The sequence below is a fragment of the Nuphar pumila genome, chromosome 9 (assembly GCF_984573655.1).
Source record: "Nuphar pumila chromosome 9, dmNupPumi1.hap1.1, whole genome shotgun sequence".
Classification (NCBI taxonomy): domain Eukaryota; kingdom Viridiplantae; phylum Streptophyta; class Magnoliopsida; order Nymphaeales; family Nymphaeaceae; genus Nuphar; species Nuphar pumila.
The window spans coordinates 37,247,035-37,535,392 of NC_143257.1; positions in this window are offsets into that span (position 1 = coordinate 37,247,035).

Sequence of the window (288,358 nt, forward strand, 5' to 3'; positions counted from 1 at the left end):
TTCTTCCGTTCATTCTGATTATTGCTCTTGGTAAATGCAAAGCCTTCATAGAATCCATTCTCCATGCTCAATTCGAGTCATTCAGCTTTCTTTGTCAATTCAATAAATGTTTTGGATGGCGCAGTGGAAATGAGACCTCTCAAGAGCTGCAAGAAACTACTCAGAATTAGAGACAGTGCATGTCCCTCTAATACATTTTAACAAATTCTGAGAAAACCATTTAAAACTCCTTTATTTATCTTTTAAAAATGCCAAAATTTTAGAGTTTTAGTCTAATTAGGACTTTGTCCTCAAAGTTTTGGTCAGGTCAAAACTCTATTCTGATTTCACTACCTGTTATTGTTTTCACTTATTTTTGAAAATCTTTTCATTTGTTTTCTAAAATAAGCAAAATTCTAGAGTTTCAGTCGAATCAGGACTTTGTCCCAAAGTCTCAATCGGTTCAGAACTCTACCATGATTTCATTTGCTACCTTTATTTTACTTGTTTTTCGAAAACAAACTCAAATTTTAGAGTTTTAGTTAAACTAGGACTCTGTCTTAGAGTTTCAGTTGGATTAAGACTCTAATATTGATTTCAAATATCATCCTATTTCCAACTGTTTTATAAAAACTCTCTCAGTTATTGTCAGAAAACCCCAAAAATCTAGAGTTTTAGTCCGATCAGGACTCTGTCTCAGAGTCCTAATCCGATCAGGACTCCATTCTGATTTCTGTTTCTAGTTCCATTTTCATTCAATTCACTTGTTTTTAAAAAATTAGTCCATTTTACAGAGTTTCAGTTGATTCAGGACTCTATTTCAGAGTTTCGGTTGAGTTAGGACTCTAACCCTGACTGCTTTTTTTGACTTATTTTCACTTATTTTGAGCAAATCTTTCAAAAAATCTCTTTATTTGGCTTTCAAAAAACTAAAATTTTAGAGTTTTAGTTGGTTGAGGGCTCTAGTCTAGAGTTTCAGTTCGCTTAGGACTCTATTTTTAAAACTTCTAATTTTTATGCTGTGATTTTGGCTTTGTTTTGAAACCATTTTCAGTCTTTATTTTAACTTTTTTAAAACCCTGATGTGGGGCTCACTCAGTTGATGCCACATCTGAAGGAGTTTTGATCCAGTCAGAACTCTATTTGGTTAAAAAACTTTCAATTTCAATTCCAAATTCTAAACCTCTTTTTGAAAACTTTCATTTTCAAGTTTTAAAAATCGCTTTTGAAAAATCAAGTGGGGCCCACTCTGGCTGGCACCACATTTGAAAGAGTTAAGGTTAGCTTAGGGTTAGTTAGTATCCCAACTAGATTAGAAGTTTGAAAAATCAAAATTAATTTCAAAATATAACCTTTGTTTTCACCTTTTAAAACCCTGTTTTTAAAAAATCTTGAAATTAGACCCTTTAAAATCAAATGTGGGCCCACAATAGGTGGCGCCACATTTGGATTTTGTTTTAGTTCAGTTAGGACTCAATTAAGATAATTAAAAGGGTCGAAAAATCAAGCCAAAACCATCTTCCTTAATTAATTCAATTAAGGAAATTTTAGACAAACTAGAACTCTTCTTAAACCAAATCCCAAAAAAAAATTTATAAATAGGGGCACCTAAAGGGGGTCCGAACATGCTTTTTCTCTCCTCTCTCTCTCCAAAAGTTCATGGTCAACTCTCTCCTCCAAGTTCCAGCCCCTCCTTCATTGCTGCCCAAGGTAAGTTCTTCCTTTCTTTTATTGTTTTTTTTTTATTTTAATCAAAAATCAACATTGTTGCCTCTTTTAGCATGCTTTTCTCTTGTTTTTATTTCAAAAAAATTATGTGAGAGAATCAAGATGATAATCAACTGATGTTTTATGGTCCCTTACATGTTTTTTATCAATTAATAATATTTATTTTTCATTTATTATTTTAAAAGACCGAAAAACATCGAGATTCGACCATTCGATGGTCGAATCCCTCTTTTTAGAAGCCAAATCAAATTCTAACCATGCATTCGCTGTAAACACCCCAAATTTTCCTCATCCATGCTCAGACAACCCTCTTCGTGCAGTGCCAACTCTGGTAGGTCAGTGTAGGAGTCAAACCCTGAGTCGTTTTAGAAAATTACCATTTTACCCACTTTCATTAGGAAAATTATCATTTTACCTCTAGGTCATCCTAGACCCCTAGTCAGTCAGAGTCGACCAAGCTCATTGGTCAGTTCAGAACAGTTAGAATATCAGTCATTTTAAGCTCGTCTGAGCTCACAATGAACAAACCATTTTCATTTCTTACCATTCCTGCCAAAATGGGATCATTTCTTCATAAATGAGCTCATTTCTCACTCAAATCCAAACCAATTGTCTCTGAGTCAGTCAATCCTATTCCCCTGAGTCTAGCTTGAGCTTACCAGGAGTTCAAGTGCTCTAGTTTCACTTCAAATCCACTTCCAAGTGTCTAGGAGCCCATTTTAGCCCATTTCCGCTCATTTAGCTGAAATCGAGCAGAGTCTGGTCAGTTGAGCTAGTGTTCGAGTTTCAATTTTAGTTCATCTCAGTATTACTGATCTTTGTTTCAGCTCAAACCCATCTCTGGTATGTAATTCACTTCACTCCAGTGACCATTTCTCACCATTTCTCTAAAAATGGTAGCTTTTCTTGCTAATTCAGTCGAGGGGTTAAGTTGAGTCAGTGTCTTGTCAGCCCAATTGAGTTCTGAAACCCTAAAACCCAGCTCAATCTAGTTTATTTCAATTCAAATTAGTTCAAACCCTAATTTTCAGTGTCACTCTGGCCCGGCAGAGACAAAAATCATTTCTTAAACCATTTTGCCCATTTCTGTCAAAATTATCATTTTCTGAACAGTTACAACTGTCAATCGATGTCTAATATCCAAATTTTTTCATCCAGGGTTAGCATTTTGCATGGCATTTCATAACATTTATTATCATTTTCCATCATTTCATAACATTTCATTTCATTTTTGAGATCCAGAACTCCAGTTTTGAAATTTTCAATCCAGATTTGAGTTTTAAAATTTTCAAAAATCAATTTCAACCTCTGGGTTTCCAAAATTGACATTTTTACCCCCAAGATTCTAAATTTGGAAATATTCTCTCGAGAAAAACAATCTGGATTCCTTTCAAACTCAAAATTTTAAATTCTAAACTAGATTTGCTTCACAACGGGGTATGAAACTTCAAATTCGACGCTCATTTCAAAAACTGTCAAAAATAGCTCATTTTGTCCAGAATTTTTCTGAGAGACCATGCTACTCCTCTATTCTTCAAAATGAATTTCAAAATCACTCTGGGCTCATTCCAAGGTGGCGCCATCATGAATTTTATTTCCTTTCATTGAAAAGAAAAAATATATATATAATTCTTTTACTCTCTTTTCGCTTTCTTTTTTTATTATTTTTTTTATTATTCCATTTTTTTAGAGAGGTGGGACCCACAAGGGGGTCAACCAGCCCTCTCCCCCTCTTTCCTTTTTCTTTCTCCCCATTTTCTTTCCTTTCTTCTTCTTCTTTCTTTTTTTTCTTCTTTCTTCCTTTTTCTTCTTCTTTCTTTCCTTTTTTTATTTTCTTTTCTTCTTTCTTTCCTTCCTTCTCTCCCTTGGTTCACCAGCCCCCCTCTCTTCCTTTTCTTCTGCTATTCCTTCTTCCCTTCCTTCCTTCTTTCTTTCCTTTTCCCTTTTTCTTCCTTCTTTTCCTTTTCTTTCCTTCTTCTTTTCCCTTCTTTCTTTCTTTCCCCTTTCCTTGGTCCAGCCACCTTAAGACCCTCATACCTTTTCAATCCCCTCATTCACGATTTTTGTGTGGAGAGTCTCTATCCTTCCCTCAGCCTTAACTCCCTCTCTACCTCTCTCTCTCCACTAGTCTTCTTTGTTGTAGCTCCTTCCCAACCACATCACCAAACTCCAAGGCAGCAGCCTCCTTCAACCCTTCCAGCCGCCCCTTTTGAAACAGCACCAACCACCATCTCCCTTGGTGGAACCCATCTTCAGCCAAGCATCACACGCCCAAGCCTCTCTCTTCCTTCTAGCTCTCTCTCCTCCTCTCTCTCCCTCTCTCTCTCTTCCCTCCCACCTTGAAGTGATCCCCTCAAACATCATGGTTTCTGCCCTTTCACTTGGTTCATCCCCTCCATTGAGCAGTGGTCTTTATCCTCAATCGTGGTAGTTGGATCCCTATGGTAAGGTTCTTACTCTTCCTATTCTTTTTTTTTTTTTTATTAATCTATCGTTAGTTTTTATTTGATTGTGTCATGGTAAAAGGCTACGTAAAGAAGCGATTCATCCTTTCAATGGATTGAATCCCTCCTTACAATGGCCAATACTAAATCCAAATCGTATCCCCAATCATTTTCTTTAATTACATCATTATATTTATGTAGATTTCATGCCTATTTCATTCATTTAGTTTAGCCCATTAAAATTTCATCTATTGTTATAGATTTTGATTTTAAGCATAGAGTCCGATCGTTATTTCATGCAAAAATCTTCGTCAAAAAAATCTTAAATTTTTTATATTGTTTAGGTTTACATGTTATTGATATCCTGCCAAAATTTTGAAGTAAATAGAGTTTCTAAACTCCACTGAATAAATCAAATCCCAAACTGGGATTTTACCCTTCCGGAAATTCCAGATTTTACTTTAGCAGACAAGAGGACCCGAGATCTCCCCCATGGAAGATTCAAATCACACTCTAAAAAATCTTGTAGATTCCTTTTAGAACCTAGCATTTTTTAGTATTTTTCTGGATTTTTTCATAAAGATCCCATCTCTTCTAAAAATCAGATTTCCAGACTTTGTGAAAATATCGATTTCTGCTTGTTAGTCTAGACCAACTCTAATCCACTGTGACGAATCAATCCGTAAGTTGGATGTCAAAACCTTTAATAGTGGAGTTATTTTTAGTGAACTCTTCTATCATTTCCCAGAATTTTAAGATTTTTAGGGTTCGGATTCCTTGTTTTCTAGATTTTATAAGTTTCTTAACCAAATCCCTGTTAGATAAATTTTATCAGAATTAGAGGTATGATAAACCTTTGTGTCCATACAAACCATTCATCTAATCCCAAAATAGTCAAAAGAGGAATTGTTTCTCTGTTTGTCAGGGATATTCTCCCAAAATTTCAGTCATTTTATCTACTGGTTACTATTTTTCCCATATTTTTTTCCGAAACCTGTCAGTCTGCCCTAAGTCCTAGAGTCACCGGATTCCGATCCGACTTGCCGAAGCTATCAAGCTCCGACCATAGGTCAAAACCATAATTTGTAAAAGAAAAAAATATTTTCCTAACTATCCTTTGTTACCCCATAAAATTTGGGGGATTTCTATGGTAGTCTAGTACCCAAAGTTCAATTTAGATTTAGAGTTTTAGGCAAAATCTTGATTTTTAGGATTTTTAGTTAATTTTCATATTAAAAAAATATCAAGAAAATAGATTTTTGAGTTTTATTCTATTTTTAGGGTTAGTATAGGTGTCCATACCAAATTTGAGTCAATTCCAAGATCATTTGCCTTTTGGGTTAGTTTAGTTTTAAATTCAGAGGCGAAAATCAAGTTAAATTCGATAATTTGTGATATTTTTTCCATTTTAGGGTTTTTATCATGTGAATAAGCATATAGTATCATATTAGGGTTAATTTCAATATCATTTGCATTTTACATTTCAACTTTTTGCAAAATTTATTTCAGAAAACCCTGGTTTTAAGGCCATAGTCTTGTTATCAGGGGCATTTTTGTCATTTTGACCTCAATTTTGAAATTCTAAACTTCAATTTTCTGTATTTTCATGAATATTATCATGTTATATTATCTTATGTTTAATTCTATTTCATTTGATTTTCAAACTTTCAAATTTCTAAATTTTATAAAAATTCTCTTAGAAAACCCTGATTTCAAGGTCATCAGGGGCATTTTAATCATTTTTACCCTAATTTTGAATTTCCAAGTTTATTTTTGAATTTGATTACTTATTTCTCATGTTTATATCAAAGGGGGTATGAATTGGGTTTATATCTGAATAATATTCGATAATTTTCAATATTTTTGGATAAATCTACATTTCTTTGTAACATGTTTTCTAGTTTTGCAGGAACATTCAAGAAGAAGATTTAGTTATTTTTATTTCTTTTTCTTTATTCAATTCAATGTAATATCAGATGTATTAATTTGGAATAAGATTTACATTTTCTGCTTAGAATAGGACTACATTGCATATAGTTTAATTTCTGCAAATTTCAATATCTGATGTATCATTCATGCACATTTTTCCAAAATCACTATGGTTGACATGAATGGCACATGCACAAGCTCTTAGGAAGTTAACAAACTTGGTGGAATTCATATTTATGGCCATAATCAGAATACAAAGGAAATCTAGATTTGTGATCTTCGTATTAGCCACATTCAGCCTACACTCTTAGGCTAACTTCAAAAATGCACTGCATTTCTCAAAATTTCAAAAGGATTTTCCCAATTCCTCAAAGAATTATCTTTCAAATTCATATTCATTCATTCAATTTGCATCATTTTCAAACTCATCTCCTAATTCCATTTTCAGATAAATCGATTTTCTCAGAATTTTCTAAGTCTTTCTCAGGAATTGACTTTCTCAACAATTCTGGGTTTTTTCAAATGAGATTCCAAGTATTTTCCAAGTTTAGATCATGATTTCCCAAGATTTTTACATTCTCAATTTCATTTTCAAATCCCAAAATCGATTTTTCCAAAGTCCTTGAATTACTTATGAAATTGATTTTTCTCAGAATTCTCAAATCCATTTTAGAAATCAATTTTCTCAGAAAAGTAGTCCAAATCTCAAAATCAATTTTCTCAAAGTTCAAGTTTTCCTGAGAATCCATTTCCAATGCAAATTTCTGATTTCCAATGAAATTCAAAGATTTTCCCAAGAATTTTCTTTTTAAACACTTTTCCAGTCATTTTTCAAGTACATCCCAATTTTTCAAGGCAAACATCATATTTCTCAAACTTGCATTCTTTTCAAAATTCTATAACACATGCCTGATTCTTTGTGCATTCTAGGAAAATAGAGCATAATTTAGATAATTGTACTTAGTCAAAGCACACTTTTGATCCTTGGTTCAATTACCCCTGGTAAAGGCGCCATAAACGGTTGAACCTCGTACCGACAGACGGATCCCATTCCACAGATTTTTCCCGCAAATTTTCATAACGGAGACGAGTAATTTTCAAAACTTTGATCGAGTTTGACTCGCAGAATCGTTTCTCTCTCTCGCAGAGGGAGGGGGAAAATTTTTGCAATGATAACATTCTCAGATTTTTTTATTTTATTTATCATGTTCATAGTTATTTTACTCATTCAAGCATCAAATCAAAATTCGTGATATTGTTTGCATGTTTTTCTTATTATTTTTCATGTTTAGATTAGGGTTTTTCATGTTTTATCGATAATATGTGATTCTTGATCCCGGGCACGGGAGAATAGTGTTATTTCATATGCGTTTTTCTATAAAAAAAATCTTATTTTTTTAGGGTTAAACCATAAATATGTCAACGTCCTTCCATAAAATTTTTGGGATATAGTGAGTTTTGTAGCCCTACTAAAAAAATCAAAAACCAAACCATGATTGTTGAACCGTGAAAATGCTACATGGAATCGAGATCAACTTGTGTTGATCATATCTCCCTTATCTGAGATCTGATTGATGATCTGTAAGTTGAAGTGGCTTTATCTTGATGTCTAGTATTTCCTGTAAAAGTTTCAATTTTTTTTAGGGTGGATTTATATTTTTTCTTTGACAGAAAGTAGAATCCGTTTTACAGAGCCTGTTATGGATTACCTAAACCCTAGATAGACTTGTGCAGATTGTATCTCCCTAACCAAAGATTCAATCGATGACCCGTAAAAACAAAAGTTTTCCTCTGTGTATCTACTATTATCTGCTAAAATTTCATAATTTTTTAACATAGTTTGATATATTTCTTTGTACCCGAAATTGGATGTATTTATTTCAACTTGTTCCGTATAAGCCAAAAACAAGCATATATTGCCAGAATGATATCTCCCTAACCGGAGATGATTTTTTCTAATCTGTACAAAGAGAAATATTTGTTTTTTTGTCTAATATTTCTATATAAATTTTTATAAATTTCCATGGTAATTTGATACCTGATTCAGGTCTGACACTATGACAAGTATGTGCCCATGGGCAAAATCGCGTATTTTAGGGTTTTATTCAATTTTCATATCAAAATAATATCAAAATTTCTATTTTTCGATTCTATTTTAATTTTAGGGTTATCAGAACTATCCATGTCAATTTTTATAGATTTTGACTTCATTTGATATATTATTTGATTAAATCATGAAAATAGGGTGCACGCGGAGTTCCAGTTCGAGTAAAACACTAACAAAAATCACTATTTTTGTGATATTTTGATTTTTTTATAAAACATTTTATGTTTTTAATGTTTGATCATATTTATAATCATGCTAGGGTGCTTCACACCCGATTTGGTATTTATTTGAATCTATTTGAGCCCTAAATCAAAAGTTTTACAAAAATCTTTTTTTGAAAACCCTGATTTCAAGGCCATAGTCTTGTTTTCGGGGGTATTTTTGTTATTTTTCTCCAAATTCTAAATTTCAAAGTTATTTATTTTTATTATTTACTCAATTTTATGTCATTTTTATTATGTTTATCTCAGGAAAACATGAAAAATGGCTTATATCTAGATAAATCTAGTAATTTTTTGATATTGCTGGATAAATCCAAAAAAACCGACATATTTTCACTAACAAGTTTTGTAGGGATATTCAAGACTATATTTCTTTTTTATTTTCCTTTATTTAAATTCAATTAGTGATGTAAATTAAATGTAAATTTGGAATAAGAGTTTACTTTTCCTGCTTAGAATAAGATTGCATTGCATATAGTTTACTTTATATATATATATATATATATATATATATATATATATATATATATATATATATATATATATATATATATATGTCAATGTTTGATGGATGATGATTCATGCATATTCAAATTCACCATAGTATATATGAATAGCACGTGCACTGGCTTCTAAAGAATTGATAAACTCGGTGGATTTTGGTATTTGTGGTCATAGTCAGAATACGAACAAAACTCAGATTTATCATCTTTTTCTAAGCAACAAATGACCTACACTCTTAGGCATTTTCAGAAATCATAGCATATTTTTCAAGACTTTTCTAAGTATTTACTCCTTTTAGAATCAAATGAACTATATTCAATGCATATTTGTGGCCATAGTCAGGGATATGTGTTGAATCTATTTCATCTAAGTTCTATAAGGCACAAAAAATCCTTTTATCAATGATTTCTCAAAAATTCTTCAGAAAATATTTTCTCATAATTACATTAATTCATTCATCTAGGTTAGATTACTTCATAAAAAGATTTCACAGGGCCACACACCCAACCCTTTTGATATATTTTCCAATTTTATCTCAAAGAAATCAATTTTTTCAAAGTTATATGAATTTTCTCAAAATTGATTTTCTCAAAACAACAAAATTCCTTAGAAATTGATTTTTCTTTTCTTGAGAAATGTTTTACAATGTGATTCACGATTTTCAAAGTGTCCTTTCCCAAATATTTTTAAATCTTTGAGGCATACATCATGTTTTCAATATGCATTTTTCTAAAGTGCATAGCACATGCTTGATTCTTTGTGCATTTAGGAATAAAACATCGATTTAGACAAGTTGAGCAAAGCAAAGCACATGGTTGATCCTTCGTTAAATTACCCCTAGTTATGGTGCCAGGAACAGTTGAACCTCGTACCGACAGACGAGTCCCATTCTTTGGAATTATCCTGCGTTTTAAAACAGAGGCGAGTTATTTTCAAAATCTTTTTTAAAGGTCAGTTTGACTTGCAAAAGTAAAATTTTGCAATGATAACAAGAGTCCTAAAATTTTGAAACTCTTAAATTTTATTTTTTAAAAGACAAACTAAGAGATTTTGAAAGATCTTCTCAGAGATTAGTAAGAATGAACAAAAATATGCAATCGGGGTTAGAGTCCTAATCATCTAGGACTCTAGAATAGAGTCCTAAAATTTTAAAACTCTTATAATTTAATCTATTTTCGAAAAATAAGTGAAATAAAAGTAAAAAGAGGAAATCATAGTAGAGTTCTAGACCAACTGGAACTCTGGGGCAGAGTTCTAAAATTTTGAAACTCTATAATAAAGTCCTAAAATTTTGAAATTTGATTTTTTGAAAGATGAATGAAGAAGTTTTTGAAAGATTTTCTCAAAAATGAAGTCAGGGTTAGAGTCTTAATCTAACTAAAACTCTAGAACAGAGTCCTAATTCGACCAAAACTCTAAAATTTTAACCTCTTTTAAAAGGTTTTAAAAGATTTTCTTGAAAATGAGTAAAAATAGAAGTGAAAGGTAGAGTCTTTATCTGACTGAAACTCTGTGATAGAGTCCTAATCCAACTAAAACTCTAAAATTTTGGCTTCTTTTAAGAGATTTTAAAGGCTTTTCTTGAAAACAAGTGAAAATAGAGACGAAAGATAGAGTCCTAATCCGATTGAAACTTTGTGATAGAGTTCTAGTCCCACTGAAACTCTGAGATTTTAGCCAAAATGAAAGAAATTGATTAGGGATAAGACTACCTCTCTCGCTTAAAACCAAAATAGAATTTTGAAAAAAGGTTTGAAAAGTAAAAAAACAGAGTCTTGAGTCAACTAAAACTCTAAAATTTGAGAAATTTGGATGAAAGAAGGGATCCCGAAGCGTCACCCCCTAGATGGGTCTCATCTGAGAATTGAGATCAGTTAAAATTGAATTTAAAATGAATCTAGATCGCTTTCTAAGGAGAATATTTTGAAATATAAGATCTTGGGGGTTAACAAAAGGCAAATATTAATCTAAAACCCAGGTTTTTGAAATTGATTTCGAAAGAAAAGTTTTAAAACTCGAATCTGGATTGAAAGATTTTGAAAAACCAGAGTGATGGATCTCGAAAATGACATGCAATGTCATTTAATGCGATGAAATAACATGAAATGACAAAAAATGATGCGAAACGATATGAGATGATATGAAATGAGATGCAAAAGGCAAACCCTGGATGAGAAATTTGAAGTCTTGGACCTCTGGCAGAGATAAAGAATTGAACATTTACGTTTGAAGGCAAAGATTGATGATTGAAATTGAGCCAAAATGGATTTTGAGTTTTGAAATATTTGAATTTGGGACAACATTCGGGCTCTAAATAGCCCTGGCTTGGATGTTGACCAACTGGTTTTCTGAAGCATTTAGAGAGCGGGTCCCAATGGCAAGAGAGAAGTGGTTGTGAGCGAAGGTGAAAAATTTGGGGTGTTTACATATGCCCCTCTTTGCTACTAAGCCGGTTGAAACTCGAGCTTAGTGGCAAAGAAAAACACACTAAATTTGGACTATAAAAATGCTCCAGTTAGAAGAATCTGACTGGGTGTGAAAGAATTTGCTCTGGTGATGATAGTAGATATGACATGGAGAATGGAGAAGAAAATTCACCTCATCGAAATGAGGCTCAGACTTAGCCCTTAACCTGGATGGGATGAAAAATACCTCATGGAGGAGGCTCAGGTGTAACCCTTAACTTGAGCGAGCATGGATAAAATACCTCATGAAGTGAGGTTCAGGTGTAACCCTTAATCTGAACGGGTATGGATAAAATACCTCACGAAGTGAGGCTCAGGTGTAACCCTTAACCTAAATGGGTATGGATAAAATACCGCACGAAGTGAGGCTCAGGTGTAACCCTTAACTTGAATGGGTATGGATAACGGAATCCTCGAATGAAAAAACCATGATGGAACCTTCGGATTTTGCACAGTAAATCCGAGAGGGGTTTGCAAAAGGAAGAAAATGGGGTTCCCTAAAGCTTGAAAAGGGGTTGATCTTGGGTGTCTCATTGCTGAAACTGAATGGCTTTTAAAAAAATAACCTTTTGCAAGAAAATATAAATGGTGGCTCGACCTCGAACCGAAAATAAATCGTCTATGGTGGGAAAGTGAGACTGTCTATGGTGGGACAGTGGAGAACATAATGAAGTGTGCAAATCTGAGAGCTCAGGCACTCAGAATAAAAAGAAGAGAAGGATCTTGAAAACTCTTGTTATCAAGTCTTAAAGAGGGATGACAACAACGTCAAGATATATCAGAATGGACATTAAACTCTCACTTAATGTCAGAAGAGCTTGAAAATATTGCCAATAAGATAAAAATTCTAGTTGATTCACAAATGATTGAAATGTGAGCATATTTATGTGAAAAATATATTTCCTCTTCTACCTAGAGTATTAACTCCAACTGGGCTAACTCCGCAGAATTCAGAATCAAAATCAAATTATTGTTGTTGAGTTTCTTCAAGGAAGTTGTCTATTTTCTTGATATGAAAAGAAATGAAGATATTCTTAGTTTCATAAAAGCAATTAATAAAAGGATATCGATAAGAGAATCTCACATGAATAAAGCAGATTCTTGGCAGTTTAGGCAGTTTGATATCTGGGATTTACCCATGATAAACTTTTTGCATTCTTTTAATACATAAAAAGTAAGCTCTATTGGGATTTGGCGAGAATTTCATCACATCAGCCTTCAACTCAGTGATGTTCTGATTTTTCCATGGAAGGACACGTCACATGCTCCTTCAACTTGGAGATGATCTAAATCTTTTTTAGTCCCAAGAATTAGATTGCTTGTATTGTCTCTTTGATTGGGAAATCTCTTGACGATAACAGTGATCAAATATCTTTTAGGGATTGCCAGGAGGTTCATCGCATCAACCTTCAACTTGGCAATGATTTAAACTTTTTCTAGAAAGACACGTCACATGCTCCTTCAACTTGGAGATGATTCGAGTCTTCTTTGGCCCCGGGGGTCTAACTCATTCACCAGTCTTCAACTCGATGATGATTAAGGGATCCCTTTTGCAGATAATTAATTGTAGCTTGAATGATTGAAGAGATATATTGAAATTGAGTGAATTCTTTTTATAGCACGGGATATTTTTACTGTTTTATTACTAGAAGAATGGTCTTTAAAAATGTGCCATAGCTATAATAAATATCAATTCACTTATGGCTTTTCAACATCATTAATTTTTTTCTTTACTAGTCATATCGAGGATTTTTCTTAATCTTTTTTGGTTGACCAACAGAAAAAGCTTGAATTTTCTTCTTTCTTCGTAAGAGTTTTGTCCTTTTGAAAAGAATATTGAAGGTAATTTAAGGTAGATCTTTTTGCTATAAAAGTTTGAGATCAACAACCATTTTTTATGATAAATTGGCAAAATATTTTTGAAATCCTTGGTGAAAGAAATTGTTTGAGGTCTAATTGACACATCTGTGGCTAAATTCTTCTCTCCTTTCCCCAAAGGAGGGACTCAGGCTTGACCCTTACCTGAACAGGTAATAAAAAATACTCTTCTCTTCCTTGAAGAGGAGGTGTTTGCAAAATGAACTTTCAAAGAGAAATTAAGTTTTCATTAAAACTCCTCAACTCTAGGCTTCTCTTATGAAAAGGTGGTTGATTGGATAAGGTCAATGAATTGTCATAGAGGAGCGAGTCCATCATACTCTCCCTAGAAAAGGGTCCTCGACGACGGAATGGCCTAACAAAAATATTGGGGGGCCATAAGGAGATATAGCTTCCGTCGAAACTCTCCCTAGAAAAAGGGTTCCTTGTGCGATAATAAAAAAATTGTCTTGCAAACTGTTCATGAAACACAAGTCCCTTCAAACTCTCCCTAAAGTAGGGGTTTAACAAACAAACAATAATTGTATGTGAAAGGAACGAGCTTTCTCAAACTCTCCCTGAAAAAAGGGTCTCTCACAAGAAAAGTGATTGATAATTGATTTTGATCCAATTGGAAGACGAGTTCAACACGAAGGACGAATCATAAAAGATCATGATTGGCAAAAGTGACCCCTAGGTCAGAAAATGATTTATTTTGATAAAGTTGATAACCTAAAGGTTGACTTGATAAAAATTGGTTGACCCAGAGATCTACCTGACAAAATTGATTGACCCAGAGGTCAGTTGGTAAACATGGGCGACCCGAAGGTCTGAAAATTGGCATTAGGCCTGAATCCTAATGCGAGATCGGTATAAAGATTTGATCAGAAAGAGCAACCAGCACAAAAACTAGATTTTGAAGAAGCACCAACATGAACACTGGGTTTTAAACAAGTACTAATGCGAACACAGGATCTTGAAAAGGTATTAGCACGAACATTGGATTTTGAAAAAGTACCAGCATAAACACTAGATTTTGAAAAAGTACCAACACGAACATTGGATTTTGAGAAAGTACCAGCACGAACACTGGATTTTGAGAAAGTACCAGCATGAACACTGGATTTTGAAAAAGTATCAGCACAAACACTGGATTTTGAAAAAGTACCAGCACAAACACTGGATTTGGTGAAAGGACCAACGCAAAGCTAGATTTTGTAAAAGAACCAACACAAAGCTGGATTTTGTAAAAAGACCAAGGCAACACTGGGTTTGGAAGGAAAGTTCGAGTTGAAACTCGAGTCTTCAAAAGAAAACTAGACAAATTGGATTTGAAAGAAGATTTGAGTCGGAACTCGGATCTTCTAGACCAATTCTTGAATTTGAAAGAAGGTTCGAGTAGGAACTCGAATCTTCGAAGGAAAACTAAATGAATTGGATTTGGAAGAAAATTTGAGTCAGAACTTGGATTTTCTAGACCAATTCTAGAATTTGAGGAAGGAAAATTTGGCTTGAAAGCCGAATTTTGAAAGCTCGATCAGTGCAAAGACTGAATTTTGGAATAGTTCGACCAGTGTAAATTGGATTTAGAGAAAGGCTTAACCCGAAGGTTGATTTTGGCAAGACCAACGAAAATAGTTTTGATAAAAGACTCAACCCGAAGGTCGAATTTGAAAAAGACTGGTGTTTGGAAAAGTGCTTGTTGATTGTGGTGAGATTTTCAATCTTCACTCTCACGATGACTTGGACAACTACCGCGGTCTCAGGAATATCCCTTATCCTGAAGGGGTATATGAATTTGATGCAAATTAATGCAAATGGATGCAAATAAATACAGACCATTGCAAATGAGTGCAGATGAATACAGACAAATGCAAATGAATGAATAATGAAAGATTTTGTTTGATCTTGCCTGCATGCAGGGTATTTGAAATAAAAGATAAGTTTTCATAACAAATTATGCCCCAGTGTAGTTTGGGAGGAAAGTGTTTAGATGAAAGAATAATTGATCATTATTGAAGGCAATTCATTGAAGAATATAAAAGATAGAACTAGCGCTCTAAGCATAATTTTTTTTCAGATGCCGGGCATTGATGGGATCGGGCAATTCTACCCCATCTGCATTGATTAGATGATATGAGTTACGTGGTAATACTTTTTTGACCACGTAGGGACCTTCCCAATTTGGTGACCATTTGCCACGTGGGCGGTACTTGAGATGAGCCATTTGAAAACACCCCAAATTTTTACCTTCATTCACAAACACCTACCTCCTGCCACTGAGACCCACTCTTTGAAGCCTTTAGGAAACCAGCTGGTCGACACTTGAGCTAGAGCCATCCAGAACCCAAATTTTGCACCAAATTTCAATATTTCATCTTGCAATCAAGATTCAATCTTCATTTTGGATCAAATTCAATCATCATCAATTCTTGCCTTCGAATAGAAATGTTCAATTCTTTGTCTCTGCCAGGGGTCCGAGACTTCAAATCCCTCATCCAGGCTTTGCCTTTTGCTTCTCATTTTATATCATTTTGCATCATTTTATATCGTTGCATGCCATTTTGTGTCATTTCATCGCATTGCATGTCATTTTTGAGATTCAACATTATGGTTTTTTAAAATCTTTTAATCCATATTCGATTTTAAAACCCTATTTCGAAATAAATTTCAAAAACCTGGGTTTTCAGATCGATATTGGCCATTTGTTAACCCCGGGATCTTATATTTCAAAATATTTTCCTTAGAAAATGATTTGGATTCATTTTAAACTCAATTTTAACTGGTCTTAATTCTCAAATGAGACCCATCTAGAGGGTGTCGCTTCTGGATCCCTTCTTTCATACAAATTTCTCAAATTTTAGAGCTTTAGTGGGTCCAGGACTCTGTCTTTTTACATTTTTGAACCTTTTCAAAATTCTATTTTGATTTTAAACCAAAAAAATTCTTATCCCTAGTCCATTTCATTCATTTTGGCCAAAATCTCAGAGTTTCAGTTGGACAAGGACTCTTCTCCAGAGTTTCAGTCAGATCAGGACTCTACCTTTCACTTCTATTTTTATCTATTTTTTAGAAAACCTTTTAAAATCTTTTGTTTTAGCCAAAATTTTAGAGTTTCAGTTGGATTAGGACTCTATCCCAAAGTTTTAGTCAGATTAGGACTCTATCCCGATTTCATCCTTTATTCTTGTTTTCCACTTGTTTTAAAAAACCTTCTCATCTGACTTTCAAAAACACAAAAATCTTAGAGTTTCAGTCAAACTAGGACTCTATCACAGAGTTTCAGTCGGACTAGGACTCTGTCTTCCATCTCTATTTTTACTTATTTTCAACAAAATCTTCTATTTTAGTCAAAATTCTAGAGTTTTAGTTGGACTAGGACTCTATTTTAGAGTTTCAATCGGATCAGGACTATATTTCATTGCTATTTTTACTTGTTTTCAATAAAATCTTTCAAAATCTTTTGAAAGAAGTCAAAATTTTAGAGTTTTAGTCAGATCAGAACTCTGTTTCAGAGTCCCAGTTAGATTGGGACTCTAACCCTGACTTCATTCTTTAGAAAATCTTTTAAAAACCTCTTTATTTATCTTTTAAATAATCAAATTTCAAAATTTTAGGACTTTATTGTAGAGTTTCAAAATTTTAGGACTCTACCTCAGAGTTTCAATCGGTCCAGAACTCTACTCTGATTTCCTCTTTTTACTTTTGTTTTACTTATTTTTCAAAAACAGATCCAGTTCTAAGAGTTTCAAAATTTTGAGACTCTATCCTAGAGTCCCAACTAATTAAGACTTTGACCCTGGTCTCGTATCTTGTTCATTTTGACCAATTTTAGAAAAGATCTTACAAAACCTCTTCATTTTCTTTTAAAAAACCAAAAAAAATAAAGAATTTTAAAATTTCATGACTTTGTCCCAGAGTCCTAATTGGGTGAGGACTCTATTCAGAATCTTGTTTCCACTTTCAATTCTACTTGTTTTGAAAAACTTTTCATCTATCCTTCAAAAATTAGTCCATTTGCAGAGTCCCAGTTGATTCAGGACTCTATTTCAGTGTTTCGATTGATTTAGGACTCTAACTCTGACTGCATTTTCTGACTTATTTTCATTAGTTTTGAGAAAATCCTTCAAAAACTTCTTTATTTGGCTTTCAAAAACCTAAATGACAGAGTTTTAATTGGTTCAGGACTCTAGTCTAGAGTTTCAGTTCATTTAGGACTCTATTTTCAAAACCCCCAATTGTTATCTGATGATTTTAACTCTGTTTTAAAACCCTCTCCAGTCCTTATTTCAACTTTTTTTCAAAACCCTGATATGGGGCCCACTCAGTTGGCACCACATCTGGAGGAGTCTTGATCGATTCAGGACTCTGATGGACTCAGAATTTCTAATTTCAAAACCAAATTTATTCTAAACCTCTTTTGAAAACATTTTCAAGTTTTAAAATCGTTCTTGAAAAATCAAGTGAGGCCCACCCTGGGTGGCGCCATATTTGAAAGACTTAGTGTTAGCTTAGGGTTAGTCAGTGTTCTAATTAGGTTAGGTGTCTAGAAGAATCAAAACTTGATTTTAAAATTGTCGTTTTTACTTTAGATTTTAACTTAGGATTTTAAAGTTTTAAAAATTAGGGTTTTAGAAAAGCCAAGTGGCGCCACATTTGGAGTCTCCTAAGTTATCTAGGGTTTTAGTTAGGATAATTAGGGTTAGTTAGAGTCCCACCTAGGCTAGAAGTTCACCAAACCCCCCCCCCCCCTCCCGTTAGTTGGTTTTTGATAGGATTTTGAAAAAGTCAAAAGGCATTAATTATCCCTAATTAGTAGCTTTTGAAAAAAACTATAAAAAGGAGACCAAGGGGGTCGACCCTCATGCTCTCTCTCTCTCCTTTTTTTGCTCTCTCTCTCTTCTTCAGCAACCTTCCTCCTTCCATTGTTGCAGCAGCCTCCAAGGTGAGTTTTCTTTATCTTATTTCATTAATTTCTTATGCTTGTTTCCATGGGTTTCACTATTGTCGCCACTTGCATATGGATTTCAAGCTTATTTTTCATTCAAGAACCGTGGAATCGATTCAAGAAAGTGATCTAATATTGTATGGAGGTGTTTTTCATGATTTCAAACTGTTGAAATCATTTAAATTATCATTTTTTATGTTTAAGCCAAATAAAAGATGAGATTCACCCGTTCAATGCGTTGAATCCTTCTTTTCGAAGGCTAAATCGAATTCTAACCATGTATTCGCTGATTTTTTTTATTTATTTGTTATATTCATGTTTATTCTATTCATTAAAATATCAAGTCTAAATTTGTAGTATTATTTGCAAATTTTCTTTATTATTTTTCAAGTTTAGATTAGGTTTTTAATGCTTTATCGATAATCCATGGATTTCGATCCTGGGCACGCGGGAAGCACATTATTTTATATTCAATTTTTTGTCAAAAAAATATGATTTTTTTAAGGTTAAATTGTGAATATGTCAATGATTTCCTATAAAACAAATTGAAGTATTTTGGGTTCTGCAACCCTATCAAAAAAATAGAAAATCAAACCCTACTTTTTGAATCATGAAAACACTATGTGGATTCAAGAACAACTTGTCAAGGCAATATCTCCTTCATCAGAGATCTGATCGACAATTCGTAAGTTGAAGTATTTTTGTTATTTTGTCTAGTATTTTCTGTAAAATTTTTAGATTTTTAATCATCTGTTTGTTATTTTTACTTTGACAGAAAGTAGAATCGGTTTTACAGAGCCTGTTATGCATTGTCTAAACCCTTAATCGTCTTGTGTCAATTGTATTTCCCTCACCGAAGATCTGATTGATGATCCGTAAAAGGAAAAATCTTTCTCTATGTATATACTATAACATACTAAAATTTTATAATTTTTGAATATTGTTTTCTATATTTCCCTTCACCCAAAACCGGATATATTTATTTCAACTCGTTATTTATTTTCCAGAATCAAACGTATATTGCTAGAATGATATCTCCCTAACCGGAGATGATTTTTCCAATATGTAAAAGTAAAATCTTTGTTTATCTGTCTAGTATCTCTCTATAAATTTTTATAAATTTCTATGGTGATTTGATACCTGATTTGGGTCTAACACTAAGACAAGTATATGCTTGTGGGCAAAATCACGTATTTTAGGGTTTTATTCAATTTTCATATTAAAATAATGTCAAAAATATATATTTTTCAATGTAGTTTGATTTTAAGGTTATCAAAACTATCCATGTCAATTTTTATAGATTTTTAAGTTCTTTGATATATTATTTGATTAAATCATAAAAACAGGATGTCTGCGGAGTCCCAGTTCGAGTAAAACACAGATAAAAATCCCTATTTTATAATATTTCGATTTTTTTATAAAAACTTTTATATTTTTAATGTTTAATCATGTTTATAATCATGATAGGGTGCTTCACACCAGATTTAGTGTTTATTTGAATCTATTTTAGCCCTAAATCTAAAGTTTTACCAAAAATCTTTTCTGAAAACCCTGATTTCAAGGCCATAGTCTTGTTTTCAGGAGTATTTTTGTCATTTTATCTAAATTCTAAATTTCAAAATTGTTTATCTTTATTATTTATTTAATTTTATATCAACTTTTTTTATATTTATCTCAGGAAAATATGGAAAAAGGTCTATATCTGAATAAATCTAGTAATTTTCAGATATTACTGGATAAATCCAGAAAAGCTGACATATTTTCACTAACAAGTTTTCTAGTTTTGTAGAGACATTCAAGAGTTTATTTTCTTTTCTTTTTTTTCTTTTTTATATAAATTGTAATTGTAAACATGGGAATAAGAATTTACTTTTCCTGCTTAAAATAGGGTTGCATTGCATACAATTTATTTCTTTCAATAAATATTAATATGTGATAGATGATCATTCATGCATATTTCAAATTCACCATGGTCTACACAAATGGCACATGCACTAGCTTCTAAAGACTTGATAAACTCGGAGGGTTTCGTATTTATGGCCATAGTCAAAATACAAACAAAACCCAGATTTATCATCTTTTTCTAAGTCACAAATGGCCTACACTCTTAGGCATTTTAAAAAATCATTACATATTTTTAAAGTTTTCTAAATATTTTCTCCTTTTAGAATTAAATGGATTAGATTCAATCCATATCTATGGCTATAGTCAGGGATATGAGGCGAATCTATTTTGTTGAAATTCTATAAGGCACATAAACTTTCTTTTTCAAATAATTTTCTCAAAAGTTCTTCAGAAAACATTTTTTTCAAAATTGCATTCATTCATCTAAGTTAGATTGCATCATAAAAGGACTTTCATAGGGCCCCACGCCCATCCCTTTGGATATATTTTCTAATTTTCTCTCAAAGAAATCAATTTTCTCAGTCATTTGAATTTTCTCAAAACATCTAGCTTTTCTTCATAAATCAAATTTTCTCTTCTTTAAAAATAGTTTTTCATTGTGATTCACGATTTTCCAAGCATTGCTTTTCTCAAGTATTCCAAATATTCTAAGCAAACATCATGTTTCTCAAATCTGCATTTTCTAAAATTCATAGCACATGCCTGATTCTTTGTGCCTTTAGAAAATAGAACATTGATTTAGACAAGTTGAGCAAAGCAAAGCATATGATTGATCCTTGGTTTGATTACCCCTGCCTATAGTGCCAAGAACAGTTGAACCTCGTACCGATAGTCAAGTCCCATTCTTCAGAATTATCCTGCATTTTAAAAAGGAGGTGAGTTATTTTCAAAATCTTTTTCAAAGGTCAGTTTAACTTGCAAAAGTAAAATTTTCCAATGATAAGAGGTTTGGCGACTGTGATGGGACACATCTTCGCCTGATCAATCTAGTGCTTTGCTCTATTCAACTTGTCAAAATTGTGTTCTACAATGTCAGCTCTATTTTCATGTGAACCTAGGAGCCTAGACTCAAACCCAACTGACATGGATTGCATATAGACTTAGGCATGGTTTGGTAGGACCGATTAAGGAGGCATTATTCATGATCACTTAGACTTAGGTCAAATACAATTATCTTCAATCTAGAATATAAATGAAAACAATGCTTGCTTCTCATAAATTTTTCAAAATTTTACTTCTTTAGGTCATTAGAGCCTTCCATTTTCTTGCATGTTGATCATATTTCAAAAGCAACCCCACATGCTTTTACTTGGCCACCACATTGTTGGGCTTTCTTCCAGAACCATAGTTCGGGACAAAGCCTCACAACTAGGCCACCTATTTGGGTTGATCCCCCCTGCCATGTACCGAGGGTCATAGTTCAAAGTATATCGGCAGGCGCTCAAGGATGTTGGAAAACATGAGCTTAGAACCGAAGAATTGATTTTATGCCACGTACATCGAGCCTCGGTTCAAGTATATCGGCATAGCATGATTTGATACAAATGATCTAAGCTTTAGAGTTAGGATTAGGGTCCTACAGCTATTTCAAAACTTGTGCATCTTGAGTCATTTTTTAGGGAATATTGTATGTGCATACTTGTTTATATAGGATGTGATTGAATGTACTTTGGTTATTTCCCTTTTATTCTCTTTATTTTCTCATATTTTCCATAATTTTTTTAAAAATACTGGATGATTTTCAAAATCCCTTATTTTTCATCTATTTCCATGTACTGCCTAACATCCCCTTTATATTTTTCAAACCCTGGATGATTTTCAGAAAACTCCTCTGCTTTTCCTCAAAACTCTAGGTGATTAACATCCTTTCTTTCCTCTGGATCTCGAAGTTCCAGCCTTGTTTTAATCATGACTGTAATTTCTTCAAAAATCGTGTGGTTTTCCTCAAGTCTTGTCCCAATCTTCTCTTTATTCTCCAGTCTATTCTAATGGCATCTGGTTGAGTTTTTGTAAACACTCTTTTTAGAAGATAATTTTCAATAAAATACTTGGAAAATCGTCAACCAAAAGTAAATAACCAACTTTCCACAAAAGTGGCAAGCACGGGTCGAATCCACAGGGAACGAGAATTATTCCATTATTTCTAAGAAATTCAATTTATTAATTCACAAATCTAAGTCAACAAGTACAATTACAATTACAATTTAAAACTAAAACTAAATAGAAAAGCAATTAAAGCTTTCTGCTGCTCGCCAAGGGTAATTCTGTCCTTTCATCGATTATCAACTTTTTACGCTTGAACAAGAATATCCTAGAATTTTTAGTATTCTTTTCAACCTAACACAAAGAAAAATACAAAGTCAGTGATCAAGTATAACAAATAAAGCTAAAAATGAAAATAAACTTAATTCTAAAGGAATTAACTAACTTAAATACTAATTAACACTAAAGAACAAGTAAAATATTAAAATACTACTAAAACTAATTAATCTAAGTATAACTATGTTAATGGATGTAGATGCACTAACTAAAATGCAGAAAACACTGAAAATTAACCGAAATTGAATAAAATAGTAAAATGACTATCTTACCCCTAACTAGTGCAAAAATGATTTCTAACAGCTTTTCGCAATTGGACTGTTTGACAGAGCAAACGAAGTCCAAAATTCCCGAAATTTCTTTTGTTTTGTAACTAACAGATTCAAGAATCTGAAAATTTTTACAGAATTGAAAAATTCTATCTGGAACTCCAGATATAAGTATTTCAAAACCAGGATAATTTTGGAAATCGCAGGACCCAAAATTTAAAAACCCGAAAAAGCTGTTTTCACAAAATGCTTAAAAACTAAACAAAATCAACTCGGAATGAGCTGAAATTTGGTCTGCAGACAGTGAATACGCCAATAAAGAGAATAGAAAAATAATTTCTAGAAAACGCGAAAATTTTGCACATAAAATGACGAGTGCACAACAGGGTAAAAATCAGTTTTGGAATTCAGTACACTATTCACTTTGGAAATACATTTTTAACACTATGAATGCAATTCAAACACCAACACAGTCCTAAATGTTGTTAAATGACTGTCAAAACACAGAGGATAAATGCAATTAAACTAACTACATGAAAAATTAAATAAAGTATGCAATTCACAACTAGATCTAATCTAAATAACACATCAACTGTAAACTAACTTAACTAAAAATGCAATCCTAACTATGTTATCTAAAGGATTAAACTACTTAATTCTAACACAATAACCTAAGTTAAATGCTGCAATAAAACATGAAAGAAACCAGTAAAAGCTAAACGAACATGTATTTATAAAGACTCTTTAACTTAATTGACTAACTAACCGACTAACTTGCACACTTATCTAATGTTAATTGGAAACTAAAATTAGCTAGAAACTACTGAACTAAGGGGGTGCGGTTTATGGTTCGCCTTAGACTAGGTTCACGCCCCACCTAGATAGGTCAACTAGGTTGACTAGGTTAGGAAAACTAATTTAGTAACTTAATAATTTAAATCTAATTAATTAACAACCTAAAATGAGAATGACTAATGAACTAAATTAACTACATGCCTAAATGGAAGTCAACTAAACACTAATGACTACCTACCTAAAGACTCAATGTCTAATTTAAAATTTAAATCAATACTTCCTAAAAAGAGTCAATCTAATTCTAATCTATATTAATAAAGAAGGTTAGAAAGGAGGGTCATAAATAGCAAATAACGAATTTTGGAAACTTAATTTGGTAAAAATTGTCCAGCTCAAAGATTATCACTCTCCTTAATTGTTTTAGCAAGAAAATGGAAAAGCGAAAGAATGTGAAACCGTCCAGCTAGAGGGGAGTTAATCTCTTCAATTGACTTTAAAATCCAACTTGGAAACTTTGAAAATAATGAAATTGCCCAACCCAAAAGATATGATTTTCCTTAATTGCTTTCAAAACCTTTTTGGGAAGTTTAACGAAAAATCGTCCAACCTAGAGAGCCTTATTGCCTTACAACTAAAATTGGGAAGAAAAAAAAACTGAAACCATCAATAATAAAGAGGCCCCACACGGTTTGGAATTTCCTTGAAGAAAGATTTTAAAATTGAACTCCTTTCCCAAAATTCGTGCAAGGTGCTTTTAATAAATAATTTTTGAACTGAAATTCGGTTTCCAAATTTGAAAGGCTCAATCCTTTCTAGCTGGATTGGACAAGAGACATTTTAAAATTTTCCCAAATTAGCCAAAAAACGTATTTCCACTCAATTTACTCTACTGCCCTCTTTTTGAAACTTGATTTACTCTAGATAATGAAATCAACTTATCTTTAAACTAATTAAACCAATATTTAACTAAGGTAAAGCAAGGTTAGGAGTGGAAAACATAACTTTCTAACATTAAAGGAAATGAAACCTAATTCAAAACTTACCAAATACTTCAAAAATGTCTAAGACAACCAAATCCTAATGCAATGAACCTAGACAACCTTATCTAACCTACCTAACTTACCAATTGAAACCTAAAACTCTGTTGGAGCTCTAATGGCTGACGCCTACTTGGAGAAGAAGACTCTCTAAAAAAAAATGATTTTATCTAAACCAAAGAAATCGACACTTTTTCTTGCTTTTTCACTTTAACACATTAAAACGAAATGAAAAACTAACTTAATTACTAACTAAATGAAAATAAAAACATGCTAAGACTCGACCTACAACAGAACTAAGATGGAGACTAAATCAAAACAAAGAAACCATCAAGCATGACACGATATCACTATCCAATCAATCAAACTTAACAAATCTAACTATGAATAACGACCCAACCAAAGAAACAACACGTATTTAACTGAATAACTAATTGAAACCCACGAGTTTTGGCATACAACATTGCAAAAGCAATTGTTTCCAGAAATCAAAATGGCCAATACGTGGGAATCGACTAGAATAATTCTAGCCGATTTTGGGTTTTTGGGATAAAACAAGACTTCAACACATACCTAACGATACCTAAGACTGAACCAACTTGAATTTAAGTACCAAAGAGCCTGGATAACACTAAAACGAGATGGACTTGACAGGTTCTAACTACAGAAAATTTTTGGAACACACAAACACAAAACACGCCAAGATCGGCTAGATTAAATCTAGCCGATGCTCTTTTGGATTTTTGACTCAAACAAACACTAAACCAATTCCAACGACAAATCTAGATCTAAGATAGGCTGTAAAACACATTTTTATGCTAAAAGAACACAAAAAATCAAACTGGACAAAAAGAGAAAATCGGCTAGAATAAGATCTAGCTGGTTTTCACGTTTTGGGCTAAAACAACTGGAAATTAAGAATTTAACACCTAGAAACGAAAAAACAAACTAGATCTAACGTGCTGGTCTATGCACGGATTCTAAACTAAGGTTTAAAACAACATACAAACAAAAAATACAGTAGAAGAATGCAACATGCAACTTGGGTTTTATCTAGAAGAAGGGAAAGAAGGAGACCAACTTCCAGGGCGATCCGACGATTGTGGGGAAGGAGAGAGCGGAAAATGCCTTTGGATTTGCGTCTCGTCTTCTTCAAGGATGCTGGAACGTCACCATGGAAATATGTTTTGCAGCTGCACCACGTCTGAAGTCCACCGAAGATGGGAAATGAGTCGATTCGCGATCGGATGGCTTAGAAGATCAGATAGAGGTAGAGCCGATCCTTCTTGTTGGTGTGTCTCGCACTTTCACGCAAGAAAAGGTGCCTTCAACCTCTGCTACACCTGCAAAAACACAGCACACACAGTTAGTACCAGCAAGGATGAAAAAGAACTGAAAGAAATGGAAAAGAGAGATGAAGAAATGCTTGGATTTCAAGCAAAATCTTGATCTTCAATGGAGAATGGCGTGGGATGTGAGGTGAGAAGGTGGCTGGAGCAAGAATCACAAGAGGGGCGCAAATTCCATAGCCAAAAACGTCTAGGGCTGGAGCAAAAATTATATTTATACTTTTTGCCTTTTTCAGAAAAGGGTTTAAAATAAAATATTTTGCTCTGCGCCACTTTCTGAAGAGTTTTTTTCAAAATCTTTTCTAAATGGATATGGATATGCATGTGGGTTGGATTTAAACTCTTTAAACATTGATCCAAGGTCCAAAATAGCCTAATTGGGTCGGATATGGATCTGATCCACTTCGAAATCCATACCCGAACACTAGAATAGCCATAACTCTCTCATTTTAACTCTGATTTTTCTGAAATTCGAACCACAACCCCTTGATATCAAAATACAACTAATCATGGGTTTTAAACCTTAAAATCAACACAAAATGCATGAATAAATAACTAACATGATGCTCCTTTCATGCATCATCAAATACCCTCATGCTTGAATGTTTGTTAGTCCCTTAACAAACCCCTAACTATGTTATGCAACTGAACTAAAAATGATAGACACATATGCAAAAAAAAAACTGACTCACTTTCGTAGGAATCACGGTTGCATTTAGCTTATGCAACAAGCCCTTTAAACCCCTAGGTTACCCCAGTGGACGAGTAAGGTCTCGTGAGGGTTTGCAGAGATGCTACCCACAAACATCAATGATATGCAGGAATGATTTTTTTTTTCAAAGATGTTAGGCAATTAAGAAATCAGTTGGAGCAAATATTCCATGTAATGAACACTCTCAAAACAAATTCATAAATCTCATGCCACCACATTAAAAATCTTTTTCTTTCACTTTTCTAAAATTGTAGCTATCTATGATTTTTCTCAGAAAGTCAAGTATTATCATGCTAGTACTCATTTATCCTCACTTGTATATTTTCTGCACAATATTTCACAAATATTCCTAAGCAATGAAGTTTTTCTCATTCAGCTCATTCTTCTTTTGATTTTCAATTTTTCACTATTTTTCTATTCTCTCTCTTGAGCATTATTCTCACTTTGAGCACTATTTTAAATATCCAGTTTCGTGACCCGTGTAGCGAGCTTTGGGTTAGTGACTCCCAAGCCAGACGACCTTAGGGCACTAGATACAGAGTATCCCTCAGACTTAATTGCTCGAGTCACTAGACCTTTTATTCTGATAGTTCACGTATAGTCTTCCTCTCGTCATGTGCAATGTCTCTATCTCTTAGGCTTTCTATACAATTCATGTAACAAGCTTTCGAATCGGTGGCTCCCAAACCAGATGGCTTTAGGGTACCAGGTGTAAAACACCCTTCAGATTCTACTTACTCGAACTATAAAGGCCACAGATATCGACTAGACAAGAAGATGATCTACTTCGTGAATCCTTTTCGTCAAGAGACTCAAACACTTCATCTTGTGTCTGAGTTCCACTACTAGGAATCACGAAGACATCAACAACTAAACGTAGCTCTATTCTTTTAATCTCATTTTTCAAAAACATCTTTCCATTGCTTATTTCTTCCACAAAACATATTGTGTATACTTATACTAAAGTGATTCAAAACTTTCCAAAATTCAAATACTATCTTTTCTTTGAATTTTCTCATAAATAACTACTCTATTTGAATCAGTTTAGAGAAAAAAAATTTGCATGGGGCTTAAAATTTTCTAAACTATTAGATTATGCCAAAAATAATCATATATGCTACAAACTTGTTCTCAAAAGCCTACTTTAGCTACCAGTCATAAAAAAAAAATTAGTCTGCATCTAAACCACCCCCCCATGCTTGAATGACACTGTCCCTAGTGGCATACAAAATGTGTAAACATGCAATGCAAATGCACACTAAAAGACAATAAACTAAAACTGGGAGAAAGGATAGATACAACCTGATCTGTGTCGGGTTTCTGAAATTGATTGACTTGACTTGCAGCATCCTTGCATATTTGATTGCATAATTTTTTGCTCATCTGATCAATGTATGCTCTGAAAGCTCTGCCCTGTACCTGGTAACTAATTCTCATACACTAAATGTTAGATCCAACCTGCATAAATCAAAAACAAATGTCAGCACATATGAAATGAAATACTGAACAAAAGAAAATACTGAAATGAAAAACAAAACTACTCTACTATATACATATGATACATCCCTCTGGTCAAATCCTTATACCTTCGTGAGATGCACTATCTCACACTCACCATTCTGCAAGGAATCTGAAATGTAGGGCTTTAGTCTTTGCCCATATACCTTGAATGTACCTTGGGTTTGAGGATCAAATAATGTAACTGCTCCATGCGGAAACACTTCTTTCACAATGTACGGTCCCTCCCATCTCGATCTCAATTTGCCTGAGAATAAACGCAAATGAGAATTGTATAACCAAACTCTTTGCTCCGGCCAAAACACTTTTCTGACAATGTGCTTATCATGAAATGCTTTAGTGCGAGCTTTGTATAACTTGGCATTCTCATATGCATCATTCCTGAGTTCCTCTAATTCTGAGAGCTGCAATGCTCTTACTTTGCCAGCCTAGGTGAGGTCAAAATTCAATTTCTTGATGGCCTAATATGCTCTATGCTCCAGCTCGATAGGAAGATGGCATGCTTTCCCGAATACAATGCGATACGGGGACATGCTAATGGGAGTCTTAAATGCAGTCCTATATGCCCAAAGTGCATTATCTAAGCGCTGGGACCAATCCTTGCGGTCCGGGCGAACTATCTTCTCTAGAATCCACTTTATTTCCCTATTCGAAACCTCTACCTGTCCACTGGTCTACGGATGATAAAGAGTGGTGAATCTATGATTGACAGAACACCTTCTCAAAAGAGAAGCTATCTGTACATTTCTGAAATGCTTGCCACCATCACTTATCATCGCACGTGGCACACCAAAACGACTGAAAATGTTGTGCTTAATGAACTTAAGCACCACTCTATGATCATTGGTCTTGGTTGCCACAACCTCGACCCACTTGGACACATAATCAACCGCTACTAAAATGTACAAATTTCCGAATGATGGCGAAAATGGGCCCATAAAGTCTATGCCCCAAAAATCAAAAATCTCGACTATCAAAATCGAGAGCAAAAGCATCATGTCCCTCTTGGACATGTTCTCAGTCTGCTGACATCTAATGCATCTCTTACAGAACTCATGTGCATCTCTGTGGAGTGTGGGCCAATAAAATCCAGACTGCAAAACCTTTGCAGCTGTCTTCATACTGCTGAAATGCCCTCTACAGGCTAAAGAATGAGAAAAACTAAGAATGGACTCGTACTCCTCCTCCGGCACGCATCTTCTAATGATCTGGTCTGTGCAATATTTGAAAAATTCTGGTTCATCCCAATAATAATGCCTCACCTAAGATAGGAATCTCTCGCGCTTATTCTTATTCCAATGCTCAGAGATCTGTCTTGAAACCAGATAGTTCACAATATCGGCAAACCAGGGTAACTGTGATATTCTGACTGACATGATCTGCTCATCGAGGAAAGAATCACTGATCGGCCTCTGATCTTGCGTGGTCTCCATGATCAGTCTAGAAAGATGGTCTGCTACTACATTCTCGCTACCCTTCTTATCTCGAATCTCGAGATCAAACTCCTGTAGTAACAGAACCCAACGAATGAGTCTCAGTTTGGTGTCTTTCTTGCTTAGAAGATACTTCAATGTAGCATGATCAGAATAGACAACCACCTTCGAACTGAGAAGATAGGACCTAAACTTGTCCAATGCGAATACTACAACAAGTAGCTCTTTCTCTGTCGTGGTATAATTCATCTGGGCATCAGACAGAGTTCTACTTGCGTAATAAATCACATAGGGCTTCATGTCAATCTACTGTCCTAAAATGGCTCCCATAGCATAGTCAGAAGCATCACACATAATCTCGAACGGGAGCGTCCAATCCAGAGGTCTCAGAATGGGCGCAGTAATCAAGGCCTCTTTGAGTATCTCAAAGGCCTTCATGCAATCCTCACTAAAATCAAAGGGCTGATCCTTCTCTAATAAAGTACAAAGCGATCGAGAGATTTTGCTGAAATCTTTAATGAACCGCTTGTAAAATCCAGCATGCCCTAAAAATGACCTAATCTGCCTCACAGTGGTAGGTGGAGTCAAACGAGAAATGGATTCCACCTTCGCTCTGTCAACCTCAATCCCTCTCTTGGACACAATATGTCCAAGCACAATTCCCTCCTGGACCTTAAAGTGGCTTTTTTCCCAACTCAGAACCAAGTTTGTGTCTGCACACCTACTCAATACTTGAGTAAGTTTTTGGAGGCAATCCTCAAATGAAGAGCCATATACAAAAAAAATTGTCCATAAACACCTCCATGACATCATCTACCATATCGGAGAAGATAGCTAACATGCACCTCTGAAAAGTTGTCGGGGCATTACAGAGCTCGAACGGCATACGTCTAAATGCGAAGGTGCCATAAGGACATGTAAATGTAGTCTTCTCCTGGTCGTCACGATGGACAACTAATTGATTATACCCTGAATATCCATCTAAGAAACAATAGTATCTCTGTCCCGCGAGTCTCTCCAAGATCTGATCAATGAAGGGCAACGGGAAGTGATCTTTCCGAGTTGCCACATTCAGCTTCCTATAATCAATACAGACTCGCCACCTTGTGGTGGTTCTCATCAGAATTCTTTCTCCCTTCTTATTCTCCACAACAGTGAGTCATGATTTCTTCGGCACAACCTGAATTGGACTGACCCACTGGCTATCAGAAATGGGGTAAATAATTTCAGCATCCAACCACTTCACTACCTCATTCTTCACCACTTCTTTCATGTTGGGATTTAACCTTCTCCGCATATCCTGCACTGGCTTGACTTCTTCATCACAATGAATTCTGTGTATGCAGAATGAAGGATCAATCCCCTTCAAATCAGCCACTCCCCAGTCAATCGTTGCCTTATGCTCTCGTAAAATAGTCAGGAATCTCTGCTCCTGCTCCTTAGTGAGAAGTGACGAGATGATCATAGGCAGAGTCTCACTGCCTCCGAGATATGCATACTTGAGTGAATTCAGTAAGGGTTTCAGCTCAAGTTTCGGAGGAGACTCGATTAAGGATTTGGTGGGGGTCTTCGCAAGTGGTGGGAGAGGCTCAATGCCAGCTCTCGAAGGCGGTAACTCAGACGACACTCTAGACACATCTACACTAACTATACAACTATTCTTCTCTATATGGTACAGATCTAATGAATCCTCAGTAATGTACAAATCAGATTGTTCTTCCACTAAATCCTGAGCAATATTTACATAGAAACAATCCATATCTTTTGCTCGACCCATTGCGGCATTAAAAATGTTCAGCTTGACTTTCCTGATGCTGAATGATAAATCCATCGCTCCGGTTCTACAATTTATACATGCATTGGCAGTAGCCAAGAATGGTCTGCCCAAAATGATCGGAGTCTGGTGCTGGCTATCCACTCCTTCCATATCGAGGATGATGAAATCGATTGGGAAATAGAAATCATCCACCTTAACTAGCACGTCTTCCAAGACACCTCTCGGTACCTTAACAGAACGATCTGCCAGCTGAAGTGTAATAGGAGTCGATCTCATCTCTCCTAGCCCGAAAGAATCATAGAAATATATGGGCAGAATGTTCACGCTTGCTCTAAGATCGAGCAAAGCGCGTTCTATCCGAATGTTCCCTATGGTACAAGCAATGATAGGGGCTCCAGGGTCCTTGAGCTTTGGTGGTGTTTGATGCTGAATCACTGAACTCACCTGCTCAGTCAGATGGACCCTGTTAGGAACTTTCACTCTAGATTTCCTCTTTTGCATACATAGTTCCTTCAGAAATTTGGCATATGCCGGCATCTGCTGAATAGCATCGAGCAAAGGCAGGTTGATCTGCACGTGCTTGAAGATGTCAAGCATGTCTTGGATCTTCGTGCCCTGCTTTCCTCTAAATCTGGGAGACTCTAATGCTTTGGGATAGGGTGGTTTGGGGATAAACATCGAGGGGTCCTCCTCTTTGTGAGAAGGCTCACTCCTATCCTTCTTATGAACTGAAGTGGGGGATGATGCTGATGGTGATGGTGATGGTGATGGTGATGGTGATGGTGATGGTGATGGTGATGGTGATGGTGATGGTGATGGTGATGGTGATGGTGATGGTGATGGTGATGGTGATGCTGATGGCTGAGCCGAAGAAGATGGAATATTGGCATCTGGTTCATCAATCCTCTCTCTACTCTCTCTGCTCTCGACGTGGTACTCACGTCCACTCCTCAGGGCCATAACAGATTTGGCCTGCTGCTGTGACTCGGTATGGTACAGGCCTTCAGTCATCTGGTCCTTGCCCTTCGGGTTCATGACAGCCTGACTCGGCAAAGTACCCTCAGGTCTCCTACTAATAGCCTCTGCTAACTGTCCTGTTTGTGACTCTAGATTTGCAATGGATTGCGTGTGCAAACTCAAGATCTGGCTACACTTCTCGAAAGTATTCTGGTTAGAGGTTTTCACCTCTTGGAATGCCTGGAGAAGTCTCTCTTCAAAAGAGGTCTATGGGGCAGACTCTTGTGAAATCGGAGGAGGACATGATGATGGAGTCTGAGGATAGCTCGGCCTCTGGAATGTCTGGGTGAATGCTGGCGGCCGAGCCGACTGAGAGGATGTAGGCATCTGGATAGAAGACTGTGGATTCTTCCATGAAAAATTGGAGTGGTTACGCCAACCCAGATTATATGTAGATGAAAATGGGTTGTTCTGGGGTTTGGCGTAACCCTAAGCAGCCTGAACTTGTTCTTGAACAAATTCAGGGTACTGAGCTGCCGAAGGGCACTCAGTAATCTCATGTGCCGGACTGGCACAAAGAGTACACACCTACTGAGCAATTGATGGTCCCGTGAGAAGCTAATCCAACTTCTAAGCAATCATGTCTACCTTGCACTCTAGTGTAGTAGATGAACCAATCTCGAGGACACCACCTTTCTTCTGAATACTGGGTGTGGCTCTATCAGAATGAGAGCTAGAAGCATGGTGGAGGGAATTCTTTGCCAATGTATCAAATAACCTCCATGCTTCATCCTCGCTCTTCAACATGAAGGTCCCACCACATGAAGAGTCAATCATCTGACGATTCCTGTCAGACAATCCATCATAAAAGCTCTGCACCAACTGCCATCTAGGCACCTGATGATGGGGACACTTCCTAAGGAGATCCTTCATTCTCTCCCAGGTCTCATGAAATTGCTCACCATCTAGCTCTGAGAAGCTAGTGATGGCTCGCCTATACTGATTCATCCTACCGATGGGAAAGTACTTCTTAAGGAACTCCTGTTGTAACTGATCCCATGACCCTATCTCTACGGAATCAAAGGACTTTAGCCAATACTTGGCCTTTTCCTTCAATGAAAATGGGAATAAGGTCAACCTCAAAGCAGCATCGTCGAAATTCTGTATCTTGACAGTGTTATCATTGCAAAAATTTTCCCCTCCCATGCGAGAGAGAAACAAATTTCGCGAGTCAAACTCGACCAAAGTTTTGAAAATGGTTTTAAAAATTAACTCGCCTCCGTTTTGAAAATTTGCGGAAAAATTCCGTGGAATGGGATCCGCCTGTCGGTACGAGGTTCAACCGTTCTTGGGGCCTTTACCAGGGGTAATTGAACCAAGGACCAATTATGTGCTTTAACTCGACTCAAATAGCTAAATTATGCTCTATTTTTCCTAGAATGCACAAAGAATCAGGCTTGTGCTATGAAATTTTGAAAATAATGCAAGTTTGAGAAAATATGATGTTTGCTTTGGAAAATTGAAATATGCTTGAAAATTGATTGGAAAAGTACTTGAAAATTGAATTCCTAGGAAAATCATTGAAGTTCATTGGAAATTAGAAATTTGCATTAGAAAATGAATACTCAAGAAAACTTGTACTTTGGAAAATCGATTTTGAGATTTAGATTGTTTTTCTGAGGAAATGGATTTGAGAATTCTGAGAAACTCAAGAAATTCATTGGAAAAGGATTTTTGAAAAGGAAAATGAATTCTCAGAAAAACGGGAATTCTGAGAAGATTGATTTCTGAAAACTTGGGATTTTGAAATTTGAGAATGTTAAAACATTGGAAAATCTTCATTTGAACTTGGGAAATGCTTTGAAATGTCATTTGAAAACTTAGGATTCTGAGAAAATCAAATCCTAAGAAAGACTTGGAAATTCTTGGGAAAATTGATTTTTCTGCAATGGAATTGGGAAATGATTTGGAAAATGATGCAATTTGAATGATATGAATGAATGAATATGAATTTGAAAAGGGAATTTCATTGAGGAATTGGAAAATCCTTTTAAAACTTTGAAAAATGCAGTGCATTTCGAAGTTAGCCTAAGAGTGTAGGCTGAATGTGGCTGATATAAAGATCATAAATCTTGGTTTTCTTCATATTCTGACTATGGCCATAAATACGAATCCCACCGAGTTTATGAACTCCATAAAAGCTTGTGCACGTGTCATTCGTATAAACCATAGTGGATTTGAAGTAAATGCACATGGATCATATATCAGATATTGGAATTTTGCAGAAATTAAACTATATGCAATGCAGCCCTATTCTAAGCAGAAAAGTAAGTCTTATTCCAAATATTACATTGATTTTTACATTGAATTGAAATAAAAGAAAAAAAAGCTAAATCTTCTTCTTTAATGTTCCTGCAAAACTAGAAAACAAAATTAGCACGAAAATGTAGGTTTTTCTGAATTTATCCGAAAATATGGGAAATTATCGGATATTATTCAGATATAAACCCAAAATCATACCCCCTTTGATATAAACATGATAAATAATGAATAAATTTCGAAAATAAACTTGAAATTTGAAATTGGGGTCAAAATAACCAAAATACCCCTGATGACCTTGAAATCAGGGTTTTCTGAAAGAATTTTTGTAAATTTTGGAATTTTGAAAATCAAATGAAATAAATCAAACATAATATGATAAAATATGATAATATGCATGAAATTTTGGAGAATTAGAAATTGAAATTTCGAAATTTAGGTCAAAATGACCAAAATACCCCCGATAACAAGACTATGGCCTTGAAACCAGGTTTTTCTGAAATATATTTTGCAAAAATGAAAAATGTGAAATGCAAATGACATTGAAATTAACCCTAATATAATTATATATGCTCATGTACATGATAAAAACCTTAAAATGACGAAAATATCATAAAATATCAAATTTAACCTGATTTTTGCTTGATTTTCGCTTCTGAACTTAAAGATAAACTAACACATGGAGCAAATGAACTTGGAATTAAGCCAAATTTGGCATGGACACCTAAAATATCCCTGAAAACAGAATGGAGCTCGAAAATCTAATTTTTTTGTATTTTTAAATATGGAAATTCAAGTAAAAACCCTAAATTTTGTGATTTTTGCCTAAAATGTTGATTCTAAAGGGGATTTAGGATATCAAACTTCCATAAAAATTTCCCAAATTTTATGGAGTGATAGATGACAGTAAAACAAGGATTTTTGCATTTTACACTTTCTGGTTTTGACCTATGGTCGGAGCTGTGCTACTTCGGCAAGTTGGATCAGAATCCGGCGACTCCAGTAAATGAAGGAAACAGATAGGTTTCGGTAGAAAATGTAGGAAAAATAATAAATAGATGGGAAGAAGTCCTAAATTGTGGGAAAATGTCCCTGACAAACATATGGAAATTTTGTTTTTTTACAGAACTGGGATTCGGGTTACAGTTTGGAAAAGTGCACGCTGTTATCAGAGATCTAAATCTCTGGAGTTTCGGGATATTGAAATCTGTTAGACAGAAAATAAAATTTCAGAAAAAAAACTGCAACAGATTTAAAAATTCCAAAATTTTGGGAAATGACAGGAAATTATTTTAGAAACAACTTTTATGTTGAAAGTGTTGGCAGAAAGGTTACAGATTGGATGGACTTGGTGCATTAGGGTCTCTCTATACCCTGACGAAGGAAAATCAAGATTTTCCCAGAAGTCTGGAAAATCCGATTTTTTTTAGAGGTCAAAACTACTTGGAAAAACCTAAAAATTTCCAGATCCCTAGTAGATTCAATTAAAAATCCACTGTGATTTTTGGAGAACAATCTGAATCTCCCACAAGGGTGGTGCCAGAGGTTTTTGTCTGCCAAAGCAGAATTTGGAATTTCCAGGGGGTTAAAAACCCAATGTCAATCTTTTATTATTTTATGAAGTTCCGAATTTCAAGCTAATCCAATTTTTTTACAGAAGTTTAATGACACATAAATATAAAGATCATAAAATCTGCAAAATTTATTGATGAAGTAATCTATGCAAAATAACATCTGGATCATACCTATAACCGAAAACTTATATATTCTAAACTAAATGTTAACAAAAACCACACAAAATGAATAAAATGAATAATGAAAATGAATTAAATGTATTACTTAAATATGAAACTACATGGAATATGAGAATAAAATAAAGTTGACAGGGTATGATCCATTTTAATGTTGGATATTGGTGGTAGAGGGATCCAATCCATTTATCGGATGAATTACCTCATTTGCATAGCCATGTCATAACAAAACCAATATTTCATGTTGTTCAAATCCATAAAGCAAGGTCTCTTACCAATGTAAATCCAGTTTTAATTAGTTTTACATGGTATTCATAGCCTAATACAAAAAAAAAACTCATGTTAGCAAGAAAAAGCCTCCAAATAATAAAAGGAATAGGCACTTTACCTTGAAAGCCTTGCTTATTTACATCAGTTGGAATGAATGCAAACATAGGAGTTGGCTACTTGGGCTGAAGCAACTTAGCCTTGTTGGAGGCTGAATACAGTAGGGATGACTGAAGGTGTTGTGGTTGCTGGAAATGTAACAACAATTGTTGAAGAGGGAGTTGAGGGTGGATGCCATAGTTGTGGCTGCTGTGTTGGAGAGGGCTGAAGTGCTGATACCGGTTGTTGTGGTGGCTGAAGAAGAGCTGCAAGCTGGTGAAGATGTTGTGCTGTTGCTGCAAGGAGAGGTGGTGAAGGCGATGCTGCTGTAGAGAGATGAGAAGTTGTGTAATGGAAGCCAAGGGAGAGGGAGAGAGAGAGAGAGAGAGAGAGAGAGAGAGAGAGAGAGAGAGAGAGAGAGAACTGTGAGATAGAATGGGCTCCTGGACACTTGGAAATGGTTTTGAACTGAAACTGGAGTACTCAAACTTCTGATGAGCTCAAGTTAGACTCTAGGGAATATGACTGACTGGGAATAACTGACTCAGAGACAATTGACTTGGATTTGAGTGAGAAATGAGCTCATTTCTGAAGAAATGATCCCATTTTGGCAGGAATGGTCAGAAATCAAAATAACCTTCTCATTGTGAGCTCGGGTGAGCTTGAAATGACTGATATTCTAACTGTTCTGAACTGGCCAACGAGCTTGGTTGACTCCGAATGACTGGGGTCCGAAATGACCTAGGGGTAAAATGGTAATTTTTCTAATGAAAATGGGTAAAATGGTAATTTTCTGAAACTGACTCGAGGTTTGACTCCTACACTGACCTAACAAGGTTGGCACTGCACGAGGAGGGTTATTTGAGAATGGATGAGGAAAATTTGGGGTGTTTACATATGCCCCTCTTTGCTACTAAGTCGGCTTGAAGACGAGCTTAGTGGCAAAGAAAAACACAACAAATTTGGGCTATAAAAATGCCCCAGTTTGAAGGATCTGACTGGGTATGAAGAAATTAGCCCTGATGAAAATGGTAGATATGAAGTGAAGAATAAAGAAGAAAAATTTACTTCAAAAGGAAGTGAGATTCAGGTTTTGCCCTTAACCTGGATGGGACGGAAAATACCTCGTGTAGAAACGAAGCTCAGGTTTGACCCTTAACCTGACCGGGGAATGAAATACCTCATCAAAGGAGGCTCAGGTTTGTACCCTTATCCTGATTGGGAGGAAAATGAAATACCTCATTAAAGGAGGCTCAGGTTTGTACCCTTATCCTGATTGGGCGGAAAATGAATGAAATCCTCGAAGGAAGAAACCATGATGGAACCTTCAGATTTCTGCACAATGAATCCGATAGGGGTTTTGCAAAAGGATGAAATTGGAGTCCCTAAAGCTTGAAAAGGGGTTTGATTTTGGGCGCCTCATTGCTGAGACTAAATAACTTTTGAAATTGGTGACCTTTTGCGAGAAAATGATTGGGGGCTTAACCTCAAGCCGAAATTGGACTGTCTATGGTGGGACAGTGGGGACACAAGGAAGTGTGCGAATCTGAGAGCCCATGCGCTCAGATTATACCAACAGAAGGGAAGGAATCTTGAAAACTCCCGTTATCAAGTTCTTAAAAGCGATAACAACTGATGTCAGGATGCGCCAAAGATGAACCTCAAGTTCTCGCTTCACGCCAGGATAGCTAGAAAAATATTGTCAAAATGTTGAAAATTATTGTTGATTCAAAATAATTTAAAATGATGCACATTGTTTTGAAAATATTGTCTCTTTTCTACCTGAAGTATTACCTTTGACTGGGCTTAAGTTCGTAGAATCAAGATTCGAATTCAAATTTCTTGCAATTGACTTTCTTTCAAGGAGGCTATCAATTTCCTTGATATGAATAGAAAAGAGAGTATTCTTGATATTGTGAAAGCAATTGGTGAAGAAATATTGATAATAAATTTCACAAATTTTAAAGAAGATTCTTGACAGATTCGGCAGTTTGATATCCTGGGATTCTTTTCTCATGATGATCTTTCTGCCCACTTTTTTTTTCTTTTTTTGGCAGAATTAGAGTTCTCTTAGGCTTTTGGGGATTTTATTACATCATCCTTCATTTTGGAGATGTTATGACTTTTTTTTTTTTTTGGAAGGGTACGTCACAAACTCCTTCATCTTGGAGATGTTCCGATCCTTCTTTTTCTCTCAGAGATTATATCGACGGTTATTGGCTCATTGGTTGGAAATCTCTTGATGATAGCTGAAATTAAATATCTTTTAGGGTTTGTCGGGAGGCTCATCGCAGTCACAAACTCCGTCATCTTGACGGTGCTCTGAACTTTCTCTGGAATGATCCGTCACAAACTCCGTCATCTTGGAGATGATTCAAATCTTCTTTGGCCCCAGGGGTCTACTCGCCTAATTCACCTTCATCTTGACGACAATTGAGAGATACCTTTTGCAGATATTTAATTGCAGCTTAGATGATTGAGGAGATATGAAGATTGTATGGATTTTTCTGTATCACCTAGGATATTTCGACTGCTTTATTTTTCAAGAATGATCTTTAAAAATGTGCCATTGACTGCAATCAATACCGATCACTTATGGCTTTGCAACAACATTGAATTTTCTTTGCTGGCCATATCGAGGATTTATTCTTCATCCTTTTGGTTGGCCGATTGAAAGATTTTGAATTTTGAATCCCTCTTCGTAAAAGCTTTGTCCTTTCGGAAGTAATACTGAAGGTATTCTGAGGTAATGTTTTTGTGTAATAAAAATTTTGAAATCAACAAATATTTAATGACAAATTGGCAAAATTTTCTTAAAATCCTTTGTGAAGGCGAGCATTTGAAGCACGACTCAACACATCCATGACAAAAAAATTTCTTCTCTTTTCCCCAAAGGAGAAGATTCAGAAAATGGAAATAGAAATTACTCCTCTCTTCCCTGAAGAGGAGGTGTTTGCAAAATGAACTTTCGAAGAGAAATTAAGCTTTCGTCAAAACTTCCTAACATTAGGCTTCTCTTATGGAAAGGGGGCCGGTAATTGTGAGGTCGGTGAATTGGTCATAAAGGAACGAGTCCATCACACTCTCCTCGAAAAGAGGGTCCTTCATGATGAAATGGCCTAGTATGAAATTGTGATCACAAGGAAAGCGAACTTCCGTCGAAGCTCTCCCTGAACTAAGGGTTCCTTGTATGAAATTGGAATTTTGTTTTGCAAATGGTTCACATAGACACGAGTCCCTTCAAACTCTCCCTAAAAAGGGGGTAGGTGAACAAAGGATAGCATGTGAAAAGAACGAGCTCCCTTGAACTCTCCCTGTAAAAAGGGTCTCTTGCAAGAGGAAATGACTGAAATTGGTATTGGGTGACCAAAAGGGTCAAAATTGGAAATTGAAAATTGGAAATTTGAAATTTGGAAATTGATAATTGGAAATTGGAAATTGGAAATTTGGAAATTGATATTTGGAAATTGGAAATTGATTGACCCGAAGGTCGAAATTGGAATCTATTGACCCAAAGGTCAAATTTGAAAATTTGACAATTGGTTGACCTAGAGGTCGAAATTGGAAATTTGGAAATTGATTGACCCGAAGGTCAAAATTAGAAATTTGGAAATTGGTTGACCCGGAGGTCTCAAATTGGTAATTGGGTGGCCCAAGGGCCGGAATTGGAATTGGAAATTGGAATTTTGAATTTAGAAATTGGAAATTGGAAATTGGAAATTTTGAAATTGATTGATCCGAAGGCTGAAATTGGAAATTAGTTTATTGGGAACAACATGGGTTCAATAGGAATTCAGCCTAAGAATGACACTGGTTCAATTGAGAACGACATTGGTTCACTGGGAACGACATGAATTCAATAGGAATTCAACCTAAGAACGTGGATCAGGAGGACTTCAACCTACAAATCAAATATCTGAAAAATACCAATCGAAAAGGAGTTCGACCTAAGGACTGTAAAGAATATTGGATCAGGAGGACTTTAACCTACAGATCAAATTTTTGGCAGTGGGATTAGTTCCGAAGGGGTTCAACCTACAAATCACATTGTTTTCGCAGGGGTTCGACCTACGAACTATCAATTCCATAGGAATTTAACCTAGGGATCACAGTCTAAGAAGTAAGGATTCAACTTGTGAGCTTTGAATGGACCAGGTGCTAAACTGGGTTTTAAGGGAAGATTCGAATCAGAATTCAAATCCTCAAGGAAAAACTAAATGAATTGGGTTTTGAAAGAAAATTCAAGTCGGAACTCTAATTTTCTAGACCAATTCTAGACATTTGAATTGGATTTGAAAGAAAATTCGAGTCGAAACTCTAATTTTCTAGACCAATTTAGAAGGAAAAGAAAACTCGGGTCAGAACTCGAATCTTCGAAAGAAAACTAGATCCATTGTGGAAGGAAAAGAAATTCGAGTTGGAACTCGAATCTTGAAGGAAAAGTAGATCAATTAGAAGGAAAGAAAAATTGAGTCGGAACTCGAATCTTCGAAGGAAAACTAGATCCATTGTGAAAGGAAAAGAAATTCGAGTCGAAACTCGAATCCTGAAGGAAAAGTAGATCAATTAGAAGGAAAGAAAATTTGAGTCGGAACTCGAATCCTGAAGGAAAACTAAATTAATTAGAAGGCAAGAAAAATCGAGTCGGAACTCGAATCTCGAAGGAAAACTAGATCGGTTAGAAGGAAAGAAAATTTGAGTCGGAACTCGAATCCCGAAGGAAAACTAGACTAATTAGAAGGAAAGAAAATTCGAGTCGGAACTCAAATCCCGAAGGAAAACTAGACCGGTTAGAAGGAAAGGAAATTCGAGTCGGAACTCGAATCCCAAAAAAAAACTAGACTAGCATGGATTAGGTTTGAAAACATTAACCAGTAAACCAGATTTAGAAAGTTTGACCAATAAAAATTGGATTTTGAAAGTCCGACCAATAACAATTGGATTTTGAAAGATGTACGAGTGTGAATACCGGATTTTGGAAATGAACCAGTATAAGTACTAGATTTTGAAAATGGATCAGTACGAATACTGTTTTTGGAAAATTTTACCAGCACGAACACTGGATTTTGAAGATTTACTAGCACAAATACTGGATTTAGAAAATTTTACCAGCACGAACACTGGATTTTGAAAATCTTACGAGCACGAACACAGAATTTTGAAAATTTACCAACACGAACACTAGATTTAGAAAATTTTACCAGCACGAACAATGGTTTTTGAAAATCTTACCAGCACGAATACTGGATTTTTGAAAATTTTACTAGCACGAACACTGGTTTTTGAAAATCTTACCAGCACGAATATTGGATTTGTGAATATTTACCCAACTGATTCTGATGAGAGATTTTTAATCTTCATCCTCACGATGACTTAGACAACTGTCAGGGGTCTCAGGATTTATAAACCCAGAATCATACCCCCTTTGATATAAACATAATAAAAAATGAATAAACTTTGACAATAAACTTGAAAATTCAAAATTGGGGTCAAAATGACCAAAATACCCCTGATGACCTTGAAATCAGGGTTTTCTGAAAGAAATTTGGTAAATTTTGGAATTTTGAAAATCAAATAAAATAAATCAAACACAATATGATAAAATATGATGATATGCATGAAAATTTATGAAATTAAAGATTGAAATTTCGAAATTTAGGTCAAAATGACCAAAATACCCCTGATAACAAGACTATGGCTTTGAAACCAGGGTTTTCTGAAATAAATTTTGCAAAAATGAAAAATGTGAAATGCAAATGACATTTAAATTAACCTTGATATGATTCTACATGCTCATGTACATGATAAAAACTCTAAAATGATGAAAATATCATAAAATATCAAATTTAACCTGATTTTCGCTTGATTTTCGCTTCTGAATTTAAAGCTAAACTAACACATGGAGCAAATGAACTTGGAATTAATCCAAATTTGACATGGACACCTAAACTAACCCTAAAAACAGAATGGAGCTTGAAAATCTATTTTTTTTTATTTTCTTAATATGGAAAATAGTTAAAATCCTAAGAAAATCAAAATTTTGCCTAAAATGCTGATTCTAAAGGGGATTTAGGATATCAAACTTCTATAAAAATTTCCCAAATTTTATGGGGTGATAAAGGACAGTTAGGATAATATTTTTTCTTTTTACACTTTCTGGTTTTGACCTATGGTCGGAGATGTACCACTCCGGCAAGTCGGATTGGAATCCGGCGACTCTAGGAATTGGGGGAAACAGACAGGTTTCGGTAAAAAATGTGGGAAAAATAGTAAACAGATGGAAAAAAAGCTGAAATTGTGGGAAAATGTCCACGACAAATAGAGGAAAATTTTATTTTATTTTCATCATTGGGATTTGGGTTATGGTTTGGAAAAGGGCACACTGTTATCAGAGACCCAAATCTCTGAAATTTCTGGATATTGGAATCTGTTAGACAGAAAAGAAATTTTTGGTAAAAATACTGAAAGAGTTCCAAAATCCCTAAATTTTGTGAAATGACATAAAAATATGTTAGGAACAAATTTTGTGTTGAAAGTTTTTGCAGAAAGGCTACGTATTGAATGGACTCGGTGCATTAGGGTATGTTTATACCCTGACAAAGGAAAATCAAGATTTTTCCAAGGGTCTGGGAAATCCGATTTTTGACAGAGGTCAAAACTACATGGAAAAACCTCAAAATTTCCAGATCATTATTAGATTCAATTATGAATCCACTGTGATTTTTGGAGGACAATCTGGATCTTACACGAGGGTGGTGCCGGAGGTTCTTGTCTGCTAAAACAAAAATTGAAAATTCAGAGAAGCAGAAAACCCGATTTAGAGTTTGATCGGTTTAGGTGGGTTCCGAAACCCAAAATGAATCAAATCTTTGACATAAAGCCACAAACAAAACGATGTGACTGTAACAAATTGTTCAAAATTTATTGACAAGAACATAAGCATTAAATGGTAGTTGGACTCCACGCCTTGAATCTAACCTATAGACTCTTAGATATTCATTAATTAAACCAATGAAATACGCATAAAGTGATAAAATAAAATAAATATAATGCCTAAAACATATCATCTACATGAGAATAAACAATAAATGAATATAAAATCCAGGGGGTATGACGTTATTTGATGTTGGCTATGGCAAAGAGAGATTCAATCCATCTAATTGGATTAATCTCTTCTTCGTATAGCATCCTTAAACAAAATTTTCATATTTTCCTTTTCTTTTTTCTTTTTTTGTTTTTTTTTTATATCACATACGTGAACATCAAGTTGGAGATTGGAGGCTAGAGATTTTCACCAAAAGCTTATGACTCAAAAAAAAAAATGAAGAAAGGACATTGGCTTACCTTAGGGCCTTGTTGTGACAAGTGAAAGAGATGGTGTTGGTGAATTATAGACAGTTGCTGTTGTACAACAGATAGCTCTGGTTGCATGTTGTGCCTATGGGTTAACCGTGGATGTTGCTGAAGAATGGGTGGCAAATACTTTTGTACAGGACATTGTTGGTTCTGTTGGCTGCTAGAGCCTTGAGTTGTCTGCATGACATAAGGCTGCAGAGGCTGTTCAGATGATTGCATTACTGGCTGTTACTGTAGAAGATGATTTGGTTGGATGAGGGATTGCCCGAGTTGCATGTATTCTTGTTGAAAATGATGTGGAGGCTTATGCTTCAATAATCCCTGTGGTAGGTGCTGTGGCTGCCTGCTGGAATAAGGAGAGTGGAGAGATAAAGGGAGAGAGAGAGAGAGAGAGAGAGAGAGAGAGGTGTGTTAAGGGGAAGATGGGCCAGCCGTAGCTCTTTTTCTTTTTCTTTTTTACCAAAATCAAAACTTAGCTTTTATCTCCCCTCCACTTAGGTCTTGATAACCTAATGAAAAAGAAGATCCCACCCTTTACGTGAATGGGTTGGAGGCTTGGGAAAAAGAAGGAAGGAAGGAAGGGAAGAAGGAAAGAAAGAAGGAAAGAAAGGGAAGAGAAGAAGGAAAGAGAGAAGGGAGAAAGAAAAGGAAAGAAAGAGAGAAGAAAGGAGAGGGAAAGAGGAAAGAGAAGGGGCTGGAAAAAGATGTACGTGAGTGGAGGGAGAGGAAAGAAAAAAAAAGAAAGAAAGAAAGAAAGAAGGAAAAAAATAAATAAAAAAATAATAAAAAAAAGAAAATGGAGGAAAAAGAATAAAGGAAGTGGGCTGGAAGGTGGGCTAGGGTGGTCGACCCCCTTGTGGGTCCCACCTTAGGAAGAATAAAATAATTAAAAAAATAAAATAAAACAAACAAAAAATAAAGAAAAAGATAATTTTTTTTCTTTTCTTATAAATTAAAACAAGAAAACGCAAATGGATGGGCCATCTCAGAGCGGGTCCAAATTCCACTTTTGAAATTCATTTTGACGATTAAAGGAGTAAAATAGTCTTTTCAAAAAAATTCCAGACGAAACGAGCTATTTTTGGCAGTTTTTGAAACGAGCTCGAATTTTGAAGTTCAATACCTCATAGAGAAGCAAATCTAGTGTAGAATTTAAAATTTTAATTTTGAAACAAATCCAGATTGTTTTTCTCGAGAAAATATTTCCAAATTTAGACTCCCGGGGGTAAAAATGTCAATTTTGAAAACCCAGGGTTTGAAATTGATTTCTAAAAACTTTTAAAACTCAATCTGGATTTAAATTTATAAAACTGGAGTTCTGGACTTCGAAAATGAAATGAATTGTGATGAAATGTTATGAAATGCAGAGAAATGATATGAAATGATGAGAAATGACATGCGAAATGCTAACCCTGAATGGAGAATTTTGGATTTTAAACCCTGATTGGCAGCTGTACCAATTTAAAAAGCATTAAAATTGATAAAATTTGCAAAATAGCTCAAGAAATGGTTTCCGGGACTCTACTGGGTCAGAGTGACACTGAAAATTGGGGTTCGAGCTGAATTGAACTGAAATGAACTGGATTGAGCTGGGTTTTAGAGTTTCAGAACTCAAATGAACTGACCAGACACTGACTCAACTGACCTTTCCGACTGAATTTTCAAGAAAAGCTGCCATTTTTAGAGAAATTGTATAGAATGATCACTGGAGTGAAGTGAATTACGAACCTAAACTGGGTTTGAGCTCAAACAAAGGTTACTAATACTGAGATGAACTAAAATTAAAGCTCAAACACTAGCTCAACCGACTGAACTCAGCTCAGTTTCAGCTGAAAGAGCTAAAATGGACTAAAATGGGCTCCTGGACACTTGAAATGGTTTTGAATTGAAACTAGAGCACTTGAACTCCAGGTGAGCTCGGGCTAGACTCTGAGGAATATGACTGACTGTGAATGCCTGACTCAGAGACAATTGGCTTGGATTTGAGTGAGAAATGAGTTCTTTTCTGAAGAAATGATCCCATTTTGGCAGGAATGGTCAGAAATGAAAATGGTATGTTCATTGTGAGCTTAGATGAGCTTGAGATAACTGATATTCTAACTGTTCTGAACTGACCAACAAGCTTGGTTGACTCTGGCTGACTGGGGTCCGGGATGACCTAGGGGTAAAATGGTATTTTTTCTAATAAAAATGGGTAAAATGGTGATTTTCTGAAACTTACTCAGGGTTTGACTCCTACACTAACCTAAAAGGGTTGGCACTACCTGAGGAGGGTTGTTTGAGAATGGATGTGGAAAATTTGGGGTGTTTACACTCATCCTGCTTCTGAATACTGGCAAATCTTGAATCGCCGAGTCGAATTCTGCTAACTCTTTGATCTGCTCTATTACCTTGTTGATTTCTGCCCCTACCTTTGCCTTGCAAATTCTGGCCGGTTTGGATTTATTTTGAGAAAAGTTGGTATTGATAACGAGCCTTTTGAGCAATTTAGGAGCCATGATTTTGGCAATCCTGAAAAGCGCAAAGAAGGTTTTTTGAGAAAAGGTAAGAGATTCGAAAATAGCCTTTTGTACAGAGATAGAGAATGATGACATAGAAAAAGATATAAGCAAAGAATCATGTATGCCAAAATGAGAAGAGGAAACCAAAATTTTATTGATTGAACAAAATTTAATATTTATAGACGATTGTTTGATGAAGAAAGGAAACTGGGGTGGACTTTCCCCTACAAGACGACATAAGGAAAATAGGGAAAGAAAACAGAAAACAAAGGCATTGTCTTTATTCTGCCCCTTTGATGAAGATGGTGCTTCTGCCTGACGACTGATCAATGAAACCCAGACCTGTACCCGTGACATGCCGAGCGGGGATGATCGACTCCATCATACCGTCCTCATCTTTACCAAGGCTCCTGAAGGGCTGGTAGCCATGCTTCATCAGAAGGTCGAATCCCTTCTTGGTTTTCATGAACTAAGGGAATAGAGGATGATCTTTAAACGAAGTGCAATCGAGGCGCCCACCTAGCTTGAAGAAGCGAGGTCCCTGCCACTAAACCACTGTTGCAACATTTTCTGTCGGTTGGACTTCTTTCAACTTCAACATGTCTAGGCTTTCACTCAAATTGATTTCATCGACTTCTCGGATGCTCGGGATGTCGGCAGTGAAAGTAGGATGGGGAATCATCAGTTGTGGGAGTCTTTCCTCCGGATCCTCTCCTAGAACCATGGTAATCATGCCTCCTTTTGACCATTTTATGCATTGGTGAAGGGTTCAAGGAACAACATTGGCGTTGTGGATCCAAGTGTGTCCCAATAGAAGATTGTACATAAGCAGCACGTTCACCACGTGAAATAGGATTGTATGCACCGAATAGTTGATGAAAATTTTGAGAAAAATCTTCCCCTTGGCTGTTTGTCTGTGGTTGTCAAAACCGTAGATCGTTATGGGATCTGGGTTGTATTCTTCTTCTTTCAGGCCCAAGGCCCTGGTTGTCATCTCCGAACAGATGTTGAGGCTGCTACCTCCGTCAACCAGCACATAAGGGACTGTCATGCCCCTGGTTCGCACCACTATGTATAAAGCATTGTTGTGGAATGAATGAGGTTTTGGCAAATCCTCATCCGAAAACGTTATTGGTGCATTCGTCATAACTTGATTGATGATTTGAGCCATATCCTACGGAGTCGTGCTAGGTTTGACCTTGATCTTTCTTAGCAGATCTTCTAGCACTTGTTGGTGTTCAGGCAAAGCGTGGGTCAGATCCAAGATAGAGATGTTTGATAGAGTTGTGATTGGCTTATGTACTAACCCTGGAGTCTCATCCCTCTTTGATGCTGCCTTGATAAAGCACTTCAGAATCCTGGGGACTGGCTTGGCAATCTCTGTCGTTACTTTCACTGGCTCTTTAGTTGGTTTCTTGTTGCTATAAAATGCAGTAATATCCACCCTCTTGGCGGAAGACTGCACTTGACGAAGGACTAGGACCTGATGTTGATCCTGAATATCCTGGCTGGAACACGGTCGGATGCTGTCTTGAAGCGAAAACGTCTGCTCTGTAATCACTGAGGCAGAATGCTTAGGGAAAGGCTTGGACAAGATCTTCGGTTGTTCTTCGTCCTTATCCTCGATCAACAAATTCTTGTCGATACAGTCTTGGATGATGTTCTTGAGGACAAAACAGTGCTCCGTGTCATGCCCAACAGTTTGATGAAACTTGCAAAATTTATCAGTCCATTTTTCCATAGCAATGGGAAGATCTGACACCTTGGAGAGTTTGATCATTCCTTTCGACATCATATATTCCAAGATGTCTTTGCGGGACTGTTCTAGAGCAATGAATTCCCGATCATAACTCCATCCCTTATGTTTTGGCTTTTCTTGCTGTTTCGCTTCCGGCTGCGGCGCTGATTGGACGGGCTGTGGCTTAACAAACTTCCTTTTCTGGGCCGCAGAGTTTGTTCTTTCGGCCTTGGAGTGTTCAACATTCTTGCTGCGATTTTCTTGCTCTTTTTACTACCGGAACTACTGTTGTGGTCTAAGAAATTTGTAGAATAAGCAACATGTGCTTTCTTCTTCTGCTCAGAATTCCCTTGGACGAAAGGCTAACCCTCATATAGGCCGTTATCCAGTCCTGTTTCGAGCCACTCGACTCTTTCAATCAGCTTAATAAATGACTTGGCCGGAGAGGTAGAAATTAAATTCCTCAGAGGCTGAGCAAAGTTATTTAAAATGATTTGCAGGGCGTGCTCCTCTAGGATGGGAACCTTCATTTTGTTACAGGTGCTCCTCCACCTGTGGATGAATTCACCAGCTCTCTCATTCTCGTTTTGCTTGAGATTGTATAGATGGTTGAGAGTTGGTGTTGCTTCAATATTGAACATGAAGCGCTCGATAAAAAGATTCACAACTTTATCGAACTCTCGTAGTTCGATAGGGTTGATGTGATCTGCGTACCATCTAGTCGTTGTTCCCTCTAGGCTGCGAGGAAAACAAATGAATAATGCCCTGTTGTCTTTTCTTAAATGACCGCACTCTGCATAGAACGTTGCTAAATGAGCCTTGGGATTACCTGTTCCGTCAAACTTGAGGAACTTCCGAGGGAGATTCTCCAGATTGTCATCCCCATCTAGGCCATTATAGAAATCTTCACCAGAGTAGATCTGCTTGCCCTTGCTTTTGGCCTGGATATCCTTAATTGCCCGATTCATTTCTCTTATCTGCTCATGCATCGGATCCTCAACTGAAATGGGTTTGTTGACGAATTTAGGCTCTGCGGTGATCTTCACGAACTGCCGTGGAGGATTATGATTGTAGACAAACTGCTCTTCTTCTTCTGATTCTTCCTCGGCTGATTCTGATTCCTCAGAAGTGGTGTCAGGCTGAATCTTCTTTCTGACAATCCTGACTGGCTTTTTCACAACTTTCTTCTTTGGTTTGCTTTTCGAAACAACCTTCTTCTGACTGGCCTCAACTTGTTCTGACATCATCCTGGCCATCATTTTCTGAAACAAACAGTACATAGCAGGATCGATGTCATCGCCTTTGCTCTAATTCTGCCCTCGGACTGACTTGGGGGAGTCCATTGCCTCAATTTTGCTGTTGCTGTGTTGAGGGGCGGTCTCTTTTCCAGCTCTTGTCTGAACCATCTTGACAATGCCAATGATTTTTGTCAGAATAAGAGAATGGTTAGAGCGTGGAAGAATTTTTTAAAAACACAACCTTTTGAGAAAAAGATAAGAAAGGAGAAATTGATAGACAATTAAACAGGTTATCCCATTACCAGGGATCGGGTCATCACAAATTTTGTGATAATTGCGTTACCATTTTGTGATAATGGAAAATGTGCCTTGTTACCTAGGCAAGGTCGTCCATCATGATAAGAGATAATTGAAGAAGAATATAAAGAAAAGTCTCATCACTAGGGATGAGGTCGTCACGAGAATCATGATCATTTATGCTATAAAACAAGATAAAAGAATAAAATTTGGCCAAAAAAGCTTTAGAACAAAAGTTGATCTTTATTGATGACAAAATTCAAATACAAAGAGAAGGTGGGCAGATAGTTTGCCACCATTCTCGATATTTAGAAGATACATTGGGTCCAGAAAATACAAACAAAGGAATGAAGGAGTCCCAAGTATATTTGGTTATATGGTATGCCCTAGGCCACTGATCCGACTGAAGATCGAACTTTGGCATGTGGCCCGTCGGGAAGCGAGTGTTGACACGAGCCTGCCACTGTGAGAAGTGTCTGAGACATCTCTCTCGCTGATAGTTGACACAGAAGAAGGGACCAAGCAGTCTATAATGCTTGCTACGAACATAAGTGTAGCGAGGAACTGACTCTTGCCTGTCGAAGTAATCCCAAAGGATCTCTTCCTAATGCAGACTCTCAATCGAGGCTCGATACTGAATGGCAGACTTTGGCTTCTTGCTGTTGAACCTGAAGAAACTGGCTTTTGATGACACATGTCGCAGGAACCAAGACTGCAAAGCATAAGTACATCCTTCCACCAGAATGGTCTCTCTAAGGGCAAAATGAGCTAAGCCTCTGTAGAGAAAGGCTAGAGCTGCCACGGACACTAAAAGTTGACGGGTCTGCTTGCTTCCCCATCTTCGAAAGAGTTGAGCGACTCTGATATCGATAAAATTCTGGCCGTCTTGAAAGAATGCTAATCCTACTGTGCATAGGACCATGGCATGCTGGATTCTTTCTTTCGCTGCTTGGGACAAGGTGTCAACTTCCTCGTAGGCTCCATACTTGCAATAGAGTCCAAACAGGTCGATGAACTGACTTCCGTTGATCTCAGTGAGAGGCCAGGATATGCTCCCTGTAGCTCTGGCTAATGCTTCTCGAACATCTATCCCCTTGACATTGATCAGGAACTGCTGCTCGACCGGATCATCTGGCTGACCAGCTGGCTCTGGCAATCCCATGATGTCACTGAATTCATCCATTAGCAAAGTCATCTCTCCCCATGAAAACCAAAATGTGCAGGTACGCGAATTCCACCATTCCACCATAGCTTGAATCAGGCTGTCGTTGATGGTTTGCTTACCCACTGTCGATGCCATCTCCAATCCACAATCATCCAAGTGGTCTGGGAACATACGCAAGAAGGTGGTGAACAAAGAATAATACCACCGTGGGAAGAAGAAATGAGACTGAATAACCTGAAGGTCCGGGATTCCATCCTTTATTTGACAAAAGACATGGTCTCTGAGAAAGACATCATCAAGGGAATTAGACGCCATTGGAATGATACTGAGGCAAAAAGGAAGAGAATTAGATACAATGCAGGACTTACGGATAGACATTTTTGATGAAAATAAGAGGATAGACATAAATCTTGGAAATTTTGAAAAGATTAAGGTATTTTTAGAAAAAGGGATTTCTGGGGTTTTTTAAAGAAAAGTTGACGCAAAAGAGAAAAAGAATGTAGGAAAAGAAAAAATATACATATGGGGTTTTGAAATAAAGGAGAAATTTTGAATAATATACCCAGGGTTTGAAAAAGATTTGATATATAGAAGAATACAAGGAAACATTGCATAATCACAGCTACACAAACAAGGATGCACACACAACACTCCCTAAAAGGCTGACTCTAAATGCAATATTTGAAATGAATTGTAGGACCTTAATCCTAACTCTATGGTTCAGATCATCTGATTCCAATCAAGGTATGTCGATATACTCAAGCCGAAGCTCGAAGTACGTGGCATAGAAAATATTTCTCCGGTTCTAAGGTAATGGATTCCCAACATCCTTGAGCGCCTACCGATATACCTCGGACTATGGCCCTTAGGTACGTGGTAGGAGGGCGTGAACCCCAATAAGTGGTCCAGTTGTGAGGCTCTCTCCCGAACTATGGTTCAGTGAGACAGCCCAGCAACGTGAAGACCGGGACAATATAGGTAGGGATGTTTTCAAAAACATGATCAACATGCAGATAAAACTAGAAGGCTCTAATGCAAGTCCTAAAAGAGATAGATTTAAATAAATGGAAGCATACACTTGCATACATTGTTTGCATTCAATCCCTAGAATTAAGGAGAGTTGTATTTCAGATCTAAGTCTAAGTGAACATGGAATAATCTCTTCAATATGGTCCTACCAGACCATACTTAGATCCTATATGCAATGATGTCAACTTAGGACAGAGTCTAGGCTCCTAAGGTTTGCATGAAAATGAAGCTGACATAGGTTAGAATAAAGACTTAGATAATATCAAAGCAAAGCAAAAAGGCATAGATCCAACCGGATAAAGACGGGTCCCATCACGGTCACCAACTTCTGTGATCATCACAAAATTTTTCCTCTCGATTCTCTTTTTCTTTCTAACCTCTATTCCCTGTTTAAAGAGGAAAAGATAGATAGAAAAGAAGAGAGAATGAGAAAAAGAGAGAAAGAGAGAGGAACTCTTTTGCAAGGTCTCATCTGACCAAAATTTTGAAAAAAATGTTTTAAAATCACTCGCCCCCGTTTTGAAAATTTGCGGGAAAATGGAGAGACGGGGTTCGCTCGTCGGTACGAGGTTCGACCGTTCCTGGTGCCTTTACCAGGGGTAATCGAACCAAGGATCGAATTTATGCCTTTTTGCTTTGCTAAAATATTATCTAAGAATTTATCCTAAGTCTAAAATGCATAAAGAATCATGCTTGTGTGAATGCAAAGATGTATGCTCTTTTGAGAAGGTATTTTGAAAGTTTCCAAGTTTTTGCTGAGATGAAATTGATAATGGAGTGAAGAAAGGTTTTATAGGATTTGAATTGGATTTTAGATATTGAATCCAACTCAAGATTTGAAATGGATCTGGAAGAAGAGATTGAATTTCCAAGTCTTGAAATGATTAAGATTTGGAGAAATAAATCTGTGGATGAAGAGAAAAAGGAATTTAGAATTGGCATCTTGAAATAAGAATGATTTTTCAAAGTCATAATGGACTTTGAATTAGAATTGATTTTCAAGAATTGATTTTGAAATCAGTATCAAAAACAGGAATTTGAATTTAGACTTCGAGAAATAAATTTGAAATTGGATTTGAGAATTGGAAATGAAATTAGATTTGAAAATCTAGAATGAAGTTTTGATTTGAAGCCCAATATCCAAGATGCAACTGGATCTGAGATCCGAGATAGGGTTGGATCCGGGTTTTGGAATTCTAAGTGGAATTGGATCTAAAGTCTGAGATCCAAGATCGGATTGGATCCAGAATCTAGAACCTAGAATGGAATTTGGATCTGAAGTCTGAGATCCAAGGTAGAATTGGATTCTGGATCTTAAAATGGATTTTGGATCTAAAGTCTGAGATCCAAGATGGAGTTGGATTCTGGATCCTAAAATGGATTTTGGATCTGAAGTCTGAGATCCAAGATGGAATTGGATTCTGGATCCTAAAATGGATTTTGGATCTGAAGTCTGAGATCCAAGATAGAATTAAATTCTGGATCCTAAAATGGATTTTGGATCTGAAGTCTGAGATCCAAAAGTGGAGATTGCATTTTTGGAAATCTGGATCCAAGTTGGGATTGGGCTCTAACTTTGGATTTGAGATGTTGATTTGAATTCGATTTTGAATCTTGAAGATGAATTTAGAATTCCAAAGTTTGAATTGGACTTTGAAATTTAATTTGAATTAGAATTTGAATTTTGGATATACAAAATGAATTTCAAAGTCAAATTGGACTTCGAATTTGAAATTTGAATTGGGAATCAGAAGATGAATCAAAAATTTCAAAGTTAAATTGAACTTTGAAATTTGATTTGAATTAAAATTTGAATTTTGGATATACAAATGAATTGCAAAGTCAAATTGGACTTCAAAATCGAATTTTGAATCTTGAAAATGAGATAGAATTGATGAGTGGAAATGGAAATTGAAGATACATTCAAGATCACTTGTTTTTGAAAAAGGAATTTTAAAAATATGATGCAGTTCTATCCTAAATGATGAAAAGAATTTCAATATTTGAAAAAGCATATCTCATTCTTTAAATGAATTAAAATAAGATTGAAAATATAATATATTCCTGACTATGGTCATTGAATGTATTATATAGTAATCATATTTAAATTCAAGTGAAGAATAAAATATATATCCTGACTATGGCCATTGATATATATTTTGAGTTAATTTTAAATTAAACTTTAGTAAAAGAAGAAAATATTTGAAAATATGATGATTTTGAAGGAGAGATCCAGTGTGGATCCAGTATTATTCTATAAAAGATGAAAACCATAAGTTTTGTTCACACCCTGACTATGGCCATTGATGCAAATCATCAACTTAGGATTTAATCACCTTTTATAAAATGGTGGACGTGCCATTCATGTTCCTATTTGTGAAATTTTGCAATAAAAGAGAAAAATGATATGAAAATAAGCAATTTCTGAAATATATGCATGCTCATACATTCTATTCTAAAAAAAAATGAAAAAACGTTTTCATTGATATCTAACTATTACATTTCTGAATTTGAAATGGAAATTACAACTTTTAAGTTAAGAAGAGAAATAACCTTTTTCGTGCATTTCCCTGTAAGAAGATAGAGTTAGCATGAGATGTATATAGAAATTTTGCAAAATGTCACATTGAGCCTAGAATGTAACTAATGAAATGCTCATACACATATTTTACACGAATGGAAAATACAATGCATCATATTAATGGGGAGACATGTGAAGTATGGAGATAAAGCATTATCCTACTGTAGTGAAGATCACATATTTACATGTAAAATTGGGGAAATGAGACACATATCCCCTGTTGGAAAATACTAAAATCCTGTAGAAGATTAAACTAAACATGATAACTTACAGTGATTGGATGACTTACAGTGATTGGATAACTTATAGTGATTTCCAATCAGACCTTACTCTGATTTCACAGTAAACCCATTTCAATAGCTTGAAGATATCTCACAAAATATCAGTCGATCAATCTCAACAACAATATAGCTGATAAAACTCCAACACATTGAGTGACAAATTCGGCTACATTGACCCGCAAGATGGGTTTTTTTTTTTTTGCATGGTGAATCAAGGATTATAGCAAGGATATGTGCAGGTGAGTGATAGGTGATTGGTTTTGATTCAGCAGGTCTGAAGTTTTGCAACAAACCAGAAATTCTGATTGTGAGTCCACAAGGCATCCGATCTTGAATAATCTGATTCTCCTCCTGAATTGCTTATTTCACAAATATGCCAGTTAAAGAATTATTAGTGGTTGGTAGTGATGCCTATTAACTGTTGCTACAAACTGCTCTGTAATGGCATGATATGCATAATGAACAAATACACCGAATCCGCAGACATTATAACACTTCTGAATATGAAATTCTTTGCTCTTTTGCCTCAACAGATATTTGGGCTCCCTATCTTTTATCTTGCTTTCAATTGGCTGCACTAAGCTCCCACTTGTAAAAGATGACTTTGATCTATGACCTGAATGTACCAAGGAAGCGAGTCATATGTTGCATGTTGCATCACAACAAATCACCTTCAAACAGATCAGTGATCAGAGAAGGTAAACTGATTGGCAGGACATCACACTGACACATCGGAACAGGTGAAGTTGTTCTTGCATCCTTATGTTCGACATCAGATCTTACGAATTTGATGATTTTGGCTCTACAACTAGAAATAATGGATATTCTGAGCATGAGTGGTAAATTTACCTTGTCGTGGCTTCTTCTAGAGGCTCCAGAAATATCAAGAATTCTACCTTCTTGTACACCTTCAAGCACATAATCGGTGCTAACCACATCCAGATCAATGTCCTCAATATTAGAAATACCAGAAGGAAACTGGACAATTTTCATCAATTTGGAAGACATAAAGAAACATATTTGATTTCGCGAAATGGGATAAGAGCAAGGAACAACCTATATTCCTCTTTTAATGACAATGCCAACCTATCTGTTATACTTTCAAAAGTTTCTAAGAGCTTACTCTATCTGCCTCACGTATAAGCTTATAAGAGGTACTGTTGGTGGCTTTCCTTATAAAAAGAAGTAAGTTATTATTATTAATTTTTTTTTTTTGGTGAGATGCAGGTAAGGGAGATGATGGAAATACAATGAATTGCAAAGGAAAGATCGAAGGACCAGACTGATGTTGATGAAAAAAAAAGGATTCGGTATGGACAGGTACTCACCAGTGTATCGGTAATTGATTTTGCAGTGAATTAATTTTGGACAACAGATCCTGTGACCTTTGGTGAAGACCTTGCAGCAGCAAGTCAGGTAACAGAGCAGAAAAAAAATGAATGCACTCCAAAATGAAATAACGGGAATTCCCAAATGAGTGAGAGACACGAGTCCCATCATTCAACTCTTTGCTTTTCCATGAACACCATAGAGCTTGGCATCTCGAAACAGATGAGAACCTCTGACCATACTCATACTATTGGTCATCATGACAGTCACCAGCTGTGACTGGCCTTGGTGGCAAAGGGATGAATGGATAAATGGTATAGGTATTTGCAGATAAAGATTATAGATGCAGATGCGCCTACTAAAGTTGTGTTGTTAAATGAAGAGACATATTCATGCTAAGACTGGACCGAACAACAATGCATATATACAAGAATGTATGATGTATTGATTGGACTAAATATAAACAGGGAGTGACTATGATGTAAACCAACAAAGACGATATAGCAAATGGGTTTGCAGGGATTATCTTCTCTTTTCAGTTTGAGGATATCAACAAGGGAATCTGATAAGGCACTTATAGATACTTCAATTCATGGCCTGAGATTTCTCTCAAGCCTCCATTTTGCCTTTGAGTTACTTCCATGACCAAGCTAGTAACCAGAAAATAACACTGATCAGAAGTATGATTTGTTCCAGAGGTGAGGGAAATGAAGTTTTTCCTGAAGAGCAGGTCTACAGCAGTAGTTGAAGCCACTATCAACCACACCTTATATTGTTGCCCAGATGCAAGAAAAACCATCTGATACTATTTCATTTTTTTTAGTACACATGCAAATACCATCAGATGTCACCAAATATCATCAAGGTTTAATATATGCCTTTGCGATCATCCGTCCGGATAGCAGGAAAACAGGTTATGATATACTAAGTGTAAATATGAGCAATATAGCATGTACAAATGGGTTTGCAAAAATGCTGAAAATGAGAAGGAAACATATTAAACCCAAAAAGGAGAAAGCACGAATCTGGATAACATCGCAAACCAGATCAAGGAAGATTCAAATTATGGTATGATACAAAAGAAAATCACAAATAATCCAATGGGACAATGACTGAGTTTTACTAAACAAGGTAACCAAGGCATAATGGTGGACATTCCTAACACCTTCTCGGCTTTTGAAGGCAGAGTCCTGTGACAATACAACAAAATTGATCAAAACTAACGTTTAAATTTCATCTTCATGATAAGAACCCAGAAATCAAGTATAGTAACGTTGGACAAAGTGAACCATCAGAGGCTATTGAATATGAACAACCAGAAATCAGACATAACGGAGGAACAACTTAGTAAACACAGGAAATGCAAAATAATGAAAGTGTGATCCAATACTCGTAAGAAAAAAAAAAGAAAGGAAATAAAAAATAAAACAGGAATCATAAGAGAACGGGAAATAAGAAAATTAAATGAAAACAAAACTGGGAATTAGCAAGGAGATCAGATTGGGGTTTCAAATGAACCATAAGGAAGTGTCAAACCCGATAGCGTGAGCCAAAGTAAATTGCAAAGCAAACCAAGGGAATAACGATGACGATACAAAAGAGATGTCGGAATTTAAGAAATTCCATTCGCTATAGCACAAGAGAGAGATTGGTGCTGCTAAAAAGCAACCCAATTCCCCCAAAGGTGCGTTAACGAAGATCAAAATTTAAAGGAAAGAAGTGGACGAAAAGCTTAAAGAGAATGAAAGAGGGAGCGATACTCACCTTTTTTTTTTGTAGAGGAATTTGACCCTTTTCAAACAGCCACAAGGGAGGTGCTTTGAGGAATCGTCCTTTAGCTCTTGCAGGAAAAAGGAAGATATCAGATGGAAGATTGATGGATCGATCGTGAAGCCGGATGCTTTGTGAATGTCATCGGATGCTCGATCAAGAGAAAGGGAGGAATGCCAAAACCTCAACCAATAGATGGGCGGAGGGGAAGAGGCAGAAGACGGATGTAAAAAAAAAGGAATCGATGCCCAGCTTCCCTTTCGCACCTCCTTTTAAAGAGGGCGAAGAAGGCACTGGAAGGAGAGGATTCAGTTGGCGATCTATGGTTGAGAGTTGGACGAAGGTGGATGGGCGGTGGAGAAGAAGATGAGGCGATCGGAGGGTTGAAGAAGGAAGGAAGGTGATCTGAGGGTTGAAGAAGGGGGATTACAGCGGGAGCGTGCGAGGCTGGGCCGTTGGCGATGAGTGGCTTAGGGAGAAGATGCCGTTGGTAGATGAGGGGTGAAGGAACTCGATGAGGAAGATGGCTCTGAAAGGGGAGCGATGGGGAGAAGCGGGACGGGCGGTGCAAGGGTGCGACCCGGGACGGAGTTGGGAAGGTAAAATGGAGAGAGAGACCGAGACGAGACAGAGGGAGAGAGGGTGAGACAGAGTGGGAGAGAGAGCGAAAAAGAGCGGTACAGAGGAAAAAAACGAGCACAACTGCTGCAATTTTTGTGATTTTTCAGAAAAGAGGGTTCTCCAATTTTCAAAACAAGATTCGAAAAACTTTTCTAAAAGAGTTCTTCGCAATTTCCCTTGTATTTTTAGATTTTTGTTCGTTTTCTTGGTATTTTCTAGATTTTTTTTTGTAATTTTGAATCAATGCTCTAAAATCTAGGCAAAATGAGGAATTTAAAAACTATTTTTATATTTTTGAAGAATATTTATGAAAAGAGGAGTTTTCCTGAGAATTCAAAGCCATTTTCTGAAAATTCTTTAAAGACGGGTTTGGATTTAGAACTTGGGAAAATTTTCGAGTTTTGAATCTCAAATCGAGAAATATAGAGTAGTGAATCCAAACGGATGCCGGATGGGCTGTCTGAGCCATCAACAAAAACTATTTTTGGTATTTTTGTAATTTTAATTTGAAAATTTGGACAACGAGGTTCAGATTTGGTTCTGAACTGGATCCGGATCCAGATCCGAAATTTGAGTCAGATATGTAAAATAACTTTGATTCCAGTAAATCCGAGGAATAAACTGGGATTTTGAGCAAAAAATAACTCAATTTGCTTAGAAAATGGGGGCTAAGGGCAAAAAGGGAATATTTATAAAATTTTGAAAAATTTGGGGTGTTCACACTTTACCTTCGGGCAGAGGTGGTTTTGTGGTGTACACATACGCCTCAGGTACAAGATTGGGATGCGTGCTCATGCAGCACAGTCGTGTTATTACGTATGCTTCGCGACAGCTGAAGATTCACGAAAGAAATTATCCGACTCATGACTTGGAGTTAGCAGCTATAGTGTTTGCCTTGAAATCCTGGCGACACTATCTGTATGGAGATACATTCGAGGTCTTTTCTGACCATAAGAGTCTCAAGTATTTATTTTCCCAGAAGGAATTAAATATGAGACAGCGTCGTTGGCTCGAGTTTATCAAGAATTATGAGTTTACGTTGTCTTACCACCCTGGTAAGGCAAACGTCGTTGCAGATGCGCTTAGTCGCAAATCGAGCAGTGTTCTGGCTAGTCGTGTGTGGAGTCAGGAGTTGATTGAAGATTTCGTGGCTTGAAAGCCATTCGCGATCAGAGGCGGAACGATCAGATTGTCTTGTTTGACCATTCGATCAGAGTTTTTGCCTAAGGTTATCGAGGTGCAGAAGCGAAATGCTTAATTTCAGAAGTTTGTCGACCGAGCTCGTGAAGAGGGCTCAATCTTTTGCATTGATGAGGGCAGTTGCATCCACATGAAAGAATGACTTTGGGTGCCAAATGACCCTGAATTGAAGAAAGAGATTCTTGATGAGGCACATTTGTCGAAGTACACCGTTCATCCTGGTGATACTAAGATGTTCAAGGATCTTCAAAGAAGGTATTGGTGGAACGAGATGAAGAGTGAAGTTGTAGCATATGTATCGCAGTGTTTGACTTGTCAGCAAATCAAGATTGAGCACCAACGTCCCGAAGGTTCCATGCAGAGGATCGAGATTCCTCAGTGGAAATGGAAAGATATCACGATGGATTTCGTGGTAGGTCTACCGCGAACCAGGCGAAAGCACGATGCGATATGGGTGATTGTGGACAGACTCACCAAGTTTGCTCACTTCTTACCCATCCGGATCAGTCAGCCGTTGGAGAGCTTAGCAGACTTGTACATCCGAGAGATCGTACGACTACATGGTGTACCTACATCTATCATTTCGGATCGTGATCCTAGATTCACGTCGCAACTGTGGAGACAGTTGCAGTCAGCTTTGGGAATGAAGCTGAAGTTTAGGAAAACCTTTCACCCTCAGACTGATGGTCAGTCAGAGAGGACGATTCAAACGCTAGAGGATATGTTGCGAGCTTGTATGCTTGTCGATGCTGAGGAAGTACATTTCGGACCCATCACACGTCATCCGGTACGAAGATGTTGAAGTACAAGAGGACTTAACTGTAGCCGAGAGACCTGTTGAGATCGTCGATCGTCGTGATCAAGTTCTGCGTACCAAGACCATTCCGTTGGTTAAGGTACGGTGGCAACACCATGGCATCGAAGAATGCACATGGGAGCCAGAGGCCAGCTGTGAACACCCCAAAATTTTCAAAATATTGTAAATATTCCCTTTTTGCTCCTGACCCCGTTTTCTGAGTAATTGAGTCACTTTTAAATCTAAATTCCATTTTTATTCCTCAAGTTTCAATGAAATTAAATTCATTTTATATATTTGTCTCAATTTCGGATCCGGGTCTAGATAAAAGATCCAAATCTGAGTTTCGTTGTCTAATTTTTAAATCAAATTCTCAAAATCACCAAAATAACCTTTTTAAAGCTCAGACAGTTTGTCCGGTATCCGTTTGGATCCATCATGTTATATTCTTCGATTCGAGGTTTAAAACTCGAATATTTTCTCAAAATTTGGGTCCAAACCCATTTTTAAAGAAATCAAACCCAAATTTTCAGAAAAACCCTCTTTTGTAAATATTTCTCAAAAATAAAAATAAAATAGTTTTAAATCTTTGTTTTCTCGTAAACTTTTAGGATTTTATTCCAAAAATATAAATAAATAAAATATATATATATATATATATATATATATATATATATATATATATATATATATATAAGAACAAAAAAAATAGAAACAAAATTGGTTTTAAAAAAAAAAAAAAAACCTCCTTTTGAAAACACCTCCTAAAACCATTTTTTTAGAAAAACCTTTGAAAAGAGCTGCCATTTCAAAAATTCTCTAAAAATGGGGTCACGCCCTTTGGTAAAAAAAGCTTTTCAGCGATATTTCTTTTAGGGTTTTTCAGAAACCCTCTCATTCGGCCATTCACGAAGCTTCCAGCTTCCGCTCCCCTCGCACGCCTCCTTCAGCCGCACCCTCTTCTCCATCGCTTCAACATCGCAGGCCTCCCCATCACCACCCTTCATCTCTAATAGAAGTCTCTTCTCGATCCTTCCCAAAGGGGTCAACCCTCCGATCGATATGCTCCTCTCTCACCCGTTGATCCTCAACTGACTAGCCCTTCTCGAGTCTTCTTCGGTTTTCCTATAAGAGTATGCATAGAAAGGTTTTGGGGGGATCGATCATTCTGACTCCCCATTGGCGTTTGCTGGTTTCCTTTTTCAGGAAGGATCATCTTCTCCCTCCTCCTAGTCCTCGGCAATCAGAGATCCCCATAACAGAGCAAAGAAAGATCCTCTCCATCCGACCAAATTTCTGCATCACCACAGTAAGTTCTCTCTCCCGCTTACTTCATCTAGCTTATTTTCCTTTATTTATGCCCCATTTAAAGCACCACGGTAAGGTTAAGTTGCCTGTGCAACATCAACCACCTTTGTGCAAAAACGAAAGCAATATGCTGATTCCAATATTTCCTTCCATCCTTGGCTTATAACAATGGATTCCTCACATCGATCTTCGCATTATGTGCGATTCTCAATTTTCCTTTAGCTAATTTGCTTTGGTTATCATCTTTAACTTTGAATCTACTTTTGGGTTTTATATCAGTCTGGGTTTCCAATCTCAAAGGCCATTAACCGATGGATTAACCCTGAATCAGAATTGTATATCTTCTGTGTTGAAGGGGTATCATGCTAGCGGCATACTCGTTTCCTTTTTTTTCTTTTATTATTATTATTTTTTTTTTATTATTCCTTTCCTTCTTTTTTTTTATGTTGTTTACATGATTCATTACGTTCATGTGGCGACACCCATTAATACCTGTGATATTGCATTTTTTTTTTCTGATTCACCCTCTGTTCCATTACCCGATTCATCGGTTTCATCCTGATCGGTGGTGATCTGAGTCAATTGATAGAAGTTTACCTTGAAGATCACGATTATCGTGGGATTTGGTATTTTTTTTCCGATTTCCATTACATGTAAATCAGCTGATTAGTGTATATGGTTAGATTTGCTGATATCCTTGTATCTTCCTTCATCAACACTGCATTCATCTTCCATGATCGACTAACCCCTTTTTTTTTCATTCACTGTATGTATATAGCATAATAGATTTGCAATGGTGTGCTCTCCCTACAGATCGACCTCTCATCACTATCCACATTGAAAATCCCATTTAATTCGATATCAGGCAATGAGCATGAGACAATGAATTTAGAATGCTAGAAATGTTTCCTTAAATGAATGTTATTTTCGCCAGTTTGAAAACTTCTTTTCGTTCTTTTCTTTCTATTCCCTAGAAAGCAAATTCGGAAAACACAGAGTTGTTGAGATCTATTTACCATATTTTCCTGCTGCAATAACACGGTAATATTTACCCTTTGAATTAGTAATTATTTGCACTCGCTTGTGAATCACATGAATATACAGTTTATAGGATAAAGGATATTTCGTGTTTTGATGGCTTAACTGAGCTCATTTAGTTGTTTCTATTTTTACATGGAAGATTTCACTATAGTTAAGTGTTATGATGTAGCTTAGTTATACAGTTGATTTTCTTTTAGATGCTTGTTGGGTAAAAGCCTCGAGTTTTACAGATTTATCATCATGCAGGTTCTTAGAAATGATTTGTTTTATCTATGTTCATTGCGAGTCACTTGGAGGGGAGGATTTATCTCACGGTCTCTCATTATAACCTATTGGGTAGTTTATAGTTCACCATTGCTTTGTGACCAAAGCATTGATACTATTAAAAGCTAAGAGCCCATCAGTTTCGTTTTCTGCAAGATATTAGTCAATGGAGGTCAGTTTCCCCTATCTAAGGTTTTGGGGTATAATCTACTGGATATCTCTGATATATGGGGGTTTTGATAAAAAAAAATATGTTAAAATGAGGAAGTAAGGTCGATTAATAGGTTTAATTTGTTTAATCAACTCAAATTATTTCTTCTAGAGGACAGGCTCACATCTGACGTTTTTTTTTTTTTGGATATGGAACTGGTGGTTAAACTGTGTCAATTCCAGTTCGTGGATAAAGATTCAAAGGGGGGGGGGGGGGGGGCGGGGGGGGGGGGGGAGTTAACCCTTTTTGCAGTAAGTTGTCAAATTATTCAGGACCTGCGAGAAGCTGAATTTATGACCAAAGAATGGTGTTGCTGAGCTTGATCCAAGCCTTGGAGAGAGTCTATACACAGACTCTACACCCCCATTACATTATTTTTATTTCACTATTGCATACCTCCATCAAAATAGCATTTTTTTTAATCATTGTCATCTATAATATTCATCATTATCCACCCACCTTACCACAACACACACACACAACCCTTTATAACAATCCACCATTGCTACTACAACCACCCTATCCCTTGTCAGGGAGTGCCAATCATATCACATTTTGTACATGGTATGCTATTCCAGCGTGAAATGATGAATCATCTTCACACTACTGTTGCAAAATCTGCAGTAGTGCTCCCTGTTCTAATTCTCCATCAGCGTACTCTCCTTCTGTGGTAACTGTTATTTAGGCACGATAACTCCCTGCTATACCTTTTTTTCCATCACCTTTTGCCTCTGCTGTGAGATCCACTACCCATTGCAGCATCTCTGCCATGACCTCTACACAGTAGGTCTACCCATGCCAGCCTTATGCCTCTATTAGCATTAGCTGCCTGTATTTTGATTTCTCATACTTGATTATTTGCCCTGGACTTGCGCTGACACTAAATTTTTCTTTTTAGGTTTGGGAATTCTGATTCTTTGGTTTTGCTTGATAGTGGAAAAAGGTGCACACCTGTATCTGTTTTATCTTTAACATGCATGTAATTAATCATCCTTCAACAGTCTTGAGCCCAAAATTTTATCAGGCATTAGGGCCTACGTTTTTATAGAATCTCAGTAGCTGCAAGTAGCTATTCGATTGGCTAAAATCAATAAACTCAGAGGTTGTACTTTATTAACATATGAGAGTTTTTATCTGAATATGAGAGCAGTACTTTATTAACATAATGATGAGAGTAGAACATTACTTTTGGTTGGATTAGAACTACCAGCACTCATAGTATACCTTCACTCTTCATTTTCCTGCATTTATATATTGCTACATCCTGCATTTAGGCGTCAGCTACCATATACTTGGCCCCTGCACCTCACAATCACATCACCATTGTACAACACATTTGCTGTTTGGATTTTATTTTGCAAAAAACCTGTTTTAACATTTACTCCACTTTCCGCATAATAATATATTTTCATTGCATCTTAGGCTATCGTTATATCTCCCATGTCACCCCCTGTTGTACTAGCTCTTAGCCACTTGCTTCGGCATACATGCACACGTACCCCATCTTCTCACAGTAACGTTGCTTTGATTATAACACCCATTGTCAGCCTTTAGCTAGTGTACTCGTTATTTTCACAACAATAGTGCCTCAGCCACTGTTGCATAGGCAACCACATCTTCAACATAGCTTACCCTCCAATGAACCATCTGTATACATTCCTTATACATCATAGGCACTTATCTTCTCCACCATTCTGCGATATCTCATCTCACCTCACATTTTCAGCATAGCCTTCACATGGCTGCTGCATATTCCATTCACTTGCCCCAACTCACCCACTCTACATCCATGTTATATATATATATATATACATATAAACACATTCACAGGCTATCCTTCCATACCTTAGATCATCAATGTTGCTTCATTTGGGGTATTAAGCACAAAGTAGGTATATGAGTATCTCATTACTTGCATTGCTGAAATCAACATGATATTCTCTTCTGCTTTCATACTAACTCAGTGTTTTGCAGGGATCTCTGAAAAATGTTGATTTCCCTCTTATATTAGGGTTCTATCATGTTAGTTTTTCGTTGTAATAGTTAGATTATAAATGAGAAATTCACATTTTCAGTCTTAGATAGAATGAATGAGCATTGTAAATATCATAAATTGCTTATTTTCATGCTTTTTGCCTTCATTTTTCAAAATCTCACAATGGTGAAACACGAATGGCACGTGCACCATTTCGTAAGAGGTAATTAATCCTAAGTTGATGATTTACATTAATGGCCATAGTCAGGATGTAAACAAAACTTAGGATTTTTATCTTTTATAAAATAACACTGGATCCTTTTCAAAATTCATCATATTTTCCTTAAATATTTTCTTCTTTTTATTAGAGTTTAAATTAAAATTAATTCAATATATATACCAATGGCCATAGTCAGGGTATATTGAGAGTTAATTTCATTTTAAACTCTATAAAAAGCACTAAAAACACATTTTATCCTTCACTTGAATTTAAATGTGGTTATTATATAATACATTCAATGACTATAGTCAGGGATGTATTATATCTTCAAATCTCATTTTTAATTCATTTAAAGAATGAAATATGATCTTCAAAATCCAATTTCAAAATTTAGATTCATTCATCATTTAGGATAGAATTGCATCATATTTTCAATTTTTATTTTTTTTTCAAAATCCAAGTGATCTCAAATATGTCTCTTCAATTTCTATTTTAATTCATTCTTCTATCTTATTTCAAAGATTTAAATGTCAATTTCAAAGTCCAATTTGACTTTGAAATTTCAAAATTCAATCTTCTATTCAAAATTCCATTTCCAAATCAATATCCAAACTTCAAAGTTGAATTTAACCTTGAAGTTATCTTTTGTTTCAAAATCAAGTTATTTTTCTCATCTTCAAATTCAAAATCAAAGTTTGAAATTGATTCTGAATTTCAAAACCTGACCCTGCTTAAATTTTAAATTCAATATGGGTTTTGAAAACCCAGATCCATCTTCGAAAGTCCCATTTAGATTTTCAATATCCAAATCCATTTTAGGATCCAGAATTCAACTTCCACTTTGGATCTCAGACTTCAGATACAAATCCATTTTAGAATCTAGAATTCAACTTCCACTTTGGATCTCAGACTTCAGATCCAAATCCATTTTTGGATCCAGAACCCATTTCTACTTTGGATCTCAGACTTCAGATCCAAAATCCATCTTAGGGTCCAGAATCCAACTCTATCTTGGATCTCAGATTTCAGATCCTAAATCCATTTCTAGATCCTAAATCCATTTTAGGATTCAGAAATCAATTTCATCTTGGATTCCAGATCTTGGATCCAATTCTATTTAGGATCCAAAATCCAATTCCATTCCCAATTCTAGATTTTAAATCCAATTCTATTTTCAGATCTCATCTGAACTTCCTAAATCTATTTCTATTTTTTATACCATTTGTATTTCTCAAATCCATCCTGATTTTAAACTTTAAATTCAATTTCATTTCAAATTTTATCTTTTCTCCTAAATCTAAGTTCAAAGTCCATCTTCTGACTTCAAAATTTCCTTTCTTTTCCCTTTTATCTCAGCTTCAAAATCATTCTTTTCAAATAAAGACTTATTTTCCCAACTCTGATCATTTCAAAGACTTAGAACTTCAAAATATCCTTCCTAATCTATCTTAAGTTCTAAGATTAGACTCTATCATTCAGAAACCATTTCTTCACTCCATTATCAAGTCCATCTCAGAAAACTTGGAAATTTTCAAAACATTTTTTTTCAAAAGAGCATACATCCTTGCATTGCACAAGCATGATTCTTTGTGCATTTAGACTTAGGATAAATTCTTAAATAATATTTTAGCAAAGCAAAGAGGCATAAATTCGATCCTTGGTTCGATTACCCCTGGTAAATGTGCCAGGAACGGTCGAACCTCGTACCGACGAGCGAATCCCTTCTCTCCATTTTCCCACAAATATTTCAAAACGGAGGTGAGTAATTTTCTAAATATTTTCAAATCAAGGTCAAGTGAGACCCCGCAAAAGAGTTCCTCTCTCTTCTCTTTCTTTCTTTCATCTTTTCTCTTCTTTTCTGTCTTTTATTTTCTCTTTTCAAAAAGGAGGAAATAGGGATTAGAAAGGAAAAGAGAAGGAAGAGAGAGAAACCACCAAGAGAGGAAATTTTTTGCGATGATCATTGTTTTGGCGACCGTGATGGTACTTACCAAGAGAGGTATCAGGGAGAAGTATGTGAAAGGTATCAGAGAGAAAGTATAGATCAAAATAAAATGCCCCAGTATCAGGGAGAAGTATGTGAGAATTCAATAGAAGATTATTGCTTCAATCACTTGTTCTTTCTCAATCATTCATCAAACTGATTGAGAGAGCCGAGTGGCTCGAGACCGGATTGGACAACGGCCTCTATGAAGGATATCCTTTCATCAGAGGGAATTCTGATCAAAAGAAAAAGGCCCACATGGCTTACTCCATGGATTTTTCAGACAACAACGGTAGTTCTGGAAGCAAGAAAAGCAAGAAAAATCATAACAAGAATGCCGGACACCCTAGGGCCGAAAGGACAAACTCTACAGCCCAGAAGGGAAAATTTGTCAAGCCACAGCCCGTCCAGTCAGCGCCTCAGTCAGAAGCAAAGCAACAAGAAAAGCCAAAACACGAGGGATGGAGTAATGATCGAGAGTTTACCGCTCTAGAGCAGTCCCGTGAAGACATCTTGGAATATATGATGTCGAAGGGAATGATCAAACTCTCCAAGGTGGCAGATCCTTTTGTTGCTATGGGAAAATGGACTGATAAGTTCTGCAAGTTCCATCAGACTATTGGACATGACACCGAACACTGTTTTGTTCTGAAGAACATCATCCAAGATTGCATCGACAAGAACTTGCTAATCGAGGATGAAGAAGAACAACTGAAAATCTTGTCCAAACCATTTCCCAAACATTCAACTTTGGTCATCACAGAACAAGTGTTTTCTCTTCAAGGCAGCATTCAACCGTGTTCCAGTCAGGACATTATGGATCAACATCAGGTCCTCGTCCTTCGTCAAGCGCAGTCTTCCGCCAAGAGGGTGGATATTACTGCATTTTCCAGCAATAAGAAACCAAGCAAGGAACCAGCCAAAGTAGCGGCAGACATTGCCAAGCTAGTCCCCAGGATTTTGAAGCGCTTTGTCAAGACAGCTTCGAAAAAAGAAGAGGCTTCAGGGTCATTTCAGAAGCCAATTATTGCTCTATCCAACATTTCTATCCTGGATCTGACCCATGCTTCACCAGAGCATCAGCAAGTGCTAGAAGATCTGCTCAGAAAGATCAAGGTCAAGCCTAGCACAACACCGCAAGATATGGCACAGATCGTCAACCAGGCCATGACGAACGCACCCATTATATTTTCTGATGAGGATCTGCCAAAGCCTCATTCTTTCTATAACAACGCCTTATACATAGTAGTGAGGACCAGGGACATGACAATCTCTCATGTATTAGTTGATAGAGGCAGCAACCTCAACATTTGTCCCGAGATGACAGCCAAGGCCTTGGGACTGAAAGAAGAAGAATACACCCCAGATCCAATAACGATCTACGGTTTTGACAACCATGGGCAGACAGCCAAGAGAAAAATATTCCTCGAAATTTTCATTAATTATTCAATGCATACTGTCCATTTTCACGTAATAAATGTGCCACCTACATACAATCTTTTGCTCGGGTGCACTTGGATCCACAATACCAATGTTGTCCCTTTAACCCTTCACCAATGCATCAAATGGTTGAAGGGAGTCATGATCACCACGGTCCTAGGAGAGGATCCGGAAGAAAGACTCCCACAGCCAATGATTCCCCATCCTACTTTCACTGCTGACATCTCGAGCATCCGAGAAATTGATGAAATCAATCTGAGTGAAAGTCTAGACAGGTTAAAATAGAAAGAGGTCCAGCCGACAGAAAATGTAGCAGCAGTAATCCAGTGGCAGGGACCTCGCTTCTTCAAGTTAGGTGGGCGCCTTGATTGCACTTCACTCAAAGATCACCCTCTTTTCCCTCAGTTCTCGAAAACTAAGAAAGGGTTTGATCTTCTGATGAAGCACGGTTATCAACCCTTCAAAGGCCTGGGTAGAAATGAAGACAACATTCTGGAGCCAATCGTCCCTGCTCGGCATGTTGAGGGCACATGCTTGGGTTTTTCAGGACAGTCGTCCGGCAGGCGCACCACCTTCGTCAAAGGAACCCAATGAAGAAGACAATGCCAGTGTTTTCTGTTTTCTTCTCTTTTCATATTATCTTGTAGGGGCCAAAAATCCGCCCCAGTTTCTTTATTTCCTTCAAACAATCAACTGTAAATATCAAAATTACTTAATCAATGAAAATTTTATTTCCTCTGTTCATCTTGGTGTACACAAATTCTTTGCTTATATCCTTGTCTATATTGCCATTCTCTGTTTTTGTACAAAATGCTATTTTCAAACCTTTCATCATTTTCTCAAAAATCTTCTTTGCGCTTTCAGGATTGACCGGAATCATGACTCCTAAATCGCTCAAAAGCTCGTTATCAATACCAACTTTTCTTAAAATAAATCCAAACCGGTCAGAATCTGCAAGGCAAAAACAGAGGCAGGAGTTAGCAAGATAACGGGGCAGATCAAAGAGTTAGCAGAGTTCGACTCACCAAGAGAGTCCCATCACGGTCGCCAAAACTGTGATCATCACAAAATTTTTCCTCTCTTGTGGTTTCTCTTCCTTCCTTCTCTTTTTCTTTTTTAACCTCTATTTTCCTCCTTTTTGAAGGGAGAAAAATAGAAGACAGAAAAAGAAGAGAGAAGAGAAAAGAAGAGAAGAGAAGAGAAGAGAAGAGAGAGGAACTCTTTTGCGGGGTCTCACTGGACCTTGATTTGAAAATATTTAGAAAATTACTTGCCTCCATTTTGAAATATTTGCGGGAAAAATGGAGAGATAGGATTTGCTCGTCGGTACGAGATTCGACCGTTCCTGGCACCTTTACCAGAGGTAATCGAACCAAAGATCGAATTTATGCCTTTTGCTTTGACTAAATATTATCTAAGAATTTATCCTAAGTCTAAATGCACAAAGAATCATGCTTGTGCAATGCAAGGATGTATGCTCTTTTCAAAAAAATGGTTTTTGAAAATCTCTAAGTGTTCTGGGATGAACTTGATAATGGAGTGAAGAAATGGTTGAATCTAATTTAAAACCTGAGATAGATCAAGGATTTGAAGTTCTAAGTCTTTGAACTAACCCAGGCTGGGAAAATAAATCATTGGATTTGAAAAGAATGATTTGAAGATGAAAGAAAAAAAAAGAAATGAAACTTGAAAGTCAGAAAATGGACTTTGAATTTTGAATTTTTAACTTGGATTTAGGAGAGAAAACGAATATTTGAAGTGGAATTAAATTCTAGATTTAAGGTTGAAAATCAGAGTGAGATTTGAGAAATTTGAATAAAATTGAGAGACTGAATTGGTTTTAGAATTTTTGAGAATTCAGATAACCTTGGATTTCGTAATCTGGAATAAAATGAAATTGGATTTGAAAGTTGGAATAGGGAATAGAATTTGATTTGAAATCTAAATTTTAAGATGGAATTTGAATCCAAAGTCTGGATCCTAAATGGAATCAGATCTAAAGTCTGAGATCCAAAGTGGAATTTGGATTCTAGATCCTAAAATGGAATTAGATCTGAAGTCTGAGATCCAAAGTGGAATTTGGATGGATTTGGATCTTGAAGTCTCAGATCCAAAATAGAATTGGATTCTGAATCTGGAACCTAGAATGAGATTTAGATCTGAAGTCTCAGATCCAAAAGTGAAGGTGGGTTCTAGATCCTAAGGGTGGAATTGGATCCAAGATCTGGAATCCAAGATGAGATTGGGTTCTAACTTTGGATTTGGATTTTGAAAGTCCAAAATGGGGCTTTTGAAGATGGATCTGGGTTTTGAAAACCCATATTGAATTTAAAATTTAAGCAGGGTCAGGTTTTGAGATTCAGAATCAATCTCAAACTTTGATTTTGATCTATACTTTCTCCCTGATACCTTTCACATACTTCTCCTTGATACCTCTCTTGGTAAGTCCCATCACGGTCGCCAAAACTGTGATCATCGCAAAAAATTTCCTCTCTTGGTGATTTCTCTCTCTTCCTTCTCTTTCCCTTTCTAATCCCTATTTCCTCTTTTTTGAAAGGAGAAAATAAAAGACAGAAAAGAAGAGAGAAGAGAAAATAAAGAAAGAGAAGAGAGAGGAACTCTTTTGCGGGGTCTCACTTGACCTTGATTTGAAAATATTTAGAAAATTACTCGTCTCCGTTTTGAAATATTTGCAGAAAAATGGAGAGACGGAATTCGCTCATCGGTACGAGGTTCGACCGTTCCTGGCACCTTTACCAGGGGTAATTGAACCAAGGATCGAATTTATGCCTCTTTGCTTTGCTAAAATATTATTTAAGAATTTATCCTAAGTCTAAATGCACAAAGAATCATACTTGTGCAATGCAAGGATGTATTCTCTTTTGAAAAAAATGTTTTGAAAATTTTCAAGTTTTCTGAGATGGACTTGATAATGGAGTGAAGAAATGGATTCTGAATGATAGAATCTAATCTTAGAACTTAAGATAGATTAGGAAGGATATTTTGAAGTTCTAAGTCTTTGAAATGATCAGAGTTGGGAAAATAAGTCTTTATTTGAAAAGAATGATTTTGAAGCTGAGATTAAAGGGAAAAGAAAGGAAATTTCGAAGTCAGAAGATGGACTTTGAACTTAGATTTAGGAAAAAAGATAAATTTTGAAATGGAATTGAATTTAAAATTTAAAATCAGGATGGATTTGAGAAATCCAAATGGTATAAAAAATAGAAATAGATTTAGGAAGTTCAAATGAGATCTGAAAATGGAATTGGATTTGAAATCTAGAATTGGGAATGGAATTGGATTCTGGATCCTAAATAGAATTGGATCCAAGATGGAATTAGATTCTGAATCCTAAAATGGATTTAGGATCTAGAAATGGATTTAGGATCTGAAATCTGAGATCCAAGATAGAGTTGGATTATGGACCCTAAGATGGATTTTGGATCTGAAGTCTGAGATGCAAAGTGGAAGTTGATTTCTGGATCCTAAAATGGATTTGGATCTGAAGTCTAAGATCCAAAGTGGAAGTTGAATTCTGGATCCTAAAATGGATTTGGATCTTGAAAGTCTAAATGGGACTTTCGAAGATGGATCTGGGTTTTCAAAACCCATATTGAATTTAAAATTTAAGCAGGGTCAGGTTTTGAGATTCAGAATCAATCTCAAACTTTGATTTTGAATTTGAAGATGAGACAAATAACTTGATTTTGAAACAAAAGATAACTTCAAGGTTAAATTCAACTTTGAAGTTTGGATATTGATTTGGAAATGGAATTTTGAATAGAAGATTGAATTTTGAAATTTTAAAGTCAAATTGGACTTTGAAATTGACATTTAAATCTTTGAAATAATATAGAAGAATGAATTAAAATAGAAATTGAAGAGACATATTTGAGATCACTTGGATTTTGAAAATTTTTTTTTTTGAAAATATGATGCAATTCCATCCTAAATGATGAATGAATCTATATTTTGAAATTGGATTTTGAAGATCATATTTCATTCTTTAAATGAATTAAAAATGAAGTTTGAAGATATAATACATCCCTGACTATGGTCATTGAATGTATTATATAATAACCACATTTAAATTCAAGTGAAGGATAAAATGTGTTTTTAGTGCTTTTTATAGAGTTTAAAATGAAATTAACTCTCAATATACCCTGACTATGGCAATTGGTATATATATTGAATTAATTTTAATTTAAATTCTGATAAAAAGATGAAAATATTTAAAGAAAATATGATGAATTTTGAAAAGGATCCAGTGTGGATCCAGTGTTATTTTATAAAAGATAAAAATCCTAAGTTTTGTTTACATCCTGACTATGGCCATTGATGTAAATCATGAACTTAGGATTAATTACCTCTTACAAAATGGTGCACGTGCCATTCATGTTTCACCATTGTGAGATTTTGAAAAATAAAGGCAAAAATCATGAAAATAAGCAATTTATGATATTTACAATGCTCATTCATTCTATCTAAGAGTGAAAATGTAAATTTCTCATTTATAATCTAACTATTACAACGAAAAACTAACATGATAGAACCGTAATCTAAGAGGGAAATCAACATTTTCCAGAGATCCCTGCAAAACACTCAATTAGTATGAAAGCAGAAGAGAATATCATGTTGATTTCAGCAATGCAAGTAATGAGATACTCATATACCTACTTTGTGCTTAATACCCAAAATGAAGCAGCATTGATGATCTAAGGTATGGAAGGATAGCCTGTGAATGTGTTTATATGTATATATATATATATATATATGTATATATATATATGTATATATATATATATATATATATATATATATATATATATATATATATATATATATATATATATATATATATATATATATATATATAACATGGATGTAGAGTGGGTGAGTTGGGGCAAGTGAATGGAATATGCAGCAGCCATGTGAAGGCTATGCTAAAAATGTGAGGTGAGATGAGATATCGCAGAATGGTGGAGAAGATAAGTGCCTATGATGTATAAGGAATGTATACAGATGGTTCATTGGAGGGTAAGCTATGTTGAAGATGTGGTTGCCTATGCAACAGTGGCTGAGGCACTATTGTTGTGAAAATAACGAGTACACTAGCTAAAGGCTGACAATGGGTGTTATAATCACAAAAACGTTACTGTGAGAAGATGGGGTACGTGTGCATGTATGCCGAAGCAAGTGGCTAAGAGCTAGTTCAACAGGGGGTGATATTATTATGCGGAAAGTGGAGTAAATGTTAAAACAAGTTTTTTTGGCAAAATAAAATCCAAACAGCAAATGTGTTGTACAATGGTGATGTGATTGTGCGGTGCATGGGCCAAGTATATGGTAGCTGATGCCTAAATGCAGGATGTAGCAATATATAAATGCAGGAAAATGAAGAGTGAAGGTATACTATGAGTGCTGGTAGTTCTAATCCAACCAAAAGTAATGTTCTACTCTCAACATTATGTTAATAAAGTACTGCTCTCATATTCAGATAAAAGTCATATTCAGATAAAAACTCTCATATGTTAATAAAGTACAACCTCTGAGTTTATTGATTTTAGCCAATCGAATAGCTACTTGCAGCTACTGAGATTCTATAAAAACATAGGCCCTAATGCCTGATAAAATTTTGGGCTCAAGACTGTTGAAGGATGATTAATTACATGCATGTTAAAGATAAAACAGATACAGGTGTGCACCTTTTTCCACTATCAAGCAAAACCAAAGAATCAGAATTCCCAAACCTGAAAAGAAAAATTTAGTATCGGCGCAAGTCCAGGGCAAATAATCAAGTATGAGAAATCAAAATACAGGCAACTAATGCTAATAGAGGCATATGGCTAACATGGGTAGACCTACTGTGTAGAGGTCATGGCAGAGATGCCGCAATGGGTAGTGGATCTCACAACAGAGGCAAAACGTGATGGAAAAAAAAGGTATAGAAGGGAGTTATCGTGCCAGAATAACAGTTACCACAGCAGGAGAGTACGTGTAAACACCCCAAATTTGCACTCACCTTCTAGACATCTCCACCAATTATCACATTTCAGTTCTTTGGAAGCAATAAAGGGCAAAATGGTCATTTTTTGAGATTGAACCTGGTAGAAAGTCCTAAATTTCATTCTCGAGTCTCAAAACTTCTCTATTTAAGCTCAGAGACATCTTCAAACTGCAAATTTTCAAAATCTCATGCTTAACCAGAAGTCAGAATTTTCAAATTCAAATTCAAATTCAAATTCAGAGTGGCAATTTTGTAAGACATGTCTTTGCATAACATCGCATGAACATTTCATATCATTTCACTGCACAGCATGTCATTTTGAGATCCAGAACTCCTGATTTTCAAAATTGTCAATCCAGGTTTGATTTCTAAACTTTTCAAAATTGATTTTCAAAACCCTGGGTCTTCAAAATTACCAATCCTTCCCATTTTACCCCCAGGACCCCGAATTACAAAAGTCTTCTCAAGAAAATGATCTGGATAGTTTTTGACATTGATTTTCAAAATTTCGCCAGTTGAAAAGAGGGGGACACAATTTCTAATTCATAAGACATTATTTCAAACTCTTACAAAAAAGCTCCAAATTTCTCTGCAACTTTCTAAATTTTGCCCTGAAAAACCAATTTTTTCCAAGTTTTGAAATCAAACCACAATCCGCTTCATGTTTTTCCAAAATTAGCCTACTATTATGAAAATTCCAAAAAAAATCTCACTTGGCTTTTATTTCAAATAAATGACGTGGAACCCGCCTCGAGGTGGTGTCACACTCAAATTCTCAAAAATTTCCCTTATTTTCAAAATAGTGCCCATTCGGAAGTGGCACCGATTTATAAAACTTTGTTTTTAACTCAATTTTAATAAAATAATTAGTGGGCCCACGTAGGTGGCACCCCACTAAGGCTCCTTGCCAAGAAAAGCAAAAATTTTTTTATCTTAAAAAGTTTTCAAATCTAGCTGAGGTGGCACCACCTTAAAAAAAAAAAAGAGAAAAACAAAAACAAAAAAAAAATCGTTTTTTTTATTTTCCTTTTGTTTTACTTTTTCAGCCCCAAAGGGCGCCACCGTAAAACCCCCATTTTACCTAAGTTTTCAAATGTCATCTTAAGAGTAGGAGCCGTCCCCTTTCAAAACGGCGAGTTCCCTTTTTCAAAAAGATTTCAAAAAAAATTTGAAAGTCTGTTTTAAGGGTTATCAAGGTCGGCTAAAAAGGAGAAAAAAGGGGGATTTGAAGAAAAAGGGAAGGGCCGGCTATAAGGAAGAGGAGGGTCCAGCAAAAGTAGATCGACGATTCCAGAGCTTTTCACTCCCCCTTTTTTCACCACTTTCTCTCTCGACTAGCAGAAGGTCGACCCATCGGCGATTCCAGCTCTCTTACTCCCTTCACCATCTTCTTCAACCCAACCGATTGCCTTTCCTCGAGCCACCATCAACTCCTTCACATTGCCTTCAAGCAGCAGGCCGCCCATTCGTCTTCAGCCCAGCCGCAAGGCATCTCAGCAGGTTGCCATCTCCTTCTTCAGCCCACCAGCCGCAGAGGATCCAGCAGATCCATTAGTGTAGAAATCCCCCAAAACGCTTGTTGCAAGCATACCATCTAGAAGGAGTGCTCTTCTCCTTTCAACCTCCATTCAACCAAGGTAAAGGCTCCTCTCTTCGTTCTACCCTGCATCTACAGGAATCCCATGCCAAGTTCATGTCTTATGCGCGGTAAACCCATTTCAAACAGTTGATGTGGTTTACGTTTTGGTGTAATCCATGAGTCAGGAAGTGAGAATGTCTCTCAATGATATTCTCAATTCAATATGAAGAGCATAGTTTTAATGAATCATTTGAATAGCAGGTTTTATCCGATGCTTATTTGATTCGTTTTGGTTTCGATTTACAACTTTCAGACCTCTGTTTACCCCATCATATTAAGCATATCATAGCTTGCTTTTGCAGATTTCTACCATAGTAAAGTGTCAGTGTTATCAGAATTTGGCTAAATTAATAAGTTTTTTTTTGCTCATACATGACATCCCCTTGTTAAAATCTTTTACTTTTTCTGTTTTGTGTGTGAACCGATGGCTTTTCCACTCCCTTATTGCCTCACGCATGCACTGTTTTGACAACAATATTGCCTGAGTATTCTGCATTTTATTAACATTTGTATAAGCATCTGATTTCGATAAAGTAGGTGTATTTCATCACATCAAATGATACCTGCAAGGGTCTATCGTACAACAAATTGTGCCATTAACTCCGACACAACATTTCTTACACATTCAAGATTGTTTTGCATCATTTTTCGTTTATTGTCTTTCACTTGCATAGTATCGTCTGTCAAACTCAAGAGTTCATTTTTGCCTCAGCGTTGGCACATCTCCTTCTAAACCAATCATGCCTTGTTTACTCCTATAGTTCTGTTATGCACAACTACAGGTTACAATGTGTATCAGGACTTCCATTAGCCTGGTGGATATTATCTGTTTACCTGGTGAAGATGTGAGACCGAGGACATCAGTCATGGCCTAGAATGAGAGCTCTATGCGGCTGGTAGCAGGGCATGATTATGCCGTTGATAGATGATGCTAATTCTTTTTTGTTTTAGCTGTATCATATGTGATTTCTGTTGTGCAAACGTTTTTTTTTAATCAGTATGCATAAAAAGGGAAGACAGTCTCAGTCAGCATAATTATTCATTATAAGCAGGAGTATTACTCCCTGTAGGAGTCTTCTATACACTATTTCTATACATTTGTACATCGATAATTTCTCTCATTACTTCCTATCAATTTTTTTTTTTTGATCTTTTATACTAATTATTAGCCGTCGTCAATGTTCTCCTTGTGCCCTCTACCTGTAGCATGTCTGTTGCTATGTCTACATTTTCCAATGTAAAAGTTCTTGTAGTTTAAGATATATCATTCTTTTACATACTGATTTGATTTTTTTTAACAGACGTCCTGTATTTGCTGCTTGAGCCTAGGTTAGCTTCTTATCCGAGTTTAGTATATCTCTTGTATGAGTTTCTATGCACTCTATACTTACCCCAGTACATGTTCTGAAGTATTTCTCTGCCTGTCATCTAGGTCTGTTTTGTTCTCTGTAGTGTGATGGGCTATACATGTGTTTCGATAGGATATAATATATATTCATTAACGTCCATTTCAGTTGCTGATATCCTGCTTTGCTACTGTGTATTTGTTTATCATTATCTCCTTACCCTCACTAGACATTGTATGCCTCCCCCCCCCTTTTGCCATGATATACCTGTCTTTTCTCTTGTAAACTACAAGGTTACTTTCAATCAGATGGTGCCTTCTGCTAAACTTTTTATGAAAATCGTTTAGATAGTCAATAGGCTTCAGTTGTATGTGATATGATCTAGCTTAGGTAAGAATGACCTGTAGACTCGAGTGGTATGAAAGCTTACACTGTATCCATCCGCACATAGCACTTCATTTACTCCATGTGTTCCCTGATTTTCTGTGTCATATCCAAATTTCTGTAGGCGTTTGCGTGCTGACCCAGTTTACATCTTCATCTAATGATACTCAATCTGATTTTATTCAGCCTTGTAATTCTAAATATTTGGCACCTGTAATCTAGTTCCATCCAATATATACGTGTCATCAGCTTAGGTACAATTCGTGCACATTGGGAAGTTCATTTTTTTTCTCTCATCCAGTATATTCTCTGCATTTAGTGGTCTGTCATCCTTTCGTTCTTATATATTTCATTCATTAATCCTATTGTCTGACCTACAAGTTATTACTCATTTACATTCATTCCACTAGCCCCATTATATATTTTTATTCTCCAATGTCATCACACCTTTTTGCATTTAAGCCTAGGCATTTATATTTTATCATATTAGATTAGATATGGCATCTATCTTTATCTCACATAATAAGCATTCCGACACTTACATGCATATATTCCTTATTTAGTCCACATATGACTTTTAGATATTTTTCATATATATCATGTTCATTACATCTTCATCAAGTAGTGCATTTCCATTATAATTCAGATGTAATCTCTCGTATATTGTCATCAATATGAGATTTCCAATCTCTCGGTGATATGGCATATGTCGTGTGCCAACTCTCACTTGCAGGAAAGAGCGGAAGATGTGGCTTCTATTGGCTTTATATATATATTTTTTTATTTTGTTCTATGCCAGAGATGTAATAATCGAAATTTGGAATAATATTTAATTTACTGCTTAGATTAGGATGCGTCTCATGTAGTTTGATTCCTGCAATATCTTGATTCTATGATCCATATGTCTCATTTTACCAAATCACCATGGATGTACACGAATGACACGTGCACCAACTCTTAGGGAGTTGATGAACTCGGTGGAGTCCATATTTACGGCCCTAGTCAGAATATGGATGAGACCCAGATCCATCATCTTTCTACTAGTCACACTGAGCCTACACTCTTTGGCTATCTTAAAAATGCACATCATATTTCCAATGTTTTCAGAATATTGCGAATTAATTCAAATAAACTTTGAACATATTCATGGCCACAGTCAGAATATGTGAAGGATTTACTTTGGCTTAATACACATTTTTCCAACAAATTTCTCAGAAAAATCTTCTCAAAGTGCATTCATTCAGTCAAATCATCTGCATCATGGCATCATCTGCTTTTCTCAAGAAAATTTCTTTCTCAAGAAAATCAATTTCTCTAGAAACTCTGAAAATTTTCAAAGTTGGATTTCCCAAGTCAAGTTTTCCCGTGATTTTCCCTAGAAAATATTCTTTTCTTAAGTTTTTCGGAAGGAATTTCTCATTTTCCTCAAGAATCAAAATCGATTCCCAAGTATTTCAAGGCTAAGATTCTCAAGATTTCAATTTTCCGAGTTTCAATTTTCTTCCTCTAAAGAGTTTTCCAATGGATTTTGTTCATTTTTCTGAGAAACTTTTCAAAGCTAGAGTTTTCCTGATTAGCACTTTGTCTTCCAGTGTTCACCTTTTCTCAATAATTACTTCTATTTTCCCAGGATTTTCAAACAATTCATGATTTTCCCAAATCTTTATAAACTTTCCCGAGATTTCAAATCTTCTTCATTTGAGTTTCCTGAGAGATTGATTTTCATCTTTTTCCTGAAAAATTTTCAATTCCAAATGTTTTCTAAGCATACATCATCTTTTCCAATTTACATTTTCCAAAAATCTCATAGCACATGCCTGAATTCTTTGCACATTTAGGATAGAACACAATTTTGATGATTTAACCAAGTGAAGCACAAATTTTGGTCCTTGGTTTGATTACCCCTGTTAAAGGCGGCAGGAACGGTTGAACCTCGTACCGACAGGTCGAGCCCCATCCCATGGATTTTCCTGCAAATTTTCAAAACGGAGGCGAGTATTTCAAAACATTTTCCAAAATCCGGTCAAGTTTGAATCGCGAAAGCATTTTCCTCTCTCTTCCGCAGGGAAGGGAAGACGGGAAAAATTTCGCGACGATAACAGGTTTGGCGACCGTGATGGGACCTATCCTTGTCTGATCAAAAGTGTGTTTGGCTTAGCTCAATTATCAAGATTGTGTTCACGAAATGTCAGCTGTTTTTTATTTTTGATATCATGCAAACCTAGGAGCCTAGATTCTGACCTAGCTGACATTGGCTGCATATAGCTTAGGCATGGTTTGGTAGGACTATATTAAGGAGATATTTTCATGCTCACATAGACTTAGGTCTAAACACAACTCTCCTCAATTTAGGATCTGAATGCAAACAATGTATGCTTCTTCAAAGTTTTCAAAATCTATCTCTCTAGGATTTAGAGCCATCTATTTCTTGCATGTGATCATTTTTTTCAAACCTCCATTACCTATCATTACCCGGTCTTCACGTTGCTGGGCTCTCTTCCAGAACCCTAGTTCGGGACAGAGCCTCACAACTGGGCCAATTATTTGGGTTAACACCCCCTACCACGTACCGCGAGCCACAATCCGAAGTATATCGGTAGGCGCTCAAGGATGTTGGAAAACCTTACCTTAGAACCGAAGTTAAAATTATATGCCACGTACCTCGGATTTCAATTCAGGTATATCAGCATAACTGGATTGGACAAAGATGATCTGAACCTAGAGTTAGGATTAGGGTCCTACAGCTGTTTTCAAAATGATACATCTAGAGTCAGCCTTTTAGGGAGTGTTGTATGTGCATAAATATTGGTGTAGGATGTGATTGTTCGTATATTACCTCTTTTTTCTTACATTCTTTCAAAAATATTTTCAAATATCCATATTTTCACCTTTTCCTTTATTTTCTCAAACCCTAGATGATTTTCTCAAATATCCCATTTCTTTTAAAACTCTAGGTGATTTTCCATTCTATCTTTCTACTGGATCTCAAATTTTCCAGCTGCATTTTATATCCTGCCTGCAAAATTTTTCAAAATTTTCCACATTTTCCTAAGTCTCATTCTGAGTCTTTCTCTATTTTCAGTTCGATGACAAGCAGTCAAGTCGACCCTATCTTTCCTGAAGGTCACATCTTCTATGAGGTGCGACAAGGTCGTCCTGAACATCGAGCCCTTAGCACCGGAACTTTCATTCTCCGGTGGTACTATTCTTGGCTCAAAAGCTTTTCCCGAATGTTCCCGGACCATTTAAGCGAGTGCGGATTAGAATTGGCGTCAACAGTTGGAAAGCAGACCACCAATGGCAACCTGATCTATGCAATGGCAGAACGATGGAATCCACGGACATGTACATTCTGGTTCCCATGGGGAGAAATGACTGTTTTAATGGATAAATTTTCAGAAATCATGGGATTACCAGAACCAGCCGGTCAACCAGGAGATCCATTAGAGCACCAATTCCTGATTAATGTCAAGGGTTTGGACCCCGAGACTCATTAGCTCGTATGACAGACCGCCGATCTTGGCCCCTGATTCAGTTGGATGGAAATGAATATGTTAACCTGCTCAAGTTGTACCGCCAGTACCGGACCTTCGTTGAAATCAGCTCACTATCCAGAACAGCTAAGGAAAGGATTCAGAATGCAATGGTTCTGTGCACTGTAGGATGAGCCCTCTTTTTAGATGGACAAAACTACATGGACATCAGAATAATCTAGCTTATGAGAAGATGGGGAAGTCGAGAGACCAACCGTCTCTCCATCACCATGGCAGCGCTCGCTTTTTTGTACCGGGATCTGACCCGCTTCTCACTTGGAGAGTCCATTCTCGTTGAAGGTTGCATCTATGCACTTCAATCCTGGTTCTTCCAACACGTTCTAGCCCGAGCAAGCTCTTTCAGATACAATGGTCAAGAACTCCTTCCAGTGTCGCAATACCGGTCCATGATCGACAACATTCAAGAAGATGACGTAGTCTGGGATTACTTTGATCGACAATTGTCCCCTCCCAGATATACATACGCTTATGGCAAGCAGTTCAAATTGTTGGGACCATTCTTCTGTACTTACTACCAACCGGAGTGGTGTGTTCGACAGTTCTCCCAGAGGCAGCAGTACGTTGAAGTCAGATTGCTATCAGAAGCTATGGCAGAATTCGATCTCACTTCCGCACAATGGTCTGGGCATATCATTCTGCCCGCTACAGCTGGGATTCTTTTGTTTCTCTTAAAAATTTTCCTAGTCCTAGAGTGTCTGCCGACTATCATGAATGGTGGCAAATTGTTTGTCCTCCACCTCTTTGTCAAGATCAATAAAATCATATTTTTCTCATTTCAATAAAATTCTCTCTCTTTCTATTGTGGTTTGACGACCTCGCCTAGGTAACAAGGCATATTTTCGTTGTTTATTTCTCTTGCAAAAAGAATGACAACACAATTGTCGTGATTCCCGCGACGACTCAATCCCTAGTAATGGGATATCTTTTTCAAATTGTCTACCATATTTTCAGCAAATATTTTTTCCAAAAGCCAATCCCTTCAGAATCTAATCAGGTCTTTGACCTGCAGAGAGCATCCATAACATTTGATGGTTCGAACAAGATCAGGCAAAAGAACAATGGCATCTCAGTACTCGTCGGCCTCAGAAGAAGAGATGGGCTCCCCGCAATCTGAGAGGAGTCAAGAGCAACAACAAGAAGATGATGGCATAGACCCACAAATGTATGCCATGTTCCAAAAAATGATAAATAAGATGATGAATGAACAACCCGGGACCAGCTCAGAAAGAAATCCATTCAGAGAGAAGTTCCATAGTCACAGGGATAAGAAGGCTTCCAAGAAGCTAGTTCAGCTGAAATAGATCTCAGACGGAACAGACTCAATTGAAGATACAGATGAAGAATATGAAGTCCCTCCGGCATTTCAGAAACGGGGCCAAAAACACAGAAAAAGCCGCAAATCAAAGAGTCAGGTCACATAAGTGCCTCTACAAGCGCAGTTTAGGGAAATGGCCCGAGTTGTTAAGGATCTCCAAGCCCGCGATAAGGGTAGGAAAGTCTTCACCAGCGAAGACTTCTATGATGGCTTAGAAGGGGATGATGATCTGGAGAATACAAACAACAACAACTACGCCTTCATCCCAAAACAGTTGGGGTCGGCGATATGAACCAACAAAGAAAATCATTCTGGGTCTTCCACATGAATCCTTCTCCTCCATTCATTTCTATCCAATGCCATGTCCTCGGTGAGGTTCAAAGCATTCATATCCTTTCCTATCACCTCCATCCATGTCTTCCTATGCCTACCCTGACCTCTTTTAACTAATATATTTTCCCATTTCTCCATCCTTCTAACTGGAGCATCATTAGGCCTTCGTCGAATATGTCCAAACCACCGTAAATGATTCTCTCTCATCTTATTTTCAATGGGTGCAACGCCTACCTTCTTACATATCTCCTCATTCTGAATCTTATCTTTTATTGTATTTCCACACATCCATCTCAGCATACACATCTCAGCTACATTCATTTTTTGAATATGATGTCTCTTGGCAGCCCAACATTCCGTACCATATAGTAAAGCGGGCCTAATAGTCGTCCTATAAAACTTTCCCTCCAACCGCAATGGCATTGTACGATCGCACAACACTCCAGTTGCACTCTTCCATTTCATCCACCCAACCTTTATCCTATGATTTACATCTCCATCAATTTCTCCATACTTTTGAATGATAGATCCCAAATATTTGAAAGAATCATCCACTGGTATTTCTTGCTCACCAAGCTTCACTACACTCCCATCTCTATTTCGTTGCTTACTAAATCGACATTCCATGTATTTTGTCTTACTCTTACTCAACTTAAAACCTCTTGCTTCCAATGTCTGTCTCCATAATTCTAACTTAGCATTAACCCCAGCTTTAGACTCATCAATCAAAACAATATCATCAGCAAACAACATACACCACGACACATTTTCTTGAATTGATCTCGTAAGCTCATCCATCACTATAGCAAATAGGAAAGGGCTTAAAGCAGATCCTTGATGTAACCCAACCGTTATAGGAAAATTGGTTGTCACCCCTCCACAAGTGCGGACATTGGTTACTACTCCTTCATACATATCTTTAATTATACTAATGTACTTGAGAGAAACACCTTTCTTCATCATTGTCCACCAGAGAACGTCCCTAGGTACTCTATCGTAAGCCTTCTCCAAATCAATAAAAACCATATGCAAATCTTTGTTCCTCTCTCTATTTCTCTCAATAAGTTGTCTAAGAAGATGTATAGTTTCCATAGTAGATCTTCCAGGCATAAAACCAAATTGATTCTCCGATATCATGACAACCTTCCTCAACCTAGACTCAATCACCCTCTCCCAAAGTTTCATAGTATGACTCATGAGTTTTATACCACGATAGTTTGTGCAATCTTGTATATCACCCTTATTCTTCTATAGAGGCACCAAAGTACTCTTCCTCCACTCATTAGGCATCTTATTTGTCCGCCAAATCTTGTTAAAAAGATTTGTCAACCATTCTAAACCTTTCTCTCCCAAGCATTTCCAAGCCTCGATAGGTATACCATATGGGCCAACTGCCCTTCTTGATTTCATTTTCTTCAAAGCCTCTGCAATTTCTTTCTTTTGAATCTTGCGCATGAAGTAATGATTCATCTCATGAAAAGGAATGGACAAGTCTCCAAGATCCTGAGCATGACTTTCATTAAATAGCTTATCAAAATAATCTTTCCATCTCTCCTTAATCTCCTCATCTTTGACTAAAACCCTTTGCGTTTCATCTTTGATACATCTAACCATACCCAGATCCCTCGATTTCCTATCTCTCATTTTTGCAATCCTATAAATATCCTTCTCACCCTCTTTGGTATCCAACTTGTCATAAACCTCCTTATATACCTTATCCCTCGCATTCCGAACTACTTTTTTAGCTTCCTTCTTTGCTATCATATACTTTTCCAAATTCTTATTATCACGACTTTTACTTAGATTTCTATAACACTCTCTTTTACCCTTAATAGCTAATTTGACATCCTCGTTCCACCACGATGTATCCTTACCTAGCGATGCACCGCTTTTAGACTCACCCAATACCTCCTCGAGACACTAATCAACTTCCTTAACTACCCGCTCTACAAACATTCCTTGTTTAGCTCCTTTTAGTGCCCACCACTTAATTCTAGGATCTATCCTATGTCTATCCCTTTTGCGGCATTGTCTAATTCTAAGATCTAAAATTAAGACTCTATGTTGTGTAGCTACACTTTCTCCTGGTATAACCTTACAATCGATGCAACAACCCCTATATCTCTTTCTAAGTAGGAAAAAATCTATCTGACTCGTATTAACCCCACTTTTAAATGTTACTAGGTGAGACTCCCTCTTCCTAAACCAAGTGTTTGCTAAGATCATATCATAGGACAAACCAAAATCTAAAATCCTTTCTCCACTATCGTTTCTTTCTCCTATACCATAGCCTCCATGGATACTCTCAAATCCATCCCTACTAATGCCTACATGCCCATTAAGGTCACCACCGATGAAAAGCCTTTCTCCATAAGATATCCCTTGTACTACTCCATCTAAATCTTCCCAAAATTGATGCTTAGTGGAATCATCTAAACCTACTTGAGGTGCATAAACACTAATAATATTAATAACATCCATACCTAATACTAATTTAATAAGTAAAATCCTATCACCCTTCCTACGGACCTCAACTACATTATCTATAAACTCACGACTCATAACAATCCCTACTCCATTCCTATTCCTATTTATTCATGTATACCAAATCTTATATCCCCAAGGTTCTATCACTTTTGCTTTCTCACCTACCCATTTGGTCTCTTGTAGACATAAAATATCAATCTTTCTCCTACACATAACATCTACTAACTCTACCAACTTACCAGTTAAAGACCCTATGTTCCAAGTGGCTAACCTAATTTTATGGTCTTGGACTAACTTCTTTACCCCCACCCATCCAACAAAGTGAGGGAACCCTTGCCTATTTGATACCACACCCGGGCGCCGGTGTGACGCGTCGCTTCCGAGCGACGACCTAGCAACCCTTGCCCATTTATCACTGCCTCCGGGCCTATAGAGTACAACGCATCGCTCAGTAGGGAACGCCCCAACGAAATTCTCATATTGGTTCATATTCATAGGGTATGACTAAGTTTTTATGCTGGCTGTCGCACGCCTACCGCAACCTTCCTCCTTTATCCGGGCTTTGGACCGACAGTGTATAACTAAACAGTTATACACAGGTGGAGAATCTTCCCCGTAAATTCATCAAGTTCGACGGTTCTGGCGACCCAAAAGCTCATCTCGCCACCTTCTTTGATGAGTGCTCGAGGTTCAAGAGGGGACAACCGGGCACTATTTGTATGTTTCCCCCGCAGCTTGAAAGGAGTTGCAGCTAAGTGATATGATGAGCATATCAACCTGTGAACACCCCAAATTTTTTAAAGATTTGCAAAATGACCCTTTTGCCCCTAACCCCGTTTTCTGAGAAAATCAAAGCAATTTCAAAGCTAAATTTTGGTCATTCTCTAGATTTTTTGAATTAAAATCCATATTGGTATATTCAAAATTAATTTCGGATCCGAATCCAGTACTTTAAATCCATATTTTCTCAAAATTCGGATCCAAACCCATTTCTGAAGAAATTTTCTCAAAATGGCTTTTAAATTCTCAGAAAAATTCCCTTTTGTAAATATTTTTGCAAAAACACAAAAAAATTAGTTTTAATCTTTGTTTTCTCACAAACTTTATGATTTTATTCTAAAAATACAAAAAATTGAAAAATAACACAAAAATAAAAAAAAATTGGGAAAACTACGAGAAAAAGCAAATGATTTTGAGCCTCTTAAAAACAATTTTTCTAAAAACCTCGAGAGCCCCCTCTTTGCAAAATATCGAAAGTTAGAAGAGCTCCTCCGCAAGAAACTCTTTTTAGGGTTTAAAAAAAAAACCTTCGTAAGGAAGGAAGGAGGTCAGCCAGCTGGCGCATCTCTCTCCCTTTCTCTCTCTTCTCTCACCGAAACCCTCAGCCTCCATTAACCACCCGATCGTCCTCCACCTTTAATCTCCAACAAACCCCCCCTTTCGAGAGGCTTCTTTCTCTTCTTTAAGAATCGGTAGAGGCAAACCCTACAACCATCGTTTTTCACCCCTCCACAGCCTTCTCTCTCTTGCATACGATCCGCCTTTCACCCCTGCACCTTCTTCTTTACTCTCGACCGCGCTTCACCCCACCATCTTCTTCTTCATACTTTCTTTTCTCCTCCCTCAGATCCTCTTTTTTCTTCTTCCTATTTCCTTGATTTTTCCCATTTCGATCAAAGGAAGCCAACCGATCTCTGCAATAATCGGTATTTCAAAGGAAGCAACCCTTTATTCTCAAGTTAAGGTCCAGAAATTCTCTAGATAACATAATCAAGGCCGAAGGAGCTTCAGCCTTAACAACAGCAGTCGAAGGTAAGAAACCTCTCTCTTTTTTTTTTCTTTCAACCGTGAATTTCTCTGAATTTTAAACCTGATTTCCTGTATTACCTCCTTTATTATGATACAGTTTTGATTCCTAGTGTTCATTTCTATAGATTTTTTTTTCTCGTTAAAATCTTTTTCCTATGTATCTATGATCGACGATGCCTCGTAATGGCATTGCCGATTTATCTAGATTTGTTCTTTCCTTTCATATTCTTCGCCTTACTCTGGATTTTCTCCCATTAATACACTCTTGAGGGAGTCAGACTGCCTGTGCAATACCAACCCCTCTCTCGTGTGACAACAAAAGGGACAACCCTATTTCGATATTTTATTTGATTTTATTTTATATTTTCCTTTGTACTTTGTTGTTTTATTTTTATATCATGTATCTCCCCTCTGCTGTGTTAATTTCCTTTTGATTTCTTTCCCTGCAATTTTCGGTTTTGTTTTATTTTATTTCTCTGTTTACGCTCATTTCCATCTCCTGTGTCATCTATACTCCTTTTGAAGCATTTAACCATCCAGACCATTGCGTTTGATTCAGGTTATTCTGATCATTTGGCATTTACTCATATGATCCGATCATTATTATCTTTAATAGATTATTTTTATACCATATCTGCTGCATCTTCGCTTGATCGTTGTGTTCCTTCTGGAATGTATCATTGCCAATTCTTAGATTCTCACTTGATCAATGTATTTATTTGTTTCACGATGTTCTGAGCTGGTTCTGCTGTAATCAAGTACCATAGCAAAGGTTCATGCTGGGCTATAGCACAAATGATCAAAGACTATCAAAAGGGAAGTGAGAAGAACTAAAGGGGTGGTTGCTCCTGCTTCCAGGGAAAACCTTTTATGTTATTACACATTGGGTTATACATCAGGGGGCAACCAATGTGAATGCCCTAATCTTGCTCGGCATTCCAGCTTATTATGACTATTCGGCTCATGCCCTATTACATGGTGCATTGACTGAATCCTGAGTTTCAATATACCTGGGGATGAGTCCCCATGTCGAGTTCTTGGAGGTTGCTATGAAAATAAATTATCAGATGTTATCAAGGAGCTTGTGGATTTGGCTCCAACAACTGCGTTGCTGTTCACTACAGGTTCTAAAAGGAAGAACCCAGGTTCTACTCTTATTGCTCATCAGAATTCACTCCTCAAACAGATATCATCAAAGATTGTCACATCTTTATCATGTTGATATTGCTTTCATCTCATCATATGATTGTTTGTTCTTTTAGTACTCTTGTATCCTACGCCTTGTATATTTTTCATTTGCATCCATGAATGTCAGCATTTTAGCCCAAGTAAAATGAAAATAAAGTACTTGTTTAGCTGACAATTGCGACAAAAAAGATGGCATCATCGAGATCCAAACGTTTTGGTCATTTCTGGAATCCTAGTCGATCTCTAGAACAGATCTTTTCATGCCAAAAAATTTGATAAGAGGTTTGATTCAGATGAGAAGAACATAGATAATAATTTCAGGTCCAATATTGCTGCTACTGTCAAAACCTAAGGAAATGGGCAAATGGTCTGTTGTTCGCTGAACAAATAAAACAATTGTGGTTAGATCTTCTGAGTGAATTGTCATAAACTGAGGTGGATATGTCTAGGCTGGCTGGGCAATGTCCCTCTGAGGTGCGTTGGATCCTCGCTGAATATTTGAATGACCAATGGTTAAATTTTTTTTCTTTTTATCAAATTTAGGTTTTGAGACACCTGCGAAATTTATTTTCTTAATCTCTGAGTACTTGGTTTTTTTTTTTTTTAAACAGAGTGTAATCCTGATTCATTTGACCATTGAAATATTACAAATTTCAGTAGCTACAGAGTGTTGTTAATCGATTAGCTGATCGACAAATTAGTTGTCTGGTAACATTTCAAGGCTTCGATGTGCAGTTATATTCCAGCATTGACTAGTGGCCAAAATCATTTCAGCTGCAGGATTTTTTTTTTTAGAAATTATTTCCAGCCTGTGAGTAGAGACGTTGGCAAAGATACAACTAAGGGGGGCAATAACATTTACTGTTTGTCTAGCTACAGTTAAAGCAGGTCCCGTGGCTTTCTTCAAGTAGCTGGTGGTACTAATTCATACACAATTGACTGTTTGAAGCAAGTAGGGCCATTCCAGGAGATGTCGACCTTCGGTAAACAAAACAAAAAAAAAAGGGAAATTCTCATATGGTTATAATGTTACATGCTGTTTTCGGATATTGTCAGATGGTATGTGTGTATGGGTGTGTGGTGACTATAACCAGATTTTTGAATTGTCAGTGTTGTTCAAGTGACCAGAAAATGTTCCCTTTATAACTAGCTTTTAGAGGAACACAAAAAAAAGAAAATTCATGTTTTATGAGACTGTTCTACATCTTAGAATTCTCATTTGTTACTATTCTAGAATTCCTGATATGTTCTTCATTTTTTGTTATTCACTCCAGCTACACATCTTTGGCTTTCTGATTGTTCTTTTTTTTTAGATAATGGCTTGGCTGACAAACTTTATTTTATTATTCGGCATTAATCGTTATGTGGATCTCTCAAAATGGTTTTAACAGCATCATGAGTCGTATATGCCTGTTAGTAGATCTTCCATTTGGTTGGAATATATAGGAATGGGAAAATTTTGTGGAATATATATGAATATATATGAGATGTAAATTCTGTGGTTCACAATGAACCACTGCGTCCCTTCTTTCCTATGATGGGTCATCAGGAACCATCAGATTTCAGGTTGATTCATCTTGGACCATCCTGGCTCTTGGCTTCACCCATTGTATACAACTTTCTAATTCAATATGAGCATTGCATCTTGCCTTGGGATTAATACAATCACATGCAATCTAGCTTTCAAGAAAATATTTTCTTCTATAAATATGCTAACTCATTTCTTTGCAGAGAAGTCATGGAAAACTTGTATTGCTTTCTTAGACTAGAGATGTTATTACTTCAAATTCCAGAATTGTAACAACTTAGATGTCAATAAGAATTTACATTTCTTGCTTTAGGTAGAATGAATGAGCATTGTAAATATCATGAATTGCTTATTTTTCATGCATTTTTTTTCCTTTATTTCTCAAATTCTCACAAATGGCAACACGAATGGCACGTGCACCATTTCGTAAGAGGTAATTGATCCTAAGTTGATGATCCACATCAATGGCCATAGTCAGGATGTGGACAAAACTTAGTATTTTTATCTTTTACAAAATAAACTGGATCCACACTGGATCCTTTTTCAAAATCATCATATTTTCTTTAAATATTTTCCTCTTTTATGAGAATTTAATCTAAAATTAATTCAATATATATACCAATGGCCATAGTCAGGGTATATTGAGAATTAATTTCATTTTAAATTCTATAAAAGCACCAAAAATGTATTTTATTCTTCATTTGAATTTAGATATGACTATTATATAATACACTCAATGACCACAGTCAGGAGTGTATTATATCACTAATCTTATTTAAATTCATTTGAAGAATGAAATATGATTTTCAAAAACCAATTTCAACTTATTCAAATTCATTCATCATTTAGGGTAGAATTGCATCATATTTTCAAAACTCCCTTTTCAAAATTCCAAGTGATTCTTTTCTTCATTTCTCAAATCAAATATGAATTCAAATTCGATTCTGTCTCATTCTTCAAAGATTCAAAATTCTATTTCAAAGACCAATTTGACTTTGAAATTTCAGAATCATCTTTTGTATTCAAATTTCAAATCTCCAATATAATTCAAAATTCAATTTCAAAAGTTCAAATTAAAAGTTTCTAATTCATTCCCAAAATCAAAATCAAGTTTATCTTCTTATCTTCAATCACAGTTTGAGATTAATTTTGAATCTCAAAATTTGAATCTTCCTAAAGTTTTAAAATTCAATATGGGTTTCTAAAACCCAGATCCATCTTTAAAGGTCCTATTTGGACTTTTTCATAATCCGAATCCAAAGTTAAAATCCTAAAACTTGGATCCAGATTTCCAAGTATCAATCTCCATTTTTGGATCTCAGACTTTAGATCCAAATCCATTAGGATCCAGAACCCAATTCTACATTGGATCTCAGACTTCAGATCCAATTCTATTCTAGGATCCAAAACCCAATTCTACTTTGGATCTCAAATTCAGATCCAATTCCATTCTAGGATCCAGAACCCAATTCTACTTTGGATCTCAGACTTTAGATCCAATTTCATTCTAGGATCCAGAACCCAATTCCACCTTGGATCTCAAGCTTCAGATCCAAATTCCATCTTGGATTCCAAATCTTGGATCCAATTCCATTCAAAATCTCAAATCCAAATTGAAAGTGCACTAGGATTGAGGCAACGAGCACTAGAGGGGGGTGAATAGTGCTTTTAAAACTTTTCTGCGGAATATTGAATGATTTTGCAAATCTCAAAGCAAACACACAAAGAACACAAGATTTTATCCTGGTTCGGTCAAACCCGACCTACATCCAGTCCCCAAGCAAAACCCGCTTGAGATTTTCCACTATCAACCTTGTAAACTACAAGATCACACAGACCATAACCGGTCTCACTTTCAGTAATAATCCCACTGAAAGCAAACAACTCCTTTACACCAAGGAGTCCTTCTTTTTACAGAAAAGAAATAAGAACTTACAATACAACCTATGAGCCTTCCTTTTGAATGCAAATGAGATGCAATTGGCTTTTGAGGTTGTTGAAACACTCTACTCACGAATTCACTATCTCTCAAAGTGATTTGAGTGAAAAACTGAAGTGAAAATATCACGTGAGTGAGAAAATCAATACTTGACTAAATAAGAGTGAAAAGCAAAATTCAAATCGATTGAATTGTTGTTTTTTAGTGTAAAATGCACTCATATTTATAGTTAAAAGATTCCATATGTTGAAAGTATGAAAGGGTGTCAAAACGGTCCATTTCGAACGATCAAAATGTTTGAAAAATGAAAAGACACGCCTTTTTGAAGTTTCAGGAAAATGGCAAAATTAGTCGACTGAAACATCAGTTAGTCGACTAATAGTTAGTTATTAGTAGACTGACAGTTATCGTCGGTCGACTGATCTGTTAATCGAGCCGTTTGAAAATCTGAACTTTTGAAACTTAGTCGACTTAAGAAAAGTTAGTCGACTGATAATATGATCAGTAGACTAAAAAACCTTTTAGTCGACTGCTGCTAAAAACTTCTGAAAAACAAACATTCTGTTCGGTCGACTGATAAAAAGCATTAGTCGACTGCTGCTAAATTTTTTCAGAAAACACATGTTCTGTTCAGTCGACTGAAAAACCATTAGTCGACTGCTGCTAAATTTTTCAGAAAACGCATGTTCTGTTCAGTCGACTGAAAAACCATTAGTCGACTGCTGCTAATTTTCCAGAAAACAGACATTCTGTCCAGTCGACTGATAAAACCTTCGGTCGACTAATTTGACACGAATGACTTTTTAGAAAATATGGCGCGAAAGGATTAGTCGACTGATAAGTCTATTGGTCGACTAATAAACATGAAAATTTAAGAAAAGAGTTTTCTAAAAAGATTTTCAAAAGAGTTTCTTTTAGAAAAGTTTTTCTAAAGACTTTTAAGGTGAAATGCAACCTAAATATGCACTCTAAGTAAGGCTCTTACAAGAATCTAAGACTTTTAATGAATTAAACATTTGCACACTAGTCTTCAAGGATTCTTCACTGAATTCTTCAATTTCTTCATAGCCTTAGCTGAAATGCAGTTGATTCCACTTGCTCATCATCAAAACCTTGTACTTGAAATATCATGTATGGCTTCATTGTCGTAACAATCTCCCCCTTTTTGATGATGACAAACTTAATCAAAGATAAAGCATTTAGATGCATAGATGAAGATTTTACTCCCCCTATCAATATGCTGTAAAACATTAAAAGTTAGCACATTTAAAGCATATATATCACATATTGATTGGTTTGCATTTCCATTCATCATTTCTTCATGTATTTAGAAATACATTCATTCAAAGCTTTCTTTTTCTCTTAATTTTGCATTTCTCATGCAAGATCTCCTGTAATGTAATTGCTTATCATCTTTTTCTCAAGATCTCCTGCAATTTCAATGTAATGCTATCTTTATCTTTTTCTCCCCCTTTGTCAGAATCAAAAAGAGTAAGGGCAAAAATAGCATAAGCAGAAATAGAGATAAGTTTAAATAATTACAACCCATAAAGTATGTTTTTCAAAGATCAAAGATCAGAAAAGAGAGTTTAGCAAATCCTTAATGGCAGTTACATCCTTCTGAATTGTAACTCATTCTAAAAAATCATCAGTCGACTAGAAATATATCGGTCGACTAATATGATGCGATACATTCCAAAATATAAAAACACCAGTCGACTAGAATTTTATCGGTCGACTAATATAGTGCGATTTTGAGATTTTGTTCAAAAATCAGCATTTTTATAAATCCAAAAATGAGCAAATACCTAGTTCTCTCCTAATTCTCATAAAATCTTCATTTTTAAGAGGTTTAGTGAAGATATCGGCATGTTGTTCTTTAGTGGAAATAAAATTTAACGAAATATCTCCTTTTAACACATGATCTCTTAAAAAATGATGTCTAACTTCAATATGCTTAGTTCTTGAGTGCTGAATAGGATTTTTCGAAAGATTTATAGCACTAGTGTTATCACAATAAATAGTTGTTGTGGAGTAATTCAAACCAAAATCTTTTAAGGTCTGTTTCATCCAAAGTACTTGTGAACATGCTAAACTAGCCGCTATATATTCAGCTTCAGTTGTTGAAAGTGATACTGAATTTTGCTTTTTACTAAACCAAGAGACTAAGGAATTTCCCAAGAAATGACAAGTTCCACTAGTACTCTTGCGATCAGATTTACTTCCTGCAAAATCCGCATCACTATATGAAACTAAATCAAAGGAATATGATTTTGGGTAAAACAAACCGAAATCTGAAGTATCTTTCAAATATCGAAGAATTTGTTTTACTGCAGTTAAATGAGATTCCTTTGGATTAGCTTGAAATCTTGCACACATACAAACACTAAACATAATATCAGGTCGACTAGCAGTTAAGTATAATAGAGATCCGATCATACCTCTGTAGAGCTTAGTATCTACACTTTTACCATTTTCATCTTTATCAAGAAAAGTAGTTGTACTCATAGGATTCCTTCTTGATTTCGATGAGTCCATCCCAAATCTCTTGAGAAGTTCTTTTGTATACTTACCCTGATTGATGAAGATTCCTTCTTCAGTTTGCTTTATTTGAAGTCCAAGGAAGTAGTTTAATTCGCCCATCAAGCTCATTTCAAACTCTTCCTGCATAGCTTTAGCAAATTCTTTACAAAGAGAATCATTAGTAGAACCAAATATTATGTCATTAACATAAATTTGCACAATAAGAATATCTGAATTAAGATTTTTAATAAATAAAGTGGAGTCTACCCGACCAATGGAAAAACCAGATTGTTCTAGAAAATTTCGTAGTCTTTCATACCACGCTCTTGGTGCTTGTTTGAGTCCATACAGAGCTCTTTTCAATTTGTAGACCTTTTCTGGATATTTCTCATTTTCAAAGCCTGGAGGTTGCTCTACATAAACTTTTTCATTGATGTGTCCATTTAAGAATGCACTCTTAACATCAATTTGATATAACTTGAAGTTCATGTAACTAGCAAAAGCAAGCATCATACGAATTGACTCTAATTGAGCCACTGGTGCATAGGTTTAATCAAAATTTATGCCTTCTTCTTGATTATAGCCTTGTGCCACTAGCCTTGCTTTGTTACGAATGACTTCACCATTTTCATCCAGCTTATTTCGGAAGACCCATCTTGTTCCAATTACTGGATGATTCGTTGGTCTATCAACTAGATCCCAAACATCATTCCTAGTAAATTGGTTAAGTTCTTCAGACATGGCTAAAAGCCAAAATTCATCATCACATGCCTCATTGATATTCTTTGGTTCTAATTTAGATATGAAAGCAACATTTGCAATATATTTTTCTAATTGCCTTCTAGTTTGGACACCACTCTTTATTTCACCAATAACTTGTTCATGTGGATGATTAGGAACTTCTTTCCAAACCGATTGAAGGGGAATATTTTCTTGAGAAGTAGTCTCTGTCAAGGGTTCTTCTTGAAGTGTTGCTTCTTCTTCTTCGCTTAGAGGAATAACCTGCTCACAATTCTCATCAAATGCAACATGTAAAGATTCTTCAATACAAGATGTTCTTTTATTGAAAATACGATATGCTTTACTTCTAGAAGAATATCCAAGAAATATTGATTCATCTGATTTTGAATCAAACTTATCAAGATTATCTTTGGTATTTAACAAGAAACATTTACTACCAAAAATTTTGAAATATGAGATCTTTGGTATACGATCATAATACAATTCAAAACATGTTTTATGTAAAATTGGTCGAATAAGAACACGATTTAAGACATAACATGCTGTATTAATTGCTTCAACCCAAAAATATTTTGATAAATTTTTATCTTGAAGCATGGTTCTAGCACATTCTTGCAAAGTTCTATTCTTTCTTTCAACAACTCCATTTTGTGGAGCCGCTCTAGGAAAAGCAAAGTTGTGAGATATACCATGTAAATCACAAAACTTTAGAAAAGATTCATTTTCAAATTCACCACCATGATCACTACGAATTTTGATAATAGATGTAGATTTTTCATTTGTAATTCATCTAGATATAGTTCATACACATTGTTTCTTCTTTTACCTTTAAAAATGATCTTTTTAGATTGAAAATCAGAAATTAAGCATAAATCATTTTCAAAAGAAACATGAAAACCTTTATCACATAATTGACTAATAGATATTAAATTATGCATTAAACCATCCACTAAAAGAACATTTTCTATCAAGGGAAATTTTGGATTACCAATATTACCAATACCTATCACTTTTCCCTTGTTATTGTCAACAAAGGTGACGGTTCCTCCATCCTTATTTTGGAGGTTGGAAAATAACTCCGGCCTTCCAGTCATATATTTGGAACAGCCGTTGTCCAATATCCATTTGCTCCTTATGTTGTGTACCTACAACAAAATCAGAAAACAGAGCATTTGACCCCTTTCTAGTTTTGGGTCCATGAGAGTTAGTCTTAGGAACCCATATCCATTTGGATTTTGGTTTCCTTTGATAATAAATATTCTTTCTATAAAAGGATTTAGAATAAACATTTCTAGAATAATCATTTCTAGATGCATTTCTATTAGAACTAGAAAGTTTAGTTTTATGAACAAAAGGTTGAGAATAATGTCTTTGATTTTTCACCACATAGTTTGGTCTATTTTGAGTATCAAAGCAGCTATATCCCAATCCGGTTTTATTAACCGAGCATCTTTGAGAACCAAGAAGTTTTTCTAGATTCTCTTGACCATTTGTGAATTTGGTCACTATAGAAAGAAGATCATTTGACTTTTCTTTAAGACTAGATATTTTCTTTTGTAAGAGATTGGTTCTAACTCCAATTTCTTTTATCTCAAGTGTTTGGCAAGAATTTTCCTTCTTGAGATCTTCTATTTTTTGAAATAACACTTTATTTTGAGAGTCAAGAGTTAAATTTTCAGTTTTTAACTCTTTATTTTTAGAACTAAGACTCTTAAATTTAGCATATAAATCATTAAATGCTTCAAATAACTCATCATAGTCAAATTGACTTACCGAATTCTCTTGTGCTACAAAACACATGTTGGCGACTTCTTCATTTGATTCTTCATCGAAGGAGGAGTCACTATCATCCCAACAGGCTTGAAATGCCTTTTTCTTCTTGAATTGGTCCTTGGGCTTGAATTTGAGAAGAGGACAATCTTTCTTGATATGTCCTGCCTTTTTGCAGTTAAAGCACTTTACTTCATTGGGAATGGAAGAATCTACTTTCTTTGCCTTTCTTTGAAATCTTCCCTTTTTGATGAATCTTCTGAATTGCCTTGTGATGAGAGCAATATCTTCATCTTCATCTTCTTCAGAATCTTCTGAGTCAGAAGTAGCCTTAAAAGCAAGAGATTTCTTTTTAGGCTCTTCTTCTTGTTTGTCTTGAAGTTGGACCTCATATGCCATTAGGTTACCAACTAAGTCTTCAAGAGTGAGAGTATTGAGATCATTTTCTTCTTCAATAGCAGTGGTTTTTCTCTCCCATTCAGGAGTTAAACATCTTAGAATTTTTCTGACTAAATCCACTTGTGAGTATTCTTTTCCAAGGGATTTCAAAGTGTTAGTTATATCGGTCATTCTAGTTACCATGTTCGATATAGATTCATTTTGCTTCATTTTGAACAATTCAAATTTATGAACTAAAGAAGCAATTTTAGATTCCTTTACCTTAGACGTACCTTCGTGTGTTACGAGAAGAGTATGCCAGATTTCATTAGCTGTAGAGCATTGAGAGATGTGATTGAACTCTACCTTGTCAACGCCACAATACAGCGCATTCATAGCTTTGGCATTCAGTGAAGCAGTCTTCTTTTCATCATTGGTCCATCGGCTAAAATCAGTTGATGGAGTTTGGTACTTTTCTGAAACAACTCTCCATATATCAAGATCCATGGATTGCAGGAATATTGTTATTCTTACTTTCCAGTATCCATAGTTTGTTCCGTCGAAGAGAGGAGGACGAACAGAGGAGCTTCCTTCTTTGTGCTAAGATGTTGTAGTTGCCATGCTAGATGATGGTCAAATCAAAGTAATAGCAAACCTGTGCTCTGATACCAAATGAAAGTGCACTAGGATCAAGGCAACGAGCACTAGAGGGGGGGTGAATAGTGCTTTTAAAACTTTTCTGCGAAATATTGAATGATTTTGCAAATCTCAAAGCAAACACACAAAGAACACAAGATTTTATCCTGGTTCGGTCAAACCCGACCTACATCCAGTCCCCAAGCAAAACCCGCTTGAGATTTTCCACTATCAACCTTGTAAACTACAAGATCACACAGACCATAACCGGTCTCACTTTCAGTAATAATCCCACTGAAAGCAAACAACTCCTTTACACCAAGGAGTCCTTCTTTTTACAGAAAAGAAATAAGAACTTACAATACAACTTATGAGCCTTCCTTTTGAATGCAAATGAGATGCAATTGGCTTTTGAGGTTGTTGAAACACTCTACTCACGAATTCACTATCTCTCAAAGTGATTTGAGTGAAAAACTGAAGTGAAAATATCACGTGAGTGAGAAAATCAATACTTGACTAAATAAGAGTGAAAAGCAAAATTCAAATCGATTGAATTGTTGTTTTTTAGTGTAAAATGCACTCATATTTATAGTTAAAAGATTCCATATGTTGAGAGTATGAAAGGGTGTCAAAACGGTCCATTTCGAACGATCAAAATGTTTGAAAAATGAAAAGACACGCCTTTTTGAAGTTTCAGGAAAATGGCAAAATTAGTCGACTGAAACATCAGTTAGTCGACTAATAGTTAGTTATTAGTAGACTGACAGTTATCGTTGGTCGACTGATCTGTTAATCGAGCCGTTTGAAAATCTGAACTTTTGAAACTTAGTCGACTTAAGAAAAGTTAGTCGACTGATAATATGATCAGTAGACTAAAAAACCTTTTAGTCGACTGCTGCTAAAAACTTCTGAAAAACAAACATTCTGTTCGGTCGACTGATAAAAAGCATTAGTCGACTGCTGCTAAATTTTTTCAGAAAACACATGTTCTGTTCAGTCGACTGAAAAACCATTAGTCGACTGCTGCTAAATTTTTCAGAAAACGCATGTTCTGTTCAGTCGACTGAAAAACCATTAGTCGACTGCTGCTAATTTTCCAGAAAACAGACATTCTGTCCAGTCGACTGATAAAACCTTCGGTCGACTAGTTTGACACGAATGACTTTTTAGAAAATATGGCGCGAAAGGATTAGTCGACTGATAAGTCTATTGGTCGACTAATAAACATGAAAATTTAAGAAAAGAGTTTTCTAAAAAGATTTTCAAAAGAGTTTCTTTTAGAAAAGTTTTTCTAAAGACTTTTAAGGTGAAATGCAACCTAAATATGCACTCTAAGTAAGGCTCTTACAAGAATCTAAGACTTTTAATGAATTAAACATTTGCACACTAGTCTTCAAGGATTCTTCACTGAATTCTTCAATTTCTTCATAGCCTTAGCTGAAATGCAGTTGATTCCACTTGCTCATCATCAAAACCTTGTACTTGAAATATCATGTATGGCTTCATTGTCGTAACACAAATTCTATCTTGATTCCTATTCTAAAATACCAATTCCATTTTTCATTTTAGATTTCAAATCCAATTTCCATCTAAATCCAAAATTCAATCTCTTTTCTTTTTGAATCTCAACTTCTATTTAGAATCCAGACTTTGGATTCAAAATTCCATCTTGAATTCCAACTCTCAAATCAATTCTATTTTTCCCACATTTTATTTTCAAACTTCAAAGATAGAATTCAATTCCATTCCAAATATTCATCCAAGTTCAAATTTCTAATTCAAAGTCCATTTATGACTTTGAAATTTCCTTTCTTCTCTTTTCTTTCATCTTAGTTTCAAGATCATTTTCCAAACCCAAATTTATTTTCCCAAGCTCTTGATTATTTCCAAAAAAACTTAAAACTTTAAATCTTAAGTTCCAAGTTAGAAACCATTTTTTCACTACTATCATCAGATTCATCTCAGAAATACTTGAAAATTTTTCAAATCATTTTCGAAAAGAGCATACATCTTTGCACTGCACAAGCATGATTCTTTGTGCATCTAGACTTAGATAATTTCTTAACAAAGCAAAAGGCATTAATTCGACCCTTGGTTCGATTACCCCTGGTAAAGGCGCCAGGAACGGTCGAACCTCGTACCGACGAGCGGATCCCGTCTCCCAGTTTTCTCGCAAATATTTCAAAAACGGAGGCGAGTTATTTTCATAAATATTTTCAAAATTAAGGTCAAGTGAGACCCCGCAAAAGAGTTCCTCTTCTCTTCTCTTTTCTTTTCTTTTCTCTTCTCTCTTCTTTTTCTTTCTTTTATCTTTTCTCCCTTCAAAAAGGAGGAAAATAGAGGTTAGAAAAGGAAAATAGAAGGAAGAGAGAGAACATTATGAGAGGAAAAATTTTGCAATGATCACAGTTTTGGCGACCGTGATGGGACTCGTCTTCGTCCGGTCGAATTTGATGCCTTTTCTTTTGCTTTGATATTATCTAAGTCTTTATTCTTCTATGTCAGCTTCATTTCCATGCAAACCTTAGGGGCCTAGATTTTGTCCTAAGCTGACATCGTTGCATATAGGATCTAAGTATGGTTTGGTAGGACCATATTGAGGAGATTATTTCATGCTCACATTAGACTTAGGTCTGAAATACAACTCTCCTCAATTTTAGGGATTGAATGCAAAACAATGTATGCAAGTGTATGCTTCTTTTCGTTTTAATCTATCTCTTTAGGACTTGCATTTAGAGCCATCCGATTTCTTGCATGTTGAACATGTTTTTGAAAACATCACTACCTATATTGTCCCGGTCTTCATGTTGCAAGGCTGTCTCACTGAACCATAGTTCGGGAGAGAGCCTCACAACTGGACCACTTATTTGGGTTTGCGCCCCCCTACCACGTACCTAAGGGCCATAGTCCAAGGTATATCGGTAGGTGCTCAAGGATGTTGGGAAGCCATTACCTTAGAACCGGAGGAATATTTCTATGCCACGTACTTCGAGCTTCGGCTTGAGTATATTGGTGTATCTTGATTGGAATCAGATGATCTGTACCCTAGAGTTAATTAGGATTAAGGTCCTACAAGCCATTTCAAAATATTGCATTTAGAGTCAGCCTCTAGGGATTGCTGTTTGTGCATCCTTGTTTGTATATCTATGATTGTATGATATTTTATATTCCCTATATTTTCTAAAACCCTGGGTATATATTATTCAAAATTTCCTCGTTTTAAAACCCAGGTGTATTTTCTTTTTTCTTCTCTTAATTTCTTCTAATTTTTTTTTATCCTGCCTGCAATTCTTCAAAATTTCTCTTTTGTATATTCTATTCCTTACCCTCATTTACAATAAAACATCTTTTGTCAGGATATGTCCTTTTCAAAATTTATCTTTATTCACATTTTACTTGTCTATCCTTTTTCAGAAAAATAGTGCGGTTGTCGCAAATTTTGGTGACAACCCGATCCCTCGTAATGGGATGTTTTCATTTTCAGATTATGATTTCCTCCTTTATTAAAATTTCTTCCTAGATCTTTTCTAAAAAGACCCATTTGTGTCATCAGAGAGCATCGACACTATCGGTTGAGTCAGGCAAAGCTCAGAGATTACACTGCTCTAACATCCTAGTTATAAGTAGAGAGAGTAAGGAATGGATTCTAAAAAATCTGTCAGAAAGGGAGTTCAGGACAGCAGAAGTGAGATCGATCCCGTGATATACCAATTATTCAAAAAGTTGATGGTTAAAATATTGTCTAAACAAGCTGAAGCCAATTGCAGAAAAGCTCCCACAGAAGGAAAGGCACCTGTCACTTTCCCCATGAATGAACACAACAATATCGGTATAGGAAATTCCAAAGCCAGCAGGAGCAGCAATCAAGGCAACCAGGGCAGCAACTTGAGAGAGTATAAAAGCCAGTTTGGGAAATATTGTGAAAACCGTGATAGATCTCTTCAATACAGTCCTCAACAAAAAGGCAAGAAGCAAGAAGAACCAGAGCGCAAGGATTGGAGCAAGGGTCGAGATTTTACTCCTTTAGATAAGCCGCTCGACAAAGTCCTCGAATAAATGTTGTCTAGCGGATTACTCAGGCTCCCAAAAGCCGCCAGCCCTTCCACAGTCATGGGAAAATATATAGACCAATTTTGTGGGTACCATCGAGCAACAGGGCATGACACTAAGCATTGCTTCATTTTTAAGAATATCGTTCAGGATTGCCTTGATAAGAATTTCCTCGTCAAAAATGAAGAAGAAAGGCATCTAGATCTCCTAAACATGCAAGCCCAGTCCAGCTACCAGGCAGGGGTCAACACTCGACAGAAGTCAAGCAAGCCGAAGAAAGCAAAGCATGAAGGTTGGGGTTATGATCGTCAGCTTACTCCTCTAGGTCAGCCGATCGAAGAAGTTCTTCAATACCTGCTCGAGAAAGAAATGATCAAACTCCCACAGCAGGATGATCCCTCTGTCACCAAAGGGAAATGGAAGAATCGCTTTTGCAAGTTTCATCGAGCAAGGGGACATGACACGGAGCGCTGCTTCGTCCTCAAAAACATTGTGCAGGACTACATTGATAAAGAGCTTCTGGTACCAGAGGAAGGAGAAGAGCAGACTGCAGTTCCGCCCGAACCATTTCCAGATTACTCGGAGAGTTGAGAATATCAAAAGTTTTTTTTTTTTTTGCTTTCATCCTTTTTGACAGTCACTTTATAGGGGCAAGTCAGCCCAGTCTTTGTGACTTCTTTAGTTAAAATACTTGTAAATATTCAGTTTTGTTATCAACTTTTGCTTATCAATGAAATGTCGATTTTCATTATATCTTTGATATTCAATACTTTCTTCTTTTTGCTATATTGGGGCATTAAATTTCTTTTTCAAAATTCGGGACAATCCTGACATCATTCATGAAAGAAATGATATTACCTATGAGGGTCTTTCAAAAATCATGAAAATTTTAGTTCAAAATATTTTATTACAACCTTTTTCAAAGATCAACCCTTGTGTTGATCATATTTTTCTACAAATAGATTTCAAATCATTTGCATTTCAAAGATCAACCCTTGTGTTGATCTTTTCTGAAAATTGATTTCGAATTATTACATTTCAAAGATCAACCCTTGTGTTGATCATATTTTTCTACAAATAAGATTTCAAATCTTTTACATTTCAAAGATCAACCCTTGCGTTGATCTTTTCTGAAAATTGATTTTGAATTATTACATTTCGAAGATCAACCCTTGTGTTGATCATATTTTTCAAAAATTAACCTCGAATCATTACATTCAAAGATCAACCTTTGTGTTGATCATATTTTCTAAAAATTAGTTTTCGAACCATTACATTCAAAGATCAACCCTTGGGTTGATCTCATTTTTCAAAAGTTGATTTCATTACATTCAAAGATCAACCCTCGTGTTGATCATATTTTTACAAATTTATTTTGAATCATTGCATTCAAAGATCAACCCTTGTGTTGATCTCATTTTTCCAAAAATTGATTTCATTACATTCAAACATCAACTCTTGTGTTCATAATATTTTCTAAAAAAATTGATTTTGAATCATTGCATTCAAAGATCAATCCCGATGTTGATTATGTTTTCTAAAAATTGATTTCAAATCATTGCATAGAAAGATCAACCCTTGCGTTGATCATATTTTCTAAAAAATTGATTTTGAATCATTACATTCAAATATCAACCATCGTGTTGATCATATTTTCTACAAATTGATTTTCAAATCATTGCTTCAAAAATTAACCCTCATGATGATCTCTCATGAATGATCCCCTTTCAAAGATTAGCTCTCGTGGTTAATCCTTCTTTCCAAAAATGATTTTCTCATCATCTTCTCTCATTTTAAAGATCCCACATGCAGGCAGGATCAAACTCTTTTTCTCAACTTTTATCAACCTTTTGTTTATCCATCTTTATCAGTTTTATCAATTTTATTCATTTTTATTATTATTCATCCATTCTTATTAATTCTTATTTCAAAATTTCCCTTTCAGGTTAAGGGACAAACCTGATGCCTCTTTTCCCATGAGGTATTTCTTTTTTTTCCTTCTTTTTCTTTCTTTCCCCCCCTTTCAGGTTAAGGGATAAACCTGAAACCTCATCCTATGAGGTCCTTCTTTCTTCAAGATAAGGGATAGTCCTGAATGCCTTTCTCTTTTAAAGCTTCATTAATCTCTGCTAAATCTCTTTCCTTATCCATTTTTTATCAATTTTATTTCTTTATCAAATTTTGTCTTTTCTTTATCAAGCCTTTTATTAATTTTTGGCCAAAATTTATTCCTTTCCCATTCAGGATAAGGGATAATCTTGAAACCCCTCATAGGAGCGACAATGCTACCTGTGAGAATTCTTTTACAAAGATGATTTTCATAAAATCTCCTTGATTCTTCTCTTTCGTCAAATCTCCCATCAATTTCTATCTCTTCTCATTTGTTCTTTTCAAATTTTATTCTCTCCCCAGTCAAGATAAGGGGGTAATCAGATCACATGCAAAATGAATTCAGTCCTCTAAATGATCATTCTCAATTCCAGGTCCGGTCTTCGCACTGACAAATTTTCAAAATTTAATCTTTTGATTAAAAACTTTCTGTCAAAAACCCGAGTTCTCACTTGGGCTTCTCCCTTTATTCTCTCATTCGAAGTTCTGAGTTCCGACTAGGACTTCTTTCTGAATCCAATCCTCGCATTGGAAATCAATCATTTCTTTAGAAATCCGAGTTCCAACTCGGGTTTTTCTTCTATTTATCTTTCATTCGAAGTTCTCAGTTCCGACCAGGACTTCCTTCTAAATCCAATCCTCGCATTGGAAATCCATCATTTCTTTAGAAATCCGAGTTCCAGCTCGGATTTTTCTTCTATTACTTTTCATTCGGAGTTCTGAGTTCCGACCAGGACTTCCTTTTGAATCCAATTCTCGCATTGGAAAATCAATCATTTCTTTAGAAAACTGAGTTCCAGCTCGGGTTTTTCATCTATTATTTTTCGTTCGAAGTTCTGAGTTCCGACCAGGACTTCCTTTTGAATCCAATCCTCGCATTGGAAAATCAATCATTTCTTTAGAAAACCGAGTTCCAGCTCGGGTTTTTCTTCTATTATTTTTCGCTCGAAGTTCTGAGTTCCGACCAGGACTTCCTTCTGAATCCAATCCTCGCATTGGAAAACAATTGTTTCTTTAGAAATTTAAGTTTTCAAAACTCGGGTTTTTCGTTATCTTTTATTTTCTGAAGATTCGAGTCCCAACTCGGACTCTCTTCTTTTTCAAAAAAATCCCAACTGCGAGGCGGGACATTCTTCCAAAATCCAGCCTTCCGGCTAATCCATTTCAAATTTCAAAAATCCAGGTTTATTCTCTTTAAAAATCCTTTTGTTCCCTTTCAGGTTAAGGGATAAACCTGATGCCTCCTGCTAACGAGGTATTTCTTCCTTTCCCCTTCAGGTTAAGGGATAAACCTGATGCCTCCTGCTAACGAGGTATTTCTTTCCTTCCTTCCCAGTTCAGGATAAGGAGATAAATCCTGAAAACAGACCACACGCAGTTAGGATGTGACGGTCCATTGAATTTAGAATCTCTTATCAAATTTTACTTTCCTAGCTCATCTTATTTCTCAAAATTTTCAATCATATGTTGAGCTCATTTAGAAAATTTGGTCCTCGCATCGGTAACCTTCTAAATTCAGTGTTCTGATCAAATTCTTTCCTCTTTCAAAATTCAAGTTCTGACTTAAATCTGATGTATTTCCTAAAGATCCAGCATCTCGCTGGTCATGTATTTCAAAAGATCCAACACTTGTTGGGCATGTATTTCAAACGTCCCAGCCTTTTGCTGGTCAGGTATTTCAAACGTTCCAGCTTTTGCTGGTCAGGTATTTCCAAAAGATCCAACACTCGTTGGTCATGTATTTCAAACGTTCAAGCTTCTCGCTGGTCAGGTATTTCAAACGTTCCAGCTTTTGCTGGTCAGGTATTTCAAAAGATCCAACACTCGTTGGGCATGTATTTCAAACATCCCAGCCTTTTGCTGGTCAGGTATTTCAAACGTTCCAGCTTTTGCTAGTTAGGTATTTCCAAAAAATCCAATAGTCGTTGGTCATGTATTTCAAACGTTCCAGCTCTTGCTTGTCAGGTATTTCAAACGTTCCAGCTTTTGCTGGTCAGGTATTTGAAAAGATCCAACACTCGTTGGGCATGTATTTCAAACGTTCCAGCTTTTGCTGGTCAGGTATTTCCAAAAGATCCAACACTCGTTGGTCATGTATTTCAAACGTTCCAGCTCTTGCTGGTCAGGTATTCCAAACGTTCCAGCTTTCGCTGGTCAGGTATTTCCAAAAGATCCAACACTCGTTGGTCATGTATTTCAAACGTTCCAGTTTTGCTGGTCAGGTATTTCAAACGTTCCAGTTTCACTGGTCATGTATTTCAAACGTTCCAGCTTCTGCTGGTCATGTATTTCAAAGGTTCCAACTTTTGCTGGTCATGTATTTCCAAAATCAAAAGATTGCAACTCAAGATCTCATCAAAATCTATATTGAGTGATTATTTCACAAAGAATTCATGAAAACTTTACCAATTTGCTAAAAGCATTTGTTGATTCTAAATATTCTTACTCCATAAAAAGAATTTTCTCAGATTACCTCCAGTATTTCCTTCCAAAAGGTGAAACTTTTTGCGAAAAAGAGGTAAAATTCAAATCTTTTCCTATTGATCAACCAAAAAGGATGTAAGAAATGTCCTCGATATGATCAATGAAAGAAGTCTTCAATGATGTTGAAAAGCCAGAAGCGAATTGATATTGATCTTGGCTATGGCGCATGTTTTAAAATGACTTTCTGGCAATCAGAAAGTGGAAATATCTTGAGCTATAGAAAGAATCCACTCGACCCATATCTTTTCATTCGTTTAAAGTTGCAATCAAATATCCGCAAAAGGGATCTCTCAACTGTCATCAAGATGAAGGCGAATTAAGCGAGTAGACCCTCGGGGCCAAAGAAGATTTGAAACATCTCCAAGATGACGAAGTTTGTGACGGATCCTTCCAGGGAAAGTTCGGATCACCGTCGAGATGAAGGTGGATGTGAAGGGTCTACTGACAAACCCTAAAAGATATTTGATTCCAGCTATCATCTAAAGACCTTTTGAGCCAATATCATATATAATCCCTGAGAGAAAGAAGGATCGAAGCATCTCCAAGATGAAGGAATTTGTGACGTACCCTTTCCTGAAAAAGAAAAAAAAGTCAGGACATCCAAATGAAGGATGATGTGAAAAACCGAGAAAGCCCAATGACTCAAAAAGAGTGCAAAAAGATCATCGTAGGGAAAACACCCAGATATCAAACTGCCAAAGTTGCCAAAAGTCATCTTTTCTCATGCAAAATTCTTTTATCAATATCTCTTCATTTCCTGCTTTTATGAAATTAAGAATATTTCTTCCACTTCTCATATCAGGGAAATGGATAGCTTCCTTGAAGAAAATCATCAGTGCTAAAATTTTGAATTTGACTCTTAGAACTGAGAAGTTAACCTCATTGGAGGAAATACTCTAGGTAAAAGAGGGAATATCTTTGCACATACGTGCACATTTAGAAGCGTTTGAATCTACTATGATTTTATCTTATTGGCAAAATTTTCTAGCTATTCCAAGAATGAAATAAACATTCAATATCCATTTTTGATGCAACCTAGCTTTGTTTATATTTTCCCAAAAAAAGTTGCCTCTGAAGAAAATATCTCTTCCTGTCCCATCACGGTTTTCTCATTAAAGAGTTCTGTATGGACGACGCACTCAGGATAAGGGTCAAACCTGAACCATTTGCGAAAGATCATTTGATTTCAAAAGCTATTTTAGTCTCAGCAATGAGACGCCCAATTTCTTCTCCCTTTTCAAAAGCTTTAGGGAACCCTATATTTCCTCCCTTCGCAAAAACCCCTTTCGGATTTGTTCGTCCAAATTCCGAAGGTCCCATCCTGCTTTCTCCATTTTTGAGAAACTTGTATGGTAGATTTCTCCCACTCAGGTTAAGGGTCAAACCTGAACCTTCCGCGAAAGATCATTTACTTCAAAAGCTATTTCAGTCTCAGCAATGAGACGCCCAATTTCTTCCCTTTTCAAAAGCTTTAGGGAACCCTATATTTCCTCCTTTCGCAAAAACCCCTCTCGGATTTGTTCGTCCAAATTCTGAAGGTCCCATCGTGCTTTCTCCATTTTTGATAAACTTGTATGCTAGATTTTCCCCACTCAGGATAAGGGTCAAACCTGAACAATTTGCGATAGATCATTTGATTTCAAAAGTTATTTCAGTCTCAGCAATGAGACACCCAATTTCTTCTCCCATTTCAAAAGCTTTAAGGAACCCAATATTTCCTCCTTTCGCAAAAACCCCTCTCGGATTTGTTCATCCAAATCCCGAAGGTCTCATCGTGCTTTTTCCATTTTTGAGAAATCTGTATGGTAGATTTCCCCACTCAGGATAAGGGTCAAACCTGAACCGTCTGCGAAAGATCATTTGATTTCAAAAGCTATTCCAGTCTCAGCAATGAGACGCCCAATTTCTTCCCCCTTTTCAAAAGCTTTAGGGAACCCTATATTTCCTCCTTTCGCAAAAACCCCTCTCGGATTTGTTCGTCCAAATTCCGAAGGTCCCATCGTGCTTTCTCCATTTTTGAGAAATCCGTATGGTAGATTTCCCCCACTCAGGATAAGGGTCAAACTTGAACCCCCTGCGAGAGATCATATATTTCAAAAGCTATTTCAGTCTCAGCAATAAGACACCCCATTTCTTCCCCTTTTCAAAGCTTTAGGGAACCCTGTATTTTCCTCCTCTCGTAAAACCCCTTTCGGATTTGTTCGTCCAAATTCCAAAGGTCCCATTATGGTTTCTCCATTTGAGGAACCCGTATGGTAGATTTCCTATTCAGACTAAAAGTTAACCTGGAACCTCGCTTCGCGAGGTATCTTCCTTTCAGGTTTGGGTTAAACCTGAGACTCGTTCCAACGAGATTCCTCGTTCTAACGAGATGTTTCCTTCCAATCCCATCATGGTTCTTCCCATCGAGGAATCCATGCTTTGTATATCCATTCAGGATAGGATCCTACTTGAGCTTCATTTCATGAGGCATTCTCCAAAAATGTCCCATCAAGATCTTCACATAATCCTTTTCTCATTCAGTTCATTTTGATATATCCTCGTCCCATCGAGGTTAAGGGCTAAACCTGAATCATTCCCAAAAAGAGTATCTTGTCTCATCCATGAGACCTGACCAAAATTCTGATTTTCCACCATTTCGGGATTTTCATCCAAAGTCCCATCACGATTTTCTCATCTTCTACTCAATCATATCATATTCGAGGATTTTGTCTCCCCAAAACCATTCAGGATAAAGTTTTAAGTCTGAAGGGCCATACTTTTCAAAATAATTCTTCCACACCCAGTTCAAATCTGCTGACTGGGGCATTTTCAAAATTTGGAGTGTTGTCTTTGCCACTAAGCTGGGCACTCAACTGGCTTAGTAGCAAAGAGGGGCATCTGTGAACACCCCAATTTTTTCAAAGATTTGCAAAATGACCCTTTTGCCCCTAAACCCATTTTCTAAGAAAATCAAAGCAATTTCAATGCTAAATTTTAGTCATTCTTCAGATTTTCTGAATTAAAATCCATATTGGTATATTCAAAATTAATTCTGGATATGAATCAAGTACTTTAAATCCATATTTTCTCAAAATCCGGATCCAAACCCATTTCTGAAGAAATTTTCTCAAAATGGCTTTTAAATTCTCAGAAAAATTCCCTTTTGTAAATATTTTTGCAAAAACACAAAAAAATTAGTTTTAATCTTTGTTTTCTCACAAACTTTAGGATTTTATTCTAAAAATACGAAAAAATTGAAAAATAACACAAAAACCAAAAAAAATGGGAAAACTACGAGAAAAAGCAAATGATTTTGAGCCTCTTAAAAACATTTTTTCTAAAAACCTCAAGAGCCCCCTCTTTGCAAAATATCGAAAGTTAGAAGAGCTCCTCCGCAAGAAACTCTTTTTAGGGTTTAAAAAAAAAAACATTCGTAAGGAAGGAAGGAGGCCATCCGCTGGCGCATCTCTCTCCCTTTCTCTCTCTTCTCTCGCTGAAACCCTCAGCCTCCATTAACCACCCGATCGTCCTCCACCTTTCATCTCCAACAAACCCCCCCTTTCGAGAGGCTTCTTCCTCTTCTTTAAGAATCGGTAGAGGCAAACCCTACAACCATCGTTTTTCACCCCTCCACAACCTTCTCTCTCTTGCATACGATCTGCCTTTCACCCCCGCACCTTCTTCCTTACTCTCGACCGCGCTTCACCCCACCATCTTCTTCTTCATACTTTCTTTTCTCCTCCCTCGGATCCTTTTTCTTCTTCTTCCTATTTCCTTGATTTTACCCATTTCGATCAAAGGAAGCCAACCGATCTGTGCAATAATCGGTATTTCAAAGGAAGCAACCCTTTATTCTCAAGTTAAGGTCCAAAAATCCTCTAGATAACATAATCAAGGCCGAAGGAGCTTCAGCCTTAACGACAGCAGTCGAAGGTAAGAAACCTCTCTCTTTTTTTTTTTCTTTCAACCGTGAATTTCTCTGAATTTTAAACCTGATTTCTTGTATTACCTCCTTCATTATGATACAGCTTTGATTCCTAGTGTTCATTTCTATAGATTTTTTTTTTCACGTTAAAATCTTTTTTCTATGTATCTATGATCGACGATGCCTCGTAATGGCATCGCCGATTTATCTAGATTTGTTCTTTCCTTTCATATTCTCCGCTTTAATCTGGATTTTCTCGAATTAATACACTCTCGAGGGAGTCAGACTGCCTGTGCAATACCAACCCCTCTCTCGTGTGACAACAAAAGGGACGACCCTGTTCCGATATTTTATTTGATTTTATTTTATATTTTCCTTTGTACTTTGTTGTTTTATTTTTATATCATGTATCTCCCCTCTGCTGTGTTAATTTCCTTTTGATTTCTTTCCCTGCAATTTTCGGTTTTGTTTTATTTTATTTCTCTGTTTACGCTCAGTTCCATCTCCTGTGTCATCTATACTCCTTTTGAAGCATTTAACCATCCAGACCATTGCGTTTGATTCAGGTTATTCTGATCATTTGGCATTTACTCATATGATCTGATCATTATTATCTTTAATAGATTATTTTTATACCATATCTGCTGCATCTTCGCTTGATCGTTGTGTTCCTTCTGGAATGTATCATTGCCAATTCTTAGATTCTCACTTGATCAATGTATTTGTTTGTTTCACGATATTTTGAGTTGGTTCTGCTGCAATCAAGTACCATAGCGAAGGTTCATGCTGGGCTATAGCACCAATGATCAAAGACTATCAAAAGGGAAGTGAGAAGAACTAAAGGGGTGGTTGCTCCTGCTTCCAGGGAAAACCTTTTATGTTATTACACATTGGGTTATACATCAGGGGGCAACCAATGTGAATGCCCTAATCATGCTCGGCATTCCAGCTCTTTATGACTATTCGGCTCATGCCCTATTACATGGTGCATTGACTGAATCCTGAGTTTCAATATACCTGGGAATGAGTCCCCATGTCGAGTTCTTGGAGGTTGCTATGAAAATAAATTATCAGATGTTATCAAGGAGCTTGCGGATTTGGCTCCAACAACTGCGTTGTTGTTCACTACAGGTTCTAAAAGGAAGAACCTGGGTTCTAAAAGGAAGAACCCAGGTTCTACTCTTATTGCTCATCAGAATTCACTCCTCAAACAGATATCATCAAAGGTTGTCACATCTTTATCATGTTGATACTGCTTTCATCTCATCATATGATTGTTTGTTCTTTTAGTACTCATGTATCCTGCGCCTTGTATATTTTTCATTTGCATCCATGAATGTCAGCATTTCAGTCCAAGTAAAATGAAAATAAAGTACTTGTTTAGCTGACAATTGCGACAGAAAATATGGCATCATCGAGATCCAAACGTTTTGGTCATTTCTGGAATCCTAGTCGATCTCTAGAACAGATCTTTTCATGCCACAAAATTCGATAAGAGGTTTGATTCAGATGAGAAGAACAAAGATAATAATTTCAGGTCCTATATTGCTGCTACTGTCAAAACCTAAGGAAATGGGCAAATGGTCTGTTGTTCGCTGAAGAAATAAAACAATCATGGTTAGATCTTCTGAGTGAATTGTAAGAAACTGAGGTGGATATGTCTAGGCTGGCTGGGCAATGTCCCTCTGAGGTGCGTTGGATCCTCGCTGAATATTTGAATGACCAATGGTTAAATTTTTTTTCTTTTTATCAAATTTAGGTTTTGAGACACCTGCGAAATTTATTTCCTTAATCTCTGAGTACTTGGGTTTTTTGTTTTTTAAACAGAGTGTAATCTTGATTCATTTGACCATTGAAATTGTTGAATGTTATTGCAAATTTCAGTAGCTACAGAGTGTTGTTAATCGATCAGCTGATCGAAAAATTAGTTGTCTGGTAACATTTCAAGGCTTCGATGTGCAGTTATATTCCAGCATTGGCTAGTGGCCAAAATCATTTCAGCTGCAGGAATTTTTTTTATTAGAAATTATTTCCAGCCCGTGAGTAGAGACGTTGGCAAAGATACAACTAAGGGGGGCAATAACATTTACTGTTTGTCTAGCTACAGTTAAAGCAGGTCCCGTGGCTTTCTTCAAGTAGCTGGTGGTACTAATTCATACACAATTGACTGTTTGAAGCAAGTAGGGCCGTTCCAGGAGATGTCGACCTTCGGTAAACAAAACAAAAAAAAAAGAGAAATTCTCATATGGTTATAATGTTACATGCTGTTTTTGGATATTGTCAGATGGTATGTGTGTATGGGTGTGTGGTGACTATAACCAGATTTTTGAATTGTCAGTGTTGTTCAAGTGACCAGAAAATGTTCCCTTTATAACTAGCTTTTGGAGGAACACAAAAAAAGAAAATTCATGTTTTATGAGACTGTTCTACATCTTAGAATTCTCATTTGTTACTATTCTAGAATTCCTGATTTGTTCTTCATTTTTTGTTATTCACTCCAGCTACACATCTTTGGCTTTCTGATTGTTCTGTTTTTTTTAGATAATGGCTTGGCTGACAAACTTTATTTTATTATTCGGCATTAATCGTTATGTGGATCTCTCAAAATGGTTTTAACAACATCATGAGTCGTATATGCCTGTTAGTAGATCTTCCATTTGGTTGGAATATATATGAATGGGAAAATTCTGTGGTAGCATCAGTTTGATGTAAATTCCTTCCCCCCCCAAAGTTGCAGTGGGACACTTAAACAACAGGAAATGTGATAAAGCCTGTGTAGATACCATATGTTCAGGTCTGCTGTAATATTAGAGAGCTAACAAAGGCAATGTTTCCTCACAGAAGCCACGCTTATCTTCATCTCTGTTCAAAAGGTTAGAAGTAATAAAATTTCAAACGAGAATAATGGCGCAGCAAAGTCATTCCATCTCTCAGCAGTAGCCAACCTAAGAATCTCTAGAAATTGACAAATCCCGAGGATAGTGATAATTACATCGCATGGGTTGAAGGTATGTCCCCTTTTCCCGCCTCTATCACATCCTCTGTGCATCCACTTCCTGCGCCTAATGCAACCACCACAGTGTTCCATCCCAGCACCAAGGTATGTATATCTTTTCATTTTAACTTATAGGTATACTAAGATCCATACACTTACAGCACTCCACTTTTTTTTATCACTTGCATATTCCCTTACCGAAATTTCTGCATCCTTGCCATTTGTGATAACATACCACATTCAGCACTTTCAATATATCCCCACTTGTAAACATTCATGCTGTTATTCAAATGCACTTTGCTGAGTATTTCTCAGTTTTGTATATTAACAATGTACTTAAATTCGTTGGTTATGAAATTTGTTTTCATTAGTGGGTTAGCAATGCATTTACATTTATTAAATTGTTGAATTTTGCAGTATATCTTGCTAGTCACTAATTATTTTCAGTTGTATTTTAGTCCTCCCCTTTTGTTAATCACTGCACCCATCGTGCTTTGCCTGATAATAATACATAGCCACCATATTCTTTTCTATGGTGGTCCATCAAGAACCACCATAGTTGCTACATTTCATGGGGGTTCGCCATGAACCACCGTGGTCTCCTTTCTTTTATAGTAGTTCATCAGGAATTACTACAATAGTTATCCTTCGCAATGGTTCACAAAGAACCCCAGCAACCCTTCTTTATTATAGTAGTTCATTAAGAACTACTATAATAGTTTTCCTTTCATGGTGGTTCGTAATGAACCACTGGGTCCCTTCTTTCCTATGATGGGTCATCAGGAACCATCAGATTTCAGGTTGATTCATCTTGGACCATCCTGGCTCTTGGCTTCACCCATTGTATACAACTTTCTCATTCAATATGAGCATAGCATCTTGCCTTGGGATTAATACAATCACATGCAATCTAGCTTTCAAGAAAATATTTTCTTCTATAAATATGCTAACTCATTTCTTTGAAGGGAAGTCATGGAAAACTTGTATTGCTTTCTTAGACTAGAGATGTTATTACTTCAAATTCCAGGATTGTAACAACTTAGATGTCAATAAGAATTTACATTTCCTGCTTTAGGTAGAATGAATGAGCATTGTAAATATCATGAATTGCTTGTTTTTCATGCATTTTTTTTCCTTTATTTCTCAAATTCTCACAAATGGCAACACGAATGGCACGTGCACCATTTTGTAAGAGGTAATTGATCCTAAGTTGATGATCCACATCAATGGCCATAGTCAGGATGTGGACAAAACTTAGTATTTTTATCTTTCACAAAATAAACTGGATCCACACTGGATCCTTTTTCAAAATCATCATATTTTCTTTAAATATTTTCCTCTTTTATGAGAATTTAATCTAAAATTAATTCAATATATATACCAATGGCCATAGTCAGGGTATATTGAGAATTCATTTCATTTTAAATTCTATAAAAGCACCAAAAAGGTATTTTATTCTTCATTTGAATTTAAATATGACTATTATATAATACACTCAATGACCATAGTCAGGAGTGTATTATATCACTAATTTTATTTAAATTCATTTGAAGAATAAAATATGATTTTCAAAAACCAATTTCAACTTATTCAAATTCATTCATCATTTAGAGTAGAATTGCATCATATTTTCAAAACTCCCTTTTCAAAATTCCAAGTGATTCTTTTCTTCATTTCTCAGATCAAATATGGTTTCAAATTTGATTCTATCTCATTCTTCAAAGATTCAAAATTCTATTTCAAAGACCAATTTGACTTTGAAATTTCAGAATCATCTTTTGTATTCAAATTTCAAATTTCAAATCTCCAATATAATTCAAAATTCAATTTCAAAAGTTCAAATTAAAAGTTTCTAATTCATTCCCAAAATCAAAATCAAGTTTATCTTCTTATCTTCAATCACAGTTTGAGATTAATTTTGAATCTCAAAATTTGAATCTTCCTAAAGTTTTAAAATTCAATCTGGGTTTCTAAAACCCAGATCCATCTTTAAAGGTCCTATTTGGACTTTTTCATAATCCGAATCCAAAGTTAAAATCCTAAAACTTGGATCCAGATTTCCAAGTATCAATCTCCATTTTTGGATCTCAGACTTCAGATCCAAATCCATTCTAGGATCCAGAACCCAATTCTATATTGGATCTCAGACTTCAGATCCAATTCTATTCTAGGATCCAAAACTCAATTCTACTTTGGATCTTAGATTCAGATCCAATTCCATTCTAGGATCCAGAACCCAATTCTACTTTGGATCTCAGACTTCAGATCCAATTCCATTCTAGGATCCAGAACCCAATTCCACCTTGGATCTCAAGCTTCAGATCCAAATTCCATCTTGGATTCCAAATCTTGGATCCAATTCCATTCAAAATCTCAATCCAAATTCTATCTTGATTCCTATTCTAAAATACCAATTCCATTTTTCATTTTAGATTTCAAATCCAATTTCCATCTAAATCCAAAATTCAATCTCTTTTCTTTTTGAATCTCAACTTCTATTTAGAATCCAGACTTTGGATTCAAAATTCCATCTTGAATTCCAACTCTCAAATCAATTCTATTTTTCCCACATTTTATTTTCAAACTTCAAAGATAGAATTCAATTCCATTCGAAATATTCATCCAAGTTCAAATTTCTAATTCAAAGTCCATTTATGACTTTGAAATTTTCTTTCTTCTCTTTTCTTTCATCTCAGTTTCAAGATCATTTTCCAAACCCAGATTTATTTTCCCAAGCTCTTGATTATTTTCGAAAAAACTTAGAACTTTAAATCTTAAGTTCCAAGTTAGAAACCATTTCTTCACTACTATCATCAGATTCATCTCAGAAATACTTGGAAAATTTTCAAATCATTTTCGAAAAGAGCATACATCTTTGCACTGCACAAGCATGATTCTTTGTGCATCTAGACTTAGATAATTTCTTAGCAAAGCAAAAGGCATTAACTCGACCCTTGGTTCGATTACCCCTAGTAAAGGCGCCAGGAACGGTCGAACCTCGTACCGACGAGCGGATCCCGTCTCCCAGTTTTCCCGCAAATATTTAAAAAACGGAGGTGAGTTATTTTCATAAATATTTTCAAAATTAAGGTCAAGTGAGACCTCGCAAAAGAGTTTCTCTTCTCTTCTCTTTTCTTTTCTCTTCTCTCTTCTTTTTCTTTCTTTTATCTTTTCTCCCTTCAAAAAGGAGGAAAATAGAGGTTAGAAAAGGAAAATAGAAGGAAGAGAGAGAACATTACGAGAGGAAAATTTTTGCGATGATCACACAACCCCATCGAGCTGAAGGAGTTCGACAAAGTAGTAAACCTGTTTATTGAACACTTCTTGTTTAACACAGATGTGCTTCCTACATTGAGCCATCTCTGCAATTTAAGGCAGAATGAGAATGAGAAAGCACGGGATTTTATTCACAGATGGAGGTCAGCCTGTAACAAAATAAGAGATCCTATTTCAGAAAGGCATGCCCTATCATTGATCCTCAACAATTTCTCACAACCATTAAGAGGATTAATCTCTACTGCATCATCCCGTACCTTTATTGAGCTGACTGAGAGAGCCGAATGGCTCGAGCTGAGCATGGAGTCTATAAAGGCTTCACTTGTTCCAAAAACAACCCTCAAGGTGAGCAGCAAAAGAAAGCTCACTTCACCTATTCTACCAACAATAACAACAACAACAGTCGAAGCCAGTACAAAGGGCAGAAGAAAGATTATTGTTACGACGCAGGAAGTTCTAACAACAAAGGCGATAAAAAAGGAAAGCCTGCTCCTCAATACAGCAAGCCTCCTCAGCAGGATCAAGGGCCGAAACTGCGTGAGAAGACCAAACATGAAGGTTGGAGCTATGATCGAAAGTTTACTCCTCTCGATCAATCACTCGAAGACGTGCTCGAGTATATGCTGTCAAAAGAGATGGTTAAGTTGCCTAGATTGGCCGATCCCCCTATGCCCATGGGGAAATAGAAAGATCAGTTTTGCAAGTTCCACAAGACAGTGGGACACAATCCTGAGAACTGCTTTGTTCTCAAAAACATTGTGCAAGATCTTATTGATAAAAATCTTTTAGTGGAAGGAGAAGAAGAAGAAAAAATGGATATTCTAAAGCAGCCCTTTCCTTCACACACCACAGCAGTAGTGTCTGCACAACCATTCCTGCCTCACGAACACATCAAGCCATGTTCTGCACAAGATCTCTGAGTTCAACACCAGGTTTCAGTACTGCGACAAGCAACACCAGGTTTCAGTACTGCGACAAGCAGCACCAGCCACCAAGAAGGTGGACATAATTTCAGCTTTCGATAAGCTAAAAGTATTAGCGGAACCAGCCGAAGTATTTCCTACAGCAGCCAGTAAAATTCCAGGGTTCCCAAAACATTTTCTCAAATCCATCCCAAAAAGGGGAGAAACTTCAACTTAGAAGCCTCTAACTGCTCTGTCCAATGTTTCAATTTTGGACTTAGCCAAAAATTCCCACAAGCATCAGCAAGTACTGGATGATCTGCTCAGAAAGATTAAAGTTAAACCCAGTACCACTCCCGAAGACATGGCACAAATTGTGAATTCAGCCATGACCAATGCACCAATCACTTTCTCGGATGAGTACCTTCCAAAGCCTCATTCATTTCACAATAATGCTCTGTACATTGTCGTTCGAGTCAGAGGAATGACGGTACCACATGTGCTAGTTAATGGAGGCAGCAACCTCAATATATGCCCCGAAATGACCGCGAAGGCGCTAGGCATTAAGGAAGAAGAATATATTCCAGATCCTATCACCATCTATGGGTTTGACAATCATGGTCAAACGGCTAAGGGCAAGATACTCCTGAAAGTGTTCATCAATTATTTAGTACATTTAGTGCTTTTTCATGTGGTCAATGTGCCACCCACCTACAATCTGCTGCTCGGAAGAACGTGGATCCATAATGCAAATGCGGTACCTTCCACTCTTCATCAATGCGTAAAGTGGTCCAAAGGTGGAATGATTACAACAGTATTGGGAGAGGACCCAGAAGAAAGGCTCCCGCAGCCCATGATCCCTCGACCATCATTCACTGCAGATATTCCTAGCATCAGAGAGAGTGAAGAAATCAGTCTCAGAGAAAGTCGAGAAATACTCCAGGCAGTATCAGAATTATCCCTGCACACTGTAGCCATGACCCGATGGAGAGGTCTCAAGTTCTTCAAGATTGGAGGTCGTGTCAACTACGACACTATCAAAGATCACCCGTTCTTCCCGCAATTCATGAAGGCAAGAAAGGGATTTGATTTACTCCTGAAGCATGGTTATCAACCCTTCAAAGGACTGGGCAAAAATGAAGATGGTCGCATCGAGCCAATGATCCAGAAGCATCGTCCCCATAGGGCAGGATTAGGGTTTTCCGGCGGGAGCTCACCAGAGAAGACTGTTTTTGTTAAAGGGACACATTAAGAAATCAGTTGTTGATTTTCCTTTCTATTCCTTTCAAAATAAATGTCTCAATGTTTTTTATCAAGTCAAATCAATAAAATGTCAAGTTTCTTTGTCTATCTGGATGCCATCTGTCTCCTTTATCTCTATATCCTCATTTTATAATTCAATGTCATTTTATGCATGATTCTTTTCAAAATGATTGTTTGTCGTATGATGAACGATTTTTCCTGAATCCAATTTCTTATCCAAAATTTCAGAAATGTCTTCCCGAGCAATCAAGAAACTCGTCTCAATCCAAAGGCTTTCCAGAAGTGGGCAGCGATTCACCGAGTCAAAGCGAGAACAGAAGATAGCAAGGTTGCAAAGTAGTCAGATGATTATGCAGAATTTGATCAGTCTCTTCAGGAATTACCAGAGTTCGCCTTAGTTTAGAAGCAGGATGAACCATCTGCTCTAGTAAAAGATCCTACTGAAGATGTCAATATCGGTTCAGAGGACGATCCCAAGATTCTCAAGATCGGTACCAGTCTGAGTCTAGAAGATAAGGCAAGGCTCACCAATTTTCTCAAGCAACATGAAGAAGTGTTCGCATGGACATATTAAGATATGTCGGGTTTAGACCCAAAATGCTAAGTTTCTCAAGCAACATCTAGAACACCGCCTCGTTTTGAAGCCAGATGCTAAGTCAGTCAAGCAGAAGCTGAGAAAAATGAATCCTAGAATAGAACAACAAGTCAAAGAAGGACTTGAAGATTTGCTCAAAACAGGATTCATTCGAACTATTGACTACCCAGATTGGTTAGCCAATATCGTCGTTGTTCCAAAGAAAAGTGGCAAAGTGAGGATTTGCATAGACTTCAGAGACCTCAATAAAGCGACTCCGAAGGATGATTATCCACTTCCAAGCATTGACCTTCTAGTCGACAGCACGGCAGGACATGCTATGTTCTCTTTCATGGATAAATATTCTGGCTACAATCAGATTAAGTTGGCCACCCGCGATCAATCAAAAAATTCCTTCACTACGCCTTGGGGCACTTTTTGTTATACAGTTATGCCTTTTGGGCTCAAGAATGTTGGGGCAACGTATCAACGGGCAATGGCCGTTATCTTTCACGATCAAATACGCAAAATCATGGATGCGTATATTGACGATATCCTCGTGAAATCCAAAAAGGAAGAAGATCACCTCGAAGCCCTTGACCAAGTATTTAAGCGACTCATTCTTTACAAATTAAGGCTTAACCCGTAAAAGTGTGTCTTTGGAGTCGAATCAGGCAAACTATTGGGTTTTCTAGTCAGCTAAAAGGGAATTGAAGTTGACCCATCCAAAGCAAAGGCTATCATTGATATGCCACCCCCAAAGAATCTCAAAGAATTGTGTAGCCTTCAGGGACGTATGCAATCAATTCGGCGATTTATTTCAAACTTGGCAATGAGATGTGAGCCCTTTAACCACTTACTCAGAAAAGGAGTGAAGTTCGAATGGGGACCAAAGTGTCAGCAATCATTCGATCGGATCAAGAAGTATTTTCTCAATCCTCCAATCCTGAAGCCGCTAGAATTTGGAAAACCTCTTCTGCTATACATCTCAGTCAATCAAGTCGCATGCGGCGGATTCTTGGCACAGTATAAAGAAGGCATCTTGATAGAGCACGCTATTTACTATGTGAGTAAGACTTTCGTAGACTATGAAAAGAAATACTCTCAAATAGAAAAGACTTGCCTAGCTCTGGTGTGGATGTGTCAGAATTTGAGACACTACCTGCTGGCATCTGAGGTCAAAATCTTGTCCAAACTCAATCCTCTCAAATACATTTTGGAGCAACCTTTCCTCAGCGGACGGGTCGCCAAATGGCAAGTCTTACTGATGCAGTATGACTTAGAATATGTCTCGCAGCAATCAATAAAAAGTCAAGCAATCGCAGATCAATTGGCAGATTTTCCTCTAGCAGAAAAGGTGAAAGCCGAAGATGATTTCCCAGATGAGCAAATATGCAATATCCAGCAATATCCAATCTAGAATTTATTTTTTGATGGTTCCAAGAATATGGCTGGAATAGGCATTGGAATCTTATTAATCACTCCTGAGAAAGAGATCATTCCATTTTCCCTCAAGTTAGATTTTCAATGTACCCACAATATGGCTGAGTATGAAGCCTTGATTCAAGGTCTAAAAATTCTACTAGACTTCGATGTCAAGAGAGTGCATGCCTACGATGACTCATTAGTCGTTGTCAATCAAGTCCGAGCCGAATGGCAAGTGAAAGATCAAAAGCTATTTCCTTATCAGAAGATTGTTTCAGCTCTTGTCAGCAAGTTTGAAGAATTTCAGCTATTCCATATCAAGAGGGAATTCAATCAAGTGGGTGATAGTTTAGCCAACCTAGGCTCTATTATGGCATTTAAGAATGGAGAATCTTGTCGCTCCTTCGAAATTGGCAGACTTGACCAACCTGCTTTCCTTCCAACAGAACAAGTAAACCAGGCTGAGCAAAAGAAGAAGCCTTGGTATTACAACATCAAGAATTTCATAGAAACCGGTGAATTTCCTCCAGAACTATCAAAGAAAGAGCAACGAGCAATCCAGCGTATGTCTACTCGATACTTCATTCTGGTCAATGTCCTCTATCGTCGTGGATTCAGTTTAGAATATTTCAGATGTTTAGATAAAAACGAAGCCAAAGAAGTCGTGCGAGAAGCACACAAAGTCATTTGTGGTGGCCACGTCGGCTACCAAACCCTTGTCAAGCAGATCGTTAGAGTAGGTTACTATTGGAAGACTATGCAGCAAGACTGTTATCAGTATGTGAAGAAGTGTATTCAATGTCAGATACATGCACCTTCTATCCATGCTCCGACAACATATTTACAGTCTGTTGTCTCTCCATGGCCATTCTCTATGTGGGCCTTCGATGTCGTAGGTCTCATCGCTCCTTCGACTTCAAATGGCCACAAATACTTCCTTGCTGCAACAGAATATTTTACCAAGTGGGTAGAAGCTATCACTCTTCGCACCATGGAAGGCCGACATGTGGTCTCTTTCATTCACAAGAGCATCCTTTGCCGTTTTGGCATCCCACATGACATCGTGTCAGATAATGGCAGTCACTTCAAAAATGAAAGAATGAAGACATTTTGCTCAAAGTTCAAGATCTACCATCATTTTTCCGCTCCCTACTACCCTCAAGGGAATGGTCAGGCAGAGGCCACTAACAAGATTTTAATTCGTATCTTGGAGCGAGCTGTGGAAACAGGCCGTGACTGGCATGAGAAGATCCACGATGCACTATGGGCCATTCGGACCACCATTCGCACACCAACGAATGCTACTCCATCAGAACTGGTCTATGGAACAGAAGTAGTATTGCCGGTACATGTTCAGAAGCCCGCGTTGAAATTCGCATCGCTTCTAGAATTATCTCTTGATCAATACCAGCAGCAGTGACTGGTATAACTAGACTTGCTCGACGAAATAAGGCTAAAAGCAACAGAGCATGCTCAATCCTATCGTTAGAGGGTAGCCAGACAGTACGCAAAGTCTGTCATCGAAAGAAGATTCAAAGTCAATGATTTAGTACTTCGATCCACAACTTATCTCAAACATCATCCTGGCGGCAAATGGTCACCAAATTGGGAAGGTCCGTATGTTGTCAAAGAAGCATTACCCCGCAACTCATGTCAATGGAGTAGAATTACCAGATCCCATTAATGCTCGACACTTGAAAAAGTTCTATACTTGAAGCCTCTATTCTGCCTTTGTAATCTTCCTATTTTCTTCAAATAATGATCAAACTTTCTTTCCCAGTTACACTGGGGCATTTTTAAAATTTTGTTTTGTATGCAGGCAGGATAAACAAATCTCTCATTTCACGCACTTGTGCATTCATGTGCATCAATTTGCATTCATTTACATTCAACTGCATTAATAACAATCTGGTATGTATCGGGATTCCAACAAACAGTCCCATCACAATTTCTAATGATTCCAAGTTGAAAGATAATCACCAGTACCGAACCAAAACTCAGCGCTCAAACTAGTATTATTTCAAAATCCAGTGCTCAAACTGGTACATTTTCAAAATCCAACTTTTAAGTCGGTCTTTGAAAACTGAGTTCCGACTCGGGTTTTTATTAAAATTATCTTCCTTTGAAGATCCAAGTTCCGACTCGGGTTTGTTTCAAATTATTTTCTTTGAAAACCGAGTTCCGACTTGGGTTTTCCCTTCAAATTATTTTTCTTTATTGATCCGAGTTCCGACTCATGATCTCTTTACCTTATTTGAGCTCTGATTCGAGCTCTTCATTTTCCTTTGTTGATCTGAGTTCCGACTCGTGATCTCTCAACCTCATTCGAGCTCAGATTCAAGCTTTTCATTTTCCTTTGTTGATCCGAGTTCTGACTCGTAATCTCTCTACCTTATTCGAGCTCAGATTCGAGCTCTTCATTTTCTTTTGTTGATCCGGGTTCCGACTCGAGATCTCTTTATTTATTTGAGCCCTGACTCGAGCTCTTCATTTTCTTTTGTTGATCCGGGTTTCGACTCGTGATCTTTCTACTTTATTCGAGCTCTGAATCGAACCATTTATTCTTCTGCATTGATCCAAGTCATTTCGATCCTCAGGGTCTGTCAATGTCTCAAAGTTGATATTTTGCCCACCAATTTTCAATTCAACTCTTTGGATCATTCAATTCTTCAATTTCGGCCCTCGGGTCAGTCAATTCTCCAATTTTGACCTCCGGGTCACTCAATTTCCAATTTTTCCAAATCCAATTTTCATTTTTGAACTTCAGGTCACTCAATTCTCAATTTTGACCTCCTGGTCGCCCAACTTTCATACTCTCAATTTTCGATTTCCAATTTCGACCTTCGAGTCACACAATTTCGACCTTTTGGTCAACCAATTCCCAATTTCGACTGTCGGGTCATCCAATTTCCGAACAATCAATTTTCCAATTTCCAATTTTGACCTTTGGGTAAATCAATTGCAATATCCAATTTCAATCATTTCTCTTGCGAGAGACCCTTTTTAGGGAGAGTTCGAGGGAGCTCGTTCTTTTAGCATGTTATCCAATTCGTTCACTTAGCGCCTTTTTTTTAGGGAGAGTTTGAAGGGACTCGCGTCTTCGTGAACCGTTTGCAAAACAATTTCCAATTTCACACAAGGAACCCTTTTAAAGGGAGAGGCTCGACGAAGACTCGCTTTTCTTGTGGCCCCCCAATTTTCCTACTAGGCAATTTTCGTCATGGAGGACCCTCTTTTTAGGGAGAGTGTGATGAACTCGTTCTTTCATGACCCAATTTTCCGACCTCACTATTATCGGCCCCTTTCCATAAGAGAAGCCTAATATTAGGAAGCTTTGACGAAAGCTTAATTTCTCTTCGAAAGTTTGTTTTGCAAACACCTCCTCTTCAAGGAAGAGAGGAGTAATTTCCATTTCCCATTCAGGTAAGGGCTAAGCCTGAGTCTCTCTTTTTGGGGAAAAAGAGAGGAGAATTTTCATCACGGATGTGTTGAGCCGAACCTCAAGTGCTCTGTTTCACCCAGGATTTCAAGAAAACTTTGCCAAATTTGTCAATCAAATTATTTGTTGATTTTAGAATCTTTATTGCATAAATCTTTACCTTAGTTTACCTTCAGCATTACTTCCAAAAGAGTGAAGCTTTTACGAAAAGAGATTCAAAATTCAAATTCTTTCTATTGGCCAACTGAAAGGATGAAAGATAAATCCTCGATATGGCCAGAAAAGAAGATTCAATGTTATTGTAAAGCCATAAATGATTGATATTGATCGCAGCCAATGACACATTTTTAAAGACCATTCTTGCAAAATTGAGGCAGTGGAAATATCCTGAGCGCTAAAAAAAAAGAGAGAATTCACCCAAGCCCTGTCTCCTCAAAATCACCTAAGCTGCAATTAAATATCCGCAAAAGGGATCTCTCACTTGTCGTCAAGATGAAGGCGAATTAAGCGAGTAGACCCCCGGGGCCAAAGAAGATTTGGAACATCTCCAAGATGACGGAGTTTGTGACGGATCCTTCCAGGGAAAGTCCAAAGCACTGTCGAGATGAAGGCAGATGCGATGAACCTCTCGACAATCCCTAAAAGATATTTAATTTCCGCTATCATCCAAAGATCTCTAACCCATGAGCCAATATCATCAAAAAAGGATCGAAACATCTCCAAGTTGAAGGAGTTTGTGACGTACCCTTTCAAAAAGAAAGAGAGAGAGGAAAAAGAAAGAGAGAAAAAGTCAGAACATCTCCAAAATGAAGGAAAATGCAGCAAAAACTCAAGAGAGCCAAAAGAGTGCAGAAAGATTATCATGAGAGAAGCTCCCAGGATATCAAACTGCCAAATCTATCAAGAATCTTGTTTAGACTTGTGAAATTCTATTATCAATATCCTTTCATCAATTGCTTTCATAATATCAAATTCTCTTTCTTGTTCATATCAAGGAAATTGATAGCTTCCTTGAAGAAGGTCAATTGCAAGCAATTTGGATCCCCGGTCTCGATCCTACAAAGTGAATCTAGTTTGGAGGTAATGCTTCAAGTAGAAAAGGAAGAATATTTTGCAACAATGCGTATCCTCTTCAATTATTTTGAATCAACAACAAAATTCTCAACATTTTGATGATATTTTCTAGCTATCCTGACGTGAAGTGAGAACTTGATGTCCGTCTTTGATACATCCAGACACCAATTTTAAATCCCTCTTAAGGACTTGATTCCTTCCCTTCTTTGAGAGCCTGAGCTTTTAGATTCGCACACTTCCCTGTGTCCCCACTGTCCCACCATAGACAGTCTCATTTCGGTTCGAGGTCGAACCGCCTATCATTTCTCGCAAAAGGCAATTTCAAAAGCTATTTAGTCTCAGCAATGAGACACCCAAGATCAACCCCTTTTCAAGCTTTAGGGACCCCATTTCCTTTCTTTTGTAAAACCCCTGCCAGATTTATTGTGCAAAATCCGAAGGTTCCATCATGGTCTCTTCTTTCGAGGATTCCATCCATTTTCCACCCGATCAGGCTAAGGGTACAAACCTGAGTCTCCTTTGATGAGGTATTCCATTTTCCACCCGATCAGGTTAAGGGTACAAACCTGAGCCTCTTTTGAAGAGGTATTTCATTTTCTGCCCAATCAAGTCAAGGGTTCAAACCTGAGCTTCGTTCCATGCGAGGTATTTCTGTCCCATCCAGGTTAAGGGCAAAAACCTGAATTTCACTCTCACAGAGTGAATCTTTCCGCTTCATTCTCCATGTCATATCTACCATCTTCCTCGGGCTAATTTCCTCATACCTAGTCAGATCCTTCCAACTGGGGCATTTTGTTATATAGCCCAAATTTGGTGTGTTTTCTTTGCCACTAAGCTCGGCCACAAGCCGACTTAGTAGCAAAGAGGGGCATCTGTAAACACCCCAAATTTTCACTCACCTTCTTGACATCTCCACCAATTATCACATTTCAATTCTCTGGAAGCAATAAAGGGCAAAATGGTCATTTTCTAAGATTGAACCTGGTAGAAAGTCCTAAATTCCATTCTCGAGTCTCAAAACTTCTCTATTTAAACTTAAAGACATCTTCAAACTGCAAATTTTCAAAATCTCATCCTTAACCAGAAGTCAGAATTTTCAAATTCAAATTCAGAGTGGCAATTTTGTAAGACATGTCTTTGCATAACATTGCATGAACATTTCATATCATTTCACTGCACAGCATGTCATTTTGAGATCCAGAACTCCTGATTTTCAAAATTGTCAATCCAGGTTTGATTTCTTAACTTTTCAAAATTGATTTTCAAAACCCTGGGTCTTCAAAATTACCAATCCTTCCCATTTTACCCCCAGGACCACGAATTACAAAAGTCTTCTCAAGAAAACGATCTGAATAGTTTTTGACATTGATTTTCAAAATTTCGTCAGTTGAAAAGAGGGGGACACAATTTCAAATTTATAAGACATTATTTCAAACTCTTACAAAAAGGCTCCAAATTTCTCCGCATCTTTCTAAATTTTGCCCTGAAAAACCAATTTTTTCCAAGTTTTGAAATCAAACCACAATCCGCTTCGTGTTTTTCCAAAATTAGCCTACTATTATGAAAATTTCAAAAAAAATCTCACTTGGCTTTTATTTCAAATAAATGACGTGGGACCCGCCTCGAGGTGGTGTCACACTCAAATTCTCAAAAATTTCCCTTATTTTTAAAATAGTGCCCATTCGAAAGTGGCACCGATTTATAAAACCTTGTTTTTAACTCAATTTTAATAAAATAATTAGTGGGCCCACGTAGGTGGCGCCCCACTAAGGCTTTTTGCCAAGAAAAGCCAATTTTTTTTATCTCAAAAAGTTTTCAAATCTAGCTGAGGTGGCACCACCTTAAAAAAAATAAAAGAGAAAAAGAAAAACAAAAATTCGTTTTTTTTATTTTCCTTTTGTTTTACTTTTTCAGCCCCAAAGGGTGCCATCGTAAAACCCCCATTTTACCTAAGTTTTCAAATGTCATCTTAAGAGTAGGAGCCGTCCCCTCTCAAAACGGCGAGTTCCATTTTTCAAAAAGATTTCAAAAAAAATTTGAAAGTCTGTTTTAAGGGTTATCAAGGTCGGCTAAAAAGGAGAAAAAAGGGGGATTTGAAGAAAAAGGGAAGGGCCGACTATAAGGAGGAGGAGGGTCCAAAAAAAGGGGATCGCCGATTTCAAAGCTTTTCACTCCCCCTTTTTTCACCACTTTCTCTCTTGACTAGCAAAAGGTCGACCCATCTGCAATTCCAGCTCTCTTACTCCCTTCACCATCTTCTTCAACCCAGCCGATTGCCTTCCCTCCAGCCACCATCAACTCCTTCACATTGCCTTCAAGCAGCAGGTCGCCCATTCATCTTCAGCCCAGCCGCTGGGCATCTCAGCAGGTTGCCATCTCCTTCTTCAGCCCACCAGCCGCAGAGGATCCAGCAGATCCATTAGTGTAGAAATCCCCCAAAACGCTTGCTGCAAGCGTACCCTTTAGAAGGAGTGCTCTTCTCCTTTCAACCTCCATTCAACCAAGGTAAAGGCTCCTCTCTTCGTTCTACCCTGCATCTACAGGAATCACATGCCAAGTTCATGCCTTATGCGCGGTAAACCCATTTCAAACAGTTCATGTGGTTTACGTTTTGGTGTAATCCATGAGTCAGGAAGTGAGAATGTCTCTCAATGATATTCTCAATTCAATGTGAAGAGCATAGTTTTAATGAATCATTTGAATAGCAGGTTTTATCCGATGCTTATTTGATTCATTTTGGTTTCGATTTACAACTTTCAGACCTCTGTTTACCCCATTATATTAAGCATATCATAGCTTGCTTTTGCAGATTTCTACCATAGTAAAGTGTCAGTGTTATCAACATTTGGCTAAATTAATAAGTTTTTTTTGCTCATACATGACATCCCCTTGTTAAAATCTTTTACCTTTTCTGTTTTGTGTGTGAACCGATGGCTTTTCCACTCCCTTATTGTCTCACGCATGCACTGTTTTGACAACAATATTGCTTGAGTATTCTGCATTTTATTAACATTTGTATAAGCATCTGATTTTGATAAAGTAGGTGTATTTCATCACATCAAACGATACCTGCAAGGGTCTATCGTACAACAAATTGTGCCATTAACTCTGGCACAACATTTCTTACACATTCAAGATTGTTTTGCATCATTTTTCGTTTATTGTCTTTCACTTGCATAGTATCGTCTGTCAAACTCAAGAGTTCATTTTTGCCTCAGCGTTGGCATATCTCCTTCTGAACCTATCATGCCTTGTTTACTCCTATAGTTCTGTTATGCACAACTACAGGTTACAATGTGTATCAGGGCTTCCATTAGCCTGATTGAGATTATATGTTTACTTGGTGAAGATGTGGGACCGAGGACATCAGTCATGGCCTAGAATGAGAGCTCTATGTGGCTGGTAGCAGGGCATGATTATGCCGTTGATAGATGATGCTGATTCTTTTTTGTTTTAGCTGTATCATATGTGATTTCTGTTGTGCAAACGTTTTTTTTTTTTTAATCAGTATGCATAAAAGGGGAAGACAGTCTCTGTCAGCATAATTATTCATTATAAGCAGGAGTATTACACCCTGTAGGAGTCTTCTATACACTATTTCTATACATTTGTACATCGATAATTTCTTTCATTACTTCCTATCAAAATTTTTTTTTGATCTTTTATACTAATTATTAGCCGCCGTCAATGTTCTCCTTGTGCCCTCTACCTGTAGCATGTCTGTTGCTATGTCTACATTTTCCAATGTAAAAGTTCTTGTAGTTTAAGATATATCATTCTTTTACATACTGATTTGATTTTTTTTTAACAAACGTCCTGTATTTGCTGCTTGAGCCTAGCTTAGCTTCTTATCCGAGTTTAGTATATCTCTTGTATGAGTTTCTATGCACTCTATGCTTACCCCAGTACATGTTCTGAAGTATTTCTCTGCCTGTCATCTAGGTCTGTTTTGTTCTCTGTAGTGTGATGGGCTATACATGTGTTTCGATAGGATATAATATATATTCATTAACGTCCGTTTCAGTTGCTGATATCCTGCTTTGCTGCTGTGTATTTGTTTATCATTATCTCCTTACCCTCACTAGACACTATATGCCTCCCCCACCTTTTGCCATGATATACCTGTCTTTTCTCTTGTAAACTACAAGGTTACTTTCAGTCAGATGGTGCCTTCTGCTAAAACTTTTTATGAAAATCGTTTAGATAGTCAATAGGCTTCAGTTGTATGTGATATGATCCAGCTTAGGTAAGAATGACCTGTAGACTCGAGTGGTATGAAAGCTTACACTATATCCATCCACACATAGCACTTCATTTACTCCATGTGTTCCCTGATTTTCTGTGTCATATCCAAATTTCTGTAGGCGTTTGCTTGCTGACCCAGTTTACATCTTCATCTAATGATACTCAATCTGATTTTATTCATCCTTGTAATTCTAAATATTCGGCACCTGTAATCTAGTTCCATCCAATATATATGTGCCATCAGCTTAGGTACAATTCTTGCACATTGGGAAGTTCATTTTTTTTCTCTCATCCAGTATATTCTCTGCATTTAGTGGTCTGTCATCATTTCGTTCTTATATATTTCATTCATTAATCCTATTGTCTGACCTACAAGTTATTACTCATTTACATTCATTCCACTAGCCCCATTATATATTTTTATTCTCCAATGTCATCACCCCTTTTTGCATTTAAGCCTAGGCATTTATATTTTATCATATTAGATTAGATATGGCACCTATCTTTATCTCACATCATAAGCATTCTGACACTTACATGCATATATTCCTTATTTAGTCCACGTATGACTTTTAGATAATTTTCATATATATCATGTTCATTACATCTTCATCAAGTAGTGCATTTCCATTATAATTCATATGTAATCTCTCGTATATTGTCATCAATATGAGATTTCCAATCTCTCGGTGATATGGCATATGTCATGTGCCAACTCTCACTTGCAGGAAGGAGCGAAAGATGTGGCTTCTATTGGCTTTATATATATATATATATATATATATATATTTATTTTGTTTTATGCCAGAGATGTAATAATCGAAATTTGGAATAATATTTACTTTGCTGCTTAGATTAGGATGCGTCTCATGTAGTTTGATTTCTGCAATATCTTGATTCTATGATCCATATATCTCATTTTACCAAATCACCATGGATGTACACGAATGACACATGCACCAACTCTTAGGGAGTTGATGAACTCGGTGGAGTCCATATTTACGGCCCTAGTCGGAATATGGACGAGACCCAGATCCATCATCTTTCTACTAGTCACACTGAGCCTACACTCTTAGGCTATCTTAAAAATGCACATCATATTTCCAATGTTTTCAGAATATTGTGAATTAACTCAAATAAACTCTGAACATATTCATGGCCACAGTCAGAATATGTGAAGGATTTACTTTGGCTTAATACACATTTTTCCAGCAAATTTCTCAGAAAAATCTTCTCAAAGTGCATTCATTCAGTCAAATCATCTACATCATGGCATCATCTGCTTTTCTCATGATTTTCTCAAGAAAATTTCTTTCTCAAGAAAATCAATTTCTCTAGAAACTCTGAAAATTTTCAAAGCTGGATTTCCCAAGTCAAGTTTTCCCATGATTTTCCCTGGAAAATATTCTTTTCTTAAGTTTTTCGGAAGGAATTTCTCATTTTCCTCAAGAATCAAAATCGATTCCTAAGTATTTCAAGGCTAAGATTCTCAGGAATTCAATTTCCCAAGTTTCAATTTTCCTCCTCTAAAGAGTTTTCCAATGGATTTTGTTCATTTTCCTGAAAAACTTTTCAAAGCTAGAGTTTTCCTGATCAGCACTTTCTCTTCCAGTGTTCACCTTTTCTCAATAATTACTTCTATTTTCCCAGGATTTTCAAACTATTCATGATTTTCCCAAATCTTTATAAACTTTCCCGAGATTTCAAATCTTCTTCGTTTGAGTTTCCTGAGAGATTGATTTCTATCTTTTTCCTGAAAAATTTTCAATTCCAAATGTTTTCTAAGCATACATCATCTTTTCCAATTTACATTTTCCAAAAATCTCATAGCACATGCCTGAATTCTTTGTGCATTTAGGATAGAACACAATTTTGATGATTTAACCAAGTCAAGCACAATTTTGGTCCTTGGTTCGATTACCCCTGTTAACCTCGTACCGACAGGTCGAGCCCCATCCCATGGATTTTCCCGCAAATTTTCAAAACGGAGGCGAGTATTTCAAAACATTTTCCAACATCCGGTCAAGTTTGAATCGCGAAAGCATTTTCCTCTCTCTTCCACAGGGAAGGGAAGATGGGAAAAATTTCGCGACGATAACAGTACGCTGATGGCGAATTAGAACAGGGAGCACTACTGCAGATTTTGCAACAGTAGCGTGAAGATGATTCATCATTTCACATTGGAATAGCATACCATGGACAAAATGTGATATGATTGGCACTCCCTGACAAGGGATAGGGTGGTTGTAGCAGCAATGGTGGATTGTTATAAAGGGTTGTGTGTGTGTGTATTGTGGTAAGGTGGGTGGATAATGATGAATATTATAGATGACAATGATTAAAAAAAATGCTATTTTGATGGAGGTATGCAATAGTGAAATAAAAATAATGTAATGGGGTGTAGAGTCTGTGTATAGACTCTCTCCAAGGCTTGGATCAAGCTCAGCAACACCATTCTTTGGTCATAAATTCAGCTTCTCGCAGGTCCTGAATCATTTGACAACTTACTGCAAACAGGGTTAACTCCCCCCCGCCTTTGAATCTTTATCCACGAACTGGAATTGACACAGTTTAACCACCAGTTCCATATCCAAAAAAAAAATTTGTTAGATGTGAGCCTGTCCTCTAGAAGAAATAATTTGAGTTGATTAAACAGGTTAAACCTATTAATCCACCTTACTTCCTCATTTTAACAATTTTTTTTTTATCAAAACACCCATATATCAGAGATATCCAGTAGATGATACCCCAAAACCTTAGATAGGAGAAACTGACCTCCATTGACTAATATCTTGCAGAAAACGAAACAGATGGGCTCTTAGCTTTTAATATTATCAATGCTTTGGTCACAAAGCAAGGGTGAACTATAAACTACCCAATAGGTTATAATGAGAGACCGCAAGATAAATCCTCCCCTCCAAGTGACTCGCAATGAACATAGATAAAACAAATCATTTCTAAGAGCCTGTATGTGGATAAATCTATAAAACTCGAGGCTTTTACCCAACAAGCATCTAAAAGAAAATCAACTGTATAACTAAGCTACATCATAACACTTAACTATAGTGAAATCTTCCATGTAAAAACAGAAACAACTAAATGAGCTCAGTTAAGCCATCAAAACATGAAATATCCCTTATCCTATAAACTGTATATTCATGTAATAAACAAGGGAGTGCAAATGATTACTAATTCAAAGGGTAAATATTACTGTGTTATCGCAACAGGAAAATATGGTAAATAGATCTCAACAACTCTGTGTTTTCAGAATCTGCTTTCTAGGGAATAGAAAGAAAAGAACAAAAAGAAGTTTTCAAACTGGCGAAAATAACATTCATTTAAGGAAACATTTCTAGCATTCTAAATTCATTGTCTCATGCTCATTGCCTGATATCGAATTAAATGGGATTTTCAATGTGGATAGTGATGAGAGGTCGATCTGTAGGGAGAGCACACAATTGCAAATTTGTCAAGATATATACATACAGTGAATGAAAAAAAAAGGGGTTAGTCGATCATGGAAGATGAATGCAGTGTTGATGAAGGAAGATACAGGGATATCAACAAATCTAACCATAGACACTAATCAGCTGATTTACATGTAATGGAAATCGGGAAAAAAATACCAAATCCCACGATAATCGTGATCTCCAAGGTAAACTTCTATCAATCGACTAAGATCACCACCGATCGGGATGAAACCGATGAATCGGGTAATGGAACAGAGGGTGAATCAGAAAATAAAAAAAAGAATGCAATATCACAGGTATTAATGGGTGTCACCACATAAACGTAATGAATCATGTAAACAACATAAAAAAAAGAAGGAAAGGAATAATAATAAAAAATAATAATAAAAATAAAAGAAAAAAAAGGAAACGAGTATGCCGCTAGCATGATACCCCTTCAACACAGGAGATATACAATTCTGATTTAGGGTTAATCCATCGGTTGATGGCCTTTGAGATTGGAAACCCAGACTGATATAAAACCCAAAAGTAGATTCAAAGCTAAAGATGATGACCAAAACAAATTACCTAAAGGAAAATCGAGAATCGCACATAATGCGAAGATCGATGTGAGGAATCCATTGTTATAAGCCAAGGATGGAAGGAAATATCCGAATCAGCATATTCCTTTCATTTTTGCACAAAGGCGGTTGATGTTGCATAGGCAACTTAACCTTACCGTGGTGCTTTAAATGGGGCAGAAATAAAGGAAAATAAGCTAGATGAAGTAAGCGGGAGAGAGAACTTACTGTGGTGATGCAGGAATTTGGTCGGATGGAGAGGATCTTTCTTTGCTCTGTTATGGGGATCTCCGATTGTCGAGGACCAGGAGGAGAGAGAAGATGATCCTTCCTGAAAAAGGAAACCAGCAAACGCCAATGGGGAGTCAGAATGATCGATCCCCTCAAAACCTTCTTGTGCATACTCTTATAGGAAAATCAAAGAAGACTCGAGAAGGGTCAGTCAGTTGAGGATCAAAGGGTGAGAGAGGAGCAGATCGATTGGAGGGTTGACCCCTTTGGGAAGGATCAAGAAGAGGCTTCTGTTAGAGATGAAGGGTGGTGATGAGGAGGCCTGCAATGTTGAAGCGATGGAGAAGAGGGTGCAGCTGAAGGAGGCGTGCGAGGGGAGCGGAAGCTGGAAGCTTCGTGAAGGGCCGAATGAGAGGGTTTCTGAAAAACCCTAAAAAAAATCTCGCTGAAAAGCTTTTTTTACCAAAGGGCGTGACCCCATTTTTAGAGAATTTTCAAAATGGCGGCTTTTTTCAAAGGTTTTTCTAAAAAAATGGTTTTTGGAGGTGTTTTCAAAAGGAGGTTTTTTTTTTTTTTAAAAAATGATTTTGTTTCTATTTTTTTTGTTCTTTTATATATATATTTTATTTTTTTATTTATTTTTTATATTTTTGGAATAAAATCCTAAATTTTTACAAGAAAACAAAGATTTAAAACTATTTTTTTTTGTATTTTTGAGAAATATTTACAAAAGAGGGTTTTTCTGAAAATTTGGGTTTGATTTCTTCAAAAATGGGTTTGGACCCAAGTTTTGAGAAAATATTCAAGTTTTAAACCTCAAATCGAGGAATATAATATGATGGATCCAAACAGATACCGAACGAACTGTCTGAGCGTTAAAAAGGTTATTTTGGTGATTTTAAGAATTTGATTTAAAAATTGGACAACGAAACTCAGATTTGGATCTTTTATCTGGATTCAGATCCGAAATTGAGACAGATATATAAAATAAATTTAATTTCATTGAAACTTGAGGAATAAAAATAGAATTTAGATTTAAAAGTGACTCAATTACTCAGAAAACGGGGTCAGGGGCAAAAAGGGAATATTTACAATATTTTGAAAATTTTGGGGTGTTCACAGATGCCCCTCTTTGCTACTAAGTCGGTTGAAAGCCGATCTTAGTGGCAAAGAAACACTCCAAATTTTTAAAAAAAATGACCCAGTCAGCAAATCTGAATTAGGTGTGGAAGATTTATTTTGAAAGCATGGCTTTTCAGGCTTAAAACCTTATCCTGAATGGTTCTGGGGGGACGAAACCCTCGACAACGATATGACTGAATGATAGAAATGAGGAAATCGTGATGGGACTTTGGATGAGAGTCCCAAAATGATGAAAGACAAGAATTTTGATCAAGTCTCATGGGTGAGGCGAGATCAACCTTTTGGAATGACTCAGGTTTAGCCCTTAACCTGGATGGAATGAAGATAGATCAAGGTACTTTGAGTGGGGAAAGGAATATAAGCGGACCTCGATGGGACATTCTCGAGAAAAATGCCTCGTGAGATGAGACTCAAGCATGATCCTTTCCTGGATGGATGTACAAAGCATGGATTCCTTTGTGGGGAAAACCATGATGGGACTGGAAGGATTACCTCGTCGAAACGAGGTTCAAGTTTAACACAAACCTGAACGGAAGGTACCTCGAGGAACGAGGTTCAGCCTTAACCCTTAACCTGAAGGGGATGATCATACAGAATCCTCAGATGAGGAAGTCGTGATGGGGTCTTCGGAATTTGGACGAACAAATTCAAAAGGGGTTAGCGAGAAGAGAAAAACAAGAGGCTCCCTAAAGCTTGGAAAGGGGATGATATGGGGCGTCTCATTGCTGAGACTAAATCAGCTTTCTGAAGACAGATGACCTCTTGCAGAAGGTTTGGGTGATACCTCGAGGAGCGAGGTAACAGATTTAATCCTTAGTCTGAATGGATACAGAATCCTCGAAGAGCGGGGAAACTGTGATGGGTCCTCTAGACTTCGCACAACAAGTCCAAGAGGGGTTTGCAAAAGGATGAAAAATGAGGGTCCCTAAAGCTTTGAAAAAGAGGTTGTTCTTGGGCGCCTCATTGTTGAGACTGAAAATAGCTTTTGACAATAACAGACCTTTTGCAGAAAGTTCAGGTTTAACCCTTATCTTGAGCGGGAACTGTCTATGGCAGGACAATGGGGAGCGCAGAGAAGTGTGCGGATCCGAGAGCGCTCAGTTCAGACGGAAGGAAAGGACTTTCCAATCCTAATGAGAGATGACGTCAGGATACGTCAAAATGAACATCAAGTTCACACTTCATGTTGGGATAACGAGAAAATATTGCCAATAAGATGTCAAAATTGTAGTTGATTCAGAATGATTGAATTTTGCATGTATGTGTGAAAATATCACCTCTTTCTACCTAGAGTATTAGCTCCAATTGGGCTAACTCCGTAGAATCAGGAATCAAATTCAAATTTGTTGTTGTGGAGTTTCTTTAAGGAAGATATCAATTTCCTTGATATGAAAAGAGAGGAAATAATCTTAGCTTCATAAAAGCAATTGAGTGAAAAGACATTGATAAAAGAATTTCACACAGATAAAGATGATTCCTGGCAATTTCGCGCAGTTTGATATCCTGGGCATTTCCCATGATGATCTTTTTGCACTCTTTTGAGTCATGGAGCTTTCTTGGTCTTTTACATCATCCTTCATTTTGGAGATGTCTTGACTTTTCTCTCTTTTTCAAGGAAGGGTACGTCACAAACTCCTTCATCTTGGAGATGCTTCGATCCTTCTTTTTCTTTCTCAGAAACTAGGCTTGATGATATAGGTTCATTGGTCAAAATCTCTCTAGATGATAGCAGAAATCAAATATCTTTTAGGGTTTGTTGGTAGGTTCATTGCACTCGCCTTCATCTCGACGGTGATCCGAACTTTCCCTAGAAGGATCCTTCACAAACTCCTTCATCTCGGAGATGATCCAAATCTTCTTTGGCCCCGAGGGTCTAGCTCGCATATTCGTCTTCATCTTGACAACAATTGAGAGATCGTTTTTGCGGATATATGATTACGGTTTGGGTGACTGAGGAGATATGGATTGGGTAGGTTCTTTTTTTACTGCCCAGGATATTTCCACTGTCTTACTGCCAAAAGAATGATCTTTAAGAATGTGCCATAGCTATGATCAATATCCATTTGCTCATGGCTTTTTAACATCATTGAATTTTTCCTTTGCCGGTCATATCAAAGATTTTTTCTTCATCCTCTTGGTTGACCAACAGAAAAAGCTTGAATTTAGTTCTTATTTCGCAAAAGTCTTGCTCTTTTGGAAATAATACTAAATATAGTTTGAGATGATTCTTTGTGCGATGAAATTTTTGAGATCAACAATGATTTTTTATAGCAAATTGGCAAAGTTTTCTAGAAATCCTTGATGAAAGAAATTACTTGACAGCCAATTGACATGTCCACGAAAAAATTCTCCTCTCTTTTCCCCAAAAAGAGAGACTTAGGCTTAGCCCTTACCTGAATGAGAAGTTAGAAATACTCCTCTCTTCCCCAAAGAGGAGGTGTTTGCAAAACGGAACTTTCGAAGAGAAATTAAGTTTTTGTCAAAACTCCCTATTTCAAGGCTTCTCTTATAGAAAGGTGGCCGAAAAACAAAGTTGAGAAAGTATCACAGAGGAACGAGTCCATCACACTTTCCCTAAAAGAGGGTCCTCCGTGAAGGGGTTGGACAAAGATGAGAAAAACAGGGGCCACAAAAGAAACGAGCTTTCATCGAAGCTCTCCCTGGAAAAGGGGTTCTTTTGTGTAAAGTTGGTTGTTGTTTTGCAAATTGTTCACGAAGAAAACGAGTCCCTTCAAACTCTCCCTGGAAGAGGGTTCTTGCAAACAAAAGATGGTTGCATGCGAAAAAGGAACGAGCTCCCTCAAACTCTCCCTGAAGAGGGTCCTTCGCAAGAGAAAAAGATTGATTTTGGATAAAATGATAACCCGAAGGTTGAAATTGAGGATTTGAGCTTGAATGATGATGATTAGTTAGTACAAAGACTAAATCTGGAGGGCAAACTGATCAGTCAGCCAAACACTAGCACGAGCGCTAGATGTACCAGCACTAGATTTGGAAATGTACCAGCACGAGCACTGGATTTTGAAAAAAATACACCAGCATGAGCACTGGATTTCGAAAAATTCCCCAGTACGAGTGCTGGGTTTTGAAAATGCACACCAGTACGAGCACTGGGTTGCGAAAACGCACACCAGTACGAGCACTGGGTTTTAAAAAGTGCATACCAGCACGAGCACTGGGTTTTCGAAAATGCACTAGCACGAGCACTGATTTTTCAAATGGAGAATTTGAGAAAGAGACCGACATTTGAAAATACTTGAGAATAAAGCGAAAATGATTGTCGGCATTTCAGGATTATCCCTTATCCTGAAGGGGAAGTTCAGGTTTGTCCCTTAACCTGAAAGAAAAATAGGTAAGGAGAACTTTTGATCCAATATGAGCATTGGATCAATAGATGAATTTTGAGTCGGAACTCGAGAAAATAAGAGTATACAAAAGCAAAAATCTGAGTCGAAACCCGGTTTTTTAAAATAAAAGAAAGAGCGAGAATCGAGCTTGAGAACTCGAATTCTCGACGCAATGATTGGTTCCAATACGAACATCGGATCCAAAAAGGAAGTCCGAGTCAGAACTCGAAGCTTCCGAAATAAGGATATACAAAAGGAAAAATCCGAGTCGGAACCCGGTTCTTCAAAAAAATAAAAGAATGAATGAGAATCAAGTTCGAGAACTCGAACTCTCGATGCAGTGATTGATCAAACACGAGCATTGGATTTAAAAGGAAGTCTGAGTCGGGACCCGGAACTTCAGCAATAAGAATATACAAAGCAAAAATCCGGGTCGAAACCCGGTTTCTCAAAAATAGAAGAAATGAATGAGAATCGAGTTTGAGAACTCGAATTCTCGATGTAACGAATTGGTTCCAATATGAGCATCGGATCCAAAAGAAAGTTCGAGTCGGAACTCAAGACTTCAAAAATAAGAATATACAAAAAGGGAGAGTCTGAGTCGGAACCCGGTTTTCAAAAAATAAAGATAAAATGAATGAATGAGAATTGAGTTTGAAAACTCAAATTCTTGATAAACTGGTTCCAATACGAGCATTGGATCCAAAAGGAAGTCCAAGTCGGGACCAGAAACTTTAAAAATAAGGAAAAGAGGAAAATCTGAGTCGAAACCTAGTTTTCAAACGAAAGATAAAAAGGGGAAAAATCTGAGTCGGGGCTCAGATCTTCCGAAAATAAAATGAGATGAAAACAAAGCCTAAGTCAGAACTCAGACAGGAGAAAAATAGCTCCTTCCCAAAAGTCGGGTTTTAGAAGGATTGACAAAAAGCATGAATAGATTCTGATAATGAGGATGAGAAACTTATTCAAGGTCCTTGACCCAAGATGGCCTAAGACCTGAATTTTATTTAGAATGGTTTTTAGGATTATCCCTGATCCTGAGGAGAATTTGGCAAAATTTAAAAAAAAATTGGTAGAAATGGATAAAGGAAAAATAGGATTGATAAAGGGAATAAATTAATGAAATTGACAATAAAGATTTAGTAGAAATTGACAGAAATTTGAGGAAAAATTGATGATAGAAGAATTTGGGATTATCCCCTGTTTTGAAAGAGAATAAATGGGCCTCGCGGGATAAGGTTCAGGTTTTGTTCCTTAATCTGAAAGGGAAATACCTCATTGGAACGAGGCATCAAGTTTGTCCCTTAACCTGAAAGGGTTTTATAAAGGTTTGATAAAATTTAGTAAAATTGATAAAACTTGATAAAATTTTAGCAAAAATTGATAAAATTGGCAATAAGCTGATAAAAACTTGATTAAATTGAAAACAATGAAAATGAACGCAATTTAATAAAGATAACAAGATTAACCGAAAAGTTGATAAGATTCTTAGAAAGAGATTCGTCTGATCCTGCCTGCATATGATGAAAGAAGACAAGTATAGATCAAAATAAAATGCCCCAGTATCAGGGAGAAGTATGTGAGAATTCAATAGAAGATTATTGCTTTATTAAAAGAGACTTTTGAAGAGTACAAAAGGCTAGGATGAACAATTTTAAGTGTAAAATCTCTTCAAATGTAAAGCATTAATAGGATCTGGCAGTTCCACCCCATCCGCGTTGATCAGACGATAGGAATTGCGAGGCAGCGCTTTCTTAACCACATAAGGGCCTTCCCAATTAGGTGACCACTTGCCCTTCGGTCGATTCTTGAGATGAGCTGTCGATCTGAGCACAAGATCATTGACTCAGAATCTTCTCTCAATAACTGATTTGGCATAGTGTCGAGCTATCCTCTGACGATAGGCCTGAGCATGCTTCGCTACCTTGAGCCTTTTCTCATCTAACAGATCAAGTTGTACCAACCTCTGCTGCTCATACTGATCAAGCGAAAATTCGATAAGTGATGCGAACTTGAGTGCGGGCTTCTGAACGTGGAGAGGTAACACTACCTCGGTCCCGTAGACAAGTTCCGAAGGAGTAGTATTGGTTGGGGTCCGAATGGTGGTTCGGTACGCCCAAAGCGCATCATGCATCTTCTCGTGCCAATCGCGGCCCGTCTCCACAGTTCTTTCTAGAATGCGAATCAAAATCTTGTTGGTGGCCTCTGCTTGGCCATTCCCTTGGGGATAATACGGAGCCGAGAAGTGGTGATGAATCCTGAACTTCGAGCAGAAGGTTTTCATCCTCTCATTCTTGAAATGGCTGCCATTGTCTGACACGATATCATGTGGGACACTGAAGCGGCAAAGAAGATTCTTATGGATAAAAGAAACCACATGTCGGCCTTCTACTGTTCGCAGAGTCCCGACTTCGACCCATTTGGTGAAGTATTTTGTAGCTGCGAGGAAATATCTATGGCCATTAGAAGTCGAAGGAGTGATCGGACCAACCACGTCGAAGGCCCACATCGAAAAGGGCCAAGAAGAAACCACGGATTGCAAGTATGCGGCTGGCACATGAATGGAGGGTGCGTGCATTTGACACTTTACGCACTTCCTTACAAAGTGATGGCAATCCTGCTGCATGGTTTTCCAGTAATATCCTGCCCGGATAATCTGCTTGACGAGCATTTGGTAACCGACGTGACCGCCACAAATTCCCTCGTGTGCCTCTTGGACAACTTTCATGGCTTCATCCTTATCTAAGCATCTGGCATACTCAGAACTGAATGCACGACGATAAAGAGTATTGGCAAAGATGAAATAACGAGCTAACATGCGCTAAATCACATGTTGCTCCTTTCTTGGCATTCTAGATGGAAATTCACCAGTTTCAATAAAATTTTTGATGTCCTGATACCAAGGCTTCTCTTTCTGGGTGGCTTGGTTCACTTGCTCAACTGGAATGTAGGCAGGTTGATCAAGTTTGCTGATCTCGAAGGAACGACAGGATTCACTGTCTTTGAAAGACAAAATGGAGCCTAGACAGGTCAAACCATCGGCTATATGGTTGTATTCCCTCTTGACATGGTTGAGCTGAAATTCTTCAAAGTTGCCTATGAGAGCTAAGGCAATCTTCTGATAGGGAATTAACTTTGAATCCTTTACTTGTCATTCAGCATTAACTTGACTGTCAACTAGCAATGAATCGCCAAAGGCATGTACTCTTTTGACATTGAAATCTCGCAAAATCTTGAGGCCTTGTATTAGAGCTTCATACTCAGTCATGTTGTGAGTACATTAGAAGTTGAGTTTGAGGGAATAAGGGATCATTTTCTTTTCGGGAGTGATCAACAAGATCCCAATCCCTATGCCGGACATATTTCTAGCTACATCAAAGAAAAGGGTCCAGACTGGGGACTCCTGAATATTGCAAATGCATGCGATCGTCAGGAAAGTCATCTTCTGCCTTGATCTCTTTTGTCAACAGGAAATCTGCCAACTGATCTGCGATGGACTGACCCTTGACTGACTTCTGAGAAACATACTCTAAGTCATACTGCATCAGGAGGACCTGCTATTTTGCAATCTGTCCAGTAAGGAAAGGCTGCTTAAGGATGTACTTGAGAGGATTGAGTCTTGATAAGATTTTGATTTTTGACGCTAACAGATAATGTCTCAGCTTCTAACACATCCACACCAGGGCTAGACACGTCTTTTCCATATGAGAATATCTTTTCTTATAATCAATGAAAGTCTTGCTTATGTAGTAGATGGCATGCTCTATCCGGCTGCCTTCCTCAAACTGCGCAAGAAATCCGCCACAAGCATTTTGATTGACAGAAATATATAAGAGAAGCGGCTTTCCGAGTTCCGATGGTTTCAAAATAGGTGGATTGAGGAGATACTGCTTGATGCGCTCAAATGAGAGCTGACATTCTTGTCCCCACTCAAATTTCACTTCTTTTCTCAGCAAGTGATTGAAGGGCTCGCATCTCATGGCCAAATTGGAGATGAAGCGCCGAATTGACTGAATGCGCCCCTGAAGGCTTCGCAGTTCTTTAAGACTGGTGGGAGGCGGCATATTAATGATTGTCTTTTCCTTGGCAGGATCCACCTCTATGCCATTCTTGCTGATCATGTAGCCAAGCAACTTGCCTGACTCTACTCTGAAGACACATTTCTGTGGATTGAGTCTCATCTTGTACAGAATACGTCTTTCAAAGACTTGGTTGAGAGCATCAAGATGATCCTCTCCTTCTTTTGACTTGACCAGGATGTCATCCACATAGGCATCCATGTTCTTGTGCATCTGGTCATGGAAAATAACTGTCATTGCTCTCTGATAGGTTGCCCTAGCATTCTTGAGCCCAAACGGCATGATTGTATAGTAAAATGTACCCCAAGGTGTGGTAAAAGAAGTTTTGGATTGGTCACGAGCGGCCAATTTGATCTGATTGTATCCTGAATATCCATCCATAAAGAAAAACATGGCATGGCCCACCGTGCTATCGATCAAAAGATCGATGTTGGGGAGTGGATAAATATCCTTTGGGGTGGCCTTGTTCAGATCTCTGAAATCGATACAAATTCGGACTTTGCCATTCTTTTTGGGAACTGCCATGATGTTCGCCAACCAATCTGGGTATTCGATAGTCCGGATGAATCCTGCTTTTAACAACTCCTCAAGTCCTTCTTTAACTTGCAGTGCCACTCGGGGATCCATCTTTCTCAATTTCTGCTTGATTGGTTTGCAATCTGGCTTCAGCACAAGACGATGCTCAACCAACTTGGGATCTAAACCTCACATATCCTCATAAGTCCAAGCAAAGACTTCCTGATGTTGTTTGAGGAAATGGACGAGCCTTTCCTTCTCATCTGAATTTAAGCTGGAGCCAATTTTGAGGATTTTTGGATCATCTTCTGAACCGATGTTGACATCCTCTGTTGGATCTTGAACCAACGACGATGGTTCATCCTGCTTCTGAATACTGGCAAATCCTGAATCGCTGAGTCGAACTCTGCTAACTCTTTGATCTGCCTCATTATCTTGCTGACTTCTGCCCCTGCTTTTGCCTTGCAGATTCTGGCTGGTTTGGATTTATTTTGAGAAAAGTTGGTATTGATAACGAGCTTTTTGAGTGATTTAGGAGTCATGATTCTGGTCAATCCTAAAAGCGCAAAGAAGATTTTTGAGAAAAGGATGAAAGGTTTGAAAATAGCCTTTTGTACAAAAACAGAGAATGACAATATAGACAAGGATATAAGGAAAGAATTTGTGTACACCAAGATGAACAGAGGAAATAAAATTTTCATTGATTAAGTAATTTTGATATTTACAGATGATTGTTTGAAGGAAATAAAGAAACTGGGGTGGATTTTTGGCCCCTACAAGATAATATGAAAAGAAAAGAAAACAAAAAACACTGGCATTGTCTTCTTCATTGGGTTCCTTTGACGAAGGTGGTGCGCCTGCCGGACGACTGTCCTGAAAAACCCAAGCCTGTGCCCTCAACATGCTGAGCGGGGACGATTGGCTCCAGAATTCCGTCTTCATTTCTACCCAGACCCCTGAAGGGCTGATAACCGTGCTTCATCAGAAGATCAAATCCTTTCTTAGTTTTCGAGGACTGAGGGAAAAGAGGGTGATCTTTGAGTGAAGTGCAATCAAGGCGCCTGCCTAACTTGAAGAAGCGAGGTCCCTGCCACTGGGTTACTACTGCCACATTTTCTGTGGGCTGGACCTCTTTCAATTTTAACATGTCCAGACTTTCACTCAGATTGATTTCATCGATTTTCCGGATGCTCGGGATGTCGGCAGTGAAAGTAGGACGGGGAATCATTGGCTGCGGGAGTCTTTCTTTCGGATCCTCTCCTAGGACCGTGGTGATCATGCCTCCCTTCGACCATTTGATGCATTGGTGAAAGGTTGAAGGGACAGCATTGGTATTGTGGATCCAAGTGCGCCCGAGCAAAAGATTGTATGTAGGTGGCACATTTACTACGTGGAAAAGGACAGTATGCACTGAATAATTGATGAAAATTTCGAGGAATATTTTTTCCTTGGCTGTCTGCCCATGGTTGTCAAAACCGTAGATCGTTATTGGATCCGGGGTGTATTATTCTTCTTTCAGTCCCAAGGCCTAGGCTGTCATCTCGGAACAAATGTTGAGGCTACTGCCTCCATCAACTAATACATGAGGGACTGTCATGCCCCTGGTCCGCACTACTATGTATAAGGCGTTGTTATGGAAAGAATGAGGCTTTGACAGATCCTCATCAGAAAATGTAATGGGTGTGTTTGTCATGGCCTGGTTGACGATCTGCACCATATCTTGCGGTGTTGTGCTAGGCTTGACCTTGATCTTTCTGAGCAGATCTTCTAGCACTTACTGATGCTCTGGGGAAGCATGGGTCAGATCTAGGATAGAAATGTTGGATAGAGCAGTAATTGGCTTCTGAAATGACCCTGAAGCCTCTTTTTTTTTCGAAGTTGTCTTAATGAAGCGCTTCGAAATCCTGAGGACTAGCTTGGCAATGTCTGCCGCTACTTTGGCTGGTTCCTTGCTTGGTTTCTTATTGCTGGAAAATGCAGTAATATCCACTCTCTTGGCGGAAGACTACGCTTGACGAAGGACGAGGACCTGATGTTGATCTTGAATGTTTTGACTAGAACACGGTTGAATGCTGCCTTGAAGAGAAAACACTTGTTCTGTGAATACCAAAGATAAATGCTTGGGAAATGGTTTGGACAAGATTTTTGGTTGTTCTTCTTCATCCTCGATTAGCAAGTTCTTGTCGATGCAATCTTGGATGATGTTCTTCAGGACAAAACAGTGTTCGGTGTCATGTCCAACAGTCCGGTGGAACTTGCAGAACTTATCAGTTCATTTTCCCATAGCAACGGGAGGATCTGCCACCTTAGTGGCAAAGACAACACTCCAAATTTTGAAAATGCCCCTCTTTGCTATTAAGCCGGTTGAGAGCCGAGCTTAGTGGCAAAGACAACACTCCAAATTTTGAAAATGCCCCAGTCAGCAGGTCTGAACTGGGTGTGGAAGAATTATTTTGGAAATATGGCTCTTCAGGCTTAGAACCTTATCCTAAATGGTTTTGGGGGGATGAAATCCTCGAAGATGATGTGATCAAATGATAGAAATGAGGAGATCGTGATGGGACTTTGGGTGAAACCCTGAAATGGTGGGAAAGACAACACTCCAAATGTAATCAAATGTAGACTGATGCCCCTCTTTGCTACTAAGCCGGTTGAGAGCCGAGCTTAGTGGCAAAGACAACACTCCAAATTTTGAAAATGCCCTAGTCAGCAGGTCTGAACTGGGTGTGGAAGAATTATTTTGGAAATATGGCTCTTCAGGCTTAGAACCTTATCATAAATGGTTTTGAGGGGATGAAATCCTCGAAGATGATGTGATCAAATGATAGAAATGAGGAGATCGTGATGGGACTTTGGGTGAAACCCCGAAATGGTGGGAAATGAGCATTTTGATCAGGTCTCATGGATGAGACAAGATACTCTTTTTGGAATGATTCAGGTTTAGCCCTTAACCTGGATGGGACGAAAATATATCAAGATGAATTTGAACTGAGGAAAGGGATACACGGGGACCATGATGGGACATTTTGGAAAATACTTTGTGAAATGAAGCCCGAGTATGATCCTTTCTTTGGATGAATGTATGAAGTATGGGTTCCTTGATGGGAGGAGCCATGATGGGACTGAAAGAAATCATCTCCTCAAAAACAAGGAATCTCATTGGAATGTGACTCAGGTTTAACCCAAACCTGCAAGGAAGATACCTCGCGAAGCGAGGTTCCGGGTTAACTCTTAATCTGGATAGGAAATCTACCATACGGGTTTCTAGAAAATGGAGAAAGCACGATGGGACCTTCGGAATTTGGATGAACAAATCCGATAGGGGTTTTTGCGAAAGGAGGAAATATAGGGTTCCCTAAAGCTTTGAAAAGGGAGAAGAAATGGTGTGCCTCATTGCTGAGACTGAAATAGCTTTTGAAATCAAAGAATCTTTCGCAAAATGGTTCAGGTTTGACCCTTATCCTGAGTGGGGGAAATCTACCATACAGGTTTCTCAAAAATAGAGAAAACCATAATGGGACCTTTGGAATTTGGACGAACAAATCCGAGAGGGGTTTTTGCGAAAGGAGGAAATATAGAGTCCCTAAAGCTTTGAAAAGGGGAAGAAATTGGGCGTCTTATTGCTGAGACTGAAATAGCTTTTGAAATTAAATGATCTTTCGCAAATGGTTCAGGTTTGACCCTTATCCTGAGTAGGTCATCCATACGGAATTCGTTAATGAGAAAACCGTGATGGGACAGGAGGAGATACCTCTTCTGAGGCAACTCTTTTTGGGAAATACAAACAACGCTAGGTTGTATCAAAATGAATATTGAATGTTTATTTAATTCTTGGAATAGCTAGAAAGTTTTGCAAATAAGATAAAATCGTAGCTGATTCAAATGTTTTGAAAATGTGCATGTATGTGCAAAGATATTTCCTCTTTTACCTAGAGTATTTCCTCCAACGAGGTTAACTCCTCAGTTCTAAGAGTCAGATTCAAAATTTTAGCGCTGATGATCTTCTTCAAGGAAGTTATCCATTTCCCTGATATGAGAATAGAAGAAATATTCTTAATTTCATAAAAGCAAGTAATGAAAAGATATTGATAAAAGAATTTTGCATGAGAAAAGATGACTTCTGGCAACTTTGGCAGTTTGATATCTGGGTGTTTTCCCATGATGATCTTTTTGCACTCTCATTGGGCTTTCTCGGGTTTTTCTCATCATCCTTCATTTGGATGTCCTGACTTTTTTTCTCTTTTTTTCAGGGAAGGGCATGTCACAAACTCCTTCATCTTGGAGATGCTCCAATCCTTTTTTTATCTCAGGGATTCTATTGATCCCACTGGCTCGAAAGGTCTTTAGATGATAGTAGAAATCAAATATCTTTTAGGGTTTGTCGGTAGGTTCATCACACTCGCCTTCATCTCGACGGTGATCTGAACTTTCCCTGGAAGGATCTGTCACAAACTCCGTCATCTTGGAGATGTTTCAGATCTTCTTTGGCCCCGGGGGTCTACTCGCTTAATTCGCCTTCATCTTGACGACAATTGAGAGATCCCTTTTGCGGATATTTGATTGCAACTTTTAAAGGAAAATGAGAAGGGATGGGTTGAGTGGATTCTTTTTATAGCTCAAGATATTTCCACTGCCTGATTGTCAGAAAATCATTTTTAAAACATGTGCCATAGCCAGGATCAATATCAATTCGCTTCTGGCTTTTCTACGTCATTGAAGATTTCTTTCAGTGATCATATCGAGGACATTTCGTACATCCTTTTGGTTGATCAACAGGAAAAGATTTGAATTTTACCTCTTTTCGCAAAAGTTTCACCTTTTGGAAGGAAGTACTGGAGGTAATATGAGAAAATTCTCTTTGTGCAGTAAGAATATTTAGAATCAACAAATGCTTTTAGCAAATTGGCAAGTTTTCACGAATTCTTTGTGAAATAATCAATCAATATAGATTTTGATGAGACCTTGAGTTGTAATTTAAAGAAATGGTGCAAGAAATCAGACTTTAGAAAACTGGACTGATGAAATACACTAGGTTTTGGAAATCCCGACCAGTTTCAAAAACTGGATTTGAAAATCCCGACCAGTTAAAATAAAAAAAAAAACTAGATTTGAAAATCCCAACCAATTATAAAAACTGGATTTGAAATCCCAACCAGTGAAAGACACTAGATTTGAAAATCCCGACCAGTTATAGAAACTGGATTTGAAATCCCGACCAGTTATGAAAACTGGATTTGAAAATCTCGACCAGTTATAGAAACTGGATTTGAAAATCCCGACCAGTTATAGAAACTGGATTTGAAAATCCCGACCAGTTATTTTAACTGAATTTGAAAATCCCGACCAGTTATAGAAACTGGATTTAAAATCCCGACCAGTTATGAAAACTGGATTTGAAAATCCCGACCAGTTATAGAAACTGGATTTGAAAATCCCGAACAGTTATAAAAACTGGATTTGAAAATCCCGACCAGTTATAGAAACTGGATTTGAAAATCCCGACCAGTTATTTTAACTGGATTTGAAAATCCCGACCAGTTATAGAAACTGGATTTGAAATCCCGACCAGTTATGAAAACTGGATTTGAAAATCCTGACCAGTTATAGAAACTGGATTTGAAAATCCCGACCAGTTATAAAAACTGGATTTGAAAATCCCGACCAGTTATAGAAACTGGATCTGAAAATCCCGACCAGTTATTTTAACTGGATTTGAAAATCCCGACCAGTTATAAAAACTGGATTTGAAAATCCCGACCAGTTATAGAAACTGGATCTGAAAATCCCGACCAGTTATTTTAACTGGATTTGAAAATCCCGACCAGTTATAGAAACTGGATTTGAAAATGAAGGATTTAATCTGATGATTTGCAAAGTGACTGAATTTGGGAGGTTATAACCCGAGGGTTGAGAAAATGATGAGATTCTGAAGATATTGCAACCAAAGGTTGGGAAACTGATAGAATTTGAAAGATTGAAGATCTTGAAGGTTTTGGAAATGATAGGATTGAGAAGTCGCACCCTAAGGGTTTGATCTTCTGGAATACACGACCAACGGGAGCTGGATCATTTGGAATACAGGACCAACGAGATGCTGGATCCTCTGGAAATACGTGACCGGCAAAAGCTGGATCTTTTGAAAATACATGAAGTTTTGGGAGATTTAAGTCAGAAACTTGAATTTAGAAGGAGAAAGGTCTTTGGTCAGAAGACTGATTTTAGAAGGTTACCGATGTGAGCACCGGATTTTCCAAATGAGCTCAACTTTGAGAAATAGCCAGTGCGAGAGCTGGGTTTTTGAAGATGAGCTAGATTTTCAAAATGAGTTTTTAAAAGATAATTCAGGATTTATCCCCTTATCCTGAACGGGGGAAATAATAAAAAGAATACCTCATTGAAAGGAGGCATCAGGTTTATCCCTTAACCTGAAAGGGTGTTTTGAAGATAAAAGTAGAGGAAATTTCAATAAGATTGGAAGATTTGTTAAAACTTGACATAAACGAGCATTAGCTTGATGTAAATCTGATCAAAGCAAAATGAATCAAATGAAAAGACAATAAAGATCACAAGATCAATTAAGAATTAACAAAATTTGAGGAGAAGAACTTTCGTTCAATCCTGCCTGCATATGATGAGAAAGATGTTTATGAATAAAATAAAATGCCCCAGTATCATGGAGAGGAATGTAAGAATTGATAGAAGATCATTGTTTTTATTGAAATGGCTCTTTGAATAGTACAAAAGGTTTTTGAATGAAAATTCTAAGTATAAAATTTCTTCAAATGCAGAGCATTGATGGGATCTGGCATCTCCACTCCATCTGCGTTGATTAGGCGATACGAATTGCGAGGCAAAGCTTCCTTAACCACATAGGGGGCTTCCCAATTGGGTGACCACTTGCCCCGTGGTCGATGCTTGAGATGAGCCGTTGATCTGAGTACCAAATCATTAACTCGAAATTTTCTTTCAATGACAGACTTGGCATAATGTCGAGCTATCCTCTGCCGATAAGTTTGAGCATGCTCTGCTGCTTTGAGCCTCTTTTCATCCAGTAAATCTAGCTGCACCAATCTCTGATGTTGATACTGATCAAGTGGCAATTCTATGAGAGAAGCGAATTTGAGAGCGGGCTTCTGAATATGGAGAGGTAACACCACTTCAGTCCCGTAAACAAGTTCTGAAGGAGTGGCATTAGTCGGAGTCCGAATGGTGGTCCGATATGCCCAAAGCGCGTCATGAATTTTCTCATGCCAATCTCGACCTGTCTTCACAGTCCTTTCCAAAATACGGATCAAAATCTTATTGGTGGCTTCGGCTTGGCCGTTCCCTTGAGGGTAATAAGGAGCTGAGAAATGATGGAAAATTCTGAATTTAGAACAGAAGGTTTTCATCCTCTCATTTTTGAAATGGGTTCCATTATCTGAGACAATATCATGTGGTATGCCGAAGCGGCAAAGGATGTTCTTATGAATGAAAGAAACCACATGGCGGCCTTCTACTGTGCATAGAGTAACAGCTTCAACCCATTTCGTGAAATACTCTGTCGCATCCAGGAAGTATTTGTGGCCGTTGGAAGCAGAAGGAGTAATCGGGCCGACGACGTCAAAAGCCCACATAGAAAATGGCCAAGGAGAAACAACTGATTGTAGATATGCGGCCGGAGCATGAATATAAGGCGCGTGTAATTGGCACTTGACGCATTTCTTCACAAATCTATGACAGTCTTGCTGCATGGTATTCCAATAGTACCCTGCTCGAACGATCTGCTTGACGAGAGTTTGATAGCCAGCATGGCCACCACAAATCCCTTCATGTGCCTCTTGGATAACTTCCATAGCTTCTTCTTTGTCTAAGCACCTTGAATACTTAGAACTGAATCCACGGCGGTAGAGGACATTGGCGAGAATGAAATATCGAGTAGACATACGCTGAATTGCACGTTGCTCCCTTTTAGGCATTTCTGGTGGAAATTCACCAGACTCAATGAAATTCTTGATACTTTGATACCAAGGCTTCTCCTTCTGATTGACCTGGTTTACTTGCATAATTGAATCGAAAGCGGGTTGTTCGAGTCTGCCAACTTCGAAAGAGCGACATGACTCACCACCTTTGAACGATAAAATGGAGCCCAAACTGGCTAAGCCATCGGCTATCTGATTATGCTCTCTTCTGATGTGATTGAGCTGAAATTCTTCGAAGCTGTCTACAAGAGCTAAGACGATCTTCTGATATGGGATCAATTTGGGATCTTTCACTTGCCATTCAGTGTTAACTTGACTGACAACAAGTAGTGAGTCGCCAAAGGCATGCACTCTCTTGACATTGAAACTTTGCAAGATTTTGAGGCCTTGTATTAAAGCTTCATACTCGGCCATATTATGAGTGCATTGGAAAATAAGCTTGAGAGAATAAGGGATCATTTCTTTTTCTGGAGTGATCAACAAGACTCCAATCCCGATGCCAGACATATTTTTAGAGCCATCGAAGAACATGTTCCAAACTGGGGGCTGTTGGATACTACAGATGTGCTCATCAGGAAAATCATCCTCTGCTTTAATTTCTTTTGTCAAAGGGAAATCTGCCAACTGATCTGCGATCGCTTGGCCCTTAATCGACTTTTGAGAAACATACTCTAAGTCATATTGCATCAGAAGGACTTGCCACTTCGCAATCCGTCCAGTGAGAAACGGTTGCTCAAGAATATATCTGAGCGGATTAAGTTTTCACAGAAATTTGATTTCAGAAGCCAGTAGATAATGTCTCAATTTCTGGCACATCCAAACCAGAGCTAGACAAGTCTTCTCCATCTGAGAATACTTCTTTTCATAATCAATGAATGTTTTGCTCACGTAGTAGATGGCGTGCTCTATCAAACTGCCTTCTTCATACTGAGCGAGGAATCCACCACAAGCATTCTGATTGACTGAAATATATAGCAAGAGAGGCTTTCCCAGCTTAGGCGGCTTTAAAACTGGTGGATTAAGGAGATACTGCTTGATGCGCTCAAACGAGAGTTGACATTCTGATCCCCATTCAAACTTAACTCCTTTTCTAAGCAAATGGTTGAAAGGCTCGCATCTCATGGCTAGATTAGAGATGAATCTGCGAATAGACTGAATACGCCCTTGAAGGCTTCGCAGTTCCCTGAGATTAGTTGGAGGCGGCATGTCAATAATGGCTTTTGCCTTAGCCGGATCCACTTCGATTCCTTTCTTGCTGATGATGAATCCAAGTAATTTGCCAGACTCAACTCCAAAAACACTTTTTTGAGGGTTAAGTCTCAACTTGTAAAGAATAAGTCTTTCAAAAACTTCACTAAGAGCATCGAGATGGTCCTCTTCTTCTTTAGATTTAACCAAAATATCATCCACATATGCATCCATATTCTTGTGCATTTGATCGTGGAAAATAACGGCCATTGCCCTTTGATAGGTCGCCCCGACATTTTTTAGTCCAAATGGCATGACTGTATAGCAAAAAGTTCCCCATGGGGTAGTAAATGAGGTCTTCAACTGATCACGAACGACCAACTTAATCTGATTATAACCTGAATATCCGTCCATGAAAGAAAACATGGCATGACCTGCTGTGCTATCGATCAACAGGTCAATATTAGGAAGTGGATAATCATCTTTCGGGGTGGCTTTATTTAGATCCCTGAAATCGATGCAAATCTGAACTTTTCCGTTCTTTTTAGGGACTGCCACGATATTTGCCAACCAATCTGGGTAATCAATGGCTCGGATAAAGCCTGCTTTTAGCAAATCTTCAAGTCCTTCCTTGACTTGCTGCTCAATTCGAGGGTCTAATTTCCTCAATTTCTGCTTGATTGGTCTGGCCTCTGGTTTCAACTTGAGTCGATGCTCAACCAGCTTGATATCCAATCCTGGCATATCTTCGTAAGTCCAGGCGAATACTTCCTGATGCTTTTTGAGGAATTGGATGAGTCTAGCCTTTTCAGTTTCGCTTAGACTCGACCCGATTTTGAGAATTTTCGGATCATCTTCCGATCCAATGTTGACATCCTCAGTTGGATCTTGAACCAAAGATGAGGGTTCATCCTGCTTCTGAATGTGAGCAAATTCTGGCAAATCCTGAATAGTGGAATCAAATTCAGTTGGCTCTTCAGTCTGCTCTGTTGTCTGACTGACCTCCGCTCTGTCTTTCATCTCGGGGAACCTTGTCAATTTCAGATATTTGGGATTGATAACGAATCTTGTCATTGATTCAGGAGTTAATGGTCCTGAAAATGCAAGAAAGGTTTTTATTTAAGAGAAAGTATGGGCCAAATCAAATTTTTGTATAAGTAAAGAACAATGACATAGACAAGAAAAAAAAATGATAGATGCTCAAAATGTGAAGAGAAAATTGATCTTTCATTGATTGGAAATGAAGTATTTACAAGACATTGACAAAAGATGGGATCGTGTTGTCCCTACAAGATTTAACAAAAGATGAGAAAAGAAAGCAGGAAAACTAAGGCATCATCTTCATTTGTTTCCTCTGACAAATACTGTTTTCTCGCTGGAATCCTGGCCGGTAAATCCCAACCCTGAACTGTCCGCATGCCGAACTGGAATGATGGGCTCTATCATGCCATCTTCATCTTTCCCCATGCCTCGGAATGGCTGGTATCCATGTTTTATCAGCAGATCAAATCCCTTTCTTGCTTTGGAGAACTGAGGGAATAAAGGGTGATCTTTGAAGGAGGTGTAATTGATGCATCCTCTTAGTTTGAAGAAACAAGGTCCCTGCCATTGGACCATGGCTGCGACGTTTTCCTCTTCCATGGCATCTTTTAACTTTAGCATCTCCAGGCTATCACTAAGATTGATCTCATCTGCCTCTCGGATGCTGGGGATATCTGCTGTAAACGTGGGACGAGGAATCATAGGCTGTGGCAGCCTTTCTTCAAGGTCTTCGCCCAAAACAGTAGTAATCATTCCACCCTTAGACCACTTGATGCACTGGTGGAGAGTTGATGGAACGGCATTGGCATTGTTGATCCATGTTCGTCCCAACAGAAGATTGTAAGTCGGTGGTACATTGACGACATGGAACAACACAGTATGCACTGAGTAGTTGATGAAGATTTCCAAAAAGACTTTGCCTTTGGCAGTTTGCCCATGATTATCGAAGCCATAGATGGTGATGGGATCAAGCACATATTCTTCCTCTTTTAATCCCAATGCTTTCGCTGTCATTTCTGGGCAAATATTCAGACTGCTGCTCCCATCGACAAGAACATGTGGGATGGTCATGCCCCTGGTTCTGACCACAATGTACAGCGCATTGTTATGAAATGAATGAGGCTTAGGCAAATCCTCATCAGAGAACGTAATGGGCGCATTTGTCATTGCTTGATTTACAATCTGTGCCATATCTTTGGGTGTGGTGCCCGGTTTTACCTTGATCTTCCTCAATAGATCATCTAGTTTTTCTTTATGCTGGGGAGAGTCGTGAGTCAACTCAAAGATGGAGATGTTGGAGAGTGTTGTGATAGGCTTCTGAAGGCTTTTGGCCCGTTCTTCTGCTGCTTCTGAGGTTTCTGCTTCCTCTGTGCAGGTTTCCCTTTTCACAAATCTTTTTGGAAAAACTTGGATTTTTCCACTCTCAACTGACATGTTTCTAATATTTAAAAATGAGAGGATATCCCCTCTCTGAAATGTAGGTTGATTCTGATGTAGAACCATCACCTGATGCTGCAAACTTATTTCTTTGCTGGAGCAAGGATGTATGTGACTCTGCGGGAGAAAAGAACCTTCTGAAACGGTTGACACTGAATGTTTTGGGAATGGGGCGGACAGAATGTCCATTTTGCCCTCTTCTTCATCCTCGATGAGGATGCTTTTATCAATACAATCCTGAATCAGATGCTTCAGGACGAAGCAATACTCAGTGTCGTGGCCCATCGCTCTGTGGAATTTGCAATATTGTTCCTTAAATCTTCCCATGAGCACTGGTAGATCTGCCACCTTGGGAAGTTTTACCATCTCGTGAGACAACAAATATTCCAAAATTTTCTCCAAAGGCTGGTCGAGGGGAGTGAACTTCCGATCCCTACTCCAGTTTATATGTTTGGGCTTTTCTTGAAGGTCCCCCTTTTGTTGAGGACCGGTCGGGAGAGGCTTGTCATTGTTCTTGAAGAATTTGCCCTTTCTTCCCTTGTTCTGTTCGGGCTTTGTGCCACTGCCTTGTTTACTGCTACTGCCCTGATCATCCGCTGGAACCTCGGCGGAGTAGGTGAAGTGTGCCTTCTTCTTTGGGTCTTGCACATTTTTGGCTAAGGCGACACCTTCATACATCCCGTTCTCTACCCCCATCTCGAGCCATTCTGCTCGCTCCGTCAGTTCAATAAACGATTTGGAGGGATATGGGAAGAGGAAACTTTTAAGGGGTTGGGAGAAATTATTGAGGATGACTTGGAGGGCATGCTCCTCAGAAATAGGGTTCCTCATTTTGTTGCAAAGGCTTCTCCACTTATGAATGAAGTCCCTAGCTTTTTCATTGGGCTCCTGTTTCAGATTGCACAGGTGGTTTAGGGTGGGCAGAGCTTCTGTGTTGAACAGAAAGCGTTCAACAAACATATTGACGACTTTGTCAAAATCCCTTAGTTCGATGGGATTGACGTGCTCGGCATACCATTTGGCAGCTATTCCCTCCAAACTGCGGGGGAAACAGAGGAAGAGGGCACGGTTGTCTTCGCTGAATCGGGCGCATTCCGCGAAGAACATGGCAAGGTGGGCCTTGGGGTCTCCGGATCCATCGAATTTAATGAATTTTCAGGGGAGATTCTCCAAATTGATGTCTCCTTCCAAACCAAGGTAGAAATCCTGTCTGGTGTATGACCTTTTCCCCTTATCCCGGACTTGCAGGTCTTTGACGATTTTGGTCAGTGCCTGGATCGAGTCTTCTGCGGGGGCCCCATGCTTGGGCTTGTTCACTGACACTGGCTCCTCTACCGGCCTCTTGGACTGCCGCAGATGTTTCGGGATGTAAATCAACTGCTCTTCTTCATAATTCTCTTCCGCTGACTCAGAATCTTCAGAGGTACTGTCACGCTGTACCTTTTGTTTGCTGATCTTGACTGGCTTTTTCATGGGCTTCTTCTTAGCCTTGGTCTTAGAAGCGGCCTTCTTTGGAGCCGCCTTAGCCTGCTCGGCCATCATTTTAGTCATCATTTTCTAAAAAACCCGGTACATGGCCGGATCAACATTGCTTTCATCTCCGGAGTCATGCTTCTTGGACAATCTAGGAGAATTCATCTCCTCTGACTCGTTGTCACTATGTTGTTGAGCAGCCCTCTTGTCAGCCCTTGTCTGAACCATTTTTCAGATGCCAAAGCTTTCCAGGGTTCTACTATATCGGGTGATCAGACTTCAGAGAAGTCGTGCACACCTCGTTCAGCAGAAATTATAAAAAAGGGAGAAGCAGGACTTCTATTCTATCCTGGAAACCCCTTTTGTTGTTTTTTTTTTTACAGGCGTGAATGAGTCTCTGACTTTATGTAGTCCGGGAGGAAATCACCCCTGCTGGATATCACTGTTACTAGACGAAAACTCGGCTGATCGATCCTCCAGAGGCAAGATTGCTGCGCCAGACGAAGAATGGATGGATACTAAGGAAAGGGTGGATGATCGACTAAAGAGGAAAGGAGGATGGATGAATTCTTGCAGATGAGTTCCGTGACGAAGAGGTTGATGAATTGTAAGAGATGGTGTCTGAAGGGAGAAGAAGGAAAGAAAGTCGGCCACCGGGAAGATCATGGATGCTGAAGACAGAGGCTCGCCTCTTCTTAAAAGGGGAATGGAGAATTCGAGAAGAGAGAATTCGTTAAGGATCGATGGTGGAGAAGAGAGCATGCGGTTTGAAGATGGAGGGTGGAAAGAGGAGACAAGGGGCGCGGGAAGATGTTCGTTGCCAGTTTTCACTATTTCAAAAGGGTGGTTCCCTTTTTAAGAATTTTCTGAAAAATGGTTAAGGAGCGAGGTTTTTGGTAAAAATGGCTTCAAAAAGCTCGAAAATCATCCATTTTCTTTGTAGCTCTTCTCGATTTTTTTGGTTTTTATGTTATTTTTCTAATTTTTTTGTATTTTTAGAATAAAAATCCTATAGCTTTACGAGAAATCAAAGATTTAAAACTAATTTTTTTGTGTTTTTGTAGAATATTTACAAAAGGGAATTTTTCTGAGCTATTTTGAGGAAATTTCTTCAAAAAATAGGTTTATGTCCGAAATTTTGCGACATATTCGAGGTTTACAACCTCGAACTGAGAAATATAGGGCCGAGGATCCAACAAAGTGCTGAATGAGCCGCCCGAGCCTTTCAAAATCATTTTTTGGTATTTTTGCGATTTTATTTTGGAAATCGGACAACGGGGCTCAAATTTGGATTTAAAATACTGAGTTCAGACCCGGAGTGGAATCTAATCCAGAAATCTAAAGAAATAACTTGATTTTCTCAGAAAAATGGGGCTAGGGGAAAAAGGGTCATTTTTGAAAAATTTGGGGTGTTCACAGGGAGTTTGATCATTCCCTTCGACATCATATATTCCAAGATGTCTTCGCAGGACTGCTCTTGAGTGGTAAACTCTCGATCATAACTCCATCCCTCGTGTTTTGGCTTTTCTTGTTGCTTTGCTTCTGGCTGAGGCGCTGACTGGACGGGCTGTGGCTTGACAAATTTTCCCTTCTGGGCTGCAGAGTTTGTCCTTTCGGCCCTAGGGTGTCCAGCATTCTTGTTACGATTTTTCTTGCTTTTCTTGCTGCCAGAACTACCGCTGTTGTCTGAAAAATCCATGGAGTAAGCCATGTGGGCCTTTTTCTTTTGATCAGGATTCCCTCTAACGAAAGGATATCCTTCATACAGGCTGTTGTTCAATCCGATCTTGAGCCACTCAGCTCTCTCAATCAGTTTGATGAATGATTTGGCAGGAGAGGTAGAAATGAGGTTCCTCAGAGGCTGAGCAAAGTTGTTTAAAATAATCTGTAGGGCATACTCTTCTGGGACAGGAACCTTCATTCTGTTACAGGTGCTCCTCCACTTGTGGATGAATTTGCTTGCTCTCTCATTCTCATTCTGCTTCAGATTGTACAAATGGTTAAGAGTTGGTGACGCTTCGACATTGAACATGAAGCGCTCAATGAACAAATTAACAACTTTATTGAACTCTCGTAGTTCGATAGGATTAATGTGGTCTGCATACCACCTGGCTGCTACACCCTCTAGGCTGCGAGGAAAGCAAATGAATAACGCTCGGTTATCCTTCCTGAAACGGCCGCACTTAGTATAGAAAGTGGCCAAATGAGCCTTCGGGTTGCTGGTTCCGTCAAACTTGAGGAACTTGCGAGGAAGATTTTCCAGATTGTCATCCCCATCTATGCCATTGTAAAAATCTTCACCAAAGTAAGTCTGTTTGCCTTTGCTTTTGGCATGAATATCCTTAATGGCTTGAGTCATTTTCCTCATTTGTTTGTGCATTGGATCATTAACTGGAATAGGTTTATTTACAGATTCGGGTTCCGCGGTGATCTTAACGGACTACTGCGGAGAATTAAGATGGTAAACAAACTGCTCTTCCTCTTCTGATTCTTCCTCGGCTGATTTTGATTCCTCAGAAGTGGTGTCAGGCTGGACTTTCTTTCTGACGATCCTGACCGGCTTTTTCACAGCTTTCTTCTTTGGTTTGCTCTTTGGAACGACCTTCTTCTGACTGGCCTCAGCCTGCTCTGACATCATTCTGGTCATCATTCTCTTAAACAGGTTGTACATGGCGGGATCTATATCATCGGTTTTGTTCTGATTCTGCCCTCTAACCGACTTAGGAAAGTTTGTTGCCTCGGCTTCGCTATCGCTGTGCTGAGGAGTAGTCTCTTTTCTAGCTCTGGTCTGAACCACCTTGCCAATGCCAATGATTTCTGTAGAGATAAAGGAATGGTTAGAGCTTAGAGTAATTTTTGAAAATGCGACCTTTTGAGAAAAAGACAGGAAAGGAGGAATTGACAGGCAATTAAACAAGTTATCCCATCACAAGGGATTAGGTCACCACAAATTTTGTGATAATTGTGTCACCACTTCACGGTAATGAAAAAAAATGTGCCTTGTTACCTAGGAGAGGTCGTCCATCATGATAAGAGATAATTGCAGAAGAATGGAAAGAAAAATCTCATCACTAGGGATGAGGTCATTACGGGCATCATGACCACATAAAACAAGATAAAAGAATGAATTTTGGCCACAAAGAGCTTTTTAACAGAACACAAAGTTGCATTTTTATTGATGACAAAATTTAAATACAAAGAGAAGGTGAGCAGACAGTTTGCCACCATTTTCGATATTCTGAAGATATATTAGGACCAGGGAACACAGACAAAGGAATGAAGGAGTCCCAAGTGTATTTGGTTATATGGTATGCCCCAGACCACTGATCCGACTGCAGATCAAATTTTGGCATGTGGCTCATCAGGAAGCAAATGTTGGCGTGAACCTGCCGCTGCGAGAACTATTTGAGACACCTCTCTGGTTGATAATCGACACAGAAGAAAGAACCAAGTAATCTGTAACGCTTGCTACGAGCATAAGTGTAGCGAGGAACTGATTCTCATTTGTCAAAGTAATCCCAAAGGATCTCTTTCTGATGCAGACTCTCGATCGAAGCCCGATACTGAATGGCGGACTTCGACTTCTTGTTGTTGAACCTGAAGGAACTGGATTTTGATGGCACATATCGTAGGAACCAAGACTGCAAGGCATACGTGCATCATTCCACCAAAATGGTCTCTCCGAGGGCAAAACGAGCTAAGCCTCTGTAGAGAAAGGCTAGAGGTGCCATGGACACTGAAAGATGACGGGTCTGCTTGCTTCCCCATCTTTGAAAGAGTTGAGCAACTCTGACATCGATGAAATTCTGACCGTCTTGAAAGAATGCTAATCCTACTGTGCATAGGACCATGGCGTGCTGGATTCTTTCCTTCGCTGCTCGGGACAAGGTGTCAACTTCCTCGTAGGCTCCATACTTGCGATAGAGTCCGAACAGATTGATGAACTGACTTCCGTTGATCTCGGTGAGAGGCCAAGATCTGCTCCCTGTCGCTCTGGCTAATGCTTCTCGAACGTCTATCCCCTTGACATTGATCAGGAACTGCTGCTCGACCGGTTCGTCTGGCTGACCAGCTGGTTCTGGCAATCTCATGATGTCACTGAACTCATCCATTAGCAGAGTCATCTCTCCCCACGGGAACCAGAATGTGCAGGTACGCGGGTTCCACCATTCTGCCATAGCTTGAATCAAACTGTCGTTGATGGTTCGCTTGCCCACTGTCGATGCCATCTCCAATCCACAATCGTCCAAGTGGTCTGGGAACATACGTGAGAAGGTGGCAAACCAGGAATAATACCACCAAGGGAAGAAGCAACGAGACTGGATGACCCGATGATCCGAGGTTCCATCCCTTATTTGATAGAAGACATGATCCCTGGGAAAGATAGCATCGAGAGATTCGGACGCCATCAGAATGATACTGAGGCAAAAGAATAAGAGAATCAGATAGAATGCAGGACTTACGGACAGACTTTTGATGAAAGAAGAGGATAGACATAAATCCTGGAAATTTTGAAAGATCAAGGGATTTAGAAAAAGACTTTCCAGGGTTTTTAAAGAAAATTTGACACAAAAGAGAAAAGAATGTAGGTAAAGGAAACATATATACCTGGGGTTTTTGAAAATAAGAGGAAATTTTGAATAATATAACTAGGGTTTTGAGAAGGTTTGATATATATAGGAGAATACAAGGAAACATCGCATAATCAAAAGCTACATAAACAAGGATGCACACACAGCACTCCCTAAAGGCTTACTCTAAATACAATATTTGAAATAGCTTGTAGGACCCTAATCCTAACTCTATGGTTCAGATCATCTGATTCCAATCAAGGTATGCCAATATACTCAAGCCGAAGCTCGAAGTACGTGGCATAGAAATAATTCTCCGGTTCTAGGGTAATGGCTTCCCAACATCCTTGAGCTTCTACCGATATACCTCGGACTATGGCCCTTAGGTACGTGGTAGGGGGGCGCGAACCCAAATAAGTGGTCCAGTTGTGAGGCTCTCTCCCGAACTATGGTTCAATGAGACAGCCCAACAACGTGAAGACCGGGACAATATAGGTAGGGATGTTTTCGAAAACATGATCAACATGCAAAATAAAACCAGAAGACTCTAATGCAAGTCCTAAAAGAGATAGAATTTTTTAAATGAAAAGAAGCATACACTTGCATACATTGTTTGCATTCAATCCCTAGAATTGAGGAGAGTTGTATTTAAGACATAAGTCTAATGTGAACATGGAATAATCTCCTCAATATGGTCCTACCAAACCATACTTAAATTCTATATGCAAGGATGTCAGCTTAGGATAGAGTCTAGGCTCCTAAGGTTTGCATAAAAATGAAGCTGACATAGAAGAATAAAGACTTAAAAAATATTAAAGCAAAGCAAAGGCATATTTCGACCAAACGAAGATGGGTTCTATCTCGGTCGCCAAAACTGTGATCATCACAAAATTCTTCCTCTCTTGTGGTTTCTCTTTCTTCCTTCTCTTTTTCTTTTCTAACCTCTATTTTTCTCCCTTCAAAAAGGAGGAAAATAGATGTTAGAAAAGAAAAAGAGAAGGAAGAAAGAGAAACCACAAGAGAGGAAAAATTTTGCGATGATCACACCAGCATGAGGGAGAAATACCATGATCTTTTTGTGGCCTAGCGTTCGTGATTTCGCGGACGAAATCCCTTTTTAGAAGGGAAGGATGTAAGACCCACTGTATTTCTGAGGAAATTTTATTTGATATATACTTCGGTGTTGAGACCCTCTTGTCTTACGCGAAAATTTACCATAAATTTGGTGAATATTTGCTTTCTAAGGTTCGGAATCGCGTAGATTTGCTCTACGAGGTGATTCGGGGCAAATCGTGGGGAATCAAACCTCAATACTTGTAAATTAAATTTATATCATATTTAACTAGGTTCGCTGTGAATTCGGAGCCTAAATGAGAAAAATTTCTCGTTATTTCATGGAAATTGTGAAGAAAGGGTATATCAGTAATTATGAGTCATATCGAGGCACAATTTCATTGGAAGTGGGGAATTAAATATATATTATTATAATTTAGACTTTAATTCATGAATGTAATTTAAAATTTTAGCTTTTTAAATTAATTTAAACATGCCCATTTAAATAGCAACTGAAAGGGGTTTTTCTTAAAAGTGAATTGCAAAATCTATAAAACCTTGAAGTGGGTTTTCAAAATATTTTAAATAAGGGTTTGTTTGGGGCATTAGGGAAGGTGGTTGGCATAGGCCCCACCTCAGCCCATGATGTAAAAAAAAATAAAAACTCAAATACCTTTTTCAAAAAGACTCACCTTTTAAAGGTAGTTTTTGAAAAGCTTAAAATAAAATAGATATGGGCCTTAAAAAAGCATTTAGAAAAGTTAGTGGGCTCAGCCCACATTTTAAGGGGGTAGGCTGGGCGCCCCTTAGGGGGTAGCCCCTACCATCTTCGAAAAAAAAAAGAGAGAAAAGAAATGGTTTAAAAAAAAAACAAAAAGGGAAATCGATTTTTAAGAGGGTTGACCTTGACCTTGAGAGGTCAAGGCCAACCACTCCCCTTGAATCATGGGGAGTGGTTGGGGGTGGTTGGGGCCACCCTTGACCCCTTTTTAGACCTCTAGTAGCTAGGGTAGGGCGTGGGGGAGGGAGACCACCCATCTCCCCACCTTCACTTTCCACCACCCATCTTGTCCTTCTTCTTTTTAAGTGAAGAGGGGAGAGAGAGGGTCGACACTCTCTCTCCTCTTCCTCTCTTCCCCAGCTCTTCTCTCATCCCTCTCTTCTCACTTCCTCTTGGAAAGGCACAGCAGCCCTCCCAGCTGAGCAGCCTGCATCAACCCCAACAACAAGGTGAGTTTTCCTCTCCCCCCCCCTACATTTTCATTTTTAGGTAAATGCTCTCAGTTTGGGCAAGGGCCCCAAACAGATTATTTTTCTTCTTTATATGCTTATGTAGCTGGTTCATGGGTGGTTGAAAAACCACAGATCATGCAGGGAAACACTTAGCTTCCCCCCTTCCATTTCTGTTTCATACATAGCCCCTATTTCAATTTTTTTTTGGTCTTGATCGTTTCTTCTTAAGGGTAGCAACGCCCCTCTAGGGGCTGAGGTTTTCGGGGTGCTGGGTTGGGCTTTTCCCTGGCCAGCCCAAGCCCCTAAGGGGGTTTTGCTGGGCCCAGGGCGCCCATTGGGTCTGTTGCAGACCTCGCAACAGGCTTCCGGACTGACCCAAGGTCGGTCAGTCCGGACTTCTTCTTTTTTTCAGCCGTGGGCCAGTTGGGGCTTGGGCGTGCAGCAGTCCCAGTTGTGCTGCTGCAGCCCACCGGTTTGGCAGGGTGGTCTGGGCCACTCTGGACCTAGACCCACCCTGGTGGACCCACTTGTGAAGAGGGCCCACCGTTGGGGACCAATCCCCCACTTGTTGGCCCAAAAGAACCACCCGGGTGCCTTAGCACCCGGAGGTTTGTTTTTGGGGTTGGCCTGGTTAAGAGCTATAGCCCTGGTTCGAGCCCCCATTTGGCAAGAACCAAGGGGTTGTATGGCCCCCTTCCTCCCCTGCATTCTGCCTAGAGGCAGCTGGGGGCCGGGTGCACTTGGCACCCAGGTCCCCCTCTTGGCGCACCCTCTTGTGGGGGCGCCAGGCTGGTGCGGCCTGGTCTAGCCCCAGGCTGGGTTAGGCCAAGAGCTACAAACATATAGTCTGTAGCAAGTGGCTCGCCCATGGGTCTCGCATGGTCTGGACACAAGGTCCAGACCTTGCATCCGTTGGCATCATCAGTTTAGGGCGGAGAGCCCTCTTGGCGCACCCAATATTGGGGCGCCAGTCTCTGGGCGGCCTGGTCTGGGCCCTTAGCTGGGTCAGACCAGGAGCTACAGACTTGTGGTCTGTAGCCGGTGGCCCTCCTGTGGGCCCTGCATGGTCTGGACACAAGGTCCAGACCTTGCGTCGGGTTAGCACCTTTCGCAAGGGTGGTAAGCACCCTTGGTGCACCACTGGGTGCGGGTGCAGGCTTGGTCGGGGCTCCCTTAGGGAACCGACCAAGGGCATGGGCCCAACACACAACCCAGTGTGCTGCCCTGCCACACCCGCGCTAGTAGGTTTTGGACCCCTTTAGGTCCAGACCCCGCTAACCTGCTAGTTCCCCCCCCCCTTGACCGGGTCCCTCGGGCTGGCCGCACTCCAGCTGGGGGTGGGCTTGGCCCAGCTCCCTGGTCCGAACCCCTAGAGTTCCGACCAGGGGATCCAACACCGGCTTAGTTGGGTCTAGTCATGACTGGACCAGACCCTGCTAGGTGGTCGCGGCCCAGCTTGGTAGGGCCAGGCCTAGTTGAGTCACAAGTGAACTTCTTGGCTCACTAAGTCAGGTGCTTGGGCACCGAGGTAGGTGGAGCCTCCGGCTAGCGGGCCAGTGCTGCAGCCCCGTAGTACGGGGTCTGCACTAGGGTGCATACCATGCTTGATTGAGGCTCAGGGGCTCAATCAAGCAATAGGCCCCTACGGGCCGCGATCTTCTTTTGGGTCCCGGGTGCGGCAACTTTGTGTCCACTTTGGCAATCGGGCGTTAAACCCCGGCACTGGGTCCAGACTTCTATTGGGCTTCGATAGGGTTGTCACGACCCTGTTGAGTTTCCCACTGTAACTCACCAAAGGTGGCAACCACCCCCCTTCGTGCCGCCAACTCACAGACGGAGTTTAGCCTTGAAGTGAAGTTTTGTCTCTTGCAAGCAACGTAGGTTGCAGTTTCAAGCTTCGGTTGCTCTCTCCCCCGCTGCCCCATTGGGGTTGCAAGATGGTTGAGCTCGCGACCAGTGTCGCGACACACGCTTGCGTATGTTCATCCGTTTCATCAGACTTTTCTGACTAATAGTCTTGTCTGTGCCCCGATATGCGGGCAGAGCGCGAACGCACTTTGGAAATTGGTAATGTGATTTTTGTCTAGATGAATTTTGGTTGAGTCTCGCTCTCGATGCTCATGAGTGTTGATTTGGTGATAGTCCTTCATGGAAGCCTTCACTACGTGAGATTCTCCATGATACGATGGTTGGAGTATGCATATTTAGAAAAAATACGTATCCCAGACTCTGGATGGTCCTCACATATACAATAACTACTGTATATGCATTTCGAGCCTTGTGCCGCTCTGAATAGTGGATTGTGCCACTTTGCCTGCTTGTTGACGTATCGTTGCTCACAGCACGATACTTGTGCGAGATTATATCTTTGTGGTTTTTCCTGTTTTCGCACATGCAAGTTGGCACATCCTGACATGTATGTCACTAGTTTGGTTGTCGAGTGTCTTCTTGTTGGCTCTCATTTGTATATCAATGGATATACGATGCACCAGTGGCGTGCTTTGCACTCGACGTGACATACACTTAAAAAGGACTGAAACACTGTAGGGTACGACACGTTTGACCTGTTGAGGTTTTGAGACACGGTTGGAGTCTACGAGCAATGGCCCGGGTTTGTGAGAGGGCGCTCACGTACTGTGTCACCTTAAACATAAAATGAAAATGGTATGATATCGCCTTCAAAGGCGATGTGCTCGTAGTGGTCGTGTGTGGCTGAGCACATGAATGGGCATGCCAAGTCCTCGTTTGCGTACCCCACGGAGACCACGAGGCACGACTACCTCAAGAGGAGGTATGACTTGAAGTTTGAGCCTAAATAAGATAAACTTGTCGCGCCCTATTCACAATTTGGTCACCCAGGGAGAGGGTGAATGGTACAGCCCCGAGTGATGTGTCGTTACTACGACCTGTTCTTTTGAGGAGCCGATGTGCCCTCTGACCTCCAGTCACTCGGAGTTAGGGAGGTCAAGGTTGCCCTCTAAAGGGACCTTTGCTACTGCAGTAGTACAAATTGCAATCCTTTGCCCCTGCGAAAGGTTTCTCCTAGTTGTGTGCTGCCCGCAGGTGGTTTTTCTCGGTCTGTAGCATCCCCGGTTACCACACTAGACATTGAATAACAGATGTTGGGTGCTTGTCTCACAGAACTCGAGGGTTTTCCTTCACTTACCCGAAGGAGGTAAAAAGAATAACATAAAGACTAACCAAACAGACTGACGTACTATAGTTATTACTTTAGCACTACTTGTACTTCTGTTTAGTTGTTATGCCCTGCTACTTAGTTCTCGTTTTGTTACTCTAGTTGTTGCATTGTTACTTACTTTTTAATTTTACAGTCTTGTGGCATGTGCACCTACCTGACACGCACTTGTACTTTTATTTAAATGTTTCTAACTGTTTCATCATGCTAGTTATAGCTTGATACCTAGCACATTATAGCATGTTGCTTACCTTCTGCTTTTCCATAAAAATGATAATGTATGGATGGTTTGTCTCACCAACTCGCAAGAGTACTGACCCCGTTTTATGGGGATACAGGTGACGAGTAGACGCAGCGCGATGCGACGGTGCACAGTAGGAGCCTTGAGACCCATACTTCACAGCAAATCCTGGCTTCTTCTAGTTTTGGGGGTTGAGGGGTTTTTCCTCTCTTTTTTGTGAGACTGTTCCTTTTTGTACCCAGTCTCCTTTTTATAATTTTGTAAACATTATGAAAATGAAATATACTTTGCTTGTCTTGTGGTTTGGTTTTCTTACTGTGGCTCGCTCAGACTTGCGGCCTTTGTTTTACCTCTTATACTTCCGCTGGTTGTTTTCACTCTGTATATCTTTCAAAAAAAAAATTACTCAAAAACAAAAGTTTTTTACAAGGTCGGGGTTTGAGGCGTCATAATTTCGATAATTAACCTCTTCTACCATTGGTACGTAGGCGAAACAATTGTCCGGGCATCAACTTGATGTTCTGAGGGTTGATTATTCTATGTATTTTAGATACCCGAGAGGCCTGTTGGCCCTATCCATAGTAGGGCAGTGTGTTTCAACTGGGAGAACCCTACTAGGCCCATATTCGGATGCATCCTCTACTTGCAGTAGTTGGGTTCAATCCTTAGATCTTAAGGATAACCACGACCCTAAAACCCATGAGTGACTGAGGCCATCGTGGACTCTATCAGGTCCAAAGTAAAATACGTGTCACTCAAGGTTGTACCATCACTGTCATTCCACAGTGAGCATAATTTCTAAAGGGGTCTGTTAGTCTTACAATTACTTGGACAGATATTTGCATGCCATTTAGGTAGTCCGTGCCTCAGCACTACGGGAGTATGTACCCGACCCCATTCAGTATGCCCCAACACAGTCATTAACTGAGGGGAATGCCCCTAACATGATTTTCAACCGCGAGGTATATGTGACCTTAAGTCTTATTCATATGCATGCTGAACACCGGTCTCGGCACTGCGACCATCATGAGCATCACACCTTTTCCGGGTGGAAACAACACACTCTGGCTCTGCGGCCCTTACGAGTCTAGTTGTGTAACCGTTCTCAATGAGCATGCATATGAGTCGATCTAAATAGATCGGCTGCTCGGCGTATTTTTATGCAATGAGTCCAAACCTAGTCAAGGCGCAACCTCTACTCTGGCTCAGTGGCCTTTACGAGCAAGGTGCCCTTACAGGTATTTGAGAGATTGTTCTCGTCGCGAAATTTTTCCCTTCTTCCCTTCCTTGCGGAAGAGAAAAAGGAAAATGCTTTCGTGATTCAAACTTGATCGGATTTTGGAAATTGTTTCGAAATACTCACCTCCGTTTTGAAAATTGCGGGAAAATCCATGGGATGGGACTCGACCTGTCGGTACGAGGTTCGACCGTTCCTGCCGCCTTTAACAGGGGTAATCGAACCAAGGACCAAAATTGTGCTTGACTTAGTGAAATTATCAAAATTGTGTTCTATCCTAAATGCACAGAGAATTCAGGCATGTGCTATGAGATTTAGGAAAATGTAACTTAGAAAACATGATGTATGCTCAGAAAACCTTTGGAGTTGAAAGATATTTCTCAAAGAAAAGGTCAATTTCTCAGGAAACTCAGATGAAAAAGGGTTTTTGAAATCACGAGAAAGTTCATAAAGATGTGGGAAAAATCATGAATAGTTGAAAATCCTGGGAAAATAGAAGTAATTCTTGAGAAAAAGGTGAACATTTGAAAAGGGAAACACTTCTCATGAAAACTCGGACTTTGAGAATTTTCTTAGGAAAATGATGGAAAATTTATAGGAAAACTCATTGGAGAAGAAAAACTGAACTTGGGAAATTGAAATCCTGGGAATCTTACCCTTGAAATACTTGGAAATCGATTTTGATCTTTGAGAAAGGTGAGAGACTTCTTTTGAAAATCTTGAGAAAATAACCTTCTCCATGGAAAATTGTGGAAAAACTTGACTTGGGAAAACCGATTTTGGAAAATCCTCAAAGTTTCTTGAGAAATTGATTTCTTGAGAATGAAACTTTCTTAAAAAAATCACGAGAAAACCAATGATTCCATGATGCAAATGATATGAGTGAATGAATGCATTTTGAAAGATTTTCTAAGAAAATTTGTTGGAAAATGTGTATTAAGTCAAAATAAATCCTTCACATATTCTGACTGTGGCCATGAATATGTTCAGAGTTTAATTGATTTAATCCACAATACTTTGAAAATATTAGAAATATGATGTGCATTTTAAGATAGCCTAAGAGTGTAGGCTCAATGTGACTAGTAGAAAGATGATGGATCTGGGTCTCGTCCATATTCCAACTAGGGCCGTAAATATGGACTCCACCGAGTTCGTCAACTCTCTAAGAGTTGGTGCACGTGCCATTCGTGAACATCCATGGTGCTTTTGAAATAAAATGCATGAATCATAGAAACAGGATATTGCATGAATTTAAACTATATGATATGCATCTTAGTCTAAGCAGAAAATTAAATCTCTTATTCCAAAATTTACATTATTACATCACTAAATAAATGAAATAAAATAAATTACAGACTTCAGCTCCTTCTTTTGAATGTCTTTGCTAAACTTGAAATGGGGTTAATTCAAATATGTGGGTTTTTCCAAGATTTTCCAATAATATTCTGAAATTATTGGATTTAATTGGATATAAACCCTATTCTCATGCTTCCTTGATATTTGAAATGATGTAAATGCAGGAAATTCAGTAGAAAATAGTTTGAAATTCGGAATGGTGGTCAAAATGACCAAAATACCCCTAATTATAAAGTTATACCTTTAAAATGAGGGTTTTTTAAAGGAAAACTTGGTAAAATTGAGATTTCGAAATTCAAATTGAATCAAATGATGATGAAATGCAGTATGAGGCATGATGACATGATGCTAAACACATTAGGACTGGAAAATCAGAATTTGACATTTTGCAATTTATCCAAAATAACAAATTTCGCTAATTTTTCGCTTAGATCCGGGTTCTGCGGGGCCCTGTTTTGATGATATGGCTAAATCGAACCTCAAATGGATTCCAAATTACACCAAATTCGGTATGAAGCATTTGCATACTCTGATAAACAGCCTAGAATGCTAAAATTTACGAAATGATAGGATTTGAATGCTAAAATTTAAAGAAAGCCCTAAAATGGTGGATTTCGCCTAGGGACCCAAACCAAATGCAATGCTTAATATGATAATGCAAAATTTGCAACATAAAAACTTCTGATATTTTGCAAACTTGTAAATGACCTGAAATGGAACATTTTTGGTTTTTACAGCCTCGGGATTTGAGCCATGGTGAGCTCGGTAGCAGGGATTTGGTTATGACGAAGGAAAAATCAACCTAATCTAATATCAAATGTTAAAAAAATTAAAAAAAAAGCAATACCTAATGAGAACCCATAGCCTTAAGTCGATCCAAAGTCTTAGAGGCCCAAATCAGGCTCTGACACGTGTCCCGAACTCTCGGATTTTTGTCAGACATTAAAAAAAATCATCAAAATCTGAGAAAATCAGGTTAAAAACTAGATATCCTCTCGAGTTCATAACATCTTTCGGATCAAAAATTGGATCTTCCATGAGGGAGATCTCGATTTTACAAGTCGGAAAAGACATTTTAAAATGCATCCTGGGTAATAAAACCCGACTCACCTTTTTGAAAATTTACTGAAGTAAACGAATTCAAATCTCTCTGAATTTTTGGCACATTTCTAGGGACACCTAAGGGCAAATTCCATGATTTTTTTAGAATTTGTAATAAAAAATAAATGCATGAAATGACGTGTAGATTGACTGACAAAAGTAGAGAGCTACTGAAATTGAGCAGAATTGAAATAAATGCTTAATTAAACCTAATTAACCTATAAAACATGCTAAATTAATGAAATAAAATACGAACTAAATCTAGCTAAATGCATGAATGCTAAAAATCATCAAGGAAGTATAATTATATATTTTTATATTTGTCGTTTTTTGAGAATAGCTCAATCCATTCCTCGGATGAGCTCTTTCTTCAAACGACACCTGAATCAAATCATGATATGAAATCAAGAGGAAAAGAGGTGCACCTTGCTTCGTTACACAGCTTTGGAACTCTTAAAAGGGACGGCTACCAATGGCTTTTTTCGTCCTTTGATCCGAGCTTCGGATGATTCACCAAGATCGACCCACGCTTGAATCGAATCGGCCACTGCACGAGCAATGTAGGTACTTCACTGCACCTTCTCCACTGAGCCCAAGGGGGGCATGAATTCCAAGGTTCAAAATCATTTTCTGAAGAAAATCTAGGTTGAATTTCAAAGTCCAAAAAGAAGTTCCCTAGGCTGGGCGTGGAGCCTTGTTTTTATAGAATTTTTCTGAAAATTTTGAATTTCAAACAGACTCAATCTGAGCCCTCCATGTGGCGCCATCCCAGGGGTGCTATTTTGATTTTTTTGAGAAAATAAAATGGGAAAATTTGTGGGAGAGACACCTCAGCAGAATTTGAAGATTTTTAAAATTGGGGTTTGCTTGATTTTCTCTGCAGGAGGCTCCCAAATTGCGCCACCTCAGAGGGTGCTACCTGGGGTTTGAAATTCAAAATTTGCCTTTTGTAGGGAGCCCTCAGGTGGCGCCACCTCATGGTGGGCTACTTTTATTTTAAATAAAATAAAATAAAAAAATGAAGCCAAGTGGGAGCTCTGGAATGACGTCACCTCAAAAGGAGGTTTGAGGTGTAAAGTTGGAAACAGTAGGAAAATGCCATGTGGCGCTATCCCTGGAAGCTCTTGACACATGTCAGAAGGACAGGAGTGGAAGAAGCAGATTGTGCCACCTCAGAGGAATTCAAATTCTACTTTTCTGCAGGAAAGGAGAGGCTGACATGTGGCGCCACCTTAGGGTGGTTCTACACTGCCATATGGGAGAAGAACAGGACTGGAAGAAGCAGAATGCGCCACCTCAGAGGGGGGATTTTCTATTTTTTCTGATGCAGGGAGGTCTGAACGTGTGGCAGACAAGTGTCAGCTGTCTGGAGGAGTTTTCTCAAATGGCGCCACCTCAGAAGGAGATTTGAATTTCAAATGGGGGTTGGCTCTGGAGGAATGGAGGATGGACATGTAGCAGTTCCTCAGAGTGGCTCCTACAATGCCATGTGGCAGGAGGGAGGAGCAATTAACATATGGCGCCCTCATATTCAAAGTAGAAAAAGCAGAATCCAGGATTTGCGCCACCTAGGTCTTGTCTGAAATTTTTTTTGAATGGTTGTTTTTTCTGAAGAAAGCCAAGAGTGACACGTGTCCTCTACTTTTTCTGAAGGAAGCTAAAAATGACATGTGTCATCTACTTTTCTGAGAAAAAGTAGGGAAAAACATGTGTCATCCTGCTTTTTCTAAAAGAAGCAGAGATTGACACGTGGCATTTGCTTTTTCTTGGGAAATGAGAGATTGCCATGTGTCCTCTGCAGGAGACACACTTTAAATGGCGCCACCTCAGAGAAGACAAGCCTACTTTTTCTAGACAGGACAACACATGACACTTGGCATCTCAGGGTGATCTTTGGAATGACACATGGCGCAGGGTGAAGATGGCGGACACTGACACATGGCATGGAATGAAGAGGGTGTCTAATGACATGTGGCGACTTCTTAAGGTAGCCCCACACTGACACTTGGCAAATAAATGGGAGGAGAGAGAAAAGACAAGTGGCGCCAATCCAGGGGACAAGGCTCCTATATTTTTGGGTTTTTTTCAAAATTCAGATTTTTCAAAAGAAAAGCCTATGTGACACCACCTCAGTGTGGGTCCCACATTGCTTCTTTATTGAAATAAGGACAAGACAGTAAAACCTCTTTTTGGAATTTTCATAAAATCTGGACTAATTGGCAAAACAGAAATTTTGAAAAGAGTTGGCCCCTGTAGGGCAATTTTGTAAAAGGAAGATATTTGAAATTGTCAAAAGGGAAAAATCTGAGATAAGGTGGATGAAATCCATATTGAAAACTATCCAGATCGTTTTCCTGAGAAAATATTTTGAAATTCAGAGTCCTGGGGGTAAAATGGGAAGAATTGATAATTTTGAAGACCCAGGGTTTAAAATCGATTTTGAAAAGAGTTGAAATTCTGATCTGGATTGGAAATTCTAAAATCAAGAGTTCTGGACCTCGAAATGACATGCTGTGCAGTGCGGTGATATGAGATGCTCATGCAATGATATGCAATGCCATGTCTTATGGAATGTAATCCTGAACCGGGCTTTGGGGATTCCCGTCTCCTGTCAGGAGTAAAATTTTGAACATCTGAGCTAAAAATAGAGAAATTTTGAGAGTTCCAGATGAAATTTGGACTTTTGCAAGGTTCGGGCTCAGAAAATGACCATTTTGTCGTCCGACGATTTCAGAGGCTGGATGCTGATGCTTGGTGGAAATGTTGGAGAGGTGAATGAAAATTTGGGGTGTTTACAAAGATGAGCCATTCTGGCATCGTTCCAACAATGGACATCATTATGCCGTTCAACTGGTTCTGGCAGCTCTTCTGCCAACCATTTCGCCAGCACCTCCTCTGCTCTATCGGCAGTGGTGCGATGAACCTTTCTACATCGTAGAAAGCGTTCCATGAACTGGGTAGCACTCCGCTATATGACAGAATATCTTGCTACGTTCTTTCTGAGCGATTCTTAGTTTCTTTCAGAAATTTCAGCAGCACTACATCTCTTTAACGGAAAAAGCATGTGTTTCTTTTATCCATTTCAGCGGCATCTCCCCTCTTTGGCGGGAAATCACTCCGCTTAACTCGGGAAATGGATGTGCACCGTTGTGCGTACCTTGCATCCATCAACGTTGTTGGAAACCCTAGGCCATAGCTAGGCCATATGTAATTGACTTAGTCTTTACATAAAGAGTATTTTGCCAAAAAGTGAAGCCTTTCCAATATGGGCTTCATTCGTCAGGCAAAATCTTGAACGAGGAGCGGTAAGGGAATCGCATTGGCGATTTGGAGTTGATCTCCATTTGAACGCTCATTTACATGCCATATATGTAGTATAAGCAGAAGCATGTGCTTTATACAACGACGGCGTAAAGGAAATGCATATACTATTGTTCAGGGTGTGTAAATGAACGAAATATTCTACATATATATTTGCATAAAGCAGGAGCCTTGGCGTCATTCAACGCGACAACGTAAGTAAATGCATAATCGGAAGTGCATTAATCGAAAATTACAGAAAGTAGGAAGCCTTGGGATCATACGACGCGACGACAAAGGTAAATTACACATCCTTGGCCATATAAGATGCGACGGCTCAATTCCAGACGATATTGTGAACACCCCAAATTTTTCAAAATGTTGTGAATATTTCCCTTTCTGCCCCTAACCCTCATTTTTTCTGAGCAGATTGAGTTATTTTCACTCAAAATTCCAGTCTATTGCTCAAATTTACTGTAATCAAGTCATTTTATATATCTGACTCAAAATTTTGGTTCCAAATCCGATTCAAAATCCAAATCTGAGCCTCGTTGTCCAAATTTTCAAATTAAAATTACAAAAATATCAAAATAATTTCAGAAAGGCTCAGACCATCCATTTGGTGTTCGTTTGGATCCATTGCTCTGTATTTTTCAATTTCTGGTCAAAAACTCGAATATCTCTTCAAATTTTGGACCAAAAACTCAGTTTCTGAAGAATTTCTCAAAAGAATAGTCGTACATTCTCGGAAAACCCTTCTTTTGTAAATATTTTTAAATTTTCACAAAAATATTTCAAAATCCTTCGTTCTCTCGTAAAGTTCAGTATTTTATTCCAAAAACAAACAATATATATATATATATATATATATATATATGTATATATATATATACATAGAAAATATAAAAAAAAGAGCGATATATATATATAAGAAAAGAAAAGTATAAAAAAATCAGTTTTAGAAATCTCCTTTTAGAGCCTCTTTCTGCTTGAAAACCCCCTTTAGAAAAACTTTTTTCTAAAAATAACAATCGTTTTGAAAATTTTCTAAAAACAAAAAGAACCTCCGTTGCAAGTCACGCAACGGCCTCTTCTCGATCCTTCCCAAAGGGCTCGACCCTTCTATTGTCTGCCCCTCTCTCACCCGTTGATCCTCAAATGTCTCACCCTTCTCGAGCCTTCTTCTATTTTCCTATAAGAACATGCACAGAAGGGGAGAGGAGGGACAATCGATCTTTCGCCAAAGATCCATCAAGCATTACCCCTTTACCCGGCCTCTTCCATCCGCTCTAGCTTTCGTCGCCGGCCTGCTCCCCTGGTTTCCTCCCTCTTTGAGCCTAATCCCCTCCCCCAAAGTTCCGGTAAGCAAGATGAACCAACGAGCTCCCTCTCTGGTTCCACGGAAAGAGCCTCGACTCCCTCTTTCACGATTTCTGCAAATTGCTTCGGTAAGTACCTCACCCTCTTTGCTTTCTCTAAATTTTTTTGTTGATTTTCTTTCCTTTTTCTTTTTTTTTTTTGGCCCCCGTCAATACATCATGGAGGACGTTGAGTTGCATATAGCAACCCCAACGCCTCACTGTGTAATAGCAATGGAATGAACGATTCCAACATTGTTTTCACTTTTGTTCATATTGTTAGACCCAAAATCTTTTACAATACATCATTTTTGTTTATGATCTATATTTTAGTAGGTTATTTTCTTTCCTTTCTCTCATCCAGATAATTTCATATGTCTATGTTAGTTTAAATTCGTTTTAGTTTTTTTTTTTTCACGTTCATGCTATGATTAACACTCTGTTGCAATAGCCCTTCATTTATGTCATCTCCTATAACATTATGTTTTAGCATTCTTTGATCCTTGGCATTGTTGTTTTCATCTTTTCATCTCTTGTTCATATTGGATCTGATGTATCCCCTTTTATTGTGTTTTGATGGTTTCATCTGATTTAAATTTCCGATAGCAGTAGATTTTCTGGTCTCCATCTGTAATACTTCTTTCTATGTGAGCCTTTCTCTAATAAGTTTCGTTTTCAGTTATTTTACACCTGCTTTATCCTTCCAGAGTGTCATTTATCCATCGTATATATCCATTTTACTCATGAGTTTCATCCATAACATCCAACTGGTCTACTGAGTGAATCTGGATAGGTAGTAATGCTTGTTGTATGACTGATTTATAGTAGAATTCTCTTATGCAATTCGGTCTGATGGATTCAAGTTCACCAACATGATCGGTCGTCTTAGCAGATATTTTTTTTCCTGCTGGCTTAGTTAGCTAATAAGGTGCCTAATCTATTTGTACAACAGGACGGACGTGCCATTCATGTCCTTCATTTTGATTATATTTTCGAATATGACCTTAGTCCATCAATTATTTATTTGCCTTGGATCGTGTTGCTAATCTGCCATTTTTTTTTATAGTCTCCCTATAAAGTAAAATCACACTGGGAGTGGCGGAAATCAAAAATTCCAAGGTTGGTTGTAAATGGGCCCTTTATGGGGCATTTGTGTCGTTGTTGAACTAGGCAATAAACAATGCAAATGCTGATAGAGATTGGCATATGTTGCTTCTTTGGATTAGTAAGGATGCGGAGGTTCCCTGATAATTGAGGCCATAAGAGATGCTGATAATAAGCCTTATGTTAATAAAAGAAAAGATGATTTACAAAATATTTTTTTATTCCTGTGAAAGCTCTTTGTGGCTCAGGCATTTAGGGAACTCAATTTGAGGGTCCTCTAAGGATACATTATTGGAAATACGTCGTGGCCTCTGTTAACAGTACAAGCTCGGCTCATCTCCAAGTCAGCAGTAAACATCTGTTTATCTTCTAAGCCATGAAAGTCTGATGTCATGGTCTGATTTGCTGCTTGAAGTTTCATGTCTAAAATTGATTAGTCAATCAGTTTACTACTTGAATTTCGAAAGTCTGAGGGTTAAATTTGATTTGTTAAATTTGTTTGAAGGATAAATGCTTAATCTGAGTTGCTGTAATTTTTTTTTTATTTGCTGCAAAAATGCCCACTGATGGAGTTCTTAAAAATTCTTGTTATTTTTGGGCATCTGGAACTCTTGGAAATTTGTTGTTTGCCAATATTTTAATTATTCTGGATGTTTTTTTGAGCTGGACGTATACTTTAGGAGATTATGGAAATGTTCTTATCTTATTTGCAAATTATATTTCGTTTTTAACTTTTAAGCATCAAATGGTAGCTGACATGAATTGCCCATATGACACCAAATGAAAATGCCGAGAGGGAGACACAAAACAGTAAGCAAAAGAATACAGTCCAATTTGCTCAGCGATATTTGGTGACAAATGTATTGGCTAATCAACATTTGATGAAAGGATTGTCAGTGTACTTAGCTAAAAGTCAGATTTAGAGTGGATCCAACTTGGTCCAGGATGAGTCCAAGCTGTTGACAGCCTATTTGAAGAGTTACCAGGGTTGGCAAAATAAGGAATATCACAACCATCGTTTGCTTTCATCATATAATTCTGCTCCTTGGATGGCTAGCAGTACCTTTTGACTTCCCAACATTTTGGGTTTTCCATATTTATCTGTGAAAGTTTTATTTGTTCTATTTTCCAAAAAAAAAATGAAAAAAGAACAGAAAAGAAATTGCAGTGATCTCTGGAAATTCCTTGTGCCTGCGTCTAAACTGCACAATTCTCCTTCTGTTATGGCCTCGTTTAATATTTTCAAGATATAATCTGATGTGCTTGACGATTTTGCTTCATTGATTACTTGATATAGCATGATTACATGATATTAGGAGTTGGAACATGGTGGTACCCATGCGTATTATCATTGGCATCTATCAGGTATATATCCACTGTATGAAAAGGGTTGGGACTTTATGTAATGACATTGAAGGGCAGTATATTAGAAATCATAGTATATGCAATTCTCAGGTATTAGCTTTCATTGAATTATTACTGAACCTACATCTGGGTGTTGTCATTTGCTATATTTCCTGTGTTATAGTTTTTTTTTAGATATACGGCACCCATCACACATCATATTTGCTTGTTCATACCCATCACACATCATATTTGCCTGTTGATACCCATCACACATAATGTTTATCTGTTGATACCCACCACACTTGCATTTCAACACTTGCATTCACTGTTGCAATATTCACCTGCAAATGGGCATCATTCACAATTCTGCAGCAACCCTTCAGCACATACTCATTGTTGTATATTCTTTTCTTGGTCATTTTGCTGATTGATTATCTTCCAGTTTTGGGGTTTATATCTGTTAACTAGCTTGTATATTAACAATATACCTGCAACAGGTATACTCAACTCCTTTTTTTTAGGCATCGGTTGGAACATGTTATTGTATAGCAGTGTCATCATCTTTAGTAAATTCATAATAGGCATCCAGTCTCCTGTGTAGGTACCCACTGCATATGACCTGGTAGTCCATTGTATTCCTGTACTGGCAAGTTGCAACGTTGCCCATTCATTCAGTTGTTGTGGCTCTATATCCTCAGGGATATCTCATCATGACTGTTCACCAATAGTTTCTCAAGTTACTGTATTCCTTCTTTTCTATGGTGGTTCATCAAGAACCACCATAGTTGCTATGTTTCATAGTGGTTCACAATGAACCACCGCGGTCTCTTTTCTTTTTTGTATTTTATTATAGTAGTTCATCAGGAACTACTACGGTAGTTATCTTTTGCAATGGTTCATAAAGAACTCTTGTAATCCTTCTTTATTATAGTAGTTCATTAAGAACTACTACAGTAGTTTTTCTTTCACAGTGGTTCACAATGAACCACTGTGTCCCTTCTTTTCTATGGTAGTTCATGATGAACTATCAGGAACTACCATATTTCATGTTGATTCATCTTGGATCGTCCTGACTCTTGCCTTCATCCATTACATATGCCTTCTCACATATAGGTCTTCGTTCCGTTATGGTATTACCCATATATATATATATATATATAACATATATATACCTATATGTATACACATTTTCTAACAAATGCATGGTATGCCACATGCCTTTCTCATTCAACATGAGTAAAGCATTTTGGGTTAGAATTGGAATAACCATTTGCATTTGCATTTGCATTTTTAACCTAATTTCTTCCATTTCCTTTTTTTTACTAACTCCATCTTGCAGGAACATGTGAAAAGCTTGAATTAGAAATTTTTAATATTTTCAATTCCAGTGCTGTAATAAGCTAGATATTAATGAAAACTACATTTCCAGTCTTAGATAGCATGGATGAGCATATAAAAGTCATAAGTTGTTTGTTTCATATCATTTTGCCTTTATTTTTCAAAAATCCACTATGGTGAAACACGAATGGCACATACACTATTCTAATAAAAGGTGATTAAATCCTAAGTTGATGATTCGCATCAATGGCCATAGTCAGGATGTGAACAAAACTTAGGATTTTCATCTTTTATGGAATAACATCGGATCTACATTGGGTCCCTTTTAAAAAATCATCATGTTTTCAAACATTTTCCTCCTTTATTAGAGTTTAATTTAAAATTAACGCAAGATATATATCAATGGTCATAGTCAGGATATATTGAGAGGTAATTTCATTATAAACTCTATAAAGGCACCAAAATATGTTTTATTCTTTATGCGAATTTAAATATAGATTATTATATAATACACTCAATGACCATAGTCAGGGATGTATTATATCTTCAATCTTATTTCAATTTACTTAAAGAATGAAATATGCTTTTTAAATCCAATTTCAAATTCTTTAAATTCATTCATCATTTAGGATAGAATTGCATCATACTTTCAAAATTCTTTTATTTCAAAATCCAAGTGATTTTTGAGATAATTCTTCAAGTATCTTCTTCACTTCTCAAATCAATCTTCAAATTTCTATTTCAATTCAATTCTATCTCATTTTGAGATTCAAAATTCGATTTCAAAGTCTAATTTGACTTTGAATTTTCAAATTCATTTTTTTTTATATATTCAAAATTCCATCCCTGATTCAAATCGAATTTCAAAGTTCAAACCAACTTTGGAATTCCAAATTCATCTTCAGGATTCAATTTCAAATTCAATTTACCATCTCAAAAATTCAATTTCCAAGTTCAATTTAACTTTGAAATTTTTGATTCATCTTCTGATTTCAAAACTCAAGCTTTAAATCAAGTTCATCCTTCATTCTTCACTGAGTCTTGATTCTCAATTTAAAATCAAAGTTTTGAGATTGATTATGAATCTCAAAAATTGATTTTTCCTAAGTTTAAAACCTACTTGTAAATTCAATTTGGGTTTTTCAAAAACCCATATCCATCTTCAAAAGTCCCATTTAGACTTTCAAAATCCAATTCTAGATTTAGAATCCAATTCCATTTAGGATTTCAGATTTCAGATCCAACTCCATCTTGGATCTCAGACTTCGGATCCAATTCCATTTAGGATTCCAGATTTCGAATCCAACTCCATCTTGGATCTCAGACTTCGGACCCAATTCCATTTAGGATTCCAGATTTCGAATCCCGCCCTATCTTGGATCTCAGACTTCAGATCCAGATTCCATTTAGGATTCCAGATTTCCAATCAAATTCCATTTAGGATTCCAGATCCAGTTCCACTCCCAATTCCATATTTCAAAACCAAATCCATTTTCAGATCCCATCTGGACTTCTTAAATCCAATTCTATTTTCAAGTTCCATTTTGGATTTCTTAAATCTAAAATTCCATCTTGATTTCAAACTTTAAAATCTGAAATTCAATTTCATTTCAAATTCCATCTCTATTTCGAAATCCAGACTCCAAAATTCGAATTTAAAGTCCATCTTAACTTTGAAACTTCATTCTTTTTCTTTTCTTTTTTTTCTGTCTCAGCTTCAAAATTCCCCTTTTTCTTCATTCTTTTTAAATCAAGACTTACTTCTCCAAATCTGATTCTATTAAAACTTAGACCTTCAAATATCTTTCCAAGACCTATTTTAAAGTTCTAAGATTAGATTCAAACTTCCAAAAACCATTTCTTCACTCCATTATCAAGTTCATCTCAGAAACACTTGGAAATTTCCAAAATCATTTTTTTTTCAAAAGAGCATACATCCCTGCATTGCACAAGCATGACTCTTTGTGCATTTTAGACTTAGGATAAATTCTTAGATAATATTTCGGCAAAGCAAAAAGGCATAAATTTGATCCTTGGTTCGATTACCCCTGGTAAAGGCGCCAGGAACGGTTGAACCTCGTACCGACGAGCGAATCCTGTCTCCCAATTTTCTCGCAAATATTTCAAAACGGAGGTGAGTAATTTTTCTAAATATTTTCAAAATTAAGGTCAAGTGAAACCTTCGTAAAAGAGTTCCTCTCTCTCTTCTCTTCTTTTCTCTTCTATCTCCTTTTTTTCTGCCATTCATTTTCCCCTTTCCAAAAAGGGAAAAATAGAGGTTAGAAAGGAAAAGAGAAGGAAGAGAGTGAAATACAAGAGAAGAAATTTTTTGCAATGATCACAGTTTTGGCGACCGAGATGGGACTCGTCTCCGTCCGGTCGAATTTTTGCCTTTAACTTTGCTTTAAATCTTATCTAAGAATTTTTTCTACAAATGTCAGCTTCATTTCCATGCAAACCTTAGAAGCCTAGACTCAATCCTAGCTGACATCATTACATATAGGATCTAAGTATGGTTTGGTAGGACCATATTGAGGAGAATTATCCATGCTCACTTAGACTTAGGTCTGAAATACAACTCTCCTCAATTCTAGGGATTGAATGCAAACAATGTATGCAAGTGTATGCTTCTCTTCATTTAAATTCTATCTCTTTAGGACTTGCATTAGAGATTTCTGGTTTTATTCATGTTGAGCATGTTTTTGAAAACATCCCTACCTATATTGTCCCGGTCTTCACGTTGTTGTGCTGTCTCACTGAACCATTGTTCGGGAAAGAGCCTCACAACTGCACCACTTACTTGGGTTAGTGCCCCCCTACCACGTACCTAAGGGCCATAGTCCGAGGTATATCGGTAGGTGATCAAGGATGTTGGGAAGCTATTACCTTAGAACCAGAGAAATATTTCTATGCCACGTGCTTCGAGCTTTGGCTTGGGTATGTCGGCATACCTTGATTGGAATCAAATGATCTGAACCATAGAATTAGGATTAAGGTCCTACAAGCCATTTCAAAATATTGTCTTTAGAGTCATCCTTTAGGGAGTGCTATGTGCGCATCCTTGTTTGTGTAACTATGGTTATGTGATGTTTTCTTGTATTCTCCTATATATATTAAACATTTTCCAAACCCTGGGTATATTATTCAAAATTTCATCTTTATTTTTCAACACCCAGGTGTATTTTTTTTCTGCTCTTTTCTGATTTTTTTAATTCTTTTATGATCCTGCCTGCAATTTTTCAAAATTTTCAAAATTTACCATCTATTTTCAAAGCTTTCTTCTATGTATCTTCTAAATCTATTCCTCACCTTTTACAATAAAAAACTCTTTCGTCAAGAGATGTCCTTTTGATCATATTCTAAATTGTTTATTTCTTCTCACGGGAAAATGATACGATTGTCGTGCCTTTCGTGCGGACTCAATCCCTAGTGGTGGGATATCTATTTGTCAATCTTGATTTTCTCTTTTATCAAAGTTTCTTCCAAAAATCTTTCTAAAAAGGTCTCATTCTGTCCAACAGAGAACATTTGGTATTGTCGGGTGATTCAGACAAAGATCAAAGACCGCATCACTCTAGCACCAGTTAGAAGTAGAAAGTGAGAAATGGATTCTCAAAAGTCTGCCAGAGAGGGAGTTCAGGATAGCAAGAATGAAATTGATCCTGCCATATATCGGTTGTTTAAAAAGATGATGGTTGAGATATTATCTAAGCAAGCTGAAGCCAGTTTCGGAAAAGCTCCCGCCGCTGAAAAAGCACCTGTCACTTTCCCAATGAGCAAACAAAGCGATAGCAGTGCAAGAAGTTCTAAGGCCAGCAGGGGCAGCAGAAAAGGCACCCAGGGCAACCAAAGCAGCAATTTAGAGGAATCTAAAGGTCAGAAGGAAAAGTTCGGCAAGACCCAAGACAGACCACTTCAATCCAGTCCTCAGCACAAGGGCAAGAGTCAGAAAAAGCCAAAGCGTAAAGATTGGAGCAGGCATCGAGACTTCACTCCTTTAGATGAGCCGCTCGACAAAGTTCTCGAGTACATGCTAACCAAGGGATTAGTCAGGCTCCCAAAAGTCGCAAGCCCTCCTACGATCATGGGAAGATTCAAAGACCAGTTCTGCAAATTCCATCAGACGGTGGGGCATGACACTGATCATTGTTTCGTCCTCAAAAATATTGTTCAAGACGGCGTTGACAAAAATCTCTTTACTAAAAACAGGAAAGAGGAGCATCCAGCGGTCTTAACTGAGCAGGGTCAGTCCAGCTCCCAGAAAGGGGTCAACACCCAACAGAAGTCAAGCAAGCCAAAGAAAATAAAACATGATGGTTGGGGTTATGATCGCAAGTTTACCCCTTTAGGTCAGCCAATTGAGGAAGTTCTCGGATACCTGCTTGCGAAAAATATGATCGAACTCCCAAGGATCGTCGATCCTTCTGTCACCATGGGTAAATGGAAAGAGTGTTTCTACAAATTCCATCGAGCAAGAGGACATGAGACAGAGTGTTGCTTCGTCCTCAAAAACATAGTACATGATTACATTGACAAATGAATTTTGGTACCAGAGGAAGGAGAGGAGCAACCTGCGGCTCTGACCAAGACTTTTCCAAATCACTCAGAGAATTGATGATGCCAAAATTTTCCTGCATTCCTCTTTTTTTTTCAGTAACCTCGTAGGGGCAAGTCAACCCCGGTCTTTTTGTGACCTTTTGGTCAAGTGCTTATAAATATGCAGTCTCTTGTTATTAGCTTTGCTTATCAATGCAATTGTCAATTTTCTTCATATCTTTGATATCAAATACTTCTTTCCTTCGCCACACTGGGGCATTTATTTTTGAAAAATTATATTTTCATTTTAAAAATCTCCTTCGTCATCGGCTTCTATTAAGCCGCATTAAATTTCTATTTTCTTCTCGGAAAGGGGGACAATCCTAACATCATTCATGAGAGAAATGATATTACCTATGAGGGTTTTTCAAAATCATGAAATTTTGAAAATTTCTGCAAAATCTTCATTACGATCACCACAGGTTCAATATTTTTTGGTTCATTCCTCTTCAAAATCAACCATCGCGGTGAGCCTCTTTTCCTAAATTGGTTTCGAACCATTATCTTCAAAATCAACCATTGCGGTGATCTTCTCTCCTTAAATTGGTTTTGAACCATTGTCTTCAAAAAATCAACCCTTGTGTTGATCTTATTGATTTCAAACCATTGTCTTCAAGAATCAACCCTTGAGTTGATCTTATTGGTTTCAAACCATTATATTCAAGAATCAACCCTGGTGTTCATCTTATTTTCCAAGATTGGTTTCAAACCATTATATTCGAAAATCGACCCTTGTGTTGATCTTATCTTCCAAAATCGGTTTTGAACCATTGTCTTCAAAAATCAACCCTTGAGTTGATCTTATTTTTCAATTTTGCTTTCGAACCATTATCTCCAAAAAAAAAAATATCAGCCCTTGTATTGATCTCCTTTTTCTAAAATTGGTTTTGAACCATTGTCTTCGAAATTAACCCTCATGATGATCTCTCTTCAAAATCAACCCCCCTATGGATTCCCCTTTCAAAGATCAGCTCTCGCGCTGATCATTCTTCTTGCGATCGATTTTTTCTTCCCAAAATGATTTCTCACATGTCTTTCAAATAAACATTTTCCTCTCACTTTAAAGATCCCACGTGCAGACAGGATCAGACAAACACTTTTAATAAAAATCTTATCAATTTTTCAGTTAATCTTGTTATCTTTATTAGTTGTATTCATTTCATTTTCCAATTTAATCAAATTGTCGTCAATTTATTATTTTTATCAATTTTTGCCAAGTTTTATCAATTTTTCATCAATTTTATTAAATTTTATCAATTTTATTCTTATTACCCTTTCAGGTTAAGGGATAAACCTGATGCCTCTTTCCCATGAGGTATTTCCTTTTCCCCTTCTTCCCCCTGAGGCTAAGGGATAAACCTGACCATCGTTTTTTTAGGTGTTTCTCATTCAGGATAAGGGATAATCCTGAGACCCCTCATAGGAGCGATATTGTTGCCTATGAGGATTCTTTTGCAAAAACAATTTTCATCAATCTTTCTTTATTTTATAAATTTTTATCAATTTCTCCTTATTAATTTTTCTCAAAATTCTAGTCTTCTCTTCCCTTTCAGGTCAAGGGATAAACCTGAACCTCGACCTTCGAGGTATTCTTTTCCCATTTCAGGTTAAGGGATAAACCTGAACCTCGTCCCGCGAGGTCATTCTTCCTTCAGGATAAGGAATAATCCTGAAGTCTTTCCTCATCAATTTCTCTCTCGAATTTCTATTGATTTTCAAATTTTATCAAAATTTTATTGATTCTTTATTTAATTTTCTTATCGATTTTTTTATCAATTTTTGTACTCTTTATCAATTTTTATCAATTTTGTTGATTCTTGTCATTTATTCTACCCCCTTCAGGATAAGGGATAATCTTGAAATCATCATAAATAAAATTCAAATCTTAGGCCATCTTGGGTCGAGGATCTTGAATAAGATTCTCATCTTCATAATCGTCGAAATCTATTCATGCCTTTTGTCAATCCTTTCAGAATACGACTCCCGGGTTGGAATTCTTTTCTTCCCATCTAAGTTCTGACTCAGGTTTTTGTTTTTCAGTTTTATATTTTTACTTTAAAAGATCTGGGTTCCGACTTGGGTCTCATTTTTATATCTCATTTTTTGAGTTACGAGTTCTGACTCGGGCTTCCTTTTGGATCCAATGTTCGCATTGGACCAATTGTTACGTCGAAGATTCGAGTTTTCAAACTCGATTTTCTCATTCATTCTTTTATTTTGAAAAACCAGGTTCTGACTCGGGTTTTTTCTTTTGTATATATTCTTATTTCCGGAGTTGCGAGTTCTGATTGAGGCTTCCTATCGGATTCAACGCTCGTGTTAGAACCGATCGTTCCTTTGAAGATTCGAGTTTTCAAACTCAGATTTTTCATTTTATCTTTATTTTCAAAATCCGAGTTCTGACTCATATTTTCCCTTTTATCTTTTTGTTTGAAGTTTTGAGTTTCGACTCGGACTTCCTATCGGATTCAACGCTCGTGTTAGAGCCGATCGTCCCTTTGAAAATTCGAGTTTTCAAAAACTCGATTTTCGCTTTTATTTTTTATTTTGAAAAACCGGGTTCCGACTTGGGTTTTCCCTTTCTTTTTGTATATATTCTTATTTTCGGAGTTTCGAGTTCTGACTCAAACTTTCTATCGGATTCAACACTTGTGGTGGAGCCGATCGTTCCCTTGAAAATTCGAGTTTTCAAAAACTCGATTTTCTCTTTTATCTTGAAAAACCGGGTTCCGACTCGGGTTTTCCCTTTTGTATATATTCTTATTTTCGGTGTTGCGAGTTCCGACTTGGGCTTCCTTTTGGATCCGATGTTCGCATTGGACCAATTGTTACGTCGAGAATTCGAGTTCTCAAACTCGATTTTCTCATTCATTCTTTTTTTTTGAAAAACCGGGTTCCGACTCGGTTTTTTCCTTTTGTATATATTTTTCTTTCCGGAGTTTCGAGTTCTGACTCAGGCTTCCTTTTGGATCCGATGTTTGCATTGGACCAATTGTTACGTCGAGAATTCGAGTTCTCAAACTCGATTTTCTCATTCATTCTTTTATTTTGAAAAACTGGGTTCCGACTCGAGTTTTCCCTTTTCTATATATTCTTATTTTCAGAGTTGCGAGTTCTGACTCGGGCTTCCTTTTGGATTCGATGTTCGCATTGGACCAATTGTTACGTCGAAGATTTGAGTTCTCAAACTCTATTTTCTCATTCATTCTTTTATTTTAAAAAACCGGGTTCCAACTCGGGTTTTCCCTTTTATATATATTCTTATTTTCGGAGTTGCGAATTCCGATTCGGACTTCCTATCGAATTCAATGCTCGTGTTGGAACCGATCGTTCCTTTGAAGATTCGAGTTTTCAAACTCGGATTTTCCATTTTATCTTTATTTTCAAAATCCGAGTTCCGACTCGGGTTTTCTCTTTTATCTTTTCGTTTAAAGTTTCAAGTTTCGACTCAGACTTCCTATCAGATTCAACGCTCGTGTTGGAGCCGATCGTTCCTTTGAAAATTCGAGTTTTCAAAAACTCAATTTTCTCTTTTATCTTTTATTTTGAAAAACCGGGTTCCGACTCGGGTTTTCTCTTCCCTTTTGTATATATTTTTATTTTCGGAGTTTCGAGTTCCGACTCGGACTTCTTGTCGGATTCAACGCTCGTGGTGGAGCCGATCGTTCCTTTGAAAATTTGAGTTTTCAAAAACTCAATTTTCTCTTTTATCTTTTATTTTGAAAAACCGGGTTCCGACTCGGGTTTTCCCTTTTGTATATATTCTTATTTTCGGAGTTGTGAGTTATGACTCAGGCTTCTTTTTGGATCCGATGTTCGCATTGGACCAATTGTTACATCGAGAATTCGAGTTCTCAAAGTCGATTTTCTCATTCATTCTTTTATTTTGAAAAACTGGGTTCCGACCTGAGTTTTCCCTTTTTGTATATATTCTTATTTTCGGAGTTGCGAGTCTTGACTCAGGCTTCCTTTTGGATCCAATGTTCGCATTGGACCAATTGTTACATCGAGGATTCGAGTTCTCAAACTCGATTTTCTCATTCATTCTTTTATTTTAAAAAACCGGGTTCCAACTCGGGTTTTCCCTTTTGTATATATTCTTATTTTCGGAGTTGCGAGTTCCGATTCGGACTACCTATCGGATTCAACGCTCTTGTTGAAACCGATCATTCCTTTGAAGATTTGAGTTTTCAAACTCGGATTTTCCATTTTATCTTTATTTTCAAAATCCGAGTTTCGACTCCGGTTTTCCCTTTTATCTTTTCGTTTGAAGTTTCGAGTTCCGACTCGGACTTCCTATCAGATTCAACGCTCGTGTTGGAGCCGATCGTTACTTTGAAAATTCGAGTTTTCAAAAACTCAATTTTCTCTTTTATCTTTTATTTTGAAAAAACGGGTTCCGACTTGGGTTTTCCCTTTCTTTTTGTATATATTCTTATTTTCGGAGTTTTGAGTTCCGACTCAAACTTCCTATCTGATTCAATGCTCGTGGTGGAGCCGATCATTCCTTTGAAAATTCAAGTTTTAGAAAACTCGATTTTCTCTTCTATCTTTTATTTTGAAAAACCGGGTTCCGACTCGGGTTTTCCCTTTTGTATATATTCTTATTTTTGGAGTTGCGAGTTCTGACTCGGGCTTTCTTTTGGATCCGATGTTTGCATTGGACCAATTGTTACGTCGAGAATTCGAGGTCTCAAACTCAATTTTCTCATTCATTCTTTTATTTTGAAAAACCAGGTTCCGACTCTGGTTTTCCCTTTTGTATATATTTTTCTTTCTGGAGTTTCAAGTTCTGACTCGGGCTTCCTTTTGGATCCGATGTTCGCATTGGACCAATTGTTACGTCGAGAATTCGAGTTCTCAAGCTCAATTTTCTCATTCATTCTTTTATTTTGAAAAACCGAGTTTCGACTCGGGTTTTCTCTTTTGTATATATTCTTATTTTCGGAGTTGCGAGTTTCGACTCGGGCTTCCTTTTGGATCCGATGTTCATATTGGACCAATTGTTACGTCGAGGATTCGAGTTCTCAAACTTGATTTTCTTATTCATTATTTTATTTTGAAAAACCGGGTTCCGACTCGGGTTTTTCCTTTTATATATATTCTTATTTCTGGAGTTGCGAGTTCCGATTCAGACTTCCTATCGAATTCAATGCTCGTGTTGAAACCGATCGTTCCTTTGAAGATTCGAGTTTTCAAACTCAGATTTTCCATTTTATCTTTATTTTCAAAATTCGAGTTCCGACTCGGGTTTTCTTTTTTATCTTTTCGTTTGAAGTTTCGAGTTCCGACTCGGACTTCCTATCGGATTCAATGCTCGTGTTGGAGCCGATCGTTCCTTTGAAAATTCGAGTTTTCAAAAACTTGATTTTCTCTTTTATCTTTTATTTTGAAAAAACGGGTTCCGACTCGGGTTTTCCCTTTCTTTTTGTATATATTCTTATTTTCAGAGTTTCGAGTTCCGACTCGGACTTCCTATCGGATTCAACGCTCGTGGTGGAGCCGATCGTTCCTTTGAATATTCGAGTTTTCAAAAACTCGATTTTCTCTTTTATCTTTTATTTTGAGAAATACAGGTTCCGACCCGGGTTTTCATTCTCTTTCAGGTTAAGGGATAAACCTGAAGTCCCCCTTCAGGATAAGGGATAATCCTGAAACACCGGCAATCATTCCCGCTTCAATTTCCAAATATCTTAGGAGTGTCAATCTCTTCTTCAAATCCAGTACTTGTACTGGGGCATTTTCAAAATTCAGTACTCGTGCTGGTGTGTTCTTCAAAATCCAGTGCTCGTACTGGTGCATTTTCAAAACCCAGTGCTCGTGCTGGTGTGTTTTTCAAAATCCAATGCTTGTACTGGTGCATTTTCGAAACCCAGTGCTGATGCTGGTGTGTTTGTCAAAAAATCCAGTGCTCGTATTGGTGCATTTTTCAAAATCTAGTGCTCGTACTGGTGCTTTTTCAAAATCCAGTGCTTGTACTGGTGCTTTTCCAAAATCCAGTGCTCGTACTAGTGCTTTTCCAAAATCCAGTGCTCGTACTGGTATGTTTTTTGAAAACCCAGTGCTCGTACTAGTACATCTTCGAAATCCAGTGCTCGTACTGGTACATCTAGCGCTCGTGCTAGTGTCTGGCTGACTGATCAAGTTAGCCCTCCAGGTTCAGTAGTTGTACTAATCGTTCATCACAATTCAAGCTCTAAATCTCAATTTTAACCTTCGGGTTACCATTTTGTCAAAAAAAACAATCTTTTTCTCTTACGAAGGACCCTCCTCAGGGAGAGTTCGAGGGAGCTCGTTCCTTTCGCTTGCAACCATCTTTCGTTCGCAAGAACCCTCTTTCCAGGGACTCGTTTTACTTTGCAAACAGTTTGCAAAACAACAACCAACTTTACACAAAAGAACCCTTTTTTCAGGGAGAGCTTCGACGAAAGCTCGTATCTTTTTGTGGCCCCCGTTTTTTTTTTTCATCTTTGGCCAACCCCTTCACAGAGGACCCTCTTCTAGGGATAGTGTGATGGACTCGTTCCTCTGTGATACTTTCTTAACTTCGTTTTTCGGCTGCCTTTCCATAAGAGAAACCTAGAGATATGGTGTTTTGACGAAAACTTAATTTCTCTTTACAAGTTTTGTTTTGCAAACACCTCCTCTTTGGGGGAAGAGAGAAGTATTTCAACTTCTCATTCAGGTAAGGGCTAAGCCTAAGTCTCTCTTTTGGTGAAAAAGAGAGGATAATTTTGTCATGGACGTGTCGATTCGATATCAAGTAATTTCTTTCATCAAGGATTTCTAGAATACTTTGCCAATTTGCTATAAAAAACCATTGTTGATCTCAAAGCTTTCATCGTATAAAGAATTACCTCAAACTACCTTTAGTATTATTTTCAAAAGGACAAGACTTTTGCAGAAAAAGAGCAGAATTCAAGCTTTTTCTATTGTTCAACCAAGAGGATGAAGAAAAATCTTTGATATGACCGGCAAAGGAAAAATTCAATGATGTTGAAAAGCCATAAGCGAATTGATATTGACCATAGCTATGGCACATTCTTAAAGATCATTCTTTTGGCAGTAAGAGAGTGGAAATATCCTGGGCAGTAAAAAGAACCTACCCAATCCATATCTCCTCAGTCATTTGAGTTGCAATCAAATATCTGCAAAACGGATCTATCAATTGTCGTCAAGATGAAGACAAATATGCGAGCTAAATCTCCCGGGCCAAAGAAGATTTGGATCATCTCCGAGATGAAGGAGTTTGTGACGGATCCATCCAGGGAACGTTTAGATCATTGCCAAGATGAAGGCGACTGCGATGAACCTCCTGACAAACCCTAAAAGATATTTGATTTCTGTTATCATCTAGAGAGTTTTGACCAATGAGCCAATATCATCAGTACAATGTCTGAGAAAAAGAAGGATCGAAGCATCTCCAAGATGAATGAGTTTGTGACGTATCCTTCCCCGAAAAAGAGAGAGAGAGAAAGAGATAAGTCAGAACATCTCCAAAATGAAGGATGATGTAATAAGCTTCTCCCAAAAACCTAAGAAAGCGCCATGACTCAAAAGAGTGTAAAAAGATCATGGGAAAAGCCTTAGGATATCAAACTGACCGAAATTGTCAGGAATCATCTTTATCTATGTGAAATTCTTTTATCAATATTTTTTTCACCCAATTGCTTTTATGAAGCTAAGAATATTTCCTCTCTTTTCATATCTAGGAAATTGATGTCTTCCTTGAAGAAACTCAACAGCAACAAAATTTGAATTTGATTCTTGATTCTACGGAGTTAGCCCAATTGAAGTTAATACTCTAGATAGAAAGAGGTGATACTTCCACACATATGAGCACAACTCAATCATTATGAATCAACTACAATTTTTGGCATCTTATTGGCAATATTTTCTAGTTATCCCAACATGAAGCAAGAACTTGATGTTTGTTTTGACATATCCGGATGTCATCCCTCATTAGGACTGAAAAGTCCTTCCCTTCTGTCTGATCTGAGTCTCCCGGATCTGCACACTTCCCTGTGTTCCCCACTGTCCTGCCATAGACAGTTTCCGCTCAGGATATAGGTTAAACTTGAACTCTCTGCAAAAGGTCTGTTATTGTTAAAAGCTATTTTAGTCTCAACAATGAGGCGCCCAGGATCAACCCATTTTCAAGCTTTAGGGACTCCCATTTTCATCCTTTTGCAAAACCCTCTTGGACTCGTTGTACGCAGTCTAGAGGTCCCATCACAGCTTCCTCACTCCTCGAGGATTCTGCATCCATTCAGGATAAGGATTAAACTTGTTACCTCGCTCCTCGAGGTATCACCCAAACCTTCTGCAAGAGGTCGTCTGTTTTTAAAAGTTGATTTAGTCTCAGCAATGAGACGCCCCAGATCATCCCTTTTCCAAGCTTTAGGGAATCCCTTGACTTTCTCTTCTCGCAAACCCCTTCAGGATTAGTTTGTCCAAACTTCGAACGTCCCATCAGGGTTTCTTCATCTGAGGATTCCGTATGGTCGCCCCTTTCAGGTTAAGGGTTAAGCCTGAACCTTGCTCCATGAGGTATTTTTTCCGTTCAGGTTAGGGTTAAACCTGAATCCTGTTTCGGCTAGATATATTTTCTAGTCCCACCACGGTTTCTTCATTTGAGGATTTCGTACAGTTTCCCACTCAGGTCAAGGGATAAACCTGAATCGCGTTTTGACGATGTATCTCTTTCTGTCCCATCACGGTTTCTTCGTTCGAGAATTTTGTATGGCCATCCCTTTCAGGTTAAGGGTTAAGCCTGAACCTCATTCCATGAGATATCTGCCGTTCAGGTTTGGGTTAAACCTGCGCCTTGTTTTGACGAGGCAATCCTCCCAGTCCCATCATGGTTTTCCCCACAAAGGAATTTGTGCTTTGTATATCCATCCAGAAAGGATCATACTTGATTTTTCATCTCACGAGACATTTTTCTCAAAAATGTCCCATCGAGGTCCGCTTATATTCCTTTCCCCATCTAAATTATCTGGATATATCTTTATCCCATCTAGGTTAAGGGTTAAACCTGACTCATTCCAAAAAGTTGATCTTGTCTCACCCCTGAGACTTGATCAAATTTTTTTTCCTGCTATTTTGGGACCTTTACCCAAAGTCCCATCACGATTTCCTCATTTTCAGTCATATCATTTTCGAGGATTTCGACCCCCCCAATACCATTCAGGATAAGGTATTAAGCCTGAGAAAATCATATCTTTCCAAATACATTCTTCCACATCCAGTTCAGATCTGCTGACTCAGGCATTTTTCAAAATTTGGAGTGTTTTTCTTTGCCACTAAGCTCAGCTTACAACCGGCTTAGTAGCAAAGAGAGGCATCTGTGAACACCCCAAATTTTTCAAAATGTTGTGAATATTTCCCTTTTTGCCCCTGACCCCCATTTTTTCTAAGCAGATTCAGTCATTTTCACTCAAAATTCTAGTCTATTGCTCAAATTTACTAGAATCAAGTCATTTTATATATCTGACTCAAAATTTCGGATCTGAATCCGATTCAAAATCCAAATCTAAGCCTCGTTGTTCAAATTTTCAAATTAAAATTACAAAAATATCAAAATAATTTCAGAAAGGCTCAGACCGTCCATCCGGTGTCTTTTTGGATCCACTGCTCTGTATTTCTTAGTTTGTGGTAAAAAACTCGAATATCTCTTCAAGTTCTGGACCAAAAAATCAGTTTCTGAAGAATTTCTCAAAAGAATAGACGTACATTCTGGGAAAACCCTTCTTTTGTAAATATTTTTAAATTTTCACAAAAATATTTCAAAATCCTTTGTTCTCTCGTAAAGTTCAGTATTTTATTCCAAAAGCAAACAAATATATATATATATATATATATATATATATATATATATATATATATACATAGAAAATATAAAGAAAAAGAGGCAAATATATATATATATATATATAAGAAAAGAAAAATACAAAAAAATCAGTTTTAAAAATCTCCTTTTAGATCCTCTTTCTACTTGAAAACCCCCTTTAGAAAAACTTTTTCTAAAAATAACAGTCGTTTTGAAAATTTTCTGAAAACAAAAAGGACCCCCGTTGCAAGTCACGCAATGGCCTCTTCTCGATCCTTCCCAAAGGGCTCGACCCTTTGATCATCTGCCCCTCTCTCACCCGTTGATCCTCAACTGTCTCACCCTTCTTGAGCCTTCTTCTGTTTTCCTATAAAAACATGCACAGGAGGGGAGAGGAGGGACAATCGATCATTCGCCAAAGATCCATCAAGCATTACCCCTTTACCTGTTCTTTTCCATCCGCTCTAGCTTTCGTCGCCGGCCTACTCCCCTGGTTACGTCCATCTTTGAGCCTAATCCCCTCCCCCAAAGTTCTGGTAAGCAAGAGGAACCATCAAGCTCCCTCTCTGGTTCCACGGAAAGAGCCTTGACTCCCTCTTTCACGATTTCTGCAAATTGCTTCGGTAAGTACCTCACCCTCTTTGCTTTCTCTGAATTTTTCTGTTGATTTTCTTCCCTTTTTTTTTTTCTGACCCTCGTCAATACACCATGGAGGACGTTGAGTTGCATATAGCAACCCCAACGCCTCACTGTGTAATAGCAAGGGAATGAACGATTCCAACATTGTTTTTAGTTCTGTTCATATTGTTAGACCCAAAATCTTTTACAATACATCATTTTTGTTTATGATCTATATTTTAGTAGGTTATTTTCTTTCCTTTCTCTCATCCATATAATTTCATAAGTCTATGTTAGTTTAAATTCGTTTTAGTTTTTTTTTTTTTTCACGTTCATGTTATGATTAACTCCTTGTTGCAATAGCCTTCATTTATGTCATCTCCTATAACATTATGTTTTGGCATTCTTTGATCCTTGGCATTGTTGTTTTCATCTTTTCATCTCTTGTTCATATTGGATCTGATGTATCCCCTTTTATTGTGTTTTGATGGTTTCATCTGATTTAAATTTCCGATAACACTAGATTTTCTGGTCTCCATCTGTAATACTTCTTTCTATGTGAGCCTTTCTCTAATAAGTTTCGTTTTCAGTTATTTTACACCTGCTTTATCCTTCCAGAGTGTCATTTATCCATCGTATATAGCCATAATTCCCTCTGTTCCATTTTACTTATGAGTTTCATCCATAACATCCAACTGGTCTACTGAGTGAATTTGGATAGGGAGTAATGCTTGTTGTATGACTGATTTATAGTAGAATTTTCTTATGCAATTCGGTCTGATGGATTCAAGGTCACCAACATGATCGGTCGTCTTAGCAGATATTTTTTTTCCTGGTGGCTTAGTTAGCTAATAAGGTGCTTGATCTAGTTGTACAGCAGGACGGACGTGCCATTCATGTCCTTCATTTTGATTATATTTTCGAATATTAGTCCATCAATTATTTATTTGCCTTGGATCGTGTTGCTAATCTGCCATTTTTTTTATAGTCACCCTATAAAGTAAAATCACACTGGGAGTGGCGGAAATCAGAAATTCCAAGGTTGGTTGTAAATGGGCCCTTTATGGGGCATCTGTATCATTCTTGAAGTAGGCAATAAACAATGGAAATGCTGATAGAGATTGGCATATGTTGCTTCTTTGGATTAGTAAGGATGCGAAGGTTCCTTGATAATTGAGGCCATAAGAGATGCTGATAATAAGCCTTATGTTAATAAAAGAAAAGACGATTTACAAAATAATTTTTTATTCCTGTGAAAGCTCTCTGTGGCTCAGGCATTCAGGGAACTCAATTTGAGGGTCCCCTGAGGATACATTATTGGAAATACGTCGTGGCCTCTATTAACAGTACAAGCTCGGCTCATCTCCAAGTTAGCAGTAAACATCTGTTTATCTTCTAAGCCATGAAAGTCTGATGTCAAGGTCTGATTTGTTGAGTAATTTGTTGCTTGAAGTTTCATGTCTAAAATTGATTAGTCAATCAGTTTACTACTTGAATTTTGAAAGTCTGAGGGTTAAATTTGATTTGTTTGAAGGATAAATGCTTAATCTGAGTTGCTGTAAAAAAAAATTTATTTGCTGGAAAAATGCCCACTGATGGAGTTCTTGAAAATTCTTGTTATTTTTGGGCATCTGAAACTCTTGGAAATTTGTTGTTTGCCAATATTTTTATTATTCTGGATGTTCCTTTGAGCTGGACGTATACTTTAGGAGATTATGGATATGTTCTTATCTTATTTGCAAATTATATTTCGTTTTTAACTTTTAAGCATCAAATGGTAGCTAACATGAATTGCCCATATGACACCAAATGAAAATGCCGAGAGGGAGACACAAAACAGTAAGTAATAGAATACAATCCCATTTGCTCAGCAATATTTGGTGACAAATGTATTGGCTAATCAACATTTGATGAAAGGGTTGTGAGTGTACTTAGCTATAAGTCAGATTTAGAGTGGATCCAACATGGTCCAGGATGAGTCCAAGCTGTTGACAACCTATTTGATGAGTTACCAGGGTTGGCAAAATAAGGAATATCACAACCATCGTTTGCTTTCATCATATAATTCTGCTCCTTGGTTGGCTAGCAGTACCTTTTGACATCCCAACATTTTGAATTTTCCATATTTATCTGTGAACTGTTCTATTTTCCAAAAAAAAAAAATGAAAAAAGAACAGAAAAGAAATTGCAGTGATCTCTGGAAATTCCTTGTGCCTGCGTCTAAACTGCACAATTCTCCTTCTGTTATGGCCTCATTTAATATTTTCAAGATATAATCTGATGTGCTTGACGATTTTGCTTCATTGATTACTTGATATAGCATGATTACATGATATTAGGAGTTGGAACATGGTGGTACCCATGCGTATTATCATTGGCATCTATCAGGTATATATCCACTGTATTGAAAAGGGTTGGGACTTTATGTAATGACATTGAAGGACAATATATTAGAAATCATAGTATATGCAATTCTCAGGTATTAGCTTTCATTGAATTATTACTGAACCTACATCTGGGTGTTGTCATTTACTATATTTCCTATGTTACAAAAGTTTTTTAGATATATGGCACCCATCACACATCATATTTGCCTGTTGATACCCATCACACATCATATTTGCCTGTTGATACCCACCACACTTGCATTTCAACACTTGCATTCACTGTTGCAATATTCACCTGCAAATGGGCATCATTCACAATTCTGCAGCAACCCTTCAGCACATACTCATTGTTGTATATTCTTTTCTTGGTCATTTTCCTGATTGAATATCTTCCAGTTTTGGGGTTTATATCTGTTAACAAGCTTGTATATTAACAATATACCTGCAACAGGTATACTCAACTCATTTTTTTAGGCATGGACTGAAACATGTTATTGTATAGCAGTGTCATCATCTTCAGCAAATTCATGATAGGCATCCAGTCTCCTGTGTAGGTATCCACTGCATATGACCTGGTAGTTGTTATCATCGCAAAATTTTCCCCCTCTCTTGCGAGAGAGAAACGATTCTGCGAGTCAAACTCGACCAAAGTTTTAAAAATTAACTTGCCTTCGTTTTGAAAATTTGTGGGAAAAAATCATAGAATGGGATCCGCCTGTCGGTACGAGGTTCAACCGTTCCTGGCGCCTTTACCAGGGGTAATCGAACCAAGGACCAATTATGTGCTTTAACTCGACTGAAATATCTAAATCATGCTCTATTTTTCCTAGAATGCACAAAGAATCAGGCTTGTGCTATGAAATTTTGAAAATAATGCAAGTTTTAAAAGAATGATGTTTGCTTTGGAAAATTGAAATATGCTTGAAAAATGATTGGAAAAGTGCTTGAAATTGGAATTCCTGAGAAAATCATTGAATTTTATTGGAAATCAGAAATTTGCATTGGAAAGTGGTTTCTCAGGAAAACTTGAACTTTGGAAAATCGATTTTGAGATTTGGAATTTGTTTTTCTATGAAAATGGATTTGAGAATTCTCAGAAAATCGAAGAAATTCATTGGAAAATGACTTTTGAAATAAAAATTGGATTATCAGGAAACTGGATTCTCAGGAAAATGGGAAAATTTGAGAAAATCGATTTCTGAAAACTTGAGATTTTGAAATTTAAGAATGTTAAAAACATTGGAAAATCTTGATTTGAACTTGGGAAATGCTTTGAAATGTTATTTGAAAACTTAGGATTTTGAGAAAATCAGATCCTGAGAAAGACTTGGAAATTCTTGAGAAAACTGATTTTTTTTTAAATTGAAATTGGAAAATGAATTTGAAAACAATGCAATTTGAATAATATGAATGAATGAATATGAATTTGAAAGGGAATTTCAATAGAGGAATTGGGAAATCCTTTTGAGTTTTAGAGAAATGCAGTGCATTTTTGAAGTTAGCCTAAATGTGTAGGCTGAATGTGGTTAATACGAAGATCATAAATCTTGGTTTTTTTCGTATTCTGACTATGGCCATAAATACGAATCCCACCGAGTTTATAAACTCTATAAGAGCTTGTGCACATGCCATTCGTGTAAACCATAGTGAATTTGAAATAAACATGCATGAATCATACATCAAATACTAGAATTTACAGAAATTAAACTATATACAATGCAACCCTATTCTAAGCAGAAATGTAACTCTTATTCCAAATATTACATTGATTTTTACATTAAATGGAATCAAATAAAGAAATAAAGTAACTAAGCCTTCTTCTTGAATGTTCCTGCAAACTGGAAAACAAAGTTAGCACAAAAATGTAGGTTTTTCTAAATTTATCTGAAAATATGGGAAATTATCAGATATTATTCAGATATAAACCCAAATTCATACCCCTTTTGAATATAAACATGATAAATAATGAATAAATTTTGAAAATAAACTTGGAAATTCGAAATTGGGTTCAAAATGACCAAAATACTCCTGATGACCTTGAAATCGGGGTTTTCTGAAAGAATTTTTGTAAATTTTGAAATTTTGAAATTTTGAAAATCAAATAAAATAAATGAAACATAATATGATAAAATATGATGATATGCATGAAAATTTATGGAATTTGAAATTGAAATTTTGAAATTATTGTCAAAATGACCAAAATTTCCCTAATAACAAGACTATGGCCTTGAAACCAGGGTTTTCTGAAATAAATTTTGCAAAATTGAAAAATATGAAATACAAATGAGATTGAAATTAACCTTAATATGATTTTACATGCTTATGTACATGATAAAAGCCCTAAAATTGCGAAAATATCATAAAATATCAATTTTAACTTGATTTTCGCTTTATTTTCGCTTTTGAATTTAAAGATAAACTAACACATGGAGCAAATGAACTTGGAATTAAGCCAAATTTGGCATGGACACCTAAAATAATTCTAAAAATAGAATGGAGCTCGAAAATCTAATGTTTTTGTATTTTTAAATATGAAAATTCAACTAAAAACCCTAAATTTTGTGATTTTTGCCTAAAATGTTGATTCTAAAAGGGATTTCGGATATCAAACTTCCATAAAAATTTCCCAAATTTTATGGGGTGACAGAGGACAGTTAGTAAAAAAAATTTTCCTTTTACACTTTCTAGTTTTGACCTATGGTTGGAGCCGTACCACTCCGGCAAGTTGGATCAGAATCCGACGACTCTAGGATTTGGGGGAAACAGACAGGTTTCGGTAGAAAATGTGGGAAACATAGTAAATAGATGGGGAAAAGGATGAATTTATGGGAACATGTCGCTGACAAACAGAGAAAAGTTTGATATTTTTGCATCATTGGAATTCGGGTCACGGTTTGGAAAAAGACACACTGTTATCAGAGACCCAAATCTCTGAAATTTCTGGATATTGGAATCTGTCAGACAGAAAAGAAATTTTCGGGAAAAATACTAAGACAGTTTAAAAAATCCTATGATTTTGGGAAATGACAGGAAAACAGGTTAGAAACAACTTTTGTGTTGAAAGTTTTTGCAGACGGGCTACGGATTGAACGGACTCGGTGCATTAGGGCCTGTCTATACCCTGATGAAGGAAAATCGAGATTTTCCCAGGGGTCTGAGAAATCTGATTTTTGACAAAGGTCAAAACTACTTTGAAAAACCTAAAAATTTCTAGATCATTAGTAGATTCAATTATGAATCCACTGTGATTTTTGAAAGACAATCCGAATCTCCCACAAGAGTGGTGCCGGAGGTTCTTGTCTGCTAAAGCAGAAATTGAAAATTCAGAGAGACAGAAAACCCGATGTAGAGTTTGATCGATTTAGATGGGTTACAGAACCCAAATTGAATCAAATTTTCGGAAGAATATCAAATACAAATAAAACCTCATCACCATAATATTTTTAAGATTTAAAGACAAGAAATCAAACATAGAATAACAACTGGACTGAACGTCTAGAATCCAACTTGTAAAATAAAGATGAAACTTTAATAAAACTAACTTAAATAAGTGAAATGAATATAAGATGATGTTATAAATCTAAGTATGATGCTTGTGAATAAGAAATCTCCATGAAAACTATAACAAAATTAAGAAAAAAAATCAGGGAGATGCGATTCATATTCGATTTAGCTCTCTAAATGAGAGACTCCATCCATCGAATGGATGAGTCTCATCGTTTATATGACTTCAACATAGAAAATCAAAATCTCATGGTACTCTTTGGTTTGATCCCATGAAAAGGACCCTCATATGACTTTGGATCCAATCTTCGTTTCGATCTCATGTCATCTTCGGAAAAATAGAATTTTGGCATGGCATATCAAGGGGCGGCAAGTAAAAATAATAATCTATGTAACTAAAAAAAAATAAAACAAGCATGATATTTCATCTAGCAAAAAAGGAGGGGAGGCTCACCTTGGAATCTTGCAATGAAGGCTGTGGTGACTGTCAAGAGGTGATAGAGGCTGGAGAAAATGGTGCTGCAACGATGGGGCTGGAGCTTGAATGGGCTGTAACGATGGGGCTGCTACAAAAAAAAAGGAGTTGCTGTGAAGTTGCACTTAGAGGAGGTGATGTCGGCTGGTGGCTGTTGGCTGGAGCAGAAGGCTTGGAGGGTTGAAGGATGGAGGCTTCAAAGGGGTGCCGGCTGGTGTCTGTTGGCTGCAAGGGCTGGGCTGTAGTGCAGCTACTATTGGTGGTGATGAAGGCTGCAAGGGCTGGGCGTGGATGCCTGCAGTTGGAGCTGGTTGCTGCTAGTGAAGGGCTGCACCCTTTGGTGGCTGCAGCTGCTACAAAGGGAGGAGGAGCCAGCTGCAACAAGGAGGGTGATGTACCGGCTAAAGGAAGGAGCTTGGAGGTGGCTTCAATGGCTGGAAGTTGCAGCCAAGGGGAGAGAAAGAGAGAGTTCAAGGGAGAAAGAGAGAGAGAGACGTTAGATGAGAATGAGCGTGTGATGCTTGAAGAAAAGGGCCAGCCGTTAGTTTATTTTCTTGGTTTTCTTAACTTAGGGAAGATCTCATCTTTCCCTAAGTTTTTAGTTTTAATTAGGGAAGGAAAGGCTTTACGTTAATGGCTGGGCAAGAGGGAAAGGATGGGAGGAAGGAAGGGAAGAAGGAAAGAAAGGGAAGAGAAGAAGGAAAGAGAGAAGGGAGAAAGAAAAGAAAGAAAGAGGAAGAAAGGAGAGGGAAAGAGGAAGGAGAAGGGGCTTCCAGAGAATGTCATATGTGAGTGGAGGGAGAGGAAAGAAAGGAGGAAAGAAAGAAAAAGAAAGAAAAGAAAAAGGAAGGAAAAAGGAAGAAAAGAAAGAAAGAAGGAAAAAAAATGAAAAAAAAAAAGAAAATGGAGGAAGAAAAAATGGAAATGGGCTGGAAGGTGGGCTAGGGTGGTCGACCCCCTTGTGGGTCCCAGCTTAAGAAGAATAAAATGATTAAATAAAATAAGAAATAAAATAAAACAAACAAAAAAATAAAGAAAAAGATAATTTTTTTTCCTTTTTTTTATAAATTAAAACAAGAAAATGCAAATGGATGGACCATCTCAGAGCGGGTCCAAATTCAACTTTTGAAATTCATTTTGACGATTAGAGGGGTCTAAAATTATTTTCAGAAAATTTCCCAACGAAACGAGCTATTTTTGCCAGTTTTTGAAACGAGCTCGGATTTTGAAGTTCAATACCCCATTGCAAAGCAAATCCAGTATAGAATTTGAAAATTTAATTTTGAAAGAAATCCAGTTTGTTTTTCTCGAGAAAATATTTCCAAATTTAGAATCTCGGGGGTAAAAATATCAATTTTGAAAAACTCGGGGTTTGAAATTGATTTCTGAAAGCTTTTGAAACTTGATCTGGATTGAAATTTATAAAACTGGAGTTCTGGACTTCGAAAATGAAATGAAATGTGATGAAATGTTATGAAATGCTGAGAAATGATATAAAATGATGAAAAATGACATGCAAAATGTAGACCCTGAATGAAGAATTTTGGATTTTAGACCCCGATTGGCAGTTGTACTAGTTTAAAAAGCATAAAAGCTGATAAAATTTGCAAAATGGTTGAAGAAATGAATTTTGGACTCTACTGGATTAGAGTGACACTAAAAATCAGGGTTTGAGCTGAAATAAACTGAAACGAGTTGGATTGAGCTGGGTTTTAGAGTTTCAAAACTCAAATGAACTGACAAGTACTGACTCAACTGGACTCTCCGACTAAATTTTCAAGAAATATTGCCATTTTTAGAGAAATGGTACAGAATGGCCACTATAGTGAAGTGAATTACGAATTCGAACTGGATTTGAGCTGAAACAAAGATCAGTAATACTGACATGAACTAAAATTAAATCTCGAACACTAGCTTAATCGACCAGACTCAGCTCAGTTTCAGTTGAACGAGCTGAAACGGGCTAAAATGGGCTCCTGGACACTTGGAAATGGTTTTGAACTGAAACTGGAGCACTCGAACTCCTGGTGAGCTCAAGTTAGACTTTGGGAAACATGATTGTCTGTGAATGACTGACTCGGAGATAATTGGCTTGGATTTGAGTGAGAAATGAGCTCATTTATGAAGAAATGATCTCATTTTGGCAAGAATGGTCAGAAATGGAAATGGTCTGTTCATTGTGAGCTCGGGTGAGCTTGAGATGACTGATATTCTAACTGTTCTAAACCGACCAATGAGTTTGGTTGACTTCGACTGACTGGGGTCCAGGATGACCTAAGGGTAAAATGGTAATTTTCCTAGTGAAAATGGGTAAAGTGGTGATTTTCTAAAACAGACTCGGGGTTTGACTACTATACTGACCTAATAGGGTTGGCACTGCATAAGAAGGGTTGTTTGAGAATGGATGAGGAAAATTTGGGGTGTTTACAGATGCCCCTCTTTGCTACTAAGCCGACTTGAAGATGAGCTTATTGGCAAAGAAAAACACACCAAATTTGGGCTATAAAAATGCCCCAGTTAGAAGGATCTGACTGGATATGAAGAAATTAGCCCTTATGAAAATGGTAGATATGAAATGAAGAATAAAGAAGAAAGAATTTACTTCAAAAGAAGAGAGATTCAGGTTTTGCCCTTAACCTGGATGGGACAGAAAATAGCTCATGTAGAAACGAAACTCAGGTTTGACCCTTAACCTGACCAAGAATGAAATACCTCATCAAAATGAGGCTCAGGTTTAACCCTTAACTTGACCGGAAATGAAATACCTCATCAAAATGAGGCTCAGGTTTAACCCTTAACCTGACCGGGAATGAAATACCTCATCAAAATGAGGCTCAGGTTTAACCCTTAACCTGACCGGGAATGAAATACCTCATCAAAATGAGGATCATGTTTAACCCTTAACCTGACCGGGAATGAAAATAGTAAGTTGGTTGGTGAATAAGACAATTTTCTTGAAGAGGAATAAGGTGACTCTTTCGACAACGCGAAAGATGAAAAAGGTGATCCAAAGGAACAAGGCGATTCTTTCAACAACGCGAAAGATGACAAGGTGATCCAAAGAAAGCAAGGCAATTCTTTTGACAATGCAAAAGATGGATTCTTTCGACAACGCGAAAGATAGCAAAGGCGATCCAAAGAAACAAGGCGATTCTTTCAACAACGCGAAAGATGACAAGGCGATCCAAAGGAGCAAGGCGATTCTTTTGACAACCCAAAAGATGGATTCTTTCGACAACGCGAAAGATAGGAAAGCCGATCCAAAGGAACAAGGCGATTGTTTCAACAACGCGAAAGATGACAAGGCGATCCAAAGGAGCAAGGTGATTCTTTTGACAACGCAAAAGATGGATTCTTTCGACAACACGAAAGATAGCAAAGGCGATCCAAAGGAACAAGGCGATTCTTTCAACAACGCGAAAAATGACAAGGTGATTCTTTTGACAACGCAAAAGATGGATTCTTTCGACAACGCGAAAGATAGCAAAGGCGATCCAAAGGAACAAGACGATTCTTTCAACAACGTGAAAGATGACAAGGCAATCCAAAGGAGCAAGGCGATTCTTTTGACAACGCAAAAGATGGATTCTTTTGACAACGCGAAAGATAACAAAGGTTATCATTTCAGAGAAAAGGCTAATCTTTCAACAACGCGAAAGATGATAAAGGTTACTCTCTCAAGGAGGTAAAAGGTGATACCAAGATGTGTCAAGATGGACATCGAGCTCTTCACTTCATGTCAAGACAGTAAGAAAATATTGCCAAAATGTTAAAAATTGTTTGTTGATTCAAAATAATTGGAAATGATGCACATTGGTTTGAAAGTATTCCCTCTTTTCTACCTGAAGTATTACCTCTGACTGGGCTTAACTCCGTAGAATCAAGATTTGAATTCAAATTTCTTGCGATTGGCTTTCTTTCAAGGAGGCTATCAATTTTCTTGATATGAACAGAAAAGCGAGTATTCTTGATATTGTGAAAGCAATTGGTGAAAGAATATTGATAATAGAATTTCATAAAATTTAAAGAGGATTCTTTGGCAGATTGTTATCGTCGCAAAATTTTTCCTGTCTTCCCTACCTTGCGGAAGAGAGAGAAAAATGCTTTCACGATTCAAACTTGATCGGATTTTAGAAAATTGTTTTGAAATACTCGCCTCCGTTTTGAAAATTTGCGGAAAAATCCATGGGATGGGGCTCGACCTGTCGGTACGAGGTTCGACCGTTCCTGCCGCCTTTAACAGGGGTAATCGAACCAAGGATCAAAATTGTGCTTGACATAGTTAAATCATTGAAATTGTGTTCTATCCTAAATGCACAGAGAATTCAGGCATGTGCTATGAGATTTTTGGAAAATGTAAGTTGGAAAACTATGATGTATGCTTAGAAAACATTTGGAGTTGAAAAGCATTTCTCACGAAAAAGATGGAAATCAATCTCTCAGGAAACTCAGACGAAGAAGATTTGAAATCTCAAGAAAACTTATAAAGATTTGGAAAATCTTGAAGGAATGAGAATCTCGAGAAAATGGTAAGAGTTCTTGAGAAAAGATGAATACTTGAAAAGGAAAATGCTTGTCGGGAAAACTCGGACTTTGAGAATTTTCTTAGGAAAATGATAGAAAATTTATGGGAAAGCTCTTTGGAGATGAAAATTCAAAACTTAGGAAATTGAAATCCTGAGAATCTAGTCTTTGAAATATCTGAAAATCAGCTTTGATTCTTGAGACAGAGGAAAATTTCCTTTTTGAAAGCATCTTAAGAAAATAATATTTTCAAGGAAAATCACGAGAAAACTTTAACTTGGGAAATCCAACTTCAAAAATCTTCATAGTTTCTTTAGGAATCGATTTCTATGAAGTGAAAATTTCTTGGGAAAATCCTGAGAAAAACAGATGATGCAGATGATTTGAATGAATGAATGCACTTTGAAAAGATTTCTGAAAAATTTGTTGGAAAAATGTGGATCAAGCCAAAGTAAATTCTTCACATATTCTGACTGTGGCCATGAATATGTTCAGAGTTTACTTGAGTTGATTCACAATATTTTGAAAATTTAGAAATATGATGTGCATTTTTAAGATAGCCTAAGAGTGTAGGCTCAATGTGACTAGTACAAAGATGATGGATCTGGGGCTCGTCCATATTCCGACTAGGGCCGTAAATATGGACTCCACCGAGTTCATCAACTCTCTAAGAGTTATTGCACGTGCCATACGTGTTCATCCACGGTGAATTTTGAAAATTGAGATATATGCATCATAGAATCAGGATATTGCAGGAATCAAACTACATAAGATACATCCTAATCTACGCAGTAAAAGCAAATCTTATTCCAAACTTGATTATTACATCTCTGACATAAATCAAAATAAATGAAATACATAGTGTAGAAAGAATCAGCATCCTCCAAATTTTCCTGCAAAATGAGAGTTAGTACCAGATAACCAAGAAAATGGGTATATATATATATATAAAATATATAACGAAGATATATATATATATCAAAATGCTAAAATTGGTGCTAAATGACATGTAACGATGGAGGTGTATTTATATGAGAAAATAGATACATAGATGTTCATATATGGAAATAAGTGCACATGAAGGGATATATATACATATATATACTTACATATATATATACATATAGGTAGATATACATAGATATACATATATATATAGATATATATATACAAATAATGAGAAAATATACATATTAATGGAAATTCCATATAATGGGTAAAATCAGAAAATACAGGTATATACAGTTTCTGTAGGTGATTTTTCAAACCCGTAATTACCAAATTACAACATATTTCTCAGTAAAATTGGGTATGGAGCTTCCCTATATATCAATAACCAAGCGTGCAAAAGATGGTATAGAAATCATGAACGGATATGGATATATCCGTTCATGAAGGTGGCTAATTATCAAGACTGCACACCTGCAGAAAAAGAGATGGATAAGGATAACAAAGGTGATCCTATAAGTGATGGCTGTGAAGGGTGATAGGTGGAGGCTGTTAAGACCCAACACAATGATAGTGTTGGATCGTACAGAGTATTGAAATATAAACCTTGATGATGCTAGGGGTTAGAACCAGATGGATAAAGTTGATGATGGTTGGGCATCAAAGACAAGAAATAACAAAAAGGAGAAGAAAAAAATGATCAAAAGAATGTTGTCAAATGAAAACCATGCTGTAAAATGATTACAAGAATGTAAAACACCATATAGGATATTGAGAAAATGATCAAAAGAATAGAACACAGGGGAAAACAGGAAAATCATGGAATGAAAGAAAGGAAATTGAAATTGTAGTCAAATGACAACAAGACATTGAAGCAACGATTGGAACAATACATCAAAATTGTAAAAAATAATACAAAACAGAAATTTAGGCTGATGAAATCATACAGGCCTTGATGTCCGGACATAGCTTCATCAAACAGAAAATTTTAGCATTAAGCTAAATACAATTCAATCACATAACTCAGATGGTGATGTCCAGCCATAGCTTTATCAAACAACAACTTTTAGCATTAAGCTAAATACAACTCAATCACATAACTCAGATGGTGAATCTGAAGAAAAGGAAGACTTAAAGCAAAGCTGGATGCATCGAAGGAATATTTGGCATCCCTTAAATATCATCCATTAAGCATTACTCAATCAGTAAATGATATTGGCTGTGGCAAAGATAAGCAGAAAAAGGTGAAGCTGCAGAAAGAATGCAAGGATTGACCCTGATCTTATTTGCTGCAGTGAGATGAGTACAGTGGTGGTTCATTCATGCAGCAACTATCTGCAATTGTTGAGAACATCAGGCGTGGGCTACATTTCAACATTTGCTTTGTAGTATAGGCAGCTAGTTGACGATTCAAGTTTTCAGCTACTACCTGAGAATGCTTAACTTACAAATGCAATGCTGTTTTGTTTGCTGATGCTTCTTGCTATGATAGGTAGGAGGGAGACGCACTTATGGATCCTATGCCCCACACGATCTATGGACAGCAAAAAGGAGCAAGTCCCTGGTTGCTGGACTTGTATTTCCCCTGTTCCAAATGTCCTGCAGAAAAGAAATTGGGGGTCAACTTTTGTAGCTGGGCTGAAGGAATGGGTAGCAGTTTTGCAAATCTTCTGATTGTGGGCTAAAGAAGAATGGGCAGCAGTTGGCTGGATCTCTTGCTGCTGGTGGGCTGAAGGAAAGGTGAAGGAAGTTGATGAGAAGCCGTTGTTGGACCCCCTGCGGCTGGGCAGAAGGTGGATGGGGAGCAGCTAGCTCTCCTGTGGCTGGACTGAAGGTGATGCAGAGCTTCTTCACATTGGCTGGAGGAGAATCTCTATAGATGGCAGAAAGGGGGTCGGTCCTCCGTAGCTGGGCTGCAGGACGGTGGGCAGCTGCTTCCCTTGAACTTGGTAGACAGCAGGAAGAAGTCGTTCTTTGCTGCTGGGGTTAAAGAAGGCTGGGCAGCAATAGATGGGCTTCTGGAGAAAAGGCAGCAACCATTGGAGGTGGAAGACCTTCACGCTGAATGGCCTCTCTTGCGAAATAAAAAAAAAAACAGCAAATCCAATTCCCCCCTTTGTGAATCAATAGCCTTCCCTTTTTAAAAAAAACTTTCAACTCCTTTGAAGAAAAATGCAGCCCCCCATTCATAAGGTTCCGTTACCTCCTTTTTGAAAATTTTTTGAAACTGAGATTTCAATGTTGCCGTTTGCAAAAGGGCGCATCTTGTATTTTTCAAAAAAAAATCATTTCATTTACCTAAGTTTTAGGTAAAATGAAATTTATTTTATTTCTTTATTTTTTTGGAAGTTCGGCTGTGCCATTTAAGGCTGCATCCTTGAAAAAAAAAATTATTTAAACAAATCAATAAAAAGAAATAAAATAAAAAAAATGAGTATTGAAATAAATGAGAGGCTTTTATGGAAATGCCACCTCAACCTACTTTTAAAATCCTTTTGGAAAATAAAGTTTTATTTTGTTTTTGCAAATCTTTAATTTTCAAGTGGGGTGCCACATGTGTGTGGGCCCACTAACTAAAAAAATATAAATAAATAAATAACATTAAGAAATTAAAAAGAAAAATTTGCAAATTGGTGCGATCTCCGGGTGAATCCCGCTCCATTTATTTGAAAATAAAGACAGAAGAAATAAACTTCTTTTTTTGGAATTTTTATAATACGAGATAAAACTTTGTTTGTTTTCAAGAATTTGGAAAAATTGGTTTTTCAGGGCAAAAATATTGATAAATGTAAAAAACATTGTAAAGAGATTTAAAATCTTTTTACAAAAAGTTTTGAGATAAAATCTTTAAAATCAATATCCAAATATCCAGATTGTTTTCCTTGAGAAAAACTTTTGTAATTCAAAGTCCTGTCGGTAAAATGGGAAAGATTGGCAATTTTGAAATCCCAGGGTTTTAAAAATCAATTTTGAGAAGTTTTTTAAAAATCAAATCTGGATTGACAATTTTGAAAATCAGGAGTTCCTGGACCTCGAAATGACATGCTGTGCAGTGAAATGATGTAAAGTGTTCATGCAATGCTATGCAAAGATCTGTTCTATGAAATGTCATTCTGAGTCTGGAAATTCTAACTTCTTGTCACGGATAGGATTTTAAAAATTTGCAGCTTGAAGATGTCTCTGAACCTAAATATAGAAATTTTGAGGTTCAAGAATGAAATTTTAGACTTTCTGCAAGGTTCAATCTCAGAAAATGACCATTTTGCGCTTCATTGCTTCCGGAGGACTGAAATATGACGATTGAGGGCGATGTCAGGGAGGTGAGTGAAAATTTGGGGTGTTTACAGATGCCCCTTTTTGCTACTAAGCCGGCTTATGACCGAGCTTAGTGGCAAAGAAAACACTCCAAATTTGGGCTATATAAAAAAAAAATGCCCCAGTTAGAAGGATCTGACTGGGTATGAAGAAATTAGCCCGAGGAAGATGGTAGATATGAAATGGAGAATAAAGAGGAAATAGATTTGCCCTGAGAGAGCGAAGTTCTAGTTTTTGCCCTTAACCTGGATGGGACAAAAAATGCTTCGTATGGAACGAAGCTCAGGTTTGACCCTTAACCTGATCGGGGAATGGAATATCTCATCGATATGAGACTTAGGTTTGTACCCTTAACCTGATTGGGGAATGGAATATCTCATTGAAATGAGACTCAGGTTTGTACCCTTAACCTGATTGGGGCAGAAAATGAAATACCTCATCAAAGGAGGCTCAGGTTTGTACCCTTATCCTGATTGGGCGGAAAATAGAATATTTGGAAGGTGAATAAGACAACTTTTCTTGAAAAGGAACGAGGCGATGGAAATGGAATTGTAAGAGGCAATCTTGGAAGATGATCAAGACGATTCGGTGAATTTTTCGTCATCGTGAAATATGAATAAGGTAAGGAGTAAGACGACTCTTTCGACAACGTGAAAGATGGATATAGCAATCTTTTGATAAGGTAACTCTTTCGGCAACACGAAAGACAGACAAGGCAAACTCTTTCAGAGAAGAGTAAGGCAACTCTTTTGACAACGCAAAAGATGAATAAGGCAATTTTTCCAACGAAGAATAAGGCAACTCTTTCGGCAACGCGAAAGACAAACGCGAATGATCCAAAGGAACCAGGCGATTCTTTCGACAACGTGAAAGATGACAAAAGGTAATCCGAAGGAACAAGGCGATTCTTTCGACAACGCGAAAGATGACAATAGCAATCCAAAGGAGCAAGGTGATTCTTTCGACAACGCAAAAGATGACAACGACAATCCAAAGGAGCAAGGCGATTCTTTCGACAACGCGAAAGATGACAAAGGTAATCCAAAGGAATAAGGTGATTCTTTCGACAACGCGAAAGATGACAAAGGTAATCCAAAGGAACAAGGTGATTCTTTCGACAACGCGAAAGATGACAAAGGCAATCCAAAGGAATAAGGCGATTCTTTCGGCAACGCGAAAGATGACAAAGGCAATCCAAAGGAATAAGGCGATTCTTTCGACAACACGAAAGATGATAAAGGCAATCTATTCGGAGAGAAGGCTAATCTTTCAACAACGTGAAAGATGATAAAGGCTATCCTTTCGGAGATAAGGCTAATCTTTCAACAATGTGAAAGATGACAAAGGAAAATCTCTCGAAGGGGTCAAGATGCATCAATATGGACCTCAAGCTCTCACTTAACGTCAGGATAGCTAAAAAATATTGTCAAAATATTGAAAATTTGTTGTTGATTCAAAGTAATTGAAAATGATGCTCATTGTTGTGAAAATATTCTTTCTTTTCTACCTGAAGTATTACCTTCAAACAGGATTGACTTCATAGAATCAAGATTTGGAATCCAAATTCCTCGCGATTGACCTTCTTTAAAGAAATTATCAATTTCCTTGATATGAACAGGAAAGAGAATTTGATATTATGAAAGCAATTGATGAAAGAATATTGATAATATAATTTCACAAATTTAAAGAAGATTCTTGATAGATTTGGCAGTTTGATATCCGGGGAGCTTCTCTCATGATAATCTTTCTGCACTCTTTTGGGCTTCGGGAGAGTTTATTACATCATCCTTTATTTTGGAGATGTCCTGACTTTCTCTCTTTCTTTTTCCTCTCTTGCTCTCTTTTGGGAAGGGTACGTTACAAACTACTTCAACTTGGAGATGTTTTGATCTTTCTTGGATGATATTGGCTCATGGGTTAGAGATCTTTGGATGATAGCGGAAATTAAATATCTTTTAGGTATTGTCGGGAGGTTCATCGCATCTGCCTTCATCTCGACAGTGCTTTGGACTTTCCCTGGAAGGATCCGTCACAAACTCCGTCATCTTGGAGATGTTTCAAATCTTCTTTGGCCCCGGGGGTCTACTCGCTTAATTCGCCTTCATCTTGACGACAAGTGAGAGATCCCTTTTGCGGACATTTAATTGCAGCTTAGGTGATTTTAAGGAGACATGGCTTGGATGAATTCTCTCTTTTCTAGTGCTCAAGATATTTTCACTACCTCATTTTCACAAGAATAGTCTTTAAAAATGTGCCATTGACTGCGATCAACATCAATCATCTATGGCTTTGCAAAAACATTGAATCTTCTTTTCTGGCCATATTGACGATTTATCCTTCATCCTTTTGGTTGGCCAATAGAAAGAACTTGGATTTTGAATCCTTCTTCACAAAAGCTTTTCCTTTTTTGAAGTGATACTGAAGGTAAACTGAAGTAAAATTTTGTGCAATAAAATTCTGAAATCAATAGGTAATTGATTGACAAATTGACAAAGTGTTCTTTGAAATCCTTAGTAAAAGAGATCGCTTGACATCCGAGTTGACACATCCATGATGATGGTACTCAATTTCGAAGGTAAGTCCTGGCATAAGGCTGGATTTTGAAGGTAAGCCTAACTCAAAAGCTGGTATTGAAATACCATCTGAATCAGGACTCAGGTTTTACAAGGAAAGTTGGAATATTTGAGTCGAAAACTCGAGCCTCCGAAGGAAAGCTAGGAAGTTTGGTTTCTAAGGAGATAAAGTTCGGGTCGAAACCCAAACCTTAAAAGGAAAAACTAGGCCAATTCAAATTTTTGAGTCGAAACTCAAATATTCAGAGGAAAGTTAGAAAGTTCGAGTCGGGGCTTGAATTTCAAAAGGAAACTGGAAAGTTTAGATTTTAAAGGAAAGAAGACTTGAGTTAAAACTCAAATCTTCAAAGGAAAGCTGGAAAGTTCGAGTCAGGGCTCGAATTTTAAAGGAAAATCTTTAATCAAAAGATTGAATTTTTGAAAATCGATAGTGCGAGAGTTGGGATTGAAAGTTTTGAGAATGTCCTGTTCGAGGACTGAATTATTTGACTTGCAATGAAAAGACCATCATATTTAGATGTATGTTGTCTGATTTTCAGGATTAACCCTGTATCCTGAACGGGGATATGAATAGAAATTGGAAAATAATGGAAAATGATTCAGGTTTATCCCTTAACCTGAAGGGGAAGAAAAAATGGATGCAGAATTAATGCAAAATGAAATGCTAATGCACATGAAATGTAAATGAATGCAAAATTAATGCAAGTGGGTGCATATATATGCAAAATGAGAGATTCGTTTATCCTGCCTGCATACAAGATTTTGAGGTAAAGATAGATTTTTCAAAAAAATGCCCTAGTGTAACTAGGGAGGAAAATTTTGAATAAAAGAAGGATAATTGATGAATAAGGTGACAGGCTTCTTGATTGAGAGACATCCTCAAGATCGTTCCTCACAAGAGACATTTTGTGAAAAGGAAAGAGGCGCAAATAAAATGGTGCCAAAATATTCTCAAATTTAATAATTTTATTGATGCTTAAAAATTGAGGAAAGGAATCAGAATTATATTATCCCTTTGAAATGATAAAAGTGCTTACACATGAGATCTTTAAAGTAAAAGGAAAATGTTATTTTGAAAGTGAGAAAAAATTTTAGGAAGAAAATCAACTGCAAGGTTGATTTTGAAGAATGATCAGCGTGAGAGCTGATCTTTGAAAAGGGAATCAACACGAGGGTTGATTTTGAAGAGAGATCATCATGAGGGTTGATTTTGAAAACGAATTGGTTTAACAATAATTTTGGAAAAGAAAATCAATACAAGGGTTGTTTTTTAAAGATAATGATTCAAAATTGAATTTTTGAAGTTAAGATCAACATGAGGGTTGATTTTGAAAATGAATTGGTTTAACACTAATTTTGGAAAAGAAAATCAACACCAGGGTTGATTTTAAAGATAATGGCTCGAAACCAATTTAAGAAAAGAAGATCACCGCAATGGTTGATTTTTGAAAAAGATTGGACCGAAATATTAAACTTTTGGGTGATCATAACGAAGATGTTTGTAGAAATTTTTTGAAATTTCATGATTTTTTTTGAAAAATCGTCATAGGTAATTTTATTTCTCTCATGAATGATGTTGGGATTGCCCCTCATCTTGAAAAGAATGAGCACAAAAGATTCTTTTAAAACGAAAACAGGTGACCTAATGGGGCAAAAGGAAGAAATATTAGATGAAGAAAATTAATATTTTATTGATAAGCAGAACTGATAACAAAAGACTGCATATTTATAAGCACTCGACAAAAGGGTTGCAAAAACTGGGTGGACTTGCCCCTACGAGGTGACTGGCAAAACGAAAGGAAAAAAAATAGGAAACTTTGGCATTATCAACTTTCTGAATGATCTGGGAAAGGCTTGGTCAAGATGGCCAGCTCATCTTCTTCTTCCTCTTCAGCAAGGAGGCTTTTGTCAATGCAATCCTGAACAATATTTTTGAAGACAAAACAATGATCGATGTCATGCCCCACTGCCCGATGGAACTTGCAAAACTGATTCTTGAACCTTCCCATGATGGTGGGAGGAGTTGTGGCATTTGGGAGCTTCACTAATCGCTTAGTCAGCATGAATTCAAGGGCTTCTTTGAGTGTTTGTTTGAGAGGAGTAAACACACGATCATTACTCCAACCTTCACGCTTTATCTTTTCCTTTTATGGAAAGTTGGGCTGAGATAGCTTGCTATTCTGTCTTTCCTCTCGATCCGAATGGTTTCCCTTCCTACTTTTGTTATCATTGCGGCTGATGTTGGCGGAGGAGGTGAAATTTGCCCTTTTTTTTTAATCTAGATTGTTCTTGACGAGGGTGATACCATCATAGACACCATTCTCCAACCCCATCTTGAGCCACTCGGCTCGTTCGGTAAGCTCTATGAAAGACTTGGAAGGCGAGGTGGAGATAAGACTTCTCAAAAGTTGTGATAAGTTGTTCAGGATCAGCGAAAAAGTATGTCTCTCTAATATAGGATCCCTCATTTTGTTGCAGGTCTCTCTCCATCTGCGAACGAAGTCCTTGGTTTTTTCACTATCTCCCTGCTTCAGATTACAGAGGTGATTTAACGTTGGTAGTGCTTCAGTATTAAACAGAAATCGCTCGATGAATAGATTGACCACCTTATCGAATTCTCGCAGCTCGATTGGATTGATATGCTCGGAGTACCACTTGGTGGCAGTGCCTTCTAGGATACGGGGAAAACAAAGAAATAGGGCTCTATTGTCTCTCTTGAATTTGGAGCATTCGGTGAAGAACATGGCGAGATGGGCTTTGGGATCACCAGAACCATCGAACTTGATGAATTTACGAGGCAGATTTTCCAGATCTTCATCACCTTCTAGACCGTCATAGAAGTCTTCGCTGGTGAAGACTTTCTTGCCCTTGTCGCAGGCTTGCAGATCTTTAACCACTTTGACCATTTCCCTGAACTGTGTCTGCAAAATCTCTTCTGCAACTTGACCTTTTGATTTGCAACTCTTCCTTTGTTCTTGACCCTGTTTCTGAAATGCCGGAGGCACCTCATACTCTTTATCGGTGTTTTCAGTTGAGTCTGATTCATCGGAAGTTTCCTCTGGCTGAACTTGCTTCTTGGAAGTCTTCTTATCCTTGTGCCCGTGGAACTTCTCCCTGAATGGATTTTTTCCTGAACTGGTCTCAGCCTGTTCACCCGTCATTTTGGTCATCATTTTCTGGAACATGGCATACATCTGTGGGTCTATGCCATCCTCCTCTTCCTGCTGATCTTGATTCACGGGAGGATCCATTTCTCCTTCTGAGGCTGAGGAGTGTTATGGTGATGTGGTTCTTCTTTCTGACCTTGTTCGAACCATCAAATGCTGCAGATGCTCTCTGCAGGATGAAGTCTTGATTAGACTCTGAGGGAACTTTGGATTGGGAAAAAAAATGATTATTGACGATATGGTAGACAATTGGAAGAATATCCCATTACTAGGGTTACTAGGGATGGAGTCGCAGCTGAAATCACGACAATTGCGTTGTCATTCTTTGTAAGAGAAATAAACAACGGAAAATGTGCCTTGTTACCTAGGCGAGGTCGTCAACCACGAAGAAAACACCATTTTTTAAGGAAAGAGATATCTCTTGGAAAAAAACAATCCGCAAACAGATTTAGAATAAGGAGAAGGCAAGTGGGTAAACAATTTCCACCGCAATAGTCAAGGTATGCACGAGGAAAATAAGGTGAAGAATTTTACAAATAGACAAAAGAATTAAAAATCCAATGAGAGAAAACATATGATTTTGAAAAATTGCATGCAGGATAAAAATGCAGCTGAAAAATCGAGATCCAGTAGAATGGAAGAATGGAAAAACACCTGGAGTTTTTAAAGAAATTGGATATTTGGGAAAATCATCCAGGGTTTGAGAAAATAAAGGAAAAGAATGAGAATATGGGTATTTGAAAATAGTTTGGGAAAATGTAAGAAAATAGAGGTAACATACAAACAATCACATCGTGCATAAACATTCATGCGCATACAGCATTCCCTAGAAGGCTGACTCTAAATGCATCATTTTGAAAACAGTTGTAGGACCCTAATCCTAACTCTAGGTTCAGATCATCTTTGTCCAATCCAGTTATGCCGATATACCTCAACCGAAATCCGAGGTACGTGGCATATAATTTCAACTCCGGTTCTAAGGTAAGGTTTTCCAACATCCTTGAGCGCCTACCGATATACTACGGACTGTGGCCCGCGGTATGTGGTAGGGGGGTGTAAACCCAAATAATTGGCCCAGTTGTGAGGCTCTGTCCCGAACTAGGGTTCTAGAAGAGAGCCCAGCAACATGAAGACTGGGTAATGATAGGTAATTGAGGTTTAAAAAAATGATCACATGCAAGAAATAGACGGCTCTAAGTCCTAGAGAGATAGATTTTGAAAACTTTGAAGAAGCATACATTATTTGCATTCAGATCCTAAATTGAGGAGAGTTGTGTTTAGACCTAAGTCTATGTGAACATGAAAATATCTCCTCAATCTGGTCCTACCAAACCATGCCTAGTCTATATGCAATCAATGTCAGCTAGGTCAGAATCTAGGCTCCTAGGTTCGCATGATATCAAAAGTAAAAGAGTTGACATTTTGTGAACATAATTTCGATAATTAAACTAAGTCAAGCACAATTTTGACCAGACAAAGACAGGTTCCATCACGGTCGCCAAACCTGTTATCGTCGCAAAAATTTTTCTGTCTTCCCTTTCTTGCGGAAGAGAGAGGAAAATGCTTTCGCGATTCAAACTTGACCGGATTTTGGAAAATTGTTTTGAAATACTCGCCTCCATTTTGAAAATTTGTGGGAAAATCCATGGGATGGGGCTCGACCTGTCGGTACGAGGTTCGACTGTTCCTGCTGCCTTTAACAGAGGTAATCGAACCAAAAATCAAAATTGTGCTTGACATAGTTAAATCATCGAAATTGTGTTCTATCCTAAATGCACAGAGAATTCAGGCATGTGCTATGAGATTTTTGGAAAATGTAAGTTGGAAAACTATGATGTATGCCTAGAAAACATTTGAAGTTGAAAAGCATTTCTCAGGAAAAAGATGGAAATCAATCTCTCAAGAAACTCAGACGAAGAAGATTTGAAACCTCAAGAAAGTTTATAAAGATTTGGAAAATCTTGAAGGAATGAGAATCTCGAGAAAATGGTAAGAGTTCTTGAGAAAAGATGAATTTGAAAAGGAAAATGCTTGTCGGGAAAACTCAGACTTTGAGAATTTTCTTAGGAAAATGATAGAAAATTTATGGGAAAGCTTTTTGGAGATGGAAATTCAAAACTTAGGAAATTGAAATCCTGAGAATCTGGTCTTTGAAATATCTGAAAACCAGCTTTGATTCTTGAGACAGAGGAAAATTTCCTTTTTGAAAGCATCTTAAGAAAATAATATTTTCAAGGAAAATCACGGGAAAACTTTAACTTGGGAAATCCATCTTCGAAAATCTTCATAGTTTCTTGAGGAATCGATTTCCATGAAATGAAAATTTCTTGGAAAAATCATGAGAAAAACAGATGATGCAGATGATTTGAATGAATGAATGCACTTTGAAAAGATTTCTGAAAAATTTGTTGGAAAAATGTGGATTAAGCCAAAGTAAATCTTTCACATATTCTGACTGTGGCCATGAATATGTTCAGAGTTTACTTGAGTTGATTCACAATATTTTGAAAATTTAGAAATATGATGTGCATTTTTAAGATAGCCTAAGAGTGTAGGCTCAATGTGACTAGTAGAAAGATGATGGATCTGGGTCTCGTCCATATTCCGACTAGGGCCGTAAATATGGACTCCACCGAGTTCATCAACTCTCTAAGAGTTGTTGCACGTGCCAGTCGTGTTCATCCACGGTGAATTTTGAAAATTGAGATATATGCATCATAGAATCAGGATATTGCAGGAATCAAACTACATAAGATGCATCCTAATCTACGCAGTAAAAGAAAATCTTATTCCAAACTTGATTATTACATCTCTGACATAAATCAAAATAAATGAAATACATAGTGTAGAAAGAATCAGCATCCTCCAAATTTTCCTGCAAAATGCGAGTTAGTACAAGATAACCAAGAAAATGGGTATATATATAATATATACAACGAAGATATATATATATATATATATCAAAATGCTAAAATTGGTTCTAAATGACATGTAACGATGGAGGTGTATTTATATGAGAAAATAGATACATGGATGCTCATATATGGAAATAAGTGCACATGAAGGGATATATATATATATATATAAGTATATATATATATATGTATATATATATATATATATGTATATACATATATATATACATATATACATATACATATACATATAGGTAGATATACATATATATATAGATATATATATACATATAATGAGAAAATATACATATTAATGGAAATTCCATATAATGGGTAAAATCAGAAAATACAGGTATATACAGTTTCTGTAGGTGATTTTTCAAAGCCGTAATTTCCAAATTACAACATATTTCTCAGTAAAATTGGGTATGGAGCTTCCTTATATATCAATAACCAAGCGTGCAAAAGATGGTATAGAAATCATGAACGAATATGGATATATCCGTTCATGAAGGTGGCTAATTATCAAGACTGCACACCTGCAGAAAAAGAGATGGATAATGATAACAAAGGTGATCCTATAAGTGATGGTTGTGAAGGGTGATAGGTGGAGGCTGTTAAGACACAACACAATGATAGTGTTGGATCGTACAGAGTATTGAAATATAAACCTTGATGATGCTAGGGGTTAGAACCAGATGGATAAAGTTGATGATTTTGTTTTTTGCATCAAAGACAGGAAATAACAAAAAGGAGAAGAAAAAAATGATCAAAAGAATGTTGTCAAATGAAAACCATGCTGTAAAATGATTACAAGAATGTAAAACAACATATAGGATATTAAGAAAATGATCAAAAGAATAGAAAACAGGGGAAAACAGGAAAATCATGGAATGAAAGAAAGGAAATTGAAATTGTAGTCAAATGACAACAAGACATCGAAACAACGATTGGAACAATACATCAAAATTGTAAAAAATAATACAAAACAGAAATGTAGGCTGATGAAATCATACAGGCCTTGATGTCCGGACATAGCTTCATCAAACAGAAAATTTTAGCATTAAGCTAAATACAATTCAATCACATAACTCAGATGGTGATGTCCAGCCATAGCTTTATCAAACAACAACTTTTAGCATTAAGCTAAATACAACTCAATCACATAACTCAGATGGTGAATCTGAAGAAAAGGAAGACTTAAAGCAAAGCTGGATGCATCGAAGGAATATTTGGCATCCCTTAAATATCATCCATTGAGCATTACTCAATCAGTAAATGATATGGGCTGTGGCAAAGATAAGCAGAAAAAGGTGAAGCTGCAGAAAGAATGGAAGGATTGACCCTGATCTTATTTGCTGCAGTGAGATGAGTATAGTGGTGGTTCATTCATGCAGCAACTATCTGCAATTGTTGAGAACATCAGGCATGGGCTACATTTCAACATTTGCTTTGTAGTATAGGCAGCTAGTTGACGATTCAAGTTTTCAGCTACTACCTGAGAATGCTTAACTTACAAATGCAATGTTGTTTTGTTTGCTGCTGCTTCTTGCTATGATAGGTAAGAGGGAGACACACTTATGGATCCTATGACCCACACGATCTATGGACAGCAAAAAGGAGCAGGTCTCTTGTTGCTGGACTTGTATTTCTCATGTTCCAAATGTCCTGCAGAAAATAAATTGGGGGTCGACTTTTGTAGCTGGGCTGAAGGAATGGGTAGCAGTTTTGCAAATCTTCTGATTGTGGGCTGAAGAAGAATGGGAAGCAGTTGGCTGGATCTCTTGCTGCTGGTGGGCTGAAGGAAATGTGAAGGAAGTTGATGAGAAGTTGTTGCTGGACCCCCTGCAGCTGGGCTGAAGGTGGATGGGGAGCAGCTAGCTCTCCTGTGGCTGGACTGAAGGTGATGCAGAGCTTCTTCACGTTGGTTGGAGGAGAATCTCTATAGATGGCAGAAAGGGGGTCGGTCCTCTATAGCTGGGCTGCAGGATGGTGGGCAGCTGCTTCCCTTGAACTTGGTAGACAGCAGGAAGAAGTCGTTCTTTGATGCTGGGGTTGAAGAAGGCTGGGCAGCAATAGATGGGCTTCTGGAAAAAAGGCAGCAACCGTTGGAGGTGGAAGACCTTCACGCTGAATGGCCTCTCCTGCGAAAAAAAAAAACCCAGCAAATCCAATTCCCCCCTTTGTGAATCAATAGCCTTCCCTTTTAAAAAAAAACTTTCAGCTCCTTTGAAGAAAAACGCAGCCCCCCATTCATGAGGTTCCATTACCTCCTTTTTGAAAAAATTTTGAAACTGAGATTTCAATGTTGCCCTTTTCCAAAGGGCGCATCTTGTATTTTTAAAAAAAAATTCATTTCATTTACCTAAGTTTTAGGTAAAATGAAATTTATTTTATTTCTTTATTTTTTTGGAAGTTCGGCTGTGCCATTTAAGGCTGCATCCTTAAAAAAAAAATTATTTAAACAAATCAATAAAAAGGAATAAAATAAAAAAATGAGTATTGAAATAAATGAGAGGCTTTTATGGAAATGCCACCTCAACCTACTTTTAAAATCCTTTTGGAAAATAAAGTTCTATTTTGTTTTTGCAAATCTTTTATTTTCAAGTGGGGTGCCACATGTGTGTGGGCCCACTAACTAAAAAAATATAAATAAATAAATAACATCGAGAAATTAAAAAGAAAAATCTGAAAATTGGTGCGATCTCTGGGTGAATCCCGCTCCATTTATTTGAAAATAAAGATAGAAGAAATAAACTTCTTTTTTGGATTTTTTATAATATGAGATAAAACTTTGTTTGTTTTCAAGAATTTGGAAAAATTGGTTTTTCAGGGCAAAAATATGGATAAATGTAAAAAAAATTGTACAGAGATTTAAAATCTTTTTGCAAAAAGTTTTGAGATAAAATCTTTAAAATCAATATCCAAATATCCAGATTGTTTTCCTTGAGAAAAACTTTTGTAATTCAAAGTCCTGGGGGTAAAATGGGAAAGATTGGCAATTTTGAAATCCTAGGGTTTTAAAAATCAATTTTGAGAAGTTTTTTAAAAATCAAATCTGGATTGACAATTTTGAAAATCAGGAGTTCCTGGACCTCGAAATGACATGCTGTGCAGTGAAATGATGTAAAGTGTTCATGCAATGCTATGCAAAGATCTGTTCTATGAAATGTCATTCTGAGTCTGGAAATTCTAACTTCTTGTCACGGATAGGATTTTAAAAATTTGCAGCTTGAAGATGTCTCTGAACCTAAATATAGAAATTTTGAGGTTCAAGAATGAAATTTTAGACTTTCTGCAAGGTTTAATCTCAGAAAATGACCATTTTGCCCTTCATTGCTTCCGGAGGACTGAAATGTGACGATTGAGGGCGATGTCAGGGAGGTGAGTGAAAATTTGGGGTGTTTACACAGATTCGACAGTCAGATATCCTGGGATTCTTTCTCATGATGATCTTTCTGTCCACTTTTTTTTTATTGGCAGAATTAAAGCTCTCTTGGGTTTTGGGGGAGTTTATTACATCATCCTTCATTTTGGAGATGTCCTGACTTTTCTCTCTCTTCTTTTTTTTGGGAAGGGTACGTCACAAACTCCTTCATCTCAGAGACGTTATGATCCTTCTTTTCTCTCAGGGATTATATTGACGGCTATTGGCTCTTTGGTTGAAAATCTCTTGATGATAGCAGAAATTAAATATCCTTTAGGGTTTGTCAGGAGGCTCATCGTAGTCGCCTTCATCTTGATGGTGCTCTGAACTTTCCCTAGAAGGATCTGTCACAAACTCCTTCATCTCGGAGATGATCCAAATCTTCTTTGGCCCCGGGGGTCTAACTCGCATAATTCATCTTCATCTTGACGACAATTGAGAGATTTCTTTTGCAGATATTTAATTGCAGCTTAGGTGATTGAGAAGAAATGGAAATTAAATGGATTTTTCTGTATCACCTAGGATATTTCGACTGCTTTATTTTCCAAGAATGATTTTTAAAAATGTGCCATTGACTGCGATCAATACCGATCACTTATGGCTTTGCAACAACATTGAATTTCCTTTGTTGGCCATATCAAGGATTTATTCTTCATCCTTTTGGTTGGCCAATAGAAAGATTTTGAATTTTGAATCCTTTTTCGCAAAAACTTTGACCTTTCGGGAGTAATATTGAAGGTATTCTGAGGTAATGTTTTTGTGCAATTAAGATTTTGAAATCAACAAATATTTAATGACAAATTAGCAAAATACTCTTGGGATCTTTGGTGAAAGAAATTGCTTGATATCCGAGTTGACACATCAGTGACCAAATTGAGTCCTGAAAAAAAACTCAATAAAAGATGAACTCGAAAGTTGGGTTTTGTTGACTGACCAGCTTGAAAGCAGGATTTTGATTAAAAGATCGAATTTGATGATTTGAAATTGATTGACATTGATGAAGTTGTAACCCGAAAGCTTAGAAAGTGATAGATATTGATAAAGTTGTAACCCGAAGGCAGGAAAATGACTGAGGTTGGTAAGATTGTAACCCAAATGCTTGAATTTGGAAATTGATCGACCCGAAGGTCGAAATTAGAAATTAGTTTACTGGGAACAACATGGGTTCAATTGAGAACAACATTGGTTCTCTGGGAACAACATGGGTTCAATAGGGATTCATCCTAAGAACGACATTGGTTCAATTAAGAACGTCATGGGTTCAATAGGGATTCAGCCTAAGAACTATCAATTCCATAGGAATTTAACCTAGGGATCACATCGGTTCAGCAGGGATTCAGCCTACAAACGATTAATTCCATAAGAATTTAACCTAGGGATTGCATCGGTTCCACAGGGATTCGACCTACGAACTACCAATTCCATAGGGATTTAACCTAGGGACCACATCGGTTCCGCAAGGGTTCGACCTACGAACTATCAATTCCATAGGGATTTAACCTAAGGATCGCAGTTTAAGAAGGAAGGAATCAACTTGTGAGCTTTTAATGGACCAGGTGCTAAACTGGGTTTTGAGGAAAGATTCGAATCGAAATTCAAATCTTCAAGGAAAAACTAAATGAATTGGGTTTTGAAAGAAAATTCGAGTCAGAATTTGGATCTTCTAGACCAATTACTAAATTATAGAAAAGTTTGAGTAGGAGTTCAAACCTTTAAAGGAAAGCCAAGCAAATTGGATTTGGAAGAAAATTCGAGTAGGAACTCCAATTTTCTAGACCGATTCCAGGCATTTGAATTGGATTTGGAAGAAAAATTGAGTCGGAACTCTAATTTTCTAGACCAATTCTAGGCCATTTGAATTGGATTTCGAAGAAAATTTGAGTCGGACCTCTAATTTTCTAGACCAATTCTAGGACATTTGAATTGGATTTGGAAGAAAATTTGAGTCGGAACTCTAATCTTCTAGAAAAATTCTAGGACATTTGATTTGGATTTGGAAGAAAATTCAAGTCGGAACTCCAATCTTCTCGACCAATTCAGAAGGAAAAGAAAACTCGGGTCAGAACTCGAATCTTCGAAGAAAAATTAGATCCATTGTGGAAGGAAAAGAAATTTAAGTCGGAACTCGAATCCTGAAGGAAAAGTAAATCAATTTGAAAGGAAAAGAAATTCGAGTCGGAACTCGAATCCTGAAGGAGAAGTAGATCAATTTGGAAGGAAAAGAAATTCGAGTCAGAACTCGAATCCCGAAGGAAAAATAGATTGGTTAGAAGGAAAGGAAATTCGAGTCGGAACTCGATCCCAAAGGAAACTAGACTAATTAGAAGGAAAGAAAATTTGAGTCGGAACTCAAATCCCGAAGGAAAACTAGACCGGTTAGAAGGAAAGAAAATTCGAGTCGGAACTCGAATCCCGAAGGAAAACTAGACCGGTTAGAAGAAAAGGAAATCGAGTCGGAACTCGAATCCTGAAGGAAAACTAGACCGATTAGAAGGAAAGGAAATTCGAGTCGGAACTCGAATCCCGAAGGAAAACTAGACCGGTTAGAAGGAAAAGAAATTTGAGTCGAAACTCGAATCCCAAAGGAAAACTAGACTAATTAGAAGGAAAGGAAATTCGAGTCAGAACTTGATTCCCGAAGGAAAACTAGACTAATTGGAAGGAAAGAAAATTCGAGTCGGAACTCGAATCCCGAAGGAAAACTGGATCAATGTGGACATTGAATTTTAAAGTGTACCAGTGTGAACTCCGGATTTTGAAAATGTACCAGTACAAGCATTATGTTTTGAAAAATTACCAGTACGAATACTGGGTTTTGGAAAATTACCAGCATGAACACTGGGTTTTTGAAAATTACCAGCACGAACACTGGGTTTTGAAGAATTACCAGCACGAACACTGAGTTTTTGAAAATTACCAGCACGAACACTGGGTTTTGAAGAATTACCAGCACGGACATTGGTTTTTTTGAAAAATTACCAATTGATTGTGATAGAAGATTTGTAGTCTTCACCCTTACGATGACTTGGACAACTGTCGGAGTCTCAGGATTTATCCCTTATCCTGAATGGGCAACTCAGGTTTATCCCTTAACCTGAAGGGGAAGTGAATTTGATGCAAATGATTGTAAATGAATGCATGTAAATGCAAATGAATGCAAATGTATGCAAAATGATGTAAATGAATGCACATGCATGCAAAATGAGATATTTGTTTGATCCTGCCTGCATACAAAATGTTTTGAAGACAAATTTTAAAATAATGCCCCAGTGTAATAGGGGAAAGAGATTTTGGATAAAAGGAAGATAATTGATGTTCGAAGAATGCTCTCTGAAGGTAACAAAGCAACTGACTTTTGATTGATTTAGGAGAGACTCTGAAAAATATCACTTCTCGCGGAAGGACATGGTGCAGAGAAGGAAAACAAGCTTATGAGGAAAATTGATAATTTTATTGATGAAGAAAAAAAATGACAAATCAAGGAAAGATAGACAGGATTACATCCTCCTTTGAAGGTAAAATGAGAAATGGGAAAATGGTAGCATTGTCGACTTTTTGAGTAATCGAGAAAAAATGGCTAGTCCTCCTTTTCATCTTCAACGAGAAGATTCTTATCAATGCAATCTTGAATAATGTTCTTGAAGATGAAACAGTGGTCAGTATCGTGTCCCACTGCCCGATGGAATTTGCAGAACTGGTCTATGAACCTTCCCATGATCGTGGGAGGATCTGTGACTCTGGGGAACTTTACCATTTCTTTGGTCAACATATATTCAAGGATTTCATCGAGAGGTTGCTTAAGGAGAGTAAACTGACGATCGTCACCCCAACCATCCCGTTTTATCTTTTCTTTCTGCTGACTCAATTTTTCATTCTTCTTTGAAGACTTTTCTTTCTGACCTGCATGATTGCTCTTGCTATTTTTGTAGTCGTTGCGGCCGATATTGGTAGAGAAGGTGAAATTTTCCTTCTTCTTTGAATCTTGATTATTCTTAATGAGGGTGATGCCATCATAGACCCCATTCTCTATTCCCATCTCGAGCCACTCGGCCCGTTCAATAAGCTCAATGAAAGATTTGGAAGGTGAGGTGGAGATAAGACCTCTCAAAGGTTGTGAGAAATTGTTCAGAATAATCTGGAGTGCGTGCTCCTCTAAGATGGGATTTCTCATTTTATTGCAAGTGCCCCTCCATCTGCGGATGAAGTTTCTGGCTTTCTCATTATCTCTTTGCTTTGTATTATAGAGATGGTTTAGCATTGGCAGCGCTTCGGTGTTGAAAAGGAATCGCTCAATGAACAGATTGACTATTTTATCGAATTCCTTCAACTCGATGGGATTGATATGTTCTGAGTATCACTTGGCGGCGGTGCCCTCCAGACTGTAAGGAAAACATCTAAACAAAGCACGATTGTCTCTCTTGAATCGATTGCACTCCGCAAAGAACATAGCCAGGTGAGCCTTGGGATCGCCAGTCCCATCAAATTTGACAAATTTACTGGGGAGATCTTCTAGGCTATCATTCCCATCTAAACCATCATAGAAATCTTCGCTTGTGAAAATCCTTTTGCCCTTGTCGTGGGCTTGCAGATCCTTAACCATTTTTACCACATCTCTGAGTTGTGACAGGTCAGAGTTATTAGCAGACTGATTTTTTAGCTTATTGGTTGGCCCCTGCCCCTGTGTCATCTTCAGAAAAGCTTGTTGAGCCTCACATTCTTCATCAGTGCCACCTCCTGATTCTGCTTCATCAGATGTATCCTCATGTTGGATACACTTCTTGGATATCTTTAGCTGTTTCTTTAATGTTTGGCCCTTGATCTTTTTCTTAGTAGGAATTTTGTCGGAACTGGCCCCTGTTTGCTCTACCATCATCTTATTCATCATCTTTTGAAACATAGCATACATCTGGGGATCAATATCATCATTGGCTTGTTGACTTTGGTTCCTAGTAGATCGCAGAGAGTCCATCTCTTGCTCGCTGCTACTGTTAGGGTGCTGAAGCGACACTGTTTTCTTCTTGGATCTGGTCTGAACCATTCCACGATGCCGAAACTCTCTGTAAGACAAATAGAATGATTAGAATGAGGGAAAATTCTTGAGGGCAATGACTTGAAGAATAGAAGGAAAATAATGGATGAAGATCTGAAATTGGGTTGACAATTTGAAGGATATCCCTTTACCAGGGATGGGATTATTGCTGGGATTGCGACAATTGCATTGTTATTCCGTGAGAGGAAATAAACAACCGAGATATGTCTTGTTACCTAGGCGAGGTTGTCAACCATGAAGAAAAAGATATTTTTTGAAGGAATATAACAAAGTAATGCATAATTGGTAATGAGTTTCCCTGTGAACTTGGTAGATCATCTGAGAAGGAAGGCAGAAAGAATTTTTTTTCAGGGAAAAGCATTCATCACAAAAGGCATATTGCATGATAGTTCAGAAAATAACCTTATGAAGAAAATGACCTCCAAATATAAGGAAAACTGATGATTTTATTGATGTCTTGGAAGAAGGATGACAAATTTAAAGAAAGCAACTGGAGACTATATTTATTCAAAGAAGCAAAAAGCAGAAATGATGGAAATGAGAAAGCATTGACATTTGTCATCTTCATGAATGATCAGGGAAAGGCTTGGTCAGAACGACCGACTGGTCTTCATCTTTAACAGGGAGATTCTTGTCAACACAGTCTTGAACGATATTTTTGAAGACAAAGCATCACTCAATATCACGCATCGTAGCTCGATGGAATTTGCAAAAGCGATCTTTCCATTTCCCTAGGGCGATAGAAGGATTAGCAATTCTTGGAAGCTTAACCATTCTTTTGCTCAGCATGTATTCAAGGATCTTTTCGAGGGGTTAATCTAGAGGAGTGAGCTTGCGGTCATGCTCCCAACCTTCATGCTTTGACTTCTTTTGAAACTTGTTTTCTACTAAGAGCAGGATTGAAGGGGTTTGGCTAGGACAGCTGGCTGGTCTGCTATTTGCTTTCCCCCAGAATATCCTTATCAATGCGATCTTGGACGATATTCTTGAGGATGAAACAATTTTCTTTATCGTGTCCCATTGCACGGTGAAACTTGCAAAATTGTTCTTTGAATCTGCCCATAATTGACGGGGGATCAACAACCTTTGGTAAATGAACCATGCCTTTTACGAGCAAGTTTTCTAAAACAGTCTCGAGCTTAAGGTCCAAAGAGGTGAACTTTCGATCACTGCTCCAGTCTTTGTGTTTTGGTTTTTCCTGCTCTTTCCCTTGATGCTGGGGACTCGACTGGAGGGGTCTGGCATTCTGACTGTCCATTTTATCCTTTTGACCTGCGTGGTCCTTTCTGCCTGTATTTGGGTTTCCTGATTTGCCAATATGATTTTTTCTGCCACCCCTTTTGCTTTTACCATTGTTGTTGCCCTCGATGTTCACAAAGAATGTGAGTGGTGTCATCTCCTTGACTGGCTCCTTTTTTGTACTTGACTCGGGTAGCTCCAATAGCATCTTTGTCATCATCTTTTGAAACATCTTGTACATGACTGGATCAATGTCATCTTCACTTGTCTGGTCCTGTTTCTTGACTGGCCTCGAAGAACTCATCTCTTTGACATTGCTTGGTGTTGTTCTCTTTCCCGACCTTGTTTGAACCACGGTGAAAAAATGCCAATGCTTTCTGCAGAATAAAGGAATGGTTTAGACAGAAGAATTTTTAAGAGAAATTGAAATGATGCGAGAGATGTCTAAGGACTCGGAAAGAGACGGAAATCTAGCAGACCTGGAGAAAAGAAGTTTGACAAGATTTGAACATTTGAAAAATTGCAGGCAAGATCAAAATAAGGTTAGAAATTCGAGGTCCAGAGGAAAGATAGGAAAAGGAAAATCGCCTGGACTTTTGAGAAAAAATATGAGGTTTTGAAAATCGTCCAGGGTTTTGATAAAATTGTTGAAAAAAATAGATGAAATTTGAAACATGATGTAAAAGAGAAATAAAAGGGAAATGAGAAATAAAAGATGAATGCATTCAATCACATCCTGCACAAACAATTATGCACATACAACATTCCCTAAGAAGCTGACTCTAAATGCATCAATTTTGAAAGAGTTGTAGGACCCTAATCCTGACTCTAGGCTCAGATCATCTGTGTCCAATCATGCTATGCCGATATACTCGAACCGAGGCTCAATGTACGTGGCATAAAAATTCATCTTCGGTTCTAGGCTTGTGTTTTCCCAACATCCTTGAGCGCCTGCCGATATACGTTGGACTATGGCCCTTGGTACGTGGCAGGGGGGCGTTAGCCCAAATAAGTAGCCCAGTTGTGAGGCTCTGTCCTGAACTATGGTTCTGGAAGAGAGCCTAGCAACGTGAAGACCGGGTAGACATAGGTGGGGTGGTTTTTTAAATATGATCACATGCAAGCAAACAGAGGGCTCTAAGTCCTAAAGAGATAGAATTTTGAAATTTTTTGAAGAAGCAAACATTGTTTTCATACAATTTCTAGATTGAGGAGTGTTGTATTTCAGACCTAAGTCTAAGTGAGCATGCATAATTCTCCTCAATATAGTCCTACCAAACCATGCCTAGTCTACATGCAATCCATGTCAGTTGGGTTCAAGTCTAGGCTCCTAGGTTCACATGATATCAGGAATTAAAGCTGACATTCCATAGAACATAATTTTGATAATTAAGCTAAGTTAAGGCACATAATTGATCAAGCGAAGACAGGTCCCATCACGGTCGCCAAACCTATTATCATCGCAAAAAATTTTCCCTTTCTTGCGAGAGAGAAACGATTCTGCGAGTCAAACTCGACCAAAGTTTTGAAAATTAACTCGCCTCCATTTTGAAAATTTGCGCGAAAATATCCGCCTGTCGGTATGAGGTTCAACCGTTCCTGGCACCTTTACCAGGGGTAATCGAAGCAAGGACCAATTATGTGCTTTAACTCGACTCAAATATCTAAATCATGCTCTATTTTTCCTAGAATGCATAAAGAATCAGGCTTGTGCTATGAAATTTTGAAAATAATGCAAGTTTTGAAAGAATGATGTTTGCTTTGGAAAATTGAAATATGCTTGAAAAATGATTGGAAAAGTGCTTGAAATTGGAATTCCTGGGAAAATCATTGAATTTTATTGGAAATCAGAAATTTGCATTGGAAAGTGGTTTCTCAGAAAAACTTGAACTTTGGAAAATTGATTTTGAGATTTGGAATTTGTTTTTCTATGAAAATGGATTTGAGAATTCTGAGAAAATCTAAGAAATTCATTGGAAAATGACTTTTGAAATGAAAATTGGATTCTCAGGAAACTGGATTCTCAGGAAAATGGATTCTCAGGAAAATGGGAAAATCTGAGAAAATCGATTTCTGAAAACTTGGGTTTTTGAAATTTAAGAATGTTAAAAACATTGGAAAATCTTTATTTGAACTTGGGAAATGCTTTGAAATGTCATTTGAAAACTTAAGATTTTGACAAAATCAGATCCTGAGAAAGACTTGGAAATTCTTGAGAAAACTGTTTTTTTTTAAATTGAAATTGGAAAATGAATTTGAAAACAATGCAATTTGAATAATATGAATGAATGAATATGAATTTGAAAGGGAATTTCAATTGAGGAATTGGGAAATCCTTTTGAGTTTTTGAGAAATGCAATGCATTTTTGAAGTTAGCCTAAATATGTAGGGTGAAAATGTGGCTAATACGAAGATCATAAATCTTGGTTTTCTTCGTATTCTGACTATGGACATAAATATGAATCCCACCGAGTTTATAAACTCCATAAGAGCTTGTGCATATGCCATTCGTGTAAACCATAGTGAATTTGAAATAAATATGCATGAATCATACATCAAATACTAGAATTTGCAGAAATTAAACTATATGCAATGCAACCCTATTCTAAGCAGAAATATAACTCTTATTCCAAATATTACATTGCTTTTTACATTAGATGAAATAAAATAAATAAATAAAGTAACTAAGCCTTCTTCTTGAATGTTCCTGCAAAATTGAAAAACAAAGTTAGCACAAAAATGTAGGGTTTTTTGAATTTATCCGAAAATATGGGAAATTATCGGATATTATTCAGATATAAACCCAAATTCATACCCCCATTGATATAAAAATGATAAATAATGAATAAATTTCGAAAATAAACTAGGAAATTCAAAATTGGGGTCAAAATGACCAAAATACCCCTGATGACCTTGAAATCAGGGTTTTCTGAAAGAATTTTTGTAAATTTTGGAATTTTGAAAATCAAATGAAATAAATCAAACATAATATAATAAAATATGATGATATGCACGAAATTTCTGGAATTTGAAATTGAAAATTTGAAATTATTGTCAAAATGACCAAAATGCCCCTGATAACAAGACTATGGCCTTGAAACCAGGGTTTTCTGAAATAAATTTTGCAAAATTGAAAACTATGAAATGCAAATGAGATTGAAATTAACCCTAATATGATTTTACATGCTTATGTACATGATAAAAGCCCTAAAATGGCGAAAATATCATAAAATATCAATTTTAACTTGATTTTCGCTTGATTTTCGCTTTTGAATTTAAAGATAAACTAACACATGGAGCAAATGAACTTGGAATCAAGCCAAATTTGGCATGAACACCTAAACTAATCCTAAAAATAGAATGGAGCTCGAAAATCTAATGTATTTGTATTTTTAAATATAGAAATTCAACTAAAAACCCTAAATTTTGTGATTTTTGCCTAAAATGTTGATTCTAAAGGAGATTTCGGATATCAAACTTCCATAAAAATTTCCCAAATTTTATGGGGTAACACAGGACAGTTAGGAAAAGATTTTGTCCTTTTACACTTTCTGGTTTTTACCTATGGTCGGAGCCGTACCACTCCAGAAAGTCGGATCAGAATCCGGCGACTCTAGGATTTGGGGGAAACAGACAGGTTTCGGTAGAAAATTTGGAAAAAATAGTAAACAGATGGTAAAATGGCTGAAACTATGGGAAAATGTCGCTGACAAACAGAGGAAAGTTTGATATTTTTGCATCATTGGAATTTGGGTCACAGTTTGTAAAAGGACACACTGTTATCAGATACTTGAATCTCTGAAATTTCTGGATATTGGAATCTGTAAGACAAAAAATAAATTTTCAGGAAAAATATCGAGATAGTTCAAAAAATCTTCTAATTTTGGGAAATGATAGAAAAACAGGTTAGAAACAACTTTCGTGTTAAAAGTTTTTGCAGACGGGCTACGAATTAAACGGACTCGGTGCATTAGGATCTGTCTATACCCTGATGAAGGAAAATCGAGATTTTCCTAGGGGTCTGAGAAATCTGATTTTTGACAGAAATCAAAACTGCTTCGAAAAACCTAAAAATTTCCAGATCATTAGTAGATTCAATTATGAATCCACTGTGATTTTTCAAGGACAATTCGAATCTCCCACGAGGGTGGTGTCGGAGGTTCTTATCTGCTAAAGCAGAAATTGAAAATTCAGAGAGACAGAAAATCTGATGTAGAATTTGATCAATTTAGATGGGTTCCGAAACCCGAATTGAATCAAATTTTTGGCAGAATATCAAAGACAAATAAAACCTCATCACCATAATATTTTTAAGATTTAAAGACAAGAAATCAAACATAGAATAACAACTTGACTGAACGTCTAGAATCCAACTTGTAAAATAAAGATGAAACTTTAATAAAACTAACTTAAATAAGTGAAATGAATATAAGATGATGTTATAACTCTAAGTATGATGCTTGTGAATAAGAAATCTCCACGAAAACTATAACAAAATTAAGAAAAAAAATCAGGGAGATGCGATTCATATTCGATTTAGCTCTCTAAACGAGAGACTCCATCCATCGAATGGATGAGTCTCATCGTTTATATGACTTCAACATAGAAAATCAAAACCTCATGGTACTCTTTGGTTTGATACCATGAAAAGGACCCTCATATGACTGTGGATCCAATCTTCATTTCGATCTCATGTCATCTTCAGAAAAATAGAATTTGGGCATGGCATATCAAGGGGCAGCAAGTAAAAAAAAAATCTATGTAACTAAAAAAAAATAAAACAAGCATGATATTTCATCTAGCAAAAAGGAGGGGAGGCTCACCTTGGAATCTTGCAATGAAGGTTGTGGTGACTGTCAAGAGGTGATAGAGGCTGGAGCAAATGGTGCTGCAACGATGGGGCAGGAGCTTCAATGGGCTGTAACGATGGGGCTGCTACAAAAAAAAAAGGAGTTGCTGTGAAGTTGCACTTAGAGGAGGTGATGTCGGCTGGTGGTTGTTGGCTGGAGCAGAAGGCTTGGAGGGTTGAAGGATGGAGGCTTCAAAGGGGCGCCGGCTGGTGGCTGTTGGCTGCAAGGGCTGGGCTGAGAGAGGCTGCAAGGGCTGGGCTGTAGTGCAGCTACTATTGGTGGTGATGAAGGCTGCAAGGGCTGGGCGTGGATGCCTGCAGTTGGAGCTGGTTGCTGCTAGTGAAGGGCTGCACCCTTTGGTGGCTGCAGCTGCTACAAAGGGAGGAGGAGCCGGCTGCAACAAGGAGGGTGATGTACCGGCTAAAGGAGGGAGAGAAAGAGAGAGTTCAAGGGAGAAAGAGAGAGAGAGAGACGTTAGATGAGAATGAGCGTGTGATGCTTGAAGAAAAGGGCCAGCCGTTAGTTTATTTTCTTGGTTTTCTTAACTTAGGGAAGATCTCATCTTTCCCTAAGTTTTTAGTTTTAATTAGGGAAGGAAAGGCTTTACGTTAATGGCTGGGCAAGAGGGAAAGGAAGGGAGGAAGGAAGGGAAGAAGGAAAGAAAGAAGGAAAGAAAGGGAAGAGAAGAAGGAAAGAGAGAAGGGAGAAAAAAAAGAAAGAAAGGGGAAGGAGAGGGAAAGAGGAAGGAGAATGGGCTGCTGGAGAATGTCATACGTGAGTGGAGAGAGAGGAAAGAAAGGAGGAAAGAAAGAAAAAGAAAGAAAAGAAAAAGGAAGAAAAAAGGAAGAAAAGAAAGAAAGAAGGAAAAAAAATGAAAAAAAAAATGAAGGAAGAAAGAATGGAAATGAGCTGGAAGGTGGGTTAGGGTGGTCGACCCCCTTGTGGGTCCCACCTTAGGAAGAATAAAATGATTAAATAAAATAAGAAATAAAATAAAACAAACAAAAAAATAAAGAAAAAGATAATTTTTTTCTTTTTTTATAAATTAAAACAAGAAAATGCAAATGGATGGACCATCTCAGAGCGGGTCCAAATTCCACTTTTGAAATTCATTTTGACGATTAGCGGGGTAAAATAGTATTTTCAGAAAATTTCACAACGAAACGAGCTATTTTTGGCAGTTTTTGAAACGAGCTCGAATTTTGAAGTTCAATACCCCATTGCGAAGCAAATCCAGTGTAGAATTTGAAAATTTAATTTTGAAAGAAATCCTGATTGTTTTTCTCAAGAAAATATTTCCAAATTTAGAATCTCGGGGGTAAAAATCTCAATTTTGAAAAACCCGAGGTTTGAAATTGATTTCTGAAAGCTTTTGAAACTTGATCTAGATTGAAATTTATAAAACTGGAGTTCTGGACTTCGAAAATGAAATGAAATGTGATGAAATGTTATGAAATGCTGAGAAATGATATGAAATGATGAAAAATGACATGCGAAATGCAGACCTTGAATGAAGAAATTTGGATTTTAGACCCCGATTGGCAGTTGTACCAGTTTAAAAAGCACAAAAGCTGATAAAATTTGCAAAATGGTTGAAGAAATGATTTTTGGACTCTACTGGATTAGAGTGACACTGAAAATCAGGGTTTGAGCTGAAATGAACTGAAACGAGTTGGATTGAGCTGGGTTTTAGAGTTTCAGAACTCAAATGAACTGACAAGGTACTAACTCAACTGGACTCTCCGACTAAATTTTCAAGAAATATTGCCATTTTTAGAGAAATGGTACGGAATGGCCACTATAGTGAAGTGAATTACGAATTCGAACTGGTTTGAGCTGAAACAAAGATCAGTAATACTGACATGAACTAAAATCAAAGCTCGAACACTAGCTTAATCGACCAGACTCAGCTCAGTTTCAGTTGAACGAGCTGAAACGGGCGAAAATGGGCTCTTGGACACTTGGAAATGGTTTTGAACTGAAACTGGAGCACTCGAACTTTTGGTGAGCTCAAGTTAGACTTTGGGAAACATGACTGACTGTGAATGACTGACTCGGAGACAATTGGCTTGGATTTGAGTGAGAAATGAGCTCATTTATGAAGAAATGATCCCATTTTGGCAGGAATGGTCAGAAACGGAAATGGTCTGTTCATGGTGAGCTCGGGTGAGCTTGAGATGACTGATATTCTAACTGTTCTGAACTGACCAATGAGTTTGATTGACTTCGACTGACTGGGGTCCAGGATAACCTAAGGGTAAAATGGTAATTTTCCTAGTGAAAATGGGTAAAGTGGTGATTTTCTAAAACAAACTCGGGGTTTGACTCCTATACTGACCTAATAGGGTTGGCATTGCACGAGAAGGGTTGTTTGAGAATGGTTGAGGAAAATTTGGGGTGTTTATAGTAGTCCATTGTATTCCTGTACTGGCAAATTGCAACGTTGCCCATTCATTCAGTTGTTGTGGCTCTATATCCTCAGGGATATCTCATCATGACTGTTCACCAATAGCTTCTCAAGTCACTGTATTCCTTCTTTTCTATGGTGGTTCATCAAGAACCACCATAGTTGCTATATTTCATAGTGGTGCACAATGAACCACCGTGGTCTCTTTTCTTTTTTTTTATTTTATTATAGTAGTTCATCAGTAACTACTACGGTAGTTATCTTTTGCAATGGTTCACAAAGAACCCCTGTAATCCTTCTTTACTATAGTAGTTCATTAAGAACTACTATAGTAGTTTTTCTTTCACAGTGTTTCACAATGAACCACTGTGTCCCTTCTTTTCTATGGTAGTTCATCAGGAACTACCATATTTCATGTTGATTCATCTTGGATCGTCCTGACTCTTGCCTTCATCCATTACATATGCCTTCTCACATATAGGTCTTCGTTCGCTTATGGTATTACCCATATATATATATATATACACACACATTTTCTAACAAATGCAGGGTATGCCACATGCCTTTCTCATTCAACATGAGTAAAGCATTTTGGGTAAGAATTGGAATAACCATTTGCATTTGCATTTTTAACCTAATTTCTTCCATTTCCTTTTTTTTACTAACTCCATCTTGTTACGACAATGAAGTCGTACATGATACTTCAAGTACAAGGTTTTGATGATGAACAAGTGAATCAACTGTATTTCAGCTAAGGCAATGAAGAAAGATGACAAGAATTGAAGAATTTGATGAAAAATCTTTGAAGACTAGTGTGCAAATGTAAAATTCATTAAAAGTCTTAGATTCTTGTAAGAGCCTTACTTAGAGTGCATATTTCAATTGCATTTCACCTAAAAAGTTTTTAGAAAAACTTTTCTAAAAGAACCCTTCATGAAAATCTTTTTAGAAACTCTTTATTTAATTTTTCGTGTTTATTAGTCAACCAATAGACTCACCAGTCGACTAATCCTTTCACGCCAAATTTTCTAAACAAAATGTCATTTTTGGCAAATTAGTCGACCGAAGGTTTTATCAGTCGACCGGACAAAATGTCTGTTTTCTAGAAATTTAGCAGCAGTCGACTAATGATTTTATCAGTCGACCGGATAGAACATGTATTTTCAGAAAAATTTAGCAGCAGTTGACTGAAAGGTTTTTCAGTCTACTGATGATATTATCAGTCGACTAATTTTTTCTCTAGTCGACTAAGTTTCAAAACTTCAGATTTTCAAACGGCTTGATAAATGCATTAGTCGACCGACGATAACTGTCAGTCTACTAATAGTTAATTATCAGTCGACTAACTATTGTTCCAGTCGACTAATTTTGTCGTTTTTTCCTGAAACTTTTAAAAGGCGTGTCTTTTCATTTTTCAAACGTTTTGATCGTTCAAAATGGACAATTTTGACACCCTTTCATACCCTCAGCGTATGGAATCTTTCAACTATAAATATGAGTGCATTCCACACTCAAAAGCAAGGCAATCAAATCGAATTACTCTTTGCTTTTCACTCATTCAGTTTCTCACTCACTTGATATTTTTCACTTCAGTTTTTCACTCAAATTCCTTTAACAGACAGTGAATTCGTGAGTTGAGTATTTCAACAACATCAAAAGCCAATTGCATCTAATTTGCATTCATAATAAGGGCTCATAGGTTATTTGTAAGTTGTTACTTATTTCATTTTTCTGTAAAAGGAAGGGCTCCTTGGTTTAAAGGAGTTGTTTGCTTTCAGTAGGTGTGTTACTGAAAGTGGGACCGGATTTGGCTTGTGTATGATCTTGTAGTTACACAAGGTTGATAGTAGAAATCTCAAGCGAGTTTTGCTTGGGGACTGGATGTAGGTCGAGAAAGACCGAACCAGGATAAATTCTTGTGTTCTTTGTGTGATTGCTTTGTGAATTTCAAAATCCGTCAAATTCCGAAGACGATATTTAAAAGCACTATTCACCCCCCTCTATTGCTCGTTGCATCGATCTTGCTGCACTTTCATTTGGTATCAGAACAAGGTTAGCTTTATTTTGATCTTACCATCATCTAGCATGACAACAACATCATCTCAACACAAAGAAGGATGCTCCTTTGTTCGTCCTCCTCTCTTCGACGGAACAAACTATGGATACTCGAAAGTGAGAATGACAATATTCTTACAATCCATGGATCTCAAAATTGGAGAGTTGTTTCAGAAAAGTACCAAATTCCATCAACTGATTTCAGTCAATGGACCGATGAAGAAAAGAAGACTGCTTCACTTAATGCCAAAGCTATGAATGCATTGTATTGTGCCATTGACAAGGTAGAATTCAATCGCATCTCTCAATGCTCTACAACAAATGAAATCTGACATACTCTTCTCATGACTCATGAAGGTACGTCAAAGGTAAAGGAATCTAAAATTGCTTCTTTAGTTCATAAAATTGAATTATTTAAAATGAAGCAAAATGAATCTATATCGGACATGGTAACTAGAATGACCAATATCACTAACACTCTAAAATCCCTTTGTAACGCCCCGAATTTCCAAAACAAATCTTCGTGAATTTCTTTTTTTTTCTTTGCAGCAGAACTTAGAAAAGCTTTTAGCAGCAGAATCAGAAAATAATGAGTCATCGGTTTTAGAAAACTCCGAGCACGTTGCAGGTATGTGGCCAAGCAACTCATTGACCACCAAAGTATTCCATTTTATCAAAAACCACATGTTTATTACAACATCACTACTTGGAAAAGCAGTGTAAGTTCAATAAAAGGAAGTAGTACAACTCTGTCTAGAGAAACCCTGGAACTCGATGCCGCCTTGCTCTACATATCGCCACGCAGGTCCAACACCTGAAATCCCCATTAAACGGGCTCAGAACCACTGATGGTCTGGTAAGCAAGCAATCGCACATCCATTCAACTCAAGCAATACGTTAACCACTCAGGGTCGTAGTTCGTAATAATGACGCTCAAGCTTCCAAGACTTAACGTACATCACAAGAGCTTCCTCAGGGCTATGAGTTGAACATCTGCTCAAGTCTCCACGACTTAGCCTTGACCTCTTTCGGGTCTCAAAGGGATGTCTTGCTCAAGTCTTCATACTTGGCACATCCATATCCCACGCATCTAAGGACAGTTCATCGAGCTTCGCTTAGCCGTGCGGATACAACACGGGTCTTTGCCCAGTCGTATACAGATCATGACACAAAGGTTATGCAGGACTGACTCAACAACGTCCATACACTCATACATTCAAGTATCGCTGAACGTAGAACTAATGCATTGTTTCGGTAATTAACCTCTTCCACCCTTGGTACGCAGGCAAAACAATTGTCCGGGCATCAACTCCACGTTCTGGGGGTTGATTATTCTATGTATTTTAGATACTCTAGAGGCCTGTTGACCCTATCCATAGTAGGGCAGTGTGTTTCAACTGGGAGAACCCTACTAGGCCCATATTCGGATGCATCCTCTACTTATAGTAGTTGGGTTCAATCATTAGATCTTAAGAATAGCCACGACCCCAAAACCCATGAGTGACTGAGGCCATCGTGGACTCTATCAGGTCCAAAGTAAAATACGTGTCACTCAAAGTTGTACGATCAATGTCATTCCACAGTGAGCATAATTTCCTGAAGGGGTCTGCTAGTCTTATAATTACTTAGACAGATATTTGCATGCCATTTAGGCAGCCCGTGCCTCAGCACTATGGGAGTATGTACTCGACCCCATTCAGTCTGCCCCAACCTAGTCATTAACTGAGGGTGTACTCCTAACACAATTTTCAACCGCGGGGTATGTGCGACCTTAGGTCTTATTCATATGCATGCAGAACATCGCTCTTGGCACTACGACCACCACGAGCATCACACCTCTTTTGGGTGGAAACAACACACTCTAGCTCTTCGGCCCTTACGAGTCTGGTTGCGTAATCGTTCTCAATGAGCATGCATATGACTCGATCTAAAGAGATCGGCTACTCGGCGTATTTTTATGCAACGAGTCCAAACCTGGTTAAGGTGCAACCTCTACTCCGGCTCAGCGGCCCTTACGCGCAAGATGCCTACGCAGGGACAAAGATACAATCCGTTCTTACATCGTTCCATCAACGGACATCATTATGCCGTTCAACTGGTTCTGGCAGCTCTTCTGTCAACCATTTCATCAACACCTCTCTTGCTCTATTGGCAGTGGTGCGAGGAACCCTTCTACATTGTAGAAGGCATTCCATGAACTGGGTAGCACTCTGCTATATGACAGAGTATCCTGCTACGTTATTTCTAAACTATTCTTAGCTTATTCAGAAATTTTAGCAGCACTTCCTCTCTTTAACGAAGAAAGTGTGTGTTTCTTTTATCTATTTCAGCGGCATCTCCCCTCTTTGGCAGGAAATCGCTACGCTTAACTCGGGAAATGGATGCGCACCATTGTGCGTACCTTGCATCCATCAAGGTTGCAGGAACCCTGGGCCATAGTCAGGCCATACGTAATTGACTTAGTCTTTACGTAAAAAGCATTTTGCCAAAAACCGAAGCCTTTCCAATAGGGGCTTCATTCGTCAAGCAAAATCTTGAATGAGGAGCGGTAAGGGAATCACATTAGCGATTTGGAGTTGATATCCATTTGAACGCTTATTTACGCGCCATATATGTAGTATAAGCAGAAGCCTATGCTTGATACAACGGCGGCGTAAAGAAATGCATATACTATTGTTCAGGGTGTGTAACTGAACGAAATATTCTACATATATATTTTGCAAAAAGCAAGAGCCTTGGTGTCTTTCAACATGACGGTGTAAGTAAATGCATAATCGAAAGTGCAGAAAGCAAGAGCCTTAGCATCATATAACGTGACGGCAAAGGTAAATTACATAACCTGTGCGATACAAGACGCGTCGGCAGAATCAACAGATATACACCTAGATCTGCATCCAACGATAGTTACGAGGTGAGCAGGTGAACACCATACTGTTCTGAAGGGCTAAACCAAGAACTAGGGCGAGATACCATTTTTAAGAATGCATATACTGCGTATTCAACATATATATCCAATGATAGTTACGAGGCGAGCAGGTGAACACTCAAGCATCCAAAAGGGGCTCAACCAAGAACTAAAGCAAGATACTACTTCAGAAAGTATAAACTATATACAAACAAGCAAATACTTGAGATAGATGGATTAATGAAGCGAACTTACTTCAAATTGTGGAAGAAACGACTTCGATATGCTTCGATGCTTCGAATGAGGTTCGATCCTTCCTTCGAGAGGTCCGACTAGGTCTGGGTTTAGAAAAATCCAAACCAGAATCTGGGACGGAAAAAGACTTTGACTTTGACTTTTAACCAAACCAGGTTCAAGTCAAGTCAACTGGGTTTGGACCAGGTCAAGTAGGTTCAGACCAAGTCAGGTGAGCTAGGACCAGGTCAGGCAAGCTCAGGTGGTCTAGGCTAGGTAGGGGAAGTTTGGAAAAGGAGGAGAGAGAGAGGGCTAGATGATTTTTCAAAGAAGGGGGAATCCTCTATTTATAGATTCTGAAACTTGGGCCCCAAGTTTCCGAATTTCCATTTTAGTCCATAGATTTTTTCAGAATTTCCATTTGATCTTATCCAGATGAGTCACTGATCTTATCCGGATGAGTCATTGATCTTATCCATCTAACTGTTTGATCTTATACAGAAGGAATATTCTATAGAATATTCCCTAGAAGCTGTTGGAAGGTCTTGGAAGGCTTTAGAATATTCTAAATATTTTCTGAGAACTAATGCATTGTTTAGATAATTAACCTCTTCCACCCTTGGTACGCAGGCGAAGCAATTGTCCGAGCATCAACTCGACGTTCTGGGAGTTGATTATTCTATGTATTTTAGATACCCAGAGGCTTGTTGAACCTATTCATAGTAAGGCAGTGTGTTTCAACTGGGAGAACCCTACTAAGCCCATATTTGGATGCATCATTTACTTGCAGTAGTTGGGTTCAATCCTTAGATCTTAAGGATAACCACGACCCCAAAACCCATGAGTGACTAAGGTCATCGTAGACTCTATCAGATCCAAAGTAAAATATGTGTCACTCAAGGTTGTACCGTTACTGTCATTCCATAGTGAGCATAATTTCCTGAAGGGGTCTGTTAGTCTTAGAATTACTTTGACAGATATTTGCATGTCATTTAGGTAGCCCGTGCCTCAGCACTATGAGAGTATGTACCCGACCCCATTCAGTCTGCCTTAACCCAGTCATTAATTGAGGGATACCCCTAACACGATTTTCAACCGCGGGGTATGTGTGACCTTAAGTCTTATTCATATGCATACAAAACATTGCTCTTGGCACTACGGCTACCACGAGCATCACACCTCTTTTGGGTGGAAATAACACACTCTGGCTCTTCGGCCCTTACGAGTCTGGTTGTGTAACCATTCTCAATGAGCATGCATATGACTCGATCTAAATAGATCGGCTACTCGGCATATTTTTACGCAACGAGTCCAAACCTGGTTAAGGTGCACCCTCTACTCTGGCTCAAAGAACCTTACGAGCAAGGTGCCGTTGCAGGCACAGAGATACGAGTCATTCTGGCATTGTTCCATCAACGGACATCATTATGCCGTTCAACTGGTTTCGGCAACTCTTCTGCCAACCATTTCATCAGCACCTCCTCTGCTCTATCGGCAGTGGTACGACGAACCCTTCTACGTTGTAGAAGGCATTCCATGAACTGGGTAGCACTCTGCTGTATGACAGAGTATCCTACTACGTTCTTTCTGAGTTATTCTTAGCTTCTTCATAAATTTTAGCAGCACTTTCTCTCTTTAACGAAGAAAGCGTGTGTTTCTTTTATCCATTTCAGCGGCATCTCCCCTCTTTGGCAGGAAATCTCTACGCTTAACTCCGGAAATGGATTTGCACCGTTGTGCATACCTTGCATCCATCAAGGTTGCAAGAACCCTGGGCCATAGCCAGGCCATACGTAATTGACTTAGTCTTTACGTAAAGAGCATTTTGCCAAAAAAGCGAAGCCTTTCCAATAGGGGCTTCATTCGTCAAGCAGAATCTTGAACGAGGAGCGGTAAGGGAATCGCATTGGCGATTTGAAGTTGATCTCCATTTGAACGCTCATTTACGCGCCATATATGTAGTATAAGCAGAAGCATGTGCTTTATGCAGCGGCGGCGTAAAGAAATGCATATACTATTGTTCAGGGTGTGTAACTGAACGAAATATTCTACATATATATTTTGCAGAAAGCAGAAGCCTTGGTGTCTTCAACATGACGGCGTAAGTAAGTGCATAATCGAAAGTGCAGAAAGCAGGAGCCTTGGCATCATACGACGCGACGACAAAGGTAAATTAAATAGCCTGTGCAATATAAGACGCATCGGCAGAATCAATAGATATACACCTAGATCCGCATCCAATGATAGTTACGAGGCGAGCGAGTGAACACCGAAGTGTTCTGAAGGGCTCAACCAAGAACTAGGGCGAGATACCATTTTTAAGAACGCATATACTGCGTATTCAACATATATATCCAACGATAGTTACAAGGCGAGCAGTTTAACACTAAAGCGTCCAAAAGGGGCTCAACTAAGAACTAAAGTAAGATATTACTTCAGAAAGTATAAATTATATATAAACAAGCAAATACTTGAGAGAGATGAATTAATGAAGCAAACTTACTTTAAATTATGAAAGAAACGACTCTGATATGCTCCGATGCTTCAAACGAGGTTTGATCCTTCCTTCGAGAGGTCCGACTAGGTCTGGATTCAGAAAAATCTAAATCAGAATCTTGGACAGAAAAGGACTTTGACTTTGACTTTATACCAAACCAGGTTCAAGTCAAGTCAACTGGGTTTGGACCAGGTCAAGTAGGTTCAGACCAGGTCAGGTGAGCTAGGACCAAGTCGGGCAGGCTCAGGTGGGCTAGGCTAGGTAGGGGAGGTTTGGAAAAGGAGGAGAGAGAGAGGGCTAGACGATTTTTCAAAGAAAGGGGCTCCTCTATTTATTGATTCTGAAACTTGGGCTCCAAGTTTCAGAATTTTCATTTTAGTCCATAGATTTTTCAGAAATTCCATTTGATCTTATCCAGATGAGTCACTGATCTTATCCAGATGAGTCATTGATCTTATCCATTTGAGTGTTTGATCTTATCCAGAAGAAATATTCCATAGAATATTCACTGGAAGGTGTTGTAAGGTCCTGGAAGGCTCTGAAATATTCTAAAATATTCTAGAATATTTTCTGAGAAATATTTTTGTGGGTCCTGCAAAAAAGTCGAGTTTTCGACATTTTTTCCTGAAAATTTCTGAGTAGGCCATTATCTTCGTATTGACGTAACTAAGAAAGTTGGCTCGTACAAATCTCTTGATTTCGTTCAGGTAGGAAGTTATGGCTTCCAAAGTGTTTGAGCATATATTCGTGAAGATACAAATATCCTAAGCATATTTGGGTCGCAGGAATCGGTTCGATTTGCTTTATGGTAAAAATGCTATTTTTCACTAAAAAATGCCTCAAGAATTTATTCAGAGTTTGAACTGAAAAATTGCGAGTCTTACACACTTGGAAAAGAATATTCACAAGTAGATTTAGTCAGAAAAATCCTAAGGTGTTTAACTCCTGAATGGGAGAGAAAAACAACAGCTATTGAGGAAGCAAATGATTTAAACACTCTCACTCTTGAAGATTTGGTTGGTAACTTAATGGCATATGAAGTCCAACTTCAAGACAGACAAAAAGAAGAACACAAGAAGAAATCTCTTGCTTTTAAGGCTACTTCTGACTCTGAAAATTCAAAAGAAGATGAAGATAAAGATGAAGATATTGCCCTCATCACAAAGCAATTCAAAAGATTCACCAAAAAGCGAAGATTTCAAAGAAAGGTAAAGAAAGAGGATTCTTCCAATCCTAATGAAGTCAAGTGCTTTAACTGCAAAAAGGCAAGACACATTAAGAAAGATTGACCTCTTCTCAAAATCAAGACCAATGACCAATTCAAAAAGAAAAAGGCATTTCAAGCATGTTGGGATGATAGTGACTCCTCTTCTGATGAAGAATCAAATGAAGAAGTTGTCAACATGTGTTTTGTAGCTCAAGAAGACTCGGTAAGTCAATTTGAGTATGATGATTTATTAGAAGCATTTAATGATTTATATGCTAAATTTAAGAGTCTAAGTTCTAAAAATAAACAGTTAAAAACTGAAAATTCAACTCTTGACTCTCAAAACAAAGTGTTACTTCAAGAGATAGAAAATCTCAAGAAGGAAAACTCTTGTCAAGCATTTGAGATAAAAGAAATTGGAATTAGAACCAATCTCTTACAAAAAGAAATAACTAGTCTAAAAGAAAAATCAAATGATCTTCTTTCTATAGTGACCAAATTCACAAATGGACAAGAGAATCTAGAAAGACTTCTTGGTTCTCAAAGATGCTCGGTTAATAAAACCGGATTTGGATATAGCTTCTTTGATACTCAAAATAGACCAAACTATGTGGTGAAGAATCAAAGATAATATTCTCAACCATTTGTTCAAAGAACTAAATTTTCTAGTTATAATAGAAATGCATTTAATCATGGAACTTATAATGCTTATAAGCCTAGACATGATTACTCTAGAAATGCTAAATCTTTTTATCAAAGGAAACCAAAATCCAAATGGATATGGGTTCCTAAGACTAACTCTCATGGACCCAAAAATAGAAAGGGGTCAAATGCTTTGTCTTCTAATTTTGTTGTAGGTACACAAAATAAGGAGCAAATGGATATTGGACAGCGGTTGTTCCAAACATATAACTGGAAGGTCGGAGTTATTTTCCACCCTCCAAAGTAAGGATGGAGGAACCGTCACCCTTGGTGACAATAACAAGGGAAAAGTAATCAGTATCAGTAACATTGGTAATCCAAATTTTTCCTTGATAGAAAATGTTCTTTTAGTAGATGGTTTAATGCATAATTTATTATCCATTAGTCAATTATGTGATAAAGGTTTTCTTGTTTCTTTTAAACATGATTTATGCTTAATTTCTGTTTTTCAATCTAAAAAGATCATTTTTAAAGGTAAAAGAAAGAACAATGTGTATGAACTTTATCTAGATGAGTTACCCACTTTTAATGAAAAATGTCTTATTGTTTCAAATGAAATTCAATGGTTATGACACAAGAGACTTGGACATGTTAACTTCAAAATTATTTCCAAGTTATCCAAGAATGATCTTGTTAGAGGTCTACCTAGAATACCATATAAGAAGGATCACTTATGTGATGCTTGCCAAATGGGTAAACAAATCAAGAGTTCTTTTAAAGCAAAAAATATAGTTTCAACAAAACGTCCTCTTGAACTTTTACATTTAGATCTATTTGGACCATCTAGAATTCAAAGTTTAAATGGTAGCAAGTATGCTTTTGTTATAGTAGATGATTATTCTCGATTTGCATGGGTAATTTTTTTAAAAAGCAAAAATGAAGCTTTTTCTGAATTTTCCAAACTTTGTAGAAGAATTACAAATGGAAATTTTACATCTATTATTAAAATTCGTAGTGATCATGGTGGTGAATTTGAAAATGAATCTTTTCTAAAGTATTGTGATTTACATGGTATATCTCACAACTTTGCTTTTCCTAGAGCGGCTCCACAAAATGGAGTTATTAAAATAAAGAATAAAACCTTGCAAGAATGTGCTAGAACCATGCTTCAAGATAAAAATTTACCAAAATACTTTTGGGCTGAAGCAATAACTACAACATGTTATATTTTAAACCGTGTTCTTATTCGACCAATCTTACTTGAAACATGTTTTGAATTATATTATAATCGTATACCAAAGATCTCATATTTCAAATTTTTTGGTAGTAAATGCTTCTTGTTAAATACCAAAGATAATCTTGATAAGTTTGATTCAAAATCAGATGAATCAATATTTCTTGGATATTCTTCTAGAAGTAAAGCTTATCATGTTTTTAATAAAAAAATATCTTGCATTGAAGAATCTTTACATATTGCATTTGATGAGAATTGTGAGCAGGTTATACCTCTAAGCGAAGGAGAAGAAGTCATACTTCAAGAAGAACCTTTGATAGAGAGTACTTCTCAAGAAAATGTTCCTCTTTAACGGTTTGGAAAGAAGTTCTCAATCATCCACATGAACAAGTTATTGGAGAAATAAAAAGTGGTGTCAAAACTAGAAGGCAATTGCAATATATTGCAAATATTGCTTTTATATCTAAAATAGAACCAAAGAATATCAATGAGGCTTGTGATGATGAATTTTGGCTTTTGGCCATGTCTGAAGAACTTAACCAATTTACTAGGAATGATGTATGGGATCTAGTTGATAGACCAAAGGATCATCCAGTAATTGGAACAAGATGAGTCTTCCGAAATAAGCTGGATGAAAATGGCGAAGTCATTCGAAACAAAGCAAGACTCGTAGCACAAGGCTATAATCAAGAAGAAGGCATAGATTTTGATGAAACCTATGCACCAGTGGCTCAATTGGAGTCAATTCGAATGATGCTTGCTTTTGCTAGTTACATGAATTTTAAGTTATATCAAATTGATGTTAAGAGTGCATTATTAAATGGACACATCAATGAAGAAGTTTATGTAGAGCAACCTCCAGGCTTTGAAAATGAGAAATATCCAGAAAAAGTCTACAAATTAAAAAGAACTTTGTACAGACTTAAACAAGCACCAAGAGCATGGTATGAAAGACTACGAAATTTTCTAGAACAATATGGTTTTTCCATTGGTCGGGTAGACTCCACTTTATTTATTAAAAATCTTAATTCAGATATTCTTATTGTGCAAATTTATGTTGATGACATAATATTTGGTTCTATTAATGATTCTCTTTGTAAAGAATTTGCTAAAGCTATGCAGGAAGAGTTTGAAATGAGCTTGATGGGCGAATTAAACTGCTTCCTTCGACTTCAAATAAAGCAAACTGAAGAAGGAATCTTCATCAACAAGGCTAAGTATACAAAAGAACTTCTCAAGAGGTTTGGGATGGACTCATTGAAATCAAGAAGAAATCCTATGAGTACAACTACTTCTCTTGATAAAGATGAAAATGGTAAAAATGTAGATACTAAGCTCTACAGAGGTATGATCAGATCTCTATTATACTTAACTGCTAGTCGACCTCATATAATGTTTAGTGTTTGTATGTGTAAAACCCGTGAAATTTATGAAATTCTAAATGAATAAAAGGGATCCGTTATGTGAAATAGTAAGATTTTAAGTTAGGCAGTACAATTTTTATGACTTGTGGTTTCTAGAACGAAACCGATAACAAACTCTCACAAGTGGTTTTGGATCCGGATCTTGGCGAGATCCGATGATCCGACCCTGTTCACGAGTCCAAGTAAGGAAACCCGATGGTTTCGGGATGATAGCGTGAGATCCGAAGCACATTTAAAGCAAGTGAGTGCAAGTTTAAAACCAACGGGTGAAAAATCCACTTGAAAATGGAAGAAAACCATCAACAAGGAAAAACGTCCCAATATGACATAAAAAGAATATTTTTGCAAAAGTAAACAACAAGTGGTGAAGTGGAGTTATGGTAGGACACATAGGGTTGTAGAGTTGCAACCTCAATTCAAAACTTCCTGTGCACAAATTATTTTTTTTTTTACAAGAAAGTGATATTTTCTACCTTGGTGAAAAGGGTAAAAACTTGGGATTATGTTAAGCCTAAATTTTTGGCTTTTCCATCTAGCTCTAACAAGGATTGAGGAGAATCCCAGGTGACATGGAAGAGGGATACCCATAAAGCAAATAGTGAGGGAAGTTAGAGGAAATCATGCCAAAGAGAGGAGGGGGCATTGTTGGAAATAGACATCACCCACCAAAAACGTGAGATTTGGGTGAAGATTTAATGCTTTGAAAATTTGGTAACTTCCCCTTAAATAGAGGAGTTAAATGAGAGATTTTTGGTAAGGAGTTACATTAGACGTATTTCTCTCTCTCTCTCATGATGGTGGTCGACCTCCATTGTTGGACTGTGTGGACCTCCCTTGCTGAACGCATGAACATCCATTATCGACGTGGGGTGCCGCTCTAACGAAGAGAAGGGGTTGCAGCCTTGCCGTTGTGAGACTCCAAAGAGGTAAGGAGCATTTCTATTTGTATGTAAGTGGTTGATGCCTTGTTGCACATCTATGTTGCAATATCATGGAGTTTACACGACAAGCACCACCTATATGTAGGTATGTTTAGGGCCTTGAAACCCAGGTGGTATGAGCTGAAACACCTACTCGCCAATAGGTTAATATGTAGTGGTTCAGTCAATGGTTCTCACCCTTGGCCAACGTTGGGGCACTGTGGTGTTCTTTGTAAGGGCATTTTGTTCCTATGTGTATGCCTGGTGATATGTAGTACTCATATCAAAACCTACAGTTCGAATCTATGTAGGAAAATGCATATATTTTTGGTGTGAGCGTTAGCCATGACGGATTCAAGATCGAAACAAAATAAAGTAGGCGAATGGCGTGGAACCTTAAGTATCTCGGATTGTTATTCATGAAATTATTGTTTGGTTGTATTTTCTTGTTTAATACACCTTTCATACTTTGTAGATTGAATGGTTTTAATCAAGTCTGAAGTTATGTATACGTGATTGCTATTTCACATCATGATGAAATAAAGATATATCATTCCTATTGGGTAATTTGATTAGATTTGATGTTTTTGAGTGTGGAATGCACTCATATCTATAGTTGAAAGATTTCATACATTGAGGATGAAAGGGGTGGCAAAACAGTTCATTTAGAATGATCAAAATGTTTGAAAAATAAAAAGATACACCCTTATAAAAGTTACTGAAAAACGACAAAATTAGTCGACTGGAACAATAGTTAGTCGACTGATAATATGTTCAGTCGACTGATAAAACCTTCAGTCGACTGCTGCTAAAATTTCCAGGAAACAGACACTCTGTTGAGTCGATTGATAAAACCTTCAGTCGACTGATGCTAAAATTTTCCAGAAAACAGACATTCTGATCAGTCGACTGATGCCAAAACTTCCAGAAAACAGACATTCTGATCAGTCGACTGCTGCTAAATTTTTCCAGAAAACGGACATTCTGTCCGGTCGACTGATAAAACTTTCGGTCCACTAATTTTATGATCAGTCGACTGATAAATCCTTTAGTCGACTGCTGCTAAATTTTTCAGAAAACAGACATTCTGTCCGGTCGACTAATAAAACTTTCGGTCGACTAATTTTATAAATATATACATATATATATATATATATATATATATATATATATATATATATATATATATATATATATATATATATATATATATATAACGTTTTACTTAGAAGATTTGAAGCAAAAAGGTTGGTCGACCGGTGAGCCTATTGGTCGACTAATAAACATGAAAAATTGAGTAAAGAGTTTTTCTGAATGATTTTCATGAAGGGTTCTTTTAGAAAAGTTTTTCTAAAGACTTTTTAGGTGAAATGCAATTGAAATATCTATGAAGGAAATAGTTTCGATGGTAAACTAAATATGTGATTCACATATGGACTTTAGGATTATGTCCAATACATGAAACACACATGATAAAGTTGGATAATGCCATGTTGCGGCATAACCAATGGGGGTACGGAACGTACACTCGAGCTCATAAACAAAACTGAAAAATGTCGAATGTTTAAGTACTCGACACAAAGTTGAACCAGAATTATGAGAAATTATGGTTGGTGCCTTTGAGGCATTCGATGGGTAATGTGCATATACTAAGATCAACCTGAGTATGAGTTGGGGTTTTGAAAATCCCCTGTGGTGCAATGACTTGCACATAAGAATAAATAAAATTAAAAATATGCACACATAACCTAAATATGGGATTCTGGGTATACCTGAAAGATGGTATATGTTACTGGTTTCCCAGGGTTCTAGGTACATCTGAAAGAAGATGTATGTTACTGGATCCAAACAAACAAAAATAAAAATTTATACACATATATATTAAATATGGGATTCTGGGTATACCTGAAAGATGGTATATGTTACTAGTTTCCCAGGGTTCTGGGTACATCTGAAAGAAGATGTATGTTACTGGATCCAAACAAACAAGAATAAAAATTTATACACATATAAATTAAATATGTTGGATTCTGGGTATACCTGAAAATGGTATATGTTACTGGTTTCCCAGGGCTCTGGGTACACCTGAAAGATGGTGTATGTTACTGGACCCATGGTCTACCTTGGAGAGGGTAGGTGGTACAAGCTTCGTGGACATTCTTGTTCTTGTGAGAGCTAGGCGTCTCACCCGGTCCCCAGTCCACGAAGTTAGGGGACCAGACTACCAGTATGTCCTAGGTGGTAGATCCAAGTCTTCTGCAGAAGTACAGGGTGCATCCTAATTTTTGTTCTAGCCACTGGGGAGTTCTCTCTCGGTCACTGACCGTCCCCTTTGGATATCCGTACGGCTAGTCATACGGGTTATTAAATAATAGACCCCCGTATGGTCTCGGTCCGCTACGAGGTCTATGCCTGTGCGTACCCATAGGGTAATAGTAAGATAAGCATTAAATAATTTAAGTTGACTAGAAACTTATCTCTGAAGAATTACATTCTATTGAGTTGACTTTAGTAAAACTTGTGGAATCTACAGCTTGTACTAATGTGGATAAATATACCTCTAGTTCAGTCATCTTTTGCACTGTATCATGAATTAGAAAGCATAATCATCTTCTTAGAATGTTATAAACTTTCATGCTAGTTATATCTGCAGTACTTGCACATATTTGTACACAGGTCACTGAGCACCACATATAAATATAATGCTTCTTACGCAGACAGGGGAGTCTGACCCTTCTGTTTTAAATGTTTTTCAGGTAGCAACTAATTGGAGCATCGGGGTGTCATTTTGGATAAAGCCAAGCGATCTCATTTATTTAGTATTTTATGTTTGAACTCTGATTAGTAGATTTACATTTCTGTTATGGGATGTAATTAATGACATTAATGTTTCAATTAATGAATGGTATGTTTAGTACTTCTCTGTTTTACCCTGTAATGCGCCCGACTTGTGTTTTTCGCACTTCCGCTATTTCAAAAAAAAAAATTTACTCCAAAATTTTTACTATAAAAAGTTGGGGCGTTACAGTATGTGTGCTAGATTTCAAGCTAATCCAAAGGAATCTTATTTAACTGCAGTAAAACAAATTCTTCGTTACTTAAAAGATACTTCAGATTGTGGTTTGTTTCACCCAAAATCATCTTCCTTTGATTTAGTTTCATATAGTGATGCAGATTTTGCAGGAAGTAAATCTGATCGCAAGAGTACTAGCGGAACTTGTCATTTCTTAGGAAATTCCTTAGTCTCTTGGTTTAGTAAAAAACAAAATTCAGTGTCACTCTCAACAACTAAAGCAGATATATAACAGCTAGTTTAGCGTGTTCACAAGTACTATGGATGAAACAGACCTTAAAAGATTTTGGTTTGAATTACTCCACAACAACTATTTATTGTGATAACACTAGTGCTATAAATCTTTCGAAAAATCTTGTTCAACACTCAAGGACTAAGCATATTGAAGTTAGACATCATTTCTTAAGAGATCATGTGTTAAAAGGAGACATTTCGTTAAATTTTATTTCCACTAATGAACAACATGCCAATATCTTCACTAAACCACTTAAAAATGAAGATTTTATGAGAATTAGGAGAAAACTAGGCATTTGCTCATTTTTAGATTTATAAAATGCTAATTTTTGAATAAAATCTCAAAATCGCACCTTATTAGTCGACCGATAAACTTCTAGTCGACTGATGATTTAAAATTTTTTTACTGAAGGAATCACACCTTATTAGTCGACCAATAAAATTTTAGTCGATTGATATTTTTTTAAAATTTCAACTGAAGGGACCCGATACCCCTTGGATTTTTTTTAACACCCATTTTTTTTTAAAAAAAAGACGCACCGTTTCATTTTTTTTATACCCATATATTTTTCCCCTTTTCATAAAAGAAACCCTCTCTCTCTCTCTCTCTCTTCCGAAAATCCCTCGGAGTGCCAGACGAACCCCTCCTCGCCGGAATCCTCTTGCCGTGACAGGGTGCCTCTTTAGCCAACGCCGCTTGTGGCAGCCTCCTCTCACCTACCATCATCCACCGTGTCATCTTCTATTTTTTGTAGCAGACAAACTCCTCCTCGCCTCTTCACTCTTGCCTAAAATTTGTGGAAACTCGACATCCCTTTTGGTGGGTTGTTACTGCCGATTGTTTTGGCCACTACCAATGACCTTGATCGTAGAAGGCACATTGTCTGCATCGCACAAAGTGTTTCTGTTGCATTGGTTCTCCGTCACGACGCCGGACAATATTTTCCTCCCGCCGAACGTCATTTTTTAAGCATTAGGAAGCTGACATCAACACCATCTCCACTTGTTCCTCTCAACGACTGTGTTAATCAACCACTCTCTCCAACTGCGATTCTTTTTTGATAGGTGAATTTGTTTTGTTCCTTATCAACCATGCCTCGTCAGAAGACTGCATCCGCACAAGGTTCTCCTTCAACTACACCACAAGCACGTCATGGATTTTCTCTCAGACTACTCAGAAATCCTCTTTTATATGATACTTTTGGGTCGATTTCTGCACTTCCTATTTTATCAGACCGAAATGTCCTATTTCACCTATTTTCTCGTTACAAATTAGAGAATTATTCTCAGGCATTTCCCACCTTTTTTGACGCCGGTGCAGACCCCCTTCATTATCCTTTACTGATCCACTTGTTTTACACAAATTTACAAATTGATCATGAAACTGGATTTCTTTCCTCTCTTGTTCGCGATGTTGAAATTGAGTTTGATTCTAAACTGCTTGGACAAATCCTAGATATACCACCTTCAGAAACTCCTTTCAATACTATTGAACTTAATGATGAAAGAATTTTTGAACAAATTCTTCTTCCCAGTGTACCTCATTGTCCTCCTTTCAAAAATACCAATCTTCAAACTCGCGCACGCATTGCTGAACGAATTCTTGCCCACAATGTTCTACCTAAAACTGGATCTTTTGATTACTATTCCACAGATCTCTCTACGGCTCTTTATGTCTTATTTGGAAATATTTCGGTAAATTGGGCCAACGTGTATTTTACTAATTTATGGAAACAAAAACCTTTTCTTCCGTATGGATGTCTTCTTACTCGTATTTTCAGATATTTCAAAGTACCCTTAACCAATGAAAAATATATTGAACAAAAGGAGTTCTTTGATCAAACTATTTTTAAACGTATGAAAATCAAATATCTGCCTCCTTTAAACTTTGATCAAACTGAACCATCTGAACCATCACTCTCTGAACCCTCACCATCTTCTGTGACACCTTCATCTCAAGCAAAACGAAAGAAATTCTCTACTAGTCAAGACAATGATGAAATTTTGCAGCGAATGGAAGCTTTGGAGCTGCATCAACACACTTTTCGTGAAGATGTGACTCAACAACTTTCTTCAATTCAGAAAGATATTGCTGAACTCAAGGAAATGATCAAACAACACTTCTCTTGATCTTTGTTTATTGTCCTTACTGAACTTTGATACTTTATGGGTTGTAATATTTTGAACTTGAATTTGCATTTTGCTTATGCTATGTCTGCTCTTACTCTTTTTTATTATGACAAAGAGGGAGAGAAAAAGATCAAACTAAACTTGCATGAGACATTAGGAGAAAAAGATAAAACTTGCATGAAACATTAGGAGAAAAAGATAGAACTTTCATGAGACATTAGGAGAAAAAGATAGAACTTGCATGAGACAAAGACACATGCATGGAAATTAAAGAAAAGGACAAACATGGAAATTGCATCATGTGAAAGCATTGAAAATTGCATTCATGAAAAAGTTTTATAAATGCATGAAGTAATGATGGAAATGCAAACCAATCAATATGTGATATATGTGCTTTGAATGTACTAACTTTTAATGTTTTGCAGCATATTGATAAGGGGAGTAAAATCTCCATCTATGCATCTACATGCTCCATCTTTGATTAGTTTGTTATCATCAAAAAGGGGAAGATTGTTACGACAATGAAGCCCTACATGATACTTCAAGTACAAGGTTTTGATGATGAACAAGTGAATCAACTGCATTTTAGCTAAGGCAATGAAGAAAGATGATAAGAATTGAAGAATTCGATGAAGAATCTTTGAAGACTAGTGTGCAAATGTAAAATTCATTAAAAGTCTTAGATTCTTGTAAGAGCCTTACTTAGAGTGCATATTTCGGTTGCATTTCACCTAAAAAGTCTTTAGAAAAACTTTTCTAAAAGAACCCTTCATGAAAATCTTTTTAGAAACTCTTTATTTGATTTTTCGTGTTTATTAGTCGACCAATAGACTCACCAGTCGACTAATTCTTTCACGCCAAATTTTCTAAACAAAATGTCATTTTTGTCAAATTAGTCGACCGAAGGTTTTATCAGTCGACCGGACAGATTGTCTGTTTTCTGGAAATTTAGCAGCAGTCGACTAATGATTTTATCAGTCGACCGGACAGAACATGTATTTTCAGAAAAATTTAGCAGCAGTCGACTGAAAGGTTTTTCAGTCTACTGATGATATTATTAGTCGACTAATTTTTTCTCTAGTCGACTAAGTTTTAAAAGTTCAGATTTTCAAACGGCTTGATAAACACATTAGTCGACCGACGATAACTGTCAGTCTACTAATAGTTAATTATCAGTTGACTAACTACTGTTTCAGTCGACTAATTTTGTCGTTTTTTCCTGAAACTTTTAAAAGGTATGTCTTTTCATTTTTCAAACGTTTTGATCATTCAAAATCGACAGTTTTGACACCCTTTCATACCCTCAACGTATGGAATCTTTCAACTATAAATATGAGTGCATTCCACACTCAAAGGCAAGGCAATCAAATCAAATTACATTGAATTACTCTTTGCTTTTTACTCATATTCAGTTTCTCACTCACTTGATATTTTTCACTCAAATTCCTTTGAGAGACAGTGAATTCGTGAGTTGAGTATTTCAACAACCTCAAAATCCAATTGCATCTCATTTGCATTCATAAGAAGGGCTCATAGGTTGTTTGTAAGTTGTTACTTATTTCATTATTCTGTAAAAGGAAAGACTCCTTGGTTTAAAGGAGTTGTTTACTTTCAGTAGGTGTGTTACTGAAAGTGGGACCGGATTTGGTCTGTGTATGATCTTGTAGTTACACAAGGTTGATAGTGGAAATCTCAAGCGGGTTTTGCTTGGGGACTGGATGTAGGTCGGGAAAGACCGAACCAGGATAAATTCTTATGTTCTTTGTGTGATTGCTTTGTGAATTTCAAAATCCGTCAAAATTCCGAAGACGATATTTAAAAGCACTATTCACCCCCCTCTAGTGCTCTTGCATCGATCCTACTGCACTTTCACATCTTGCAGGAACATGTGAAAAGCTTGAATTAGAAGTTTTTGATATTTTCAATTCCAGTGTTGTAATAAGCTAGATATTAATGAAAACTCTACATTTTCAGTCTTAGATAGCATGGATGAGCATATAAAAGTCATAAGTTGTTTGTTTCATGTCATTTTGCCTTTATTTTTCAAAAATTCACTTTGGTGAAACACGAATGGCACGTACACTATTCTAATAAAAGGTGATTAAATCCTAAGTTGATGATTCACATCAATCGCCATAGTCAAGATGTGAACAAAACTTAGGATTTTCATCTTTTATGAAATAACATCGGATCTACACTGGGTCCCTTTTCAAAAATCATCATGTTTTCAAACATTTTCCTCCTTTATTAGAGTTTAATTTAAAATTAATTCAAGATATATATCAATGGCCATAGTCAGGATATATTAAGAGGTAATTTCATTTTAAACTCTATAAAGACACCAAAATATGTTTTATTCTTTATGCGAATTTAAATATAGATTATTATATAATACACTCAATGACCATAGTCAGGGATGTATTATATCTTCAATCTTATTTCAATTCACTTAAAGAATGAAATATGCTTTTTAAATCCAATTTCAAATTCTTTAAATTCATTCATCATTTAGGATAGAATTGCATCATACTTTCAAAATTCTTTTATTTCAAAATCCAAGTGATTTTTGAGATAATTCTTCAAGTATCTTCTTCACTTCTCAAATCAATCTTCAAATTTCTATTTCAATTCAATTATATCTTATTTCGAGATTCAAAATTCAATTTCAAAGTCTAATTTGACTTTGAATTTTCAAATTCATTTTTTTTATATATTCAAAATTTCATCTCCGATTCAAATCGAATTTCAAAGTTCAAACCAACTTTGGAATTCCAAATTCATCTTCAGGATTCAATTTTAAATTCAATTCACCATCTCAAAAATTTAATTTCCAAGTTCAATTTAACTTTGAAATTTCTGATTCATCTTCTGATTTCAAAACTCTAGCTTTAAATCAAGTTCATCCTTCATTCTTCACTGAGTCTTGATTCTCAATTTAAAATCAAAGTTTTGAGATTGATTATGAATCTCAAACATTGATTTTTCCTAAGTTTAAAACCTACTTGTAAATTCAATTTGGGTTTTTTAAAAACCGAGATCCATCTTCAAAAGTCCCATTTAGACTTTCAAAATCTAATTCTAGATTTAGAATCCAATTCCATTTAGGATTTCAGATTTTGGATCCAACTCCATCTTGGATCTCAGACTTCGGATTCAATTCCATTTAGGATTCCAGATTTCGGATCCAACTCCATCTTGGATCTCAGACTTCGAACCCAATTCCATTTAGGATTCCAGATTTCGAATCCAGTCCTATCTTGGATCTCAGACTTCAGATCCAGATTCCAGATTCCGGATCCATTTTCACTCCCAATTCCATATTTCAAAACAAAATCCATTTTCAGATCCCATATGGACTTCTTAAATCCAATTATATTTTCAAGTTCCATTTTGGATTTCTTAAATCTAAAATTCCATCTTGATTTTGAACTTTAAAATCTAAAATTCAATTTCATTTCAAATTCCATCTCTATTTCGAAATCTAGACTCCAAAATATGAATTTAAAGTCCATCTTAACTTTGAAACTTCATTTTTTTTTTCTGTCTCAGCTTCAAAATTCCCCTTTTTCTTCATTCTTTTTAAATCAAGACTTACTTCTCCAAATCTGATTCTATTAAAACTTAGAACTTCAAATATCTTTCCAAGACCTATTTCAAACGGCAGCCACCAAGGAGCACCTTCACTGCAGCACTACTACAGCTCCACCTTCGACCTCTGCAGCAACTCTAGCCTTCATCACCAACAGGTCCAGCTACCTCGAGCTCCAGCCACCAGCTCACACCTTGAAAGGACGTCCAACACATCTCCATTTCGGCCATTATAGCCCTGGTACCGCCCCTCCATCACAGCGGCTTCATTAACCAACGTCAAGGCAGCCTCCTTCAGCCCATTGATCCAGCAGCTTCAGCGCCACCATCTTCACTTGATTCTAAGCAACACCAATATGCAGCCAACACCTTGCAGCAGTCTACTAACATCCATATTGGTGCCTATCCCCAGTCAAACACCTCCATTGCAGCAGGGTTTCTAAGGTAAGATCGACCCTTGTTTTCATCTTCTATATTTATGTTGCACAGGTCGTGTTATATTTACCTTCGTAATTCGTTAAAAGGGAGATCCTTGAGTGATGTTTTGTAGACATCAACATGAAAACCAGTCCAAACTGGATTCACGTTGATGAAAGATAGCTTTTACAATTTTAAAAAGGTATGAAAAGATAGTCTTTCATAACAAGAGCCATCGGATGAAGTGATTCATCCATTCCATGGATGAGATCTTTCATCTCAATAGCCAATATCAAAGTAGGTCATACCCCTATTAGTTTTTTTTTATTTTATTTTCATATTTGATATAATTTCATGATCAAATATTACATTTAATTTAATTTTATTATGCATGTTCTTTCATTTTCTATAGTCTTACTAATAGTTAGTTTAGAATCTACAAAATTTCAGTCTTAGGTAAAGTCCAGTCATCATTTTATGAATATATTTCCATTCAAAAATCCAAAAGAAAATTGTGATAACTTTAATTGTATGTCTTTGATTTCTTGCCAAAAATTTGATGCAATTCGGGTTTCAAAACCCATCTAAACTAATCAAATCCCAAACCGGGATTTTTCATTTCTGGAACTTCCAATTTCTGCTTTAGCAGACAAGAATCTTTGGAATCACCCCTGTGAAAGATTTGAATCATCTTACAAAAATCATAGTGTATTTATAATTGAATCTACTAGTGATCTGGAAATTTTTAGGTTTTTCCAAGCAGTTTTGTCCTTTGTAAAAAATCGGATTTCTCAGACCCCTGGGAAAATATCAATTTTCTTTTGTCAGGGTATAGGCAGACTCTAATGCACTAAGTCCACCCAATATGTAGCTCGTATGCAAAAACTTCCAACACAAAAGTTCTTCCTAACATTATTTCCGGTCCTTCCCCAAAATGTGGGAATTTTTGGATCTGTTTCATTATTTTTCCTGGATTTTCTATTTCTGTCTAACAGATTCCAATGTCCAGAAATATCAGAGATTTAGGTCTCTTATAACAGAATGGCCTTTTCCAAACCATAACCCTAATCCCAATGGTGTCAAAATATCAAATATTACTATGTTTGTCATGGACATTTTCCCACAATTTCAGCCCTTTTCCCATCTGTCTGTCATTTTTCCCATGTTTTCTACCGAAACATGTCTGTTTCTCCTAAATCCTAGAGTCGCCGGATTCCGATCCGACTTGCCGGAGTGGTACTGCTCCGACCATAGGTCAAAACCAAAAAGTGTAAAAGGAAAAAATCTTTGAATTACTGTCCTCTATCACCCCATAAAATTTGAGAAAATTTTATGGAAGTTTGATATCCTAAATCTCCTTTAGAATCAACATTTTAGGCAAAAATCATAAAATTTAGGGCTTTTATTTGAATTTCTATGTTTAAAAATATAAAAAAAAAATTTCTCGAGCTCAATTATATTTCTAGGGTTATTTTATGTGTCCATGCCAAATTTGGTTTAATTCCAAGTTCATTTGCTCCATGTGTTAGTTTATCTTTAAATTTAGAAGCGAAAATCAGGTTAAATGTGATATTTATGATATTTTCACCATTTTAGGGTTTTTATCATGTACATAAGCATGTAGAATCATATTAGGGTTAATTTCAATCTCTTTTGCATTTCATATTTTTCAATTTTACAAAATTTATTTCAGAAAACCCTGGTTTCAAGGCCATAGTCTTGTTATCGGGGGTATTTTGGTCATTTTGACCTAAATTTCGAAATTTCAATTTCTAATTCCCCAAAATTTCATGCATATCATCATATTTTATCATATTATGTTTGATTTATTTCATTTGATTTTCAAAATTCTAAAATTTATAAAAATTCTTTTAGAAAACCCTGATTTCAAGGTCATCAGGGGTATTTTGGTCATTTTGACCCCAATTTCGAAGTTTCAAGTTTATTTTCGAAATTTATTCATTATTTATCATGTTTATATCAAAGGGGGTATGATTTTGGGTTTATATCTGAATAATATCTGATAATTTCCCATATTTTCGGATAAATTCAGAAAAACCTATATTTTTGTGCTAACCTTGTTTTCCAGTTTTGCAGGAACATTCAAGAAGACTTAGTTATTTTATTTCTTTATTTTATTCAATTCAATGTAAAAAGCAATGTAATATTTGGAATAAGAGTTACATTTTTTGCTTAGAATAGGACTGCATTGCATATAGTTTAATTTCTGCAAATTTCAATATCTGAATATATCATTCATGCATATTTATTTCAAATCCACTATGGTTTACACAAATGGCACATGCACAAGCTTTTATGGAGTTTATAAACTCAGTGGGATTCGTATTTATGGCCATAGTCAGAATACGAAGAAAACCAAGATTTATGATCTTTATATCAGCCACATTCAGCCTACACTCTTAGGCTAACTTCAAAATGCACTGCATTTCTCAAAGTTTTAAAAGAATTTCCCAATTCCTCAATGAAATTCTCTTTTCAAATTCATATTCATTCATTCATATCATTCAAATTGCATCATTTTCCAAATCATTTCCCAATTCCATTGTAAAAAAATCAATTTTCCCAAAAATTTCTAAGTTTTTCTCAAGATTGGATTTTCTCAGAATTCTAAATTTTCAAATGAGATTTCAAAGCATTTCCCAAGTTCAAATCAAGATTTTCCAATGTTTTAAAATTCTCAAATCTCAAAGTCTCAAGATTTCAAAAAAATCGATTTTCTCAGATTTCCCATTTTCCTGAGAATCCATTTTCCATTTCAAAAGTCATTTTCCAATGAATTTCTTGATTTTCTTAAGATTCTCAAATCCATTTTCTCATAAAAGCAATTCCAAGTTTCCAATCTCAAAACCAATTTTCTCAGATTTTCAAGTTTTCCTCAGAAATCACTTTTCAATGCAAATTTCTGATTTCCAATGAAATTCAATGATTTTTCCAAAAACTCCAATTTCAAGCACTTTTCCAATCATTTTCCAAATGCATTTCAATCTTCCAAAGCAAACATCATTCTTTTCAAAATTCCATAGCACAAGCCTGATTCTTTGTGTATTCTAGGAAAAATAAAGCATAATTTAGCTATTTGAGTCGAGTTAAAGCACATAATTGGTCCTTGGTTCAATTACCCCTGGTAAAGGCGCTAGGAACGGTTGAACCTCGTACCGACAGGCGGATCCCATTCCACGGAATTTTCCCGCAAATTTTCAAAACGGAGGCGAGTTAATTTTCAAAAACCATTTTCAAAACTTTGGTCGAGTTTGACTCGCGAAATTCGTTTCTCTCTCGCAAGGGAGGGGAAAATTTTTGCGTTGATAACAGCTGGACGGTTTTTGATATTGAAGACTTTCCTAATGAGTTTTTAAGGCAAGAAGGGGAGAGTAAGTCCATTTCCAAATTCGTGAGTTAGTATGATTTGCCCTAGTTACTAATTGATTCAATTGACTTAGCATTAATTAGGTGTTAATTAACTTAGTAAGATTTATCTTAGCTTAGGTTTTAGAGAAATCGTGTAGGACCTATTTAGGTATTTATTAACCTTAGTGTATATTTAATTTAGGAGGTAAATTAGAGTTACATTAGTGTTTTAGGAATTAACTTAGGTACCTATTATGGTTTTAGTAAATAATATATGGAGTATTAGGATAATAGCTCATATAGGGATGGCGTGTAATTTAAATACTTATCCAAAATCGTCACCCTAATTAATGTTAATTAGCCTAACCTTAGGTATCTAACCGTAATTAGTTGTTTACCCTTAGTCGACCTTAGTTAACCCTAATTATTAACCCTAATTAGTTAGACCTAGTTAGATTAAATCTTAGTTAGTTAGTTAGTTAATGTTAATTATCCATGACCGATCCCCTAGTTTAACCATAGTTAGTTAAGTACCCTAACCGACCCTTATCAACCATAGTTAAACCCTAGCCATCTTAGTTAGTTAATCCAGCCTTAGTTAGTAGTCGACTAACCCTTAGATAATCGTTTCTAGTTAGTTCCTAGTTAACTTTAGTTAGCTTAACCGTAGGTTAATAGTTGTTATATTAAGTTAGAATTAATATTAGATTAATTAGTTCATTAGTTAATTATATTAGTTAGAGTATATTAGGTTTAGTTTGATTCATGTGTTTAGGTAGTTTCATTAGAATAAGATCTTACGTTAGGATAGAATAGAATTATCGTGTACTTAGATTAGGTTTAGATTAGTTTGTTGATTAATTTTCGTTAATTAGCTTAATTGTTGTCCTTGTTGTAGTTTAACAGTAGTTTAGATTAGGATATGTCTGTTTTGCATTATTATTTAATGTGTAACTTTCATTAGTGGGTTCCAATCAATGAATAGTGCACTGAACCAAAACCCTAGTTTCTACCTGATCGTGCACTCATTATTTCATGTGAATTTTTCTGGAAATTATTTTTCTATTCTCTACATATGTATGTTAACTGTCTGCAGACCAAATTTCAGCTCGATCCGAGTTGATTTGGTCTAGTTTTTAAGCGTTTTATGAAAACAACTTTTTCGGATTTTAAAATTTCGGGTCCAGTGATTTCCAAGATTATCCCGATTTTGAAACGCTTATATATGGAGATCCAAAAAGTAATTTTCAAATTTGTAAAATGTGTCAGATTCTTGAATCTGTCTTTTACAGAACATAAGTGATTTTGGAAATATTGGATTTTGTTTTTTCTTTAAAATCTGTGTTTTGCGAAAAGCTGTCTGAGTCCACTTTTGCATTCTTTAGGGATAGAATAGTCATTTAGGTATTTGTTTAGTTTAATGTAGTTTTCATGTTTTCTAGTATTGTAGTTAGTTAATTAACAGTAGTTAGATTAATTAGAATTGATTTGTTTAGTTAGTTTAGTTAGAAGTTTTAATTTTAGTTTTCTTTAGTTATTTAACTGTAATTTAATTGCTGAATTAGTCTAGAATTAGTGTAGATGTAAATTAGATTTAATTTTTATTAGTTTACTGACTTTGTGTTTTTATTGTGTAGGTTGATAAGTTAGAACATGTTCACAGGTGTAATTCAATTATGAAGTGCAACTGCACTTGTGGTGAAAAGACAGTTTTGCCCCTGGAGACCTGCAGAAGACTTAGCCTCCTATTTTAGTTTATTTTCATAGTTTAGATTGTTATTTGATGTAACTTGTAATATTGACATAAGTTGTAAACTTTGTTTTTATAAATAAAGTGTTATTTTAGAATTATATCAGAATGTATCTCGTTCCCTGTGGATTCGACCCGTACTCACCACTCTGTGGAAAGTCGGTTTTTATATCTTTGGTTGACGATTTTCCTTTGTTTTCATTGCAAAATATCTGTTAAAAATACCACTTCCAAAAGTGCAACCAACTGGAATCAAAGTTATTTTACATATCTGACTCAAATTTCGGATCCGGATCCAGTTCAGAACCAAATCTGAACCTCGTTGTCCAAATTTTCAAATTAAAATTACAAAAATACCATAAATAGTTTTTGTTGATGGCTCAGACAGCCCATCCGGCATCCGTTTGGATTCACTACTCTATAATTCTCGATTCGAGATTCAAAACTAATTTTTTTTTCAAAGTTCTAAATCCAAATCCGTCTTTGAAGAATTTTCAGTAAATGGCTTTGAATTCTCAGGAAAACTCCTCTTTTCGTAAATATTCTTCAAAAATATAAAAATAGTTTTTAAATTCCTCATTTTCCCTAGATTTTAGAGCTTTGATTCAAAATTACAAAAAAAAAAATCTAGAAAATACCAAGAAAACGAACAAAAATCTTAAAATACAAGGGAAATTGCGAAGAACTCTTTTAGAAAAGTTTTTCGAATCTTGTTTTGAAAATCGGAGAACCCTCTTTTCTGAAAAATCACAAAAATTGCTGCAGTTGCGCTCGTTTTTCCCTCCGTACAACTCTTTTTCGCTCTCTCTCCCACTCTGTCTCGTCTCGGTCTCTCTCTCCATTTTACCTTCCCAACTCTGTCCCGGGTCGCACCCTTGCACCGCCCGTCCCGCTTCTCCCCATCGCTCCCCTTTCAGAGCCATCTTCCCCATCGAGTTCCTTCACCCCTCATATACCAACGGCATCTCCTCCCTATGCCTTTTATCGCCAATGGCCCAGCCTTGCACGCTCTCGCTATAATCCCCCTTCTTCAACCCTCAGATCACCTTCCATCCTTCTTCAACCCTTCGATCGCCTCATCTTCTTCTCCACCGCCCATCCACCTTCGTCCAACTCTCAACCATAGATCGCCAACTGAATCCTCTCCTTCCAGTTCCTTTTTCGCCCTCTTTAAAAGGAGGTGAGAAAGGGAAGCTGGGCATCGATTCCTTTTTTTTTATATCCGTCTTCTGCCTCTTCCCCTCCGCCCATCGATTGGCTGAGGCTTTGGCATTCCTCCCTTTCTCTTGATCGAGCATCCGATGACATTCATAAAGCATCCGACTTCACGATCGATCCATCAATCTTCCATCTGATATCTTCCTTTTTCCTGCAAGAGCTGAAGGACGATTCCTGAAAGCACCTCCTCTATGGCTGTTTGAAAATGGTCAAATTCCTCTACAAAAAAAAACAGGTGAGTACCCCTCCCGCTTTCATTCTCTTTAAGCTTTTCGTCCACTTCTTTCCTTTAAATTTTGATCTCCGTTAACGCACCTTTGGGGGAATTGGGTTGCTTTTTAGCAGCACCAATCTCTCTCTTGTGCTATAGCGAATGGAATTTCTTAAATTCTGACATCTCTTTTGTATCGTCATCGTTATTCCCTTGGTTTGCTTTGCAAATTACTTTGGCTCACGCTATCGGGTTCGACACTTCCCTATGGTTCATTTGAAACCCCAATCTGATCTCCTTGCTAATTCCCAATTTTGTTTTCATTTAATTTTCTTATTTCCTGTTCTCTTACGATTCCTGTTTTATTTTTTATTTCCTTTCTTTTTTTTTCTTACGAGTATTGGATCACACTTTCATTATTTTGCATTTCCTGTGTTTACTAAGATGTTCCTACGTTATGTCTGATTTCTGGTTGTTCACATTCAATAGCCTCTGATGGTTCACTTTGTCCAACGTTACTACACTTGATTTCTGGGTTCTTATCATGAAGATGAAATTTAAACGTTAGTTTTGATCAATTTTGTTGTATTGTCACAGGACTCTGCCTTCAAAAGCCGAGAAGGTGTTAGGAATGTCCACCATTATGCCTTGGTTACCTTGTTTAGTAAAACTCAGTCATTGTCCCATTGGATTATTTGTGATTTTCTTTTGTATCATACCATAATTTGAATCTTCCTTGATCTAGTTTGCGATGTTATCTAGATTCGTGCTTTCTCCTTTTTGGGTTTAATATGTTTCCTTCTCGTTTTCAACATTTTTGCAAACCCATCTGTACATGCTATATTGCTCATATTTACACTGAGTATATCATAACCTGTTTTCCTGCTATCCGGACGGATGATCGCAAAGGCATATATTAAACCTTGATGATATTTGGTGACATCTGATGGTATTTGCATGTGTACTAAAAAAAAATGAAATAGTATCAGGTGTTTTTTCTTGCATCTGGGCAACAATATAAGGTGTGGTTGACAGTGGCTTCAACTACTGCTGTAGACCTGCTCTTCAGAAAAAACTTCATTTCCCTCACCTCTGGAACAGATCATACTTCTGATCAATGTTATTTTCTGGTTACTAGCTTGGTCATGGAAGTAACTCAAAGGCAAAATGGAGGCTTGAGAGAAATCTCAGGCCATGAATTGAAGTATCTATAAGTGCCTTATCAGATTCTCTTGTTGATATCCTCAAACTGAAAAGAGAAGATAATCCCTGCAAACCCATTTGCTATATCGTCTTTGTTGGTTTACATCATAGTCACTCCCTGTTTATATTTAGTCCAATCAATACATCATACATTCTTGTATATATGCATTGTTGTTCGGTCTAGTCTTAGCATGAATATGTCTCTTCATTTAACAACACAACTTCAGTAGGCGCATCTGCGTCTGTAATCTTTATCTGCAAATACCTATACCATTTATCCATTCATCCCTTTGCCACCAAGGCCAGTCACAACTGGTGACTATCATGAGGACCAATAGTATGAGTATGGTCAGAGGTTCTCATCTATTTCGAGATGCCAAGCTCTATGGTGTTCATGGAAAAGCAAAGAATTGAATGATGGGACTCGTGTCTCTCACTCATTTGGGAATTCTCGTTATTTCATTTTGGAGTGCATTCATTTTTTTTCTGCTCTGTTACCTGACTTGCTGTTGCAAGGTCTTCACCAAAGGTCACAAGATCTGTTGTCCAAAATTAATTCACTGCAAAATCAATTACTGGTACACTGGTGAGTACCTGTCCATACCGAATCCTTTTTTTTTCATCAACATCAGTCTGATCCTTCGATCTTTCCTTTGAAATTCACTGCATTTCCATCATCTCCCTTACCTGCATCTCACAAAAAATAATAATAATAATAATAATAATAATAATAACTTACTTCCTTTTATAAGGAAAGCCAGCAGCAGTACCTCTTATAAGCTTATACGTGAGGCAGATACAGTAAGCTCTTAGAAACTTTTGAAAGTATAACAGATAGGTTGGCATTGTCATTAAAAGAGGAATATAGGTTGTTCCTTGCTCTTATCCCGTTTCGCGAAATCAAATATGTTTCTTTATGTCTTCCAAATTGATGAAAATTGTCCAGTTTTCTGCTGGTATTTCTAATATTGAGGACATTGATCTGGATGTGGATAGCACCGATTATGTGCTTGAAGGTGTACAAGAAGGTAGAATTCTTGATATTTCTGGAGCCTCTAGAAGAAGCCACGACAAGGTAAATTTACCACTCATGCTCAGAATATCCATTATTTCTAGTTGTAGAGCCAGAATCATCAGATTCGTAAGTTCTGATGTCGAACATAAGGATGCAAGAACAACTTCACTTGTTCCGATGTGTCAGTGTGATGTCCTGCCAATCAATTTACCTTCTTTGATCATTGATCTGTTTGAAGGTGATTTGTTGTGATGCAACATGCAACATATGACTCGCTTCCTTGGTACATTCAGGTCATAGATCAAAGTCATCTTTTACAAGTGGGAGCTTAGTGCAGCCAATTGAAAGCAAGATAAAAGACAGGGAGCCCAAATATCTGTTGAGGCAAAAGAGCAAAGAATTTCATATTCAGAAGTGTTATAATGTCTGCGGATTCGGTGTATCTGTTCATTATGCATATCATGCCATTAAAGAGCAGTTTGTAGCAACAATTAATAGGCATCTCTACCAACCACCAATAATTCTTTAACTGGCATATTTGTGAAATAAGCAATCCAGGAGGAGAATCAGATCATTCAAGATTGGATGCCTTGTGGACTCACAATCAGAATTTTTGGTTTGTTGCAAAACTTCAGACCTGCTGAATCAAAACCAATCACCTATCACTCACCTGCACATATCCCTGCTATATCCTTGATTCACCATGCAAAAAAAAAACCATCTTGCGGGTCAATGTAGCCGAATCTGTCACTCAATGTGTTGGAGTTTTATCAGCTATATTGTTGTTGAGATTGACCGGCTGATATTTTGTGAGATATCTTCAAGTTATTCAAATCGGTTTACTGTGAAATCAGAGTAAGGTCTGATTGGAAATCACTGTAAGTTATCCAATCACTGTAAGTCATCCAATCACTGTAAGTTATCATGTTTAGTTTAATCTTCTACAGGATTTTAGTATTTTCCAACAAGAGATATGTGTCTCATTTCCCCAATTTTACATGTAAATATGTGATCTTCACTACAGTAGGATAATGCTTTATCTCCATACTTCACATGTCTCCCCATTAATATGACGCATTGTATTTTCCATTCGTGTAAAATATGTGTATGAGCATTTCATTAGTTACATTCTAGGCTCAATGTGACATTTTGCAAAATTTCTATATACATCTCATGCTAACTCTATCTTTTTGCAGGGAAATGCACGAAAAAGGTTATTTCTCTTCTTGACTTAAAAGTTGTAATTTTCATTTCAAATTGAGAAATGTAATAGTTAGATATCAATGAAAACTTTTTTTCATTTTTTTTTTTAGAATAGAATGTATGAGCATGCATATATTTCAAAAATTGCTTATTTTCATATCATTTTTCTCTTTTATTGCAAAATTTCACAAATGGGAACACGAATGGCACGTGCACCATTTTATAAAAGATGATTAAATCCTAAGTTGATGATTTGCATCAATGGCCATAGTCAGGGTGTGAACAAAACTTATGCTTTTCATCTTTTATAGAATAATACTGGATCCACACTGGATCTCTCCTTTAAAATCATCACATTTTCAAATATTTTCTTCCTTTACTAAAGTTTAATTTAAAATTAACTCAAAATATATATCAATGGCCATAGTCAGAATATATTGAGAGTTAATTTCATTTTAAACTCTATAAAGACACCAGAATATATTTTATTCTTCACTTGAATTTAAATATGATTACCATAGTCAGGGATGTATTATATTTTCAATCTTATTTTAATTCATTTAAAGAATGAGATATGCTTTTTCAAATATTCAAATTCTTTTCATCATTTAGGATAGAACTGCATCATATTTTTAAAATTCCTTTTTCAAAAACCAAGTGATCTTGAATGTATCTTCAATTTCCATTTCCATTTTCACTCATCAATTCTATCTCATTTTCAATATTCAAAATTCGATTTTGAAGTCCAATTTGACTTTGAAATTCATTTGTATATCCAAAATTCAAATTTTAATTCAAATCAAATTTCAAAGTTTAATTTAACTTTGAAATTTCTGATTCATCTTCTGATTCCCAATTCAAATTTCAAATTCGAAGTCCAATTTGACTTTGAAATTGATTTTGTATATCCAAAATTCAAATTCTAATTCAAATTAAATTTCAAAGTCCAATTCAAACTTTGGAATTCTAAATTCATCTTCAAGATTCAAAATCGAATTCAAATCAACATCTCAAATCCAAAGTTAGAGCCCAATCCCAACTTGGATCCAGCTTTCCAAAATGCAATCTCCACTTTTGGATCTTAGACTTCAGATCCAAAATCCATTTTACGATCCAGAATTCAATTCTATCTTGGATCTCAGACTTCAGATCCAAAATCCATTTTAGGATCCAGAATCCAATTCCATCTTGGATCTCAGACTTCATATCCAAAATCCATTTTAGGATCCAGAATCCAACTCCATCTTGGATCTCAGACTTTGGATCCAAAATCCATTTTAAGATCCAGAATCCAATTCTACCTTAGATCTCAGACTTCGGATCCAAATTTCATTATAGGTTCTAGATTTCGGATCCAATCCGATCTTGGATCTCAGACTTCGGATCCAATTCCACTTAGAATTCCAGAACCCGGATCCAACCCTATCTCGGATCTCAGATCTCAGATCTCAGATCCAGTTCCATCTTGGATATTGGATTTCAGATCAAAACTTCATTCTAGATTTTCAAATCTAATTTCATTTCCAATTCTCAAAGCCAATTTCAAATTTATTTTTTGAAGTCTAAATTCAAATTCATGTTTTTGATACTGATTTCAAAATCGATTCTTGAAAATCGATTCTAATTCAAAGTCCATTATGACTTTGAAAAGTCATTCTTATTTCAAGATGCCAATTCTAAATTCCTTTTTCTCTTCATCCACAGATTTATTTCTCCAAATCCTAATCATTTCAAGACTTGGAAATTCAAGTCTCTTCTTCCAGATCCATTTCAAATCTTGAGTTGGATTCAAGATCTAAAATCCAATTCAAATCCTGTAAAACCTTTCTTCACTCCATTATCAATTTCATCTCAGTAAAAACTTGGAAACTTTCAAAATACCTTCTCAAAAGAGCATACATCTTTGCATTCGCACAAGAATGATTTTTTGTGCACTTTAGACTTAGAATAAATTCTTAGATAATATTTTAGCAAAGCAAAAAGGCATAAATTCGATCATTGGTTTGATTACCTCTGGTAAAGGTGCCAGAAACGGTCGAACCTCGTACCGACGAGCGAAACCCGTCTCTCCATTTTCCCACAAATTTTCAAAACGGAGGCGAGTGATTTTAAAACATTTTTTTCAAAATTTTGGTCAGATGAGACCTTGCAAAAGAGTTCCTCTCTCTTTCTCTCTTTTTCTCATTCTCTCTTTTTTTTTTATCTATCTTTTCCCCTTCAACCAGGGAATAGAGGTTAGAAAGGCAAAGAGAAAAGGAAAAGAGAACCGAGAGGAAAAAATTTGCGATGATCACATAAAGCTAACACCGGAGAGGTAGTCAACTTCATCTTCAGGATCCGAAAACTCTCTTCGCAAGAGTCAGTCCACTCAAACTTGACTCCCTTACACAAAAGCTTCATCAAAGGAAGTGCAATCCTGGAGAAGTTCTTAATGAAACACCGGTAGTAACCAGCTAACCCGAGAAAACTGCGGATATCTGTAACTGACTGAGGCTGTTTCCAATCCAACACTGCTTCGACCTTCATTGGATCAACTGACACACCATCAATGGATATCACATGACTCGCCAGAGCCAAAACTCGCACTTGGAGAACTTGGCGAACAATCGGTGCTCCCGAAGTACTCCCAAAACGATATGCAGATGCTCTCGGTGCTGCTTAGGAGTCTCTTATTAGATCAAGATATCATCGATAAATACGATCACGAAGGTATCCATATACGAACGGAAAATACGATTCATCAAATCCATGAATGCTGCTGATGCATTCGTGAGCCCAAAAGGTATCACAACGAACTCGTACTTAGTTCGAAAAGCTGTCTTCGAGACATCTTCTTCTCTGATCCGGAGTTGATGATAACCCGATCTGAGGTCGATCTTCCAGAATATCTTCGCTCTCTGCAACTAATCAAAGAGATCTTCTATTCTCGGTAACAGATACTTGTTCTTAATCGTCGCTTGGTTGAGCATTCTATAGTCAATGCACAACCTCACGGATCCGTCTTTCTTCTTCACAAACAAAACAGGCGCACCCCACAGTGATGCACTGTTTCTGATTAACCCTTGCTCCATCAACTCTTCCAACTGACGCTTCAGCTCTTCGAGTTCTGCCGGAGCCATACAATACGGTGCCTTAGAGATCGGAGTTGTTCCAAGTAACAACTCAATACAAAACTTGATCTCACGTTTCAGAGGTAATCCAGACAGTTCCTCAGAAAACACATTGGGGAACTCCCGAACTACATCAAGATCCTCGATAGGGGTTAACACCGGTTCAACTGAGGCGATACTGACCAAGAATGCAGTACCTCCATTCCGCACATACTTCTGAACCTTAAAGGATGAAATCAAGCGACTGTCTCGGATAGGTCAAGCAAGGCTGATCTCTAAAACTAGACGATCAGGAGGGTACAAAACCACCTTGCCTTCTCTACACAGAACTTGAGCATGGTACTCAAACAATCAATCCATGCCTAGAATGACATCAAACTCCATCATATCTAGCAGGATCAAGTCAGCTGGCAAGTTCTGACTTGCCACTGACACCTCAACGCTCAGAATATATAAAGTACATAAGGACTGATCACCAGTCGGCGTACGAACTTCCAACGGATAATTCAACAATATAGCAGACATAGGCAAAGAATTAGCAAATCTAGTAGCTATAAAAGAATGCGATGCACCACAGTCGAATAAAGTAAAAGATGCATGTTCAGTGATTGGAATAGTACCTTGGACCAACTCTCCCTTGGTCACTTGCTCGATAGTGGCTGCATAGGCACGCCCTGCCACCATCCTCTGGTTACCTATCTTCTGCTGGGAAGATTGTTGCAGCGGGTATGATTGTTGTTGCTGCTGCTGCTGAGGAGGTCGCTGAGGTGCTGGCTGCGACGTTCCTAGCGTGTTCCTCCTTAGATCATCTGACTACTTCTTTCGACAATCCTTGATGTAGTGGCCCATCTTGCCACAATAGATACATCCTTCGAGGTCTTGTGGAGACGATCAACCAGGATGATCCATCTGACATTTTTGGCACCCTAATGTTGCCACCACCTGTCTCTGCTGCTGTTGGGGCTGACATTTTGTTGATGACGGTTGTTGTTGATACGGTTCCTCTCCACTGGCAGGGCAGGCTTCTTTCCACCCGAATTCTGCTGGAATGAATGCTTCTTAGGCTAACTCTTTTGGCCTTGCTGCTGCTGGTTTTCGTTTAGACTGCGGAGTCTTGTAAACACCCCAAATTTTCACTCACCTTCCTGATATCTCCATCAATCAGCACATTTCAGTTCTTCAGAATCAACGAAGGGTAAAATGGTCATTTTCTGAGATTAAACCTTGCAGAAAGTCCTAAATTTCATCCTCGAGTCTCAAAATCTCTCTGTTTAGGCTCAGAAATATATTTCAACTGCAAAATTTCAAAATCTTACTCTTGATAAGAAGCTAGAACTTCCAATTCCTAATTCAGAGGGAGAGTATTTCAGGAAACATGTCCTTGCATAGCATTGCATGAGCATTTCATATCACCGCAGTGCACAGCATGTCGTTTTGAGATCCAGAACTCCTGATTTTCAAAAGTGTCAATCCAGATTCGAGTTTTAAATATTTCAAAATTGATTTCAAACTCCTACTTCTTCTTTTTTAATTGCCAATTCTTCCCATTTTACACCCAAGACCCCGAATTACAAAAGTTTTCTCAAGAAAACAATCTGGATAGTTTTTTATATTGATTTTCAAAATTTCGTCATTTGGAAAGAGGGGGACATAAATTTAAATTCAGAAGACCTTATTTCAAACTTTTACAAAAAGGGCTCCGAATTTCTCCGCATCTTTCTAAATTTTGCCCTGAAGAACTATTTTCTTCTAAGTTTTGAAATCGAACCAAAGTTTACTTCGTGTTTTCTAAACTAGCATACTATTACAAAAATTCCAAAAATTTACTTGGCTTTTATTTTAAAATAAAATGACGTGGGGCCCACCCTAAGGTGGCATCACACTCAAATTCTCAATTATTTCTCTTATTTTCAAAACAGTGCACATCCGGAAGTGGCATCGATTTATAAAACTCTTTCATTTAATTTTTAATAAAATAATTAGTGGGCCCACCTAAGTGACGCCCCACTAAAGCTCCTTGCCAAGAAAAACAAATTTTTTTTACTTCAAAAAGTTTTCAAATCCAGTTGAGGTGGCACCACTTAAAAAAAAAAAAGAGAGAAAAAGAAAAGGGGAAAACAAAATCCGTTATTTTTTAAATCATTTTTTTTTACTTTTCAGCCCCAAACAGAGCCACCGTGAAACCCTACCCTAAAACCTTATTTTTACCTAAGTTTTCAAAAAATTTCTGGAGAAAGGGAGTCGTCCCCCTCTCAAAACGGCGAGCTTTTTTCAAAACATTTCAAAAATTAGTTTTCAAAGGTTATCAAAAACTGATTGAAAAGGTCGGATTTGGGGGAAAAAAGAGAAGGCTGGCTATTAAAAAGCCAGAAGGGCCAACTCAGAGAGGAGGTTCAGTTTTTTGAAAGCTATCTCTCGAGTTTCCCTCATCAGCTCGGGTCCCCTCTCCTAGCAGAAGGGAAACCCCATCTTCGACCCCTTCTGTCTCGGCTAACAGGAGAGAGAAGAAGAATCGGCAGTCCAGCTCTTCGACTCTTTCACTCCCCCTTTCACGAATACCTCTGGCAAACCCCTTTGATCTTCTCCTTCTCTCCCCTGTTTCGTGGCCCCCTTTGTGGTTTTCTGCTTCCATCACTCTTCAATGAAAGAGATAAGAAGGTTAGAAAAGTCGTAGGACCCTAAGGAAATACCAGCTCCTAACAATTGATCCAGGACATTGGGTTGCTTGCCTTCAATACATCGGTCTTCAAGAGCCCTTTCGAGAGGTGCACAACACAACAATCAGGTGAGATTCTCATTTCTGTCATTTGACATTCGTTATCATGATATAACAATGTTGCAAGATCATTATCTGTGATTGTAGCATTACATATCATGCAAATTCATTGTCTTAATCAATGTGTTTTTGCATCTTTAGTTGCCTTTTCACTGAGGATCGAGGAGCCCTGGCCATGTCTTCGTCGATCCATTTGAATACTGTGTTTTCACTAAAACATTACTTCTCATCTCATGACCAAAATCTTCTATCAATGGTTTCAGCATCATAAGATTTATAAAATGATAACTGCTTTTCATCCATCATTTTCAGGGTCTATTAGTGTCATCCTGCAGGTCATGTTATTGAGTTTATCTTTTGTTTTTGAAAAGTACTTCTATAAGAGAATATTTCAGTAGAGTAAAACCTCCTGCTAACTCTCTTTCTCTTCTTACTGTTTTCATTTTCTGTATTTGCATAAAATGTTAATTAGGGGTATGCATCCAAACGATGTCCAGGCGGATTCATCGTGAAAAGAATTGTGCTCTTAACTCAGGCACAACATCTTTTATCGGTTCAAATCTTCTTAATCATGTTCAGTTTTCAATGTTTCACCAATCTTATGTACCGCATCTCACTTTACAACTGATGATATTACTTCCATTGCATGATTGATTCTGTACTTCAGTAATCTTCCATTTGTTCCAAACTGGTTGCTTACCAAAACTGTTATAGATCTACCATGCGGATTTGCATCCTATCAAGCAGGATTTGCGTTCATAATCTATTATTGTATTTCCATGGAGATAATATCTAATTATGTGCATGACGGATCAGAGCAGCCCCCTGTAAGTCGAACCATTTCATAACTCCATGGCATCAAGATGCCGACCAAGGTAATCGGCGCCAATGAAATACTTGTTCAGTTCGCCTATCTGATGTAGATTCAGATTGGCGAAGCATATGTACTCCAACATTGGCTGTGTCTCATTGCTTCCTCACCTTTATATTATATATATATATAGTTTTTTTTACCTTTATATTTCATCCTTTTAGATTCCTGCAATTATGTTTCTGTACAACTGTCTTTTTTTTTAGTCATGAACCTGTCTGATGGGTCTTACTTTGCTGGTATAATCAGGATGATAAGTTTGGTGGTATTGGAACTAGAGTAGTAAAACAATCCATCATCATGTTTATATTAGTCCCATCCTCTTTTTACCAGGCCCATTCAAGTCTATATACAATGTTTCCCTTTTGCATATACATTTTTTTCTGTTGTTTTTTTGTCTGGTTATTGATTTATTTATCAGAGTGTATTTTCCCTTTACCATGTATACCCTGTAGCCGTGTCTTACCTTTGGAACAAGACCTGTTACCTGTTATATAATGTATAAACTTTGTCCATTTTGCCTTCAGCTCACTAATTCCCCTGCATATTTCATCCCTTTTGCATAATCTCATTATTGTATCTTAGATATCATCTCATGTATATATTGTAAGTTCATCAAAATTTCTTTTTACCGGGTATTCACATGGTGGAGGATATATACATCAATAATAGTCGACTATACCTGTGACATACCAAAGTATACATTGGCTGTACATTATAAATACTGTTGCACACATTGCCTGGTTGCCATTAAAATGCAATTTTGGATTTGCTGGGACGATTCTAGATACATTAAAAAAATCGGTATGATGGTTTAAAGTTTTTTTTATATAATTTCTCAGTGCTAAAGATGGTTGATCCTGCGTAGTTAGGCTATGACACATATAATTTCTCTGATATTACATCCTTAGAACTCATTACTTCTGAAATTGGGTGACTTTGAATTGATGGGCAATGGTGCATTCGATGATCACCTTGCTGTTCATAAAAAGGCATAGCTGAAGTTTATCCCCTGTTGATGGTGGTGTCTACCTGCTGGTGTAAAATGAGGAGGGATGGTCATGTTGGCTGAAGCATTGGTTTTATATAGGCTGCAGTTTAGGTCCACTATTGCATTTCTTTTGTGTGTGTTGGACCCATGTATCACAACCCCTTGCTACTCAAAAAAAAAAAATCTTTTATCTACCTTATGTAGCTCTGTATTAATGTAACATCTAACATAAAATTTCACTTCCATTCAGGCAGTGTGTATGATGCATGCCTATCATATATGCATATTAATACATATATTTATATCTTCATGTATTCCTCTCCTACATATCCATTTCCCATCTAGTGTACATAATGAACTCGGGTATAGTCTTAGGCACCCCTCAGTTAGTATAATCTTCCGGCATTGCACATATATTTCATCATTAGCCCAGGTTCAATCATAGGCCTTTTAGTCTAAATGGGATGTTTTCAATCTCTCTGCATATTTGTATCTCTATTCCTTGTACTAACCCACTTTTGCAGGAAAACCCGGAGGATGCTGACTCTTTAATTCTTTATATTTTTTATTTCATTTATTTTACTTTATGCTAGAGATGTAATAATGAAATTTGGAATAATATTCCCTTTCTACTGCTTAGATTAGGATGCATATCATATAGTTTGAATTTCTTCAGTATCCTGATTATGTGATTCATACATCTTATTTGCAAAATCACCATGGATGTACACGAATGGCACGTGCACCAACTCTTAAAGAGTTGATGAACTCGGTGGAGTCCATATTTACGGCCCTAGTCAGAATATGGACGAAATCCAGATTCAGCATCTTTCTACCAGTTACATTGAGCCTACACTCTTAGGCTATCTTCAAAATGCACATCATATTTCCAATTTTGTCAAATATTGTGAACTAACTCAATTAAACTCTGAACATATTCATGGCTACAGTCAGAATATGTGAAGAATTTACTTTGGCTGAATACACATTTTTCCAACAAATTTCTTAGAAATTCTTTTTAGATATCTGTTACAAAGTGCATTCATACATTCAAATCATCTGCATTATGGCATCATCTGCGTTTCTCATGATTTTCTCAAGAAAATTTCACTCCATGGAAACCGATTCCTCAAGAAACTATAAAGATTTTCGAAGTTGGATTTCCCAAGTCAAAGTTTTCCCGTGATTTTCCCTGAAAATGTTATTTTCTTAAGATTCATTTTCAAAAGGAATTTCTCATCTTTCTCAGGAATCAAAATCGATTTTCAGATATTTCAAGGACGATATTCTCAGGATTTCAATTTCCTAAGTTTTGATTTTCCATCTTCAAAGAGTTTTTTTCAATGAATTCCAATTGTTTTCCAAAGAAAATTTCCAAAGTCAGAGTTTTCTTGACAAATATTTTCCTTTTCAAATGTTCTTCTTTTCTTAAAAATTCTCTCCATTTTCTCAGGATTTTTTCACATCTTCATAAACTTTCTAGTGATTTCCAAATATTTTCATCCGAGTTTTCTGAGAGGTTGATTTCCATCTTTTTCCTGAGAAATGCTTTTCAACTCCAAATGTTTTCTGAGCATACATCATATTTTTCCAACTTACATTTTATAAAATCTCATAGCACATGCCTGAATTCTCTGTGCATTTAGGATAGAACACGATTTTGATGATTTAACTAAGTCAAGCACATCTTGGTCCTTGGTTCGATTACCCCTGTTAAAGGCGGCAGGAACAGTCGAACCTCGTACCGATAAGTCAAGCCCCATCCCATGGATTTTCCCGCTATTTTAAAAAATGGAGGCAAGTATTTCAAAACAAATTCCAAAACTCAGGTCTAGTTTGACTCGCGAAAGCATTTTCCTCTCTCTCTCGCAAGGGAAGGGACGACGAAAATTTCGCGACGATAACAGGTTTGGCGACCGTGATGGGACCTGTCCTTGTCTGATCAAAATTGTGTTTGACTTAGTTCAATTATCGAAACTGTGTTCACAAAATGTCAGCTCTTTACTTTCTGATATCATGTGAACCTAGGAGCCTAGATTCTGACCTAGCTGACATTGACTGCATATAGACTAGGCATGGTTTGGTAGGACCAGATTGAGGAGAAATTTTCATGCTCACATAGACTTAGGTCTAAATACAACTCTCCTCAATTTAGGATCTAAATGCAAACAATGTATGCTTCTTCAAAAGTTTTCAAAAATCTATCTCTCTAGGACTTAGAGCCCTCTGTTTCTTGCATGTGATCATTTTTTGAAACCTCACTTACCTACTTTTACCCGGTCTTCACGTTGCTGGGCTCTCTTCTAGAACCCTAGTTCAGGACAGAGCCTCACAACTGGGCCACTTATTTGGGTTAACGCCCCCCTACCACGTACCGCGGGCCACAATCCGAAGTATATTGGTAGGCGCTCAAGGATGTTGGAAAACCTTACTTTAGAACCAGAGTTGAGATTATATGCTACGTACCTCGAATTTCGGTTCGGGTATATCGGCATAACTGGATTGGACAAAGATGATCTTAACTTAGAGTTAGGATTAAAGTCCTACAGTTGTTTTCAAAATGATGCATCTAGAGTCAGCCTTTTAGGGAGTGTTGCATGTGCATGAATGTTTGTGCATGATGTGATTGTTTGTATGTTACCTTTATTCCTCTCACCTTTTTCCCAAAAATATTTTTTCAAATATCCATATTTCTCACCTTTTTCCTTATTTTCACAAACTCTCGATGATTTTATCAAATATCTAATTTCTTTCAAAACTCCAGGTGATTTTTCATTCTCCTACCTGCAATTTTCAAAATTTCCTATATTTTCCTAAGTCTCATTCTGAGTCTTTCTTTGTTTTCAGTTCGCTGGCATCCAGTCAAGTCAATCATATCTTTTCTGAAGGTCACATCTCCTACGAGGTGCGACAAGGTCGTCCTGAACATCGAGCTCTTAGCATCGGAACTTTTATTCCCTGGTGGTACTATTCCTGGCTCAAAAGCTTTTCTCGAATGTTCCCGGACCATTTGAGCGAGTGTGTATTAGAATTAGCGTCAGCAGTCGGAAAGCAGACCATCAATGGCAACCTGATCCACGCAATGGCAGAGCGATGGAATCCACAGACATGCACTTTCTAGTTCTCATGGGGAAAGATGACCATTCTAATGGATGAATTTTCAGAAATTATGGGATTACCAGAACCAACCGGTCAACCAAGAGATCCATTAGAGCATCAATTCCTGATCAATGTCAAGGGTTTGGACCTCCAAGACTCATTAGCTCGTATGACAGGTCGCCGATCCTGGCCCCTGATCCAGTTGGACGAAAATGAATATGTCAATCTGCTCGAGTTGTACCGTCAATATGGGACCTTTGTTGAAGTCAGCTCACTATCAAGGACAACTAGAGAAAGGATTCAGAATGCAATAGTTTTATGCACTGTAGAATTAGCCCTCTTCCTAGATGGACAAAACTACATGGACATCAGAATAATCCAGCTTATGAGGAGATGGGGAAGTCGACAGACCAACCGTCTTTCCATAGCCATGGCAGCGCTCGCTTTCCTGTATCGGGGTCTGACTCGTTTCTCACTTGGAGAATCCATCTTAGTTGAAGAATGCATCTATGCACTTCAATCCTGGTTCTTCCAGCACGTTCCAGCCCGAGCAAGCTCTTTCAGATACAATGGCCAAGAACTTCTCCCAGTAGCGCAGTACCGGTCCATGATCGACAGCATTCAAGAAGATGACATAGTCTGGGACTATTTTGATCGACAATTATCTCCTCCCAGATATACTTTCGCTTACGTCAAGCGATTCAAGTTGCTGGGACCATTCTTCTGCACTTACTACCAACCGGAGCGGTGTGTTCGGCAGTTCTCTCAGAGGCAGCAGTACGTCGAAGCTCGATTGCTATCAAGAGCTATGGTCGAATTCGATCTCACTTCTGCATAATGGTTCGAGGCATATCATTCTTCCCGCTACGGCTGTGATTTCTTTGTTTCTCTTAAAATCTTTCTTGGTCCTAGAGTGTCTTCTGACTATCATGAATGGTGGCAAATTGTTTGTCCTCCGCCTCTTTGTCAAGATCAATAAAACTTCAAAATTTATCATTCCAAGAAAATTTTCTCTCTCTATTATGGTTTGACGACCTCGTCTAGGTAACAAGGCACATTTTCTCTTGCAAAAAGAATGACAACACAATTATCGTGATTCCTGCGACGACTCCATCCCTAGTAATGGGATATCTTTTTTCAAATTGTCTACAATATTTTCAACAAATATTTCTTCCAAAAACCAATTCCTTCAGAATCTAATCAGGTCTTTGCCCTGCAGAGAGCATCCATAACATTTGATGGTTCAGACAAGATCAGGCAAAAGAACGACATCTCAGTATTCGTCAGCTTTAGAAGAAGAGATGGGCTCCCCGCGATCCGACAGGAGTCAAGATCAACAACAAGAGGATGATGGCATAGACCCACAAATGTATGCCATATTTCGGAAGATGATGAACAAGATGATGAACGAGCAGCTCGAGACCAGTTCAAAAAAGAATCCATTTAGAGAGAAGTTCCATGATCATAAGGATAAGAAGGCTTCCAAGAAGCAGGTTCAGCCAGAGGAAATTTCAGATGAATCAGACTCAACTGAAAACACAGATGAAGAATATGAGGTGCCTCCAGCATTTCAGAAACATGGCTGAGAACAAAGGAGGAACCGCAAATCAAAAAGTCAAGTTACAGAAGAGCCCTTGCAAGCACAATTCAGGAAAATGGCTAGAGTGGTTAAAGATCTACAAGTCCGCGACAAGGGCAAGAAAGTCTTCACTAGCGAGGACTTTTATGATGGCTTAGAAGGTGATGAAGACCTCGAAAATCTACCTCATAAATTCATCAAGTTCGATGGTTCTGGCAACCCGAAAGCCCATCTCGCCACGTTCTTTGCAGAGTGCTAGAGGTTCAAGAGGGACAACAAAGCACTATTTCTATGTTTTCCTCGCAGCTTGAAAGGAGTTGCAACTAAATGGTATGCTGAGCATATCAATCCCATCGAGCTCAAGGAGTTCGATAAAGTGGTGAACTTGTTTATTGAACGCTTCCTGTTCAATACGGAGGCGCTCCCGACACTAAGTCATCTCTGCAATCTAAGGCAGAATGAGAACGAAAAAGCATGGGATTTCATTCACAGATGGAGTTCAGTCTGCAGCAAAATGAGAGATCCTATATCAGAAAGGCATGCCCTATCATTGATCCTCAACAATTTTTCGCAACCATTAAGAGGATTAATCTCTACTGCACCATCCCAGACTTTCATTGAGTTGACCGAACGAGCCAAATGGCTCGAACTAAGCATAGAGAATGGAGTCTACGAAGGCTTCACATTTCCCAAGCATAACCCCCAAGGTGAACAAAAGAAGAAAACTCACTTCACCTACTCTGCCAACAACAACAACAATAGCCAAAATCAGTATAAAGGGCAGAAGAAAGATTACTGCTATGGCGCAGGCAATTCAAACAACAAAGGAGATCAGAAAGTAAAGCCTTCTCCTCAATACAACAAGCCTCCTCAGCAGGATCAAGGGCCGAAACTGTGCGAGAAGACCAAACATGAAGGATGGAGTTACGATAAAAAATTTACTCCTCTCGATCAATCGCTCGAAGATGTGCTCGAGTATATATTATCGAAGGAGATGGTCAAGTTGCCTAGACTGGTCGATCCCCCTATGCCTATGGGGAAGTGAAAAGATAAATTTTGCAAGTTCCACAAGACAGTGGGACACAACACTGAGAACTGCTTTGTTCTTAATAACATCGTGCAGGATCTTATTGACAAGAATCTGTTGGTGGAAGGAGAAAAAGAAGAGAAAATGGACATTCTAAATCAGCCCTTTCCTCCACACACCACAACAATGATATTTGAACAACCATTCCTACCTCATGAGCACATCAAACCATGTTCCGTCTAAGATCTCTAAGTGTAACATCAAGTTTCAGTACTGCGACAAGCAGCACCAGCCACCAAGAAGGTGGACATAATTTCAGCCTTTGATAAGCTAAAAGTGTTAGCGGAGCCAGTCAAAGTATTTCCTACAGCAGCCAGTCAAATTCCAGGGTACCCAAAACATTTTCTCAAATCCATCCCAAAAAAGGGGGAAGTTTCAAATCAAAAGCCACTGACTGCTTTGTCCAATATTTCAATTTTAGACTTGACCAAGAAATCCCGCAAGCACCAATAAGTACTGGATGATTTGCTCAGAAAGATTAAAGTCAAGCCTAGTACCACACCCGAAGACATGGCACAAATTGTGAATTCAGCCATGACAAATGCGCCAATCACTTTCTCGGATGAGGACCTTCCAAAGCCTCACTTTTTTCATAACAATGCCTTGTACATTGCAGTTCGAGTAAGAGGGATGATAGTACCACATGTGGTGGTTGATGGAGGTAGCAACCTCAACATATGTCCTGAAATGACCGCAAAGGCACTAGACATCAAGGATGAAGAATACAATCCAGATCCTATCGCTATCTATGGGTTTGACAATCATGGTCAAACGGCTAAAGGCAAGATATTTCTGGAAGTGTTCATCAATTATTCGGTGCACTCCGTCCTCTTTCATGTCGTCAATGTGCCACCCACCTACAATCTACTGCTCGGAAGAACGTGGATTCATAACGCAAATGCAGTACCTTCCACCCTCCATCAATGTGTAAAATGGTTAAAAGGTGGAATGATTACAACAATACTGGGAGAAGACCCAGAAGAAAGGCTCCCGCAGCCCATGATCCCTCGATTGTCATTCACAGCAGATATCCCCAGCATTAGGGAAAGTGAAGAAATCAGTCTCAGAGAAAGTCGAGAAATATTCCAGACAACACCAGAATGATCTCTACACACTGTGGCCATGATCTAATGGAGAGGTCCTAAATTCTTCAAGATTGGAGGCCGGTTCAACTACAGTGCCATCAAAGATCATCTGTTGTTCCCACAATTCATGAAAGCAAGAAAGGGATTTGATTTACTTCTGAAGCATGGTTATCAACCCTTCAAAGGACTGGGCAAAAATGAAGATGGTCGTATCGAGCCAGTGATCCAAAAGTATCGTCCCCACAGAGCATAACTAGGGTTTTCTGGTGAAGGCTCATAAAAGAAGACTGTTTTTGTCAAAGGGGCACATTGATAACCATTTGTTATTTCATTTCTATTCTTTCCAATAAATGTCTCATTTTATCAATGACCTTGATCAATAAAATTTCAAGTTTCTTTGTCTATCTGGATGTCATTTATCTTCCTTCTCTATATCCTTATTTTATAATTCCAATGTCATTTTATGCATGATTCTTTTCAAATGATTGTTTGTCTTATGATGGGCAATTTTCCCGAATCAAATTTCTTATCCAAAATTTCAGAATGTCTTCCCGAGCAATCAAGAAGCTCGTTCTCAATCCAAAGGCTTTCCAGAAATCGACAACAATTCATCGAGTTAAAGCGTGCACAAAAGATAGCAAGGTTTCAAAGCAGTCAGATGACTATGCAGAATTTAATCAGTCTCTTCAGGAATTACCAGAGTTCGCCTCAATTCAGAAGCAAGACGAACCATCTGCTCTAGTACAAGATCCAACTGAAGATGTCAATATCGGTTAAGAGGACAATCCCAAAATTCTTTAGATTGGAACCAGTCTAAGTCCGGAAGAAAAGGAAAGGCTTGCTAATTTTCTTAAGCAACATGAAGAAGTGTTTGCATGGACATATGAAGATATGCCAGGTTTAGACCCAAAATTGGTCGAACACCGCCTCGTTTTAAAGCCAGATGCTAAGCCAGTTAAGCAGAAGCTGAGAAAAATGGATCCCAGAATAGAACAACAAGTCAAAGAAGGACTCGAAGATTTGCTCAAAGCAGGATTTATCCGAACTATTGACTACCCAGATTGGTTAGCCAATATCGTCGTTGTTTCAAAGAAAAGCGGCAAAGTGAGGATTTGCATAGACTTCAGAGACCACAATAAAGTGACTCCGAAAGATGATTATTCACTTCCAAGCATTGATCTTTTAGTCGACAGCACGACAGGGCACACTATGTTCTCGTTTATGGATGGATATTCCGGCTACAATCAGATTAAGTTGGCCGCCCGCGACCAATCCAAAACTTCCTTCACTACGCCTTGGGGCACTTTCTGCTATACAGTTATGCCTTTTGGGCTCAAGAATGCTGGAGCAACGTATCAACAGGCAATGGTCGTTATCTTTCATGATCATATGCACAAAATCATGGATGCGTATGTTGACGATATTCTCGTGAAATCCAGAGGAAAAAGATCACTTCGAAGCCCTTGATCAAGTTTTTAAGCGACTCATTCTTTATAAGTTAAGGCTTAACCCTCAAAAGTGTGTTTTTGGAGTCGAATCAGGCAAACTGTTGGGCTTTTTGGTTAGCAAAAAGGGAATTGAAGTTGACCCGGCCAAAGCGAAGGCTATCATTGATATGCCACCCCCGACAAATCTCAAAGAATTGCGTAGCCTTCAGGGACACATGCAATCAATTCGGCGATTCATTTCCAACTTGGCAATGAGATGCGAGCCTTTCAATCACTTACTCAGAAAAGGAGTGAAGTTCGAATGGGGACCAAAGTGTCAGCAATCGTTCGATCGGATCAAGAAATATCTTCTTAATCCTCCCATCTTGAAGCCGCCAGAATTGGGGAAACACCTTTTGTTATACATATCAGTCAATCAAGTCACATGTGGCGGATTCTTGGCGCAATACAAAGACGGGAGCTTGATAGAGAACGCCATTTATTATGTGAGTAAGACTTTCATAGACTATGAAAAGAAATACTCACAAACAGAGAAGACCTGCCTAGCCCTGTTATGAATGTGTCAGAAGCTAAGACACTACCTGCTAGCATATGAAGTCAAAATCTTGTCCAAACTCAATCCTCTCAAATACATTTTGGAGTAACCTTTCCTCAGCGGACGGGTCACCAAATGGCAAGTCTTACTGATGCAGTATGACTTAGAATATGTCTCACAACAATCAATCAAAGGCCAAGCAATTGCAGATCAATTGGCAGATTTTCCTCTGGCAGAAGAAGTGAAAGCCGAGGATGACTTCCTTGATGAGCAGATCTGCAATATCCAGCAATCTCCAATCTGGAATTTATTTTTTGATGGTTCCAAGAATATGGCTGGAATAGGCATTGGAATCTTATTAATCACTTTTGAGAAGGAGATGATTCCATTTTCTCTCAAGTTAGATTTTCAATGTACCCACAATATGGCTGAGTATGAAGCCCTGATTCAAGGACTAAAGATTCTACTAGACTTCAATGTCAAGAGAGTGCATGCTTACGGCGACTCATTACTTGTTGTCAATCAAGTTCGAGCCAAATGGAAAGTCAAAGATCAAAAGCTATTTCCTTATCAGAAAATCATTTCAGCTCTTGTCAGCAAGTTTGAAGAATTTCAGCTCTTCCATATCAAGAGAGATTTCAATCAAGTGGCTGATAGCCTAGCCAGTTTAGGCTCCATTATGGCATTCAAAAATGGAGAATCTTGTCGCTCCTTCGAAATTGGCAGACTTGACCAACCTGCCTTCCTTCCAACAGAACAAGTACATCAAGCTGAGCAAAAGAAGAAGCCTTGGTATTACAATATCAAAACTTTTATAGAAACCGGTGAATTTCCTCTCGAACTCTCAAAAAAAGAGCAACGGGCAATCCAGCGTATGTCTACTCGATATTTCATTCTAGCCAATGTCCTCTATCGTCGTGGATTTAGTTCAGAGTATTCCAGATGCTTAGACAAAGACGAAGCCAAAGAAGTCATACGAGAAGCACACAAAGGCATTTGTGGTGGCCACGTCGGCTACCAAACCCTTGTCAAGCAGATCGTCAGAGCAGGTTACTATTGGAAGACTATGCAGCAAGACTATTACCATTTTGTGAAGAAGTGTGTTCAATGCCAGATACACGCACCTTCTATTCATGCTCCCGCAACATATCTGCAATCTGTTGTCTCTCCATGGCCGTTCTCTATGTGGGCCTTTGATGTCGTAGGTCTCATCACTCCTTCCGCTTTAAATGGACACAAGTACTTCCTTGCCGCAACAGAATATTTCACTAAGTGGGTAGAAGCTATCACTCTTCGCACAGTAGAAGGACGACACGTGGTCTCTTTTATTCACAAGAGCATCCTTTGCCGTTTCGGCATCCCACATGACATTATGTCAGATAATGGCAGTCATTTTAAGAATGAAAGAATGAAGTCTCTCTGCTCAAAATTCAAAATCTATCACATTTTTCCGCTCCCTACTATCCTCAAGGGAATGGTCAGGTAGAAGCCACCAACAAAATCTTAATTCGTATCTTGGAGCGAACCGTGGAAACAGGCCGTGACTGGCATAAGAAGATCCATGATGCACTATGAGCCTATTAGACCACCATTCGCACTCCAACAAATGTTACTCCATCAGAATTGGTCTACGGAACAGAAGTAGTGTTGCCTCTATATGTCCAGAAGCCCACTTTGAAATTTGCATCACTTCTAGAACTACCTCTCGATCAATACCAACAACAACGACTAGTACAGCTAGACTTGCTCGACGAGAGAAGGCTAAAAGCAGCAAAACATGCTCAATCCTATCGCCAGAGAATAGCCAGGCAATATGCGAAGTCTGTCATCGAAAGAAGATTCAAAGTCAATGATTTAGTACTTCGATCTACAGCTTATCTCAAGCATCATCCTGGTGGCAAATGGTCGCCAAATTGGGAAGGTCTCTATGTTATCAAAGAAGCATTACCTCGCAACTCATATCGGCTCATCAATGCCGATGGGGTAGAATTACCATATCCCATTAATGCTCGACACTTGAAAAAGTTCTATACTTGAAGCATCTATTCTTCCCTTGTAATCCTCCTATTTTTTTTTTAATAAGGATCAAACTTTCTTTTCCCAATTACACTAGGGCATTTTAAAATTTTGTTCTGTATGCAGGCAGAATAAACAAATCTCTCATTTTACGCACTTGTGCATTCATGTGCATCAATTTGCATTCATTTGCATTCAACTGCATTGATAACAATTTGGGTCAGTATTGGGATTTCAACAAACGATCCCATCACAATTCCTAATGATTCAAAATTGAAAAACAATCATTAGTACTGAACCAAAATCCAATGCTCAAACTGGTATTATTTCAAAAATTCAGTGCTCGAACTGGTATTATTTCAAAAAAAAAAATCAGTGCTCGGACTGGTACATTTCAAAATTCAACTTTCAAGTTGGTCTATATTTCTTCCTTTTGAAGATTCGAGTTTCGACTCGGGTTTTCCTTCAAATTATTTTTCCTTTTGAAAAAACGAGTTCCGACTCGGGTTTTCCCTTCAAATTATTTTCCTTTGTTAATCCGAGTTCCGACTCGTAATCTCTTTACATTATTCGAGCTCTGATTCGAGCTCTTCATTTTCCTTTGTTGATCCGAGTTTCGACTCGTGATGTCTTTACATTATTCGAGCTCTTTATTTTCCTTTATTGATCCGAGTTCCGACTTGTGATCTCTTTACATTATTCGAGCTATGATTCAAGTTCTTTATTTTCCTTTGTTGATCCGAGTTCCGACTTATGATCTCTTTACGTTATTCGAGCTTTGACTCAAGCCATTTATTCTCCTATGTTGATCCAAGTCACTTTGATCTTCAAGGTCAGTCAATTTCTCGAATTTGACATTTTGCCCACCAATTCTCAATTTAAATCTTCGGATTATCTAATTCTTCAATTTTGACCCTCGGGTCATTCAATTCTTCAATCTCGACCCTCGGGTCATTCAATTCTTCAATTTCGACCCTCAAGTCAGTCAATTCTCAATTTCAACCATTAGGTCACCCAATTTCCAATTTTGACCTCTAGGTCATTCAATTTCCAATTTCGACCTTTGGGTCACTCAATTCTCAATTTCGACCTTCGTGTCACACAATTTCGACCTTTTGGTCAACCAATTCTCAATTTCGATCGTTAGATCATCCAATTTCAAACCTTCGGGTTATCAATTCTATCTCAATCATTTTTGACCTGCGGGTCACCTTTGCCAATCTAGGTCGTGTTCATTCCACCTATTGGCTCAATATCCAATTTCAATCATTTTCTCTTGCGAGAGACCCTTTTTAGGGAGAGTTCGAGGGAGCTCGTTCTTTTCGCATGCTATCCAATTCGTTCACATAGCCCATTTTCAGGGAGAGTTTGAAGGGACTCATGTCTTTGTGAACCATTTGCAAAACAATTTCCAATTTCACACAAGGAACCCCTTTTAAAGGGAGAGGCTCGACGAAGACTCGCTTTTCTTGTGGCCCCCCAATTTTCCTACTAGGCAAATTTCGTCATGGAGGACCCTCTTTTTAGGGAGAGTGTGATGAACTTGTTCTTTCATGACCCAATTTTCCGACCTCACTATTATCGGCCCCTTTCCATAAGAGAAGCCTAATATTAGGAAGCTTTGACGAAAGCTTAATTTTTCTTCGAAAGTTTGTTTTGCAAACACCTCCTCTTCAAGGAAGAGAGGAGTAATTTCCATTTCCCATTCAGGTAAGGGCTAAGCCTGAGTCTCTCTTTTTGGGGAAAAAGAGAGGAGAATTTTCATCACGGATGTGTTGAGCCGAACCTCAAGTGCTCTGTTTCACCCAGGATTTCAAGAAAACTTTGCCGAATTTGTCAATCAAATTATTTGTTGATTTTAGAATCTTTATTGCATAAATCTTTACCTTAGTTTACCTTCAGCATTACTTCCAAAAGAGTGAAGCTTTTACGAAAAGAGATTCAAAATTCAAATTCTTTCTATTGGCCAACTGAGAGGATGAAAGATAAATCCTCGATATGGCCAGAAAAGAAGATTCAATGTTATCGCAAGGCCATAGGTGACTGATATTGATCGCAACCAATGACACATCTTTAAAGACTATTCTTGTAAAGATGAGGCAGTGGAAATATCCTGAGCGCTAGGAAAAGTGAGCATTTACCTAAACCCCGTCTCCTTAAAATCACCTAA